At 40.1% G+C, this 256,908-nt stretch overlaps 10 protein-coding genes and 2 long non-coding RNA genes across 14 annotated transcripts in view; 8 read left to right on the plus strand and 4 right to left on the minus strand.

The window, feature by feature from the left end:
- Positions 1-2,677: 2,677 nt before the first annotated feature.
- tmem203 (transmembrane protein 203) lies at positions 2,678-5,712 on the minus strand. Its single transcript, XM_026174431.2, has 2 exons — positions 5,574-5,712; positions 2,678-3,859 (listed from the first exon to the last, which is right to left on the minus strand). Exon 2 carries the CDS (start codon positions 3,683-3,685, stop codon positions 3,272-3,274), a length of 414 nt encoding a protein of 137 aa, XP_026030216.1. The 5' UTR covers positions 3,686-3,859; positions 5,574-5,712; the 3' UTR covers positions 2,678-3,271.
- A 160-nt stretch (positions 5,713-5,872) lies between these two features.
- On the plus strand, positions 5,873-16,029 carry alad (aminolevulinate dehydratase). The gene is made up of 12 exons (XM_026174425.2): positions 5,873-6,014; positions 7,097-7,215; positions 7,310-7,360; positions 10,670-10,766; positions 11,031-11,166; positions 11,253-11,336; positions 11,539-11,627; positions 13,476-13,531; positions 13,629-13,716; positions 13,807-13,893; positions 14,022-14,151; positions 15,571-16,029. The coding sequence occupies exons 2-12, from the start codon at positions 7,097-7,099 to the stop codon at positions 15,627-15,629; spliced, it is 996 nt and encodes a 331-aa protein (XP_026030210.1). The 5' UTR covers positions 5,873-6,014; the 3' UTR covers positions 15,630-16,029.
- Positions 16,030-19,752: 3,723 nt separating this feature from the next.
- Positions 19,753-112,710, plus strand: npr2 (natriuretic peptide receptor 2). The gene is made up of 22 exons (XM_026174420.2): positions 19,753-20,755; positions 33,847-34,022; positions 42,803-42,916; positions 43,131-43,266; positions 44,624-44,718; positions 54,412-54,547; positions 56,737-56,821; positions 67,214-67,334; positions 70,165-70,239; positions 71,138-71,215; positions 74,694-74,798; positions 79,472-79,543; positions 80,280-80,439; positions 80,534-80,689; positions 87,243-87,411; positions 97,612-97,758; positions 98,444-98,567; positions 103,046-103,114; positions 103,357-103,531; positions 106,929-107,027; positions 110,063-110,154; positions 112,164-112,710. Exons 1-22 carry the CDS (start codon positions 20,059-20,061, stop codon positions 112,224-112,226), a joined length of 3,144 nt encoding a protein of 1,047 aa, XP_026030205.1. The 5' UTR covers positions 19,753-20,058; the 3' UTR covers positions 112,227-112,710.
- Positions 112,711-114,764: 2,054 nt separating this feature from the next.
- On the minus strand, positions 114,765-127,360 carry spag8 (sperm associated antigen 8). Of its 2 annotated transcripts, none has more exons than XM_026174428.2 (6): positions 127,155-127,360; positions 125,999-126,158; positions 125,732-125,777; positions 123,681-123,795; positions 123,364-123,426; positions 114,765-114,898 (listed from the first exon to the last, which is right to left on the minus strand). In XM_026174428.2, the coding sequence occupies exons 1-6, from the start codon at positions 127,221-127,223 to the stop codon at positions 114,890-114,892; spliced, it is 462 nt and encodes a 153-aa protein (XP_026030213.1). In that variant the 5' UTR covers positions 127,224-127,360; the 3' UTR covers positions 114,765-114,889. The 2 variants fall into 2 exon arrangements, with proteins under 2 accessions (XP_026030213.1, XP_026030212.1); XM_026174427.2 differs by lacking the exon at positions 114,765-114,898 and adding an exon at positions 121,104-121,482.
- Positions 127,361-129,159: 1,799 nt separating this feature from the next.
- Positions 129,160-129,899, minus strand: LOC145429865 (uncharacterized). Its single transcript, XR_013910197.1, has 3 exons — positions 129,750-129,899; positions 129,522-129,670; positions 129,160-129,444 (listed from the first exon to the last, which is right to left on the minus strand). It is a non-coding gene; the product is annotated as an uncharacterized LOC145429865 (long non-coding RNA).
- A 10,044-nt stretch (positions 129,900-139,943) lies between these two features.
- LOC113026038 (uncharacterized) lies at positions 139,944-140,648 on the plus strand. The gene is made up of 2 exons (XR_003272864.2): positions 139,944-140,440; positions 140,523-140,648. It is a non-coding gene; the product is annotated as an uncharacterized LOC113026038 (long non-coding RNA).
- A 4,230-nt stretch (positions 140,649-144,878) lies between these two features.
- On the plus strand, positions 144,879-145,592 carry pmchl (pro-melanin-concentrating hormone, like). Its single transcript, XM_026174429.2, has one exon. It carries the CDS (start codon positions 144,894-144,896, stop codon positions 145,449-145,451), a length of 558 nt encoding a protein of 185 aa, XP_026030214.1. The 5' UTR covers positions 144,879-144,893; the 3' UTR covers positions 145,452-145,592.
- Positions 145,593-183,957: 38,365 nt separating this feature from the next.
- ccnb1 (cyclin B1) lies at positions 183,958-188,048 on the minus strand. The gene is made up of 8 exons (XM_026174424.2): positions 187,891-188,048; positions 187,487-187,615; positions 186,243-186,539; positions 185,999-186,157; positions 185,658-185,894; positions 185,428-185,568; positions 184,667-184,777; positions 183,958-184,592 (listed from the first exon to the last, which is right to left on the minus strand). Exons 1-8 carry the CDS (start codon positions 187,909-187,911, stop codon positions 184,488-184,490), a joined length of 1,200 nt encoding a protein of 399 aa, XP_026030209.1. The 5' UTR covers positions 187,912-188,048; the 3' UTR covers positions 183,958-184,487.
- A 3,089-nt stretch (positions 188,049-191,137) lies between these two features.
- LOC113026031 (AN1-type zinc finger protein 5-like) lies at positions 191,138-202,892 on the plus strand. Its single transcript, XM_026174426.2, has 6 exons — positions 191,138-191,430; positions 196,870-197,056; positions 197,159-197,303; positions 198,517-198,620; positions 199,018-199,146; positions 201,745-202,892. Exons 2-6 carry the CDS (start codon positions 196,900-196,902, stop codon positions 201,891-201,893), a joined length of 684 nt encoding a protein of 227 aa, XP_026030211.1. The 5' UTR covers positions 191,138-191,430; positions 196,870-196,899; the 3' UTR covers positions 201,894-202,892.
- A 7,568-nt stretch (positions 202,893-210,460) lies between these two features.
- tmc2a (transmembrane channel-like 2a) lies at positions 210,461-230,451 on the plus strand. The gene is made up of 18 exons (XM_026174433.2): positions 210,461-210,919; positions 211,040-211,195; positions 211,318-211,408; positions 211,497-211,578; positions 211,674-211,780; positions 212,501-212,599; positions 218,190-218,332; positions 218,595-218,742; positions 219,277-219,465; positions 219,574-219,753; positions 225,524-225,682; positions 225,827-225,955; positions 227,250-227,317; positions 227,524-227,763; positions 227,859-227,984; positions 228,109-228,187; positions 228,533-228,650; positions 228,746-230,451. Exons 2-18 carry the CDS (start codon positions 211,083-211,085, stop codon positions 228,958-228,960), a joined length of 2,286 nt encoding a protein of 761 aa, XP_026030218.2. The 5' UTR covers positions 210,461-210,919; positions 211,040-211,082; the 3' UTR covers positions 228,961-230,451.
- A 7,960-nt stretch (positions 230,452-238,411) lies between these two features.
- On the plus strand, positions 238,412-245,494 carry LOC113026039 (annexin A1-like). Of its 2 annotated transcripts, none has more exons than XM_026174435.2 (12): positions 238,412-238,519; positions 238,974-239,073; positions 239,204-239,309; positions 239,520-239,614; positions 240,779-240,892; positions 241,329-241,419; positions 241,609-241,745; positions 242,515-242,608; positions 243,579-243,674; positions 243,978-244,036; positions 245,061-245,183; positions 245,301-245,494. In XM_026174435.2, the coding sequence occupies exons 2-12, from the start codon at positions 239,011-239,013 to the stop codon at positions 245,355-245,357; spliced, it is 1,035 nt and encodes a 344-aa protein (XP_026030220.1). In that variant the 5' UTR covers positions 238,412-238,519; positions 238,974-239,010; the 3' UTR covers positions 245,358-245,494. The 2 variants fall into 2 exon arrangements, with proteins under 2 accessions (XP_026030220.1, XP_080160602.1); XM_080304476.1 differs by having other exon boundaries at positions 238,456-238,587.
- A 1,185-nt stretch (positions 245,495-246,679) lies between these two features.
- The window catches only part of slc30a5 (solute carrier family 30 member 5), a 13,505-nt gene continuing 3,276 nt past the window's right edge, over positions 246,680-256,908 (plus strand). The window contains exons 1-12 of the mRNA XM_026174437.2: positions 246,680-247,175; positions 248,593-248,715; positions 249,027-249,093; positions 249,266-249,351; positions 250,353-250,440; positions 250,840-250,927; positions 251,045-251,121; positions 251,296-251,466; positions 251,551-251,839; positions 255,123-255,331; positions 256,355-256,512; positions 256,604-256,733. Coding sequence (XP_026030222.1) covers positions 247,105-247,175; positions 248,593-248,715; positions 249,027-249,093; positions 249,266-249,351; positions 250,353-250,440; positions 250,840-250,927; positions 251,045-251,121; positions 251,296-251,466; positions 251,551-251,839; positions 255,123-255,331; positions 256,355-256,512; positions 256,604-256,733 — 1,557 coding nt within the window. The 5' untranslated portion in view covers positions 246,680-247,104. The remainder of the gene's footprint in view (positions 247,176-248,592; positions 248,716-249,026; positions 249,094-249,265; positions 249,352-250,352; positions 250,441-250,839; positions 250,928-251,044; positions 251,122-251,295; positions 251,467-251,550; positions 251,840-255,122; positions 255,332-256,354; positions 256,513-256,603; positions 256,734-256,908) is intronic.

Raw genomic sequence — 256,908 nt, forward strand, 5'->3', positions numbered from 1 at the left:
ACTTAACCTCGGTTCATTCAGCATTTGCCGGTGATACCACCTGTCGATAATCCGCGTGCAGCGATCAGATGAGCTGGGAAAGAGTCTGCTGCACATGAATCAGCACTAAGAGGGCTATTCTTGGGTACTACAAGAGATTACTGTAGCTCATAAAACATTCATCGCGGGGCAATAATTAAGAAGAGCAGGGCTGAAGAGGGCGAAGAGTGTGCCTTATTTCCCCTTTGAAGCAGGACCGAAAGATGCAGAGAAAAAACTAAACAAAAGAAGGACATAAAACCTTCATAATATTTGGTATTTTATTTATCTTTATTTTAAAATGTAAAGTATATCAAGCGTATGCAGCCATAAATACGTTCCTTTAATTATTTTTAAATGTATATACATTTTAAACTTGGAAAATCTGCAAACCAGGAATTTTTCCACATTGTTCTGCAGATCAGCTTCAGAAAGAGATTTTCTATAATTTGCAGAGACCATTCTGGAAACAGTTCCAGCTTTAATCAGGAACACCACACCGAACTGGTATGCAGCCGGATATTATGCTTTTGTTCACCTGTAGAGAAGCTTCCCATATTGTTATCATCAAATCTAATAGAAATAATTTTAAACATTAGAATACACATTACACTACAGAGCACTAAAGATGTGATGTTTGCTTTAAGGATGGGTTCCAGGCTGGGTTCTCCCTGTGCTTGAGCAGGTTTTCTGTGCTCTAAGTCCAAAAGCATCTGATGGAGAATTAGCTTGATTAGTGACCCTGTACCCTGTCATAGCTGGGATAGGCACCCTGAGGCCCTGAATGAGAAGAAAATGGATGATGTACAAACATATCCTACGATGTAGGTCAGTGTTAACAGTGCCATGGTTAGGTAGATGAAGTCCCAATTATTAAAACTGCTTAAGAAAAAACAAAAGTCATACTTGTTTGATTTCTATATGCAGAAAAAAATGGCTGCATTTGACTTAATTATGCGGTGACATAAATGTTTAGTCTTTTACCCCACGAACTAGCGCCCCATTGTGGACAGAGAGAACAGACTCAAAACATTTAATGGACAACCATTAAATGTTATTTTATTTACATGTATATACAGATGACAATAAAAAGGTGGCACAGAAAAAAATGAACATAAATAACATTTTAATTTATTTTTTTTAAAAAGAAAAAAAAAATCAACATATACACAGAATTTCACATCAGGATTTACCCTAAAGTGAGGCCTTAAATAGATGCACTACACAGACAGCAAAGGACTCAAAATAGACTAAACACATTACATGTTGTCAAAGTAAACAGCAGTTTGTTTGTTTTTTTAGGGATGATGTGTAAAACAATCCCCTCTGAGTCCCGACAGTTTTCACATCCAGCTTTTTACCAAGTCCAAACCACTTCTCTGTGATGGAGTTTGATGAACACACACGACATAGTCAGATTAAAATCCTAAACACATTTTTGCTGGCAAGCAGTTTCTCAGTCCAAGTAGGGAAACAGCAATCAATAAAGCTGCAGCAACGTCATGAAAGTTGCTCAAAAAGGTTACCTGGGGCTTTGCTGCTTTAACATTGAGTGCACAGTGCATTAGAGCGATACCTCTGGAGTAAATTTTCTACCACTGACTGATCAGTGCAGATGTGCCACTATGGTCCAAATACAAGCTCTTTCAAATGTATCACAAAACCTTATTATGCATGTTAAAGCAATTAGAAATTAACTGCGTGTTTCCTGAAATGTGAAACGCTCTTTTTTTTTTTTTTTTGGGGGGGGGGGGAGGGAAGGTGCCAATGAACCAAAGAAAACAAAAATAAAAATGAAAAATGGTTATGCTTTAAAATCTCTAATGGCAGATGAAGGCTACACCCACACTAACATGTTTGTATTTTAAACCAGAAAATGTCCATGTCCAAACCAACATGTTTCACTTGTGCAGTCTGGACAACAACGGGAGATTAATGAGATGATACGATTTTTATTATTATTATTAGTATTTATTTTTAATGGAAATAGGGATTTTTCTTAATGGTGAAGACTAAGAACTAATGTGTGTGCTTGAGCCAGTGAAAAGATGAAACAAATCTTATGCAAAAGACTATGGGGGAAGAACAGCAGTGACAGAGCGCAAAGACAGGCTTGTTTACTTGGACTCACAACAAAGTGGAAGCATAAACTGTCTATAAAAGATAGATGTAGCCACTGTGACTTCACCTGTTGGTTAGTGAAGTTCTGTTATTATGCTTTGAGGTCTGTCACAATACTTGCGTTTTAAGAAGTTTGGATCTGACTGAGAAACAGGAATGCCACAAGCTCACTGGTTAACACATTTCTGACCCAATAATGACCAAAGATTAGAAAATTACCTTTATGTTTTATTTATTAAGACCTGTAACTACCAATTTAACAAATAAATGCATGCGTCACAGGGCAAGGGAGTCAAGTGATGTGTTCCCACAGGCTTTTATATAATTAGAAGTCATTTTGAAACCAAAAGGAATTGCCCCCTGGTGGCAGATTTAAGGCACTTTAGCACTAGCTTCACTTTTTTTGTTTTTTTAAGACCCAGAAGCTACATTCATCTTTTATATGTTTTTTTCCTGTGGGTAGAACTGATGTTGAAAGTAACTTGTGGGATTTGTGATAAAGTGAAACATATGAGGAAGCCTTGGCAACGGCTAAAAATTAAGTCATACTTTTCACAAACATAAAGAATGCAATCATAAATGGTTTCCAAGTCGAGCTACAGTGTTCTCACTTCCTTTTTGTGGCCCTATGAGAAATGTTAGCGTCTGCATCAGCACTTTCAGAAGTTTCGGTTTCTGCCCGTCCAGACTACAACACAAAATCTTGACATACAGGCAGCAGAGGACTTTGCCCCAACAATATCATCCTGAAGTCTTTATCCCGTGTACTCCGTATTTATTTTCTGGATTTCATTCCCCTCTCATTTCTATGCTAATTGTATTCGATGTTATTCGCTGGGCTTTTAGATTTTATTTCACTTTTTTATTAACTGTGCTGGTCTTGTGGATTTCTTCTTTTTTTGTCTCATTATAATGTATCTATTTTAATAGGCTATTCAACACATGTTAGTTGTATTTAATGTTTTGTACGCAGGAAGGGATAAAATATACGAGGGCAGTCTCGCATAGTTTAGGGGTCTTTAAATGCTGGAGTAGTGAGAACATTTTAAAATGCAAACCTATTAGTGTGGATGTACCCAAAGCTGCTTTCTGCTTCTACGTTGTCAGTTAGATGAAACACTTCAGCTCCTCCTCAGTTGACACGGCACGCTCGTATCATGAGCAGCTGCAGGAGGATGAAAAGCGGCGAGACGATGAGGCCGAACCACAGGTCTTTGGCTTGCTCCTGCTGGGCCAGCTTCTGGCACAGCAGAACTTCACACACCAGCTTCAGGCTGAGCACCGTTAGGACCCAGAGGAGCCGCAGCACTGCCAGGCGCTTCTCGTTATCCTGGTAAAGCCGGATGGACACGATGGCAGTGAAGTATGTGCTGAGGCCGTCTGCAGCAAACAGTGGGACGAACACCAGCCACCAGCTTAGCCCGGTGAACTCATCGACTTGCAGGGCGACCAACATGCTAAAGACCATCAGAGCCAGCAGGTGGAGGAAGAGTTCAAAGGTCGCGAAGCCCAGCCACTGGACCAGCTCTCTAAGAGAGAACAGCATGGCGAAGGACGTTGGGGACGGAGTGACTGTGGATGGCCAAGTCACACACAGGGCAGCCCTGGATGCAGGTCAAAGTACTCCAGGGTGAGGGTGGCAGAGGGCTGATTATCCCAGGGCAGGAGTGGTTAGGTGGTGGAGAGGTGGCACACTGTAGGCTACATCTTCAGATCCACCCTGGGAACGACAATAGAAGTGAAAAAGCTAATGATGATCATAGCTTTGTCATTAAATTAGTTTACCACCTTATTTTTAAACATTTGTTTACATTTTACAGACTAAACTACACAATTTCAACTCTTAGCCACAGTGTTGGCACAGTTTTTAATTTGTTACAGACATATAGTACTGTGCAAAAGTCTAGAGCCACCCCTCAATCCTTTATATTTTGTTTTAAGGATGTCATTTTCTTCTAGTGGTCAAGAGCAACACCACTCCAGGTCTTTCAAAGTTTTCATTTGGATATTGGTTGCTTTTTCCATTTTCAAATCTTGTACCTGGTCATTTTCAGAGGAATGCTTTTTGTTTTAATGATAAGCCACTCATACACTGACCTAACCTCACCTAATCCTAACTAAGGATGAACCGGTGAGCCTACACATAAGTTAAAATAAGAATTTTAACTTTCATCTTTCAAAAAAACAAACAAAAACAAAACAAGACCTGACAACAACACAAAATTTGACAAGTTCAAAATTGTATTTTGGGACCCACAAGTTGATTCCCAAATTATCCAAAAACCTGGCAAATCTTGGCTTCCTGTGCAGTGTGTCCTTTTAATAAAAAATAAAAAAAATTGAAAGAAATCTGGATAAGTGAAGCCGTCGCAGGCCTAAAAAGCGATCTACAGCAGATAAACAGTATCTGTAAGTAATTCCCTTAAGAGGAAATTTTTTAACCAAAGGCCTGACACATTTGGCCCTTCATTTGATGCATATATTACTTGCTGCCTAATATACACACCGTATTTCCATTTGTGTTTGCACATTTTTCAATTAAGTGGTGCATTTTAAAATGTAAAGAAATGAGGGGTAGCTCGAGATTTTTGCACAGTACTGTAGTTGCACTTAAAGAAACATGCTTAAGAGAGTTCAGAGTGTGTTGAAGAATAAAGGTGGTCACACCAAATACTGACTCTTCCAAAATACTTCTCTCTCTGTATACATGCTTTGTATTTCCATGTAGCTTCATTGCAATATATCCCTGAATGAATTTATCAGAAATAAACCCTTTTGTGTATTTCAAAACATACTGTGCTTCACTCATCAAAACTGATAACAGGATCACCCAGCACAGTTGAACAAGCAGATTTGTATTATTTTGGAACTTTTACTTATTTATCCTCCACGCACACACACACTCATATTTTTAAAAATGTGTAATTATGATTATTCAGCAATAGTAGCGTTAATAACATATGATTTTCTTTTTAAACTATTATTTGTGTATGCATTGTTTTATTGTCATTTATTGATTTTACAATGTGTTTTAAATATATTTTTTAAAAGTGTACATGATTTTTATTACACTTTATTGTTTACTCGTAGTCTTTTTTGAATGCTCAGGGCCCCCAAAAACACCCATATTTTGTAGATACAAGGCTGTTGATTAAACGTCACTGACGTCCACTCCCTCCTGATTTCCAGACCTTGACAGCTCCATAACTATTCTTATTAATCTCAGCCCTACCGCTCTGAGTGAGGTAAAAACGTCTGACGCGAGAGTAACTGCAAAAAATAGTGTTTAATACAGAGAATCCAGCGGCAATCACGAAGATAGCTTCAATTTAAGCTAATAGCCAGTTAGCTAGAAATTATACTGAGCTTCTAATTACTAACAGTGCGCTTGTTTACATACACAAGACGTGTTTCAGTATAACACTTTTATTTACCTTAGAAACAAATGCGAGTCTTCTTCTTCATCACACAAGATGTCTGAAATTTTAGAAATCACCGAGGCTAACAAGCTGTTAGCATTGTACCTTCTGCTATTTTCTTGCTGCTGAGAGATATCGCGAGAACACTACCCCCACCCCACAGGCTGATACGGTGGCCCTTAAAGGATAATTTGTTTTGGGTTTTTTTGCGTTTATTTATATATTGTTGAAAAATGCCCAAAGATATATCAAACTGTTACAGATACATGAATAGCAATTATTTGTATTATTTTTTTTCTAAAAAATTAAAAGTATAATTATATTAGACAACCTTATTACAAGCAGAACTGCAGTCGATAGGTGGCGATAGCATAAAACTAAAATCGACACCACCGAAGAAGGACACAATGTCAGTCGACTTCAGTACGGAGAAGTGAGAAGCTGTTGTCTTGAGAGGTGAGTTTATTGGTGTATTTTAACGTCTGCTCTTTTTTCATGTCTTTCAACTATAATATATTTATGACATTAGCTGCGGTTAGCGATGATTTCTGTAGTTCCCCAGTCAGTAAAAACTATATTTTCTAACTAAACGTGAAGAAGAGTACCTGCTCAATGAAAAGCTTGAATTAAAGTTCAGAGAAGAATGACGTCTCATTTAAAGTGTTTTTTGGCCTTTGCGGTTCTCACTTTGATCATAAACAAGGTTAGAAAATATTTAGTAACTGTGTTAAGATGCCACTATGCGCTTCCTACTGTGGAGTTATTCTTTCTGAAATCATTACATTTTTACATCCTAGATTTTCCTAAAATTTTGTGGTCCAAAGTTTGCACATAAATAATACTTGCTGTGAAATTTTAGCTTCATATATCAATATCAGTTTTCTTTCTTTCTTTCTTTCAAAAAGACCTGTACCTCCCAAAATGAAAACCTGTACTTACATTTTTGATTGAGCAAACATGATAATTTTATATTTTGTGGTACAATTTATCAGTAGATGATCTGAAGAAACAAAATTCTGGAGTTTCTTCATAGTACTCTTATTATAAGACGATAATTTTGGAAAATCAAATTTTTCATTTTAGACCCCATTTACAGACCTACTGCTTAGGAGGGGTCTTATAATTCAGGTTAAGTTAGAAATATACTAAGAAGAATTAAACATTCAAAAGGAACACATGTATTTTTTTGAATATATAACAATAAATGTAATAAAACGATTAAGAGTAATGAAAAAGGGATTATTGGCTCATTTCTTGTAGGTAGTCCTGTCAGGCCAAGTCTGCATGGCAGTTACAAGACCGTAACATAACCCTAAGATCTTGTGGTGAAAAGCTGGTTCAGTCTATTAAGATAACATTTCGGAGGCAGCTGTGGGTTGTTGACTCTGCAGTTGGATTGAGCCGAGCTGCTGTTTGAAGAAGCAACTCCATGCATGCTTGATCAGTGTTAACGGTCACCGAGCTGATGGGCAAATGTGTGACAGAGAGGGAATATTTTGGATCTTTGTCATTGATGGTTTCCCTGTTTCCGTGTAAAGATGCAGACGCCTGCAGAATCAATCCTCCACAGTGGCTACTTCCACCCAACCCTAAGATACTGGCAGACCTGCATTGCCGATTTAAGACCTGACAATCTTATCTACCCAATCTTTGTTACGTAAGTCTTAAAATGACTTGGGGTTGACCAGAAGAAGTTTAGGTCAGTACATTTAAATCTTCTCACTCTTGTTATGTGGCCTTCTTTGCTGCAGAGATGGTGCAGATGCAGTAGAGCCCATCGGCAGCCTGCCGGGACAAGCCAGGTAAGGTCCACAGCCATCAATAGCATCAAGTCTTCACAGCTGCAGCACCCACTTTCAGAACAGCTTAAAAACCTATTGAAAAAAGAATAATTACATTATAGAAGTGTTCATTTTAACAAAAATCACATGGGGTATGGTGTCACCCTGCAGTTGTGAAACCACTGAGGGTGTAGTCTCCAGATAAAAATAGTCAGGAAGGGCGGAGCCAGAGCCAAACACTGGACCTGGACCGAGATAAGACGAGAATCGTTAGACCTGTACCTCCCAAAATGAAAACCTCTACTTACATTTTTTGGAGCGTCTTGGTAACAAGACATAGAAATGGAAAATTTATTAAAATATCTGTTTACCATGTAAATATTAATGTTTGCACATATACAGAATGTAATGAAATTCATTCTGGTTTCTAGTGTGTAATTGGTGTGTCATTTGGGTTCCATGAAATCCAAATGACAGACCAGATCACAAACACCAATTACTTAAACTGCAGAAATGGCGTGTTGATGACATAAAGTCTTGGATGATCTCTAATTTCCTGTTTCTAAATTCAGATAAAACTGAGGTTTTTGTATTGGGCCCTTAAAAAAAAAAAAATTCAGAAACATCATGTCAAACCAGATATGTCAGATGGCGTGACCTTGGCCTCGAGTAACACTGCGTAGTCTTGGAGTCATTTTTGACCACAATATTTCCTTCAGTGTGCGTATTAAGCATCTCTGTAGGACTGCTTTCTTGCATTTGTGCAATATCTCTAAAATTAGAAACCTCCTGTCTCAGAAATGAGTTCACACGTTTATTACTTCTAGTCTGGACTATCGTAATTCATTACCGGGCTGTCCTAAAAACTCACTGAAGGCTTCAGTTGAACCAAATATACAATTCCTTTTGTGCATGAAACTAAGAACCAATTCAAGTCACACTGATGAATCACATGAAAACATTCCTGTACCCTGTGATAGGGCTGGGCGATACATCGAGGTTTTTTTTTTTTTTTTAAATATCGATATATTTTCATACGAGATATAAGATGTGACAATATCGTTTATATCGATATAGTCTATGTTACGTTGTGTGGAGCCGCAGGTTTGCCTCTCTTTCGTCCACTTTTGTCTCTACGCAACGTTACTCGGCCTCGACTCTCCTTCACTGAACACAACTCCCCCTCCCCCATAGCTTCACCTGCAGGCAATGACAAGATGAAAGCGGAAAATCTCCGTTAGCGAGTTACCGCGGATAGCCCCGTGCGTGGGGCTGGACGGCGTCAACGTGTTAGCGAGCTAACCGCGCTAACGACATGCAGCCCGGAGGGGCTGCACGGCCTAAAATCCTTTCATTTTCTCAAAACTCGACAGTGCGCCTTATTATGGGCTCAAAATGTGGTCATAAATATTTTGTATGTGTAAAAAGAATTTGTGTGCGTAAAAAGAATTTGTGTACGTAAAAAAGATTTGTGTGTGTGTAAAAAAAGATTTGTGTGTGTGTGTAAAAAAAGATTTGTGTGTGTGTGTAAAAAAAGATTTGTGTGTGCGTAAAAAAAGATTTGTGTGTGGACTTAGAAAAAAACCCCTGCAAGTTACAAGTACGGATTTTGACCCTATTTTTCTTCCTTTCATCTGATTGGTCAATGTCATGTCAATCACAAATGTAACAATCCAATCAGAGAACAGATGGGTTTGGCTGTCGGAGGGGCGCTTTTTTTGAACTGCAGGTCTTTGAAGGGAATAAATGCCCTTTTACATGCCAACCCAGCGTTTTCCTTCATCACCACGAAGGAAAACAGTCTGTGGTCGTCCGAGTTTGGTGATTTTTGTGTCACAGGACTACGTGTTTAATACAGGGACTTCCACAGCCTTTTCAACAGCGCTGCGGACCGCAGGGGGGGCAGTGTTTTGGAAATGACAGTCTTCATTACAAAGCTTTCTTCGTTATGAATTAGCATACATGTTTTTATTGAACATTTGAAGAACCAGCAAAAAAACCCCAAACTCTTGTAGAGGACATAAAGTCAGAGATAGAAAAGACAAGGAGCAGGTGCATCTAGTACAGGTAGAGCTGCTGCAAAAACCCACAGAGCCCAGCAGCCAGCAACAAATTCTGGATCCTTTGCTTTTAGTTAGCAGTTAGCATTAGCAGCACATCCTGCATCCGATGTGAAAGGACTTTTATGCTGCGCGCTGTGACTCACAGCAATGGTCCTGGGTCAGCCCTGACTTTGTGTTAAACTAATCCTAAAGTAATAATGGTATTTCTAACCACTGATATACCACAACTTTTTCCTTTCAATAGCTACTGAAAGTTAGGGGACCTAGCTGCTATCGGATATTTATATAGCGATCCTCCAGCTTCAAACTGTATCACCCTTCAAGGACCTGCAGTTCAAAAAAGCGCCCCTCGACAGCCAAACCCATCTGTTCTCTGATTGGATTGTTACATTTGTGATTGACATGACATTGACCAATCAGATGAAGGGAAGAAAAATAGTGTCAAAATTCGTACTTGTAACTTGCAGGGGTTTTTTTCCACACACAAATCTTTTTTACACACACACAAATCTTTTTTACACACACACAAATCTTTTTTACACACACACAAATCTTTTTTTACACACACACACAAATCTTTTTTTACGCACACACAAATCTCTTTTACGCGCACGCAAATCTTTTTTACGCACACACAAATCTTTTTTACACACACACAAATCTTTTTTACACACACACAAATCTTTTTTTACGCACACACAAATCTTTTACACACACACACAAATCTTTTTTTACGCACACACAAATCTTTTACACACACACACAAATCTTTTTTTACGCACACACAAATCTCTTTTACGCGCACGCAAATCTTTTTTACGCACACACAAATCTTTTTTACGCACACACAAATCTTTTTTACGCACACACAAATCTCTTTTACACACACACAAATCTTTTTTTACGCACACACAAATCTTTTACACACACACACAAATCTTTTTTTACGCACACACAAATCTCTTTTACGCGCACGCAAATCTTTTTTACGCACACACAAATCTTTTTTACACACACACAAATCTTTTTTACACACACACAAATCTTTTTTTACGCACACACAAATCTTTTTTACACATACAAAGTATTTATGACCACATTTTGAGCCCATACCCTTATGTATGAATTCTGGTTGTGCTTACTGACCGCGAACCGATTTTATGTGGTACACAGCGCTCAGCAATCTGTCAAAAAATGTTTTAATATGACTTTGCTAAACTACGGAGCTGCACCGCTTGATGGATTGTCATTATATTTGTACCTGCAGATATGGAGTGAACAAGCTGGAGGGAATGTTGCGTCCACTTGTGGATAATGGCTTGAAGTGTGTGCTGATTTTTGGTGTCCCGGCTAAAATAGCAAAGGTATGAAGATCTAAAAACCTCCAGGTAGACTTTTTAAGTCATTTGTTAAAAGTTCATCAGTGAAAAGTTTCTGTTGGAAATGATTAGACTGGATTCACTTCGCTGATATTTTGTGCCTGAATGGGAGCAAATTCCTGAAGCCAGAAGCTTTCTGGAAAGCCTGACATCTTGCTATAGCTGGTTGTTACTGCCCGAAGATTTGTACTGACACGACTCAGTTCCCTCACACTTGGACTCGCTGATCTCTCATGCTTCCTCCTTCAGGATGAGAGGGGTTCAGGCGCCGACACCGACGATACACCGGCGGTACTGGCAGTCAAGAAAATCCGATCTTTGTTCCCGGAGCTGCTGGTGGCGTGTGATGTCTGTCTGTGTCCCTACACGTCACACGGACACTGTGGTCAGTGGCTTGTCCTCGTAAAGCAGCCTAAAGTTCATATATTTGTGTTGTCATATTATTTATTTATTTGTTATTTTTCTTTGCAGGCATCCTGAATGATGATGGCGCACTGAACAATGATGCCAGCTGTCTGCGTTTGGCTGAAGTAGCGCTGGCGTACGCTCGTGCTGGTAATTCTTTACTTTGTTTTTTCATGATTGTGCTTGTTTTATTAGTGTGACAAACTGGAGGAAGCCTCCTCATCCTCTCCTTTCCTCTTTTTTTTTTTTTTTTTTTTTTTTTTAAATTTTATTAATGTAAGGCAAAGTTAAAGCCACACTACACTAGACTACATTTGGTGCACTAATCATCGCGTTGTATGTTGCTCTGCAGGTTGTCACATCATCGCTCCCTCTGATATGATGGATGGAAGAGTTAGAGCCATAAAACAAGCACTGATTTCCAATGGTTTGGGAAATAAGGTAAATGTATTAACTTTTATTAATATTTAGATGCAACTCAGAAACCTGCGACCTAGTCTCATAGTGTGGCTCATCAAAGTATAACCATTCGCCTGCGATCCTACCTTTTACTATTGGGAAAGAATGTGGAAAATGCTAAAAACTGAGAATGATGTTCCCTCCAGAGAATTTCAGAACAGATTTATTCTCCAGGAATAAATCAAGACTCATCAGGCCAGGCAACATTCTTCTTCTATTGTCCAATTTTGATGAACCCGTCCAAACTGTAGCCTCAGTATGGTCTTCTGCTGCTATTGTGCAGAGATGCTCTTCTGCATAACAAATAGTTATTTTTAGTCATTCTTATCAGCTGCAGGAGCTGGTGTTACACTCATGATACACAGACAGTGACTGGTAATTGGATTATGTCATTGTTATTTTTATATGGTGTTCATTTTGGCAGCAAATTGTGATTCAGATTTAGTCAGTGCCTTTTAGTCATTATTTAGGCATCTAAATTCTTTTAGTTTTAGTTGACTAAATATCATATGAGTTATAGTAGACTACATCCAAGAATTGAATGTTAAAGTTTGTCTGTGAAGGTTCTCAGTCATCCAGGTCATCGTAGTCAAAGGAGCTTGCAAAGAAAAGCGTCTGGACTTCTTTAAGTTGCTTGAAGACGTTTCACCTCTCATCAGAGAAGCTTCTTCAGTTCTAAGGTCAAATGGTGGGGAGTCCCAGATTTAATCCCAGTGGGAGTATCCCCCCAAAGAGGGACAGAAGGACCCCCTGATGGTCCTCTAATCACATGAGCCAAGGTGTGAAACTGGGTGTGGGTCCCAATCAGCCAAGGTTTCGGGTGAGTTCATTGTGAAACCTGGCCCCACCTTATCATGCGATTTCCTGAGGTCAGATGGCCCAGGGTGTGAGTGAGCGTTAAGGCGTCTGGGGAGGGATCTCAAAACTGGATTATAGATGGCAGACAGTTTGTGTCGTAAACCCCACTGTGAGCGACCATCTTTGGTCGCTCACAGTGGACATAGATGGCTTCTTTCATTCCTCTTTCAAACCATCTGTCCTCTCTGTCCAAAATGTGAACATTGGCATCTTCGAAAGAGTGTCCTTTATCCTTAAGATGCAGATGGACTGCTGAGTCTTGTCCTGTGGAGGTGGCTCTTCTGTGTTGTGCCATGCGCTTCTGAAGTGGCTGTTTGGTCTCTCTGATGTAGAGGCCTCTCCCTCCGTCCAACCTCACAATACAAGAAAAGAAGGAACTCTGGGACTCTCCGCCATTTGACCTTAGAACTGAAGAAGCTTCTCTGATGAGAGGTGAAACGTCTTCAAGCAACTTAAAGAAGTCCAGACGCTTTTCTTTGAAAGCTCCTTTGACTAATGTTAACGTTTGTTTACCAGAGAGAGTTGTGCCACATGGTTTACCAAGAGTCTTATTTTCCTTGACACCAAATCAAAATGTGTCCATACTTCTACTCTTCTCTTCCTCCCAAGCATTGACATTTTGTCATGTTTCCATGAGGAACGGGGAGCATGGGAACTCCCACCCTGTTTGTCAGGAGCTGATCACATTGTGCGCGTCTGACCTTTCTGCACAATGAGATTACTTCTGATTGGATCACTTCCAAACTCGTCCCGCCTTCCTACACATCTTAATTAGTTGTGATTGGCTCTCGTCTCTCCAGACCGTTTTCATCCTGTTGTTATTCATCTACGAAATTGTCAATACTCTTCATCAGTTTTTGTCCCCATGCAACAGTTTTTTATGTCATCAGGTGGGAAAAAAGGTTCTTGACAAAAACTGTAATAAAATAAAATCTTCTTGAATTTTTTTTGTTTTTTCTTCTTTGTTTTCAGGTTTCAGTGCTGAGCTACAGTGCAAAGTTTGCTTCTTGCTATTATGGTCCCTTCAGGTAAGTGAACTTCAAACTGCATTGTTAACAGATCAGTCAAGGGGCACTTTGAACTGAGAAGAGGCCTAACCCCACCCCTTGCTGTGTTCATATACAGGGATGCTGCACAGTCGAAGCCTGCATTCGGGGACAGACGCTGCTATCAGCTGCCTCCTGGCGCGCGAGGGCTCGCCATCAGAGCTGTGGTAAATGATTTGTGAACACATCTGTTTGGCAAAAAAGTTTTTACACTCAAACACTTGTTGGGTATCCTGAGCTGTTGGTCTGTGCTGCAGGAGCGAGATGTGAGAGAAGGTGCGGACATGCTGATGGTGAAGCCGGGTCTGCCATATCTGGACATCATGAGGGAAGTCAAAGACAAGGTAAGCAGCTATATTTCATGTACCAGTCCAGTGAGGGTGGGAGAATTCAAATAAAGCATACTTAAAATTCCTTCAGTTAATTAGCAACATTTTAAAATATTAAATGTTCTTTGGTTTCCTCGCCTCAGTTCCCCACTCACCCCTTGGCAGTGTACAATGTGTCTGGGGAGTTTGCTATGATATGGCATGGCGCGCAGGCTGGAGCGTTTGACTTGAAAGCGGCTGTGATGGAGGCCATGACAGCGTTCCGCAGGGCAGGTGAGACCCTCTGACAGTGTTTAATTACCTCAAAGAAAACCTCTTAATGTGCAGAACACTGCGCTTTTAAAGCCCCAGTCTGATGTTACAGGTGCTATTTTTAACCTCTGTTTATGTTTTATTTTTTCAGACAACAGTAGATACAGTTAGGCTAGTAAGTGTTTTGGCAGTGACACTAGTTTACCTGTTTATTTTTTCCTTTGTACTCCACCACAGTGTATTTTAAATCAGCCCATCCAGATGTGCCTGAAGTACAGACTTTCAGCTTTATTTCAAGGGATTTAACGATAGTTTAACTATCTTTTGATAACTTTTGGTCTCTTTACTTTTTACCCCTCAACTGTAAAAGGTATATGGGGTTTTGAGCAATGTGAACACCAAAGTTTGTGTAGTGTGTGACATAAGACTTTCAGATTGATGCCATAGGAGTATCTACTAATAGGCCACTGCCAATACTTTTTACTTTTAGAGTTATTAAATTTGTGAATACCCTTAAATGACGGCTGGTTTTTACCCCAGAGCAAAAATAAGAAGCAGGTGATCTCTGTACAGGAACGTTTAATATTCACCATCTTGTAAAATATGATCACAAGCTGCTCTGAATCATTTTTCTTTCATTTAGCTAGCTGCTTACTTTTCACGTTGATGCAGTCTGTGGTGAAAGGGACCAGGATGAGTCCACAGCAGTCAGCTAAATTAAAAGGAAGCTAAAGTAACAGCAGAATACAGATAACACATTTAGCTTGACGCAGTCTTTGAATTTCTTGTAAACTGGTAAAGACTGACAGCACCCATCCTGTCTCTCTAGCAGCAGTACCTGCAGCATGCAGGGGTGAGTCTAAAGGGAGGCACAGAAGTTACACTGCTACATGTATTTTAAAGCTTTATTTACTTTTCTTCATCCATTACCTGCTGCTTATTTGGGTCCTTTCATTGGTACGGCACTCTAAGAATAGATTCCCAGCCACTACCTCTATCTCTTCCACCCAACCCGGGGTGGATGCTTGAAGACACTCCACGTTGTAGCTTGGGCATGGCTGTGCTCAGCCTGAAAGTGTGAGGTTAGCCCACCACCCGCAGGAGGAGCTGCAGGGTCTGATGCAGTGTGGTCTAATCCCCAGTTACCAATATAAAGCGCCTTGAGGCGACTGTTGTGATCTGGCGCTATATAAATAAAATTGAATTGAATTAATATATATTTTTATATTAGAAAATATACATCTAATAATGTACTATTCTCATAGATCAGGCTAGCAGTAATTAAATCTGCTTTCTTGTGGGTCAGTAACAATCTGGTCTTCTGGTCTGGGCCCAAGTGAGGGGAAAAATTACATCCAGTTTCTATGTAGCTTTAATTAAGTGTTAGTTCTGCTCTGGATTTGGCTAATATTAATAGCTTCTCCTTGCTCTTTGATGTAGGCGCTGACATCATCATCACCTACTACACACCTCAGCTGCTCACCTGGCTGAAGGAGTGAAGAGAGATGATCTGGACCAGAACAGAGGTGGACCAACTGACAGGGCATGCTCGCTAAAAATCCCTTTAAGGGGGAAAAATGAATAAAATCCACAAATTGTGATCCGTTTTGGGCCTTTTTCTAATGTTTATGGTCAGTTTCATGATAGCAACTCAAATGGCAAAACTGCACATGTATCCACTGATACAGTATCATATATACCTGTCTGAGCTTATCAGGGGCTGATATGGAGCCGAACGCTGAGAGTGTAAATGCAGATTTTTCATTGTGACTTCTGGGTGTGTAGGATCAGTGTTAAATAAAGTCAGTTATCTCTACTAACCGTATATCTGTATGAATCATCCTAAAATGTCTGATATATGTGAAGTATTTCCAGAGAAAATAAAGTCATTCACTCGGATCTGTAACTGTGTGTATTATTTTTAGTCTTGTTTTTGTTTTTCCTGCTATGATTACACAAGTAATATGATTGCACCACTACTCTCATTACATAGGTACTTGATTACATAGGTAATCTGATTATATGAGTACTCTGATTACTGTATTACTCTGATTACCCAAGTACTCAGATTATCTAGTAATCTTATTACCTAAGTACTTTACTCTATTACAGTTTTACCCAGGTACACTGATTACCTGAGTAATTTGATTACAATAATTGATTCCAAGCATCGTACCTAGTTATGAGAGTAGTGGTGCAATCAGATTACCTGTGTAATCAGAGTAATCACATTACCCAAGTACTCTGATTACAGCTTTACTCTGACTACACATTACTGATTACTACCAACTTTTTAGTTACAGCAAGCCACAGACCAAGTCCAGCAATTTATCCAGAAACTTTGTTGTCTAGTAACAAAAATATACTCCTAACTCTAAAGTCGGTGGCTGGCTGGTTGATTTGTTTAACTTAATAAATTTGTTTAACTTAATAAATTTGCCTTGCCTTAATATCGCTACATAAAGTCAATTGACACCTACATTGAGCTTTATTGTTTTTTACTTTTATTTAATTTTCTGAGTTTCATCTTGTTTTCTGGGTGATATGGGAGCAGTAGGAATAATCAGAGCAGAGCGCCTGCAGTGTTTCTGGTCTATGGTGATGATTTTTGAAAGATTATGTCTTAAAGGAAGGAGACAAACATGCTGCTTTTTCTGTGAGTTTTTTTTTTAATTGAATTGTATTTCTAACATACTACTATTCAATAAACATTTCTGTTATAATGATTATGCCAAACACGCAAAATTAATTCTATGGTTGTTTTTGCAGCGTATAAACACCTTGACTGCTGTCTTTTGAGTCGCAGAAAAGCTGTTCAATGAATCATGAATGTCTAATTCAAGGTGCTGCAGTGTGGGTAGAGGTGATCACAGCTGGGCAGAAAAAACCCCTGTAAGAAGCAGCATTAAAACAGCAAACAGCTATTTTAATTGCTGCATATGACCTCTCCCTGCCTCTTCACAAGCCACATTTTAGATTATTTTCTGAGGAGTAAAGTTCCAGCTGAGCAGGAAAAGCCATTAAGATAGAGTCAAATATCAAAGAGGTGTCAACCTTACTACAACAATTGCAAAAAATAATTAAAAGAACTAAACTTAAACTAGAGGTGGCCAGAGCGATCCAAATATCGATAGTATCGATACCAACACTAGTATTGGTATCAAATTGATACTAGGAAGTTCAGTATGCAGCCTGCTGAACTGTGTTAATTATATCTTTGGACCAAATAAACCTCAAACATGCGCTATGAAAATTGTGTTGTTTAGAGACCGTAAGGTTTACATTCCAGGTCTCCAAAATCCCAGTTTCAAAACACATGAAAAGCTGAAAGGTGTGTTTTGTTGTGTTAACTAATTATTGTGGACAGTAACAATCACAGTGATATAGTGGTGATTAAATTGTGTTCAGAATTTGCAAATTGAGAATTCATCTCATAAGTCATAGCACACTATACTCGCCCAATTAGCTGCCTGAATAACCTTGGCAACACTGGCCCTGTATTTTCTTGGTATTGGATCGATACCAAAATTTGTAGTGTGGCACAGCACCACTGTGAATGAGGGAAAGTATGAATATTGAATGTTTTTGTTGAAATGTCCAGGCAAGTATATACATGTTAAATGACAAGATATACGTGTTCAAGGAGCGTCAATTAACACACAACTTCAGGTCTTTTGATTTCTATATGATAATTCTTCATAATTAAACAATAAGAAGAAGTAGTCTGATGTCCTGTAACCATTTTGAAATACAATAGCACATTAAGTATCGGTTTCGGGTCAGTATCGTCGATACCACCCTGATTTTTACTTGGTATCGGATTGGACAGGAAATCAGTGGTATCGCACATCGCTAACTTAAACATTAATGAATCATTCATTTATCATTTTCAAAAGCAGTGATGAAGAGCCTGAATTGTCTTGAAGAAAATACAGTATGTGTGTAGCTTTTCAAAAACAAAACAAAGTGTTGGACATTTTATTCATTTTAACATTAAATTTCATTCATAGCTTTTCTTGGACCCTGTCCACGATGCTTGATGAGTATATCTATAAAATATCTATAATAAGCATAAAGTAAACACTATATCTGCTTATCTACTACTTCAATGTGGGAGAAGAGGTTTTTTCCATATAGCCTCACATTTTCAGTTTTTGAACTCCCTTAACATGAAAATATTCATTATTTTACACATATAAGGAACCTTTTTACTCCATTTTCATCAACACAAGGCCCTCTTGCAGAAGGGCTGGCCCACCCTTTGCTATACACAGAGACGATTTTAAGGAATTTTGACCCCAAGATGGAGCTTCAAACCATATTTGAGCCTTACTTGGCTGAGTTTAGGGGAAAAATACTGCTTTTTTAGGTTCTTGGTTCCCTCGGACAACTTTAATCACGTTGACTTTAACTCAAGTGCTTAAGACATCCGTGGGTGCTATAGGAGCACCTATAGGAGGTGCTTGGAAACCCACTGTTTTTGTGTGCACCATTGAACTTTCTATTTTCTTCCATGACTTTTATTTTTTGGATTTTAATCCTTAGTTAGGTGGAACTGAAAACTATCCACTTCTACTGAAAATTAAAAAGATAAGGTGACAGGTGACAGATGTAGGCTGGATGGTTAATCAAAATGTAATGTTAAAAAAGTATAACTGTTCGTGTCCCATACTATACTAGCAGCATGTCTCCTGGGAATCTTTTTAATGCCTGGAAAGAATTCTGTGACGTTTTATACAAACACTCATTTTACCAAGTGAATCAAATTTTGCTGATTCCCTGTTGTGACCAGAATCCAACAAGCAAAACACGGACAAAGAGTATGTTTACTTTACTTAAAACAGGAACAATTTACCCTTCCAAGAGTGTCCCTGTAAATACACATTAGTAATGCACATGAGATACAAAGTGAAAAGCAAAAACAACCAAAAATTATAAACTTAAAAGCTAAGGAGAATTTAAAAAACCTGAAAAAGTTGTAGTTTGGGGCCACAAACAGGAGCAGCAACATTCAGGTGTAACATCTGCAGACTGAAGTGACTTTACCAGCTCACCTGAAAGACCTTAAATCAGTTTAGTAACACCAGCACCTTAAAACTGGCACAGTTTGAGCAGCCTCAAGAACAGTCCCAAACTTATTCCTTCTAAACATGCTTGCTCTGTAATATGTGACACGGCAGGCAGGGGGCGACCTAACTCCGCTTTTTAATGGGCTGTTTCTTCATACACTGCAAAAAATACCAAATATTTCAACAGGCGATTTGACGTGTTTGGATTTGTCATCTGTGAACACTTCACGTGTATAAGCGTGACTCAGGGCACCTTCTTCTTCTTCCTGATGCAGTTCGTTTTACTTCATCTTTCCAAGCACATAAGTGACAGTCAGAGTCTGCCGTGTTTCATTTAAGTGGGCACAATGAGGTTTTTTAGATTTCAAATGTATTATAAACTGTATCGGAATTATCTTAAATCAGTGAAACATTAAAAATGACCTGAATAAAGGAAATAAACAGGTCACGCTGATTTATTGACACTGTAGGGCGCACTTCTTGCAGTGTGTGACGTGTGGGGGCCGAGCAGAGGGCTGCTCTGATTTAACTTGGAGTCATCTGGATATGTGTTATCACTCTCCGAGAGACTGTCAGTGTAAGGATTGCGCAGCGCTGGAAAAGTCACTTTGGAAGTACCACGAGTTCACTAGCGGTGGATTTTTACGCATCGGAGACGCATGGCACAACCGGACTGCCATGACAAGATGACGCATTTACCGACTCTGTGGCACTTGTGATTGAGAGCGAGAGCGAGAGAGAGAGAGAGAAGGAGAGAGAGTGAGGCAGACGGTTTGGTGTCAGGTTGCCACATCCGGCCGTGTCTTCTCTCCAAACAGTGCGCTCTCCGTTGCCGTGCGCTTTCTCTTTGAGACGAGAAATGGGATGCAGAGGCGCGCTGGGATGCTGCGTGCTCGCTGCACTGTCTTGCTGCCTCCTCCCCGGCTGCAGAGGCAACATAACCGTGGCCGTGATGCTCCCGGACAACCACCAGAAGTACCCGTGGGCTCTTCCGCGCGTCTTCCCGGCACTCCTCATGGCGCACGAGGACCTGCACGTCAAACACAAGCTTCTGCTTGACCGCTCCATCAACATCCTGAACTACAGCACGGAGGACCCCGCCGCGGGGTCGTGCGCCGAGAGCCGGGCGCAAGTAGTGGCCGTGGACGCCAAGCTATACATCCGCCCGGACGCCTTCTTCGGACCCGGGTGCGTGTACCCGCTTGCCTCCGTGGGGCGATTCGCATCCCACTGGAAAATCCCGCTAATCACCGCTGGTGGACCCGCGTACGGCTTCGACAAGCGGGAGGAGTACCGGACCATTGTGCGCAGCGGACCGTCCACCACAAAGCTGGGGGACTTCGCCAACGTCCTGCACACGCACTTTAACTGGACGTCCCGGGCAGTGGTGATATTCTACGACCGGCGGCAGGACGACCGGCCGCACTACTTCCTCTCTGAGGGGATTTACCTGAACCTGAAGGAGCAGATGAACATTACAGTGGGGGCCCACCCGTACCAGGAGGACTACAAGTACCACAAGGATGTCATTACTTTTATCAAGGAGAGCGGGAGAAGTAAGTTCATGCTGAGGGAGGTGTGATTAAAAGTTTGAAATCTGGGAAGTTAAAAAATGGGTATCTTACAAACCAACAGAAACAGCAGCTCTAAAAGAGTATGATTAAAAAAAACCCAAAAGATTTATTTGTGTGTGTGTGTGTGTGTGTGTGTGTGTGTGTGTGTGTGTGTGTGTGTGTGTGTGTGTGTGTGTATCTTTTTTTCTGTGCATTTTTATCTTGAAGTAAAGCAGATCTCCAGCTGGATATTATAAAGATAATGTCAGTGGATGGAAAGCGAAATTTCCATCATACTGGATGATCTGCATGGGAAACAATTTGGTTAAGTTGCCTGCATGCAGATTTATTTCCCAATTGTTTGAGGGAGGGGGAAAAAAAATCTATATTCGAAATGATTTAAGTGCATCAGACTGTTGTGGAAATACCTAGATGTCCACAATAGGCATTTTGCTTTTTCTCCCAGAATGAGGTCACAGTGAAGTTTTTTCCTAAGAAGATACAAACAGAAGTGGACTGGAATAGGTGCAGGGAAAGCCTGTTTACTCGGGAGTTATTACACAGGAATGTTTAGGCTGTGGGCAGTCTGCTGCTTTGGGTTTATTGCCTGGTGGAGGACCACCACCTGTGTTTTTTAAAGACACAGAGAGAGAGGGAAGTTGTGAGTAAACGTGTGTCCTTGCAGCCAAACAGTGCTGCTTGCTTTGTAATGAGAATATAAAGGAGGCTTACAATCAATTCAGCCTGGTCAATATTTGCTGTGCAGCCAGGTAAGTTAGGTTTATATCAATTATTTAAAAATCATGTGGAGATAAAGTTTCCAAAGAGAAAAAAAAAAAAGCAAAGCTGTTTGAGGGTTTTGCACAGGGACCTGAAAACAGAGACTCCCAGTTCATGCAGTTCAAAATACTACGGTACATTACTGTGCAAAAGTCTAAAGCCACCCCCCCATTTGTTCACATTTAGCTGGGAAAATATGAAATTGGTGCACAAATTTATTGAAGCTTGTGCAAACTTACATATAAATACAGTATATAAATCAAAAAAGAGTTTGTATGAGTCTAACAAGCTTGAAAAATCAATATTTGGTGTGACCACATTTGTTCTTCAGCACAGCCTGAACTCTCTTAGGAAAGTTTTCTTCTAATTTCTTTAAGCAGTCTTGTTCTCCACGGCTTCACGAAGACAGTCAGAGCTCTTGGCTGCCTTTTGCTCCATTCTCCATCAAGATAATCTCACACTGCTTCAGTAATTTTGAGATCTGGGCTCTTGGTGAGGCCGATCCATGACTGATAGTGTTCCCTTGTGTGATTTTCTATCCAGTTATGCTTTTACTGCATTGAGAATCTGGCTGGCATCATTTCCATCCTGAAGAGAGCACGTTCCTGTGTTCATCCCGCCATCGAGCTTATCACAATCTCTAACATCCCTCAAACCACGATAGAGCCCCCACCGTGTTTTACAGATGGCTGTAGACACCCACTGTTGTACCTGTCTCCTGACCTCTTCCAAACATTTACCTGAACCAGAAATTTCACATTTGGGTACATCACTTCCTCATACCTGTTGCCACTTTTCACTTCAGTTCTTGTGTAATTTGATGTCCCTCAGTCTTTTCCCACCCTTATAAATGGCTTCTTGACAGCCAGCTGTCCTGAGATCCGTCCCTTAAGTTCTGTGTCCGGTCTTTGTTCTATTGCTATCTCATCTGTTTTAGATAGTGTTTCAGACGTGTCCTCAAAGCTTTTAAGGTCACACAGCATGCTGAGTATGCATATAGAAGTTCTTCAGGAATCAACTTGTTGGGCTCAAAATACTATGTTATGTCTCTTGAACTGTGTTATTATTCACATTTTTATTGCTTAAACTAAAGAAATGAGAACATTATGTGTTTTTTCAACAGGTTTCTGGTAATAAAGTACCCAACGAAGATTATACTTCTTTGCTAAGTTGTCTGTTGTGTGTAGACACAACACTGTTTCATCCCTTTAGTTAGGTACCTTTTTTAGTCCTGGAATGATTCGTAGGTCATGTTAAGTGGTTCACCAAATAATAACTTTTTTCTTTTTTCAAAATGGTCAGGTGAAGGACTGGATGGAAAATTAGTGAAAAAGCAGCCAAATGAAAACTTTGAAAACCTCTATCACACCTGGAGAACTGGTGCTCAAGATCGGGTTAAAAAAAACTGACAGAAAAGTCTGGCTATATGACTCGAGTCTTTTGCGCAGCACCTTATATAAAATATAAATGAACAACTGAAACTGTTTGCTAAAAGTCCAAACAAAACTGTAATCTAAATTTACTGGATTAATAGTTGAAATGAAGTAAACAGTAAAAACTGAAACTTCTAGCTAAGCTGATGATATGAAGAGCTGTTAAAACTACAAACCGTACATAAATGGTTGAAATAATAAGCTTACAAGTAGCAGCAGTATAGTAATAGTTGCTAGTAGTACTGGAATGGACCCCCCGCGACCCTGAAAAGGATAAGCGGAAGCGAATGGATGGATGGATGAATAGTACAGGAATGGTAAGGTTATCATTGGATCAGTTAACACTTTGTTCTTCACTTTAGATAAGATATTAGATCCTAATATCTTATCTAAATATTAAATCATATTAGAATTTCCAACTCTTATTTTTAAGACCCTCAACCCAGTTCTTCATCTGTACAGTCTCATTTGTATTGATACACGTCCGTGTACAAGAAATAAGTATTTTACACTTTTTAAGGGATGAAAGAATGCAAAGTTTGGAGGTTGGAGGGGTTTGGTGGTGGATGTAATCATTTCAATCATATAATAAAATTTTTGCTTGATGCATAAAGTTAAAAGATTAAAACTAATAAAACAAGTTTAGTTTTAAAAAGGGACTTTTCCATTTGATTACATTCTGTATGATGGATTATGTAGAAAAAGTAGAATTGGGCTGAAAGATCTATCGCTTTATCACCTATTCAGGTTGTAAATCGTGTTTTTAAAAAGTAACTAAGTAATTAATTACTTTTGAAAATAAGTAATCAGTAAAGTAAGGGGATTATGTTTTTGGGGAAGTAATCAGTAATTAGTTACTGATTACTTTTTTCAAGTAACTTGACCAACACTGGTCACGACGGCATTAAGACGGAGTCAGTGTGCTAATGACAATTATGTGTTTGTGACAATATGGAAATTAACTGTAATAAATTGGCAAAAAAAATCACAAATCTTTTGCAGAAATTCACATTAAACAGAATTTTACATAATTATTTGGAAAATGACATAGGTACTTGACAACATCTCTTTTATCTACCATATAAGAAACACAAATTTACTGCAGAGTGTTGGAAATCTGTCTGTTTATAACTTAGATGTCAGTTATTTCCAGATTTGTGCCAAAGTGTCTGAAAATGATTGTGGTCAGACTGAGTCTGTTTACAGACATGTTGTCCCCTCCATGAGGTAACCTGTGCATTTGCTTTGAAATTGGTAGCCCAGGATGATTGAGGGTGTTGCACTCTTAACCTCTGGGTGACCAGTTAGTTGCTGCAACTACTTGCAGTTGGTTGCTGAAAGCAAACATTTCCATTCCATCACAGAGCAACCAATGATTGCTCTGTTGTCAAGCTCTTACTGTGACGTGACTGAGCCACTCGGTTTAAGCATTTCAGACTCTTTGATTGGCTTCAGGAAATCAAAGCTGCTTTGTAAAAAGTACAATTTGGTGTAAGGCATTAAAGACTCCCTGGTTTGCCTTAAGTAGTGCTGTTTGGTATGACTATTACTATTATTTGTATTTTTAATGCATAATGGGGCCTTTACTGTACATAGGCTTACAACGGCTCATTCTTCTCTCAAGTACACATAAATATAAAGCACTTAGATGTCCAGAATAATAAGGAAAAAACATACACAGAGTCGAAACAATAAAAAAAACCCCCATAAAATAGAGCATATTGTCTGTTTCTGAATATATTTAAAAATCATAGCACACATGAAATTTAGACTGCAATACTGGTATGTCCAATATACCACCCGGTGCGAGGTGTAGACAAAGAAACCGACTTGGTTAGGTTTAGAATTTGTTTTGATGATTTGGTTAATGCTCATTTAAAAGCAGTTTTCTTGGCTGCCAGTCTCAAAATATGCCTCCTACATTGGTTAAAAAGTAATTTTCATTGTCAAGAAGAAAAACAAAATCATATCCAAGAATACAAACAAATATGTGACTTTTTCTTGACTGTTGCACAGTTTGTAATATGAAGGGTTTGACGTTGAGTGAAGTGCGTTCCATGCGGTCCTTATATTAGGTCTTCAGGAATGTATCCTCATAGTGCTAGTGTATATTTGCAAATTATTCATCTCTCTATAATCGCAGGAACATTTGGACAGAATCACTTTTGGATTAACTCAACAAGTCAGAGCAAAATCTGCTTCAAGCGGTAAATCCTTGATTATTATGGTTTCTGGCACGGGCAAACAAGCTTTAAACATCTTAATCTGTTGTTACAGTAACAGCGTCAACAAATAGTGGGATAAACACAGTGTAAAGGTAGTTCAAGCAGGGAAAGGAGGAGAAACGTGCTGGCAGCTGAAACCCCCACGCACACACCCCAAATAAATTGTGGAGCTGCCACAGTGAGCTGGAGGTCAGAGGAGCTAATGGTTTTGTCAGGGCTTGTTGTGGCTCAGCACTCATTTTTGTCCCGGCAGATATCCTCCGGGCTGTCAGCTTGGACTGCAGACTGGGTTCAAAAAGCAAAGGCTGAGACGAGAAAGAAAATGTAGGCTTTTAATGTGAAGCCTTATATCACTGGAGGTTTAATAGCTTACCAAGTTACTGCATGCTATTTGAAGCTACAAAAAAAAAAACCCTTTCACCTGTTCCACTATGACGTCCAATTTCCCCAAAATTCCTGATTTTAATATCCAAAAAATTTAGATGGGGGAAGTAATCCAAGAAGTGGTGGTATGTTTCTGTTAAGAAGGACATTTTATTCTTTGTTAGAGTATATTTTGCATCATTGAAATACAAGCACATAAAATACACTGCCTGGCCAAAAAAAACAAACAAGCCACCACCAAATCAAAGGTCACACACTCTAATATTTTGTTGGATCACCTTTAGCTTTGGTTATGGCACACATTATCTGTGGCATTGTTTTGATACGCTTCTGCAATGTCACAAGATTTATTTCCATCCAGTGTTGCATTAATTTTTCACCAAGAACTTACATTGATGATGGTAGAGTCTGACTGATGCGCAAGGCCTTCTCCAGCACATCCCAAAAATGATCAATGGGGTTGAGGTTTGGACTCTGTGGTGACCAATCCATGTGTGAAAAAGATGTCTCATGCTCCCAGAACCACTCTTTCACAATTTGAGCCCGATGAATTCTGGTATTGTCATCTTGGAATATGCCCATGCCATCAGGGAAGAAAAAAACCCATTGATGGAATAACCTGGTTATTCAGTATAGTCAGGTGGTCAGCTGACCTCATTCTTGGAGCACATACTGGCTTGTACAGTAGGCACTAGGCATGATGGGTGCATCACTTCATCTTGCCTCTCTTCTTACCTTGATGTGTGTATCTGGTGATGTGCAGCTCCTGAGAAGGTTTGTCTATTTGGAAAAACAGGCTGAAGGTGCCAGTTTGTTGTGGAAGAGCTTAAAGAAATGCATGGATGAGTGGTGTCACAGTGGCTATGTCCATCTTTTGTACTGGTATATGGTCAAAGACTAGTTCAAGAAGCCGGAAACCAGGTTTTTATGCATTTAAGTTGATTAGTTAAGTATATAAATCTAAGTTCATGTATTTAAGTTTATAAGACAATGATGTCATGAGTGCCAGTGTTCAATATAGGTCAGGCTCAACAAAATATGACTGACCAGACTCCTACACAGACAAGTCACAGCCATCCCATTTTCAATCCCATTTCAGTTTATAGGTGTGTAACGTCACCACCCAGTAGACTATAACTGACCACAAATCTTAGAGGAGGAAAATATTTTTAACTTTTGTAAAGGAAAATCTTTTGTTTGACTGTTGGCCATATTTTAAAAAACAAAACTGATTTAAGAGATTTCTTTTCCTTAAACCTGCAGATTAGTTGGAAATTAAATGAATTATGGAGGACCTCTTTTAGATGACTGATTAGCATAGAATAAAATACTTTGCTAGTTTGTTTTAGGATTAGGCTTTCTTTTTAGTGAAGGTTTGTTCTGTGGGGGAAACAGAGGAAACGGGAGAAGCCTTCACACTAAAATATGACATCAGCTTTGGATTTAAATTCAAGCAATCACTCAGTGAGTGCACATATGGATAAATGAGATTAGTATTTGGACTTATTTTAAGGTTACAGGAAACATATACAGTGCATAGTCAGCCCAGTCTAAATACTGCCATTTTGTTAAAGCTTCTGCTCCCCTTTGGTGTCTTCAAATTAAGCCCAAGGTAACTCTTGGTGTCTGTGGGAAATATAAGATGGGTCTTGAGAACGACACTGGTAAATAAGCTCTCAGCGTAACATTTAAACACACGGTGGAATGCCTGTTTTTGTTTTTCAATGTGCAGACTTGATGTTGTTGAGGAGCATATTTTAACCCAAACCACAATCTTTTCCATGGAGGTTTGAGTGCCAGTGGGTAAACACAATTATTTTTACAGAGAAGGAATCACAGTGAAAAGATGAGCCAGATATACAAGTTTCTCTTTACTAACCATCTACTCCACATACTTATAGGACCTTTTAAAATGTACCCAAAATGCACTTTTGAACATTTACTCCAGTAAATTAAAATTCTTCCTGTTAAAAGGGAGTTTTTCCTTCTCACTGTCGCCAAAGCGCTTGCTCATATGGGTTCACATGATTGTTGAGTTTTTCTCAGTATGTATTATTGTAGGGTCTACCCTATAATATAAAGTGCCTTGAGGTGACAGTTGTTGTGATTTTGTTGCTGTATAAATAAAACTGAATTGAATTGAATAGCTCTTTACATCAGGATAGCTGTCTTTTGGTTTGCGCAGATTGTCAGCATTATGACCTTTGAGAAGAACCATTAGCATAGTGGCTTGTTACTCTGTTTATCTGGGTATTGGTAAACTGAAAAACATTTAACTTCAGTGCACTGAGGCTTGTCAGGGAGTGTATTTAGTTAAAGGGTTTGTTCAACCAAGTCAGCAATAGAAGAAAGATTGAAAGAAAACACGAATCAATAAATTAAAAGCTATGGCAGTTTCACAAACTGCCGTGTTAAAAATAAAGTAGAAATAGTAAAAAAAGAAAAACCAAACAAACATACATTTTCTTGAGATAAATGCTGCGCTTTACTCCTAGCTTTACTAGCTTCTGCTATTCCTCTGTGATTTGGAAGGTTTTGGACCACTTTTTTAGATCTAGCACAGTGTCTAAACACTGAATATATTCCAGCTCCCATCACATTTCCCACTCGTCTTGATGCTTTTTACTCTGTTAATGGCACACAAGAGGGAAATTTTCAGCAATCACATCAGGCCCTGATGTGGGTTTTTTTTCTTTTTCAAGTACATATGCAAGTGATTTTCAGCTCTGATCGAGGGATGAAAAGCGTGTCTCTTCACAATGAAGCTCAGGTAGTGCCTCGGTTTAATTACAGAAATCCTGTTTCCCGTGAAAACATCTTCAACCGTTGCAGGTTTGGTGAGCTGCATGTTGCTTTACAGTTTTCTGTGTAAAGAAAGGCTAGAGGCTGTGCTACAAGTCATTTATTTGACAAGAGCCTTTCATAAAGATCAGAAGATGAACAAACAAAGAGCTGGAGAGGGTAATCCCACCTTAAAAAGATTCATCTGCAAGACAAACATGGCACATGTTAGAAAATCCTGCATAATCCAGGCAACAAAAACACTGAGTGCAATTCTTGGCTTTCTTTCTGTTCGTGCATTTGCATGTGATTACCTATGAAGCAACCAAAACAGTGAAATAGCCCTGAAACAGACTGAAACAAAACATAGTGTGATTTAGAATCTAAGTCAATAAAGTCATATGTTATAATTTCTCTTATTTTGTTGCAAGAGGTATAAAAATGCAAGAGGTTTCTATAACTGACATCTACATAGTGGTGGATCTTTCATATTTTAACTTTTTAAACTCCTTTTTAGAGACATATACACACTATAGAGCTACGATAAACCTGCAGTAAAATATAAGAATTTAAAATAAATAAAAATATAATAGTATGCACAGCAGTCTTGTGCTGTCTTTTATAAATCCCCGACATAAAATGGTTTGTTATGGATCCAGAAATAACAGCTGTATGACATTACACCTTTCAGTGAGCAAAGAAAACAACAGAACATCATCTCAAATTACGACTCACTGAAGTCTTAATCAGCAACCCGTTGCCTGTTTATGAAATACACCTAAACTAATGCAGTCAAATTACAACACACAATAATTGTCGGGGTTTCAGTTTGTGGTGCTGTTGAACAGTTTTCAGCCTTATCTGTTATTTTGTATTATTTAGATTGAAACATAAACCAAACATTACAGGTTTCATAATTTAGGTAGGAAAACCGGATACGGTAATTTAATGAGATAAAATGGATCGCAGGACAGCTGTAATAAGGGTAGAAAAAAATGGGGGATGTTTTTTGGTGAAGATGAAGTCAGCACTCAACTAACAAAACACTGGTTGATAACAAGCTGCACATGCTAAGCTGGAGTCCACTTCCCCATCGACTCCCAGACATCGGCTTCTGCGGTTGGGTCTGAAATTCATGCCTTACACCGTGGTTATGTCAGAATTATACCTAAAAACAGAAAATCACTTATTATTGATCTTCGAGCAATATAGTTTTAAAAATAACATAAAGACGTAGTTGTTAAATGTGATGTTACTCGTGCAGCAGGTGGAGCCGCTCTGCTGGACAAACTATGCATTTACACAATTTTGCTTATATTCGCCTTGCAGAAGTGATTTGGTCAAATGAAGATCACAAAATAAAATACTAAAGAAAAATTTAATGCATTTTATTCTGATTTAAGTTTCACATAGTTTATAGTTTTCACAACTTTATTAAGCAGATTGCATTCCCAAATTTGACCATAAAAAGACTTAAATTAAGGACATTTTCCCTGTATTTTAATTTTTTTCTAGTTAGTTTGTTCAGTTATTTTTCTTTGCTAAACCTTACTTTTTAAAAATTGTATTTCAGTTAACTAAAATGTTTCCCCAAATGTAGTTGTAGTTTCTATTTTAGTTAGTAACATTCACCTCCTGACTTATAAATTAACACAATCATTATTGTAGCATTTAAAGATATATATAGAATGGAGATGTTGGTTCCCTTTTTTAAAGCTCTTTTAAAGCACTTTTTTAAAGTGAAATTTAAAACAACGTATATTAACATTGGGTAGCAGACACAGCAGCTGCTCTCATTAAAGCACTAATATGTCTAGTCTTTAAGGATCCATCACATCATGTTTTAATAACGAAGAGTAGAAAAAGACTAAATGATGAAATATCCCATGTTTTTGTATAATATTACATTTGTCGTTTCCTGTGAAAACTTTGCTATGTGATGTGAATTTTATGAGTCACATGGACACTACAGCATAAGTATATTTAATAGCTAATTCTGAAAGTTACCAAAATTAATTATAGTCATACAAATCATTACATAATGTATCATTAACAAGTGTTAACTGTGCTCTCAATAATTGTGGCATTATGCTCAGTTTCTGCATATTATTCTTAAGACTGAAACACCATAAACATCACATTTTCTGTGTTTTCCTAAAGAGACGTTTTTTGCTTTAAGCCTATTTTTAAAATGAGCATCATTATCTTGAAACAGCGTTGTTTGGAGAGTAAAGCGAATAGGAAGGAGTTCGTACGAACACCCGCCACAAATACATGCGTTACTGTATGTGTTATTTCAGTAAGAGAAAATACTGACAATTGTTTGTGTTTAGATCTGGGTCAGTGTCAAAATATGTGCATGAACAAAACAGAACGCAGCAGGATAGGTGGCGCATGCCAATTTGTAAAAACACAGAAGATCCTGACACAATAGCAAATGTTCTATTTTGCAATGCCTAGTAATGCTTCAAAAAAAGAAAACACAGAGCACTGAAAACACAACCTTTCTGTTAGAGGTAAAACTGAAACGCGATTATATAAATCATGAAGCCATCTTTAAAAAAACAAAACAGAATTTAAATCAAGATTTTGGTTTAAAAACAATCTTTAGAGTCACTTTTAGGTACTTTTCTATAACCCTCTGTAAACACAGTGACTTCTGCAACACAAGAGGACATTTTCCCTCTGGCTGTGTAACGTGTTTATTTTGGGATCGGTTCAGCAGACAACAGAGCTACCTGGCATGGTGACCCAAGCTGGAAGAGCTGAGGGTTGAGGTTGAAGCAGCAGCAGCAGCAACAGCTCTAAAACATGAGGAAATGCCTGTTAGTTGGGAGCCTACTAATGGAAAAAAAATTTAACTTTTTGGGGTTAAAAAAATGACTCAACAGCAGGAGGGTGTAGGTGGCAGGGTGAAGGTAGTAGGTAGAGACACTGCCAGAACCTGGAAAAAAAGTTTTCAAGTCTCTGATCAACTGAATAGTTTAAAGGTAAGCTTAGAGTGAGTACTGTCAGAACTGGACACATTAATTTGTGTTTTAGACATTTAATTATGTTTGTGTTCCTGGTGCAGTGTCTTATGCGTTTTATGTAATTCTGTTTTTGGTTAATGGTTTAATTTACAAACATTAAAAGTGTAGGTTTCATAAACTGCTTTTTTTTTTTTTTTTTTTGCAATAATCAAATTTATGGCCAGAATATCTTTATCTAGATAAATAACTTCTTACTAATCTAAATCTTGTAAAATCCTTTTTTTCATCGATTCCCAGATGTTAAAGTTAATCGTCACACCTGGAGATTAGCTGCTCCAATCATTTTTATTAGAATTTAATGGATTTGGACCATTTTTAACTCAGTTGGTTCAGAGACCTGGAAATGTCTGAAAACATCAGGTTAAACCACAAAACCAAGGGAAATGTTCCCTTTGTTGAATCTTGATCTAAAACTTGGGACTGAATGGGTGAGTTGTAATTTTGTTTGCTTTTTCTTTTTTAAAACCATTTCTGATTCTAGTAAATATTTTGACAGTTTTATTTATGTAAAGCTCTCAGATTATAGTTTGTGTATTGCCAAATATACTTTTTTATTTTTTATTTTTTTTATCTCCAGTACCCTTGAAATATTTATAATATTTAGTCCAGTATTCTTCTTTCTTCACTTGTTTCCACTGTTCGAGGTCCTCTGAACTAATATCCACCCCAATCTTTGTACAGCTTTTCTCTCCATCTTGGCTTGCTCGTGTATTTTTTTTCTTGCCTGCTACAGACCATTTTGTTGTAGCCTGACATTTATTAGAATCAGGCATTGCAAAAGTTGAAATAAACGCCAGCTGTCGAAGTGTATTACCCACTACTTAGACTGTGCTGTTCATTTCAATATGTGAAACCACAAGAAACTGTGGAAAATGTGTCACACTGCTCTGGTTTTAATAGAGATTATTGGTGTTGTCACAATGATAGCAAACAGAGATCAATTAGATTTCAAGGAACCGTATACATGTTTAATCAAAGCCACAGGAAATGTGCTGATATGAATATCTAGCAGCATCTGAAAGCATGAACATTCAGTAAGTGTTAAAAAAAATGCAAGTAAAGTAAATGTCAGTGTGTTTCCCCTAATATTGCTGTGAGCTGATGTCCCACCCTAAAGTGGTGTTGAACAGTAGTTCTCCAGGCTTTCTGAAGGTCTTTCCAAGTCTGTCATTTGTCACTGGCTGTTTTTTTCACTCATTTTCCTATCCAGTCCTGACGAGTTTTAGAGGAACCTTTTTTTGTTTGTTTGTTAAGCCACTTAACACTGTTCATTCAAGCATAAAAAGCACCTAACTCAAGGGGTGGTCCAGCGTTGTGTCTACATACTGTATAACAACTTACAAAGAATCCATTGTAAATTGTATATTTAGGCACTAACAGCCTGTACAAAATTTTCTTTAGGTGAATCTACTAAAAAAAAAGCCAAAGATAGGTTTTACAGACATAAGAAAAAAGCTGTTAGCTGAATACTTAGGGTATCTCAGAATGCCATCTAACATGTCCTTAAGAGATTTGAAAAAACTGGACCAGTGGAGGACACAAGATAAACCGTATCTGGAAGTCATGTGCTTACAACCCCCCCCCCCAAAAAAAAAAAAAAACAAAAAACAAAAAACAAAAAACAAAACAGGAAAAAACCAGCAAAGACCTGATACATGACCTGAGATGACTGGCTCTTTAGCTGATCCTTCTACTGTTCACTGAAACTTCATCTGAATAATCTCAGTGTAAAAGTTGCTGTTTCTTAAGAATGGGAAACAGGGAAAAAAAGGTTTAGGTGTACCAAGTCTAAAGAACTGGACTAGCATCAGTGGCAGTCCAGTGCCTTTAAATTGCATTTCCATTTATGTTTGCAGATTTCTCAGAAAGTGGTGCAATTATTTCACCATTTAAAATGTAAAGAAATGAGGGGTGGCCTTTGCTTGGTACCGTAGTTAAAGACAAAATCCGCCTTCTGCAATGCCGACAAAAAAGTTTAGCATGTTAGAACATTTATTTCCATAGTGCATAGAGCACAAGGTAAGTGAGAGATATGCTAACAGACAGTCTAAGTCAGGGGTGTCCAACTCCAGGCCTCAAGGGCCAGTGTCCTGCAGGTTTTAGATATCACCCTGGGTGATCACCTGGGATATCACACCTGAATCCAATGATTAGTTCATTACCAGGCCTCTGGAGAACTACAAGACATGTTGATGAGGTAATTTTGCCATTTAAATCAGCTGTGTTGGCTCAAGGACGTGTCTAAAACCTGCAGGGCATCGGCCCTTGAGGTCTGGAGTTGGACACCCCTGATCTAAGTAATCTAAGTGGTGTTAAAAATGACATGATATGAGTGATCATTTATCTAACACCAGACCTGGATCTGCTAAAATATGATCTGAACCCAGCACAAGATGGACTTTTTTGGTATGTTTTTAAAAAAATTAAAAAGTGATTGGTTGATGCTTTTCTATTCACAGTCGTGTACATCTGTGGGCCCTTGGAGACGTTTATGACCATCATGGAACAGTTTCAGAATGATATCCAGGACCCAGAAAACTATGCTATCTTCTATCTGGATGTGTTTGCTGAGATCTTGGCAGATCGCAAACCGTGGCAGAAAGCTGACTGGGCTGATCCCATCAAGGTTTTTAAGGTAAAATGAACACATACCTTTTTATGCTTGGATTTATTAGATGCGGCAATCACTGTTTCATTTGCTTTGCTATTGGAAATCACACAAGACCGCCATTTGGCATGGGAAATGGTAATCTCGCTTAATTGAGTGGCATTACCATGTTTCAGTTACTGTGTCCATTGGGCTGAGTAAACTCAACATGGCTGTGGAAATTAAAAAGATGTGAAGCTTTTATGGTAATGACAGACATGTAGATGAAAGACTTGAATAAACTCTTACAAGCTGGTAAGATTGGTTCATCTTACAAAGTTGAACCAATTTGGTCTCTTCAGTCTCAGATGACACAAATTGTTACACTTTGACCACTTTAAAGAGGGAAATTCTTGACATTAATGAATCGGGGGATGTGTTTTTACAGGAGGCCTTTTAGCCCTATAAATGAGTGCACTGAGAAATAAGAAAGTAGTCACAAATGTGTCAGTTGACTAATTTATCCCCCTAAATGTCACACTGGCTCCCCCTAATTCTCTTAATGAAGCATTTTCAGTAGTTTTGAAGCAGAGTAGCCTTTGTAAAATAAATCTTGCATAATAAATGGTGGATTAAGACATAATGTACAGCATATATTTGCCTAAATTCCCAATAATAAGGTAAAACATTAACTTTGAATAGCTGGAAAATGTTTTTGTAGAAGATTTAGTAATGAAAGGAAGTGCTTGTTTTGCAATGTTGAAACCATGAACTGATAAACACTGTGTCTCTATCTGTTCATCTGAATCTGAACTTCTTCTAACCTTCTGAGCTGTAAAGCCACATTTTTGGATCTGATATTTTTCATCATGAAAGGTGTTAATTTGTCTGCATGCCGTAACAGGTCTCATTATCGCAATATGCTTCCTTCACAGCAATAATTGCTTGTGGAAGTTTGTGGTAGGTCTCCAGTAACTGTTGTAACATGAAAACCAAGCTGTAGAATTTCCAGATAAGAGCAAAAAAAAGAACTTGTTTTTTTGCGAAAAACTTGTTTTGGTGACTAGTGTATCAACAGAATGAAAGGTCAGTAAAGGTAAATATTTGCACTGAAACGTCTGGGTCAAAATTTGATTGCTAGACTAAAGGTCTCTCTCAGCACTTGTGCCTGCAGAGCAGTTTGTATTGAACCAATTTTCGAAGTCATTAAAGAAGTAACAACACACTCTATCAGGCTGTATTTGTAATTGCGCGACGAATTATAAGACCAATAGTGTTTTTATGTTTTTTCGAAACACATATTCTACACTGGAGAGGGTTTTGTCTAAGCAGCTGCTTTATTTTAAGACCTGCTTTTCACTGAATAAAGTGTGAATTAGTCACCAGAGTGAGGGATGAGTTGCTGACAAAGGTGTGAGGAGAGTAGTTCAGTTATGTTGGAGTCTAGGTTGAAAATGGGTGGATGGATGAAAAACAGGCCTTTTAAATTTTTGTTAGTTGCTTAATACAAATAAATAACTATGTATAATAAGCATACATGTATTTCATTATATTTGATGTTTAAGTTGGTACCTTGTTTTAAAACAGCGATAACCGTTTCTTGAATATTTTGCAAGTCTTTGTGTTTTGTTGGAGGTTGTTGAAGTAGCTCCCTTCTTGTTTAGTTGTTGGCTGTAACGTATTCTGAATACTTTTGATTACTTAATATATTATCATGCTGTTTACAACTACATGAATGTGATTTATTACTATTACTGAAGGTCCGCGGCTCCAAACCATAGTAAAGGGACCTCAGACTGATACGGTGGGTTTGTGTCGGGCTCGTAGCTGAAAACTAGCTTTACTTTGTTGTCTGGGTCAACTTTGCTAGCGAGAGACAGAGAGAGGATTTGAAAGGCTGCTCCAACGGAACTTATTGTTTCGGAGGAAAACACGAACACAGCATACAGTCGAGTCTTAATAGCTTACTTACAACTGGGCTTGTCAGGCATTCTTCTTGGCTGCAGTGGTTATTATTATATTTACATGCTTCCACCTTCCGTTTCTGCTCGATGACAGCTCGTACTTTTCCACTCTCCTTTTTCTCCCTCCTCCCGCTCACAGACACATAACGGGTATGGCAGTCCATTCTCCCTGCAGCACGGACTACACTGCCCATGATGCTACATTCTTTAGGGCTATGCCTGTAGCATTCTGCCTATTAGCTTAGCACAACAACAACAACAACAAAAAGGCGCTCTCTCACCCAGGAAACATACAGTCGCAGAGGGAGCGCGTGTCACCCTGTAACCATGGCAACCGTAAGGCTGCCGCCTGGAACAACAGAACATAACTGTCAAACAAAACCCAAACAGGCCTGACCCGCGACAATATGAAACAGGAAAATACCGCCGTGTAATCCATTTATTCCAACAAAGTAACTGTATTCTAAATACCACCTTTTTAAACGGTAACTGTAACGGAATACAGTTACTCATATTTTGTATTTTAAATACTGTAGCGGGTCAGGGCTATTCGGGGTTCTGTTTGTGATGTTTTGTTTATGTTACCATAGTGATGGGTGACGCCCTCTGGCTGTGACAGTGTGTCCTTCCGGGGTCAGAGGGCGCCCTGTGTGTTGTTGTTGCTGTGCTGTTGCCGCGTGCTAGTTAGCTAGCGGCAGTGTTCTTCTGCAGATGTCAATAAACTGCTGTGCTCCCTGGCTAGCTCACGGGAAGCAAGACCAAACGATACCTCCATCTCCTCCTTGTCTGAGCTCGCCACATTGGTGTCAGAAGTGGGATAGCTCACCCTCGCCGTAATGGAGAGAGACATTCAGAGGCTGGAGCAAGCTGTCGAGGAGAACATTCCCCGCTTGGGAAACTGGCGATTGAAGAGAGAGGATGTGAGCGGCCATGTAAGTCCCCCGACGGGTCCCGATGGCGCGAGCGCGGCGTGGCGCGAGCGCACCGCGGCGGCGACCCGTCGCGACAGATGCTAGGGCAGTGCTTCATGGGCTACCTCTGTTGACCCACACGCCGAGCCCCCAACTGCGAGCAGTCATGCCTACCACGCCAGTTAAGGTACCGAAATACAACGGGCTAACCCCGCTAGAGCCCTACCTCTAACAAGTGCGGCTGGCCGCCAGACATAGTGGCTGGAGCGAAGAGGAGACTGCTACGCACCTAGCGCTAGCATTAGAGGGAGATGCACTGCAGATACTCCTTGACCTAACCCCGGCAGAGCAGCATGAGCTCCAGGCCCTCACCGCGGCACTCGAGAGGCGATTCGGGCAGTGGCACTCCACTGATCAGAGCAGAGAGCAGCTGACCAACCGGAGCCGTCGACCGGGAGAGAGCCTGGGCACCTTTGCAGCAGACGTGTTGCTGTATGCTCGTCGTGGCTACCCGGAGTTTCCAGCAGCAGCCCGTGAGGAGCTTAGCCTGCATGCTTTTCTGCAAGGACTTTTCCCAGAGCGACTACGCCAACACGTCCGCCTGGCCATGCCTCAGACCCTCCGTGAGGCGCTCATTGAGGCTGAAAGGGCCGAGCCGGTGCTCACCTCGCGACCTAACCAGCAGGCGTCCCCCCCAAACTACCCCCAAATCAGAGGGGGTCGCCGAGATGTCCCAGCTGCAACCCTCGGTGCCCCGGAAGCGTCCTCGTTGACTGACCAACCGCTGCTACCGGTGCGATGAGCCTGGCCACGTGGCGCATGACTGCCCAGCACCATCTCCGAATACCAGAACTACGCAGCCTCAGGGAAACGAGGAGGGAGCGGTGTAGCGAGGGGACCACCGCTCCAGCTTCCTGCCCCCCTCCAAGGACAATGCACAGTGGTGGGCCGAGTTGGGCACCTCAAAGGACTCTACCTGAGCTGCTGTGTTGAGGACCAGCCATGCCAGGCCCTGGTGGACACGGGGTCTACCATTTTCCTGATACGACCTGGCGTGCTCCCTGAAACATCCGGGCCACTGGTGAAGGGTTGGTTGCCCACAGACACCCAGCTGATGACAGTGACGGGGGAGAAAACTGTTATGCGGGGGAAGAAACCGTTGCAGATCCGAGTGAAGGATCTAGAGCTGGTGCACGACTTCTGGCTCGCCGACATTCAAGACCAGTGCATCATTGGCCTGGATCTGCTGAGCCGCTGGGGGGCCTGCGTCGACACCGCGAAGCTGGCTATCACTCTTGGCGCAGAGACTTTTGCCCTCCAGCGCGGCCAAAAGCAGGGAGCGGGGACGGGCGTCGGGCAGCTGCCGCTCAGCAGATTTCGGATGCCGGTGGCTCCGGGTCATCTCCACTCGCCTCAGCCTCTCAACCCGACAAACCTCCTTCGACCGAGACCATCGAGGCTGTTGATGACCTTTGGCAGCAACAGCGTAGGCCTCAATGTCGACCAGCGCCAGCGGTTGAGGTGCCTCCTGGACGAGAATGTGGACATCTTTGCCGCCAGTCACAAAGACTGTAGGCAGACGAGTCTGGTCCAGCACACCATCGACACCGGCTCTGCTTAGCCCATCCGTCTGCGCCCACACCGGCTGCCCCTCTCCAAACGGCAGGTAGCGGAAGAGAAGAGCCGTGAGATGGCTGCGGCTGGGGTGATCGAGCCGTCCAATAGCCCATGGGCGGCACCTGTGGTTCTGGTGGGGAAGAAGGATTGGCAGCCCGAGGTTCCTCAATGCAGTCACCAAGAAGGACTCGTACCTGCTGCCGCGGATCGACGAGGCCCTAGATTACGTTACCGGCTCCAGTTGGTTCAGCTCCCTCGACCTACGCAGCAGTTACTGGCAGGTGGAGCTAGCCCCCGACGCAAGGCCTAAGACTGCATTCACCATTGGACAGGGGCTGTGGCAGTTGAGGGTCATGCCATTTGGGCTCTGCAATGCACCAGCGACGTTTGAGAGGCTGATGGAGAGGGTGCTCGTGGATATCCCTCGTAGCCGCTGCGTTGTGTACCTGGATGACCTGTTGGTGCACGGTGGCGACTTCGACCGACAGTGCACTGTCTCACCTGAGCGAGGTCTTCAGTGCCATCCAACGAGCTGGGCTGCGGCTCAACCCCGTGAAATGCCGGCTGTTGGCGAGCAAGACCACGTTCTTGGGCCATGTGATCAGCGCTCGAGGTGTCGCCACTGACCCCGCAAAAGTGGCTGCGGTCCGGGACTGGCCGACTCCCTCAAACGTCCAAGAACTGCGGAGCTTCCTGGGCCTAGCCTCCTACTACCGTTGGTTCATCAAGGGGTTCGCGACGATGGCCAGCCCCCTCCACCGCCTGACTGACAAGGGACAGCTGTTTGGCTGGGGGGGATGCCTGTGCTGCATCTTTTGCATAGCTGAAGGAGGCCCTCACCAGAGCCCCAGTCCTGGCCTACCCCGACGCCCGGCAACCTTTCATTGTGGACACTGATGCTAGCAATGTAGGAGTCGGGGCGGTCCTTTCCCAGCAGGACGAGGCTGGAGAACGGGTGGTGGCGTACTTCAGTCGTGCCTTGGGGCGAGCCGAGAGGAACTACTGCGTGACCCGGCGGGAGCTGCTGGCCGTAGTGCTAGCGGTGCGGCACTTCCAGCCATATCTGCACAGCTTCCTCCTGCGCACTGACCATGTATCTCTGACTTGGCTCCTGAACTTCAAACACCCAGAGGGGCAGGTGGCCCGCTGGCTGGAGGTCCTTCAGGGTTATGACTTCGAGATCCAGCATCGGGCAGGTCGACAGCATGGCAACGCTGATGCCCTCTCCAGACGGCCCTGCGTAGCCGTCGAGTGCCGCTACTGCCTGTGACAGGAGGAGCAGGCCCAGGAGGTGCTGGGGGTGGCTACTGCTCAGGCCACAGCCAGCGGAGGGGGGTGGCTCCCATTGACAACGCAGCAGCTGGTTCAGGTGGGGGCCTGGCTGGAGGCGGCGCAACGCCCCGCCTGGATGGGGGTGTCGGGACAGGAGCCCGAGGTGAAGGCCTACTACTCCCAGCACAACAATCTGGAGACCCACGACGGCCTCCTGTACCGGAGATGGCGGGTCCCTGGTCAGGGCAGAGATCTCCTGCAGCTGTTGGTGCCTCGGTCGCTGCGGTCGCAGGTGCTTTAGCTGGTCCACGGCTCGGTGGGGGCAGGACACTATGGGAATGCCAAAACTCTCTGCCGCCTCAGGGGACGGTTCTACTGGCCTGGCTGTCGACCGGATGTGGAACTTCATGTGCACTGCTGGGACACCTGCACGGCACAGAAGGGCCCAACTCAACGCTCCACTGCCCCCCTTCAGCAGTACCTGGTGGGGGCCCCAATGGAAAGAGTGGGAGTGGACGTCCTAGGGCCTTTCCCTGTCATGGAGTCAGGGAACTGGTATGTGTTGGTGGCTATGGACTATTTCACGAAGTGGCCAGAGACCTACGCGGTGCCGGACCAGAGCGCAACGACGACGGCCGAGAAGCTGGTGGAGGAGATGTTCACCCGTTTTGGGGTCCCGGCTGAGCTCCACAGTGACCAGGGGCGTAACTTCGAATCTAAGGTCTTCGGGAAGATCTGCCGGCGACAGGGGGTGGAGAAGACGAGAACCACACTGCTCCACCCACAAAGCGATGGCTTGGTTGAGTGCTTCAACCGCACGCTGGCCACCCAGCTTGCCATTCTCACCAGCCGCCACCAGCGGGATTGGGACCGACATCTGCCCCTGGTCCTTTGGTCGTATCGGACTGCGGTGCAGGAGTCCAGCCAGTGCACACCTGCCGCTCTGATGTTTGGACGGGAGCTCCGGACGCCTGTGGATCTGGTGTTCGGGTCCCCCCCCCGAGCCGGAGATTGATGGTGGGCCAGAGATGGACTACTACAGGAGGCTGAGGGAGCGGCTGCAGGTGGTTCATGACTACACCCGCCAGGCCCAGGCCAGCTCCGGAGTACGACAGAAAAGAGCCTACGACACCAAGTGCCGAGGGGGGTTTTCATGCCTGGCGACAAGGTTTGGGTGTACTGCCCGGTTCGCAAGAGAGGAGTGTCCCCCAAACTCTGCAGTCACTGGCAAGGGCCGGCGGAGGTCGTGGAGCGGCTAACAGAAGTGGTGTACCGTATCCGCATGCTGGGCCCGGGGCGCATGGTGGTGTTGCACCAGGACAGGCTCTCACCGTACCGACCGCTCGCTCCGGCGGACGCCGGGGCAGGGGATGATGGTGGCACCCCATGTTCTGACCCGAGTGACTTTTCCCCCGCCGGTCGAGACTGGCTGGTGCACCAAAAGAAGGCACCTGGACATTTGCAGGACTTTGTGTGGGGTAATGGGGTCGTCGGGGACGACTGACCCCTTAGGTGGGGGCTATGTAGCGGGTCAGGGCTGTTCGGGGCTCTGTTTGTGATGTTTTGTTTATGTTACCATAGTGACGGGTGACGCCCTCTGGCTGCGACGGTGTGTCCTTCCGGGGTCAGAGGGCGCCCTGTGTGTTGTTGTTGCTGTGCTGTTGCCGCGCTGAGCAGTTAGCTAGCGGCAGTGTTCTTCTGCAGATGTCAATAAACGGCTGTGCTCCCTGGCTAGCTCACGGGAAGCAAGACCAAACGATACCTCCGTCTCCTCCTTGTCTGAGCTCGCCACAATACGTAACGGCGGTACATGTATTCCGTTACTCCCCAACACTGGCGGTAACACTCAAACAGTTTATTTTGTTACTTGCGTCATTGAAACACAAGCTAAGTGTGTCTTTGTGACACTCATTTTGGGCTTCATTTATTACCATGAATATACTGTTTTCACAGGACTCTATGAATGCTAACTGTAACTAAGTACACACCACCAAACACTTATCTTGTTGACTTAATCTCTTGCTTAGATTGTGGGGGAGATATTCTAAGATCTTAAGATCCGATCAAAGCATTTCAGCCATGTTGAAGTCTGGGTCGTTGCAACACCTTCAGTCATTCAGCCATTCTGTTGTGAACCTACTGCTGACGTGCTTGAGATTATTGTCATGTTGCATATCTCAGTCTGTGCCAAGCTTTAGCTGTCAGACAGATGTCCTCATATTTGACTCTAGAATCCTTTGATATACAGAAGAATTCAAAGTCGACTCAATGACTGCGAGAGGATCAGGTCCTGTGGCCACAAACAAGCCCAAACAACCACCACTGTGTTAACTGTCACCAAATCTGATGCTGTGCATTATGGCCAAACATCTCCACTTTGGTCTCATCACTATTCAAGAACTCATGTTGTTTGTTAAGATGCAACCTAAGCTGGATTTGTTCAGTGTTTCACTAATATTTCTCTTAACAACTTTAACGGCGTTTCTTTTTGTATTATCACAGACTGCATGTTTAGGTGGTTACACATTAGGTAACTCGGGGTATTACACAGCCAAGCTGTTTTAATTTACATTTAGTATGTGTTTCTTTCTAATTTACTATGATAGAATTGCTACAGCCAGGGAATGAACAGCTGAATATTGAGCTAGATTGAGTCAACTAGGACTTTAAGTGTTCTAAAAGAGGGTCTTCGTGTCTCATTTCAGATATATACTATGGACCTACTTGGTTAGTGCATTCATTGTGGAAGGATGATGTTGTCTCCGATTAAGCACATCAAATTGTGCGCTTAGCAGAAGTGATGATTGACACATTTGATCGTGATTGTTATGGTCACTGTGCTTTTTTTTTTTTTTTTTTTTGCAAAAATGTATTAACTTCTTGTAACCCAGCACATATGTAATGCTACAGTTTTTCACAGTGAAGATGACTTCAAACAATGGCAAAACACATCTAAAACATTTTGATCATCCTAAGCACACCATCAATGCTCTTGATATTTTAATACATCTCTCATATCTATCTTCACTCTTTGTTAACATTTCCGTCTTTGTGCTTCCTCTAGTCTGTTTTCGTCATAACGTACCGGCCTCCTGATAATCCAGAATACAAAGACTTTCAGAAGAAACTCCATGCCAGAGCTCAGAGGGATTTTGGTGTGCACTTGGAGCCGTCGTTGGTAAGTTATCACCTTTAACATATTTGTGAGTTCTGATTAGAATCGTAACCTGCTTAATGTTTTTTTTTTTTCTTCAGATATTCTGTGCAGAAAAAAATTGATTTGCCCTGTGTCATTGTCAGCACTTAATGATAAATGATGTTTATTGTATTATTGAATGTTTAAAAGGGCCCAGTGTAATATCCACATGCTGCTGTTTGGTCTCTTCTTGCAGATGGACTACATCGCTGGCAGCTTCTATGATGGTTTTGTACTATATGCAATGGCCTTACAGGAGACACTGGCAGAGGGGGGAGCCCAGAATGACGGCATTAACATCACAATGAGGACACAAAACCGCCAGTTCTGGGGTGAGTAGATTTCTGTAAATTTGTAACAACAAGTCTTTCAGAGGTTTCAGAAACTAAAAGACAGCGACAGTGAGCCTTTCTGTCGCTGTTTGATCTTGCATCTATCGCTGAATGTTCATGCATGAGACCTAATGCAAAGTATGGATTTAGGTCTCCACCACCACTTTAAACACTGCCATTCATTTCACCCTAAAGCCGTTACTGCACTTCAGATAACAGGGAACAGTACTCGCTGCGAGGCCAAGTGACCAGCTGCACATTATCATAAAGCACCGTTGAACCCAGAATGCGATTAAAATGTGCCCTTTCAACAGCATAATTACAGCATAATTGAACCGTTATCACACAACACTCCTGCTTGATGTGCCCGCTCACACACTTCCTTGTTTACTTTATCAGCTGCCAGATCTGCACTCATATCAAATGGAAATAAGCAGAACAATAACAGCGTTTTTGGGGTCAAAACATTCGATGAAAGCTCTCATCTTTCTCCTCTTGTTGGTTTTTTTGTTTTAGTTTATGTGCAGGCACTCAAACGGTGCTTCAGTTGTGTTGCAATTCTCAGTTTTTTTATTAGGACTATTCATGTGTGGTAGATTTTCCAGCAAAATCTTAAAAAACTCAGTGTCCTTGTTTCCAGATATTTGAACCCTTATGAAAAAAATCATTATTATAATATCCATAATAATAACTTTATCCAAACAGTGAAGCACTTTATAAAAGTGCTATGCAAAAAAAGTCCCATATTAGGTTAAAGAACATTAAAGATTAAGGAAATGCTAACCTATAGAAATTTGTTTTCAACAGTCGTTTAAAAGAAACAAGATGATTAGCTGGCAAAGTCCACATTTTTCTGTTGTGGGGCTAGTTGATGTACCAGAGACCCAGCTTTGAATCCTCGATGTCACAGTTTCATTTCTGTTACTTTTATTTCATACATCATTGATTTAAAACATTTTGAATTTGGACCATTTCAAGCTATCAGTGGTGCCTCTGTGGTTCAACAAATGCACTTCTTTTGTTTAGAGGTTACACAAAAGGCTTTTGGTCAGGAGAATACTCAGCGTAAAAGCTGCAAATGGAGTTCCCGTCATGCAATTATTATATTAAACACAAGTCACGGTTACGGTTAGGATTTTCACACTTGTTGTGCACTTTTCAGCAAAGGATTTATTGCTGTTAGTCTGACTGTTGCTTATGCTATTTCCTAGTTATAAACAATTTAGAGAAAGTGCTGTCTATGAGCATTTGAAAGAAAAATATGAAAACTCCTGTGTGCATGGTTGGCTTGTTTTAAAACACCACAGATCGCGATCCACTGTCAAATCTTTAATGTGGCCGTTCTTCGTGTTTTCAGGTGTGACCGGACTTGTTTCCACAGATGAAAAAAATGCCAGAAATATTGACGTTGACCTGTGGGCGATGACCAACCAGGAGACAGGGGAGTACGGGGTAAGTCATGGTTTTATAGTTTCATTGAGGGTTTTGAAAGATATTTTAGCTGCTCATGAAGATGTTAATCTGTGACAACACCTTATTGGATTTTACTGTGATAAGCCCTCAAGGCTTGGTGAAGACTCGGACTAAATTTGTGCATTTTGCACAGTAGGGAGATTTAAAGATTTAAAGATATAGGAAGTGCTTTCCAACATATGGCACGTCTATGACAGAAACACCTAGAGGCACACAGAGTATCAGAGCTGCCACAGTTATCAGTGGGATTTGGCACAGTTTTATTAGGAATTAACTGGGCTGACGATGAGTGTTTAATACGTTTCACTACCAAACAATCATTTTCTCACAAACCCATTTCATCCATAAACTTTTATTTCTCAGTTAAACCAGTTTTTGGCACAGTGTAGTGAGCAAAGACTTATGATGCATACCAACTGGTGTGGAGAGACATTTGTTGCATGTTCTTCCCCAGCTCTCGCTACCCTCATTTCTTCATATCGCTATGCAGTTGGCTTGCTAGTGAAGGCAAAAAACACACTCCAAACTTGGAAACTCCAAACTATTAAAACTTGTGTCATCAGCTGGTGCCCTAGCCATGTTTACTTTCTAGCAAATGGAAAAAAGTAAAAGGTAGGGAAAATAGAGGATTTAATAGGGTGTGCACAGATTTGTCTTCTTCTGGTGCTGAAAAAGTCGAGATTAAACTTAAACTGTCCTAATTCTTTTAAGGCTTCTATATTTAATTTATTATCAAAGTGGTTTACTTTTTTTATTAGATAAAAGAAAAAAACACAGGTAGCAAAGCGTTATAGCTTCTTCAAAGTATTTTTAATCCTTTACATCATCATTTTAGTTGTATAATTTCATAAAAGATGATATTATTGTAACGAAAATACAGCTTTAGTACTGAATTATTATAAATAGTGTCATTTGGAGTCATCACATGACAAAAGTTCTTAATTGTACTTTTCATTTGAACTTTTTAATTCAAAAATGTTTTTGTTGATATACTAAGGTTACCATCTCTTTCTCTAGATAGATAGATTTGCTGAATATACATATTATGGCTGGGACTGAACTAATAATACCAAAGAGAGTGCTTTCAGATTCTTTTAAATAAACCTTGTCGTTCTTTCTACTGCAGTGTTTTTGCATGCAGCAAGCTTCACTGTGGTTAATATGGTGATTAATTTTTATTGGCTTATCCCTTAAATAAACTGCCTGGGAGAAGAGTCACAAGCAGTTTAGTGCAGAAATACTGTAGTGAATGCAAAACAAATTCATATTTTATTTAATATTCAAAGTTTATACGTTTGCCTCCTACAAAATAGTCCCATTACTGAACACTTTTGATTTACACTTTTGAGGTTTCAACAAAAAATGAGATGTTGACACCAAATTATAAACAAATTGCAGACAGCGAGAGACTAATTTACTGAATGTGTCGCTAATTACTGTACATTTTCCCCAAAATTCTTCTCAGCATTATGTGCAGTTTTAAACCACAGCCTTTCCTCATGTTTGGCTTTAGACGCAGTGAAATAAAATGTTTGACATCATGCACGGAAAGTGGTCTGTTTGTTAGATATTCTGGGGTCTTGACCTCTCTAATGATAAGATGCATAAAACCTCAGTTCCCCCAAACAGTCCGATGAAAATATTTTTGTATGTTGTGCTCTGCAAACACCGCTGTGAACGGTTCCAGTGTGTTTTTTTTCCTCCCTGAGGGCAGAATAAGTGGGTTAGCTACACATGACTTCAATTAGAATTTCACAGTGGTCCTGAGAGGCTGTCAGTGTGACTTCCTGGTCTCATTTATCCCTGGGTTGTAATTGGTGGATTCATATTGACCAGCAGGCTAATGAAAACATCACATGAGCAGTTTTAGGTTTCAACCTTAACAATATAAAAATCTATGTTCATCTTTGCACAAGGGGAAAAATCCCTTTAAGAAAATAAGAAACAGATTTTTGTAACTGAATTGAACATAGCTAGAAGTTTTTTGTTGATACATATATGAACAAAAGGTATTCTCCTCATCTTTGATTCAGTTGTTTTCAGTTGCATTGTCACAGGTGTATAAAATTAAGCACTTAGCCATGTCAAGCGTTAAAGAGAATATTGTGTAAATCCATCAACCCTCCGCTAGCTCAATAATTGCAACATCAGCACAAAAGCTGAGCGCTTGGAGCGTCTCGGCATGGGTTCCCAAGGGTTAGCAACTCCTGTAGGTGCATTGTGTAGGTGGTCCAATGATTTTGTCTATATATTGTATCAGTGGATTATGGGAAACGGAATATTAACTAATATTTATTTTCCACTGAACAGAAACTCTCGTATAAACAAAATTTGTTTGTGGAAGTGTTCTTGTAGACTTCCGGTAGGAGAAACCAAGATGGACGTGTAGTTGGGAGTCTGGCAGCAAACTTTTCTAATTAACCCCCCAAATTCAAGAAGATACACAATTATTCGTGATTCTTGACTGGGATGAGTGGGGGTAAGAAGACGAGAAGTCACAAAAAGCGAGCAGCATACCAAGAATATAAAGAAATGGATAACTCTGATCAACGGCGGGACTCCGAGAGTGTTAGCGAAATGTTAAAAGACATCAAGATGGAGCTGCAATCATTTCGCGCTGAAAGTAAACAAGATATGCTAAAAATTAGAGAAGAGTTGAAACAAGACATGAGAGTTGAGTTGGCATTATTGAAAACAGAAGTCTATCAAAGCATCTCTGCAAATACTGAAAAAGCCAACACACTTGAGCGTAAATTGACAGAAGCAGAGACACGAATAGCGGAAGCGGAGAAATTAAACGCAGCCATGAAAGATGCTTTAATCAAAGTTATGGAAAACTACAAATCTATACAAAGAAAGATGACGGATTTGGAAGGACGATCCAGGAGGAATAATATTCGACTTTACGGAGTCCCGGAAGGAGTAGAAGGTGAATCGATGCCACAGTTCGTGGAAGATTTATTGAAAAAAGCTCTTTCATTGCCACAGGATATGAGACTACGGATACAACGAGCCCATAGAGCGTTGACGGGAAAACCGGGTCAGAATGCGCCGCCCAGGTCAATAATAATAAATTTTCAGGAATATATATGTAAGGAGGACATCTTGAAAAGAGCCTGGGCTGGCAAAGTGGAGTATGAAGGTCAGCATATATTATTTGACCATGATTATGCCACAGAGGTGGCCCAGAAACGTCGGGAATATGGGAACATCAAAAGGGCATTGAAAGAAAAAGGCGTCAGATTCCAAACACCGCTGGACAAAATTCGTATCCATTGGGATACGGGTGTACGAACCTACGGCAGCGCAAGGGAGGCTGCGCTTGAGCTGAGAAAGAGAGGATACACTGTGCAGCTGCCAGGAGCAGATTCAACGGATTTGGGACCGGAGACGGAGCATCTTTTACGAGCAACAGTGTGGCAGTGAATCGGCGCAGTAAGAGGATAATACAAGCTGCTCTCAAGACATGAAGATCTCATCTATGTCACTCAAGGTATCGATTATTTTTCCCACGGGATTACTTAACTTTAGAACTGTGAGTCCTCAATTATTCTCTACCCGGGGTTTCCCCCTTTCCCCCTTTTTTTTTCTTTTTTTTTTTTCTTCTCCTTCCTCTTCCGAGAGTGACAATCTATTCCTAAGTGTGAGAACAACGATCAAAAAAGAGCACCTACTGAATAGCTTAATACAAAGTAGACTTCGCTGTGACTTTAAATATCGCTGCCAGAGATCGTTGGACTTTTGGATGTGTGAAACATTATGTATCACCGCCAAGGAGGGGCCCTCTGTGAAGAGACTTTCTCCTCAGCCTGCCAACGGGGATTCGGGGTGGGAAGCGTTCACCCCAACGTGGAAGTCGGGTGTTATAGGGTTTGTTTGTTTTTGTTTTTGTTTTTTTTATTTTATTTTGTTTTTATTTATTTATTTTTTTTGCACTGTTGTAATAGTACATGGTGGTTGGCCAAATGTCAAGGCCACAATTTTTTGTTGTCTGGAGAATTACGATCTACAATCGCGTGGATTACATGCCTTTTAATAATATAAAACTGGTGTCACTGAATGTGAATGGTCTGAATAACCCAATCAAAAGAAGTAAAGTGGTAACAAAACTCAAAAAAGAAAAGGCACAGGTAATATTCTTGCAGGAGACTCACCTGCCCCAACAGGAACATGAAAAATTGAAAAGATTTGGTTATAAAAACACCTATTACAATTCCTACAGACAAAGTCAGAAAAGAGGAGTAGCTATTTTAATAGCAAACTCTGTACAATTTGAATGCCACAAAGAAGTGTCTGATAAAGAGGGTAGATACTTACTAATTAAAGGGAAATTGGAAAATAAACTAGTTACCCTGGTTAATATCTACGCCCCACCAGGAAGTAAGAAAAGTGATTACAAAGATTTATTCAATTTAGTGACACAAGAATCTGAAGGTCTGGTGATATGTGCAGGGGATTACAATGTTGTGCTAAATCGGGATATTGACACTACCAGTGCTGCAACATGTAAACATCGTCTGTCTAATTTTATGAATACAATATTACAAGAGGTGGGACTGATTGATGTATGGAGAACACGTAATCCTCAAACCAGGGACTACACCCACTACTCTGCACCTCATGCCACATATTCGAGAATTGATTATTTTCTAATTAATATTGAAGAACTTCATAATGTTACAGATTGTAAAATAGGTGTGGCAGATGTCTCAGACCATAGTTTGATTAGTCTAGAAATCAGTCTCGATAATAGGAAAATACATACAGCATGGAGACTTAATTTGGGTATTTTAAATAGGGATGAACATGTTAAGAAAATTAAAGAAGATATAAAAATATATATAGAAGACAATGATACCGGAGATGTGAGCCCAACTATACTTTGGGATGCATTAAAGGCAGTCTTAAGGGGAAAACTCATAGCCCTAACAGCAGCACAAAAAAAAGCGCGACTGGCCCTATATAAAAATTTGATAGAAAAACTTAAACATCTGGAGAGGGAACATAAACTACTTAAAAATCCTGAAATTCTAGAAGAAATATCAGACATCAGAAACCAAATTGATGAATTACTAAAAGAAGAAGTAGAAAAAAAGGCTAGGTATATGCAACAAACCTATTACGAATCAGGGCCCAAAGCAACTAAAATACTTGCCAGTAGACTGCGTAAAAAGCAGAGATCAAGGATTATTGATAAAGTAAGAAATTTGGATAGTAACAAATTACACTATATGCCTAATGAGATAGAAAATGAATTTAAAAAATATTACACGAGACTGTATTCACAACCGGCAGCCGCAGACCTTGAGACAATAAAAAATTTTCTTGACCCGCTGGATCTGCCCTCCATAGGAGATACCCAAAACAAGTTACTGATTTCACAGATTACAGATAAGGAACTAGATACAGTTATTGCCGAACAAAAAACAAATAAAGCCCCAGGAAGCGATGGCTTTCAGGCTGAATTTTACAAAGTTTTCAAAGAAGAACTCAAGCCACTTCTTCTATCTTGCTTCAACTGGACTCTGAATCAGGGAATAGCTCCACCATCATGGGGAGAAGCTATTATAACAATCTTACCCAAAGAAGGAAAAAACAAAGACTACTGCAAGAATTATAGACCCATTTCCCTCCTAAATAACGACTATAAATTGTACACTTCGATCATTAGCAAAAGACTCCAAAAATTTGTACCAGATCTGATAGAAGTGGATCAAACTGGATTCATCAAGGGACGTCAGGCACAGGACAATATAAGGAGTCCTTCACATTATTGACAATGCAGAAAAAACGAATATCAGTACTGTGTTAATTAGCTTAGATCAAGAAAAGGCATTTGATAGCGTAAGCTGGCTCTTCCTATTTGGAGTATTGGAAAAATTCGGGTTTAAGGACAGCTCAATACAATGTATAAGGACAATCTATAATCAACCTACAGCTAGAATCAAGGTGAATGGTAGTCTGACAGATAGAATTCGGCTATATAGAGGTACAAAACAGGGCTGTGTCTTGTCACCAATTCTTTTTGCTTTATATGTTGAGCCACTAGCACAAGCAGTGCGACAACATTCAAAGTTGGAGGGGGTATCCCTTGCTGGACAAAAACACCTTATTGGATTGTTTGCTGATGACGTTATTATTTTTCTACGAAACCCTGACAAGTGCTTCCCAATTTTGATGCAACTATTCCATACCTTTGAATACTTATCAGGCTATAAAATTAATGTATCCAAAACACAAATTCTATCATTCAATTATATACCCTCCCAAAAGATCAGAGACGAATACAAATTAAATTGGCACTCGAACAACATGAAATATTTGGGCGTAACCTTGACAAAATCATTATCAGATATGGCGGACATAAACTATAATCAGGTGGAGGGCAACATTAGAAAAGATCTAGAACGGTGGTCGGCAACACCTACAAACTTCTACTCAAGAATCCAAATAATAAAGATGAATGTTCTCCCAAGACTGTTATACATGTTTCAGTCACTCCCACTTCCTATATCTCAAAAAAAATTCAAAATATGGGACAAGATGATATCAAGGTTTATTTGGGGTGGGAAGAAGCCCAGAATAAGACTAACAACACTGCAACTCCCGAAGCGCAAGGGAGGGATGGCCTTGCCGAACCTAAGGGAATACTTCTATGCAGCCCAACTCAGACCACTTGCTGGTTGGTGTAGACCAGAATATGAGGCAAGATGGAAGGAAATTGAGAAAGAAATCGAGGGAAACAACATTCAGATTTTTATCTCTGACAAACATTTAATGACAAAGAATAAAAGTGGAATGAATCAAATTGTGAAATTTACATTAGACATATGGCACACAGTAATAGAAAAATGTCAGTTAAAAGAACAATTATTTATACTCAGATGGTTTAGACATGATAAAAATTTCAAGGCAGGACAATTGGACCAAACATTCAAACAGTGGGAACTAAAAGGGATTACAGCAGTTTGTACCCTTATGAAAAACGGAGGACTAATGAGTTTCCAACAACTAAAAAACAAATACAAATTGGAAAATAGAGATTTCTTTAGATATTTGCAAGTTAGGGACTACTACGCAAAACAAATAAAATCTGACTGGCTTGGGAAACCACTGGGGGTTGTCGGAAAAGTAAAAGATTGCTATGAACATAAACAATTTAAAACTATTTCCACCTTCTATAGGTCATTAGAAGAAAATAGACAAGATTCAACACTCTATATTAAAAAGAAATGGGAAGTTGAACTGACCATAAAAATAACAGAGAAAGAATGGCTCAATATGTGTGAATTGCAACACAGTACAACTAATTCGCCGTTGTGGAGGGAATTTTGTTGGAAAAATTTGACACGTTTTTTCATTACACCCAAAATAAAAAGCAAACTGACCTCAAGTTTACAAAATTGTTGGAGATTGTGTGGAGAAATGGAAGCGGATCATTCTCATGTATTCTGGAAATGCATTAAAATTAAAAAGTATTGGGAAGACTTAAAAATGAATATGGATAATATTTTGAGTTATACATTCCCAAATACTTGCCAAGTGATGTATCTAGGAAACATAAAAGAATACATACAAAAAGAGGACGTGTATTTAGTCAAAATAATTCTGGCCGCAACAAAAAAAGCAATTACAAAGAAGTGGTTACATCCAGATCCTCCCACCCAGCGGGATTGGATCAGTATTGTAGAGGATATCTCAGAGATGGAAAAAATAACACTCAACATTAGACTGATGGGAGGTAAATACGACAGACTATGGAGGAAGTGGAAAACATTCAGAAGTGACACAAATGAAACAACATAATAGGTTTTCTTTTTTTTTTTTTCTGCAATGTGATAAATGGAGAAAGATATGTAAACTCCAGACTCTGTTTGTTTATATGTATGTCTGTTTGTTATTTTCTTTACTGTATGTCCACAATGTCAAAATAACCTAATAAAAATCAAAGTAAAAAAAAAAAAGGAAGTGTTCTTGTAACGTCCTCTGTTGCTTAATGTTTGAAGATATGTAATATTAACATAAAAACATAAGCTACACTGGATTTATGTGTTAGATTTATTTAAGAAAAAAGTAACATTAGCATGACTTTGGCGTAATCAAATGAAGTATTTCCATTTTATTAAGGTACTCCAAATGCATATGTATGGTAGACAGTATATCATGTAATAGATGGCATTGTTACCCACTGGTTTGTGGACTTCAGGTTTGAGCTATGAATTGAGACTTTTTCCCATCACCATGCTTATATGGCATGCAACTTGCCAATCACAAGGTAGCCAAAACATGTCCAAACTCATCATTTTTTATAATCTAAATAAGAGCACAGATTCCAAAATAAACATCTTCCTGTGTCGAGGATCACGTGGAACTAGCAATTGAAACTTACCAGAGAAGAGTTGGAGTACAACAGATGCTGCTCATGGAGCTGTCAAAATAAAGCTCTCTCCCTCGCGCACAAGCCTTTCAGGATGGTCGCTGCTTGTGTGGATGTTGATCCTACAGTTCTGTATTTTCTCTTGAACGTTTCATTAATTCCTTTAATCATTACATTGCATGGCATGCAATGATTACCTATGTTATACCAGGTTAGGGGGTTAGTGACGCAAAACATATGTTGATTATGTTGATAGGTTTGCTGATATTTTGATTCAGAGACAGGACAATCACATAATCTTAAATAAATACCTTTGTACAATTGTGATTGCAGGAAAGTAATTTAAATGAAGGTAATACGATAATTAAGTTAAAACTGAGGTAATAAAGACTCTTTGAAAACCTTATCTGTTATATGACTTGAGGGAAAACATGCAAGCAGCTCTTCTTGTAATATCAACTCAGTTGGCTCTTTTCATTTTTACCTTTTTTTTTGCTCATTTCTGGTATAAAATAAAATAACAGCATTGTCACCTTGACAAGTTTCAGAAGCACCACTGGAGAGGAACAAAGGTACCTGGTTCCCTGTCTTTATGCTTTTCAAGGCTAGTCGCCTACGAACTTTGTAGCTTCAGATCTCACTATATTTATCCTCTTTAAAAACTTATATTTAGCAAGTATGCTTGCCAGGTTAAACATTACCAACTCCTCAGGCATGGTGGTAACATGCAGCCTGTGGAGGGTTGATACTATTTTGCAGCCAATGGTTATTATGTTTTCAATCATATCTAACTATCAACATATCCATCCATGCACAAAGTATTGGTGTGATAACAATTGTGTTTTGTGCAAATTTTTTTTCCTGAACTAAATAAAAGTGAACACTAAGTATAAGACAAACATAAAAATAGTCCCAATCGTGAGCTGAACTCCAGTTTCCTGGTCGACAGTTGTGTTGCAATTGTGACTGCCAGAGGTCACTGATTGACCTCTAGGCCTATGTGATTCTAGCTTTAGTAATCAATTTTCCATCGACCTCCAGGAACCACTTGCCAGTTTGGGGAAGACACACTTTTCCCTCAGAACTGGTGATTACCAGATGGTTGTAGACCAGTCTGTGGCCTGTATTCACCTGACTCATCATTGTCACTATGATTATCACATTTTTTTTAATATTAGTCCAAAGTATTGGACTAATTAAAATTTAAATCCACCACTTTGAGGCTAAAGAGAAGAAACATTTGGTGCTGTATCTGAGCATATTTAAATTAAGACTTTTTCCCTCTGTATTTGCAGGTTGTTGCATATTACAATGGAACCACCAAAGACATCATTTGGTCCCAGACAGAGAAGATCCACTGGCCCAGTGGTGGCCCACCACTGGACAACCCCCCCTGCGTCTTTTCGACTGATGACCCCTCCTGTAATGATGGTATGACCCGTCATAATGTAATAAGACACTTACCCCTTTCTACCTACCTACAGGTGATTATACCTGTCACAAACGAGCAGCACAAGGCTTTCTAATGGACACTAATTTCATGACAAGAATTATAAAAAGTTCACACACAGTATAATAGCTTAATAGCATATTTTTTCATGACCTTGGTTAGAATGGAATTGATAATCAGGTGGATATTACAGGGCACTAATGCGCTGTTCCTATTTTAAATAAAGCTACCGTGATAAATGCCTTGTTTTTCTTCAGTTCCTTCCCAGCTCTTTGTGTCTATAAAGTAAATGGGTGAAGTGGAGCATTTACTTGAGTGACAGGCGGTGAAATATGAGCGCAGGAAGTTGTCTTTGTTGAGCAGTGACACTTTTTGGTTTTTTTTTTCTATCAGGGATGATAAACAGAGAAGGAAAACCACACTGCAATTAAAATGTATTGTGGTGTGAAGACAGGATAATGAATGGAGGCTCACTTTCAACACCAATGATGATGAATGCTGAGAAATTTGGAGAAGCATATCAACACTTAAGAGTTTCACAACTTCAGCTTGGAGTGAATTAGATAATTGAGATGATTATAAGCGTTTGAAGCCTGTCATTAATTGACCAGAGAAAACAGAGTACAATCACAAATTTGATAATTGCAGTATTCTGACACACATCAGAAAACGAAACAAATAAAAAGTAACCAGACTGCTCATGGGTTTTGTTTTTTCTCTGTTGAACTGTTGGGGTGGACTTTAATTAAGTTTAAAAAATGCAAAGCGAGAACAACAGTGACATTACAAGCTGTGCTTCATGGCGTGGTGTTGTTTTCATGGAGAAATCGTCAGATTTGGAACCCGTTCCCACTGCCCTTATAAGCAAGTCTTGCCTGGGATACTGAAGCATAAATTGTTTGGTTTTTTTGCATAAAGCTGAGAATTTACATGTGGTGGTTGGTTGGAGCAATGGGTGACCAGTGCGCATTTTACAAGAAGAAATAGCAAAGATCCTTAGAAGAGCAATGTCATCTCTACTACTCCTGTTAGGATCAGGGCTGCAGGTATAAATTATATTTGTAATCAAGTATTCAATTTTATTAATTAATTGTATTAATTAATTGAGTAATCGGATAATAGAAATACTTCAGTCTTATTAATGAGCAATAGTAGTTATTCAAAAGAGACAAAACAGAGGCCTTTTAAAACGAATGTATTATTTGTTTTTATTTTAGAAATTGCAATACATACGGGGTAATGTGTGAGGAATGAAAGGATGCCACATTGTTTGATGGAAATGAAAATGATCAACCTACAGAGAGCTGAATTAAAAAACACACCCAAGTAAAAGTGAAAAAAAAAATGGTATGTGGTCTGCATGCCTGACCATGAGCCCAGGAACCGTGAACCAATGTAGGGGCTGACAATGAGTCTGAGGATTTCCTCCTGATATGCTGAACCCTGGCTTTTGTCTGTGTGTCCCTCCATGGATAAGCCTCCCAGACCATCACTGACCCAGTGCCAAACCGGTCATGCAGCTCTTGTAGCTCGGCAGTGTTCATCTTGTTCCTGTTGCACAAATGAGCAGATATCAGTCCTGCTGATGGGTTAACTACCTTCTACAGGCCCATCCAGCTCTAATAAAGTAACTGCCCGTCTCTTGGAATCTCCTCCAGGCTCTTCAGACTGTGCTGGAAGACTTGCGAAACTTCTGGTAATGGCACGTATTAATGTGCGAACCTAGAGGAGTTGGACTGCCTGTGCAACTTCTGCAGAGTCCAGGTATCTCCTTGTGCTACCCATAGTGGAACTGACCCTAGCCAAATGCAAAACTAGTGAAAAAACAGTCAGACAAGATGAAGATTATTGTTTTGGGGGTTGTCTCCTTGTTGCCCCTCTAGTGCACCTGTTGTAAATTTCAGTAACAACAGAGAAGCTGAAACTGAATAAAACCCGCCGCTGCTACTTTACTGACCGACTTCCAGCAGGTGTTATTAATCGTTGTTAGGTTTTAATTGTGCGTTGGGAGTGTGGCTGTGTGTTTGTGGGGTGACAGATTTCTAAAGCACCACAGCTGTACTTCAGGAAGTCACATCTGTGCGTTTTTCCTTTATTTTCAAAGATATGATTGTGGACATCTGCTGAACATATGAGAGTGTGAATTCCTTGTTTTTCCTCCTGTTTTCAGGTCATCTGCCAGTTCTGGGTATTGTAGCTGTGGGTTCTGGCTTAGCTCTCATCATTTTTGGGATCTCCAGTTTCCTCATTTACAGGTGAGTTTGATCGCATCAAGCTGACGCTTCCTCTCTGTGGTGCTTTTAGCTCAAACAGCAGAAATGTGGACAAAAAGAAAAAAAAAAGATTGAGAGAAAGAGCAAGAGGCAGGCTCGTGTTTGAAGCAGGATTTATGGATTGTGCTGCTTTAGGTGGTAGTTTGGTATTTACGCACTGTTGCTACAGCAACTGCTCAGCAGGTGACGGCATTAAAGCGGTGGTGAAGTGTGTTTAAGCTGCCAAGTGAGCTCATATACTGGCTCGAAACAACGCTTACTGCCACTCTCACTTAATGATCATTAGTGTGTTTGTTAAGTTTATTTTCTTTGCGCTGAAGTCAGGAAAAATGCCGCTTATTTTAATAATTCACACACTGGTGATGTCAAGTGGAAAACATCACTTGAGCTGATCATTGTGCCTCTCTCAAAGGATTACAAGTGGATTATAAAAGCCCTGCAAAATAATATTCAAAAGAAGCAAAAATAAGCCAGAATTCTTTTATGTACAGCACCACGAAAGCCTAAATTAATATTTCATGTTGTTTACAATATAAATAAATAAAATTGGCAGGACTGACACTGAGAAATGTTTTATGTTTTTTCAATCCCCTCAGGGACCTCGATATTAAAAACTACTGCCTTTAAACAGTACTTCCAAGGTGTACAAGGACAGATTGGCACAATTATTAGAATTATTTAAAGAACTGAATTAACCTGAACAAGTTTGAGAATAAAAATCAACAGCTGACTGAAAGAAACAGACGAGCAGAACAGAAGCCAAAAGAAATACATAAATAAAGAAAACAGTGCTGAAAAACATACAAATAAGTAAATGGTTGAACGCTATGTAAAATTGTGACTAAATGTTGGAACTGTTAGTATAAAGTGATAATATTTTTAAAGTTATTAACTAATACTGGGCTATGGATAAATGAATTAAATTTTTATAGAACTTTATGGATTAATATGAAATACAGATAAATGGTTAACTTTGTAAAGAAATTATATGAAAACACTTGAATTTAACAGAAGTAAAAGCCCACAGTTGAGTAAAACTATAGCTACTTTTGTAGTGACTAACAATTACAGGAGGTAGCTAAAAACATGGCTAACAGATAGAATTATTAGCTAATAGTATGGCTAAACCAATGAAATAGCTTAATAAAATAGGTATAGTTTAAATTGAAATGTTAGCTTACTGTTCAAAATAAATTATTAGCAAACCTAATGAATTTAGGATTGAAATAGTAGCTAGCTAAAGTTATTTTTGCTAAAAGAAAGGTCAAACTGTTAACTAAAAATATAGATTAGCACTTGAAAGATCGATAAACGATATGTAAACGTTTATCTCTGACAGCACAAGTTATATTGTTAAATAAACATAAACTGTAATAGGAATTAATAGCTGCTAAATGGAGAAGTAGCTAAAAGCAGTCGATGAACTGTTAATGTAGTAATTTTACACAGTTAGTTGTTTGTCACATGAACATGAAAGCTGTCTGGGGGTAGAGAAAAGTGTTTTGAGTACATCTGTGGAGTAGATGAAAAAAAATGATAAGAAGCACTGGTATAGAAAGCATATTCACTAAATGTTTTTAGAAGCAAAAGACAAAAAGAAATCCTAGAGACTGTGCACCCTATATAGATGCTACTGCAGTTTGAAGTTAAAAATAAACAGAACATTATGCGATTAGCTGTTTAAATAAGCGTCAGTGTTTAATTGTTACTGCTGCCCCTGAGCACTTTCTTTTAGTTGTATATTTAAGGGAAAAAGTAATTGCCTGCTGCTTTTCTGATGGTTCTAACTTTGTGCTCGGCATTCAGCTGTGTAAACAATTCAAATGAAATTGTTGCTCTGTCCCAAGTGGCACAGTCTACATGGTTTATGTTGTAACATTAAGCCTCATTTAATTACTCAAGAAGTAAATCATGCATGCCCCGAGAAATAAAGTGACTGGAAAGATTTCCATAGGCTGGTTAATATCATGGGTGTTATCTGCATGTAATGAAAGAAAATTCTTCTGCTCTTCCCTCTTTGCTCACATCTTCAGAGGTGTCTTTACTTAGGCAGTTAAGGATATTCTCCCTGATAAATGCACTGATTTTATGGAGGATTAACAAATCAAACTAATAAATCACACCGGTAATCTGATCCGTTTTCTAATACTGACTATTAACACAAACAAGTGTTAATCACCAGCCAATCAGAATGGATTTTGATCAGACGAATGGTGGAAGAAAGACGGAGGAGCGGCTGTCTGCCTGAGGTAAATCCACTAAACCTGAATCTGAGTTGATCATGCCCATTAATTATTAATGTGCAGATAATTAGATGCAGAGCCTACACTCATTTCTGAATAAAATTAACTTGATCGTCTCTGTTTTTTCCAGCGCCCAAATCCACAAACACACTGTGATTTCCCAACTAGCTAACTAGTTTTCCTGGATTCTTGGATGGTAAGTTTCTTTTCTTGGATTTAGGGACAACAAATATCTATTTCTGTGATGGGAAACTTTGTGATGTATTTTTGTTCCTGACCTACAGTTTTGAACTTTGTGCTCTCAAACTATATTAAGACTCAATCTCTGTACATAAATGACAGTGTTATATCTGGAGCCCTGGTTAATAAGTTATCCTTTTTTAAAGCACACCATGACTTGGAGCTTATTCATCGTTGGCTCTGTCTCATATAAAGCTAACAGATGACTTCCTGTTTTTGCAGACACTACTGGGGCTTTGCTGATGGACAGAGAGGCGGACAGCAGAGTTGTTTGTGGCCATTTTAAAGACCAACCACCTGCAGAGGGGCCTCCATTTTGCTTTTAGTGCTTGACCTACAGAAACACCACTAAAATGTTAAAAACATTTTGGAGTTTATGCCACTATCAGTAGCTATTGAGAAGCGATTTACCCAGTGAGAAATTAGTATTTAATTTTTTATATTTTTAATAAGAAGATATATATATATAAAAAGAAAAAATATAATTTTAAAAGATGATATATATTTACTGCTGCTTACATCTTTATTTTTAATACATTTAACTATTTTTTTAATATCCTAATTTGGGGGTGGATCTAAATCTAGTTCACAGGGCAGAAAATGTTGAATAAAATTAATTTGTTTTAAGAAATCTTTTGGCAATAGATCTCTGTTCTGACATGTACACAGACGTAAACTGATGTCTATGCAGTTTAATAAAAAGAGACTTGTATATTGAATGATATGTTTCTTTGTATTGCTTTTTGATGAAATCCATGCAGCAAACCAAATTCAGCCTTCAATTTAATTTTGTCCCCGCACAAGACAGTAAAACATGATCTATAACATCTAAGGCTCAGAAATCAGACCAGCTTACTTGTTAATGGCTCAGATGTAGATATATAACTTTGCCACATTTTTCTCTCAAACTTCACCCTGGAGTGCCTTAGATTTAAACAGCTGTGCTGTCAGCTGCTCGCCGTTGATTTTGGAGGCTGCTGTGCAGCAGCAGCAGCAGCGGGCATGAGGGGATGTTGAGCAGAGCAGCAGTGACTCTGTTGTTTTTAATGAAGGGGCTGGTCCTGTGGAGGTATTCACAAATGGGACTTACCAAACAATAGGCCCAGTGTGGAGCCTCACATTTTGCCCCTCTGGCTGCCAGAGGTCTCTAAACAAGGTTCTTTTAATAGAAAAGTACTTTTTTAGTAGTGGATGAGGTACTTTAATGGCGTTTCCTGTCCTCCAAATACTAGCAAACATCAGAATTTACTTTTTGGACTCTCCAGCAACACAATTTGTTCTGGTGAAAAAGTCGCAAAGGAAAAAAAAATGATAATGAGCCACTTCAGGAGCCAACTGGGATATTCTGGGGGAAAAGACTAAAAGATGATGATATGCACACGCTACAATAATTTCCCTGAAGCCATCTGGAAACGTTTTACACCTTTTTAGATTGGGCTGGAATGTGTGGGGCTCTGCTCATTTTTCATTTCTAAGTGTTTCAGTCTGCCAATGAATCCACTGCCACCTTGCAAAGAAAAAAAAACGCACAAAAGTTCCTGCGTTTTTTAAATTTATTGTTGTCGTAAATCGTGAATTGTCAAGAAGCATCAGCTCCCCTGAGATTTCCCCCAGATGTGCTGAGTCGCTAGAGTGCCTCTTCCTCTCCATGGTGCCATGTTTATCAGAGTGGTGCTGAAAAAAAGCAACACTCAGAAACTTGTCACAAAGTTCACTGATTAGAAAATGGATGAATTCATTACTCTGGTTGGGCTTTGCAGACATTTAGTGGTTGTTTACCATTGTGGAGAAGTTGCTTCACATATCTGCTTTTATTCATCCACCTTTAATGGACGAAATAGGAGACAGAAGTAAATCATGGGAAGTGCAATCTGGGAAATTCCTCTCTGCGCCAATTTAAACACCACAATCATTAGCGAAAAATGTTTCATTTAACAACCTGCTGACATGTGTGTGAAATAAGGATAACAAAACCTAAACTAACGCAACTCTTATCCTAATCTAACATCATCTGGAAAGCTTTTAGGCACTCCCAGTCTATCAGGAGTCTGTTCAATGTATCTTAAAGGCTCCTTCATTAGAGCTAAACAAGCTCAGTGCTTTTACCAAGGTTTCCATCCCTCCATCCATCTTCTAAAAGCTAATCAGAGACGCTTTGACCTCCTTCTCACCTGCCAGCTGAGATCTCTCCAGTGTGTTCCAGGTCTGTCCTAGAATCTCCTTTGGGTTGAACAGCTCACCTGGGAGGCTTCCAGGACAAATCTTAGACAGATGCCCAAACTATCTGGCTGCTTTAAATACAATGCTTGATTTTTCGGCCATGACCCACAGCTTGTGGGCAGAATAGACTGGTTCATTGATAAATTTGTATGCCTTTGTAGTTTCTCTCTCGATCACTTGCGTGGCCGTGGCTGTTGGGGCAGATTGGACAATCGCTGATCTTAACGTCTGCGTTTCACCCCTCAAACTGTCGCTAGGTTCAAAAACCTCCTTGATTGCTTTGGTCGGCGATAGTTTGTTTTGAAGATGCCGACTTGTCTGCATCTTCGATCGTGGCTCAAGAGTTGGGTGTTCGTCTTGTAATCGGAAGGTTGCTGGTTCGAGCCCCGGCTCGGACAGTCTCGGTCGTTGTGTCCTTGGGCAAGACACTTCACCTACCGCTTACTGGTGTTGGCCAGAGGGGCCGATGGCGCGATATGTCTGCCTCGTCTCTGTCAGTCTGCCCCAGGGTGGCTGTGGCTATAACTGTGGCTGCCTCCACCAGTGTGTGAATGAGTAGTGGTATTGAGGACGAAAAGCGCTATATAAGCGCTATATAAATGCAATCCATTATTATGATTATTAAGTCACTGTCATCAAAACAAACTACTGGCAGCCATGGCTATCTGCTAGCCAAAGCAATCGCAAGGTGGTTTTTGGTACAGCAACCAATTACACCAGTAATTGACTGCCAGAAATCACCAACAACAAATTACAGCTGGTTGGTATTTAATCATTTTTCCCCAGTGACAGGTGGTTGCCAGGACAATTTGAATTTCTTAAGTGAATGAATTTTCATTATTTTTTAAGGAAAGCCAGCTTATTAAATTTTACGGTGTACAAAGATGACTAGTGTAGCACAAAGCCTTCATTTGGTTTGGTCATTAAACCTGTCCTTTGGATAGCAATCATGTTGCTTTGTTGTCCCTTTAGATAGTCTTTCCTAAAGTGCTCTACTCTCATAATTGAGGTTGTTATTCAAATAAAAGAAACTTGTCTTTAAAGCTGGCCTGACTGGCTTTATAAAATGGAACACAGTAAATGGACTTGTTTATGGCACCTTTCTACTCTGAGAGCAGAAAGCAACAATGTGGTTGGAAAGGTGTTTCTTAACCCAAAGCATGATCTTTCCTTGAGTATATATGAAAAGAAAGCTTTCTGGTTATGTGTAGCACAAACTTGAGTCATGTTAGGCACCACAGAAGAAGACTGGTTGGAGTCAAGAATTTAGGTTAACCAAGGGGGGAAGACAACAGGCTTCAACAACAGGCCATCTGTTGCTTATTAATCCAGGAGTAATTTAATAATTGGCTTGACTGTTTCAACTCCCTCCTATCTGACGTAAACCAAGAGTCTGTCTCACCTCCAGCTGGTTCAGAAAGCAGCAGATCAGCTTCTTACTGGTTCTAACATTTAAATGACATCATCTCAATCATTGCTTCTCTCCGGGGTCTCCGCTTCGTATTAGAACTGATTTTAGGATTTTATTGATCACTTTTAGAGCACGTATGGGTCTGGCCTCAAGCTGCAGAGCATAAATGATGACCCGCCTATGAACTATTTTGCAGCCCTTAGATCCTCAGTTGGCTTAAATCTAAAGGTGTCCGTGTTTTTGCTATCAGGCCCCCTCGGCTTTGGAACAGCCTGGCTGAGGAGATAAGGTTAGCAAATTCACTGGCTTCCTTTAAATCCCTTCTTAAAACTCATTTTTATAGACCTGCTTGTATGTGATGACTTTACATCTCGTTATATGGTTATCAGCTTGCAGCTGTTTTGTCTAATTTTAGTTTTTCACTGTTTTAAAATTAAATCATACTTTTTAATTGTATGTTTCTCATGTGACTTTCATGTTTGGCTCTCTGTTTAATCGACTCTTTTAGTAATCTGTTTGCCTGTCTGCCTTTGTATACTCGTAGTAGAAGTATATCAAAATATTGTATCAATATTGTTATTAATAGATCAATACATAATTTATAGTGCTTTGACAAATCAGAGACAGAACAACAGAGAAGTAATTTTAGGATTTATTTCTCTATTTAAGCTTTAATTTATAGTGCATTTCTGCACCAGGACAGAGTCTTTTTCTACATGCATAGAGATGTTTATAGCATTTCTGACAGAGGATTTCTTTTGAAAATTTCATGTAGTCAAACAGACTGGACACTCTTTTTTAAAAAAAAATAACCTGAAAACATAGATTTGAGACATTTTAAGATGACACAAACTCATTGCCTTTACTGTACACAGATTGATTGTGCTTCCAGGGGCGCTCGCCTATTCTCAGCCAGGAAAAACCCTGCAGGATTTCAGTATTTGGATCAAGTCATTTGCAAGAAATAGGCAGTGTCAGTTAAGTAGGCTGCAGCTCTTATTTGTGTCAAATACATCTTTAATCAGTGTTTAAATAAATAAAAGAATTGGCTCAAGCTCTGTTTTAGCCGATAGCCAAGACTACAGGACACGAGGGAAAGAAGAAATCACCACATATTTATTGCATACATAAAATACCTTTCTGGATGATGCTCAGTGATTGTATCTTCTTCACTGAACACTTGACCCTGTTTTTCAGTTGCTTTAGCTTTATCACAGCAATTCAGTATCCAAAACTGGCAATTCAAAGAGACGGGCTGATTTGCCACACTCCTATTATGAACCACAAAAGGCAGGACACTAAAGCTTGGTCGGTATGATTTAGTAGCTAATGCACTTTAAATGATTATTACTGGGAAGCCTGGACAGACCGTGCCATTATTTTAACTTTACCCAGGTGAGCAACAATTTAAGATGATTGGTAATCACCACAAATGCTGTTTCCACTTCATAATGTCTCACTGAGCTCTGTGGTATACATCGTGGCTTACTGTGTGAGGCTTTTACTGTTTTAAATGCCAGAAGTCATGATTTCAGTGTACTCTATGATAACCCCCTTCGGTGAACTGCAACATTACGATGCTCGGTTAAACATTACCATTACTTCAGTTGAATAAGGCATAAATTAATTAAAAGATTTTTCACGCTGAGCCAAAACAACTGTAAAATACTGTAAGTTGCATTTAGTCTAAAGCTCTTAACCCTAGTGTGTTTAACTGGTCTGAAGAGTAACATTAGGAGACCTTAACTTTTATAGTTCTTTTAAAAAAACTGAGTTGGAAACAGTAGTAGTACTAAAGTACAGTTATGGCTTGAAATTCAGGGAGTAAAAAAAATAAAAGAGTGAAGTGGATTCTACCAACCAATATAATGGTTGGTTTATGACATAGCTGCCCTAAATTAACAGTATTGGTAACTAAAAAAATTAATTCTTTTTTTCCTGTAATGGTTAATCCACCAGTATGTGCGAGCTGTTTAATCAGCATATTTTAAATTCTGAAAGATGTTTTTATCAATGATTTTAAACTTTACTGGTTCACAAAAAAAATCAGAAACAGATTAGTAAAACACATTAACTTTTGATTAAGATGCCAAATTACAATTATTTACTTGCATTCCTGAACAGAAAACATAGTTTTAGTGGTTTAATGTTATGCTTGTTTATTTTCTGACTTGTCAGAGAAGTCAAGTGTGCCGGATCAAATTTGGGTATAAAGATTCAGTTCAGCGAATTAAGTAATTTTTTGTTTTAAGCAGGCTTTTGACAGATTTCTAAAGGTGGTCCAAGAAATTTGCAAAGCACTGTACCATTACTTGAAGTAGAAGATATAGTCGACATTGATTGATGATTAACCTTCAAGTGACTGCTGTATATAAATATATGTACTATTGTGACACTCTCAACACTATCAGTCGAACAGGCCTAGATAATCTGCTAGCTATAAAACTAATTGCAAGGACTGCAACCGACTTTACCTTCAGCAACCACTTGGCAACTGGTTGGGGAATATAGATTTTTGCCTAATGACTGTTGGTTATCAGGAAGTACAGACAGGTTTCTAGACCTTAATTGAAAAATATTTCCCACCATGAATTTGTTATTTACCTACCAAACTTTTCATAGTTTGCCATCAGTGTGGCAAAGATAACTGCAAGTTATCTGGGATCTTTTCTGAACCTGGAAATATTTTTTATGTAGTTTTGCAGTGAACAATGGCTAACGCACCTAGAGAAGCAAAAGGTTGTGTGGCTGACGCCTCGAGGCAGATACTTAATGACCAAAGTAACTATGAAGATAGCTCAACAAACTCAGACATATTAGGTTAACTCCTTTTTACTTAAACATAATTTAAACTGTTTAAGGAATGACAGACACAAATAAATTATTTTATTTTTTATTAGCTATCAAGTGAAGCATTCCTGTTTTAAATGTAATGCGGTGATTTTAGCTGCTAAAATAGCCTGGTTAAGCATGAGGGTTGTGAGACAGAGAGGGAAAGGGGACTTTCCAAAATTTAAAGTAACATAAATGTTGCCAAGATTAATGTGAAAGGTGCAGTAGGAAGGTGGCTGTAACAAGGAAATATAATAAAAGTTCAACAAGGTTATTAGGAAACCCAAATGTGAGAAATACATAAGACAAAAAGTTGACAACTTGACCAAATGACAAAAAAAGAGGAACGGTGCGAACCCTGCATTCATGTACTCTTTTGTTCTATTGTACTCTTATTATCAAACATAAGCAAAACATTTCTATGCAATACATGAATTTTTAACATTAATCTAAAATTTCTTATGATTATGCAAATATGTACATTTATCTGTCATCAACTCAGCAACCCAAGATTTCCTCTTGCTCTTACTCTGGTTTGTGTGAATTTTTCCACTCGGAAATTTGTTTTCCCTAATGAGTGCACTGCAAGAACAAACACAGTTCAGGGAAATAAAATGCAAAAGTAAGCTTAATTAGACAAAAACAATGGTGGGAAAAGAACAGAGACAGGAAGTTAAGAAAAAAGTAAGCTAGACGAGGGAATAACGTTCAAAATAGAACAGGAAGTAACTGAAAGGCCCACGAGACAGAAGGCATCATAAAAAGTGACCCAAAGGAAAACTAAGGACAATGTGCAGTGTGACAATCCTTTTAAAGAAATCATTTTTTGAACTTATATTTACACTAACTTCATGCTCAGTTGATTTCACTAAATAGCAGTTTGGGTGCTTACTGTCAAATGTTCCATGTTTCTGTATTTTGCTTGGAAGAAAGAGCCCTTTGTTCAGGAGAGTCAAGATACTTCCCCTAAAATAGTGCCTCACTGCCAAGCATCAATAAGTAGAGCATATGAGCCAGTAAAGTTAAAATCTAATAAAAATAAACACAGGCCTAAATGCATCACCAAATGTACATAACTTCACGTAAATGCTGTATGTGAGGCATTCTGTAATCACATCTGAGACCGCTATCTCAGGAAATACCAACAGGAAAGACAGAGATCAAATGTAACAAATGGAGTTAATTTGCATTTTGTTTTAAGGTGACTTGCGAGATTAAATCCAGCTTGCTTAATAACTTATAATTCTCCTGCAGACCACCTTGGCTCCGAAGGACTTTTAATCATTGCTTTAGTTCCAGCTGGTGTAGCTTTGTGGTGAAAACATCACCTCATGGCCTTTGCATCAACCCCAAACCAGTCTAGTTCTCCTGTTGTTTGTGCTGCCGTGACCTTGTCGATTTCACCACCTGCTTTTTTACTTTCTGCAGGAAACTGAAGCTGGAGAAGGAACTGGCAGGAATGCTGTGGAGGATTCGGTGGGAGGACCTTCAGTTCGAGAGCCCAAATAAATACCACAAGCGTGCTGGCAGTCGGCTCACCCTCTCACAGGTAGATCACAAGATTTATGTGCAGAAAATGATGCAAAATGTTGAAATGACACCCACACGATCTCATATGAGAGCTAGCAGCCATTAAACTTTAAAATCTTCATAATTGTGAGCTTTTTATCACTTTATATCAGGCTGCAATCTGTGAGGCCTAGAAAATTGTTGTCTGTGCCCTGGTCCCTATTCTGTTCTCACGGTTTCTGTGTATTTTGGAGTTTTATTCTAATTAACTCTTGTTTTGTTTTTTTTATTAGTTTTTCATATATTTTCATAGTCTTTACAGTCTTGGGTTCCTGGTTCCAGTTTGTATTAGTTCATTTGTTCCCTCAGTGCTTTCTGTCTCATTCTCCTGTGTCTTTCCCACTAAGTTTATTTATTTGCCTAGTTAGTCTTGCTTACTCTGTGTTTTAGTTTGGCCATTAAATGTCTGCTGAGTTTTGTGCCTGGTTTTACTTCCTCCTGCTGTCTTATTGTTTTGATTGAAATCAGCAGTGTCTTGTTACCCATCTGTTTCTACTCTTCTTAATTACCCTCATGTATATAAGTAGTCCTCTCCTGCTTCTTAGTCTTGATCATAGCATGCATTTGCCCCGCTTTGTATCCTCTCTGCTACTTTGTCAAGAAGCTTTGTAGGAATATGTTCATTGAAGTCAATGTGAAAGAACCAAAAACTACAGTTCCTCAAATGTCCACTTGAGGGTAGCTCCAAAACAGAGCTAATCCTTATAGACGCTCATGTTAGAATATCCAACTTTACAGCAGAAATAATCATGTTTACAGCTTTGAGTTTGGTCTCTTCAGCCAATTTTCCCCTTTATGACTAGAGTAAAAGAATTTGACCTTTTTCTGTCTCAATCTTGTAAAGTTAAAACAAAATTTAAAGTTAGGGTTGTGGCAGCTTTGGTTACAGGTGGTGTCACCTGTAACCAAATTCAAGTAACTAAACTGGAAATGATGACCATGTTGGAAACTTTTGCAGCTTTTTATCAAGTTTTTCTAACAAACAGCATGGGTTACTGTGTTTTTAATTGTACTAACAGAAGTTTTGAGTGCAATTATGCCCTTTTATTTGATATGTTATCACTAAATAACATCCCTAGACTGTTGATGGGCCTTGGTAATGAAGATTGCTAATGTGGCTAATAACTTAGCACTCCACCATACCATCCAAATGTGGTCACTTCAGTCATCAAACCACCGATCACAGTAGATTCAGCAAGCTTTTTATATACAGTCTTTTATTTTATCCCATCACAGTTTCCTCTTAACATCCACCAGCACAGTGGCTTTCAACGTGGTTTTCAATGCTTCTTTTGACTGTAATGGTTGATGGGGGTACTTTTGCCCATTTGCAACATCTGCAACTAGCACCCCAATATAACCTTCCACCTACACCTTCTGTCTATCCCGCTATCAAACAGCTTCACACAGTTAAAAACAGTCTTAATGCCTGTGGTTTAGATCCAACACTCGAGTCAATTAAGTCAATAAGAATTTCTCAGTTAGTGTCTCCTGACTGATGAGCTGTCAGAGTGAGGCCTGCTGATCGCCAGTTCTTCTTTTGGTTACATTTTTAGGTGCTATGTTCTTTGCACTTGCATTAACGTGATGCCAGATATTTTGATGTGTCACACTTTCATAATTCAACATCGTCCCTAAAACAGTTTTAGGGAACCCTAAATTTTTTATGCAGTCATATGCTGCAATAATAATATATGCTTACCGTAAAAAACCCCAAAGCATGCCTGGACTTATCTTGTCACACCATTTGGCAACCTCTGCACTCGTCTATGATTTGAGTTTGGTTAATGTGAAGTAGTTCTGAAAATCTACCTATTTAGCACGTAGCTAAAACAAAACCCAGCCCTGCCCCTCGTTAATTGTAACCTGGTGGATGTTAATTGGTAAAAAAGTTGCTCATCTGGCAGGTTATTTTTGTATGCTTGGTTGGTATATTTCATTCATACAGGCCTGATTATCAGTCTGGACATGTCACTGTGGTAAAATTGGACCCTCCAGGATTCAAAATGCTTGAAGTTCAGAGCTTCCCTCCTGTTTACACACTGTGTGCTGCGTATTAAAAAGCAGTTTGTGGGTTTTGTTAGAAAAAGCAAAAGCTGCTGCCCCAAGAGAGTCCAAATCCTTTGTGAGTTTACACATTCCTGAAAGCTGGTGGTTTATTGATGGTAGCTGGGTTTGCAGTGGCATATTAAATGATTGTTAAAATAAGCCTTCGCCTGGCCCCCACTCCTATATACATAATACGTCATTACGTTCTTAGTATCGGGTTCTGTTGTCTGAGTGTTAATGCATCTCCTTCGGGTTGTGTTTCATCCCACACGTGCAAGTGTTCATGAAAAGCACATGTACACACCTTTTTCATTATTGCTTTTTTGTCCATTTCCTGGGGTGTGTGTGTGTGTGTGTGTGTGTGTGGAAAACACAGAAATTTTCCAAATTAGAGTATTTTCCAGGGTGCCGTGTGATGCCAATATTTGCATTCTATACAAATGTGCAGTTGACTGTGCTGGCTGTATGCATGCAGTGCGCCCACTTGATTTTTATTCATTCGGTGTGCTCTGCAGACATTTGCAAAATGACTCGAGCTGGAATCTGAAAGCACTTTATTTTCTCAAATATAAGTGAACGATGGTTTCATGTTACGCAGAGAAGTGGGGCATGTTTTTGGGTAGTTGAACCATTTTAGAAATCTACATTGCAGTGAAGTAGAAGCACAGTCTTAAAGTGAACATGATTTAATCCTCTTTGCTTTAATCTACGCACACTAACTGACATTTTTTTCTTCTCACTATCCCTTTCCACCTTCTCAGAGAGGCTCCAGCTACGGCTCCTTGATAACTGCCCATGGAAAATATCAGCTATTTGCAAAAACGGGCTATTTTAAGGTAAGGCTTAGCGAGTTCTGACATTTTCAACTCCTGCGCACTCCTTTCCCGCCCACACATGTGCACACTCGCAGAGAAAAACTGAAGAGAGGAGAGAGAAAGCGAGAGTGTGGGCGAATTTAGGTAGTTGGTTTTAATGTGAGCTGCAGAATGCGTCAATTTTCTTTCTCTCTCTCTCTCTCTCTGCCTTTTTGTGTGTGTGTGTGTGTGTCTTTGTTTTTACACTCCCGCCTGCAGTCTGGACAGGGCCATCAACTTGTTGCTGCTGTTAATTTGTCCGTTTCAGATTGAAGAGGTGTGAGAAAATGTGACAAAAAGAGGCTGCTGAATAACGAGATGGCGGGCTGTACTCTTTTTTTAGCTGAATGATGCAGGGTTTTTATATAAATGCTGATGTCAGGATACAGATCGAGCATCTTGTTTATAATTAGGGTTATTGATACGCCTCTTGAAAGTCAGTACAGATCAAGGGTGATAAAATCTGTCACCAGAAACAGCCAATAATTGCTGGACAAAGAGAACCTTTCTATTCAGAATTCTTCAGGTCTTAACTGTGCATTTCATTTGAATAAAAGTTAAAACTCCCACACAAACTGCCGGTCTTGCTTCGTAGTTGCTACAGCAGCATTTTTCTCCAGTCTGTCACATCTGTGGCTCTGAGGATCATCACATTGGAAACAACAGACGCAAGTCTTCCTCTGCAGCACAGCTGCAATCGACCACACATGTACCTGTAGGCTACACTGCTGTTCTCTCTCTCTGTGCTTAATACTGATTCCTTTTAATTTCATGTTTTTTGTGTTGTTTTGTTTGTGCATCCATATATATATATTTTTTCTCATATGATGAAAGCTGGTGTGTAAATCTGGCTTCACCGCTCATCTTGTGTTGCACACAGGGGAACCTGGTGGCCATCAAGCACGTCAACAAGAAGAGGATAGAGCTGACAAGACAAGTTTTAATGGAGCTCAAGCATGTAAGTGTCCCAAAACGTATTCCTTTGAAGGAGATGCTTTATTATTGCGTGTCAAAGGGAATTACAGAAAGTGCAGCATGTGACTCTCAATTGTTGATTTTATATTTAAAAAAAAAAGAGACAAAAATGGAGAAGCCATCTGTGTGTCTGTTCTCTAATTATTGAGCACAGACTGCAAAGGCAATAATTAATAAACTGCAAAGAGAAAGGGGGATGCTTTCATGGGTTTCTAATTCCTTAATGAATAAAGTTTAAAATGCTTTTAATCACTCAGTAAGCATGGCAGTAACTGGATTGGCTTGGGGCAACACTTCTGACCTACTAAGCCTGTGTTGTACAAGTGCGACAGGATTACTACTGTTCACAATCTGTATCGCTGCACCTCTGTTTTCTTTCTAAAAAGTGACTTCTAATTGACTCGCACAATTTTATATTTCCTGGACTGGTTCTTTTTTCCCCATCTCATTTTATTTGTTTTCCAGCAAATATAAAATATGGAGAAAAAAAATCTAAAAATATGTTATATTATTATTAGTACAACCCATCTGGCCCAGTTTTACTTGTAAGTAACATCAGAATCTAGAGGGATGTTTCATTTGCCTTCTTTTATGTGGAGGGATCAATATTCTGTGCACTCAATTTAGTGTATGCATTCTTCATAAAAGGCTTATAAATGAAGGAACTTTATCACTCCGAGGAAGAAACTGAGAATCATTGCTGTACTTTTAAGGTTTTTGCTTTCATAGCTTTCTGAAAATAAAATAAAATAAAATAATTTAATACATTCAAAGATTCAAATGTTCTAACTTGATATTTATAAGTAAAACAGTAAATGATAAGATGGGCGTGTTGCTGCCAGACAGTGGACCCAGATGCAGGATTCGGCAGATGGAATTAAACAAAAATAAAAACAATAACAAAGCAGGACGTGGACAAACTGACTGCAGACAACAGACTGATGGAAGCTCACACACCATGAGGAATATGCAGACAATGTACACATAGGAGGAGATGAGGGCAGACTGGACACACCTGGGAACACAGCTGAACAGGGTCTAACTATTGAGATATTGGAGGCAAAACTGAACATAATGCACATGAGACGAGGGACTAAAGTAAATACAAAAAACAGGAAGTAACAATCACTGAAAACAGGACTAAGACACACAAATTCGACGTAGACAAGAAAATAAACAAACATGGAGACGTGATTGAATAAAATGGAAATTGAATTGAACTAATTTAACTATTGAACTAATTGAGTTCGGTGTAACAAGCCACGTTCTGAGTAAGGTTAGTTTTTCTCTGACGTTATGATGTATAAAATTCAGGTACAATATAAAAGCAATGAAATTTACTTCCTTTTGATTTCTTCACCGCTGTCTTTTAGCTTTCTTGGTTCAAGCTGAACTAAACAGCAAGGGAGTGAGCGAGCTTAGAGTTGCTAAGTAAAGGAAAGGAATGCACTGGATTGGGTATTGATGGGGTAGGCCTGACCTAAAGCACATCCCGCTTTATCCTTCTGTTTCACTCTAGCATCGACTGTAAATTATAAAAATGAACTTCATTATATTCATATATATTCATATTGACCCCAAAAGCTCATAAGGAAGGTGTTTACAAAGGTCATAGATCAAATGAAAAGTACGGTCTTTTCCTATTGACTTCTGTACAACTGGACTTCTTTTGAAAACAGAGACGTCGCTCCCTGCTGGCTGACCACTAGACGAAATGCATTGCCTTCACTTTTCAGACTCTACCTCGATCCTTTATACACAGTCTGCGAGTGAAACAGATTCTCGACACTCTTGAGTTTGTCTTCTTTCTTTAAAAGGGGAAAGCAAAGTTGTATTTTGAGGTAAAATGCATCTCTGAGTGCTTCCAGTTGCATCTGTTTGAAAAGAGCTTTACACTGAGTGAGACCTTGGAGGACAGAAAAAATACCCTTCATCTCAACTAGTTGTATTCAACAGGTAATTTATTTGCTCACCAAAATGAAGCAACTGTTTAGATGAAAGACCTTCATAATCTCCACCTGCTTTATGAAAGGAGTTTTTTTTTAAAGTGGAACAATTTCAGCATGTTAGTTTTGGGTATTTTTCTCTGGCTCTGTAGCTTATCTTGTGAAAGATAGGTTTGTGTTAGTGTTTACAAAGACCCACTGCAGGATGTTACGGCAAAGGGTTCAGATCCTTTAAACATGTATTTGAGTGCAGCTGCTGATGGAAAAGGTCTCCTCGGCTGGGTGATGTTTACGAGTGAGTGATAAGGAAGCTGGCTGAAGGGGGGAAAACAGAAAATCTTGCAATTTATGTGGTTTGGTGATGGAAACACTGTGTGGCAAAGGGAAACCCGTAACTCGGAAATTGCACCAGTGGTAATGAAAAGTTGTGGAGAAAACTTGTGGCCATTTTTTCTCTTTTCTCCAGCTCGGATTCTTTTGGTGCTTTTGGGCCTTTTTTCTGTTGCTGTCCTTCAGAGGAGAGGAGAGTTCAGGCTTCCTTGACGCCTCTGTGGCCTCTCGGTCAGTCGGCAGGCACATGGGGGAGTGAGGCTTCTGTCTGAGCTGGCAGCTTCTCAGACGCCCCGGGGGCCTGATCGACTGTCAAACCTCAGCTCGTATAAAAGCCGACCAGATGGGGGGAAGAGACAGGCCTGCCAGTGGAAACTTAACCACTTGTCTTCCAGTGCTCTCTCCTCCCCCCTCGCTTGTGTGCAGCGGGGGAAATTATATAGGCCAAAGGGTAGCCTAACATCCCCCGAGCCGTGAAACATGAGCAACTAACACCCTGGTTTTGGTGTGAGAGCTTCTGTCACTCACTGAGGATGAATTTTCAAAGTTTTGCACCAGCTGCAGAAAGATACGCTGTCTTTGTTAGCACTAGTAGCCGTTTGTTTTTCTAGAAAAGAAAATTACTGTTTTCTTCTTCCTTTTTATTTCCACTTCGCACATTCTCATAAAAAGAAACGTTCCCGCTTAATCGCCACCAAAGGTTTCTGTTTTCATTCCTTTTTCGAACATACAGAGTGATTCATGCTTTGGAAGACGCTTTGTGTCGTTAAAACCAGTGAGTGATTATTTTCCATGTAAAGCAGTTTTACACATTCAGCCTGTTCCAGTGTGATATTCCTGCTCGTACGTCCTCTCAACACCTCAACCTTATGTTATTTTTTTCATCGCCCTGAGCACACTGGCTCATTCATAACCTCCAAGGGCAATTTATGCACACGCACATGTTTCACCTGGGTGCCCCGAGCAGGAATGCGTCTCAACACGTAGGAAAAGACACGGTGCCAGCTAGCCCACTGCAAATAGATTATTTTGATGAACTGCTGGCAGCGTTATTCTCAAAACTTTGTACATAAACGAGCCGTCAGTCCTCCCTCCTCCGTCCTCTGTTTCCATGGGGTTCGGGAATGTGATGTTGGAAAGAGTTGCACTCACAGTTGCTGTGTGTTTGTGTGTGGTTATTTTCAGATGAGAGACGTTCAGTTCAACCATCTGACTCGCTTCATCGGGGCCTGCATCGACCCTCCTAACGTCTGCATCGTAACGGAGTACTGTCCCCGAGGGAGCCTGCAGGTAACCATTTTCAACCCCTCTAAAGCTGAAGAGGGTCACAACAGGCTATTTTAACCTTCAAATTACATAATAATTACAACCTCAGATGAACAACACATGGCATATTACACTGTTATTATTTATTTCACAAAAACTAAGCCAAAATGAAGATAAGTATACAAAAAAAATCATCAGTAGACTTTACGATTCATTAGCTTGTGGAACCACCTCTACCACCAGTAACTTGAAGTAATCTGTTCACATGTTGGACAAAGTAGACAGATGGTTCAAAAGAGGAGTAAAAGAGGCCATTTATGTCCACTGTGAGCGACCATCTTTGAACAGGTGGCTTATGACACCAACTGTCAGCCATCTATAATCCAGTTTTGAGATCCCTTCCCAGACGCCTTAACGCCTGCTCACATCCTGGGCCATCTGACCTCAGGATATCACTGGGGCTAGGTTTCACCCGAAACCTTGGCTGATTGTGACCTACACCCGTTTTCACACCTTGGCTCATGTGATTAGGTAGAGGATCATCGGGGGTCCTTTTGTCCCTCTCAGTGGGATACTCCCACAGGGTTTAAATCTGGGAATCTCCACCATTTGACCCTAGAACTGAAGAAACTTCTCAGATGAGAGGTGAAATGTCTTCAAGCAACTTAAAGAAGTCCAGACGCTTTTCTTTCCAAGCTCCTTAGACTTTACTATTCAGAGCTCATGGCTGCAAGACAAGCCCAAATCATCACCGCTTATCTGTCCAACATTCATTGTTCAAGAAGTCTTGTAGTTTGTTCAGATGCACCTTTGCAAGCCTAAACTGTGCCATGTTCTCTTTAGAGCAAAGGGGCTTTCTCCTGGAAACCCTTCCAAACAAGTCATGCTTATTTAGTCTTTTTTTAACTGTACTGTCATGAACGTTAACATTTAACATACTGAGGCCTCTAGATTTCACTCTTTGCAGTTTCTCTGGACACTGCACGGTCTGTCCTTGGGTTGAATTTGCTGGGATGTCCATTCCCGGGAAGACTGGCAGCTGTCTTGAATATTTTCCACTTGTGAATAATCTTTCCTACTGTAGTATGATGGACTTCAAATTGTTTGGAAATCGCCTTATAACCCTTCGTAGAATGATGGGCAGCAGCAACTGCTTCTCTAAAGCTGCTGCTGTCTTTCCTCTCTTGGTGTGTTAGCACACACCTGAATGCTCCAGACCAGGCCCTCATGTGTTACACAGAGCTTTCCACCACTATCACGAAGACCAGTCTGCTTTTTTACAGATGCTGATGATCAGTTAATCACATACATTTGATTAAAAGCATCTGGCTGCATCTTATCCTCTTAATTCCTATGAAAGCAGTTTAGTTCTGTGTTGTTGTTCATTTAAGGTTGTCTTGCGTCCTAGTACGCAAATCCCTAGAATCAAAAGACAGTGTAATTTATTTGTGTACTCGATTTGCCTAATTAACATAATTTTCATAATGTATATTTCAGTAATCTAAATGCAGCATTTTGAATTTTTCTGCACTAAACATTTGGCACATCTGTATAAGGCTAAACTAAAAATAGTCTTTTGAAAATTGTGAAATTTTGTGAACTTTGAAAGCTAATTTAAATAAAATATAAACACAAAGTATCATCATTTTTGTATTTGTTTGTTTGGTAAATTTTTAATTGATGAGGCATTGTTATTGTGAATTTGGATGTCCACAACACTGTGAGTCAACTGCTTTCAAAAAGCTCTTTATTGTAATACCTGTACTGATTTTTCGTAAATCTTGCCTCTAACATATCCCGCCCATACTAGAATAATTCAAAAACACTAAACCTAATACTAAAACTAATAAAAACTAAACTGAAACATGAAACTCACTCATGAAATTAATTGGAACTAAACTGAATTAAAAACAAAAAGTCAAAATGAGATAAAAAAAAATACAAAACTAATTACCAGCTAATTACAAAACTGTAATAACTCTGCTTTTTTGTGATAATAATAGCCCTAACTCACAGCCTACACTTGAAAAACATGTGTCATTTGTGTTTTTACAGCTTTAGTAAAATGGTCAGAAGGTGAAATGGACAAACAACAGCTGAGACAGCAAATATCTGGTGTGTGTGTGCAGAGGTCCGCTCCACACACCCTTTGAATCAGGTTGTGTTGCCAGATTGCACTGACAGATAGACAGAAGCTGTATTTAGCGTGTGGCTCGTGTGTCTAGACTGCAGTTTATAGACAATCTGCGTTTGCAGACGCAAACCCAGCGGGCCCTCATGTGTTACACAGAGCTTTCCACCACTATCACGAAGACACCAAAGAAGGAAATGTCTTCTGGAATAGTGATGTTCATCCCTGCAGTAGGGTTCAAGAGACCTGGATAATCATGTGCCAAGGAGCACTGAAAGCTGTCAGCTGATATTTTACAGACTAAACAATTCATCCCATACAATTTAACAAGCAATGATAAAAATAACTGAACAGACGACCAGGACCTAAAAGTGTTTTCTAAAAGTTGATCGCCACAAAGATGAAAACCTTCTGAGATTTTTTATTTTTGTTTTTTTCACATGACAACAGACAGACAGACAATAAGGACTCAAACAACAAATCTAACAAAAGCCAGCTGGTGGATTTTTGTGTTGAAGTACTGTTAGATTACAATACTTATCAAGCTAACCATTAAAAGTCCACACATTCTTTTGTCCTTCAATATTTGCGATTTGTCTTTTTTTGTTCCAGTAAGGAATACATGACGCTTTAAACAAACTTGATCTTGGCCCGAGATGCTGGCACGCCAGAAGCTTCCTTAAAACAGACGAGCTGGGAAATGACTTTTATCAGTCACACTTTAAAGAAAGTCGTCTGCGTAAAAGGCAGATATCTGTGACTGATGTGATACTGCTGGATGCTGAAACAGAGGCCAGGGAAGACAAACTGTCAGCTCTGGAATTGTTTCTGCATTTAGTCTTTAAATAAACTTTAAGAGCATCTTGGCTGCTGATTATGGACAACCAGATTTCAGTAAATATCAGTAAAAAACAAGAAAAAAGAAATTAGTGTTCCATGAAGTCATAGCAATAATAACTAAATGCGATAAATAATGAAATGCTACTTTCGGCTGCTACTTTGTCACAAGGCGCTGACACAGAGTAGCTCCACATGTTTTGAATTTTGGCAGAGTTTCACACCGGATGCCCTTCCTGATCCAACCCCAGAGGGATTGGACTCTTTGTCTGGAATTGAACCAGTTCAGTTGAATTCAGTTTTATTAATATAACGCCAAATCCCAGTTAACTCAAGGCACTTTATGTTGCAAGGTAAAGACCCTGCAGTGATACAGAGAAAGCAGAGAAAACCCCAACAATCAGACATTTTCCTATGATTAAGTTTTTTGGTGATAGTGGGAAGGAAAAACTCCCTTTTAAGAGGAAGAAACAGAACCAGGCTTGGGGAGGGGTTGCCATCTGGTGCAACTGGTTTGGGGGGGGGTGAGACAAAGAAACCAAGACCTTTGGCTTACCATGTGATTGTGTGAACCACTGTGCTATGGAACCATTACATATAATAAATACATAAAAAATATAGCAATAAATAAATGTGACAAATAAGTAGACAATATGTAGAAAATTAGGGTAATTAATACAGATAAATACAAAACAGTAAAAAAATAATGAATAAAATAAGATGATTAAAGTAAATAATTAAAAATAAAAAATAATTAACAGATAGATGGGTTTGGGTAAAATGCAAATGAAAAGTAGATAAATAAATTAATCTCTCATAAATGAGAATAGGGATGAATACTTTTTTTTTTTAATTCACAGTTTACACTCTTAAAGTAAAGCTAAAGGGTGACACGTAAATGTTGATGTGTCTTTTTATTCAAAAAAGAAAAAAAAAAACATGAAATAAACATGCCCTGTACAGTTAAAAATAAACATGAGAAATTCAAAATGAAAATAAAATGGATTAATCAAAAAGCAAACACTGCAATGAATGAATAAAAATATCAATTTTTTATTTTATAAATATATAATTATTTTTGAATTTTACTTTTGGTGCATTCAGGGTCTGTTTTATTGGAACTTTTATTGGCTTTATGCTTTAAAGATGAAGCGTACACAGATTAAGGATTAATCAGGACATATATACACTGGGGCGTGATTAGGGATAAGACACAGATGCATGTAATCACAGGTGAAAACAATCAGACAACTAACCAACCAGAACACACCTACTAAGGCAGGAAAACTCGCACTTAACATGATACAGAGACACAGGAATACTATACGGTGAATTAAAACAGGAGCTAAAAACTCAGCAATATCATAATAGTCACTAAAACAATAATAAAATCAAAACCAGATTTAAAAAGCTCAAAAAATCCTAAAAGTCTAGAACCATAACTCAAACTTGGACTAGCTTTGGTTTACCTGTAATCTAATTTAGGCACAGATTAATTAATAACAACAATGACAAACACATGAGTGTTTCCAGACATACTTTAGCAACAATGATAGAAAAAGAAATGTCTTCGTGGAGCATTTTGTACTTTTGTCTGAAAATTATAGATTTGCATGCTTGATTGGTAGGTTCTCACCTCAAGACAGACAGAAGATTATATATAAGGCATTTCTTATGTCTGCAAAGGTTTTTGAGTTGTTCTTCCTTTTTATTCTTTCTTTATTTTAAGGACATTTTAGAGAATGAGAGCATCAACCTGGACTGGATGTTCCGCTACTCTCTGATCAATGACATCGTGAAGGTACGTCGCTGTCAGACTGGGTCAACAGGCATTGATTTAAAAAGTCACACATGTTTTTGAAAGATTGTCCCTTTTTCTTAGTGTTGAAAAAAGAGGCTTTGTGCACTTTGGAGATGCACACAGAAAATGTCTGGGTTACCATGGTTTCTCATGGGCAGTTTCTCAGAGTCTAGACGGAGAGAGGGAGAGAGAAATGTGCAGAAAAATGTATTTTTGGCACAGTGCACGAAACTGGAGTAAATATTTCCATCCTATAATGTAAAGCAGGAGAGAAACTCTGCAGAAGTTTTCCTTCCAGCTTAATCAAAACTAATCATGGACATGATTTAGAGGACTCCTTTTTAATCTGTCCCAACAAAGAGGCTTTTTGTCAGAGCGATACCGAACGACTTGCATGACGAAGCCCTTCGGCTAAATTGCTCCACGCAGATAGCATCGTTTTGCAGGAGAAGAGGCGCTGGTGAAGCTCTGAGGCATGATTGACTCACCGTTTCCACAAAGTATTGAACATGAGTACTTCAGTATCCACTGTGTCTTTCTGTTTAACAGTAATTTCACAGAAATAACCCCCACGAAAGCGCCTGTCCTTGAGAAATGTTCTCCTCAGCATATGATTGTCTGTCAGATCATATTATTTCCACATGTCTGAACATAAGATTTACTGTAAACATGGGGAAAGTAGCAGAAACAGACAGAAAACACCCTGTAATGCTTTACTTGCACTTCTCTGCACCAGGGTATGAACTATCTGCACAACAGCTACTTTGGCTGCCATGGAAATCTGAAGTCATCTAATTGCGTAGTGGACAGTCGATTCGTTTTGAAAATAACAGATTTCGGCTTGGTCAGCTTCCGCACGTCCAGTGAAAATGACGACTCGCACTCACTCTATGCAAGTAAGTTAATGCAGCAATGATTATCCAGTCACATTGTTAAGAAGAAGAACATCAACTTTCTGCTAAAAGTTTGGGTTGTTCTGTTGTTATCTAGAGAAGCTCTGGACGGCTCCTGAGCTGCTCATATACGACCGCCATCCTCCTCAGGGGACTCAGAAGGGTGATGTGTACAGTTTTGGCATAATACTGCAGGAAATAGCTCTGAGGAATGGACCTTTCTATGTGGAGGGCATGGACCTCAGCCCCAAAGGTAAACACAACAGTTTTTTTTAATGGGCCTTAAACATGTCAGCTGACCCCTGCAGAAACAAATGTCCAGTAAACTAAAACATTTGTTCTTGTAGTTTAATTCAGCTCAATGTCTTTGAAAGGTCAGAGCACCCTTTCGTGCAGCCATGTACACAAAGAACATGTGCTGACCAGATGTCAAGGCAGAAAAAACCCCACAATGTGATGTTAAATCAGTCCAAGATATGAAAAAAATTGTCGACTGTAAATGAAGATGTGATCCAGAGATCGTGCAGAAGTGGAAACTGAAGGCAACGGTCATGTGTGTTATGTCTCGAAGCAGCTTTAGCTGTGATACATCTTCCTTAAGTCAACAGTATGCAACGGCTTGATTTTCAGAGTTTACTTTATTATTGTGTCATTATTAAAATAATATGCCCAACCCTTACAGGGTAGCACCACTAACAGATAACCAGAGCCACAAGTATAAACAAATAAAGCATAATAAACAGTAAAATGTATGAAGAAACACAGTGCTACATCCAAAAGCCCATCTGTTCAATATTAATTATCGCAGCGCAGATATTGTGCTCTAATATCGTTAATTATCATTGTCGGTGTTTTTTCAGCCAAAAGGTGTTTTAGCGTCACGGTTCTAACAGATCTTTGTGCCAGACTTGGCTGGTTTAGAAGCACCTGCTTCTGAAAGCTGCCATCATCAACACCGAGACCAGAGAGAGAGAATTTGGTTAACTGGGTCGCAAACAGTGTCCAAAGATCCCTAAAACATCCCTGTTTGTCAGTGGTCTGAATGTCTGCTGTATTCAGAATGTCTCTGAATCACTTTTTAGATTTCTTAGCCACGATGTAAAACATCACAGCTTAGTGATAAGGATAGAAGTGGAAAATAACAAAACAGTCAAAGCCTATGATGCTTAAAATATAATTCCATGCAACTTTTCACTATCACCGATGGACCAGTGGGTTACTTCAATCATTTCGAACTGCATGGTAAATGGTAAATGGCCTGTATTTATATAGCGCTTTACTAGTCCCTAAGGACCCTAAAGCGCTTTACATATCCAGTCATCCACCCATTCACACACACACATTCACACACTGGTGATGGCAAGCTACATTGTAGCCACAGCCACCCTGGGGCGTACTGACAGAGGCGAGGCTGCCGGACACTGGCGCCACCGGGCCCTCTGACCACCATCAGTAGGCAACGGGTGAAGTGTCTTGCCCAAGGACACAACGACCGAGACTGTCCAAGCCGGGGCTCGAACTGGCAACCTTCCGATTACAAGGCGAACTCCCAACTCTTGAGCCACGATCGCCCCCCATGTGTAAAATCACCACTTAAATCAGTTTAAAAAATCTGGTGACTTTGTCTCAACATAAGGGTGGAAACACTTCTTCCTTTTACTTCTATCACAGCTTCATTAATGTGCACTTGAAAACAAGACAACATTAATTTTACAGAAAACAAGGCTTTGTGAAATGGTACAGTTGTCTTCCATCACACCCATTAAATGGTTGTGATTTGCTTATGTGTTCCTTGTTTCGACTGCTGATTGGCTCTTTAGGAGCAGCTGTCATTATAATTGTTCAGTCACACCAAAGCAAAAGAAATAGGATGGTGATCTCTTTGGTCATCCACCAATTGGAAGGTTGGTGGAAAACAATTTCCCAAGTATCCTTGGACAAGGCACTGAGCCACCAGACAGTCTGAGCGTGCAAGGGAGACCACTCGTGATTGGAAATTGATTGGACAGGTTACCTGATTTGAGGCGAGGCTAAACAATTGCATTTTGGTTGGACTGACTGCATTGCTCTCAACATGTTGCAATCAATCTGAATGAGTGCAACTCGTCTGCGAGGTGACTCTTTGCAGCAAGGGACTCAACTCAACTGGTTGTGTTCTGTTTACTTAAATGCAAGGTTGCCAAAACTCTATGTAATTTTGCAGTTCAGTTGTAAGCCTGCAGCAACTTTGTAATGATAACAATAATAATAATAATAATAAATTTTATTTAAAAGCGCTTTTCAAGACACCCAAGGACACTTAACAATAGAATAAAACATATTATAGAAAAATGACAAAATGAAGAACAATAAAAACAAAAAATCAGAAAATAAATAAACAAACAATAGGTTCACAATGAATATGCAGCATTGGGTTTTGAGTTGGGATTTAAACTGGGGGAGAGAACCAATGTTTCTTATGTCCGGGGGTAGAGAGTTCCACAGCTGCTTTGCTTTTTGGTCATGCTGTGGTCACCAACCACTGTTTTCCCAAACATTAAGCTGCGTAAACACTGGAAGTGAATTGCAGAGACACGAGGCCAAAGAAGGTGAAATAATATTTGATGATTTTGAGCGACTACAAGGAAAATAATTGCTGTCAATGTGAAGTGGGTGAGACTGAATGACCGGTGAGTCATGAATGCCCATGATTGACATTCGGCCTGGTAGTAAATACATTAGAGGGTTACCTAGGCAACCAGAACCTGGATTGTCCTCAAGCGAAAGGCCATCAGCTTCAAAGCGATGCGTGACGAGTGACTCGCTTCCAGTGTGGACACAACCTTCATGTCACATAATTCTAAGATAGATTTGATGAGTGATGAAGATGTCTCCTCTTTAAGTATGTCTCTGTAAACTTTGCGGGTAACTTGTTTCCGCCATAGGTCTCAATAAAATCCTAAACTTGTGTCACATGACTTAATGCTACTCCAATCAGGATGGAGGAAAACACATATTTTTTTAGAAAAAAGGTGACCCTACTTTTTAGCAGCAGCAAAGTAAAAGAAAAAAAGGAAAAAAACTCAGACTACTGACCGTGTGAAAACTTTCATACACTTGTGTGAAAATTATATATTTGTGTGCTTGATTGGAAGGCTGAGCTCCAAGACAGGCAGAAAATTATATATTTAGATGACACCATTTCAGACTGATCTTAAATCTTCATTATTATGGTTTGAAGTGAACTACTCACACGTGACCCTTTGGCTTTTCCTGCACACATACTGCATATTGTGGTTTGACCAGTTTCCCTGGTTTCCCTCTTTTGCCTGCACCTCCGCTGCTTCTGCATTAGTGACATCAGGAACAACTTCTAGAGCTACTCCAGATCAACTTTTGCGCATCCAAAGTGGATGCGTGAAACCCTCCTGGAGTGCTTCATCTGTGCGATGGCTTTCATTAACCTTTTATTCACAGTCACGCTCTACACTGATCGTACAAGTGGCTCACGCTCATCTGTAACAGGCTGTGAGCAGTGAAAGCCAGCACCTGCTCTCTAGTGTTCAGATGTGTTGGAGCCAGTTGTGAAATTGTGATTTTGTGGTTTTAAAATAACAGTGGAGTCTTCAAATTACTCTTATGGCTCTTTCGTGATGATAATACTAACAGAAAAGAGCGGATGTGGAAGAATCGTTTGGGGAAGGATGTCTCTTACAGACTTTTATAATGACATGATTTATGAATAAAAGAGGGAAAAAATATCAGCAACTATAAAGAGTCAACCAGCACTGCTGAATAAATTAATGCTATACAACAGAAATAGCACATTAGCATAAGGATAACACAATAAAAGAAGCGGTGTACTAAAAATATTAATAGAAATGTACTCTGTTTTAGCTCACTGAGTATAGCATCCTGTCTTCATGGGAATATTTTCCATTTGCCACAATAGTGAAAGCTCATATTGAACATGAACAAAGTTTTTAAAGCCTTACCTTTACTCCTGTTTTCAGAACTTTTTCATATCCCTGTGAGCCAAAAGACTTTAACCTCCAAGCATTCGCTTTCTAACACTCTTTTCCCTACTTATGGCTCTGTATCATGTCATAGGGAGAGGATATTGTGAGTAGTGAAGCCATCCTCAGCAAAGGTGTTCAAACCTGATGTTTGTGAGGGGCAGCCAATCAGAGACAAAGGATGGCTTAAAGGGAAAGCAGCTAAGGGCGTGCACTCTGACCCAGCGTAAACATAAATAAAGTTTGAATGATGTGAAGCTACTCTAGCAGGGTCCAAGAATGAAAATTCTAGAACTGGAAAGGAGGAAAATGAGTCCTTCTCATTTTCTCCTCCGGATAAATCTGAAACATTATGAGAGTCAAGTTCAGTTAAAACTGTAGAAAACTGTTATCAATATACAGTGCATTGAGCTTTAAGTAGAGTTCACATGTGGCGGAAAAAATATTACCAACACTATGAAATATACACCTTTGAACACAAAGTCATCAGTCAGGGTGTTTTTGTGGTGTGAAGCTAGCGAGGCAGTTTAGTTTAGCTTTTACAAAGTAATAAATTATTTTTTGGACAGTGCGCTGTTTTGATAAATGATGTTTCTTTGCACTGCGACCAAAGCTGAGCGTTGTTTCCAAAGATCTAGCTGCTTTATTTATTAATGAAATTAATAAATAAAGAGCACAGTGTTGGGGTCCACACAGTCCCCAGTTACCAGACTGGCAGTGTGACCAATTATTTTATTAAAAGAACATGAGAGGACCCTCCTGGGTGAGCAGCAGTGAAATGAAGTAATGTCTTTTTTGTCATGAATTCCTTCTCAATCATTTAATCATTTGAGTATATCCTATCATTGCTAACTGATGTCCTCAAAGTGACATCACATCACTTGTTGTTGTAAGCATTAATAACACATTTCTGAGATGACCTATAGACTTTCACAAGATTAGGAAGTAAGATAAATTTGAGAAATACTTCAGAGAAACTGGAAAGAGGAAGAAATATCCTGGGTCTGCCCAAAGATAACAATATCCAACACACCAGTTATGTCTCAGAGAACAGATGATGACAACCCACGTTTCTCAGAAGAGTCTACTTCTCATTATTGATGATGACTTAGATCTTACAACTTATAAAAACATTTAATACCGATTACCAAATTTGGACTCAGGGATTTTTCTGCTGATATTGTAATAAGACCTTGAGGAAAGCTTATTAAATTTCACTTGCTGCCAAAAAATGCTGCACTTTATGCTCCTTGTTGAGATGGTGTACAGTGCTATGAAAAAGTGTTTGCCTCGTTCCTGATTTCTTAGTTTCTTGGGTAATGTTGCCACCCCACTGGGTGGGCGACATGAAGGCATACGTTTATGTATGCGATAAGTCAAGAATGAGGTGACATAGGAGCTTCAAACTGACACCATAGGTGTAGCTACTTCGATGAGTTTGAATCTCAGTGACTTTGACCTCAAGTAAGTACATTTTCTGAAAATCTTGTGAATGTGATAACTTGACAACAAGGCAATGTAAGATTTTGAAATTGAGACTATTGGTGTGTCTACCAGGAGGCTGAGGGGTAGCACTGGGAGCCACCAGTAATATTTGTATGTTTCTTACATTTAAATGTTTAAGATAAAACAAACAAAATTAGACAAAGATAACCTGAGTAAATACAAAATGCAGTTTTTAAAAGATGATTTTCTTTAACAAGGGAAACATTTTTCCACTTAACTGACAACTGGTTGGTCCACCACTTGCAGCAAGAACTCCAGTCAACCGTTTGTGATAACTGACAGTCAGTCTTTCAAATTCCTGTGGAGGAATTTCGTCCCTCTCTTCTTTGCAGAATTGTTTTTATTCGGCCACACTTGGAGGTTATCTACCTTGTTTAAAGGCATGCCAAAGCATCTCAATCTGATTTAAGTCCAGACTTTGATTAGGCCACTCCGAAACCTTTATTTCTTTTTGAGCCATTCAGCAGTGGATTTGCAGCTGCGTTTCAGATCATTGTCCTGCTGCATATCCGAAGTGCTTCTGTCTCTGGCCATCAGTGCAGGGCATGAACTAATGGCTGGACATTCATCTTCAGGATTCTGTGGTAGAGAGCAGATTTCATGGTTCCATCAATTACAGCAAGTCATCCTGAAGCAACAAAGCAGCCCCAGACCGTCACACCACCACAGTCATGTCTGACACTTGGTATGATGTTCTTTGTATGAAATGCTGTGTTAGTTTCTGCATCTCCCATGGATGTGACTTTTGCCCAGTTACTTTTTTATCGTTGAATAATGAACTCAGACCTTAACTGAGGCAAGTGAGGTCTGCAGTTCTTTCGCTGTTGTTCTGGGTTCTTTAGTGACCTACTGGATGAGTCATCAGTGGCCTCTTGTAGTAATCCTGTAGTAATTTTAGTAGGCTTCTCTTGGGAAAGTTCACCACTGTTCCCAAAGAAACTGCTTTGTAACCCTGTCCAGACTGATGGATGTCATTTTGTTTCTCATCTCATCTGTTTTCTTGGATTGTGGGATGATGTGTTGCTTTTTGAGATCTTTTACTCTACTTCACTTTGTCAGTCAGGTTCTATTCAACTGATTTCTTGATTCAGCGGGTGTGGCTGAAATTGAACTCAGCTCTCTAAAAAATGTGGTTAATCACAGTTAATTGATGATCATGTGAATGTGACTAATATGCAAAAAACTATAAAATCAGGAGGCAAATATTTGTCACTGTATCTGTCTCTGTTGGTTTTCAGCTGTTCAATTGTGTCCTGACTATTATAATAACCTGCTGAGTTTCACACTTTGTCTTCTCGTCTCCAGAAATTGTTCAGAAGGTGAGGAACGGTCAGAAGCCATACTTTCGGCCAACCACAGACAATAGATACCATTCAGAGGAGCTGACCATCCTGATGGAGGGCTGCTGGGCCGAGGACCCTGCAGAGAGGCCGGACTTCAGCCACATCAAGATCTACATGGCAAAACTCAACAAGTGAGTCCCACCCTATGGCAGTCTGTTCACACCTATTTCACAGCCAGCTCAATTGCAGATACATGCCTTTGCATATTTGAAGCAGCTAAGTATGATCTAGATGTCTACTAACCTTTTTCTTTTAAGCCAAATGTAATGTGGCAGGAGTTAGGACACAAAGGCACAGGGTAGAAAAACTAAACAAGGATCCAAAACCAGGGGGATAAGAAGTATGAGGAACTGAAGAGTGAAGCACAGAGTGCACACAGGAGTGCACACAGGAGTGACTGAGGACGAGACACAGGTAGAAGAAAAAAAACAAAAACAGGTAAAGCCAACAGGACAGAACGGAATAAAAAATAAGGCAAAACAAGACAAACAAAAAATTAAAATAAAACATGAGAAAAATCGTCTAATTAACAAGTAAAAATCACTAATGTACAAGCAATAAAATACCAAATTTATGAGAAAAGAATGGAGAAAAAAAATACATTTCCAAGAAAAAAGTTAAAAAGAAAAAAAAGGCAAATTTACAGCAAATAAAATGGTTAATTTATGAGGGAAAAATAGCAGAATTACAGCGAGAAGGGCGAATTAACAAGAAAAAACCCCTCGAAATTATGAAGAAAAAATAGTCAAATGTATGCTTCTGTAAGTTTCTGAAAACAAAAACTGTCAAATTTTTGCAAAAAAAAATTTCATAAAGTTTTTGGTCATTGTTTTTCTTGTACATTTTTTTTTATTTTAGTCTAGAAAATTCAAAACTTTTTCTCTGAATTTTAATTAATTTTCTTTTTTCAACAACTCCAGAACTATGACATGCAGAATAACAAAAACACAATAATAATAATTAAAAAACCTATTTCAATCAGACTGTAAAACTGTGGATAAATGTGAATTTAAGTCTTTTTAGCTGTTTTCATTTTCAAGGATATTAATGTCTGACCAGATACAGCATAGAAAACAATGCTTGCAGGGTCAGTTCATCCCCAGTGCAGAAAAACTCAAAAGTCAGATATTTGAGTGAACAAAGCCAAAGCTGTCTGCATTGCTTCATACTACAAGGGGAAAATGAGAAAATATTTTTCAGTAATTGGGAAAACTGACCTTTCACAGCATAATAAAATTACACCGAAACAGTAGGAGCTGGAAGCCCTCTTCACAAATTCAACCTTTTCTACACGTCAGTCCTGTTTATCGGAGTCAGTATAATTGGACAAATTGAATGTGACGCTGGTCGTGTCTTCCCTGGCTATCAGCGTCTTCCCTGCCAAGCCCAACAAGTGAGCTTCGTGCTGAGAGTCCCTGCCAGGAGAACTGATAGGTTTAAGAGATTCAAAAAGGCAAACAGGACAAAGAGTCATGTTCTGGAAACAGCTGAGACAATTTCAGATAAAAAGCTGTTTGTAATTCATGACACACTGCACTCGACAGGAAGTGCTTATGTATCAGTGAGAGTGTGTGTTTGTGTAAGAAAGGGGGAGGGAGTGAATCCATGTTTCTAGTATTGTTTTCGATATTCCAATGAATCATTCTCGTGCTTATTTGGGGTCTGAGTTTCATATCGAAGCAGGAAGCGTATGTTTTCTCCTGAGCAGGGCAGCTCTGTGAGATTATATCAAGTGAAGTGACACTAAAGCACATCCGATGTCATCAATCCATCACGGCCAGCTTGCACTGAGGTGGTTTCAGCCAAGTGCAATACGTCTAGGATGAAAATCTGCATATTTGACCAAAGAAGCTGCAAAAAAGCAACAATATAAGTGACAAATGAACCTCGTCTGGATTGTGTGGGAGTGATTTGATCAGATTTGTCTGGCAGTGACTGAACGACCCACTAACTGTTCGTAATCGCTCCCTAATTGCACTGAATTCATCATGAGTTATTTTTTTTAGTATTTGAGTGACTGAGTGTGTCCATTTCTTCTCGATATATGAATGAATGAAAAGGAGCCAACACCTGTTGTTGCTTAAAATGAGCACAGAGATAAAAAGGAGAAACATGAGAAAGAAGTAGATTTATTTTAACTTTGGGAAAGCGGAAGCAAATATTGGGCCCATTCACCTAAATTTAAAAGCCAGCAGATTTAAACATATTTTCTAACAGTTTTGCACCTTATTTGGTGTTTTTTGGAAACCTTTGGGAATTTTAAATGGTGTGAAATGACCCTCTTTGGCATTCAGAACTACCTTAATTCTCTATGGCACAGGTGACTCCAACTCCTCGAGGGCCGGTGTCCTGCAGGTTTTAGATGTGTCCTTGATCCAACACAGCTGATTTAAATGGATAAATTACCTCCTCAACATGTTTGGAAGTTCTTCAGAGGCCTGGTAATGAACTAATCCTTTGATTCAGGTGTGTTGACCCAGGGTGAGATCTAAAACCTGCAGGACACCGGCCCTTGAGGTCTGGAGTTTGACACCCTGCTCTATGGCAATAGATTCAACATCTCCTGTTTCACCACATCCCAAAGGTGCACTGTTGGATTAAGATCTTGTGACTGTGCAAGCCATTAAAGCACAGGAATGAGAAAAGAAAAAAGCACCATTTCTCAGGGCGAAACTGCCTTGTTGAGGTCAGAGGTCAATTGCCATCTGCAACAGTATCTCAAATAACCGCTTGTTGCTACCAAAGTTTGCAGAAGAGCATCTATGAACACAGAATGTAGCAGCAGAAGACCACACTGAGTGTCACTCCTGTCAGCTAAGAACTGGAAAGGGGGCTGGTTGTGGTGTAATTGTTTAAAGATTTTTTTCCTGGCACACTTTGGGTCCTTGCTGTGAGGTGACACCACCAAACACACGGTACTCTAATGAAAATGTGGCTTGTTTAATTACATGAAACCATAAAACACTGTAGATAGAAAACCAATATTTGGGATTTGGGAGTTTTTAAACACACCGTTTACCTTCAAGAATTCACTGAATCAAATGTAAGCTTGTTCACACTGATGAATGATGTAGCCTGCCTTAATTAGTGGACATGAGTGCAGCTAATCAGGGAAAACTAGTCATTCATAATTTCCCCCCGATTTGTTATTCAATTTTTTTTAACTTGGTTATAGTGTTTTCCAACTCTTTCTGTGTGTGGCAAATGGTTAACAGAAACAAGCTTAACACGATATTTCAGTTGAATTATAGAATTAAAAATAAAAAGAAATAGGAATGGCTGGTATAAAAAAATAAAGTTACAGATGTTAGTGTCAACTTAGGCCTAACAGGCTGCTGGGCATATTAATATTTCACTAAGTCAAAAAATGTGAACAAAGCAACACTGTGAGGATAATATTTCATACAGTAAGAAAGTGTGCTGTGTTAAAGGAGTAAAAAAATCAGGATTCAGCAGATTAAACACAGCTCCTGCATGACTGCAGAGCTGTCAGGGGGTTGTAATGTTTTGCCTGCCAACTGCACTCGATCTTCCCGTCCTGTAACTTGTGGCATAAAGATCAAAGCACAGGTCATGGTTCATTGCTCTGAGAGGCAGCTCGTTGCTTTCTGCAGCTCATGGTGTGTGGTAGCTAGCGTCGCTCTGTGCAGCAGGAAAGAAACTGATTTACAGGCGAGTGCTGATTTTCACCTGTGGCTACCCCTTTGACAGATGTGTACTTAACATAGACTTTACGGTTATCGTTTTTACTTTCTTTAATTCACTTTGTGATATTGAGTGAAGGTGGGAAGGTTTACTGCTCGATAGGGGGACTGCTGCCCTGTAATCAATAGCCAAAGTAATCATTTTCACGGCCTTTCATTCGCTTTAACAGAGGGCGTCAGTCGCAGCATGCAGTGGGCGTGCAGTTGAATTCTCTTTATGGAAAAGAAAAATCCTTAAGCTCTCCTTTCCTTTGTCTGGGTTTTTCTTCAACATCAGTAACTGCTGGCAGAGGAAAACTTGGAGAAAACACAAAGGTATGGCAGTTAATTTTCCAAAACGGACAAAATTGGGACCTAATTGTCTTACAAGCTCAACAGTTTCACCTCTCTATTTCTTCAGTGGAAATATGTGGAACAGTTCTCGATTAGGTATCACTGCAGTCTTGCTCACTTTGCCGAATTTTAAGATAATTTCAAACAGGTTTTTCTATTTCTGGCCTTGTGTGATGTCAGAAAGACGTGGTATCCTTCAAAGGTCCTCCCAGGTACTCTGCAATCACAGAAGCTCCACCTACATGCTGTTAATGAGGGGCATCCAATTAGAAGAAAGTTGATTTAAAGATGACATTAGCTGCACTACTGCCCAGCATAAGATAAATAAGGAGTCGAAGAATAAAAATATAGAGCCATAAATAAGCGTGGATTATGGAATGAGTATGGAATCTGTATGCTCTAAAAACAGCTGTTTAGGGTCTGATTCCACAAACTTCTGTATGGCTGTTGTGTGTTTTTCCTCTCAGTTTGACCTTTCCTCCGTTAGCAGTGTAATTCAGCACAGGATGGGCCCGGTGATGTATAGCTTTCCATTTGAAGTGGCCTGGAGTAGACGGGTCTGTATGACTGATAGCCATAGAAGCACTCAGTGATGCGCTTGACAGCTGAAAGCTAATTCCCTCCTCACGTGTATGACGCCCTTCACCTCTGAGGCTCGTACGCTAATGCACTGTTTGCTGGTTATTTTCATTAGGTAAATGTATGTTGTTGACATGATGTGATGGATGAGCTGGTATATTTAGTCTGTGTGTGTGTGTTAGGGGGAGAGCCGAAGGGTGTAGTAAAAACAGGGGCGTTCAGCAGTAAATTGTTCGTTTTATCCCACTTTTCACTCTGCTGTTCATTGATTCCCGATACCGTGCACGTCGAGTCTCTCGCTGTTTCCCACCAGGTCTGTGTCTTTTGTTGACACTGCCCACACACACACAAACCCTAATGTAGCCACACATTTTCAGCCAAAATGTTACTTCCTGAAGAATGTTTAGCCTCTTTGCAAACAAAAAAGCACTCAGAGACAATGTGCTAGAGCCAAGATTGTGCAACTATTGACATTTGTTTTAAGAAAAGAAATGCTTGTTGTATTTAATCTCCATGTGCATTTAAAAAACATGGTGATACCAAACATAAGATCCAGGAAGTTCATGAGACAAAAGGAATCCACAAGGAGCATAAGGACCGAAAAGTAAACATACAGAGCACAAACAGACAAACCAGACCTCAGGAATACGGCGGTTCTGACACTGATGCTGGAGCCGATTGCGCCAGATGCTGAATGGCAAGTTTCAAGCCTTGTTTATGGTTATCACATGCACTGAATCTGTCACCATCACAGCTCTCTCACTATTTATACCAGTGCTTAAGGAGGAGTCACTGCAATCTCCTCCTGAATGACAGGAATAGAAGAAGTAAAACAGGAAGCAAAGTGACGTGACATTTACTTCCGCTTTGAACTTTTATGGTTACGACTCGGCTCAAAAGCTGCAACATAAAGTGGAGACGGATACGAGACTTTTAGAAACATTGCTTCCACTTTAAACCACTCGAGAATCTCAGCTTAAAATGACAGCCCAGAGAGCCCAGAGAGAATAAAGGCGAGAAGTGGCATCTCCACCAAGCCAACCTCAGGCACCCCTTTATCCAATCAGGTGTAGGCAATGGTCAGTTAAGGCTCTGTAACACCCAGAAACTGTATTTGCTGAAAGGCTGGCGCTACACTGGAACAGTTCTGCTGCGATTTGTTTTTGCTGTATATTTGAAAAGGTCACAAAGAAAGGGAAACGTTTATATATCAAACATGCCAGACCTCTAAATTATTAAAATTTTAGTTTTTACAACAAGAACAGGATATTTAATCAAAAAATCATATAGAAATAGTTGGGGAGGTCATGTGTAGAAAATCTCAAAGGAGGGAACTCAGAGAGGAGAAGACACAGGCAGTGGATATGGATATTTTGCGGTGGTCTCGAGGGACATTTTGGCCTGGTGTTAGTTTCAGCAGCAGGATCGAGCTGACAAATCTCCAGATCCATGCATCAGGTGTGACTCTTTGACTAGACTGTCTGCTCTTACCACAGCGTCCTTACACTCTCCAGAGACGCACACAGATGGAGCCTGCCTCTCTCTATCTCAGTAAGGCACGTAGTATGTAACTGCTTATCTGCATGGAATGGAAGACAATTCCCCAGCGTCACTGGACAGTCAAAGGAAAGGTGGAGGTCTGAAAAAGGAATTTCAAAAAATGACAAGCAGGAAGCAGACACATCTCTCATCCTTTGTATAAAAGATGCAGGCTAAATGTTTTATCATTACCAGCAAGTTTGTGAGGGAGCACCTGTAGCTGCTGCGCAGAGCTCATCAAGGCTAGACTACCAGATGGCAGATACCTTAATAACTGAGGGCTTTGTTTAAAAAAAAGAAGCTAAGTTACAGCCTTAAATGCATCCATAAAGCTTTGCACAAATGTGAAATTTCAGTTCCAAGAATGTCGATATAACTCTGATATTTAAAAATAAGATCTATTGTTAATAACACAAAATCAGAATCAGAGAAACATTTTAACATTTCAATGCATTTGCATGTGGATGGAGACTCTGTACATCTGTCTTAACTCTTATTGTCAGTTTCATTCATTTACAAAATAGAGCGGTTCGATCCTGAGATGACACAAGTCCCTTTGGGGTTGAATCAGAAAGGGCATCTGGCATAAAAACTCAAATGTGTAGCTACCCGTGCTAACTACTCTGTGTGAATAACGGAGCAGCTGAAAGTCGTGTTCTCCGTAAATTAGAGACAAACACAGTTTACTGATAGTGCTTTTAAAATTTTCAATAGGAGACAAGACATTATTAGATGTCTTGTATTAAACGTTGGACCTATAATATCATTAAAGTGAATTATTGTAATCATGTAGAGAAAATCTGAGATAGTGACAGCCTCAAATTACAGGCTTATTTATACATATACACAAATATAGAATATTTATACACAAGTGGAAACAGCCGGGCCAAAATAAGACACAGGTGTAGACAGTTAAAACAATGAAGTGGGGGAGGAAATAAAGTATAAAGTAGAGGAGATGGTTCTTGTTTTATTTTGGTAGTCAGCTAATGCGGTGACAAAAAACCCTTATCAGCTTTCAAAGAAAACAAGGACAGCATTCAAACACAAATCAAAGGCAAAGGAAGAATAAAACTCATCAGTACCAAAGACAAGCCCATAATAATCCAGCCTCAAAATAAAGAAATCAGGACCCAAACACAGGGAAACTAAGACCAACCCATTACAAACCTATAAAACAAACAAACCCAGTGGTTCTCGGTCAGGAAAAAATAGAGAAAATGAGTTTTCTAATGCTGTAATGATATTCCACCAACTCTGTTTCCGCTAATGATATAAAATAAAAAATAAATGAAAAAAGATTAAAGACAAACATGTGGTGTATGGGGCACAGGCACTTTATGGAGCTTCAGAATTAGTGCATGCCAGAAAAAGTTAAGTGGCCTGTGATGGAGTCCAGGAATGATTGTGAAGACAAAGGCAGGAAGTTAAGGTGCAGGTGATACAAAAAGAAAAGCTTCTACCAAACTAAGAAGGGAGCACTAAAATCAAAACAGGAACTAAAACTTGATAATGTCACAAGAACTCAGGATCTTGGGGTTTCCATGTGATCGAGCGCTACTTGCCAGAAAAGACTACACCATCAAATGTAAATGACTGCAGATGGAAACAGACGTCTTCATACTAAGGTGAAATTTAATTTTGCTCCCTGCTCGTGCCAAACATTTGATATATTCATTTTTTAAAAAAAATTAAAAACCTTGTACCAAACTGAATTGTCCCTTCTCTTCTCAGCTTCCAGCATTACTGTTAGTTTTGGATGAATGGTGGGAAAAATATGGATGTTTGTGATGCGCGCTGCAGTAAACAGTGGTTGGCCTGTGTGATTGCATTCAGTGCATTGATACTCATCAGTCTTTCATGTCTCCCTCTGATGTTTTGTACTTTAAACTTAAACATGTGGGTGTGTGTAGGATCCTTGACCCAGCAGACACGTGGCAGGATGCCAGACATTGATGCTTTTAGCCGCCATGGTGGTGTGGCTGACTCACCTTCTTGCTCCGTCGGAGTAAATGCGTGTACCAGCATGCTTGTGTGTATGTGTGTGTGCGTAAGCATATGAATGTAAAAATCTCAAGAGAAAAAAAGAAAAAAAAAACACACATTATACAATACATGATTTTTATAATTATAAAATAAATGTGAAGGGCCATGATTGCAGCGGTAACAAGGAAATGGAGACCTGCCGTTAAACCTTTAGAAGGGAACAACAGCTGTATGTGTGCTGTATGCTGAAAATAACATAAAATAATGACTGCTGCAGTGCTTTTATTGTGTCTTACCTGTTTAACAGTGGTGGTCATGTTTGAGGAGGGAGAGCTACTCAAATACTCCAAATAAGACCTCTGAATTATAGTTTTTGTGTTGTTTACATTTAGTGCCATTTAATCTGTGAAGTCTCAGCATAAACAGTGTGAAACTGCTAAACATAGTTCAGTAATTCCTTCACTAAAACAAGACCCCAGTAATATGTTTATATGCTAGTGCTAAAAATGTTTCTGCCCTCTATTTCTATTAATTTTTACATTATAGGCTTTGATTTTCTTGTATTTTCCACTTGTATTCACTGCACTGTGGTGTAAGCTTAACCTCTGATTGAAAAGTCCAAAAGAAAAAAAACAAAGTCTAGAAAATAGAGCACTAGGGACATGTTCAGGTGGCCAGCCCCTCAGGTCCGACTCCAGGGTGAAGCACTGGTATCTCATCAGATCCAGGCGAGGTTTCTGAATTCCATGCTGCAGTCATTGTAGAGGTCTGGCTCCTCACTTAGGACCAGATTACCTTGGAAACCCTACCAGAAGGAGCTGGCCTGCCATGGAAACCCATGCCATGAAGCTCCTGGCTCACACTTTTTGTGCTGATGTTAATGCCAGAACAGATTTGGATCTCTGCAGTCACTGTTTTAGCAGAGAATTGTTTACTTGTATTTACTCTGCCACCCCAACGGTTATTCCCTTGAGACCTTACCCTAGATTTTACCCCCCTGAGACTTTGTGGTTGAGTTGTTATGGCTGCTAAACACAGTTGATTGTGGGATATCGTCGAAGGAAGAAATTCCAAGAGCTGACTTTTTGCAGAGTTGGCGTGCTATTATAGTACTACACTCAGTGAGCTGTATGAAACAACTAGTTCATTCATACTTGTTTGTAAAGACAGACTTCGATGCTAGGAGCTTGATTTGATACAGCTGCAGCAACTAGAGTAAAAACTCATAAATACAAAGATTAAGGAGTGTCCCCCAACACTGTTTTCCATATAGTGTAACTCCTGAGATCAGAGCATGCAAACCCCTCCACCGCATTAAATGTGGATTAATTCTTCAGCAGAAGATCTAGGTTGTAGCTATATTAAACCACACACCCAACAAGGTAATTGCACACGCAATACGCATAATGCACCAGCACAATCATAAACGCCACCAACGACGTCAGCCACTTGCGTAGGTTATGTCACAGGCTCTTCAAAGAGACACCGCAGGTCTAAATCAGGCTGAAGGTTGTGACTCATTGGCAGGGTTGCAAGCGGACAACAACAGCTGAAACTGTCTTCCTCTTCAGTTGCTTCTTCCCTTCTCTGAAGGGCATCAACACAAGAAGGGACCAGCAGCGAAGTGGCAGCCACAGGGCGTAGATTGCCAGTGACAAAAAGCAATGATGGGTGAAAAAAATGCTTGTGATGCAAAGTCCATGTTGACTGAAGTGATTGAAGCAATTACCAGTGAGAGTGATTGGTACTCTTAATTGACAAATGAGGAGGTGGTAAATACATTAGAGGTTTCCCTAGACAACCTCTGGCTGAAATATCCACTACTAACCAGTCATTAGCTACAAAACAAGATGCATGATGAAGGAATCGCTTTGTAAGTAGACTGGGCTTAGGAGACATAGTCATTGAAAGATATCAGATGAGGTGGTTTGGACATCTGACGCCTCATAGGTGAGGTGTTTTGCACATGTCCAGCTGGAAGGAGATGTTGCGGCTCACCCAGGACATCCTCAAGAGATTTTGTCTCTGGGTTATCCTGGGAATACCTCCATGTTCCACTAGAAGAGCTGGAAATGGGGACAGGGGCAAGGGACTGCTTACCCAGAACCAAACGAGCATTGGGAAATAAATGGATGGCCCTATATTAAATGTTATGTTCATGTTATGTGTGTTTGTTTGTGTGCTCAACAGAGAGGGCAGCACCAGTATTCTGAACAACCTGCTGTCCAGGATGGAGCAGTACGCCAACAACCTGGAGAACCTGGTGGAGGAGCGAACACAGGCTTACCTTGAGGAGAAACGGAAAGCTGAAAACCTCCTCTATCAAATTTTACCACAGTAAGAAAGAAGAAAAAAATAACAGCGTTCACTTTTTAGCCTCACAGCCAAAAGCTTAAAACTCCCAGTGAACTCGAACACAGCAAATTGGGTGTCTCAATGACACTTTGTCATTTGTGTTAAATCCCTGTATTAATTAAAGACTCCGAATTCCTCCCAGTGCTGCATTTTATTAACGGATACACATTTCCCCGCGGTGCCATCTCACTGTAGATGAAAGGGAACACAGAGAACTGACAGGCGAACCGCTCATTAAAGTGAGCCGGCAGATCAGACGTGATAGCGAGTTTAGGCATTTGGATAACACCACAGGAACAAATCCCATCTTTCTCACCCACTTATCTGCTTTTTCTTGGCCCCCTCCATCAAAGCCAGACTGTCAGAGAAAGGCCTGAGAGGAAGGACACATTTCATTTCTCACCACACGTAGGAATTGAGTAAACTTCTTTTTTTGGCTTTGGTATCATTCGATTAACAGGAAATTAGCGTTAGCAGAATTAGCAAAAATAAACTGACATCTGGTTATAATTGAGCCTCCGGGGCGTTGATGTAATTGTGATTCAAAGAAACATATCTTTGATTATATTTTAATTCAAAAACTTAACATAATTAAAATATATACATCTTGTTTCCTTCCTCCTTTCTGATTCTTGCTTTCTCTTTCTCTCTGTCATTGTTTATGCAGCTCTGTAGCAGAACAGCTGAAAAGAGGGGAGACCGTGCAGGCAGAGGCATTCGACAGCGTCACGATTTACTTCAGCGACATCGTGGGCTTCACATCCATGTCTGCAGAGAGCACGCCGCTACAGGTACACGCCGATCAATGCCTCATCGCAAACCTCAGTTTTGTCTGCTTCTGACAGCATTTAAGTGTTAACTTTTCTGACTTTCAAGCTAATCTTAAAGCTTTTAAGAAATCAGTGGTCGTGATCGCAGTTGCAGTGAATTCTCCCTTCTCTACTCATGCATGAAAAGTGCTCACCGGGTCTCCATCTACAGTGTGTCTCATAGTGCGTGTTCCCACACATAGGCCGCGACTGAAAATAGTACAGTTGTTAGATGGTAGAGTACGTTGACTCAGAGTTGAGTCACGTTATGCCACCACATATCTCCCTCTCACTTTAATACCAAAGTGGTTTCTAGACTTCATCTGGAAGATATGTCTGCTAATGGATAATATCACACTGTCAGGTGAACTGGAATCACCCTGAGAAAAAACCAAAATGTGTTTCTCTTCCAGTGTGCTGAAGAAAAGGTTATGTTATTTGACAAAGCTAAAAAAGAAAGAATAAAAAAGGCCTTGTAGACCTTTTTTCCAAAGCAGACATCTTGACTTTTCACATGGAAAGCAGAGAAAGCACAGATGTTTTAATTGTGGCCGCATCCCCTTTACAGGATCTCATAGATGATGGATTTACCCCTGCTGTGTTAGCGCATCATCCTAGAGACTGGTTGGCAACCTACTGGCAACCACCAGTCACTAGGGAAAAATGATTATTCCTCAACTAGTTGGAAAGTGGTATACCATTTGGGGAAGATGTATACAGTCCTGAATGGAAAAACATTCTGTGATTGCTTTGGTCAATAGTAGATTGCTAAGCAATAGTAAAGTTGGGCATTTCAACATGAGACTCTATGGGAATTCAATTTTTGGGGGGAGCCAGCCCCAAGTGGCCACTAGAGGAACTCCAGATACACATTCCTTTCCCCTTTGCTTGATACCCAAAGGAAAAACTGTTCCCTGTTACACAATAAATACTTATAACTGCTTACAAACACCTAATTTCTATATAAAGAAAAAATGCATTGCTTAGAAGACAACAAGGGTTAAAGAAGAAGTAGTTTCAGATATTACATCTATATTACTGCTAATGAAAAAATGTACTTCGGAGGTAAAGGAACTTTTTTCTTTCCCCAGCCCTGGTTAAGCTCTGGAGCCAATCCTGTCAGGTCACACACACACAATGCCAAAATCCCCCTGTCAATCAAACTCTTCACCTCATCTTGACCTGTAATTATAGCGGCTCTGTGTGCACCCAAACAGCCATTTTCAGAATGCTGTAGATTATTCCTGAGGCTCATCATTCACCCAAAGTGCTTTTTTTGGACATGTGATGGATGTCACCTGCACCCAGAGTCAGCCAGTGCGGATTCTGCAGTAAAATGAAGGAGTCAGCTGTCTTGCCTACCACAAGATTTTCTCTATAATGAAGCTATATATGGTATAAATATACTGTATGCAGCTGAAAGGTGTGTGGATTACAGGTATATGTGTCGGGCCACAGAAATCATTAATCTGGTGTTTAAGTGGCAGCTGTTTGTTTTCCTACAGTGTAAATGCCACAGAGAAGCAGTAATTTAAATCATGTAATCAATCAATACTTTATTTATATAGTACATTTAAAGACCAGAGGTACACCAAAGTGCTTCTCAATAGTAAAATATGAAATAGAATCAATTACATATGGATACGATAGTAGAGTACAAACACATTTCCAGACAAAACAAAGCACTAATTAACCCGGGAGTACTATGTTAAAAGAAATATTTCACTCCTAGTGTTGAAAGTTGTAATTATCAGAGCTTTGATCAGCAGCACAGCAAAGAGCAACACTGTGATGAGTGGGTCATTGTTTTGTTTCTGATGCTCCACTAGCACACTCAGTGACATATGTACACATAAATCAAAGGGTGTTTTCAGGTTTTTCCACAATATTTCACACATTGCGCTTGTACTTCCACGACGACAGCAAAGTCGGTATGCAGTCAGATATTAGTATCATGGTTTCTGTAACACTCAGCTTCACTTTACTACAAGGAAGGTCTTTTTAGATGTTGTAACTTCTGTCTTCTCCACAGCTGGCTAAAGGTCCAACAGCATGAGCAAGAGTAGCCCAGAGACAACTTGTTTGTGACACTGCTCCCTGGTGACAGCAGACAGTGTTGGGATTAAATAATTTGCAGTGCCTGATCAACAGATACGACACATATATGACACATACATAGAATGAGGATCTTGGTTATTTGGGAGGAGCTCAGTGTGGAGCCACTACTCCTTCACATAGAGGACAGTTGAAATGGCGTGAGCATCTGACGAGGGCCCTGAGCCCCTCCTAGGTGAGGGATTTTAGTAAGGCTATACTTGGGTAAAGCTAGGACACAAGCCAGCTGAGAGATTATGCTTTGGGAATGTCTTGGGAACACCTGAAGGATATGGTTGGACAGAAGGAGATTCAGACATCTCTGTTTACTGGCAGTTCGTTGTTATCACTTTTGTGAATGGAGGTTTGTATTAAAAATGAGTCACAACTGCTGGCAAGCGCCATGCTCTGGTGTTGTTGTGCACCGGGTTACAGTTTGTGAGAGGGTCAGTGCAGGAGCTCAGATTCCCAAATGGCAGAGAAAGTGACGTTCTGTAGAAATGTCCTTATTTCCTGGATGCTGGTTTGGCTTACAGGTCCAGGAGGCAGCCATATGCTGCAAAGCTAAATGTGACGCTGACCTGAAGCCGGTCACTGCGTGACTTCCCCCAATCTCTCTCTGTCCCCATTTCATCTCCTCTTCGCTGCACTAATCTCATCTAATAAAGGCAGCAACCCCATCTCCCCCCAAAAAAAAAAAGAATAAAAAATTATTTGTTACTTGTGTTAATATTAGTTCTGCAGTGTTTCTAATCACAGGCTACAGACAGCTTTGCAGACTGTCGTCCACATGTTGTAGCTGTTTGCCTTCACCAGGGGGCAGTATCACAAAAAACCTCTCCTGGCGATTCTTGTTTGTGCTGCTGTTGTTGTTGTTGTTGTTTTCACTGCAGATCATCATCATCATTGTATGGAGGGCCACAAGTGCCAAAGTGAATTAAACTAATACATAATTAAATAATAAATTAAATGTCATGAATTAATTACAATTGGGAATAATAATTACATGTATAAATCACTATAAACTCATTTGTTTTAAAACATTTAATAAATTTCCAATTTTAATCATTTATTTACACATTTTATTCACTATTTATTGATGTATTTCGTTGATTTATTTTGACACCCCTGGCCCTCCATACATTTGTGCTTCTCAAGGTGCTTTTTTAAAAATCTTTGCGATTTTTTTCTCTTCGTGGTAACTTCCACTGTCGCTCCCTTCTCAGTTCTCTTTAGCTTATCAACCAATTAGCATCTGACCTACACTCATCCAGTGTCGAGCTATGTGCTGCTGATTTTTGGAAACTGCACACAAGCACGTTTTCAAATCTCCCTGTGTAGACCTACACAGTGGACACAAGCGCTGTGACATAAATTCACCATTAGACTGCGGCTACCATGGCCCGGAGCTTTATAAGATGTAATTTTAAAAAAATATTTAAATATAAAATCTGTATAAAATATGTTTGGTTTTTTTTTATAGAGAGCACATCTTCATATTATCAGGTTTTACCATTAGATAGAAAATATAGCTGTAATTTACATGATGTCGGTTATACTAGTCATTTCATTTCATGTGTCTTTGAATGAAGCAACTGCATGAGCTTTCCTTTCATAAAGGGTTTGTTTAATGCATCCTCTGCTAAAGGAGGTAATAAACAAAGCACTGAAGCACCTTTTCTTAATATTTAGAGAATTCAATGAGCTCTTAATCCAGCTGCCACGCAGATGCTTCCTGGCCACTTCCCAAGCAAAACCTAATACTTAGAAAACTCAAGAACTTGACAACAAATAGGTCGGAAATTATATCCTGGTTCATCACAGTGCACTCAGGACCAAATGTCCCTGCTTCAAATGTTTTTTTTTTTTTAGGTTCAGAAAACAGCTGTAAAAAAAAAAAAAAAGGAATAAAAAACCGAACATCTAATATGAAGCCCAAATAATAATAATGGCCTCTGAATAAACAGCCAGCCGGTGACATTACTGCTACATTTCGACTATTACGAGCCAATTCAATTTCCTAAATTTAAGACAGATTGTGCGTTTGTAATATTCCATCTGTGGATTTGATTTATCGTCTCGTATTTGTGTTTTTCAGTAAGCCTCAAAGCCTGGAAATCGTCCAGGGACAGAAATAATGCGAGCAGCTCTGAGGTTTTTACAGACGCGCTCGTCTCCCAGTCTGTCAGCCTTTCAACAAAAGAAAACAGGGCGCCCAGTGCTGGATTTACAGCGTGCACTTCTACATTTTTCATTAACTCATAATGCTTTGGGTTGAGAAACAGGATATGAGCTAAAAACTTCCACCTCTTATCTTTTCTTGCTGCACTGAAAACACAGAATCATGAAAACTTCTCTCTCTACAGGTTGTCACGCTGCTCAACGATCTGTACACGTGTTTTGATGCAATCATCGACAACTTTGATGTATACAAGGTACGTCGGGATAATCAGTGAGGAGTCTATTATAGTAGCTTTGCATAAGAAGGATGTGTGTAGCCCCTCCCTTCATCCTCTATCTGAAATAAGCAGTTTTATCTCCCTTTCAGCCAACTTTTATAGGCAAAAATCAAAGCAGATAATGTTAAAAGTAAAAACATCACAGCAGCTCATAGAAATAATTAGTTGACTTATTTACTCGAAGGTTAAAACTGATCTTCTTGTGATTGGTCCCTCAGGTTGAGACCATCGGTGACGCCTACATGGTAGTGTCTGGGCTGCCGGTGCGGAACGGCAAACTCCACGCCAGAGAGATCGCCGGGATGTCGCTGGCCCTGTTAGAGCAGGTCAAAACGTTCAAGATCCGACACAGACCCAACGACCAGCTGAGACTCAGGATAGGCATACACACAGGTGAGTCTTAACTCACAAGTGGAAAATGTAAAACCCGCAGGGTTCCAGTTTTCTTGTTTACTTCACCACAAAAACATGTTTTGGTCCAGTTTTAGTATCAGAAGCTTCAAGGTTTGCATTTGCAGAACGATTTAGTAACATGCAGGTAAACATAAACATATGAAGAGCAAATGAGTGACTACATCTGTAATGAAATGCCATCAACAGTCATCGCAATAGTTTTGCTTTAATTAGATGTGCTTTTCTAAACAGGGACTGTTAGCTAGATGGAACAGGAAGCCTTATCCTCGATATTAAAGTTGGGAGAGCTTCTGTATAGTCAGTATCCAGTCAATATGTGTATATGTGTCTTTCTGGCTGCTGTTACAACCAAATTTCCCCTTGTGGGACAATTAAAGGATTATTCTATTCTATTCTAATATCCAATACTATCAGCAGCAGGGAGGTCACAGAGGTATCAATTATTATTATTTGTTATTTGTGCCAGCATTACTGTTTCTTATATGTTTTTCCTGCAATTTAAGAGTGGGAAGTCAAATTCATTTTACATCAGGGCCATCCGTGAAAATCCAGTAGCTGCACATTTAATCCCTGCGATATCTCAATATAAAGAAGTGCAATATCAACAGCACGTCTCAGTTTTACTATATGATCAGGAAACGCTGCTCTGCTTAATGGAAGAAATGTTACAGCACAACTCTTTGGGCTTAAACTGAAAGAAATAAATGTGTTAAATTAAAGGTTCTCATTGCCCATACTGTCCTTTAATTATAAAGCAGAAAGTTTTTTTAATTAACAAAAAATTTTATTTTATGTATTCATTCAAAATATTTTTATTGAGTATTTGTGGATATAGTTTACAGAGAAAAAAAGAAGAGGGGAAAACACAGAGTGTTTACAATGAATACAAAACAGAACTTCTCATGTTGGAACATTGTTTTCCTCTCTTATTATTTGTATTTATTTAGTTTAAATGAAAACTGTTTATTTGTTTGTCTATTACTTTGGTAATTACTTTGATATTACTTTGGTGTAGTATGGACACCTATGGTTGAGGCCTTCATCAATAGGACAAGCTGTAAAATTTATGAAAATATAGTTAAAAGTCCAAAATGCATGTTCTCCTTCACATTTTCCAAAGATCTCCAGTGGGCCAGATTGGAGTTTTTGCCGGCCTGATTCTGGCCCCGGGCCTTATGTTTGACACATGTGATTTAAGGGTATACCCCAAAGCCCTCCCAGGGAAAATTCTGTAATTTACCTAACCCTGAAACATTATTAGGTGTGCCAAACAAAAGGCCTGGGGGTCAGTACTGGCCCTGCAAGCACTCCATTCTGGATGACAGTGGAAAAATTTGAAAGAAGGCAATAACTTTGGACTTTTAACTGTATTTTCATAAATTCTTCCTACTGATAAAGAGTTGGTTAGACATTGCTATTTATACTACAGGAAGGTAATTATGTAATAAATAACAAAATTGATGACAGAAAAGTTCCTGTTTTTCCACTATCTAATATAGAAACTTTTGTTTTTTTTATAATAGGTAGCTAATACGTAGTTAAACTTCCTTAGGCTGACAGAAAGGGGAGTCTCTTTAGTCCAGCCCACTTAAGATCAAAGTGGGTTGTATGTGACCTATGATATAAAATGACTTCGGTGATATAGGCCATGCAAGTGACCACCACCAGTGCCAGCATTTTGTACTTGTGCTGGTGTGTCTGCACTGCTCGTCACCATTACAAAACACCAGCTGGTGGTCGAGATGATCCATTCTCTCCCAGTCAATTCGACTGGTAGCAGAAGAAAGACGTAGGAGGAAAAAATGGTACTGAACGGGCAATCACAGTCAGTAGACACCAACATGAAACTACAGACTGGCAGATTAAATTTAATGCTACGCTAATAATAAATAATAGTACGATTATAATAAGATTAAATCCATGGATAGGAAGACCAGCAAATAGTTAACGATCACTTTGGAGGTCATCGATGATCAGAGTGATTATCGGAAACCCTAAAAAAATTGCCTTGAAGGGTTAAATAAGTCAACAATACCTGATCAGATCACATATGGGACAACAGAATAACAAAAAGCGGTAGGTACAGTTGCATTGGTCTCTTCCATGCTCACCCGCTTTTTTGAGACTTTTTTCTGTTGCTGTTATTCCATTGATGTGGCTACTTTCCCCACCGTGGCAGAAGATCACAATCTCATTATTAAATGCTCTTTGAGTCTATCGAAAGTTAATTGGCCCCAGATGGGAAGCTCCCTGGTAAAAAGAACGACCGTGACCTTTTTGAACAAATCAAAGATTCAAAAAGCTGAATCAGGCTACCTGAATCCTGCAATTGTGACAGCTTGTTCAGACATTATTGGGAACTAAGCAAGGCACATTTCTCTGTCTCCACACACTCACTCCTCTAAAACTAGATGAGCGAGGCGCTTGTAGAAAGGCTGAATTATTCTAACTGCTTTTCATGCAATAAAATTAGTCAGCCTCATGTGTCTCTTTAAGTCTCCGGGTTCTGATTTCTGAACGCCCCCACTTAAATGCTTTTTAATAACTGTTGAGTGATTCTTCATGTGTATCCTGGCAAAAACATAAAAAATAAATTAATAGTTTTTGGACTATAAAAGAAACATGTGTTATCCAGGGCATGAGATTAGCTAACAGTATCCAGAGCCTTTGTAAATTCCATTCTTCGAATACCCAAACAGATGGAGTTTAAAGGGGGGGATGTTATTCTTTTACTCATTTTCTGTCATATATGCATTGCCAGAGTGGTGGAGGCTCATCTTAAACATGACAATGAAATATGTACAAATAGATTCTGTGAGCTGAACAGCTCTAAATGCTTTGTTTAGAGTATTTTTTCTACTCTTAGCTCCATATGATGTCAATGAAAAAGGACACTGCTAATATGGTCATCTCAGGAACTCTGTGCTCCGAAGTGGCTGATGAAGAAAGTTGGCTTAAAAGGAGAGGAGCTAAAATGTCTTACTTCAGACAGAAGATGAATGTCTAAAATGTCTAAAAAAAACCCTCCAGTCCAAGAGTAGAAATTAGGAGCTGGAAATGAGCACAAGAGCCCCCCTTGTTTTTGTTTTTTTAATTTGACGTAACTTATAAGAAGCTTCTTGCACAGTATTTAGACTGTGTCAGCTCATAGAGGCACTGTTTATGTTCTAGTTCAGCAGCTGAAACGATCCAACATGCATAGGCTGGCACTCAGTGTCGTCACTGTAATTTAGAGCAGTTTCCTTTCACTCACACCTCTGTCTTCATATTTAACATTTCCCCTGAGGTGTGGTAATGACAGAGCTTCCCAGCTCCTCAGGTATGATGATTGTTTTTCCTTGGTAAAATCTGACTATATTTAGTGTTTGTTTTACAGGCCCAGTGTGTGCCGGCGTGGTGGGGCTGAAAATGCCCAGATACTGTTTGTTTGGAGATACTGTCAACACGGCATCCCGGATGGAGTCGAATGGAGAGGGTGAGTGTCACTGGGTTTTTCCTCTCTGCTGTCTGTTGGATGTAAAGCTGGCGTTACTACGTAAATCTGTGTTTTCAACAGAAGGAGTAACACGCTTCGTACAAATCTTTGCAGTGTTGAAGTTAAAAAGGACTCGTAGCTTATTCTTATTCTTGTATTGCAGCTGCTCTGTATTTAATTAACTTTTCACTTCTTTTAAACACTTTTTGCACTGCTGGTGATAAGGTCCATAAAGAAAAACTCAAACAGAAACAAAGCCGATAACACAAAGTCCAACGGTAAGCAACAAAAGGAGAAAACAAAAACTGGGAAACATGAAAGCATAGAAGACAGAAACTAGAAACAGGAGGCTAACAGGGAGAAAAGGCGACTCTCTGACAAAAAGAAAACCGGAGACAGGACTAAAGGCTTCTTTCCCATTTCTCTAATCTGTGCCTCCTTATCTCCTCCGTCCTTCTCCCTGTGACTGTGTAAGTTAATCTCAGTACTCCAGGATGAAGGATGTCTTAAATGGATCACGAGGACAGAGAAGAGAGGAGGAAGACACAGATGCATTTCCTTTTAACTTTAATGTAGAGGTTTGGCAGACAGCTGGAATAAATTAACCATAATGACAACTCATCGTAGATGAGCAAACTTTCTTTACCTGTTTGTTGGTCTGTGAATAAAGCATCAAGCCATATTATTAAAAGTACCCTTGAATTTAAAAAAGATGCCATAAACACATAAAACACAAGATTAGCCACAGGTAAAAACAATGAAGGTGGGGCGGACATTCACAGAGGAGGGAAACAGCAACAGGAAATAAAAGAAAGCTTTTCTTCCAATTAAAATAGGAAATAACAAAAAGACAAAAGTTTTGTCTGTTACTATTACCAAACATGGCCACAGAGACAGGAGAAAGACAAAAGATGAGCAAAAAGAAGACTAGAAGTAACTGAAAACCAAGACGACCAGTGCAAACATGCTACATTATGATAGCAGGAAAAAAATAAGCTACTATTAGATAGAAGAAAAAGAACAGAATAAGAAACACAAAATAAATGCACGAACAGACTGGCCAACATCTAGCTTGATGTGCTTCTTGGCATTTGGAAATCACACCAGTCTTAACAAGGCAGATAAAGTTGTGTCGGGCGAATCCGCACTGTAGCATGAGGCAAATTTAAAATTGAAATATTTACACAAACACAGGTTTGCTTCTGTTGACATCAGACAGGGGAAAATAGCATAAATTCTTTAAATGAACTGAGCTGCATGAAAACTTTGCTTTGTGTTTGGTCTGAATGCGACATTAGTCTCTTAAGGATGAATTATTGTGATCCAGTTGTTTTTGTCTTTGAATCTTACTGTTGGCTTTCCCTTTAATTTGCCACCCATCTGTACATATAGAAAATCCCAAACTTGGTACTGCATTTGGTTTAGTTGAATATTTGAAAAGCTTTTTTAATGGGAAACTGAAATGAGAACTTTTTTAACCTCCTAGGACCTGGCGTCCACATATGTGGACATCACATTTTGGGACGTCTAGACCAAAATACTTAAGTTTTCTCTACAAGGGCCTGATATGCACTTACGAGGATTATACTGCCACTGTTCTATCAAAATTTTAAATAAATGTCCTCATATGTGGATCTCATTTTTCTCACAAACAAAAATTAGGTAAAAAAAAAAAAAATCTGGTAATTCTTTGTTTTTACATTCTTTAGGTCCCAATCAGCCCAAATAGCAAAGAAAAATAAAAAATGCATGCCATGAAAGAGTTCGGGTCTTATGAGGTTAAGCATACAACTTCAGAATAGGCTGATTTTTTAAAAGTAAAATAGCTTTAATGTTTTCCAAGTTACAGACCTTCCTTGTAGTGGGTTGAAATTTGGCGTCTTTATATTCACTTTATTTTTTTCCACATCTAGCTTATGTTTTTTAATGCTTAAACTGATATAACCGTATATTTCTAAACAAATCTCAATTTGTCAAATTGCAAAATCCACAGGGATCCCACAAGGATCTATCCTGGGCCCGTTGATGTTTAAATTATAAGTAATGAAAAAGTAGTCAGCGCTTCCCACCTCACCCCTTTAGAATAAGCTGATTTTTTTTTTCCTGAGATACAGGACTAACCCCAAACTTGAAAACATGCCTTTTGGGTAAACTGTAAAGGGTCATATCACTACCTTATGTGAGACACAGTTATAATCAAACATTTACTTATAACCATCATGCGCATGAATTTCATAATGATTTTGGGCTTGTAATGATTTCTTTGAACTGTTCTTTTTCCAGGGTAGAATGATTGTACAACATCTTTAATTACTTTAGAGAAAATCCAAAATTAGATTGTGCACTGATTTTTTTTATTAATTAAAGATGTATGCTTTAGCTGTAGCTGTAGGCTGGCAAATCAGGAAACAACACTGAGGTTGACATTTTGGACGTGTCCCATTGAACAAACAAGAACCAGACTTCCAGAATTAACAGCAGTAAATAATAGACCCTTTATCACCGCACGCAGGACCTGTTCATCTCTGTCTCTGACTCATTTCTTAATGAGTTTTGATGGAAGCACTCCTGAGGAAAAATCTGATTTGTGAGCTAATTATAAGCCGCGGTGACCTGCTGCATCTGATGCTGTTTGTGCTGACATTTCTTTTCTTAACTGGCAGTGACAGCAGTACCGTGTTATGAATCTATAACTGGATATTTTGCGAGTGAATCTTCAGATGTATCGATTAACTGCTGAGGTCCTTCCTGTTTTGTGCCTCCTCTGCTAAATAATTGATGGCACTTACAGCTAAGGGCCCTTAGCCAGCGATTAACAGTGCAGCATGCAGCTTCATGGGCAAGAATTGCGTCTCACGTCCCTGCACTGTGTGCATTATTAGAACAAAACAATACAGATTTTCATCACCGTTAGCATTTTGATGCATTGGCTCATCTCCACAGTTTTCCTGTGAGCTGTTATCTTGAGGTTGGAGATGAAAGCAGATATGTGAGCTGTTATTTGTCATTCACGCTGTGTTTGATGTCTCTTCTAGCCTTAAAGATCCACGTGTCCTCGGCCACCAAAGAAGTGCTCGATGAGTTTGGTTACTTTGATCTCCAATTACGAGGAGACGTAGAAATGAAGGTAGGAACCGTCATCTGAATGAAACCAAATGAAACCTTTGCCTTAAAAGTGAGTTCATATGTATTGTGAATGTTAATAAAAAAAAAAAAAGAGCAATGCATGATACGTCACTGGTTTATCAGTGACGTATCATGCATTGCTCTTTATTTACAACAAATGATTTTCATTATACATCAGCCTGAGGATTATTGGTTTAATTAACTGATTAATATGTCAGCCTGTAAACTCAAGGCTGTAACTATTAATGAGGATGCTGGGATTGATTTTAACATCCCAAGGAGGAGAGATCAATATCTTTAAATGAGACAAGTTCTTAGGTAACTAAATGAAACACAGCACCACACCAGATGCCACTCCTATATGCTAAGGAAACTGAGGCTGGCATTCACAGAAAATGTAGATTCGAAAATATTGCCTGGTCTGATGAGTCTCGATTTTGCTGCCACATTTAGATGGTTGGGTCAGAATTTGGCAGACATGACATAAAAGCATGGCTCCATCCTGTCTTTTATCAACAGTTCCGGCTGCTGATGGTAGTGTAATGGTGTTTGGGATACTTTCTTGGCACACTTGGGCCCCTTAGTACCAACTGAGCCTTTTTTAAACACCGCAGCCTGCCTGAGTAATGTTGCTGACCATGTCCTTATATTTATGAACAGAGAGTACCCATCTTATGATGGCTGCTTCTGTCAGGGTAACGTGCCATGCCAAAGCTCATCATTGTGATGTTCAAACTGTTTTTTTGAACATCACAATGAGCTCACTGTACTCAAATGGCCTCCACAGTCAACAGATCTCTTCTGCCTTTGGGATAAGTTAGAACAGGTTTTGCATCCTGGATGCAACACTGGCAAAAACTGCAACAACTGCTTGATGGTTGCAGCAGTTGATGGAGAATGGATCAAAATCTCTGAGGAATGTTTCCAGGTCGTTGTTGAATCTATGACATGAAGAATTAAAGCAGCTCTGAGGGCAAAAGTTGTTCCAACCCATTACTAGCTACATGTACCTAATAAAATGTTGTCATGAATCGCTGTGCGGCAGGCAGGAGTTGGACCCAAAATGCAGGCACTCAGGCACGAGGTTTAGACACAACGAACTCAGCTTTATTGCTGGCAGGGGAAAGTCATACTAAACTAAACTGGAAAATGACAAACTAAACTCACAGGGAGATCCACACAGCATGAGGGACGACACGACACTGACTCAGAGAAACACAGGGTTTAAATACACTGGGAAGTAACAAGGGGAATGAGACACAGAAGGAGGGCACAGCTGGGAGAAATCAGGACTGACGAGACAAGGAAGCAAAGCAGGACACATTCACATAAGACCCAGACCTTCAAAGTAAAACAGGAAGTATAACACAGACACGCGAACTTGACACGGTGGAGACAGCAACTAAGAAACACAGACATAAACCATAAAGCTGAGGACTCTAAGAACCAAAATACGCAGACGGAAATACTAAGCTTGGAACACAAGAAACTAGACTCGAGGGAGTAACAAAAGACCAACCATGAGAACATAATTCACAATACAGAGTGACAGAAAACAAGAAACTCAAACATGCAAAGACACAGACGTACACAGAACAGAGGGGACACAGAGAAATATGAAGAGTAAGGGATCAAAACTAGAAACCATAGAATAAATTACAAGAGTACAAGATACAAGAATCACAAAGAACTAAAAACGCTGGGTCAGGAGACCCAGGATCCTGACAAATGTAGATGAACTGGTTACCTCGTATTAAGTCCAACTTGAACACTTGAAGGTAAAAGCAGCAATCAAAAGTGGTTTAATAATTTTGAGAGGTAAATCATTTAGGAGTAAATATCCTTTCACATTTATCTATAGTCAGAATATATTATATAAAGTGTCATATGTGAGCAAAGGGAGACTTAAAAGCTTTATAGTGTCACCTTTAAGCAAAGGTCAGCAGAGGATACCAACCCCTCCACTCTTCATCTCCATTGATGAACTTATTGATTTCTGTGTTTTTCCAGGGCAAAGGCAAAATGAGAACGTACTGGCTTCTTGGGGAGAAGACTGATGTGTATGTTATCTGAGAGGCCTGCTGATAATGTGAGAGCAGCAGTGGTGGAGACGCCAGCAGAAGCTCCAGTGGCCGAGCCACTTCTTTTATTTGTTCTAGAATAAGTCTTTAATGGTGATTTCCCTGCAGAGGAAAGGTGAACGACACCCTACAACAACAACAAAGAGGGAATTCCAGGTATATTTATTACCTGCATACTGAAACTGCAAAAAAAGAGAGATTAAAACTGTAAAGTTGTTTTTGTATGAAGAATTTCTGTCCTGAGAGTGGGTACTTTTCACTGATAAATTCTTATTTTTTGTGCTTTCTATATTAAAATTTGTATAATGTGTTTGAAAGTCAATGATGTATTCCTATTTCCATTGAAGTGTGCAGGCACGGTGCTGCAATCGATGTCACTGCAGGAGGTTCAGCCGTGTTACACTGCAAGATAATATGTATATATGTATATCCAAGATACTGTAAAATATTTTGTTCAATAAACTCAGTAAAACACACTTCTTTTTCATTTATGGACCAGGGACTATTTTTACATTATTGGATTTCTTTTGTGGTGTTATTGATATTTGCTTTCACAAAGGGTGTAATGTGAGAAAAGAGCCCTTTATTTCCAGCATTACAAATCTTCCTGACAAACACCCACTTTCAACTCAGAAGCAATTCATAAATGACCTTCCACGGTCCCCTCAAATATCGAGTGTCCCTCTAAACCATTGCATCTTTTAAAAAAAATTAAGTGCAGCAACCAATTTACTGGAGAGGCACTCTAACCTTTGCTGTTAACCTTGGAAGATTAATTGGTTAACGAGGTAGGTTGAACCAAAGCAGGTTATTCTGTTATCTGCTTTTATTTTCATATTTATTTCTCTTAACTTCTACTTCCTGTCTACCCAAGACCAACCAAACTAGTGAGTTTTCTTTTTTCGTTTCCAAATTTTTCATTTGGAAACAAAATAGAAATCGGTCACATGACTTTATTGATTTGGTTTAGTAACAAACAAACAGCTGACTTCCTGTTTCAGTTTCAGAGGAACTAACGGAGTAATTGACCGTGCGCAGATGTCTCAGGCCAGCATTTCAGTTTTGTTTCTGAGACCAAGAACATTTTTTCATATTTCATTTATTCATATCAGAATCAGAAACTTTATTGTCATTGTCATGAGAACAACGAAATTAAGAATGGTCCCCGATCATTGCATCATCCCTAGCAATATCAAAATATAAATAAAACAATAAAATTCAATAAATAAAATAGATAGAATACTTAAAATACTAATAAGATATAACAGTAAAACATTCACATACATTCCCACACACATGCTTCAGACCGTGCATAGATTAACACAAGAGTGGCGTGATGGACATTTTTTTGTAGTATTCAGATGTGTTATTGCAGTTGGATAACAGCTGTGTTTGAGTCTATTAGTCCTTGCTCTGATTGCCCTGTACCGTCTGCCTGAGGGCAACAGTTCGAACAGGGAGTGGCCAGGATGTGAGGTGTCTTTTATGATGTTTTGGGCCTTTTTAAAACAGTGGGCGTTGTGTAGAACTTCCAGTGTGGGGAGAGGGCAGCCAGTGATCTTTTGGGCGGTGTTAATGATCCCTTGGAGTGCTTTCCTCTGAGCCCCTGTGCAGCTAGTGTACCAGATGCATATGCAGTAAGTTAGAACACTCTCAATGGTGGCTCTGTAGAAGGACACCAGCAGTCTCTGTGTGATGTTATTCCTCCTGAGAATTCTCAGGAAGTACAGTCTCTGTTGGGCCTTTTTCAGCAGCTCGGAGGTGTTCACACTCCAGGAAAGGTTCTCCTCTATATTGACTCCCAGGAAGCGGAAGCTTGCCACCCTTTCTACACAGTCCCCATTTATGAATAGTGGTTGGATCTCTGCCTTTTTCCTTCTGAAGTCTATTATGAGTTCTTTGGTTTTTGAAGTGTTGAGGAGGAGGTTATTGGCCTTACACCATGACGTCAGCTGCTCCACCTCGTCTCTGTACGTAGACTCGTCTCCCTTGGAAATGAGCCCCACCACTGTGGTGTCATCTGCAAATTTCACAAAGATGTTGCTGTGGTGGCGAGGAGTGCAGTCGTGTGTGTAGAGAGAGTAGAGCAGTGGACTGAGCACACAGCCCTGGGGTGAGCCAGTGCTGAGACTCAGGGCTGAGGATGTGTGATGGCCAACTCTGACTCTCTGTCTACGGCCCTTCAGTGATACCCAGACCCTTTTGCAAAGAAAATGTTTATACATCCACCCTGCCGAGGTGAGCAGTACTTCATGTTTTTCCTTGAGGGGTCAGCACAGCAGATCGTCTGCCTCCACCTCACCCTGTCTCTACTGTAGCATGCTACTTGGTCACACCACGCAGGTCCTTCACTACATCCACGAATCTTCTCTGTGGTTCTCTTTTCCTCCTCTATTCTACGTCCCACCTTGACCTATGGTCATGAGCTCTCGTTTAGAGGTAGGGTGAGGAGTCCAGTCCTTTTGTAACGGACTCAGAAGAGCCACTACTCCTCCAGATTCAAATAAACCAGCTGAGGTGGTTCAAGCATCTGATTAGGATTCTTCCTGGGTGAGATGTTCTGGGCATGTGCCACCAGGAGGAGGTGACCCTGGGATACCCCAGGACAGGTGGGGTTACATCTCTTGGCTAGCCTGGGAATGCTTTGTTGTTCCCCTAGATGGCCTGGAAGAAATGGTGATGACAGAAGACACATCTGATATTAATTTTGTGAACTGTGGTCCCAATTAGTGCATGCTTTAGGACGGGACTACCTTATGATTGACAGGTTGTTACCCTATGAATGAGCAGTATTGCTGAGTTTCACTAAGTAATGGGTGTAATGGGTGCATCCATTTTTTACATCCAGTCTATCACTTTACATTTCCCTAAAATACTGAGTGTGCTTCAGTAAAGCAGAGCATTGTGTATCTGCAGCCTGTGGACAGACAGCGAGGAGGAAACACGAGTCGGCAGCAGACAGCTGTGTTTTGGTTGTAATGACATCACCGCTCATTAGAGGCCCATCAGTTTTTGAGCAGGTGCACGGGTGTGTGTGTGCGCACGAGCGCTCGTGCATTGTCATCTCTGCAGGATAGCATATTCCCCTCATGCACGGCTGTAATTACCGCCCACTTTCTTGCGGCGACATGCCGCATCCTGACACCAGTTAGAGCCACACAGAGGGAATTGAGGGTCTCCAATGAACCCCACGCCGAGCTTCCCTCAGCTGACCTGGCTGTCATCCAATCATCTTTTACGTTCTGCTTTTGCCACATATAGATCAGACCTTTTGTTACACGAACTGCTCCGAGTTTACACAGAGTAACTTTGTGTCTCTGGAAAACAGCTTTGGTGAATTCCAGATGCAAGATATATGCATATTAAAAAACGATATAACTATAAATAGGAGCAATATCAGCATTTTAGCTTCGTAGGGACTCTTGCTATTTCTGGCCGCAATCTCTGTGTCATGGTCCCCGTGCCTGCTCGGCTGGCCCTGTGTGGCTACATGTTATGTTTTGTCTTTTCTCTCTCTCCTCTCTCTCTGCTCGCTGCCTGGGCGGAGCTCAATGTGAGCTCCCGGCCTCCACCACCTGTAGGCAATCACCTGTGGCTCCTCACCTTGTTTGCTCCCGCTACTTAAGGCAGTGACTGAGAGCACCTCGCCGCTGGACTATTGAATAATGCTCATCAGTGCTACTTTAGCCTCAGCCAGTTTTGAGCGCTGTCCATGAAAGCTCCGTGCTAACCCTTGTTCTCTGTATGCAGATTTCTCGTGTTTGGTTTGGAGACTCTGGACGCTTTTCCCGACCCCGCTCTGCACCCCTGGGAACCCTGGCCCCCTTCTCCTTCACCTGTATATAGTGCACCTGGAGTGTGTAAATAAACCTGTTTTTCTGAGATTTCAGTCTGCGCCGAGTCCTCCCTGCTCCTCCGTGACATTCTGTAAGAATGACAACGTGTTTTTTTGTGTTGAACACAGAATTTCTTTGATCTCAGTGGTTTAAAGCTTTTGAGGATTTTGCAGATAGTTTCAGAGAAACAGTAAAAGCCAAAAAGCCAAAATTCTGCAGATTAAAATAAAGAGCAAAAAAATAAATTCTAGCGACTACCAAGGGAAAAACTCGAGGCTGAAAAGCAAAAAACTGCAGTTCCTCTGATGGCCACTTGGGACTTTATCCAAAAGTGAGTCAAATCCCCACCCATACAATAAAGCTCCTTTTGCTGCTCTGTTATTGCCAATCAGAAAATCATTTTCCATGTAACCTTTATGGGTTCAAGTGTTTGTGCAACCACAACTATTGCCATCTGATGGCCTTTCACGTTGATCTCAGTTTCTGACCTCGAAGCTACATCCATGTTTTATACTGTCTATGACCCAAACTGAAGCCCAGACTTATTGGCTGATCCACCCCTCAGAGATATCACAGCACCAACAACACAAACACAGCTGAGGCACCCAGTTCAGTGACTAGAAAATTCTGGAGATGAAGCCAAGTGGACGCCAGAGTGGACGCCAGCATGAACTATTTATATAATTTTCTGTTTGTTCCAGGCTGTAAACATGTTGGTCATTTATAAAGTTACTAAAAGTTTTCACCACTAGATTTCAGTAGTTTGCCAGCTGCAGTCAACCGAGTTCTGTTTTCTTATTTGTCACAATTCAAGTGTATAATCCTAGCTATGGCATCTGCTATAAGACAAACAACCTTCCTTTCATATCAAACAGATCATCTGCAGAGGAATGGCTTATTTGAAGAGCTTCAGTCAGGTTTCAGAGCTCATCACAGCACAGAAACAGCTTTAGTGAAGGTTACAAATGATCTTCTTATGGCCTCTGACAGTGGACTCATCTCTGTGCTTGTCTTGCTAGACCTTAGTGCAGCGTTCGATACCATTGACCATAATATCCTATTAGAGCGATTAGAACATGCTGTAGGTATTACAGGTACTGCACTGCAGTGGTTTGTATCATATCTATCTAATAGACTCCAATTTGTGCATGTAAATGGAGAGTCCTCTTCACACACTAAGGTCAGTTATGGAGTTTCACAGGGTTCAGTGCTAGGACCAGTTCTGTTTACATTATACATGCTTCCCCTAGGCAGCATCATTAGAAGACATAGCATACATTTTTCACTGCTATGCAGATGACACCCAGCTTTATCTATCCATGAAGCCAGGTAACACACACCAATTAGTTAAACTGCAGGAATGTCTTAAAGACATAAAGACCTGGATGGCCGCTAACTTTCTGCTTCTTAATTCAGATAAAACTGAGGTTATTGTACTCGGCCCTGAAAATCTTAGAAATATGGTATCTAACCAGATTCTTACTCTGGATGGCATTACTTCAGCCTCCAGTAATGCTGTGAGGAACCTTGGAGTCATTTTTGACCAGGATATGTCCTTCAACGCACATATTAAACAAATATGTAAGACTGCGTTCTTCCATTTGCGCAACATCTCTAAAATTAGAAATATCCTGTCTCAGAGTGACGCTGAAAAACTAGTTCATGCATTTATTACTTCCAGGCCAGATTACTGTAATTCATTGTTATCAGGATGTCCAAAAAACTCGCTAAAAAGCCTTCAGCTAATCCAAAATGCTGCAGTACTCTTGTACTGACAGGGACTAGAAAGAGAGAGCATATTTCTCCTGTTTTGGCTTCCCTTCATTGGCTTCCTGTTAAATCCAGAATTGAATTCAAAATCCTGCTCCTCACATACAAGGTCTTAAATAATCAGGCCCCATCTTATCTTAATGACCTTGTAGTACCATATCACCCTATTAGAGCACTTCGCTCTCGCTCTGCAGGCCTACTTGTTGTTCCTAGAGTATTTAAAAGTAGAATGGGAGGGAGAGCCTTCAGTTTTCAGGCCCCTCTTCTGTGGAACCAGCTTCCAGTTTGGATTCGGGAGACAGACACTATTAAGATTAGACTTAAAACTTTCTTTTTTGCTAAAGCATATAGTTAGGGCTGGACCAGGTGACCCTGAATCCTCCCTTAGTTATGCTGCAATAGACGTAGGCTGCCGGGGGATTCCCATGATGCATTGAGTTTTTCCTTTCCAGTCACCTTTCTCACTCAGTATGTGTTAATAGACCTCTCTGCATTGAATCATATCTGTTATTAACCTCTGTCTCTCTTCCACAGCATGTCTTTATCCTGTCTTCTTTCTCTCACCCCAACCGGTCGCAGCAGATGGCCCCGCCCCTCCCTGAGCCTGGTTCTGCTGGAGGTTTCTTCCTGTTAAAAGGGAGTTTTTCCTTCCCACTGTCGCCAAAGTGCTTGCTCATAGGGGGTCATATGATTGTTGGGTTTTTTTCTCTGTATCTACTGTACAATATAAAGTGCCTTGAGGTGACTTTTGTTGTGATTTGGCGATATATAAATAAATTTGAATTGAATTGAATGTTTTAGTCAGCCAAGAGAGATCAAAAACATTAAATTTAGACTGTATTGGCTATGGCCGGTGTGTTTGTCTGGACTGGATCGGCCCTTGAGTTTTTTCCCCATCTGTGGAATGCTGCCAGTCTACTGTTTACCTCAGCTGTCAACATGGGTGAAAAGCATGCACTTTTACTTACTCCGGAAGAGGCTATAAAACTTTGTGAGGACTGTGATACGGGTCAGTAATTCAGAGACGCTAATCTGACCGATGAAAGCTGAACTGTCCGTAGTGCTGCTGATTTTGCTACTGTTAACTGCTGTTAACCCCTGTTAGCTGTTGTTAGCTGCTGTTCCCTAGCATTAGTGATACTTTCTTTGAAGTGGATGTAACATCGTTATTTTAGTTTAGTTTTAGCTAATGATAATAAACCTGTTAATTATACACTATTTTTATTTGTGAGTACTGTACGTTTACCATGGGAGCCTATGGAGACTGTGCCTCCAGCAGCCAGTAGAAAAACTCTTTTTGGTCCCTTTATATAATTTACTTCTTTAAAACAATTGTTCCAGGTTAGATTTTTGTTTGGGAACTCAGCCTTCAATTTTTATTGAGGCTTCATGGCTTTGGCGCTTTGACTAATTAAAGCTACAGCCTATTGTGTCTCCTAGGACTGACCCGTGCTAACTGGTTTGAGTTTAAGCCTTCTATAAAAATAAATTAGCTGATTAATATCATGAGACATCACTGCACTAATTAGGAGACATGTGTCTGTGAGTTGCACCCTTATAGTTTATGGATTCTAACCAAGCTTGCTGCCATTCGGTTGATAACTAAGCGCTTTGCCTTCTTGTCGAAATATGGCCACTGACTCAAAATGATAAGATAAGATAACCTTTATTAGTCCCACACGTGGGAAATTTGTTAGTATACTTGTTAGTATATTTGTCATAGTATACATAGTCTATGGTTAGGACCTGGTCAGCATTAGGATACAGTCACTTCAGTTATGCTAAAATAGCAGTTACACCCTTGTGGGAACAGAACATTACCTTCTGACCTAAAAATGACTTCACTGTCTGTAGATTTCTATTGTGCAGCGTAGCTCAGCATGTATAAATAGCACAGCTGAAACAAAATGACAGTTGCTGTATCACATTTCATTTCAAATGTTGAGTACAAATCTGCTGCAAGCCCTTGTCTTTCAGAGGCAAATTGGTTTTCCTGTATGATGTGGTGAGATATTGAAATGTCTGGAGAGAAAAGCTGCAGCGATATACACTAAAAATTACTTGTCGCCATAGCTACCACCCACTAATCCCTGCTGAAAGCCCAGAAAGGATCAGCAGAGCCCAACATTGTCCTTTGATTGACAGAAGACGTACATGAATCTGTAGCATACATTGTGTGACTCCCAGCGATGTATTGTTTTAAATTAGCATGCTGTAGCAGCACATGTGTGTGAAGAAGCTGTTGTTCCTCTTTAAGGGTGACATATTTACCCCGTGTCAGAGAAAGGTGTGTCTTTTTGCCACTCAGCACTAACTGAATGCAATAATTACAGGTTGCAAAAAGGAGGAACAGACATATTACAGAAAAAGATGAACAGAGGATGTAAACAAACTCCCGGCTAGGTGCACACAGCAACACAACAGTCAGGTGCAGAAAGTACTAAAGTTGCTGTCACACCCATCAATCAGTGAAACCTGCTTCATCCTCCGCATGGAGGAACCACAGCTAACAGTGTGAGAGAGACAGGGTGAAAGGTTTACTTATTACAGATATTCTTAGACTTTGCTTGAGAAGGTTCTGGTTTCTCACCAGCTCTCAATCCATCAGAGCACCTTTGAGATGTGGGAGCCAACAAATCACATCAACGTGGACCAAAATCTTCATGAAGAAGAATTACTCTAAGGCAGTTCTGGAGTCAAAAAGGGTCCAACGCAGCGCTAGGTGTACACAACAAATTTTCCTTTGGATATATGTGCACACTTTGAAAACACTGGCTTCTCAGACAGTTATGAACCGTTTCATATGCTAAGTGACGCAATACGATTGGCTGATTAGAAGTAATTCACTCCTTGCAGCCAGGGGCCATCTTTAGCATCTCAAAAACCCTCCAGTCAATGTGTTGTTGTTACCTGGGGAAAAAGTGGGCAGGGACAATCTGAAATGATTAAATCTGATTGGCAGATTAATGCATATTACTGAGAATGAGTTAATCTGTCATGCCCGGCAGCTTGGAGTTTCTTCCACTGATGGCACGGAGATACTTGCTCAGTAATAAGAAAATAATGACATCCCACGGGTCCACTTCCACACTCAAAACATCCTTCTTTCCTCCCATTCCTGTGACGTGCTCATGGTGCAGATGTAAATACAGCTGCGGTCATGGTACTCAGCATCTAGGTAGCATCTTTTCAAACACTGACTGCTGATTCATCTCATCCAAGTCAGTTTTGTTGTCAATACACTGACAGTCGGGTACACAGAATATATGCTGGTCTCCCAGCTGTTGCATAGGATTTATGATGTCCAGTACACACAGTGAGTCTTGTGCAGCTCTAACTGCTGTTTTGGCGATGGCAGTTCACTTAACCAACATGAGTGCCAATAATAACAAAAAAAAGAATAGCCTTAAAGAATAGATAAATCCTTTGCGGTGCCACTATCGCTAAGAACTAAACTTAACCTTTAAAATGGATTACCATTTTAATAAAAAAATCATTAAAAAAAGTGGCAGAACAGCAAACTGGTGTAGTGCCTCAATTGTCAGGTGGGAGATCAATTTCATCCAGCCGCTCGGTGATGGGCGTGCTGAACAGAGCCGACTTCCTGAAGGGTCCCTTCGAGCTCCGGGCGGCAGTCACACCCTGTGACACAAAAATACACTATGACTTGGTGATATGGCCTAAAATCCATATCGCGGTATAATTTGAAGCACGTGCGGTAACGATATATATCGTGATATATTCTTTTCTTCTGTATAACGTATTTTCCACACTATAAGGCACACTTAAAATCCTTTAATTTTCTCAAAAATCGAGAGTGTGCCTTATGTATGAATTCTGGTTGTGCTTACTGACCTCGAACTGATTTTGGCGTGCAGAAATCTGTTAAAAAATGTTTTAGTACAACTTTGTTAAGCCACACTGCTTGATGGATTGTCAGAGCATTACGGCTGCCGTAGTGAGGAGCTTCGCGGAGTAATCTGGGTCCAAAACTCCGTCCTGTTCAGGTTCCAAACGAACACTGAGAGTTAAAAACGGTCTAAATTCTTTCATCTTTAATTAAATCATCAGTGATGCTGCTTTACCAGGTGTAACAATTAAGTTTAACATCCAGGCATCCATGAAAACAGAATTTATTAAATTTAACGGAGTTAGAAGTTAACAGGAAGTTAGCTCGCAAGTTTCCACCTAAACATGACATACCATGTTCTGACTGAGAGATTTTTGAAACTAATTAAAACGTACAGCTCTGCTATCACTTCCAACATAAATGAAGACAGAAAACTAAACAGGAGTGGCGTTTGCAGGGTTACTGAAGTTGGACTACCTGGTATATAATGTTGTGCTACCTGATTGCTAGCGACACAGCTATGTTAGCATAACATTAGCACAGTGAAGCTGGAGGATGAACGCCAACTTTTTTCCACTCGATAAAATTTAACGTGAGGGATTCTGGTGGTCAGGGACAAATGCAATCGCATAGCAGGATGCTATACACGGGCCAAACTTCAGTCAGGAGAACAACTGAGATTATTCATCCACAATACGAGGTTAGTTATTAATATACTGCAACAACATGGGGATAGAGCAGCTGCGAGAGAATTCAACATTAATGAATCACTGTTACGGAAGTGGAGGAAGTGCAGTTTTTGCCTTTACCCATATTTCAACAGTGCTTCATCTCTTTGCTATGACTGCCGGCATAATTTGCAGATGATAATGGTTGTAGCTGCTGCAATGCTTTCCACCAAAACAGGCGCAGCTTGATGACGTCATCAACATGCACTATCGCGATAGAGCGGTATAGTCAAAATCTCTATCGTTGGCCAAATTTATATCGTTTCTATCGTATATCGTTTATATCACCCACCCCTACTATGACTAATCACAGCAGAGAGAGGTGATTAATATCCTCCTCTTGACCTTGGTGGATAAGTGTGACTCTCCTGCTGCTGTTGTGTGTTCCCTGACATATTTCATGGTGCTATTAGTGGCTGTAGCTCAGGTGGCAGAGCAGGTCAGCCACTAATCAGAAGGTCGGTGGTTCGATCCCAGGCTGCCTCCTGGCTGCATGCCAAATATCCTTGGGCAAGATACTAACCCCATGTTTGCCTACTGGTGGTGGTCAGAGGGCCCGGTGGCGCCAGTGTCCAGCAGCCTCGCCTCTGTCAGTGCGCCCCAGGGCAGCTGTGGCTACAATGTAGCTTGCCATTGCCAGTGTGTGAATGGGTGAATGACTGAATGTAGTGTAAAGCGCTTTGGGGTCCTTAGGGACTAGTAAAGCGCTATACAAATGCAGGCCATTTACCATTTAAACAGTATTCTTTAAGAAAGGAAAACATCTGCTCAGACACTAAGGACAGACCGCAAACACAAGTGTTCATCATCAGACAGGGAAAATTGCTGTGCTGTTGATCACATATAACTTTCAACCGATAAATAAATCACTTAAATAGAACTTAAATATGGATATTTTAAAGGAGAGAAAAAGAAACCACTATGAGATAAAGCAGTCTGACTTACCTGTATCCGCTGGCAGTTTTCACTCCAGAATGTGATGGCCTGGTCAGTTTTGTAGTCATGAACCTGTAAAAAATTAAACCAGTAAAATGTCAGAAAGATTTTCAGGCTTTTATAGGAGAGGCTGATGATGTACTTATTATTTTAGGTATTCTGCTTCTCACAGCAACTGTGTATTTCACATAACCAAAATACAAACAACTCAAAGAGGAGGAAATAAAAGTATGGAAATTTATTTTGTAGTTTTGAAATCAGATTGTTGCTGTTTGGGGAGATTAAGCACAGACACAAACACACACAAAGTTTGTAACTCTACATACACGTGTTGTTTCAGGTTTATGAGGCACAAATCCCTCCACACAGAAATCCTTCTGGGTTGTGGAGCAGTACTCCGTTTTGGGAGTCAGTGGGTTCAGATCAGCATGAATCTTCTCACTGTGAAAACAAGAAGACAGAATCTAAGCACCAAGCAGCAGCACTTGCCTGTGATCCAGCACATACAGTTTTTGTTGTTGTTTTGTTTTTTTAAGTGTAGCATGATGTAATTAAATGACTTTGTAAACAACCTATTTACTATAAAATATACTGAAAGTTGCTGCACATTGAAAGGAGCCAGCTGAAGTGGTTTGGGCATTTATGCCTCCCGTGCGCCTCCTCAGAGAGGTTTGTGAAGCCCCTGGGCAGAACCAGGACATGCTGAGGAGAGACTATGTCTCTTGGCTGGCTTGGAAATGCCTTGGCTTCCCCAGATTAGCTAAAGGTGGAGGTGCTAGAGGGAGGTCTGGACATCTCTGCTGCCCACACAACTGAGACCCAGATAAACAGCAGAAAATGGATGGTTGGATGAATTCTAGGTCTTTCCTGAAATCAAAAATCAATCAGTGCTTCCCATCTGAACTCCTCAGACACAGATGATTTTTTCCTATAGTGACGTGAATATATTGAAAGAAGCCACACAAAAATTTTGAGGTGGGTTGAAGATTTATGCTCTCTCTTGTTTCCCAGAAGTTCTGAAAATCATTGCATTTCAAGTACAGAGATATCCAGCAGACCTGCAATATATTTTTATGTTTTATACACAAAGCTTGCAGTCTGAACAAAGAGAGAAGTCTGAGTAACATGTCCAAGTTATCATTTAGAACATGCAAAGAACACTATTTCACAGCCATAAGCTGCACGTTAGAAAGGTATTTTGGAAACGAAATGTATGTAAGAAGCAGAACTTGTTTTGATCATCCAATTACCCAGTTTACACCTTTTCAAGTTTTCTCCATTTTCTTAAATTTGTTTTTCCATTCCTGAAATTTTCACATGGCTGCTTCATGTACTTAAGAAGAAAATTTGCCTTTAACTCCTGTGTGTAGGGCCTGCAACTCAGAAAATATTCAGAATTCATTCATAATGCTAAAGTTAGTATCATAAAAAGAAAATAAAATCAACTGCTTCTGAAAGGAGTGATTTAAAAAAATAATATTATATGCAATTATCCATCTGCCTCATTTGCTATTAAGATTAGCCATCCTGGAATGATGTCTGACCATACAAGGATGGTTTTTGCTTTCTTTCAAATCTTTTGACGGAACGTAGCACGCAAGCTGAAGCGTTGCATTCACTGGAAATAGTAAAGTCGTCTAGCCCTAGCAGGTGCAAGAAGCACTATTAGCCAGGCGCAGTCTGCTCATGCCCACACAGTCCAGCGAAGAGCTCTAATAAATGCAAACATGTGTGGGTGAGCTGATGGTGTGCAGGGCGTTTAAGGCTCCTGGTGTAAGCATCATTTATTTGCATCGTTTCACGACACTCAGTGTCTCTGTGGTATTACATATAGTATATAAAATATGTCATACTGGACTGAAATGAAACCCAAAGCTTGATACTCCGCCAATCTCCCATCTGGCTAGGATTATTTATACACAGTGTTGTGCTTTACATAACAGCCAATCAGCCAAATCATACAAAGCTATTGGACACACCATTGGTGTTTGCTTATAAAACTCAGGAAATTTAGTGTATGGTTTAAAATCAAATGATGACACACTGTCTACTACTAGTCAAAAAGTTTTCATTGAAGACATTACGCTTTACAGGCTTTTATGAGTTGTTAACTTGTGTGGGATGTTAACAACCACCTCTGCAGGGATGGACTTTATAAACCCCATAAGGGTGACTGGCCCCTGTGTAAAATAACACCATAAAGTCTGATTTAAAAGCTATCACAGCTGTGACTGAACAGTAAAACAAACCCCGACGTGTAAATATTACATCACCTTCCCCTCAAGACATGGTCAGGCAGTGCTCCTCGTCTCCATAAACAAACCACTTCCAGAAATAATTTGTTTAACATCAAAAGACTTGTTCATAGTTCATTTACCTTATCATCTGGGCAGTGTGTTTTTTAAGCAGCTCGCCTCTGATGCCTGAACCGAGGAAAATACAAAAGACAGGATGAACAGGGCATGCATAGAAAGCCATCCCCCAGAATAAAAAACTTTTTTAAATTAAAATAAGAAGAGGTCACATCAAATAATAAAACCTTTCAGCTCTTTGTAAATGCTTCTCTGTTCTTTACATGGCTCTTAATGGTATGGGTTTCAACATTTTTTTTCCATTCTGGCTGGTGAAAGATAAAGACACATACCCTGTAACCTCCCCACTGGAGTCTTTGGAGCAACATAAGCTGCTTTCAGTGTAGTCACAGACTCCATCTTGGACTCCAGGTCTATTGTGAGAATCCCCTTGTGGCCATGTATGTGCTTGTGTGTCTTTGGGTCCTCTGTATGGAGATCTGCAATGGCTCTCTGAGTAAAAAAAAACAAAAAAAACAAAAATCACAGGATTTTTTAGTCGGGTGGAAAACCATAAAAATCTACAATTTTGGATAAGTAAAAAAATGTTTTTGTACTTTTTCCAACTGTACACCATCACAGCTGATTATAAATCAGACAATCAAGACATGACTGCAGTGCAGACTTTCAGCTTTATTTCAAATGGTTTTACAAATGTATTGAATTATCTGGTGAGGAATTACAACTATATTGATACACAATTACTGGCCAGTCCATTAGGTACACCTGTTCTTTTTAAACGGCTTTTTAATGCAACTATTGAATTAGCCAATTACATTGTAGTAACTCACTGCATTTAGACATGCAGATATGGTCAAGATGATCTGCTCAAGTTCAAATCAAGCCTCAGAATGGGGGAGAAAGGTAATTTAAGAACATGGCGTGGATGATCTGGGTATTTCAGGAACTGCCCATCTACACGAATTTTCCCACAGAACCGTCTCTAGGGTTTACAGAGAATGGTCCAAAAAATAAAAAAATATCCAGTGAGCAGCAGTTCTCACGGGTAAAATGACTTGTTGATGCCAGAGGTCAGAGAATGGCCCGACTGGTTTGAGCTGAAGGCAACAGAAACTCAAACAACCACTTGTCATAAGCAAGGTATGCAGAAGGACATCTCTAAATACTACACAAAATAGCAAACCTTGAAGCAGATGGGCTACAGCAGGAGCAGACCATACGAAGAATTAAGGCAATTCTGAAGGTAGAATCGGATCCAACTTAGTGCTAGCAGTGCTAGCAAGGTGTACCTAATTCTGTGGCCCTGAGTGACATCCGTGTTATAACATATACTTGCTGTGTCAGGGACTCTGTCTTTCAAATATGGTTACCTAGACACCAGGTGTTAGCTCCAGATTAATTATTAGATTAAATTAGCAAACGTTGTTAAGAAGTCTCGCGTGAACTTTTAACATTAGCTAAACCTCGGAAATGGTTCACAGCACTCACCTCTTCGACCCAGTTATGCAACATCGGTTTTCCAACTTTATGTCCCACAGCGGCTGTCTGCTCGGTCATAACGGGAACAAAACTATGGAACTGGACTGAACGCAAGTGAATGGAGCTGCGGGTAGCTTCGGGATCGTCTTTCTAAGTTAAAGTTTACGAGCATCGCTTAGCAACAGCGTTTGTTCGACGGAAGCGTCGCCATGACAACAACAACAATGCACAACGTAGCACGTTGTAAGAAAAGGTAAACTTCCGGGTGGAATGCATTTTAAAACCTTATTTGGGGCCAACATTAGCAAACCCATGTTTTTAATCAGACTTGGCTGGTGATTCTATTTTATGAGCCAGTAGCAACTGAAATTAAATAAAATTTAGACAATGCTTTAAAACAGCTAAGATTTAAGATGGCTGTCAAATTGTGGGACTGTACGTTCCAGGTCCTAACCTGAGGTCCTCAGCCAAGGTTATCCCACAATTTCAGCTGAGAACCAAGGCTGATCCAGCTTTTTCAGTCAGTGGACCCACTCTCTGAATCAAGCTTCCTAAGAAGGCTCACTGTCATCTTTTAAATCCATCTTAAAGACATATACGCAGCTTTTTTCTGTGCCTGCACTTTGATTTACATTTATGTTCTCCATAATAATTGTTTTATCACCTTCCCCTAATTATCCTTTTTAATTCATTTTTTAATATTTGCTTTTAATTTACCTGTTTTTCCATTTCTAATTTTCTTTATTCCTTGCTCTTATCTCCATTTGTTGCCAGTATTCTTTATGTTATTTCATTCCATTTCCCATCTTGTACTGTGAAGCACTTTGTAACTTTGTTTTGAAAGGTGCCATGTATAAATAAAGTTATTATTATTCAAGTTATATATAGTCTGTCAAATATCATCCACATTTACAGAGGAGCTAAAAAGCTTTCCTCAGAATGAAAGTGGAATAAGACATTCTTCTTCACATTCTTTCGGGTGAGCACAGAGGCAGAGCTTCTAGTCTCCAGGAGACAGCTGAGCGAGAAAGTGCTGTCCCGTGGGGTGCAATTAAAGTGAACAAAGATGACACCCCTGTCATCTGATCACCTGGTAAAACGGCTTTACAGCCATTCGCTGATTGATACATCTACGGGTACAGCCATCCTGCTGAGCAAGGGTTGTGCTGCCATTGGAGGAACATTTCAGGTCAGAATTTTTTTCTCCCCCTCTATTGAACTCTCTTATTCTTCCATTACATAAGGCAGAGCTTGATTCAGCTGTGAACAGTGAAACAGCAACTATAAATCATCAAGTGAACATGAGAAAGTATAGTTGTATTAATATGATCCATACAGGCAGATTTTTATAAAGAAACTATATCTTTTTTAGACCGACAGACTCCAAGTGCAGCCCTTAATACTTCAATGTGTCTCAGTTCAGATACACTGTCATGTAGTACACTAGAAAGCACATACTTTCATTGTCAGTAAGGTGCTGTTGTCTCAAACTGTACATGGCATGTTGTGCATTTTTGGACAATATAATGATTTCTGCATTTGTACGACTGATTTTTCGGAACATTTACAACCTGTTCATCCACACATCCAGAGCAATATACTTCTAGATTTAATAAACAAAGCCCAGCAGACACATGGAAAGACCAGACAAAAATCTGCTTCTTGTGGAAACTGGTAGTCCCTCCCTGCTTGCTTCAAGATAGTAACGCTTGATCGTGAGGCCTTTTAAGTCTTCCACAATTGACAGTTTCACAATACATATTCTATGTGTCACAAACTGGCCTACACAAACATGACAGAAAGAGAGATGCACAGCAAATGACAATTAAAAACCTCTTCATTTAAAACTAAATAAACCACGGGTGGCCAACCAGTCAGAGACCAAGAGCCACTTTTTTATTGTGTTACCGCAAATAGCCACATCATACACATGAGCACATATGAACATCACCCATCCCTTCCTCTCTCTCTCTCCCTCTCTCTCACACACACGCACAAAAAATACACACACCTCTGCTCAGCCAGATTTATTGTAAATGTCACACACCAACATGATAATGACAGAAATGGACTCCTACAGTACTAAAACCACAGGCCAGTCATTTTCTGTCATGAACCGAAGTTCAGTACGCAAGCTGGACCCAGAAGCAGAGACAACACGCACAGGAGTACGAAAAATAAACTTTATTTTAACTAAAGGTGTCCCGGAAGGGTCAAAGGAAAACACGCGAGAAACTAGAAAAACCAAGGGACCAGGGGATGAGTTACGCAGGAACGCAGTAATCGGGACTGTGGGAGGCTGCAACAGAAAGAGGGAGAGAGTTACTGGGGAGCGGGGAAATAGCAGCATACGTGGGGGGAGAGTATGAGTCTTACAGTCAAAGCGGGGCCGTGGGAGCCGGAGGGAGGGGTGAGGGTCCGCGGGGGAGCTCCAGGAAATTAGAGGTGATTGGTACTGGAGGCGATCCAAACTCCAGACGGGCAGGTGGACAGGCAGGTGGCTCAAAAACACGTCGAGCTGTTACCTGAGCGCAAAAGAAAAGATTAGCGTTTGTTCAGGTAAATGAGGGTTTTCACAACCGCCTTCCCGTGGGTGTACGTTACCGCTGTGAGACAACTAACGGACTGGCGTGGAGCAGCTGGCTGGGCTGGATCAAATAGTCCACCTGATAATCGCCTGAGATGGGATGCAGGTGTGGAGTTAACAGCCACACCCGTGGGCGTGGGCATCCCATCAGCTCCTCGGACACCGGGCTGCGGACCATGACATTTTCAACAATGAACATTGTGTGCACTGTCTCACACACACAAACTCTCAGTTCAACCAAGTCCACAAACAAAAATATAATAATCTACAATAGCATTTTTCTTTTACTATGCATGTTCTTTAGTGGGACTTCTGGCATTCCTTGCCTTGAACACTCCTCTTCAAATTTGGCTTGTATTCCGTTGTTGTCACTCAAAGCAATTCTTTCACATGAGTGTCAGTCAGAACAGATCGATGCTTTGATTTCACATATTTTAGGGTAGAAAACACAGACTCGTGACAGTATCTTAAGAGCAGCCCATTTAACATTGGGGTATTTTTCCATTGGCACACTTTTCCAGAACTCAATGGTCCATTCCCTTAAAACAGGTTTCAATTGGTCCTCCTCATAAAGATCAATCATCTCCAACTCAGCCGCAGCTTCATCTGTGACTAGCGGGACTTTCAAACAGTCCGTCTGTGCATTAAATGGGTCGACGAGGAACATAATCTGTGGCCTTTTCTATTGTAGATCACGGAACCAGGTCACAAAGCTTTCGTGCAAGTTTTCAACCAGCATTGCATATCTGGCTCTTTGCTTACTCAGGGCGGCGCTGGCAACTTGCCCGCTGGCTTTAAGCAGAGTGGGAAAATGCGTTAAATCTCCTTTTTGAATATGCGCCTTGGACAGCTGTAGTTTGTTGACAAACGCAAACACACTTTGCACCAGGTCAGGCAGCATTTTTAACTTACCCTGCAGGGTCAGTTTCAGTCTTTCCAAGTGACACAGATCCATAATCCATTTGAGGTCCGAGAGCTCGGGATAGTCCTTGTCCTTCTCTTCCATAAACAGTTTCACGGCATCCAAAAGCTCAAAGACGCGAGAGAGTACCTGGCCTTTTGACAGCCACCTCACAGTGCAGTGCAGCGGCAGGTCACCTGGAAGCCCTTGGTCCAGCTCAGCGATGAGATTCTTGAATTGTGTGTGGATATAGTTGACGACTTCCATCACAGGATTTAAGACGTTATGTAAATTCATTGATTTAGACACGAGTTGCTCCATGTGGATGATGCAGTGGAAATTCCAAAACTCAGGAAATGTTTGGTCAGCTTTGCACAGCCCCACAAGCACGTTCACAGATCCCATCATGGCTGGTGCTCCATCCGTGGCTATTGCAGTTAGTTTCGTTATGGTCAGATTTGCTTTTTCAAATGCAGCCATCATGGTTTCTTTTACGTCTATGCCACGGGTTCTGTCTTTTAATGGCACAATATCCAGGAGTTCTTTGATCACGCAATTGCTTGACACAGACGATTGCCAATTGAGGCTTGTCTTGTATATCACAACTCTCATCCAATGCGACACTAAAATACTCGTGCTTGAAGGTCAGAGTGCAACTGTGTTTCAATAACCGTGTTAATGTCCGATATTCTGTGTCCAACAGTGTGCCGGACAGTTGGACGTCTGATACCATGTGTTTTAGTTTGTCGTTTTCAGGAGACAAGATTTCAACAACATCACTGAGGCATTTTTTAACAAACTCCGCTTCATTGTATGGGTTTTTAGCCCTTGCAATGTTCCAAGCCAGCTGATAGGAACGTTATGGTCTCTAAGCGCTTCGTAAACTTTGGGAAAAACTGTATCTGCTTTTCTGCCTGACTTTTCAAAATGGCCAACTCGTGCTTGCAAAGTTCAGTCCCTTTTGGTAATCCCTGGTTAATGTTAGCATGGAGTGAGCTTTGAAGCTTTGAAATGCGCTAATTACATCTGACATATGAGACATGGCTTGCCATTGCGTTTAACAAAAATATATAAACTCTCCCACTCTGTTTAAAACGTCCTGTATTCATCTTCATGGTTTCGTTTTGCTGTGCATTTTTTCCCTGCCATTTTAAGGGTGAACTTGCCCCTACTGGGAAACTTTGCGGTATTTTCATCTCACCCACATGCGCATTTGATGAAAATACCATATTGAATTCAAGCAAAGTGAACACGCACATTTTAAAACAACATCAACAACAAAAAACCCTCCAAAACGCAAACACAAACTTTGATATGTACGTAAGAGCCGCATGAAAGTAGGCAAAGAGCCGCATGCGGCTCAGGAGCCGCGGGTTGGCCACCTCTATGCTAGGCTGTCACAGAGGTAGTCATACATGAGAGAGCAACATTTCTTTAATAAATATGTTAACAATCAGACAGTTTAACACTGCTGGCTTTAACATTTCTGAGTATTTATCCCTCTGGGGAGAAAAGTGAGAGAAAGGAAACAGAGAAAGAAGAAAATGACAATGACATTATTTAAACAGAAGCATCAGATGAGCCTTCAGCTGTTCGGTGAGGTTAGGTTATGTCATATGGAAACCACAGGTATTATCAGATGTGTGGCATTCGACTTATTCTACGCCAGGTTGAGTTATATCCCATTCATTATGTCATTAGCATTACCAGACAGAATTTCTGTATAGTATTCTCCTTTAAGAGCTTTACTTTATGCACCCCTTCATGTTACACCTCGGTTAGCTGCTTGTTTTATCTGCTTTGTGTGTTGTTTTTCTTATTATTTCCTGTTTGCTACAAGTTGTTAAATATATTCATCTCATTCTATCAGCTGTTTTCCTGGAGTATTTCTCAAATATTTGGGAACAATTTTTCTGTCCCAAAGTGCCTCTCCAGCTGATCAGATTACAGATGAATGGGGACAAGCATGTGAGCATATTTTTATTATTGACAGATACATTAGCATTTCATATGGCATGACATTGGTAGTATTTTTTTTAAATCTTTCCTTTCAAGTTAAGAACTGTTGCTATAATGAATAGTTTGTAATTTTGTTATTTAATGGGTAATAGTATTTAGGTTTGCACATTTCAAAATAATTAAAATAGTTAACTTGTTGTTTTAAGTCGTGCTCTGCTGGTATATTTTATCAGTTTCCAGCACTGTAAAATACATGGTAAGGTTGTCTAAGACATACTGTCCACCATTACCTCTTTATTAAGTAATAAAGAGGTAATGGTGGAGATGCTGAGTTGGGTGATTGGTGATGTATATAGGTAGAGGTTGGGGCCATAATGTGAATTCTGCTCAGGGCCCCATAACACCTTGGGCCAGCCCTGGTGCAGTGCAGCGCACGTACCTACAGTTGCTCTGGCAGCTCATGAAATGGCCACTTGAGGCTCCACAGACTCCCAAAAAGCATTTAATTACTTTTCTCGCATTCTTTAGCAAATTCCCATCACTGCTTTGTAAGTGCATGGCCTCTGTTTCCCCACCACCTACAGCAGAACATTGTTTCCCATTTTCACATGATGCTGCAGCCCTTTTGATCTGAAGGTGAATGCAATTTGCTTCTACATCAAGAAACTCCATCACTGGAACAAAAAAGCCCCTCTCAAACCTCAATTTGATTTTTTGTTATTTGGTCAGCAATCAAATCATGGACCATTTATTCATGCAAACTCTGCCAAATTTAACGCTCAGTGCTTGTTACCGTGGATATGAACCACAGAAACAAACCACAGAGAGTGTTGCTGGGAAACAGCGAGAGGAGTTTTCACTGTTAGACAGCCAGAGTGTCTGCAGCAGTCTACCCCCTCGGCATGAAGCACAGTCAGAAAGCAAATCAATGTTTTATGGATGCTCGACTGTCAAACTGTGCCTCGTCATGGCATGCAAACTAATAGATGTCCTCCACCCGTTAGTTTATATCTATTCAACTATACGATGGCTGCATATTTCACATGTGCTCCACTGGAAGAAAAGCAGCAATGGAGAGATGAAGTCATCAAAGGGTGTACTTTTATAGAAAGACATACTTTAAAGAATTTATTGCTTTTCAGTTTTTTGCATTTCTTCTTGGTGCTCTCCATCTCTAATCTTCATCAGCTGCTGAATCTTCCTCACATCTGTCTTCTCTACCTGGATGTGCTGTTTTCCTCTTCTGTACCAGTATGGTAGATGCACCACCGCTTCCATCTGTCTCTCCCTCACATATTCTCAGGTGTTGTGGAATAACTCATTAATTTTAATGTCATATCCACAGACAATCTTGTGAAGTGCTCCAAGTACCTCACAATAAAATCCTTATATACAAATGAATGTTTTCTGTCTGCTGAAATTCTGGAGGGGCTTTAATTTGAAGCAGTTCCAGAAAATGTTGAGCTCTAAGAATGCAACTGCAGTAATTTTAACAGAGCAGGAAAGGATACAAAAATAAAAATAAAATAGGAGTAATTGGGCTTATCAAGAAGCAATAACCTCTCAAGCTGTAGAGGATAGTTGGTATAAGATCAAATACGGAGATTGAAGGTATTTAATGATAATGTTGTGCCTTTTCAAAACTGAATCAACACACAGTCTTTACCACTCTGTGACTATTTTAATTTGCTTTTTGTTTATGCTCTTGCATAAAATATACTTTCGTGATTGTTAAAATGTCACCGTGTTAACCAAAATAATTAATGCAGGACATAGTGGTGGTGATGCAATGAATGACCACAGATAAGGAAAAGTCGAATATGTACTTTAAACAGAATTTAAAGAAAGAGAGTGGATTAATATCACTATATAAAAGTAAAGAGCCGATTAATAACAGTAGACTGGAGGTGAACGAGGCATAGCTTAAAGTAGCCAAAGCCTCCGTCATGTGAACTCTGACGTTTTGACCTGGTCACCCATGTCAGGCACAGACTGTCCTGCAATATTTTGGTTGCTCAATATTTTTTTTTCTTTTAATGGAAATTTCTACAGTAGACACTGAAAAACAGGAAATTTTCTGTCATTTACTTACTTAACTACTTAGATGTAGTATGGATGGCTCTGGATGGATGGAGGACTTTATCAGCAGTACAAGCTGTAAAACTTAAAAATACCGTCGAAAGTCCCAAAATGTATGCCCTCCATCATATTTACCAAAGCCATCAGGTGGGCTGGAGTGGTGTCTTTATCGGTCTTATTCTGGCCACAGGCCTTATGTTTGACACCCCTGCTGTAAGCCTTTTCCTGTGGATTTTCCGCTCTCTCTTTGCCATACGCCTAGCTTCCCACTAGCCCTTTCTGCTTTCTTTATCTACCAATGAATCCCATTTTTCTTTGATACTATGGACAAGTAACTATCAAAATAAAACAGGAAGTGAGTGCTCTAATTAAATGGGCAAACACGCATTTGGAGGGATGACACAGAGGATGGGAAAGCAAACACTGAGGCAACAAATTCACCTCTAAAGCTAAATTATAACAATAACTGAAGTCTCCAGAAATACTCAAGAAACCATAAAGATCAATAAACAAAACTACGAACATGAAACACAGAATCTGAACTCAAAAATTCAGACAGACCCAGGATCATGACAATTACACTGCAGCAAAATCACTGATGCCTTTGCACGTACCCACAGCCACAGAAGTATTGTTTGTGAGTGCATGAATGTTGTAATCCTTGTGGTGGTTTGGTGGTCATGTAACATAATATGTCCTGAAGTTTTTGTCTAGTTTCAAATATCATCATTAAGAAGCACACAAAATACAGATTCTAAACTTTAGGTGGAAATTAATGCTTTGGTCTTTAACCAGACAGTTGGAGAACGATGCTGGAAATAACCACGCAAAGACCAAAACCTATCAAGTTTACATAGCAGTTTGCTCTTTTCCTCCATTTAACCAAGTAATGGACAAAGTCCTCCAGTCTGACACTGAGGATATATCGAAACCCCTCTAGATGGAGACTATCAGTCAACGTTGTAACATCCTTTTTCTCCCACAAGAGAAGAGAAGGACAGGAGGTGATGCTATGTACTCTACATATGAAGTGAGTTTTCTGATCCGCCAAGGATCATCCGAAGGGGATCTGGCCTTATTTGGATTTTTAAAATCTCTGAAAACAAAGAAAATAATTCAGACTCAGAAGTTTTTTGTTCGCTCTCTGTGGCATAATTATGTCACATTTTATAAATGTCTATAGTCTGTATAGACAGGTTATAAATCCCACATACAGTACACATACAAAATGACAAAACTACTGCTGCTGTGAAGTGTTTGTAGTAGAAATCCTTGTTTCTGTGCTTCTACAGGAACATCATTCCTCCAAAAGCAAACTAAATGTATTTATTCCCACGGCAGAGGCATTCAGACCTTTTCAAGTAAAGCATGTGAGAAGATAAAAACTCTTGGAGCCTGGAGCAGGACTCTCCCTCCTCCCGTCATTAATGTTGTGGCTTACAGCATGTGTGGTCACGCCGGCGGGAGTGCGAGCTGGACTCGGATCAGATTCCCCAAATCCAATTCATGTAGTTGGTGATTCAAAAACACATGTTGCAGAAGGAAGTTTTTCCAAGGCTTTCTCTCTCTCTCTCTGTGTCTCTAACTAGCAAGCAGAGCGCTTGCTATTTTTGTACCACATTGTGATTACATGTTGACTGACCATCTCCATGGCTACCAGCATCTCTGCAGATACATTGATGAGGCGTGAGAGTGATGGCCTGTTTTTCTCTTTAGCCAAATCACTCTAAGACCTGGCACCACATCAGCTTTCATCTCGTTACTTTCATCTTCCCCTGCAGTCACATCCTGACCCCCAGACCGACCCACACCCTCCCAATATGAGCCTCAAATAACTAACAGCGATCGTTGGCTTTCATCTTCAGGCTCCTCAAGGATGGAGTCATGTTGCGTGACATCGTTATCATCCTTAGTATACCTTCACGCCATGCCAAAGGTGTTCTTTTTTAAAACATTTAAAAAAAAAAGAAGAATGAACCATTTACTAAACAATCTGAAAAATGCAACAACAGTTTTACAGTTTCAAAGGTCTTGCACATAACCACATACAATCCAGTCTGAGATGGACAATTATTTCACGACCCTAAAGAGGATCAATCAGCAGTGGTGTGGTGACTCACAGGGACATCGTCTTCCTCCCATTCAATAAAATATCTCCTTCAGAGATCCATCGGAGAGCAGAACTTCAAGTTAAAGGAGCCTATGGCCAGATATAATCAGACACCCGATGTAATAATTAAAACATTAATGCTGTTTTATGGAAGCTGATGAAAAAAAAGGCTAGTTTTTTTATTGAAACAACAGCACAAACTGTGACGTCTGTGACTGACAGCCTGGTCTCAGAAACAGCCACAATGCAACAGACAAGCAAAAAGCTACATGTGCGTGTTTACAGACAGGAATCGTCACGTTTTCGTGACTGTCAGACTTTGTAACCAATGGCTTCCATGTCGATAAGCATGTATAATGTCGAAAATCTCCAGTGGGAATGCATCACCATAGCAACCAAGAAATCAGAGCTTTAAATGAAGCGGAAACCCTTCTCTTTTAACCCCAACCATGATCTGTTTGTCAACTAACCAAGCTGATTTTAGTGATAGTGAATAAAATTAAATGTGAAAAATCTGTGAGGTGAATTACCTAAACTTGAGGATGCACCGCCAACCCCTCTATCCTCCAGATGTGGATTATTTTTCCAGCTTTTAAAAGTGGAAAATATTAAGTTTGCGTACATCCACATGTACGGTATATACGAGACCGGGCAGTCAGTTGATGAGATGTTGTGTTGTGTTTCACCACCTGCTGTGAGGCTGTGTTGTAAAGCCTCGGTTGAGCATTTCGCCACCATAATCTTGCTGTTTTGTAACCGAATGTGACAAATAAGTGTTGGATGTGACTAATGGTGCATTTATAACAAACATGAAGCAAGTTCTGGAGCGCGACCTTTAGCTTTTTCAGAACTTACCATAAAGTCATATGATTTTACTCTGTCCTTTTCTCTCGTCTCTATCTAAAAGTGAAGTTACAGCACATAGATCGAGCTACCCACAAACAGCCTGTCTCTCATTACTAAATATCGGTGGCATAGACAGAGTCCGAGCTGATGATGCAGTTTGGATTTGTAGCTGAAGCTGAGACAAATTCACGGACTGCACAGACTTTTATGTAATCGCAAGTGATGTGCAGATCAATACTGAAATATCAATTCCTCTGATACCAGTCATTTATGTTCTAGAATCGATTCTCATATTAAAATATCGATATTTTAGTAATTTAGGGTAAATTTGTAGTTTATCATTAACAGGAACACAGTGGAAAGAAACTATATCGTTCGGATTGTCTACATTGGACGGAACTACTTTCTCTTCTGCCCTTGGCTGTATAAATGTGACGCAGCCGCTTGGCATGTGCACTCACAACAATGGCTGAGCGTAAATAGAGTCATGCGTGGACGTATTTTACTTCCACAAACAGCCAAAACGCGGTTTAAGTCAACCTCATCCTGTATTAAAAAATACCTGAAACTTGCAGCTACGGCCATTAACCCATCAGGAAAAGTGTGAGCAAGAGGGTAATTATCTCATAGACTTCTCTGGAATCTGAGTCACCCTGCGCTCATTTTAAGGCCATTTAAACTTTTTACATGTGTAGAATAGGACCTTTTTAAAATGTATTTGTATTTTTTTAAATAAGCTTGTAACTGAAATAGACCATTTTATGACCTCAGCTCATTAGGGGGAAGATGAGCAGTGTTAATTAACTGGGTCCACGTGGTTTGGTCAATGCACACATGAAAACACTGTAAAAGAAAGAGTGCAGGGAGGTGGGGTGGGAAAAAGGTTAAAGAAAAAGCAACTTTTAAGAGAAGCATGACACAGGACTCCTCTAGATAAAAACAAAAAAGGAAAACTAAATAAATAATGGATTGCATTTTAAGGCATATGACCGGACCTGTGCTCCAATCAGGGGCTAGCATACCAATTAGCATATAAATCAGTTAAAATACACTATAGAAAGAGGTGCAGTGACCCAAGACTACAACACATCTGCTATTGCTGGTCTACCAAAAAAATCTGAATGGTTTTAGGTGGATTATCTCAACAATTTCCCCAACCCCTCTGCAAGGGTTATTTTTCCCCACAGTGCTGATATAAAAAGGTAAATTGGGAACAAGTAAAAAGTAAAGGAAAGATGAAACAACAGGGCAAGGGAAAGGAATGTATCCAGACTAATATTTATGTAAAATCCGCTGGTAAATATGTAGAAGGACCCATCATCCAGTAAAGTAATTAAATATTTGTTATATAAGCAGCTTTTGCCTCGATGTGAGAGCCAACCTCACCAGTTTCTGTAAATTACATGGGCACCGTTAAGGAAGTGCTCTGAGCATGTTGCGGTGCAGAAGTCCTTAACCTGTCTGCGAGCAAACGAAAAGTGAGATTTCAATCGGTCAGACCTCAGAAATGGCTGTCAGAGCGAAGCGCCCTGGAATTTCAACAACATAATTCAATTTGCCCTGTTAATACATTCAACACTGTCAGATCTGTGTCTTGTGTTTATCTAGCTGGAATAACACTTACAGGCTGCGCCATGTGGCCCATAATAAAGAGCCGCGCCACTGTGTGCCTAAGGGAGATGGCGTTATGTCTACTGCCCTTTTTTTGTGCCCCCTTTTTTACTTCTGAGCCAAGGTCTTATGTTTTAGCTGGTCATCACATCTTTTAGAAATCCCCCTTCTCGTTTTCTTCTTCTTCTTTTTCTATTCATTGAGGTGTAGCACTGTCTGTGAACAAAAACACCTTGAGCAGACATCTGCTCCATCCCACATGAAGGCAAACACAGAAAATGTTCCCTAACTCAGCTTTTACAGGAATTTAAATAAAAATGATTGGCTTATTTTATTAACACAAGGAACAAAGTATTAAATGACATGGAGGAGTGCACTTTTAGACATTTCAGAAGGTCTCCTTAACTTTATTTAATTCATAATAAAAATAATCTGTCGCGTATCTGGTGTAAAAAATCTGTGACAAATCTAATATGTGGAAAGAAGGAAACAATGGGACAATAATTAATGAAGCAAATATCAGCCATCTTTAGTGAGTTTTCATTTGGACGAACTCCTGCTCGTCCATCTTGAACTGCAGTTTGCAACAGTACTGCTGGATCTAGTCCACAGCCTCATCATGGATGTTAAACTACATAAGTAGCTGACATTATTTCCAGGATTCATGTGCGTGTGTGGTATTTTGTGTGTTAATTACCTTGTGTGTCATGATCCGTGGGAGCAGCTGAGGGGTTTTCATTTGTCAGGATGGGTCCCTGGCTACTGGCCCGGGCGGAGTCTCTGCATCACACCTGAGCTCCATCTGCTGTCAATTACAGGAGGACTACTTAAGCCAGCACTGCCTGCTACTCGTCCCCAGTTCATTCTGCCACCCACAGTGGTAGCTGGGCCACATCTGCACGCCACTCTTAGCGCTCCCGCTTTTCGTGCTTAACTCTGTTTCCTTGTGTACATATCTCCACACTATCCCGTCTTAGACGCATCGCCTGTGATAACTCTCTCTCTCCAGCGCTGGCTCCTTTGTTATACCTCTGTGATCTGCTCCTACTAGGAAAACCATCATCCTGTTGCTTCACCTGCTTGTCCTCCTGCCTGCTCCGACGCTCTTGGCAAGCCATTCTTCCCCTCTTGCACTGCAGATTTCCTCTCTCTGGATTCTTCCACAGAAACCCTCCCCAAAGCTCTTCAGTCTGGACCTGCACGTAAGCCAACAGCACCTCCATAATATTCACTCTGGTCATCTGCTCCCTTACCTGCCAGTAATCGCTTTTCCCTCTGTTGCAGCACACCTGCGGTTCGAATCGTGACCTCAGCGGACAGCCTTCCCCGTGGCCGTCCCCATTTCCACCGGCTCTTGTTTGCCTTCGTTTTGATCTCCTTCATTCTGTAAATAAAGTTTTGTCAATAGTTCTCAGTAAGTTAATTGAGTCTTCTTTTGGGTCCAGCCTCGTGAAAACCTCGGTTCATGACACTGTGGCCCTGTCCTGGTGTTTTGTATGCTGTGCAACCTGGGTGCCCTGGCTTTGTTTTTTGTTTTCTTCCAACATTCCCAGTTGGGATTTTGGACGACTGCATGGGAACATGTTTGTGGTGGGCAAAAATCCTTCTCCATCCAAATGGAAATGTGCACACGGACGGACACATCTGCTGGAACATAAATCCCGCTAGTCTGTCAAACTCATGGATGAGTCCAACAACAGCAACCCGATGAGCCTCCTGATGGGGAAAGATGAGGCAGGGAGGCTCTGTGCTAACTGGTTAGCTTTCAGAATAAAAGTGTTGGAACTGGGCTGATCGTAAACTGATCCCAGAAAAAAAAAAAATCACAATATACTTAATGAGCATATTTAGCCTAAATAAATATTAGGCTAAAGTGATTCAGGGGTGTCCAGCTCAGGTACGCAGAGCAGAGCAGAGACTGATTTAATTTATGTTCATGACTTCCGGTCATGTTCACTGCTGCAGTCATGAATTATATAAATGTGTTAACCATTTAGGTTGATTGCACAGCAGACTGACAGATGCAAAGTTCCCGACTTACTTAAAAGTGATCCATGTTCTATTTCAACTTTGTGTGTTTCTATTTGGTTTTTCAGTGTGTAGCGCTTTGCTCTCTGTATAATAGTCAATCTCGCCTTCTGAGGAAAAATGCCTCCCACCGCTGAACTGGAGCCACTCAGCTGATGATAATTAACCACACAAATGCCAAATGCAGTCCGTGCAGGTTTTCATGAAATCGGAGTTGCCTGAAAAAGCCACAAAACTGGCATTTATTGAAGTACTTTCGTGTTAAGCAAAACCGTTCTATTTTTAAGTAATTTCAGTTGGAACATATTAGCTAAAAGAAGAAAAGTAGGTGCTCGTTTGATGACATGTTGCTAGCGATCAGCAAGTATTATTACTGTTATCCAGGCAGATGTGTGGTTTGGGTGGTTAGTGTGACATGATGCAACATTCACATGATCCAGTGTAATCTACAGTTGTTTACTGGAGAGAGGAGGTACAGTGTTATCCTGGGAATGTCTGACCTAAAGCAAAATTCATGACTCAAAACACACACACACACACACACACACACACACACACACACACACACACACACACGCAGAGCTTTTGTTATTTATTCCAGGCCCTGCTTTTATATTTCCAAATTTATGATGCGTCAGTTCACATGGCCCAGAGCAAACCTGTGTCCTTTCTCGTTCACTTTACATGTATGCATGCAGTCACTCTGACTAAATGTGCATTATAGTCAGTGCAGACAAACCATCTGAGCAAATGATGGTGAGAGTATTTGGTTGTGTAATGTGAACACAAGGGAGCAGGATTAACGTTATATCTCCATCCAGCAGCTAGTGTTTCCTTTCTCCAACTTAGCAGTTGCAGAGATTTAATTGCTTATAAAACCTCAAATTTGATCATCTTAAATTATTTTTTTATGATTTTTTTGGTTCTTTTTGGCTACCCACTGTACGGTAATTAAATGGATAACTGCCTAAACAGTAACACGAGCAACATTTGTTTGCCTTGGCCACAATCTTTCCTTGAACTTAACCAAGTAGTGCTACTTGTCTTGGCTTGAAAGAATGTACCACTGGGGCATCTTAGTGGCATTGAGAGGACACAAATGCTGGATGCCAGAAGAAAAAAGAGTGTTTTTACTGTGGCTGATACAAAATAGCAAACATTAAAGGCCAGAAGGTGAAAAAAAAACAGAGGTCCAGGAACATAAGAGCCAGGGAATAAATTAAAACAACAATAAAAAATGAACAAACAGGATTGCACAACAGGGAACATTACCAGTCGCACCAATAAAGCGCTAACAGAAGAAAGGAATCCATACACTTTATCAGATACACCTGTTCAACAGTTTTTAATGGAAATTTGAGCCAGTCACCAAATCTCTATGCAATAAATCTTTGGGACGTGCTGGAGTGGGAGATTCACATCATGGAGCAGCTGGAAACAAATCTGTGGCAACTGTGTGATGGTATCATGTCAATATGGACCAAAATCTTTGAGGAATATGTCCAGCACCTTGCTGAATTATGTCATGAAGAATTAAGACAGTTCTTAAGGCAAAAGGGGTCCAACTTGTTACTAAGGTTTATCTAATGAGGTGGGAATTGATTTGGAAATGAGACTCAAAAAATAACAAAAAATAAAAGATAAATAACACAAAAGGCATGACTTTAAACGTAATAACAGAGAGAGAATGAGCATGCAGGGACGACACAGACAGGGAGACACTGGGGGGAACTGTAATGATAAAACCAAAACAAAAGAATGATCATATAAAACAGGAATAAAAGGCTCAAAAATAATAAACACAAATCCAAAACTCAACATGAGAACCCCAGGATCAGGGCACTATATTCCTCAAACACCAAAAATCTTTGTTATACATACATACAATACACTGTTTTTCCAGAAGATGAATTAGATAAGTGTTTTCTAACACTTCTGTAGCCACTACATGATAAATCCACAATGTGTCTGCAGTTAAGGTGAGCATGCATAAATTGGAAACTATTCTGAGTATGTTAAAGGTGAGATTATACGACTTTTATTATTAAATACTCCTCTTACTGACAGGTTGACCTTGTGGATTTGAAGTGTTAGCAGAAAAGTATTATCTTTAGGGATAACACAGCTATTATGTTCTGTATTCCTAAAACACCTCTGTCTTACAGATCCATGTGGTTTTCATTTAAAAATAGTGATAGGCCCATTTGTACCGTTAAAGCCAACGGCATAGGAAGAGCTCCACCCATCCCATCAGTTAAATATATGAATATCAGTCATCTAGGAATGTAAGATAAGGTAAACTGTCTGTCTCCAGTAAACCTCTAAGGCCGTTCACATGGCAATAAAAACAGGGTGTAGATAATTCTCAGATGTCAGACTTTTTCAAAACCACAGGCATGGTTTTCAGTAAGAAATGGCTCACAGCACTTCCCATCTGAATCGCCCCGCTGCCCATTACCAATACTAAAATAAGCGTACTTTTAAAAAAAAGACATGAAAGTATGTGTCTAGCCAACTGATGTCAGTAAAATATCAAATGTGTTCTGGTAAAGGCTAGAGTTGAACAGTTCGCTAACCAGTCCTGTGTCTGGAAGACATCTTTTGATTATTTAAAAGCAGACATCCTTTTTCTACCTGTAATTAGATGTCAGTCAGAATCGTACCTATAGTACAGTGCCAGGAAACTGGTAGCTTAAAAATCTATCTCCCATCTCCATCTGAATACAAGATTATTTGATCCGCACCAAATGCTCTTTGGATTTTAAAGCCAAGGAGTCATTTAAACTTTTAGTTTTATTCAGTTTTTTCCATTTTTTTTCTTTATTGTTCTTCAGTTATTTTCTAATCGCAATCATATATCGTTAACATGACTTTCGATGCTGTCCCGACATAACAAATCCTCGAATTTCACCAATTTTTGATAGAAAAACCAAATATATACATAAACAGCATTTGCTCTGAGGACCTTAGCTTAATTGTACAACTGTAGATGACACAACAAATTAAAACTTTGTTAATTTCTCACCAGGTTTGATCTCACTCAAATGCCACCAGCATAAATTACATTAATTAATTTCACATCTTATGCAGGTTCAGGTGCACAGCCTTCCTGCAGCACCCATCTGGAAACCATAATTAGGCTGGGTTATAATCACATGGCAATTGAGCTTCCACCTCTGGGCCTTTGGAGCAGATGTCTTGTATATTCTCCAAAAAAACTAACTTTTTTTCTTCTTTCGCCAACAAAGAGCTGCTGCCACGAAGACACAAACACTTCAGAATCATTCGGTTGTCTTATCTGCACTAATCCAAGGTTAAATCTCTTATTGAACAGCACTGTGACAATGCCATGAGAGAACATCAAGTATCTGAGAGCACAGGAGCTTAACGGGTGGGTAATCCATCCTTGTTGTTTTAAAGGGCAGTAATTTTGGATTAGTTTTTCTTATGTGTCACCTGTTCAAAGAATTCCTGCTGTTTCATTGTTACGTGTCTAATATACACCACTACATTGGAGATTTTAATTAATTTTTTAATGAAAAAACATACTCCAACACTGCAAGAGTTCCACACAACTGTCTTTTAATGCTTGTGACTGATTTCCGGAATCCAACAGGAGAAGTTGTGATGGCAAACTATGCAACGTGGCCAATTCAGTGTGTCCAAAATGGTATAAAAGCCCAGTGGTATGATTTGCAAGCCAGACGGCAAGGCTTCAGGAAAGACACTCATCCACCCGAGCCAACACCGTACACCTTTTGGAAGATCTTCACCATGAGGCAGTCGCGCCTGTCCATCATCTTTGCTGTAGCGCTCTTTTTCAAGTGCTACGCTCTGACAGTGGCATTACCCACGGCCAAGGCTGAAGACGGCTCCTTGGAGCAGGATGCTTTTACCTCCCTGCTGAACGATGAGGCCACGGAAAACAGCCTAGGCGATGCAGAGCTGTCCTCCATGACCAAATCCAGAGCTCCGAAGGTAATCGTCATCGCCGCTGATGCAAACCTGTGGAGGGACCTGCGGGTGCTGCACAACGGGCTACCCCTCTACAAGCGGAGAGTCGACGAAAACAACCAGGTCGTCGAGCACAAAGATGTTGGACAGGACCTGACCATCCCCATCCACAGGAGGGACACCATGAGGTGCATGGTGGGACGAGTGTATCGGCCATGCTGGGAGGTGTAGGACAGTTTGCTCTTCTCCTCAAGGAGGCCAAACAGAGGATAGCTGTCAAGTGACCTCACACTCAGTTGCAAACTAATCCAAAAATGTGTGTATCTATAGAAAAATCACTGGAGAGCTGAAAATAAAAATGATTTAATTCTACTTTATGTCTTTTATATGTTTTTTAACTGTTTAAACTGAGATGGTGAAGGTTAAAGTTTTTTGTTCAGATTTATTCATATCTGTCAGACTTTTCAATTTTCAATAACCACTGACTGACTGTCTTTTCTCTATGTCTAGTCTTGTTTGAAAAAATGTTGTATAATGTGAGAGGTGTAACCTCACAATCAGATTCCAGCAAGAAGAAATTTGTCTTTAAAAAAATAGTTTTCTTTTATCCAGGAGAACAAACTTAAAGCAGTCTCAAACTTTGGATGCAAGACTGGATTGTGTCACAAGGTTATAATGCGTCAAGGATAGAGAGGCGATAACTGCAACAGTCCACAGCTGTTAAGCTCATCGTGCAACAAATGAGACTGAATATACAGGCAGATAAACATAAATTCTGTGTATGTAGATGGATATTCAGCTAGGTAAATGTCATCACCAGTTCACAAAAGAGTCATCTCAATTGTAGGATCTTTACCTTCATATTATAAGGTAAAGGCCTTACAATACCAGAAGAAGAAGCCCAGTGATTTAGCCCAATGAGTAAGCAGTTGGTCACAGTGAGGAGGAAGAACTCCCTTTAAGTGGGAGCAGAGCCAGACTCAGAGAGGGGCAGCCATCTGCTATGACCGGTTGATGGTTGCAGTTAAGTTTATCGTTGGGACTTTCCAGTGTTTGTAATAAGCTAAATTCATTGCCTGCAAGTTTGCCAAAATGTTACATCTTCAAAGCACCGTGTCAGAAACATTCTCACCTCTGGAAATCCTCTCTTTGGCTTTGGCAAAGGCTTCATTGTGAGAAGGGATACACGCCATCTTCTGACTTGATATAAATCTTGGACATTCTCACATGGGCTCCGTTTGGCATCAGGAGGACTTAGAAAGCAGCTTCAAGTATTATTTAATCAGGCTGACCACATAAAAAACAACAAACTGAATGTGGGTGCTGAGATTTAGTCTGAAATATGTGATATATGTAACTTAAAAGTTAAATACACTCAAACTCAGCATCCAAGGTTTTAACCGGAGCAGCACTATTTAGCTAAAGTATTATAGACAAATACAGAGCCACTATTTGGCTTCTTTCCTGTTAATAGGTGGCTCTTCCACTCCACTGTCACCAAGTGAAAATGAAGTTCAGTCAAACATGAAGTAAAACACCGGGTCCCACTGAGTGTGAAAATTGGTAACACACCAAGTGAAAAGGTGTAACCTTCTTTTCTTCAAAGGTCTTTCCTGGAATTCAAGTAACTAAGGAGTTGCAGTAAAACATCTGCAATGGGAGGAAATCCTTTGTTAATTCCAGTGACTTGCTTGGTCAAGTCACAAATCCCTAGGCAATTCCCCTTCCTTATAAAATTACATGCAGATTTTCAGAGAAGAGCTTGTTGCCTCACGTCCTGGATACTAGTAAATGACTGCAGCCTTACGTGGGTTATTGGCTGGCTGGCTGCAGAATCAATGTATGCTCTTGGGTATAGGAGCTCATCTTCCACAAGAGGTAAGGTGTGCACCATAATAATGCCAGAGCATTGCAGGTACATGCTGCACATCTGCCCTCAACTAACAAATTGCAAAATGTTGGAGTCAGGATTCCCAATTTTTCAATGCAGATGGTTTGGGTGATTATACAGCAGTTGCGGTCCATGTTTGAGAAAATACTAAAGAGGAAGATTCGATCACAGGAAAAACAGCATGAGACAATAAACAGATTAAACCTTATGGGTCAGCAGCAAGTCCTGTTGTTGTGAAACAGTTCTGCAACAGCAAACATGGGTTATTTGACCTACAATTTTCAAGAATGTGCTGTCATCAGTACGTAATTATTTAAATGACTGGAGTGTCTAGACTAGAAATCCCAAGTGTATATATTTTTGAGTCAATCAGCAGCAATAAAGTCCGTTCAAACTGAATCATGCTGAAAATCTGTGGAAGGAATAATTTGTTAATTGGGAACAAAAATAAAACAATAAAAAATCCAGAAGAAATGGTTTAACATACAAAGGAGATAGTAAAATATTACCTAATTATTATTAAATATTGACTTTGGGGGTTGATAATGTTACAGTGGAGAAAACTTAAATTGACTTTTGGAATGTATTCAACAATCATTAAAAAAGCCCCTCTAATATGCAACTTTAAATCTTTGCCAGAACTTCAGTTTATTTAGTTTAATGACATTAACTTGTCTGACTTGGCTGACACTTGTCTAAGACCAGGCTGTGTCAATCTGGGAAACACTGGTTCCCTAAATGGGAAAAGGAGTATCCCTTGACCAGTTCAGAGTAGTTATTGGAAGTTAATTGCTGTTGCTGGGAAAATGATACATACACTACACTAACAAAGGCATCTTTTCTTTTAGTGCTTAAGTTTGAACACAAAGTGACAACACATAGCAAGTTTCAAAACCAGGTGGAAATGGAGGCTAGAATTTTACAAGCCACCTGCTCATAACTGTCTTTTTTACCTGTTAAAGATCAGGCTCTGGCTGCTGGGAAACAACATGAATTAAAACTATTTCATGTTGGCAATCACTTGGAGGTTTTTCAATATAGCACCTACTTTGTAAACAATTTCAGCCAAGGAGAACCAGAAACCTTGAGAAACCACTGACAAACATGTGGGGATATACATATTTTCACCTAATCGTAGTCGTTGTCAGGGAGTCACCAACTGATCTCTATGCTTGTTTGACCTCAAGGTGATTTTCGGTGGTGCGTATCGTCAGCCCATTATCACTCCCGAGGCGTAATATAGTGACAATTTTGTCAAGTCCCGAGGCGTCCCGAGGAACGTGAAAGGTGACCTCCCGTGTTGCTACGCGCCGGGTTGTGGATGAAATCCAGTAGAATGACGCCACCACGGTGATGCACATCCCAGCCATGTATTCCAGCCCTGACCCTAACCGTATCCATAACCCTGTCCATAACTTTATCCCTAACCTTGACCAGGACTTTAATGACATTAGATAGTGTTTTCCAAAGCGATTTAAGTAAAACGAACATACATGTGTAGATTCAATCCAAACGGTTCTCATGTTTCCTCATTTTTCCGATCTCCTAATCTAGGACCATGTTGGGTGCACTGAAGCGTAATATACTGACGATTTGTCACCTAGTGTAAAATGTTATGCTTTGGAAGTGAGAGCGTGTTGGTATTGTCCATATTTGCCAATCTACAGTTTTGCACAGCTGTTTAATGTCACCAGGGTCAGTGCCACAAATAACTCATCTGTGTGCCACTCTTGTTTGTGCTGTTGTTTGTGCTGTTGGATTTTTCTGGAGGACTGTAGAATGCAACCAATAGGTTAGAGAGCAGAATTCATAGTTCCATCAATTACAGTAAGTTGTCCAAGTCCTAAACTGGCAAAACAGCCAGACCATAACAGTACCACCGCCATGTTTGACTATTACTATGATATACTTTTTATGAAATACCCTGTTAGTGTTATGTCAGATGTAACAGGGCTCGAACCTTGTTAAAAGTTCAGCTTTTGTCTCGTCAGTCCACAGAATGTTTTCCCAAAAGTTCATCAAGATGTTTACTGGCAAATGAGAGACCTCCTTTTGTGTTCTTTTTGGTTGTTTCCAAAAATAAAAAGTGGTTAATCACAGTTATTTCATGAATTAATGGGTCATACGGGGTTACATAGGTAGATCACAGAGGGGTTGGATGGCTTTTCCCCCTTATTAAATGAGATAATCTATTACAACCTGCATTTTGTATTTAGTCAGGTTATCTTTGACTAATATTAAATCATTAAATGATCTGAAAAGTTAAGTGTGAACAATATGCAGAAAAATTAGAAATCAGAAAGGGGTCTGTAGGAACTGTAAGCATCCATCCATCCATCTTCATCCGCTTTATCCGAGGCCGGGTCGCGGGGGCAGCAGCCTAAGCAAAGAGGCCCAGACCTCCCTCTCCCCAGCCACCTCCTCCAGCTTATCCGGGGGAATACCAAGGCGTTCCCAGGCCAGCCGAGAGATATAATCTCTCCAGCGTGTCCTGGGTCTGCCCCGGGGCCTCCTCCCGGTGGGACATGCCTGGAACACCTCACCCAGGAGGCGCCCAGGAGGCATCCTTGTCAGATGCCCGAACCACCTCAGCTGGCTCCTTTCGATGTGGAGCAGCAGCTGCTCTACTCTGAGCCCCTCCCGGATGGCTGAACTTCTCACCCTATCTCTAAGGGAGAGGCCAGCCACCCTTCGGAGGAAGCTCATTTCTGCCGCTTGTATCCGCGATCTCGTTCTTTCGGTCACTACCCACAGCTCGTGGCCATAGGTGAGGGAGGGACGTAGATCGACCGGTAAATTGAGAGCTTCGCTTTTACACTCAGCTCCCTCTTCACCACGACGGACCGGTGCAGCGTCCGCATTATTGCAGCTACAGCCCCAATCCGTCTGTCGATCTCCGGCTCCCTTCTCCCATCACTCGCGAACAAGACCCCGAGATACTTGAACTCCTCCACTTGGACTGTAAGCAATGTAACCAAATCCATCATTAGACCACACAGGGTTAACCATAACTTGCTTAAAACATTGTCAGTGGAGAACATTAACATGTTTGTGTGGGAGATCATGCATGTTCACAGTGTGAATTATTTCAAAATGCAAGTGTCATTTAAGTGGAAACTTGTGAGTCAGACTTGCAGCACTCTGAAAAGAAATTTTTGCTGGTTGATTGTTGTGGGTCACAAACGCAGAACATTCCTCACAAAATAGAGAGTGAGTCAGCAGAAAGAAGGATGTGTTTCTGGGAATATCTGCACCTTAACGGTATTTGGGAATAAGCTTCTGGTTGGAAAAACAATTAAGCTGAAGGCATAAGCAGAAATGTAGCATGTGAGAAATGCAATGCTAGCTCTGACGAAGTGACTGGCTACAAATTAGAAAACTGTGGTACATTAGAAACTATAATAAGCTATTCAGGGCACAGTTTGAAATATTAAAGGGGTAAAACCTTCCATATCTGGTCACTGACTACACTTTTGTAATGATTTTTAGATTATTTGAGGAGTTCTCGACATAAAGATTGCCACAGTAGGAGAAGTTTAGCAGGCTGTACTAAATAAACTATTTCCTGTAGCTTTAAATACCGACCACAGTGTGCATCCATAAAATATATGACATAATACTTCAAGTCCTTGGCTTTAAATGTACAAAAGTCATGCCCTTTGAAATTATGAGAAATTACAAGGGTTGACTTTTGGCATTTTCATACCCCTTAAGAGTACGTAATGCAGATAAATGTTTTATGGGAAGGTGTTTTGTTTTACACATGACTGTGGGGAGAAACATCTGGAAACTGTTATACAAAAGCCTGAGCAGTTTTTTAAAACAGTAGTTGGTCATAAATTTTTTAATTCCACCTAGTGTGTGTGTGTGTGTGTGTGTGTGTGTGTGTGTGTGTGTGTGTGTGGTGGTAGTGGGGGGGGATCAAACAGAATAATCCACTAAGATCTACTCAGGTGCTCTCAAGCCATCTGAAAGACTCAGTCTCTCCAGCGTCTCCTGGGTCTGCTCTCGGGCCTCTTCATTCATTCATTGCTGGTGCCAGACAGATGAGGGGTACCCTGTGGCCGTAAAAGGATACAAAGATACAAATGGCGAACAACAATACTCAGGTAGGCTGTGGTGTGTAAATGTACTCAGGACTAAGTTTCACTCTGATGAATATTATAAGACAGGAACCAAGCAGGGGAACGCTGGAGGACTGCTGGAGGGAGAGAGGAGGTTAGTGCTGTTTCCAGTTGAGTATCAATTTGAGATTATTCTTTCATATTTTGAATTCTTCTACTACACAAGGACTTTCTTGGTTTGCAGATTCTGTTCCAGATCTAGCCAGAGAACACACTGGAAAGAGTACTAGGAGAGAAGACGAGAAGGAGAAGTCAAATCACAGAAAATACTAAAGTCAATAGCTCACAGCGATTACCGCAACAAAGGTGACAACAATCTGGCAGAGAGTGGAAGTTTCATCTGGCCTTTTTAGTCCTGGGAAATGAGTAGATGGGAGACAGGTGTGCTAACTGGAACTGGAACTTGCTGGAGCCATGCCACGAGCAACCTGAACCACTGATACAAGGCAGAATGAATCCATGCTTTCATGTTGTTTACGTCAAATTCTGACCCTGCCATTAGGAATACATCGGTGAGAAGTAGCCATTTGTTGTTATTAGATAAAGATACAAAAAACTGCATTTATCCTGTACTTGAGAATTCTTCTGCCACAGCTGATAGAAAATTAAGATACACATGAGAAACATAACAAATGGTTTAAATAAGTAGAATGGCATATATCTCAAATATCTAACATGTATCTAACAAATATCCTAATAAGGTAAAAACCTGAAATCTGAAATTGACACAAGTACAATAAAGTTAAATAAGTATAAATTAAAGTAAAATTTTACAAAATCAATGTGCTAAAGCATTAAAACAAAAAGTTACCCAATAGCAGGTTTAAAGGAGTTTTTTGAAAAGAGAATAAGGAAAACAAACAAGTTAGACAACATTAAAGTGCAGTAGTATAACAGTGTGAAAGGTAGTAAATAGTGCCGTGCAATAATGTGTTTCGGTTGGTGTTAAATGTTGTGTGAGTGCAGAGTTCAAATATACTGATAACAGATCATTCTCTGCTGGACAGATGTGTTGCACCGTAGAGCTGAAGTCATCATGAAGCATTAAAGTGAGTGTTACATTTTCTCAAAGATGTCTGTTCTTCTCTTTGCAAACCTGCTAGCCATTAGAAAGAAGGCAGATTTTTTTTTATTAGCAATATTAGGTTGTTAAACTGCACATCTTTACTTGTTTTGAAGCTGCACTTTTTTTTAGATAGCCAGCAGGGGGCGACTATTCTGATTGCAAAAAGCTTTTGGGGTTTTTTTTGTTGTTTTTTTTAACAGCCTTACTGCTAGGGGTGGGTTTTGATTATCGATTTATCGATTAAAAAATCCTGAATCGATTTTTAAATATAAATTTATTTTGCACGAAACGCCAGAATCTCAGGTTAAACCTCACAAAATTTCAACAACCACCAAACAGCTAAAACAGTAAATGAGAGCAGGTACACGGATTCTGCACAAAGACATAAACACAAAGCGCGGACCCGCCGATGCATCAGAATCAGTGAGATGTGACTTTCTCACCCGACGGCACGGACACGGTCGAGGCTGAAAGCCGACAGCTCGCTGATTCTGAAGCTGCAGGTTTTATTTATCTCCAAACAATATTGACCGAACCAGCAGCAAAAGAAGATCCAAACTATGCTTCACATAAACATCATCATGAATTCCCTCTGACTTTTGCTGTTTTGCTTCCACCATGCCTCTCTCTCTCTCTCTCTCTCTCTCTCTCTCTCATCTAAAAATCTGTTTTCTTCATTATTCGCTTGCTTGTTACGCACAAGTCTACCGTTGTTTACAGCGCTGTCGGACGCTGTTTTTTTCCTTTTACTTACTTCCGAAAAGAAAACCTCATTTCTGCTGTTCAATACTGAACAAATGTAAACTTTAAATTATGCAAAACTGTGTCTCTAATCAAACCTCTGTAACTTTGCTCTGCTTCATGTCAGCAGCATCAGGTGTTGAATTGAATTGAATTGAATTGAATCATGGATCGAATCGATTCGGGACCTTGTGAATCGGAATTGAATCGATTCTAGAAATGAGGGACGATACCCAGCCCTACTTACTGCCTAGCTGTTCGATGACCTGATGAATTTATGGACACAGTTACTACTGAGAAGGCATACAGCTTACAGTATTGCCAGTGGAGTACAGCAGAGCGCTTACCATATCTTAAAATAATCACTATGACCAGGAAAAAGAGAAAATATACACGTTACTGTGTTGTGGTTAAAAAGCGGAAAATGTAAAAGGCATATGTTTTCTTCAGAGTCATAGTTTATGTATCAGAAAATTATTTTTTAAAGAAGTGATGCGAGAAAATGTTCTCTTTGTTTCTGGTCTGGGTACAGTACAGTGACAATAGCAATAATGAGAAAACAAAATTGACATTAAAAGTCTAATTACTGTGTAACACAACACAACAGGAGTGATTATCAAGGCTGTTAATTATTGACAGCTTCCTGCACTTCATAATAAAGTCTGGGCTCTACGGTTGACTTAGAGATTAAAAGGCACTTTGTATCCTCTGCAGGCAGGCATTGTAAAGCTTGTCTGTCTTGCTTGTCATTTCTTCCGGAAGAATGTCCCTATTAATTACCAAAGAACAGCAGGAGAAAGGTTAGCTATCCATTTTATACTGTCTTGGACTTACCAAAGTGTGGCACACACAGCTTGGCTGTCTGCTAGATGCTCTGTCTCATTTTCCCCACATTTCTTTTAGGAAAACAAGACTCGTAGGTCGTTTCTGGACATATAAAGGGGATTAGAGGGGTGATGCTTCTTGAGTGGGCTTTTAAAGAAAGATCCACTGAATGAACTCACAATGTAGAGTCAACTTTTATGCATGGTGGAGATTAAAAGAAGGTGCATGGCAGAATAAATTCAAATTCACAGACATCTACTTATGTCTGTGAAGTTGCATAAACTTATAAAACTGTTATTCATACAGTACCTTTAAAAACAGACTTTACAGACTGCTTTGACAGAAGTGTGATCGTTTAAACAGAAAGCTAAAGTGTGAGTGAGTCCCCATTTATTGGGGGTTCAGCTACAGGAAAGTAATAAAGTGTATATCAAGTACTATACAGGATCAAATTGAACTGGCACCACAAACACTTAAAACCAAAGTGGTGACTTGATGAAAGCCAGAACATTTCCTGGGTTTACTGTAGCGGGACTGTGAATGGAGAATAGATGCTGTGAACTGCCCCCTCACTGGTTTACACCGATTAATCACCCAAAAAAACATTGTCCAGATAATTAAACACACAGCATCTGGGAACATCTACGTGAGCCATGTGGAAACAATAAACACAGTGTCCATGCAAAGGGAAGATGTTATTTGCCAATAGCTTTAGGATGGACCTGGTGATAAAAACCAGCAGGACAATGAACAACATCGCAGTTCAAGGCCAGAAATCGGATACTGGGATCCACCATAAATGCGAAAGGGTTGGTACAGTTATATGGAAAGATGCGATTATTGAGTGCACTGATGGCACTGGTAAACTCCTCTTATAGTTGTGGTTAGACGTTTGCATACAGTCATCAAACCCATGAAAATCATGGTCATTTTGGGCTTATAATTATTTATTTAACGACTGTATAGCAAACGTCTTTAATGACTGTAAAAAACAAGAATTGGATGCACGTTTGAATTTATTTTGGATTGTCCACACATGGTCAAAAGTATACATTCAGAAAAAGTGTTGCTGAAAATTCTACAGTATCTTTTAACTTTGCGAGGCTAGTTTACATATAGTTCATGGTTATAACTGACTACAACTGGTAGTTTCTCTGAAAAAGATTTGTTTAACAGCACTCGCTGGATTGATTGATAGAATGATGGGAAAGTCAAAGAACTCAGTGAAGGAGAACTGCAGATTTGCAGGATGTTCTCTTGGAGCCATTTTTAAACAACTGCACATTCAGATATTAGGTTATCTAAATCCTGCGGTGCCTTCTGAGCATGGTTGTGGACAGCATTGTCCTGATTTCAAGTTTCATCCTAAAAAGAATTTGTGTGTGAATTCAACTGAAGATTTTCTTGCTCTTCTAGATGTCATAATGCCTAAAAATGTCAGAGCTCTACATTAAATTATTCTTTAAGAGCACTGATTCCCCTTCCACAGTTCTGAATAAAATCGTTTCTGCTTCATCCTCCTCTCTGCTTCCTGAAGTATGGACACTAATTGAAAATGTGAGGTAGTAAGTCCTGTTGTCGACTACAAAGGACACTGAATAGAAGTTTGGTTGTGGAAGGGGTAAAATTACTGTGCATTTCCCGAAATCCTCAATCAAAGTTAATGGAAGCTGCAATTTCCGTCATTTTGAAAAGAACGTCCATGTGCACCATTAGCCCAGCCCAGAATTGTGGCATCAGTACAGCAGGAGTGATATAGATTGCATAAATGGTGTTTGACATAGCTGTTTCAGACTCATATTCCTGGCGGAGGACAAAAATGTATCTAGGTCTTAAACTTCTGAACACAGCTGTATATGCTTGTGAGTCGTCGGCCCTCACAGCAGAACTTCAAAACAGAGTCATGGCAGAAGAAGACGGAAAAAATGATCAGCATCTAGGAGTGGACAGGAAATCCCTCACCGACTGCTACGAAGCCTGGAAGCCTGCTAGTGTCCATCTTGTTTCACAGGATGAGAACACAACAAATAATATTTGTTATGTTTAAAAGAGAGAAACTATTTTGTTTCAGAGAAAATGGGAGTTTGAATTTTAAATGCTATCTAAGTGACCACTTTTCAAAAATGAGAGATTGGGTTAGAAGTTCATTTAAATAAATTCTTGATTATGCTTACAGAGGGAATCACACCCTCTGTAAGCTTTTATAAAGAGTGCAACATATGCAATAATATTTTTTTTGCATGACTAGTTTTTGTGAGAAAGTCTTCTTGGCAGGTTAATTCAGGCATGCAGGATGAATGCTTAAGACTCCTGAGAAAAAATGTGCAGATTAGACCACACACAAACACAATTTTTACATTCCTTTAAAATTGTTTCCACCAGGTTGAATAAAAAAAAAAAGGCATATTTTTAGTCATTATAAAATGAAGCGCTATACAAAGCACTTAAAATGATGCTGATAACCACTGCAACCGCTGGAATATAAAATAAATCAGTTTGCAAGCCTGCAGCACCTTCTGGCTCCAGTCCTGCTGTGGCTCTCTGATGTACAAAGCAGAATAAGTGGCGTTTTAAGCTTACAGAGGAAAGCAGGGATGGTTTTAACGTGCTAATGTTCTGGACAGAGAAACCATTCAAGCTGCGTCAGGCCTGCAACTGACAGGGATGGCTGGAACAGCTGAGGCAGTGAAAGGAGGCGAGCTCATGAAGACTAATTATAGCAGGAAATAAGTCATCTGTGTTTGGTTTCTGCACATTTTTGTTTGTTCAACGGTGCTCGTTTTGCACAGTTTACAACAAATGGCGTTCACCCTCAATGGGGTACCATGGAAAAATACAATGAACATCTGGAACTCATTTTTGGCAAAGTGATTATTCTGTCTGGGCTGTCAGGTTAAAAAATCTCTGCATTGTTTTACCAAATTGCCACTACAGTGTTTTTTATTTGTTTATGTTTGCCCACAAGATACTTTGTCCAGCATTCTTATAAAGCTGGACTAAACTGTAACCCACAGCTTAAACATGCAAGATATGCAAGAAACAGTCCTTGAACTTGGAGTTAATTAGTTTATCTTGGCTCCTTGTACAAAGATGAAGCATGAGGGGAATAGTGCAGAAATTAAAGGCAAATTAAATGGTAAAATAACCTCCTTGGAAATGGGTACTGGGATGCAGTGTTAAACTGAAAGCATTACTTGGTTATTTGGGTTTTGTGTAATGGTGCAGAATGGTCTTTAAAACTATTTCAGAATATTTTTCTAAAATTTGTCAAATAAATTCCCGTTTCTGCACTTCGTAAACCAACTTGTCAACTTCTGACGCTTGGTTAGGGCTATTTGTTGCCACAATTTTTACAGACTTATTCTGTAATTCTTTACGTAAATTTGGCTCACAGAAAAAAAACAGCTGTTAATGCCAGTTTTTTCTTTTTTTGATTAAGACTAACCATTTCTTTCTACCAGTGACCTAGAGAAGGTCATTGATGCTTTTGTTACATCCAGATTTCTTTATTGCTGCAATTCATGAGATATATCACAATTGAGGTTCATTCAAAATGCTGTTACTAGACTCCTGACTGGTACACAGTTCTTAAAACCATTGTACTGGCTTCCTGTGAAGTACAGGATCCATTTGGAAATATTTTGCTGACATATAAGTGCTTGCAACGGTGGTGTGCTCCAGGTTTTTTGTCATATCTTCTTCAATCTTACGCCCCATGCTGCTCTTTTAAGTCTGGTGATCAGCAGGTTTTAGTAGTACTAGCTTTCTGATTGGCTTGCACTGCCAAATGGGTGTTCTCAATTTCTATTCCAAACACTAGAATTGACTCCCTCCTCATCTACCACACCAACAGTATATAAAGTCCAGCTGAAATCTTACCTTTCCTGAATAGCTTTTTCAGGTTCTAACTAATTTTAATTCAATTCACTGTATTTACATTTGTATTTGTTTGACTTTGACTCTGAGTTCTGAGCAAGATTTCCCTTGTCCCCAGACTCAGTGTATGCGTACAAATGTCATATAACAGATTTTATCTTTATCTACCTGTGTCACCTGACCTGATCCAGCCCTAACTATATGCTTTGTCAAAAAGGAAACTTTTAAGCATAATCTTAAAAAATGTTAAATCTTAGAATGTGCTATCTAAATAAACAGACTAGACATGTTTACACTTTAATCCATAGCACATCTCCAAAATACCATTTTGTAACATGATAGGTTACAAGGACCTATAAGGAGGCGTTAGGTAACCGCAGGACTGGTCTGAGGAGTCCAGATTTACCCTGCTGAACATCAGCGTAAGAAGAAGCTTAGATACCCGCCATGCATCATTTAACAAGAGTACTGACATGGTCTAGAAAGAGAGAGCATAGTTCTCCTGTATTGGCTTCCCTTCATTGACTCCCTGTTAAACACAGATTTGAATTCAAAATCCTGCTCCTCACATACAAGATGCTAAATAATCAGGCCCCATCTTATCTTAATGACCTTGTAGTACCATATCACCCTATTAGAGCACTTCGCTCTCGCTCTGCAGGCCTACTTGTTTTTCCTAGAGTATTTAAAAGTAGAATGGGAGGCAGAGCCTTCAGTTTTCAGGCCCCTCTTCTGTGGAACCAGCTTCCAGTTTGGATTCGGGAGACAGACACTATCTCTACTTTTAAGGTTAGACTTAAAACTTTCCTTTTTGCTAAAGCATATAGTTAGGGCTGGACCAGGTGACCCTGAATCCTCCCTTAGTTATGCTGCGATAGGTGTTGGCTGCCGGGGGATTCCCATGATGCATTGAGTTTTTCCTTTCCAGTCACCTTTCTCACTCACTATGTGTTAATAGACCTCTCTGCTGAATCACACTTGTCATTAATCTCTGTCTCTCTTCCACAGCATGTCTTTATCCTGTTTTCCTTCTCTCACCCCAATCGGTAGTGGCAGATGGCCCCTGCTGGAGGGTTTTTCCTCCCCACTGTCACCAAAGTGCTTGCTCATAGGGGCTCATTTGATTGTTGGGTTTTTCACTGTATGTATTATTGTAGGGTCTACCTTACGATAAAAACCACCTTGAGGTTACTGTTGTTGTGACTTGGTGCTATATAAATTGAATTGAATTGAATTGAATTGTCAGCTGACTCCTGAATACATTGAATAACCAGGTTTTTCCCATCAGTGGATTTTCCCTGAAGGCACAGGCATAATTCCAAGATGACAATGCCAGGAAAGAATCTTAATTCCCCCACATAGAATTAAGGAATAATTATCAGATTATTGCAAAGTAATTAAATGTATGTGTCCTTGATTTTAAATCCAACAGTTTTTGATTAACAAATTTGTGCACTTGGTGGTTGTGAACAGACAGTAAGATAACATCTTCTCTAAATACATAGACTAGTATAAGGATTCCTTTTTAAGCCATAACATTGAAAATATGTTCAATATGGTGAAATATAATTACTGCTTTTCTCTGCAGGGTTTTTAGGTATGATAAGTCAAGTCAAGTCAAGTCAACTTTATTTGTCAATTCTGCCACATGTACAGGACATACACAGAATAGAAATTGCGTTACTCTCAAACCCTAGTGATTAGAAAAATGCAAATAAAATAATTAAAAAGTAAAAATTTAAATAAATTTAAATAAATACAATACAATTTTACGTATAACAAAAAAAAAAAGCTATGCAATATACAATATACAATATTCAAGTAAGAAGGCATAGTGGTGCAAAATAGGCAAATAGTGCAAATGGGGATTTAGTAGTGTACGGTAAGAGATAGTGTAACAACAAAGGCTTATGAGGTCCAATGCTTAAGCAGTCCAATGCTCCACAAAGTGACTGGAGCAGGCCAGTGAGTGCGTCAGAGAGTGAGTGTGTGTGTGTGTGTGTGTGACAAAGTTCAGTGAGACCGTGGTGGAGAAGAGGGGAGAGGGGGGCAGAATCGGGAGGGAGTTTAGCTTCCTGACAGCCTGATGGATGAAGCTGTCCTTCAGTCTGCTGGTCCTGGCCTGGAGACTCCGCAGTCTCCTTCCCTGACGGCAGCAGCTTGAAGAAGCTTTGCATTGGGTGCGTGGGATCAGCCGCTATGCAAAGGGCTTTTTTAGTGAGACGGGTGCTGTAAATGTCCTGGAGGGAGGGGAGAGAGACATAACTACCTGAAATTAAAATTAAGTTAATAAGTTCATTTAATTCTCTCTCAGTCCTGACTGACATCAAAGAATGAATTAAAGACAACTTCCTTAATGATTTTGTGTGGTGAGGTGCTTAGGTAATGGCGGATGAAAGTAGAAGAGCTTTCTTCTGCTACCCTTTTTTAACCCCCGAGGAGGAAGTCTGCCCCCCACCCCCCATGTGCAGGGTGAGAGCAGAAAGGATCAAGGCTGGTGAGACCACGGAGACTCCAGAGTGAGGCAAGGTCACCCATTAGTCTGAAGATTACCCACCAAAGCAGCAAAATCAATTGAGGCCAGAAGGAAGTGACTCAGGCCACACACTGCAGACCTCCAACCCTATAAACTCAAATATTATATTATATAAGAAAATTGGGACACAAAAAGGAGCTCACATAATGATTTATTATTTGGAAAATGACATATTTTTGATTTTAAAGTGCACATCTGCTCTACCATCTGTCTCATGTCATAAACATGCGTCACTGCTAGTCACTGGTTCTTGATGAATGAAACCTGATATTGAAATCTAATTTGCTCCTGCTCAGTTCTTTGTTCCCTGATTGGATAGATGTAATAGTTTGGTCACTGGTTACATGACATATGGGGCCAAAGGGCTCCCTGATGTCAGTTTCAGCTGAAAACCGGTCATTTATTTACATTTAAATAATGAGCATCACATCTGATTAGCTTTTATCCACCTTGTTAATTGTTGTTCAGGTGGCTACTGCACCATCCATCCACCCATAAACCAAGGTGTTCCCAAGCCAGCTGAGAGATATAATCTCTCCAACGTGCACTGGGTCTGCCCTTGAGCATTGTAGTGGTGGGACATGGCTGTATGTTATTCTCTAGCAGGCTCATAAGAGGCATCCTGGTCAACTGGCTCCTTTTGATATGGAAGAGTAGTGACTCTACTCTGAGACCCTCCCAAAGGACACACTTTGTTTAAAGCTGAGCCCGGACACCCTTTAGAGGAAGCTCATTTCTAACACTTGTATCTGCATTGTCATCCTTTTAGTCTACCTGAAGCTCGTGGACACAGGTGAGGGTAGGAACATAGATCAACTGGTAAATCGACAACTTCGCTTTCACGCTTATTTCTCTCTTCACCACAACAGATCTGTAGAGCATGTTTACAGGAACAATTTTGGTTTGTGTTGGCTCCTTTCTCCTCCCATTACACAGAAATTGTTCCAGTGATTGAGGTTTTTCAAGCTCCTTAAGACATGAGCGCAATAAGAGGAGGGTTTTGGAAAATCTTAGAGTGGGGAAACACAGTTGTATTCTAACTAAGACAGTAGGAAGAGATGCCAGAACATGAAGAACTACATGAAAAAACTACATACTGTGTGCTCTTAGGTGCTGGATGTTAAACGGTAGGTAAAAGAATTACACTTTTATATAGATGCCCTATAGATGCTCATAGGTTTCTCTGCAATACCTGAGACTTCCTAAGTGGAATTCACAGTACTGTATTTGTGTTGGTGTTTGGTGACATAGAGTGAAGGACCAGTAACAGCACAAACATGAACAAGAGTAGCCCACAGATCAGCTGTTTGTGACATGTCCCCCAGTGACAGTTATCAGTTAGGACAAACTCACAAACATGCCGGTGCATTGATACAAAGTTCTGTTAGCTATTGCACATGTTATACTGCCTTTTCACTGTGTACATATACTTACATATACTAGTGGTAAATTTCACTTGGATTCACTTTTATTTGATGATGTGTCTCGGTTCTGTTAATGCACTTCTATGACAAATACACACCTGAAATCAAAAATAGCAAGTTGCTCACAAACAGCAAAGAAGATCACAGCATCTTATTATGATTGTTTACTGATAGCTAGCTAACTAGCCAGTAAGGATTAGCATGGTGCAGATGATCTTTTCCCAATATGGGGACCACTGAAGAGAGAAGGGCAGTCTTTTGTTTTGTTCTTGCGGTTAAGCCTCTTTTCCGTTGGTACCTACTCAGATTGACTCGCCACGGCTCAACACAACTTAACTTGGATCAACTTGTTTTCCATTATATTCAAGTACCACCTAATGTGCGTAGGTAATGTTTTTTGGATCGCCTGGAATCCCGGCTGAGCAGGTACTAAAACTAAAAGTGAGACAGCGTCTTCTTTACTTTTTTTAAAAACCATTTTACCCTTGGCTCCAAAGCAGCAGAGGTTGTTGCATTTGGTGGTTTCAGTATTTCGTGGACCTGCAGGAGGTCATTGAGCCAGAAAGTTGATTCTGCTCATTTGAATGTTGAAACTCCAGGTTTCCTCAACCACATAAACAGTAGAGTTGCATAATGACCAACACTAGCACTGCTGCGTAACAATTAGCCATTTCTTCCACTGAGATCACAATGTCCAAATGAACTGAACCAACTTTCTAGGATTTTCCTAACCTGGATTTTTGAGCATAAATCAAGATGTGGTCATTGAAGATTGAGCGATAACCTCTATTGCACTGGGCCTGTTTGCAGCCAAAGGTGATATGATGGGGATGATAATTACCCTCTAAATCCAAGTCCATGGTTCTCATCTTGAAAAGAGAGAGTTTCCACTTGAGTTTGAGACCAGTTGCTTCTTTAAGAAGAGGGGTTCAATTAAATATGGCTTGCTCACAAGTGAGGAAAGAAGGGCACGGCAGGCTGGCATTGGTGCAACACTGAACTAGTCTGTTGTGGCATAGAGAAGGCTGAACGTTAAGGTAAAGCTGTTGATTTCAGTCCTACCATCAGCTATAGCTACCAGCTGTGAGCAGTGAAAGATTAAGTGTGGGCAGAAGGATTGGAATAGTGCATACAACCGACACAAATGGGCTTCCTCTGAAGGATGTCTGGGCATCTGTGTGGTGCAGTTACTTGTAAGTCTAGACAATGAGCTGAACTGGTTTGTGCTCGTTTCAGAAGTTTCCATTCCAGTCTAAAACAGGTTTAGCTTGGTTTCCTAAAGCCTCTGTAGTTAAGCAGCAGAAGTTATGCATTTTACCATTTGGCCTAAGGAAAAAGATGAACATAAAAGTGAAATTATTCCAAATTTCTAATAAAATTAAATTCAGGCTCTTGGACCATTTCCACTTTTAATAGCTCAGATATTTAAGAGTTAGGTCTTTAAGTATGGCAGCCACAGACTCCATTATTTATTAAGTATTACTCAAAATTCATGGAGACATTTTAAATTTAAGGGGCCTCAAAATTAGGGGTGAACCGGCACTCTATCCTTGCTGCACTTCTGCTTCAGTATTCCACAGACGTCCAAGCAGTGACATACCAGATGTTAGCTGGTGCCAGCTGTTTGAAGACCTTTCCAGGCCTTATGAAGGGTGAAAGACGAAAAGAGTGACAAGGAGACAGAGAAGGGGAGAGAAAGAAAGATGACTTTTGGCATCTCCTTTTGCCTCCCTTGACTCTGTTGCTGGCTGTGTTGCTTTTCCACTGTGTTTTAGTGTTTTTCCTGCGTGCACTACAAGCTGAACTTCCCAGAAATGAGACAGAGGCAGACCAGCAGGAGAGCTTAAATACCTCACACTAGAGTGAAAGCACACATGGCTTATTTCGTGTGCTTTAAAATTTTGATTAGCAGCAGGGTATTGCATGTATTTTGATCTTATTGCTTAAGTGAAATTCTTCTTTTCAAGGGTTTCTTGAGTTCAGAATATAGCAAGTAGGAAATTAGTGGGAATGCATTTTAAGTCAAGCTGATAGCTCATCAATGCAACTTGTGGAAAATACTCTGAAAAATACTGAAATTATTTAGACCATCTTCCACTTCAGCCTCTTTCACAGCTCATACAGTGGTGCTGACATTCAGAAGGCTCTGAATTCACCTGGACCTTACTGACAGCCTGTCAGTACTGGGCTGAAATAAACTAACTAGTGTGAGTGAGATGGTGTATAAGCTTTACAGTCTTTCCATCAAACCATGTTTGTGCTCCAGTCTTCCAGGGAAGTGATGTTCACATTATACCCATATTGCAGTCTTACAAGCCAAGTGTGGAAGCAAAATTCTGAAATTAACTAATACAAAAAGAAAAATTACAACCAAAAAGGCAAAAGTGATATGAAGCACAGGAATACAAACAAACAGACTCTTGAAACACAAGATTGTTTGCCAACAGGGGAGCTCCCACAGTGGCTGATATTGTTGATTGCATCTTAGAAAACAGCAATTTTATGGTGCTTTACAGCTTTTTGGCACCAGCACCACTCTTTCTTGGTAGAAAGGCATTGAACCAGTTCTAGATTAGGCATCGGCACAATGCTTGAGTTGGAAAAGAGCTATTATAACCTGCATGCAGGACTTAATGTTTCTAGGGTAAGTCTGTAAGAAGTGGGAAGCAACTAGCTCTACCTAAAGTTAAACATTTTATTTGTTCAGTCCTTACACATAGAATGGTTTAGAAAGTTTCTACAGGACCTTTAGGTGATTACTGTGGTTGTTCTAGAGATTCTGAGAGCCTTCCACAGCACCCACACTGGAAAGGTTCTTGCTGTTCTATGTGTTCCTCTGGGTACCTGGAAAGATCTAGAGTTCTCCTTGAGGGCCTTAAAAATAGCCAAAATGCCTTAAGATTTAAGGTTAAGGTTTTAGTGGTCACTGAAAATTTTGAAAAGTCTATCAGAATTGGTGCCCTTTAAGGTTCTTGTTGGCCTTAAGAGGTGTTTAAGGGTAATTTAATTGGCTTACTGGCAACAGTAATGCAACAGTGTAAACCAGGTAGTGATTAATTATGGACATTGATGTCTTCTTTTGTGTCCTATGTCATTATCAGAAAAAAGTGTTAAAGAGTTCATTTAGTGAAAAACAGGAGGTTGCAATGGGCTTAGAGAAGCTTCTAGAAGCACTTTATGTGGTTGCTGTGGTTAGTTTGAAGGTACTGGGACTTCTCCACTTGGCTCTTGTGCCTACAAACAAAAACGTTTGTGTTCCGTGTGAACAACGTCAATGAGGATGTCCTAGGATCTATGTTGCTGTCATACATCAATGTCTTATTTTCAATATCTATATGAGTTGTTAGTTGAAAATTGTCAGACATCTGCGTTGGTTGTGCACTTGGATGGTCCCATCATATTTAGCACTGCTTTGCATTTATCAGTTATATTTTTCTAGTTCAGTCATCTCTTTGATGACTAGAACCTTAGCCTGCTCTGGTGTTCCATTTAACTTAATGAATATTTTACAGTCTGACGTCCAAGTTGACTGTATTTTCTTCTGTTTTCTTAATATTCTTGCTTGTCTTGCAATGTCTGCATTTTTCTTGATTAGGTGTTCATTTAAATAAACATTTGTACCTTTTAGCTTTCTTCCTTGCTTGAGCAGTTCTTTTTTCTGTTTTCTATTAACAAAACGAATGATAATGGCAGGTATTTGATTTTTTCTCGGAAGAGGATGGCATCCCTCAATATTTTTACTGTCCATTTCTATACCTTTGCTTTTAAAGAAGGCCATTACCTGCTCTTCCAAAGAGCGTAGCTCTTGCTCGGGTGGCTCCCCTCTCTCTGATGCTGCTACCCGTGCGTATGTCTGATGCTTGGTTTCCAGTCCTGTCACTATCACATCATTTACTCTTGAATATTGTTCCAGATCTGACACCCGTCCTTCCAGCATAGCAATCTTCTTGTCCTTTTCCTCGCTCTGCCTTCTTAGTTCTTTAATATCATCCATTAAATTGAGTATCAGTTTTTGTTGTTTGGAAATTGTTGTTATTTCTTCAGACATAAAGTTTAGGGATTTCTTTATGTCCTCCAGTTCCTCCTCATTAACGTTGCTCCTCTTAGGCGGCATCTTAACAGCGTTAAGGCCCACTGGTTGCGAAGCACCCTTGAGGATTGCCGAAACCCGGCCTGTCCTGGCAATTAACCTCACTGGTTAATTGCCTTCAACTCCTGGGTTTGCTTTTTTAGGTGGCATTTTGAAAATGATGAGATTGGTATTTCCTTGTGATGGCCCGTTGAAGTCACTGTTGATTTACTTGCTGGTGCCTTGCTAGAGGATCCTGGGCCTAGTGGCTGCTGGAGGATCCTGGGCCTGGTGGCTGCTGGAGGATCCTGGGCCTGGTGGCTGCTGGAAGAGCCTGGGCCTGGTGGCTGCTGGAGGATCCTGGGCCTGGTGGCTGCTGGAAGAGCCTGGGCCTGGTGGCTGCTGGAAGAGCCTGGGCCTGGTGGCTGCTGCAGGATCCTGGGCCTGGTGGCTGCTGGAAGAGCCTGGGCCTGGTGGCTGCTGGAAGAGCCTGGGCCTGGTGGCTGCTGGAAGAGCCTGGGCCTGGTGGCTGCTGCAGGATCCTGGGCCTGGTGGCTGCTGGAGGATCCTGGGCCTGGTGGCTGCTGGAGGATCCTGGGCCTGGTGGCTGCTGGAAGAGCCTGGGCCTGGTGGCTGCTGCAGGATCCTGGGCCTGGTGGCTGCTGGAGGATCCTGGGCCTGGTGGCTGCTGGAGGATCCTGGGCCTGGTGGCTGCTGGAAGAGCCTGGGCCTGGTGGCTGCTGCAGGATCCTGGGCCTGGTGGCTGCTGGAGGATCCTGGGCCTGGTGGCTGCTGGAAGAGCCTGGGCCTGGTGGCTGCTGCAGGATCCTGGGCCTGGTGGCTGCTGCAGGATCCTGGGCCTGGTGGCTGCTGAAGTTCAGTTCCTCTGCCACTATGACCGGCGGCCGCCTCGGGTCTCTACTCCTCTTGCCTCCCCTTTCCACATCTTGAGTGGTCTTTTGGGAAGAAGTACTTTTTAAGGAGATCCAACAGATCTTATAGGAGGTTGTTGGCAGTGTTGGGAAGGTTACTTTTAAAATGTATTCCATTACAGAATACAGAATACATGCCCCAAAATGTATTCTGTAACGTATTCCATTACGTTACTCAATGACAGTAACGTATTCTGAATACTTTGGATTACTTAATATATTATCATGCTGTTTACAAAACTACATGAATGTCCTATTGTGAACGGATAATTGGAGGTGAGCTTCCCTCCCTCCAAGACATCTACAGGAAGCGCTGCCTGAGGAAAGCGGGGAGGATCATCAAGGACTCCAGTCACCCCAGCCATAAACTGTTCAGACTGCTTCCATCAGGAAGGAGGTTCTGCAGCATCCGGTCCCGTACCAGCAGACTGAGAGACAGCTTTTTCCATCAGGCCATCAGACTGCTGAACACGTCATAGACACCTCAGCTTCACTACTGGAACTTCAACATTATGCACTCCATACTGTATATAAATGCCACTTGTTTTGCACATATTCAACTCTGTATATTTTATATATTTTATTATTATTATTATTATTATTATTATTTTTTTTTTTTTTTTTACTATTTAATTTGTAAAAATGTGTATACACACACACACACACACACACACACACACACACACACACGTAGGAAAATATTTAGTATACACATCCAGAAATGCATACACTATTATATATTGTACATATATTTATTAGTTTCAGGTTGGCCATTCTTGTATTTTGCTCGTTTGTGTTGTTGTGTTTGCACATCTCTGTTGCTTGTGGGGCTCGCACACAAGAATTTCACTCGCATGTGCTGTGCCAGTGTGCCTGCACATGTGATGTGACAATAAAAGTGATTTGATTTGATTTGATTTGATTTATTGCTGTGATTTATTACTGTTACTGAAGGTCTGCGGCTCCGAACCGTAGTAAAGGGACCTCTGGCTAATACGTCGGGTTCCGTGTCGGCTCGTAGCCGAAAAAAAGCTTTACTTTGTTGTCTGGATCAACTTTGCTTGCGAGACACAGAGAGAGGCGTTGAAAGACTGCTCCAACGGAACTTATTGTTTCGGAGGAAAACACGAACACAGTGTACAGTCAAGTCTTAATAGCTTACTTACAACTGGGCTCGTCAGGCACTCTGTTTGGCTGCAGTGGTTATTATTATATTTACATGCTTCCAGCTCCCGTTTTTGCTCGATGACAACTCGTACCTTTCCACTCCCCTTTTTCTCCCTCCTCGCGCTCACAGACACATAACAGGTATGGCAGTCCATTCTCCCTGCAGCACGGACTACACTGCCCATGAGGCTACATTCTTTAGAGCATGTAGCATTCTGCCTATTAGCTTAGCACAACAACAACAAAAAGGTGCTCTCTCACCCAGGAAACACGCAGAGAGAGAGCGTCACCCTGTAACCATGGCAACCGTAACGCTGCTGCCTGGAACAACAGAACGTAGCTGTCAAACAAAACCCAAACAGTCTTGACCCGCCACAATATGAAACAGGGAAGTACCGCCGTGTAATCCATTTATTTCAACAAAGTAACTGTATTCTAAATACCACCTTTTTAAACTGCAACTGTAACGGAATACAGTTACTCATATTTTGTATTTTAAATACGTAACGGCGGTACATGTATTCCGTTACTCCCCAACACTGGTTGTTGTTGGGCCTGAAGAGAGTTTAGGGCACATTTGGTTAGTTTACTGTAATTTTTGAACATATTTCTCATGGCATTCTTAACTGTCGTCATCAGAGTGAAGGTATATGGTTTTAAAGACTGATGCAGTTGATTTGGAGACACTTTTAGAATATGTGACAAAAGAAATGAAGCAGTCCGTGACAGAACAGCACTCACTCTTGATAAACATGGTGGTTTTTCCTTTCTTAGATTTAGTATATGTATTATGTTAACCTGAGGCCTGTCTTTCTTGTCAGATATGGCTCTCTATTTTTCTCTCTGCTATTTTCCCTCAGCAGTCATCTGTCACTGTGAACTGTGGTTACATAAGCTTGTATTCACCAAGATACACACACACTCACAGTTTTCACAGCGTTCCCTCTTGACCACCAGGATCTGCTGGTGAAGCGACCTGCGGAGGCAGAGAACTCACTCCTTCAGATAGATTCTTCCGGCAGAGCTCTGGCCCTTCCACAGCTGACTCCATCATTCAGTCCCAGGTGCCCTTGTCTGGCTCCATGGGGCTGGGTGACATCATCGTCACCCTCCCCTCTTCCCCTTCTGTCTCTAATGGAGGCGTGGAGTTGGTGAAGGGGCCTTGTGAATAATTTAGGAGCTCTGGTGCACTTTATAACCTGGCCTGCAAGGCTAGTCGGGACGTTTGCCCTAAGTGCATTAGTATAATAGTCCAGCAGGAAACTAGCCGTTATTGACTAATATAATCAATAACTGTGCCTCCGCGTCTTTTCGAGTCTCTGGGGATTCCTGTCAGTGCAGGCTGATGGGCCAAACTACCAGAAAACACAACAGAAGGGCAAAAAGAGTAACATCACATAATCATGTTTTGCGGAAATTTCAATAATTTGTTTAAATAATGAGCAGATGTTGTCTGGAAACAAACAGCTGACGAATAAACTCATTTATCTGTATTCATTCAGTGTCGTTTCTGGACACTGCTGATTGAAGAGCCATCCATAACAGCCAGAAAGCCAATTACCCCACAGCGGGCCAGAAGAAAAAAGCCTCAGATGCTGTATACTGTGTTTCTGCGGCAAGCAGTTTCAATAAGCAAAGAGCCTCACAATCAGGTAAATTCTGTTATTTTAGAGAGGCACGTGGCAAATAGCATGATTATTGAAGACACAGTGAGGGGACTTGAAATCAGGGGGTGAACACTGAGGAAACAAAATGGCTCCATTTTAATTTACCAAAGTGATGAGTGACCATGGTGTTGCTAACACTACACACATAAATAACCCACAAAATGAACACGTTTACACTCAGCCACAAAGAACTAACTTCTTTTTATTCTGTGTTAACATGATATTATTATTCATGCATTTTTAGTTTGTTTTCTAACAACAAATATATTAACACTTTAATTTTGACAAAGATTTACCTTCTGTGATCTGTGAGAAACCTCAGCTACTGCTTTTTAAAGGTATATATTTCCAGAATATGCTGCATTCTCCAAGGTTAAAAAATGAAGCATGAAGTGTCAATGGCTGCAGTTCCTCTAATGGCCACTTGAGGCTGACACCAAAAGAGAGTCAATATTGAGTCCCATGATAAAATTCACAGCTTTGCAGCAGAAATAAACATGTTTACAGGCTGCTACAAAAAAATATTTTGGTCTCTTAAGCTATTTTTGTGGTAATTGTAGAGGAGGTTCACTCATTTAAATAGTTTTAACCCTTCAAATGATGTACTATTTGGATAGTGGCTGCTTTGAGTGACAGGTGCTGATGCTATGTGGCCACGGCTGCCCGCTGAACTGTCATCCTGGGGTGAATAGGACTATATTGTTTCTCAAGCACTACTTCCGGTGGGAATCATGGAAAAGGGTTATAAAATACTATGTGGCAGTGTGTCCCATCTGTGCTCACAGTAAGAGTAACACTCAACGCCCTGCGGGGCTACTGCAACCTCTTACCTACCTACACCTCATCGCCCTTGGTCCCACATTGCACTAGACCATGATTACGGGTCTACCCACCTCCAGTGGCAAGACAGTCATAATCATCATAGTAGATTTTAGGTTTTCCAAGGCTGCTCACTTCATCACTCTCAAGAAATTTCCCTATTAACCATTGCCTCCAGTTCATCTCCCAGGTATGAAGGACTTTTTGTGCTGCACTGAGAGCCAAGGTATGTCTCAGCTCAGGTTTTCATCGTCAAACCAGTGATCAATCAGACAGAGTAAATCAGGAGCTCTCCGCTGTGTAACCTCCCCAAACCCCTCCTCCTGGCCCTCAAAACTGGCAAAGGTGGAATAGGCACATAACTCTCACCGACTCTGCTACTGGTTTTTCACCCTTCAAAGCTTCTCCAGGGTACCAGACTCCACTTTTCCCCTGCATAGAAGCCGACATCGCCGTGCCATCAGTACTGCAGCACCTATAGTGGAGCAGGCAGCTGTACACCCAGACCAGGGAGGCACTCCTCAAGATGGTTGAGAGAAACCAGCATCATGCTGATCACCATCGGTCTTATGCCTCCCTGCTACGAGCCCGGACACAAGGTATGGCTCTCAGCTAAAGACATTCCCTTGAGGTCCTTTGACATGCAAGCCTGCACCACGCCTTATTGCTCCTAGTGAAATTGATTCCATCATTAACCCTTTTCCAGTTAAACTCAAGTTGCCTCTATCTCTATGCATCCAGCCCACGTTTCATGTCTCCCAAATCAAGGCCAGTCTGTTGTACCGGGGTGTACCCTGCTTCTCGCCCTGTGGTAGCTGGGATAGACCCCCCATCCTGAATTGGATCAGCGGAAGAGGATGGATGACTGGATGGATGGATGGATGGCTGGATGGATGGCTGGCTGGCTGGCTGGCTGGCTGGCTGGATGGATGGATGTCCAGCTAGCATTAGTATTAGCCTATAGGTCTGGGTCTCTCATCTAGATGTAGTCACATTCTGCTAAAAACTAGCCTCATGATCCACAAACCAGCAGGTCAGGATTTGTGTTATGCACAACCTTTGGAGTGCAGGTCTACTGTGGCCCCAGTCTACTGACATAATTTTACATCTAAGAGTAAACTTAGATCTTACATTTTAGTAATATTAGAGTTAAACATCCACACTGGCATTTGTAGCTTAATTCAAGTGACTGATGGAGATATACTCTGGTGATTTTTCAGCAGATTGGCCTATCGAAGTCAGACTTTGGGAAATAAAACTTGTGTCTTTTTGGAAGTAAAAGGTAGTCATTCATCAGCTTGTGCAACTAGTTTCAAAGCATGATCTCAGCTGAAAATTGTAAAATAAATGGAAAAATATTGATGGGATTCTGCACTCACAGTCACCCTGTCCCAGAGTAAAAGTCACTCGTGCTTTGTACATTATGCTATTTAAAAGAGGAATTCTTTGCACTTTTGTGAGATTTCCCCACATAACAATCTCTATGGTTTACAGAGAATGATCCGGAAAAAAAAAATCTAGTATGTGGCAGGTTATGTGGGTTTAAATGCCTTGTAGATGCTAGAGGTCACGGGTATGTTTTGCACACTTTGGGCCTCCTAGAGCTTAAACACCACAGCTTACCTGAGTGTTGTTTTGGCCATCTTTTTATGACCACAGTGTTCTCAATCTTCCAATAAACATAGACCAACGTTTTTGAGGAATGTTTCCAGCACCCTGTTGAATCTGTGCCACAAAGGATTAAGGCAGTTCTGAAAGCAACAAGGGGGTCCAATCTGACACTACCAAGTGCCCAGTGACTCTATGTCTGGCTACTGAGCAGAGTATTTTTCTTTTATACAGGTGGTCTTGAGTTTGAGTAATTGCAAGTGTTTAAAGCTACTTGTGACTCCAGTTATGGTGATGTTGGCCCCCCACTGCAGCCCATAAGTCAACAACTAGCAGATTTATTACTAAATAGATTGGCATTAAAAGTTGCACAGTTATGTGATAAATCTCAGTGACTTGGCGATCCTCTGACATTTCCTCTGGCACCATATGCTGACATTTATGTTCCAGAGTGAAATGTAGCCAACTAAAAGTAATATTGTGCAGAAATGTTCACATTTAGAGATCATCTGGGAATTAGCATCAGTTATCAGGTTTGTTTAGAATAAAATTATAAATTTTGGGAAGTGAGATGGGAATTAATTAATCATTATGTCTGTGAAGGTTTTCAGTCATCCAGGTCATCGTAGTCAAAGGAGCTTGCAAAGAAAAGCGTCTGGACTTCTTTAAGTTACTTGAAGACGTTTCACCTCTCATCGGAGAAGCTTCTTCAGTTCTAAGGTCAAATGGTGGAGAGTCCCAGATATAAACCTAGTGGGAGTATCCCCCCACAGAGGGACAAAAGGACCCCTGATGATCCTCTAATCGCCTGAGCCAAGGTGTGAAACTGGGTGTGGGTCCCACTGGCTGATTGGGACCCACACCCATTTGACCTTAGAACTGAAGAAGCTTCTCGGATGAGAGGTGAAACGTCTTCAAGTAACTTAAAGAAGTCCAGACGCTTTTCTTTGCAAGCTCCTTTGACAATTGATCATTATGCACATTTGGATGAGATATGTAAGGGTCTGCTGAAAAAAGAACCGCAGATCCATCAGTTTAGCTCTGCTAACAGGGTTGGTATCAGACAGGTGGCATTTTTCTGCATGATCTGGGGCTGACTGATATCATGACAGATTTCATGGCTTTGGGATGTTGTTAGTTCACATTAGAAACAGTGGAGGTGCTAAGGTCCAGTAGCAAACAGTATCTGTCAGTCTCCCTGTCACATGTGGACAACAAAGGAGATAGCCAAGTGACCCCAGAGGTTGATTTACAACGTGTCAGCAGGAGCAGCTTTGTTTGCCCTTCCCTCCTCCTCCTCCCTCGTACACTGTGAGGATTTATCACACATCAGAGCTGACATTAGCCAGGCAGTGTGACTCACCAAAACAGGTCGGATTACAACACACAGTAGATAGCTAATAGACATCTTTAAAGAGATTCAGTCACACTGAGTGTTTACTTCACTTTAAATTACAACAATAAACAGCACACTGGCACATTTATATGGAAAAAAACCCACATCTCACAACATCTATAAATAAGTCTTTTCAGAGTTTTATGGCACACTATTAAAAATTAAACATGGAAAACCTTAAAACTGCATTACATGGCTCACAAATCAGCCTATGAGTCTTGTCATCATTGAAAGAAACTAAGTAACAAAAACAATAAAAAAATAAAAAAAACAACCCAATCACACGATCAACACAAGCTTCATGGGCCATGTTCTCATTATTACCAATCTCATTAATCAAAACACAAACACTGGCACAGGTCCCTGAAAGTGAAGCAGGGTGATTTAACCTCCGATAATCACTGTGTATGGCAACATTAACTTAATGGCCCTTTAGGGGTTATTCTCTTGCACAATTATGTTGGGTTAAGTACAGGGGCAAACTTCGGGGCCCCAGTCAGGATGATGAAATCATGATGAAACTCAGTCAAGAGCCAATGTACATGCCAGTGGCGAGATGGTTTGTCTGCTTCTTTTGCTTCTGATAAGCAGAACTCATTAACTGTATCTACAGATTGGGTCTAAATAATTAGTCTCCCATTAAATGCTTATATATATACATATACATACACACACACACACACACACACACACACACACATATATATATATATATATATATATATATATATATATATATATATATATATATATATATATATATATACTAGGGGTGCAACGATACACAAAATTCACGGTTCGGTTCGGTTCGATCCTTTGGTGTCACGGTTCGATATTTTTTCGATACAAAAATAATGTTCATGCCTTTTTAATTTGTCATTTATTAAAATTATAAATATATATTTTAACTCAAAAGTACAGTTTTTAAATTTAACCCTAACCCTTGTGCGTGTTTTTTATTTTGACAGCGAATGCGCACCTGCAGACCACTTATGTGCAGCCCTGGTTATTTAGCTCGTCATATTGCAGCCACAGAAATTATTTTGTCCATGAAACCATAAAGCTGCACTTTCTCTTTGCCTTATAGTCTGATTTGTCATAACTTCTCCGTTTTGTGGTAAGCTTTTCTTTGGCTGTCACTTCTTCACCCTGACCGGTCTTATTTGGCTCAGCAGAACTAAAATATATATATCCTGCTGCTTTTACACACGCACTCACATAAGCTCAGCGATTCTCTGCACGATCAACCTCTCACATGTTTAAGCTGCGGGAGATTTCACTTGTCATGTTTGCATAGTAAGCTAACGATTAATAAGACGATGTCAGAGGAATTGGTGCACAAATTATCATCACTCACAGATCAGTGCTGTCGCTCTCTATACACAGTTCGCACGATTGCAAAGTGAAAGCAAAAAAACAAGCGCAAATTCAAACGCGATTTCAATATGTCACATATTGACAGTGGCTCACCGATGCCAATGACATAATTACCCAGCTACATTTCTGAAAGAATGCAAAAGCATTGACATATATTTTTCCTTCCTACAATAGCCCAACGGGCAGGGCAGAGATAGATTTTGGTAGCCCGACTGAAAAAATCGCTAGCTCCGGACGTCGGGCTAGCGATATTGCAAGCCCTGTATCTGATTGAGGAATCATGCATCTTTGGAAAAGAGAGTTTATTACAGAGAAATGTCTCTTTCCAAAATAAAAGCTATACTATCCGCTTCTTCTGGGCTATATTCTCAGCAGCATAAGGAGAATCACGTGCTAACAGCTGTCTAAATGACTCGGCTAAAGTTAGTAGCATGCTTGTTGTTTTTGTCTTTGCACTAGGATGATGTCGGCGTAAATGTGCAGTCATATTCGTTGTGTTCCCACTAGTGCTTTCAGGTTAATCTCGTTGAAATGACCTTAACACCACAACACGGCAAATCTCCGTTAACGAGCTACCGCCGATCGCCCCGTGCATGGGGCTAGACGGCCAACACGTTAACGAGCTAACTGCGCTAACACACTAGCTCCCACCCATGTAATTGAGCATTGCATGGCACATCCAACATACTGTTTTACTTTAGTCCATGACTCGCTTACCTTCAGGGTCATACGTCACATGAAAACCAAAATAATTCCAAACGCCAGATCTGAATGAGGGTGCGGGAGGTGCCCTGCGCTCTTCCTTCTGACTATGCTGTCTGTGTTGAGCGCTCAGTGGATCTGCGCTCGACAGTGCAGCCTAGGCGGAGTAGTCGAACGCAGATTCACTGAGCGCTCAACACAGACAGCATCGTCAGAAGGAAAGTTGATAAAATAAATTACAAATGTTGTATTGTTCGATACATATGCGTACCGAACCGAAAGCACTGTATCGAACGGTTCAATATCGATACGAATATCGTTGCACCCCTAATATATATATATATATATATATATATATATATATATATATATATATATATATATATATATATATATATATATGTAGAGAGAGAGAGAGAGAGAGAGAGAGAGAGTTTATACCAATATATATATATATTGGTATAAACTCAACTCGTCGTGTTTGGAGGAAGAAGAATACTGAGTTGCATCCCAAGAACACCATACCTACTGTGAAGCATGGGGGTGGAAACATCATGCTATGGGGCTGTTTTTCTGCCAAGGGGACAGGACGACTGATCCGTGTTAAGGACAGAATGAATGGGGCCATGTATCGTGAGATTTTGAGCCAAAACCTCCTTCCATCAGTGAGAACTTTGAAGATGAAATGAGGCTGGGTCTTCCAACATGACAATGATCCAAAACACACCGCCCGGGCAACAAAGGAGTGGCTCCGTAAGAAGCATTTGAAAGTCCTGGAGTGGCCTAGCCAGTCTCCAGACCTCAACCCCATAGAAAATCTGTGGCGGGAGTTGAAAGTCCGTGTTTCTCGGCGACAGCCCCAAAACATCACTGCTCTCGAGAAGATCTGCATGGAGGAATGGGCCAAAATACCAGCTACTGTGTGTGCAAACCTGGTAAAGACCTATAGTAAACGTTTGACCTCTGTTATTGCCAACAAAGGTTATGTTACAAAGTATTGAGTTGTATTTTTGTTATTGACCAAATACTTTTTTTCCACCCTGATTTACGAATAAATTCTTTACAAATCCTACCATGTGGATTCATGGATTTTTTTTTCACATTCTGTCTCTCACAGTTGAAGTGTACCTCTGGTGCAAATTACTGACCTCTGTCATCATTTTAGGTGGGGGAACTTGCACAATCGGTGGCTGACTAAATACTTTTTTGCCCCACTGTGTGTATGTATGTGTGTATGTGTATATATATGTATATGTATATGTATATGTATATGTATATGTATGTATGTATGTATGTATGTATGTATGTGTATATATATATATGTGTATATGTATATATGTATATGTGTGTGTATATGTGTGTATATGTATGTGTGTATGTGTGTATATATATATATTTCTGTTAAACAAAGCAACGAATTTTTAACACAGTCTTGTTTTATTTTGGATGCATACCGTATTTTACTTTGCACATGGAAACAAAGTTTTTTCACAAAACCCAAAAAGGCTCAAAATATTTAGCCAGAGGTCCTACCTAAAGACTTGAAGACGTCTAACCGTTGTTTACGAGTGACTCTAAATCTATTAATGCTTATCACTGTCAGATAATAGCTAGTGGTTTGTAGATGGAACAGGCTAATGCAATCTTCTCCTTTCTACATGGATGTCATGTTTTGACTCTAAATTGAGACTGAGCATGCAGGAGCAAATTTAAAAGATTTATTTACAATTTACTGCAGGAACTGAACCAGGAACTCTACGAGAGTGGAGACGGAATGCTAGCTTGGACCAAGGAGAGTAAGGAAGAATCTCTAAACTACTCTAAGCAGATCTTGTTATCACACTTGACGTATTCCAGAACAAAACTTGGCTGGCAAGCACAACTCGCTGCAGAGGAGACCGTAAAGGGGCAATCAGATTTCTTTGGTTGGTGAGAGGCTGAGAACTAAAAGGCAGACAAAAACTCTGAGTTAGCAAGATAGGAAAACATTCACAGAGGAAGAAAAAAACGTGATCACCACGATGGTAAAAGAACTAGCACCGTCCAGCCAGTGTTTCCACGAGTACACTGATAACTTGGCGAGAGAACAAAAGAGAAAAAAACACAGTGCAAAAACCCCAAACCTGCCCAGACCGTGCCAGTTTACCTGTATGCAGCCAAAGCCCGCTCAAACACGATTCGTCAAAAGAACTCAGACTATAAGTGCACTGCAAAAACGGAAATAAGAAACTTCCTACACCCAAAATCTAATTCCTTGGATTCACATTCTGTATATTTGTGTGTAGAAGACATATAGAGATTCCCTGGCTTCTGGTTTCTTCCTGTGAGAAAATACAAGTTTACTCTTGTTTTAAAATCACTGGACAAACCCATTAATCCCTAAACCTATTGAGTGAAGACCAGAAAAAAAAATAACTGGGGAAGGCAAATAATCGAGTCCTCGCCTTGCTGCTACTACACTGTTCTGCGTTGGCTCAGGGGTTGCTCCTCAGTGGCCAAAAACAATCTCTGAGAGCTGAAACAAGATAACTTGTTTTGTCTCCACAAAACAAAATTACTTGCCAAAATATGCATGTAATAAAGTTCTGCCTTTCTGCAGTAGCTTTAACACTTCATTCCTTGATTTTAATCAGATTTTTTAAAGTGGGGTTTAATTTTCTCCAGAATAAAATGTACTATTGTTTATGAAATGACCAGAAATACCAGGAAAATGCAGGCTTCTGTTATGTAAGACTCAACAGATGAATTCCCTTAACCATGAGCAGAACAGTCGTGGTTATGGCTCTTTTTTTAAAGCAAAAATACCCAGACGAAGGGTATTTTTTGGTTTATTACAACTTGATTTCTTTGCTCATGCATGTTCTGGATGTTTTAGTTATACTCCATGGAATTAAAGCTTTATCTGGTTTATTTCTTCGCTCTCTTTTAAATAAATATAAGCTATGAAATGTCATTCTGCTCTCCATCCAAATGCCTATCACAGTACATTGACCATGGAAGGAAAAGGCGTCTGCAGTTCAACAAACATTCAGCTCTTTGACTGTGATGATAAGGTGACTTCCTGCTCGGCATTCAGACCGTACAAGCAGAGCTTAAAGTGATCTGGAGAAAATCCTTTTCACACCTGGCTCCTACACACCGCTGTTCAGGCCACAATGGGAGCCTTTGTTTCCTCGGTTTGACTTTAAAACGCCAAAGGTCGATAAAGTTCAGGAAGCACGTGATTTTTATTTGAAAATCTATAAATTGTGAAAATGAATGCCCCCTGTGTTTATTTGTGCTTCACTCCACTTTCAGTTCCAGAGACCTCATTCAGTACACCAGCTGCCAACCTATTAGCACCCCACAGAAACCCTAACAGTGCTGCCACAGGCCGGTTGTTTGTTTGACTTTGCCATTACTGAACTGAGGCGCACAGACTTGGAGGATGAGAGGAGAGAATAAGCACTGACTCACTTTGAAGGGTGCACTTGTTAAAACTCTGCCCATCTCGGGCGATGTTTAGACTGGAAGTTTGGGGGCAATCTCCAAACTTTTTACTCTCTTCTTGGATGAGCTGCTTGTGGGTGAAATCTGTATTGCTGAAATTCTGAACGGTCTGATGCCGCCAAGCTTCACATTCTTTCTGGACCTCAATGCTGACTTGCAGATTCGTTTAATGGGGTGAGCTTGAATAAACATGGGAAAGGACAGACACATTTGGGCTTTAAGGATACAGAAATCTGCACAAATGCATAAACATCTTTAAAAAGGTGTGTTAAATATCACTGGAGATCTAATTCCATCAATTTGGTGCGCTTTCACAGTGCAGTAATATGAATGCTGGTTTTCCTCAACAATAAATGTATTATATTTTGGGTTTACACAATTTTCCATGATCCATTATCCAAATCCATTAAAAATCAAGCTCATCAATCAGCCTTGTTTTCAATAGTTGTCACTGGAACAAAAGAAACACCAAAACACATCACCAAATCTACTTAGTGTGAGTAAAAGTCATTAGAGTTAGTGGGTAGTGTCCAAAACTGCCAGAGCACATCTTTTAAGAGGAGGCAATCATCCTTCTCATATCTGATCACCAGTTTACTGAAGTTCCCATCTAAAATCAGTATCAGAAGGTTTTGTAAAGTAATATAACCAAAATCAATCAAATGTCAGTCCTGCTGACAGGAGTCAAGATGTTTCACTAATTAAGTCAGCTTTGATCTGCAGGTCATTTGGATTCGCACTACAGAGACCTACATCAGGTCTGATGGTTTTAGTCATCTGTTGGGCCAAATGTTCTTCCAGGTGTTACAATATAGTTTAACACCTGGAAGAACATGTTGTTGTCCATACTGTGATTGTATCATGACAATGCTCTTAAAAAAAGCATTGTCTCAATGCTGTGACTGTCAAATCTGAGATTAATCAGTAAAGTATATCTTTAAGAGATACTAGAGCTACTAGAATCCAAGGGATCTAGGGGATAATCAGTTTTCCTACCTTTGCTCTACCTCTATATTTTGCAGCGAAGGGTAGGGTGTCCCCTATTTTCACGGCTCGAGGGCTAGCAGTCATCTAGACTTAGATGGATATTTTGTGACCATCTAATGTGTCAAACAAGCGGCAGTCGTATTTTTGTGTTGTATCAGTTTGAACCATAGGATGGTACATCATAAGTAGTTCTTATTGATACTGGTGGCCTGGAAAAAGCAGGCTTTCTTCAGGAAATCAAGGTAAGTTAAAAAACAGCCAAACACATCGAAAAACTGGTAAACTGCTACCCCCTGGTGGTGGAAGATTTTGTTAAATTGTGCAGTAGGTAATTACAAAAAGTGCCTTTAAACCAAAAACATTTTGATAGCCAGAGAAGAGAAGATCAGAGTGATGACACGTTTATATAGTTTTTGGTAAAAAAATAAAATAAAATAAAATAAAACATTTTTAGGGTTATTTGCAAGCATGGTGTTCCAGTGTGCCAGTGGCTGAATTGCCTTGAATACAAGAGCTATCATATCCAACTTTCCATTGTAATAATGTCACACAGCAAAATATCGCTGAAAAATGCCAAATACTGTCCCAGGCAGCTGCAAGTGTAGGGCTTAAAGCCCTGCAGAGGGGGAATCTGTCCCGTAAACTGATATGGCTGTCCAGTTGTGACCTCAGCCTTAAAATTTGAATGCTCAGTTTGATCTGCGGGTTTAAAAGGCAGCTTTTTTCAGGATAACTGAGACTAATTATCATGTGTCTCTGTGGAAAACAGAGGCTACAGGGCTAGATGGATGGAGGGGGTGTGCTCTTAAGGTGTCAGGATTACAGCCTGTATGTCATTATGTCAGGAAACAGATGTACATCTTGGGTTCTCAGATCAGTTGAGGTTTTTTTTTTCTTGTACCTTAAAGGACCTTAATCTTCATATTTCACTTTTTGAACTCTGCACATGAACTACAATAAAACCAATTTCCCAAAATGTGTAATATGTTTTTTCCCCTTTGAGCAGATGATTTCCGGTCTTGCTGCCTGTATTGCGACAGATGTAGTCAAGCTGTTATCCAGCAAGCCTGTAGCAGTGATGGCCTTATGATCCTGATGATGTACAGAGTGCCTTACGTCATACAGATGGCAGATGATCTTTGGACATCTCCCTGAGGATAAGAGGATGAATGGACTGATGAAGCAGGGGGTGTTCCCCAGGGTTTCAGCTGTGAATGGGTTTCTGTGATAATAGCTTCCACTCTGTCCTGTCCATTAGCTTTAACTACACGTGTCCTGATGTTATGCAATTACTGTGAGGAGTCTTCAAATTTACACCTTACATGAGATCTTCCGGCTTCTTAGGAAGGAAGTCTGTAATAATGATTCACAGCAATTTCCTGGACAGGGAAGAGTTCTGTAATTTACCGTTATTTAAAGTACAATAGTGTCATTAAGGTCCACATCTCTTTTTCAAAAGAGACTTGCGCAATAAACACTGTCTCTCATTTCAATCCAGACTGAATTTACAGACAGCATAAAGATAGATAAACATAACATTTTATAATGTTTTAATGAAATCAGAGGAAGTATATTTGTCATTCATTCCATTTGTAGACAGCGGAGGATTTAAACTCACTTTTCTCCAATCTCACTGTGAATGACAGGCACAGCTAATGTTATTAATATCCTGTGACCTGATATTGTAACTACTATATTTAAATGTAAAAGGGGAGCAGAGATAATTGGGCCATTTTCAAAGAAGAACCTTATAAATAAACATCATGCAGAGATGCTCTCTTCTGTTTCTTAAGGAGGACCATCCACATTAAATCACATTCAACAAAATACAATACAATGAAACAAATTTTCAAGGAAGACAAAATAAAGCTCAATTAATGGTAAAATAAAGTACAATAATTAAAACATAGTTATAAAGTAAGCCAAAAAAGATACAATAAAAGTAAAAACTTGCATGCAAACAACCAAGAAAACTTACTTTGCATAAAATGGAAGAGCTGAGTAAAATATAACAAAATTAGCTCACATAGCTCAATTTAAATTAGAGCAAAAACAAAAAACAGAAACAATAAGTTACGTAATTAAAAAGATACAGCTGTGAGTTAGGAATGAACTCAAACCTGAATAAAAAACAATATATTATGATGCCACACAATTAAGAGGCTTTGAGGTGGAGGGAAAACCCTAACAACAGGCAGCCAACATCCAAACATGGCTTTAAATGTCCCTCGAGAAACCTGGAAAACTTTTCCTGAAGACTACTTGAAGAATTTAATTTAAAAACGTAAATAACATAGAACTCCATTTTTGCCTTGTATACTATTTTTACATGTGTGCTTGCAGATGTTTTGTTAAATCACTATAAATATTATCCATTTACATCTTAAATAATTCACATAAACTACCTTATACTGGCCCTTCATGCAACATCTATCTGAAAGAAGGCCATATCTTCCTACTGATGGGCTACTCCTTGCAAACAGAAATTTTGGACAGCACACAAGTAGAGCTTGTGTCAAGGAGTAGAAAAAAATGAAAAGAATTGAAAACCGTCTGTAGTCTGAGCTTTTGGCTCACAATGATCACATGTACACACAGAACATATCATAGGAAACTATGTCACCTTTTTGCTGTCTTTACCTTTGTGTTTTGAATTCAGGTGTGATCACTGAGGGGTGGATCTGAACTGTGCAACTGCACTCAAATTAGCTAGTGACTTGTGAATAATTTCCAAATTGGACTCAGTAAGACTGCAGATTAATGACTGAGCCCATGGAGTCATCGGTTAAGTGTTTGCTGAGGTCAAAAAGCTAGGGAGCCTTGGGATCACTGGAAGGCTGTGTGCCACCTTCTGGCCGTTAAAAAGAATGCACTTTAAAGTTTAAACTCAGTGTTTGCATAAGTAGTAAAAGGGCCCTAGTTCAGTTTCAGCTAAAGACTGGCATCTTCATCGGCCATTAGCTTTGACATCCAAAATAAACTGACTTGGTTCTTTATCCAGATGTTCAAAACGCTAGTTTACAGTGAAAAAGCTGTGAAAGGCACCATTCACGAGTAGAGAACCATCACTCAATTAAAGCTGGTTCTCTCTCTAGGACTTAGAAGTTACCCCTTTGGCTCCATTATTCTAACTCTGTATAGGCTTGTGCAGTTCTGCTCTTGATTGAGGGTTTGAGATGCAGAGTTGCTAGCTGTGAACCCAGATTTATTAGAATTTTGCCAAAAGCACAACTACCGCACTCTGGACTAGTCTCATTCAGCCATCCGTTTATCCTTTTCAGGGTCGGGGGTTACTGGAGCCTCTCTCGGCTGTCTTAGGACGAGGCAGGGTACACCCTGGACAGGTCGCCAGTCTGTTGCAGGGCTAACACATTCCACCCTGAGCACGCTTGATGTCAGATCTCAGAAGCAAAGCAGTGTTGGGCTTGGTGCATCGTCCCATTTAGAACATGTTGAAAAGAGCCTTGCATGTAGTCAAGTCTGAAGGCCCTTTTGTCTTGTTTCCCCTCGTTAGAGACAAACGTAGGGCTTTCGAGACTGCACCTTCAACTGGAGAACACTTCAGATCACCCCTAGTTGGAAAGGCACATGATTGTGCCAACTTAGACCCCCAATGCTCATGCACTACCTCCAAAATTATATGCATAACCTGTAAAGACTCCTCTGGGTGATAAAAGATGTCTGTTACCAGTCAAAGTGCCCGTTTTAGCCTCCAATCTAAGGACAGCCCTTGGCCCTAAAGCAAAATAAGACTCTCAGGAAGTGACCTAACGTGAACTGAAAGTCCCAGAGTTCTGCTTTAAGCTTCCCTGAAGTCACAAAAGCCATCATGAAGGGACACTTTACATCAAGAGCCGTTTTGATGCAAGCTGTACTGTCACCAAATATTAACATAGCTCTAAACTGAAGTACAGCAGGGCAAAGTCAACATTTCTCATTGTGGGCACTTCGACAACCTCACTTGTACTTTAGCTTTAAGATGCTTGAACAGTCTCACAGCAGCCTCTAGTGGAGATCGAAAGGAACAACAAGGCAGGCAGCTTTCTGGTCAAAGCCATTTAATAAATCCTTTAAGAACAAGATAGTAAGAATGCAAAAACCAAACTGATTTAAAAAGCATTGCTGTACATTTCACAACACATCCACTGAAAAAAATTTTAAAAAGTCACATTGCTGACCATACAATTCACACCACAAGTTTTAGATTAAACACCAGCAGCAGTTTAGAGGGGGTGCAGGGTCAGAGGTCTTCAGGCCTAATAAGATTAGTGCTTGAGTACTTTTGAATAAGTGAAACAAAAATGGTTGCCTTGCACTAGTCTGATCATGTAGCCCAGCTGTCACTCTTAGAAGAATTAACTGCCATTTTGTAGCTCAGGTCAAACTTAAAACTTGTGGTGTGCTTTGGGCAGGCTGTAAAAATACACCCCCCCCCCAAAAAAACAAAAAACAAAAAACCAAACACACAAAAGTACTAAACTAGTGACATCCTTGGTGTGCAGATCCATGGTCAGGTTAAAAAGTTAATTTACATCTGTACAAATCAGCACATGGTGCCAAGGACACTGATCTCACTGTGTGACCTGCTTTGCCAGGTCCTTAACCACTGATGATTTGAGCTGCGAAATGTTGGCAATCCTCATCTGCTTTGAGGTGGCGTATTTGCCTTTGATGGCCTGCAGAAGACACCAGTGTAGTTAGGTCTTGTCAAGTTTAACATTAGTTAAAATTTGAAGTACAAGAAGCTTACCATGTGCTTGGTCAGCCCATTATTCACTTTGACAACGTTCTTGGCGATGTGTGCCATAACAGGAATCAAACTCTCTGCTGTGTAGTCCATGTAGTGCTGCAGCGTCACATCCTGGAAAGACAATTTGAAGGCATCTGTGCAGGATTTGCTGAGCAAAATGTGCATGAGTCACACTATTATATGTATACTTTGATCCTTGTGGTGAAATTCCTCTCTGCATTCAACTCATTCACTCAGTGAAGCAGGTATAGGGGTCAGTTTGAATTTACTGATCTAGATGTACAAACATATTTGACAATTCCTTCACATAAAGCAAAGCCTTTTGATATTGAAACTCATCCAAGGAGTCCTTTTATAAATATGAACAATTCCCATGACAGTTCATAAAACTTATGGTTGCAATATTGCAACCATTACCTGCACAGGTGTAGATTATGACAATCATGTCAGCCACTTATGTTCTGCATAGATTCAGCTCTAAAGTCTGGGGTAAGCAAAGGTCAGACAAGCTTCTGTTGCACCAGTATTATTAAACTTGCCAGGAAGTGCTACAAGTTAACAATTGCACTGCAGCTTTATGGCAGCCATTTGTTGCACTCAATTATGGATCACTCTTGACATTGCTTCATAGGTCCTTTCTTATGAAAAGAAAATACTAATACTTCAGACCTAGTTTTTACCACTAGGAACTTTTAGCAAGGACACAACTTTAATTTCTTACAGACACACCAAAACTCTTGAGACCCTTCAGATGCACTTACCCATTCTCCAGCAGCCAATATTTTGAGGGTGAGTGCCAAAGCAGCACTTGCCACCATTGAAGGTGGCAAATGGACCATCTCGTAGTCAACCATTGTGAGCTCCAGGAGATACTTTGCCAGAGTGTGCTGCTCAGCAGTTACCTGTGAAGACATGCACGAGGAATAAGTTGCTGCACGAACACTTACTGTCACCCATCAGCAATTCCTGTGACACAAGATATGCTGCAAACCTCATAAATTTTGGAGGCCCTTCTAAGGAACTGCAGGGGGAGAGGACGGCCCAGTTGGAACTTCAGCACCCGCAGAATGGTCATCTCCATGTCTCTGATTTGGGCTGTGGTGTAGGCCTTGTCTGTGACGTAGGCAAAGTCTGAGATCTCTGGGGGATACATCTCCTCATACTTTGACGCAAGGAACATGGCAGTCACTCCAACAAGCTGCAGCTGCTTCTTGGGGACTGGATTGTCCTGTTGGGAGGTATAGTTGCCGTTAGTGAGATGAAAACCATGAAAGGTGGACTGGTGTATTGCAGGACTAACAGCTTTTGTTAGGAGAACCAGGATTCACTCACCTGAAGAAAGCGGTCAATGATGCCCACGGTCATGTACATAGTCTCCTGCAGCAGACGAAACTTCAGATTTACTTGCACGAGCCAGTCAATGAGAATGGCTCTCATGTTGCCTGTCACCTCCTGACCCTGCAGATAGTTCTGTCTGACGTTCTGTTCAACCTGAGCAGACAAGAAATGGTTAGTGGTCTGTGGGGAAAGTAGCTCAATAGTCCCACTTTAAATTCCTTTATTTTAAGTTGCTTGCCTCAAGCTGGCGGAGATATTTGTAGATGTCCTTCACATATTCACTGCAGAGCATGGGGTTGTCATAGTCATCTGCGTCGACATCTCTGATAGCAGTGTGCAGAATGACATCTGAAAATGCTTGGCATAGGTCAGCAGGCTCGCAGCCAGAGGTCTCCATTGGTGTGGGAGAGGCTGGCTCAGGTGGGGCTTGAACCTCTGGCTCAGGTTTAACAGGGATGACATCTTTTTGCTTTGTCTGTTCAGCCTTTTCAGCTCTGGTTGTAACTTTGGTCTTGAGGGCTTCAGTCTTTACAGTCTAAGGGGAAAAAAAAGCATGTTAAAGCCAGAAAACTCAATAGTCTAGGTAGACACGTTACCAAAAAAAAAAAAAAAACTGAACATAGGACCAATTTAGTGTTAACTTTCAAATAGAGATCACTTCCCAGAGTGATTTTAAGCCTCATTTAGACAATCTCAGCCCCAGCTCCTCTTCTGTCTAGAGCTTTCAGTCTTGCCAGACAAATTACAACCCATTAAGTGCATTTCCCCCCTGTGCATTCTTAATTGGAAACTCACAGCAGGAAGCATGCTAACTCACTCCTGCAGGTATGCTATGCTGCCATTTTAATGTTGCCCAAAGGAGGGCGACACTCAAGTGTGAGTTCTCTTGTTATCAATGCCCCTCCATTTAAGCAGCAGTCCTGTAGCCACCTCATGTGCTCTCTAGGGTCAAAATAAAAACTTGACCTAGACACTGAATTTTAGTCTAAACAGCACTTAAACCTACATCACCAAGTTAAGTCAGTTTTAGTCAATCTGAGCACATTGTACTCTCAGGGGTTTTCCTGTTCTGTTTGAGATAAGGTTGTTTTTTTTAATTAGAGAATCTAAAGCAGGAAAATGTGTAGGCTTCTTTTAGAGCAAGAGGCTAAATGCTGACTAATAACTGGTTCCATGTGTAGTCAAGGCACAATGTGCCAGGGAGGTGGAAAAAAAACCCCAACAAGCTTAAAAGAATACCTTCATACCCTAACAGGACGTTATAATTTTTAAACAAACTTGTAAACCAGTTTTACCTTGTCCAACGCTTTGACTCAATTCAGCATTTTGTGCCAGTTGTTGCAAGTGTGGCCCCACTCGGGCCATTTTAACCGTTTTGAGATCAGAGCTGGAAGCCACTATGCCCATATGATTTCACTGCATAATTCTATTGTTTTCCATAGATTTAACAGAAAAGCATTTAATACGGGATGAAATGTTTACCTTTTTCTGTGCGTCTTTGTTAACTGCGATGTTTCCAATTTCCCCCAGGGCTGCTCGGGGCTTCTGTGTGGGCCCAGACACAGAGCAGGCCTTGCCACCGAGGTCGACCTTGGTGGAAGCCAAACGATTCTACAGGAAAGAAAAATAATAATAATAATAATAATAATAATAATGTTAAATCACAATGATTATAACAGTTTGTACGCTTTTATCTTTTAGTTAAAGAGGCTTAAGCGGAAACCCTTACTCTCGACCTGCTCCATGATAAGAAATCCCAAAGCAAGAAACGACGGCTATAGCTACGTTTTGAGGGGGTTTTAAGCGAAAAAGACAAAGAAAAAGCTAAGTGCTTCCCCAGATTCAATGATTAAAAAAAGTAACAAATAGAGATGATAAAGTCTTACCCGGGTCACTCTGAGAGCCATTTCGAAACAAGCGATGCTTCAGCAAACAGGGGAATAGTCGTAATGGAGAACGGTACGCAGCTTCCAGCGAGCGAGGTTTAAATCCTCGCTCGCTGGAAGCTGATTCGCTGACCTAAGACTGTTCTGGGCGTCTGATTGGTCGAACGCACCTGTTTGAAATGCGTTCCCCGGACAACTTATGGTCACGTGATTTGTTTTCTTGACGTTCATTTCCTTTTCCTTTTACGTCCTGCTTGTTTTTATACGCTTTTTCTCTAACGCTGCATTTCAAGTAAGTAAATAAATTAATAAGAAGTCACTTTAAGAGGGAGAGGAATCAAATCTTAAAGTGTATTTTATCGTTATACTTTAACTTCTATTGCCTCAAATTCGTTCAGAACACAATTCTTTTCATTTTGAGTATGATAGACTTTCTTTAACATTATATTTTTTAAGCTCTGTTATTTCATTTAATGTAATAAAAGTCCATTTCTGCTATACAGAGCTGCCTTAGTACATGAGACACCTAAGAGTAAAAATGCCTTCTTGAACGATAAAGGCTGTTTTTGCTTTTATTTTTCTTTTATAGATTCTAAAAGTCTACATTTCAAAAGGAATTTCTCACATAACTCACGATATAACACTTTACTTTTGTCATCCATTAAATAAGCTACAGTAGTTAGCTCTTTAGATCTCCATGTATCTTTAAATGCCTTTGTTCACCAAGTAAAACATATCCACTTAGCAAAAAGTAGATACACTCTACTTTTTTTGCTTGGATACATAAATGTAAAGTTGACTCTGTTTCCTTGGCAATAAGAAAATGCATTCTACAACCCAAATTACAAAATATCAAAATAAATAAATGTGCAAAATGTAAATAAAAACAGAATGCAATAAGATGCGCATCATAGATATCCATATTATATTTACACCAGAACACAGGAAACATAAACATACAATTTTACCAAAAAATAAAGTTCTTTTGAATTTGATGGGAGGAACACGTCTCAAAAAAAAATGGGACACCAAAAGGCTGGAAAAACAGCTATGGAAAGATTTTATGTTAATAAAGTTAGTTGTCAACAGGTTAGTAACATGACGGGGTATGAAAAGAGCATTTTAGAGAAGTAGAATTTCAAAGAAGTAAAGATGGGCACAGGTTCACTAATGTGCAGCAAACTGCATTTACAAATTGTGGAGCATTTTCAGACTTAAGTTACAGTGCATACTATAATATGATGAAAAAGCTCAGAGACTCTACAGACTCATGTCTGTGGCACTGGACAAGGCTGTGAATCAATATTGAATAGATGTGATCTTTGGGCCCTCAAGCAGCACCACATAAAAATAGGCATGATTCTGCCATGGGAATCATTGCAGGAACTCATGAACACTTCCAGAAATCAGTGTCTGTAAACACAGTTCATCCACAAATTCAGGTTAAAGCCCTATCATGAAAGAAGGGTACAAGTCATCCATATCATGGTAGTCTCAAGTGCTTGAAAAGAAGGCAACTGGGCTTCTTATTGGTCATCCAAGAGGCTTCTTCAGTTCTAAAACAAGTGACATAGAATCCCAGTGGTTTGATCCAGGATGGTTTTTGTTCTCTTGGAGGTCGTCCTTCGGGTTGTTGAGGCGATATCAGTCATGTGAGTTTCCCTAGTGTGAAAAAAGGGATGGACTATTACCATCACTGGTGCCAAGGTGTGAAACTCTGTAAAACAATGTCCCACTATGCTGTCCTGTGAGCTGCTGAGGTCATTTGAGGCAAGGTGCCAGTTGAAAACATTAGACCCATTATAAAAAAATACAATAAAGACCCAGGGCTCTTGAGCAGCCGGAATCACAATGGGACCTCACCAAAAGTCCAGTAACCTTATATGTACTTTGCACTCTACTCAAGAAAGAGTGGTAGTGATGGGAAGGCTGCTCTAGTGACGTACTGTGTAGTTTTTGTCACACGCTGGAGAGCCCTCCTGTCCTGAACAATGCAGCCTCCACGCCACACTGTAACTGAGGCAGCGATGACGCTCTTAGCTCTACAACTGTGTAAACGTTTCTGGGTGACATGCCAAAGTTCCATCAGCCTTCTAAGAATTTTTCAGAAGCTGCCGAGTGTTGTGAGATCAAGTAAGAGAAAAATTTAAAGGTTTTTACTCCCTATCTCTGCCTCAGTGGTGTAATCATTTCTTTGGTCTTATCTACATTTAGAGAATGATTGTTTCTTGACACTACACCGCCAGGCCTGACACTTCTATGTCACCGCCTCTCCATTAGCAAACAACCCAATGACTGTAGTGTCATATGCAAACTTTATAAGGAGACCACACCGTCATATGTGAAGACGGTGTAAAGGAGAGGCCTCAGCATGCACCCCTGATTGGTTATCATGCTCGTGTGGTTTTCCTGAGTGTTTGACTGGAATTTCAGCACTCACAGAAAAAGAAAGTGACTTCCCAGAGATTACTGCAATTAGTGTTGAATTCTGAGCTGTTGCCAATGAACAACATTCTTACATGCAGCTGTGGTCAGAAGTCCACATGCGCTCATTATGGTCATGAATGTTATGGTAGGTTGCGTCTGTGTTCATGGGAGGGACAGTGGTTACCGCCTCTGGTTGAACGAACGTGCAGCAAGCAGCAAGCAGCAACCTGTTCCAAAGGATTTCATCAGCAGGCCAGTACTTAAGGTGGTGGCTAAGGTTCATTGCTGGGTTGTTGATCTCTGCTGTTAGTAAGGCCCTCCCTTGCTAGTGTAGTGTGGTGATCTTGCGTGAATTTAAATATAAAATAAATTCAAACTTGTGGACCCAGTTATTAATTTTTAAACAAAAAGAGTTACATTGTAAAATTAAAAAAGTTCAAATAAGTCATTAAAAGCATAAAATTACCTTGACATTCATGTTCATAATTTGTGTATTTAAACTTCTGACAAAAACTGCTACATGTTCCTCGGTGTGTGAGGGTGTCATCAGTGTACCGGATCTGTCTGTATGTATGTTAGTAAGAGTCCAAAGTGGTCTTTTTAATGTTGGTCAAGACCAGTCTTCTCCCTTGGAAACACTACAGCATCACCTGTGGAACTCAATGTAGATGTGCCAAGTTTTGTACTGTTTTGTTTTTGTCTGATCTCATTACTTTTAGTGCCGTGTTGATGTTTTGAAATCTGTTTTTCTACATAGATGTTTGTTTATGTGGGGTAAAGGTATGTTTGTAGAAACCAGGACTGCTGTCCTGAAATCTTTAGTGGCTCTTCGCCAACAACCATGCCCTCCAATCAGAGGATCACAATTTTCATGACGTGTACCGGAAGGCAGAGAGGACGCAAACGTAACACGTAAAACTAAACAGATGCCACTACCTCTCCTACACTGAGGACGTCAGCGGGAGCAGCTAACATCACTCCCAGACGGAGAGAGGACCGAAAAGAAACGGGCACACGCGACGATTAAACCTAGACGGCCCTAGTTAGTCAGCTCCAAGAGAAATCCAGGTGTTTCTGTTAGCCGACAAAACAGCGTTTCTCTGGCACGAAAAGGTAAGATAACACCGAGTAGTTAAACCGCAGTCTGCTGGTTAGTTAGTTACTTAGTAGTTGTTTCGGGAAGTGTCTCAGTCTAGGACTAATTGTAGCTACAACCAGTTTAAAAAGCACATTTTCCGAAACGAGTAACGTCGACGTTGGTGTAAAATTGGCTTACTTAATTAGTGAGGATTAAAGAGTGACTGTCTGACTGCTTAACACGTGTCCTTAAAAAGTTTTCCAAGGGTAAGACTACACGTTAAATAGGTTTAAGAGGCTATATAGCTGCTAAACCTGGCATTAACCTTACAGCTATTTAAAAACCGGTCTTTCTCCTTTCTAAAAATCTCCTTTTTTCAACTTAAATCTATCCGCAGCTCGCAGTAGCATCTGAATTTCCCTAGGTTGTGTCTAATTAGCAGTGATGTTTTAACACTTATTTTTAGTGTGTATTTTGTCCCCTTGTTTCTCTTATTTAAGAATCGTAGAGACTTCTGTTTATAAAATTTGTGGTGACTCTAAACAAACAACAAAAGAGCGAACAAAGCAAACTAGTCACGCTAAGCTTGCTAGCTGCAGGTTGCCTTTAGCATGCTAACGGGGAGATCAGAAGAGTCATACTTAGCAAGGAGCATGCTGTCTAGTATTTCTATGTAACCCTTTAAATCACAGCTTTACCTTGAAAAAATACCCACAGTGTTACCAAACACCATGAGGAATAATTATTTGTTAAATGTTTGGTTTTAAAAGGGGGGTTAAAACGCAAACAGCGTGCATTAGCTTGCTAGCATGACTCAGTGGATTTGTAGAAGTAAAACGGTTGTGTGGCCCTGTTTGTGTGCTGTGAAGTAGTTGAAGATGAAGGATATTTCCTCACTTGACTGAGCCCTTTGGGGATATATAAATGCGTGTTTAGCTCTGGGATTAAGGCAGAAGTATGGCTGAGGAGTGACTCGCCTTTTGTCTGGGTGATAAACGTGCTCCAGCTGCTCTTTGTGTTATCCACAGGTGTTGTTATGAATTTTTATGGTCACCCCTTTGTTTAAATTCCTCCACCTGCATGTTCCAGCAAAGTGTGTGTGGGCTGTTCTTATGTTTAAGGAGAAACCTTGTCTCTGACGTGGATACAAATTTTAGCCAGGGTTCCAGCTCTGGTTGCAGCACTCCTGAGGTTGTCTATAAATAGATGTGTTCACAGCCTTGGTGTATTGAGGTAACGTGTGTGTGTGTGTGTGTGTCACATTGCACTCCTGTGACAGTGGAAAGCCCTCATGCACATGTCCATGTGAGCCTGGCTGGAAGCGGAGCTCCGCAGTCTGTAGTCACACTGCAATGAACACACGTGAAGCTGCACATTGCAGTGGTCTGTAACTATCCACAGTTTTGGGGAAGAGGAGAAAGACTAGTGTAACTCACCAGGATATGAACTTAGTGATGGGAATTCTTCCCCTTTTGCTTCCACTGTGTATAAACTGTAACTGTAGACAGTTGATTTTCCCTGAAGCAAGATCTTCACAACTTCCTATAAAAATCATTGTCATCACAAGGCTGCTGCAGCTGTTTACTAGACTAAACTTGCCTGGCAGGAAGCTGTTCTCAGCTTTGAGGAAGAGAGTTTGCATTGTTATTATACAGTCTGCATTTTTTTTATTTTTTTTTAATGAGCATTTTAGTATTTTGTGAATTTAGATTTTTTTACTTGAATTCTCTGTAGTTTAGCATTTCATTCTTTTATTTGGCTATTTCCTTAAAAAGTATTATTTAATAATGTGGTATCTAGAGTTTAAGATGTAGCTTTATATTTGACTTTAGTTTAGTAAACCCATAGTTACTTTCATTTAAACTTATGTGAGCTTTATTATTCAAAAGTATTTTTCAGCATCTTATAAAGCATTTTTATTTGATTTAGCATTTCATTGTGTTTTACTTGGCACTTTCTTTTGCCTGCCCTTTCATCAATTTTTAACTGAGATCTCTTCTGATTACCGTATTTCCCGGACTACAAAGCGCACCTGAATATTAGCCGCACAAGCTAAAATCAGTGGAAAATCCTGTTTTGTACATACATTAGTCGCACCTGACCAAAAGCCGCAGGTGTTTCAATGTTGACTTATCATATGTAAGAGAATATGCACAAAGAGAATTGTCAGGAAAGAGATGGCTGTTTGGAGACATCACTTTTATTAATATTTTGAAAAACAAGTTATGGGTACATATTTGCATAACTTTTTAGGTATATGCACAAGTAGCGGTAATTACAAGTACGAAACATGTACTGTGCTTCATAAATGAGTAACAAATGTAGTACATAGCAATAACCTACAGCACACCAGAAAAACAGATTCAGACTACCTTTTAGGCTCAGGTGCAGTGACATGGCTTTAACAAGAAGAAAAGTCAAGTCATTCACCACCATCTTTCTCTTCTTCCTGCGCACTAAAACCACCAAAGTCCTCTCCTCCAGTGTCGGATACGAACAGGCTCAGGGTGGCTTCATCATCCACTCTCCGCTTCTTTCATTCGTTGTCACTTTCAAAACCAAAGAAATCCTCGTTGTCAGTGTCAGAGTCGAACACCCTCTGAAGGGCCGTGGCGGTGTCCTCCTCTCCATCATGCAGCAGTCCAGCCCTTTGAAATCCGTTGGTGATCATGGATGTTTTCACACTTTTCCACGCTGTCAGGTTCCACCGGTGGAGTTGAGCATAACTTGCTTTTCGCAAGTTTATCGCCGCTCGTCATCCACGACTCCCGCTGAACACATAGCGCTACTTTGAAGTTTGTTTTTCGCGCTACTTGTACAGCACTATGTTGCCTGGCGGATGGACACGTGACCAACATACCACTCTTGAACCCCGATACTGTGTGTCGGATCACATGCCCTTCCGCCAGACAACGTAGTGCCGTACAACAGCGGAACAAACAAAACAAATCGTCTTACGATATGACAAAAATCATGGACAATCCATAGAAAACCCGCACCTGACTAAAAGCCGCAGGGTTCAAAGCTTGTGCAAAAAGTATCGGCTTATAGCCCGACAATTACGGTAATTTTGAAGCAAGCTGCTTTCAGTTTTGGGTAAGAAGAAGTTATCTAATCATTTTTATTGCGTGTTCTCTTTTTTTGTTTTATTTAGTGTTTTTTTTTTTTTTTTTAAATTCACTTGGGTTTCATTTGGCTTTATTCATGTCATTGAATTGTTTAAGGTTTCTGATTTAGTTATGCTTATATTTTTATTTTAAATTGATTCATTTTACTGAATAATTTGGAAATGCTTTGTCACGAGCCAGTTGGTCAAGAAAACTTTGATAATGACCATCAATCATAGCTGCACATTTAACCTGTAAGGATGCAATGCTGCTGATGCCAGCAATGCTGATGTTGGCAACTTTTGGCAAATTCTTACAGTACCTGCATGGGCAGTTTAACCTTGCCCATTAGATTGGGCTCAGTTTGTACTGTTGAAGGATTTTCATACTTTCAGGGTGATTACTGTAATTGGACCTCAACCATCTGTAGAAGACATTGGTGTCCTGCATAAATTTTTTCAACTACAGGCTTGTGTGGGCACACACAAATACCATTTATTGCCACAGACATGATTCATTTGTCAGGAAGACGTGATTTTCTGACAGAGCGACCATTGAAACAGAAATCATTGTGTAGTCTGAGCACTGATTAAAGATGTTTTTTTTTTTTGTTTTTTTTGTTGTTTTTTTGTCCTTCTGCACTCTTTTCAAGCAAAGGTCAAGAATGCTGTTTGGTTTACACACTAAATAAATAACATTTCTAACCAAGGCTGTTGACAGTGTGCCTCAACACTGTTATCTGGTTCATGGCACTTGAGGCTCAGGTCATGTGATTACACCTCAGCAATTTTATTATTAGAAAATAGTGAGGTGTCCCCTGAAGCTCCAGTGAAAGGGAAGTAAGTCAAGTTTTAATGGGCATTATTTTATTAGATTAAAATCTGAGTGAAGATTTCATGAGTAAATTTCACTAGTATGTCAAGGGGTTTTAGTACAAAAAATATTCATAGTTGGGGTTTATATCACTATTTGTCATTATACATTGTCTTTGGGGTTTGATGTAATCTAAAGTTAATAATCACCGTCCATATTAGTTAATGGTTATACTGTGATTTAAGCTACAATGGTCAGTCAGAGGAAAACTAAAAGCAACAGAAGGTCTCAGTAGTCCTTCTCACTGCCACTCTGAAGCCTTGCTTCTCGCTCACACTTAAACATAGCAAAGACAGAGAAAGCTGTCCTTGTGAAGCAGTAGGATATCTCCCATGGGTTTTTATTCATTTTTATTTTTGGGTATGAAAAGTGGCTGAAGTGCCAGAGGTAATGATGCGTAGGTGCTTAGGGAAAAATCTACATGTTGTAGTTGTGTACTGTCACTGGGGAAGCGTCAAAAAATGTGGGCTTGTCTTTTTCTTTTTTTATGTTTGTGGTGGTCTTTAGTCATTTGTCTAAGCCCTTTTTAAGTGGAGTAAAGTCACAATAGAGAAAGACCTCTTCTTTTGCAGTGACGTGAAAATAGGGGATTAAAAACAATAAAAATTCCACTGCAGTCACAGTTTGTACTTTTATTTTATTTTTTTGATTGATGTTCGTTTGAGCTTCCTTCCTTGTGAACTCTGCTGCTGCTCCCTTTCCTGTTTGAACCCACTTTGGAACAAACTAATATTTAGTTTCACACATTTTGTTTTGTAGTTTTTATTTTTCAGATTCTATATATAGGTAAGTTGAAATTCCTGTTGCAGCACACATGACCTATAACAGAATAGCTAAAAAGTAAAATGACTCAAAATTTATTTCAAAATGTCAAATACACAAATTAGTTACTAACTTGGATGAGTAGAAAAAATAAGATGAAGGAACCTAATAAATAAAAATCCAAAATAAATGACAATAGAACACCATGTAATAAGTGTCTTAATAAAGTAAAACATCAGCTGGACAAGCTAAGAATTTATTTCACATTAAAATAATGCAAATATCAGAGGGTCCAGTGAGCAAACATCCAGATATTATGCAGCCTTATAAATCACACGACTAGCTAACTTTTCAGGGAGAATACTAAACTGAAGTGAAACTCGCACAAAGTAAAGCAACAACCTCAATTATTGGCTGGAGAGAGGTTTTCAGTGATTAGCTGCTCTTTAAAATTTATGTCCCCAAAAGAATAACGAATAATTGCGTTTATTACACATAATGAGATGTAAACATGTGAGGCTGATGGTGATAATGGGTTTCGTGACAGCTGATTTGGAACAGCTTCCAACTGAGTCAGTGATTTAATAAAAAGGCTACACATCAGGTACAGATGTGAATATAACTGCTTTAGGTTCAGGACATGGTCATTTCTTTCCTCTTCAGTAGTGTCTTTGTGCTATGTGACTCTGCTGCGGTAACAATGCCTTTTATTTTTTGTATGTCTGTCTCCAGGTCAGCTCATCAGGTGGCAGAAATACCGCTATGGCCCAGGAGACCAATCAAAGCCCAGTTCCTATGCTCTGTGCCACTGGCTGTGGTTTTTATGGCAACCCCAGGACTAACGGCATGTGCTCCGTGTGCCACAAGGAGCACCTGTCACGACAGAATAATGGAGGAGTTGGTTCTTTGAGTGGAGTGGGTAAGACCTCAGGTTTTATTTTCTTCTCCTCGTCTGTGTGCAGCTGCTCTGCCTTCATCCCCTGTGTCTCACTGTGGCATGCTGTGATTTATTTCTCCTCAGGCAGCAGCTCCACAGCTGAGGCTTCTGCAATCCAGAGGTTAGAGGCCACCCTGAATAATGCTGCGGCTGCTGCAGTTGCTGCTGCAGAGGTGGCAGCTGAGGCCGCCGCTGCCTCTGATGCTGCTGCTGCCACAGAGGCACTCAGGTGAGTGGACCCAGCAGGGTGCCTGTCAAACAGTGACAGGAAGTGGCATCTATGGCAGGAATGTAAAACATCAGCAACCATCAAGATTTGGTTTATGTAGAGGTAAAAACTGGGATTTCCTTCAGGCGAATCAGTAGTCTCTTACAGCTGTACAATAATTTTGTGGCCATTCAGGACTGTGTGTAGTTTCATCCATTCATGGTCTTCTGCTTATCTAACCTTGGAATGGCAGTAAGCTAAGCAGGGTATTCTCCGTTGGGGCGATCGTGGCTCAAGAGTTCGCCTTGTAATCGGAAGGTTGCCAGTTCAAGCCCCGGACACAACGACAGTCTCGGTCATTGTGTCCTTGAGCAAGACATCACCAGTGTGTGAATGTGTGCGTGAATGGGTGGATGACAGGTTGTGTAAAGCGCTTTGGGATCCTTAAGGACTAGAAAAGCACTATACAAATACAGGCCATTTACCATTTAGTTGTCGTTCTCCTTAGCCCCATTTCTCCTGGGGGATTCTGAGATGAGAAGTATAATCATCTCAGAGGGTTGAGGGTCTGCCTCGTGTCTTCTGCTTGGGCATGCCCTGAAAACCTCCAAAGGAAATCGTGTAGAAGCAGCAGCTCTGCTCCAATTTGCTTCGATTTTCTGTTTCTTAGACTGAACCCAGCAACTTGTTTCAGCTGCTTGTATTTGCAGCTTAAATTCCACTTACAATGCTTTTAAAATGGTCTTTGGAAATTTAAGTTGTGGAAACCTGCAGAAACTTTGTCCCTAAAACAATGGATCCTTTTGTAGCATCTCAAACGTGTTGTGTGTTTGAGATGCTACGTTTGATATATGGAACATGGGAATATTAAAGCGGACCTGTTCTGCTTATTTCCATATATGTATTTTTTGATTACTGTAGAGCAGCTTAGCATGATTCACAATTCGAATTCACAAATACACCCACTGTCTGAAACGAGCAGTTTTAGATCCTCTCCTTTTAAGTAGACTTCTCTGTGATTGGCTATTTCTCTGCCTGAAAAAAATCATATCTGGGGATATCCATTTAAAGTGACGTCATAGAGATTCAAGAGAAGAAAAAAACTTCTGCATTTAGTACAGGGATTACTCGTACATAGCATGAGCACCAGTATAAACATGACAGAAAGTAAGAGCACAATAGGTCCACTTTAAATCTGTTTATTTATTTATTTTCCTTTTTTTATCCTTTGCAGTGGGATTTCACCTGCCATTTCTGTAACACAACAGATGACTGAGATGAGTCTCTCCTCTGAAGAGAAAGGAGTGTCAGGCAGTAAAGTGGAGCTCATAGAGCCAGGTGGGCACTAAAAATGGATCTGTTTTCTCCGTCCATCCATTCTCTTGAATCGGGGCTGGCTGGAGCCTGGAGCCTAGAGTCTATCCCAGCTGTCATAAGGCGAGAGGCAGAGGGACCCTGAAGAGGTCGCCACCCTGTCAAAGGGCTAACACATAGACAGACAACCACTTTACTGAGTGTTCAGTCCTGAGGGTGGAAAAGTGTGACTAACAGATTTATGTTCTGCTTTTGCCCTTATTTTTACCATGAAATGAGAAACGTGTCATTAGTATGAGGTTATTTAAGGTAGAAATGAAAGAAATGGTGAATATTTGTGTTTTCACCACCCAGTTTACAAACCTTTATACGAAGGCCTAGCTCTAGTTTAAGTCTAGTCTTTTTTTCCTTCTTTTTCCAGTTGTGAGTCAGCCAGCCGTCTCAGCCTCGCATCCCTCCACTGCTGGCAGTGAAGACTCCAAATCCCCCGAGCCCCCCAAACCCAAGAAGAATCGGTGCTTCATGTGTCGTAAAAAGGTTGGCCTTACAGGTAAGATGTCTCACAAAGAGATGGATGGATTTTTAAAGTCACTAGCAATTTTCCCTCTAATTTCTCATATGTCTGAGCAAACACAAACTCCCTGCGCGGACCCTTGGACCATTGTGAGCAACGGCAGACATGTGCACTGTGGTCACACCAGCATAGACTATGTGCACCTTAGCATATTCTACTTCCGGTGGAGAAACTCCTGTATAGCACTTTGTTTCCGGTGTGATATTTGCTCCTTGTTTACTGTCGGTTTTCCAAAACAAGTCAACCAAATGGATTAATCAAGTGGCGATTTGCATTTCTCAAGATGTCTTGGGCATTTACCGAACATATCTGTAGATGATGTTCATCGTCTTGTCGATATATTTTCCTCTGCGCCTCAGAGCAAAAGAGAGGTTTCAAATTGTATATTTCTCAGTATTTGTATACAGTGGTCACTCGTTTACAGTGTTGGGTAAGTTACTTTGAAAAAGTAATTAATTATAGTTACTAGTTACTGAGTTAGTAACTGAGTTACAAGATTCTAAAAGTAATTCATTACTTCAAAAGTAACTATTAGTTACTGTTTTTAATATTTTTATTTTTTTTAACCCTCTGGGGTCCAGGGTATAATTGGCTATTTTTCACTACTTTAGATTTTTCCTCTACATTTCACCTTTAAAAACTATTTACTTTACCGTGTTTAGTATCATTCTTTTCATGTTTTCATTTTGACATACTGTATTAACACAATTGATCTAAAAACATAAAATCAGAGTAGAAAAAGTTATGTTTTCTACTGTAACAACCACAAACATGTTTACTGAATCATACTTCATAACTTTAAATGCAAATATAAATTGTCAATTTTAAAATCATATGGACAAGTTTTGCAAACAAAGTTGTTTGCAGCCATTTAACTTTTACCTTTTTTAATAACCATTTCAAACTATTTGTATAACAATCAGCTGTTCTGCATTCAATAAGATGCCAGAAATTATTTGTGCCACTCCAAAAAAATAATTTCTGTTCACTATAAAGGAGAACATCACAGCCTGATACCTGCAGGTCTGACAGCAGCAGGTGTATCACTCCTGTTTGTTACCTGGAGACAGCAGTCGCCTCATTGTTCTGACACACAACACAAAACTATCCACAACACTACACACACAAAACGTCACAAATCCTTCACATCTCAAAAGTTGCTCGCGTGCTCTCTCGCTCTCTCTCTCGTTCTCTCTCTCTGGCGGGTGCGCAGTCTTCCCCCCTCGTCTTAAACAACCAAACGTCATGTTGCCATATCATTTTTTTTGAATGGTCAATATGGTGCATTTTTCCACCAACACGAAAGGGCAGGGTTTTTTGGGGGTTTTTTTTGTATTTTCTTCGTCATAAGCAGAGAGTGCTTGCTAGCGCTGTCCTGACGGTAAACGTTACAAAACTATTGAGGAAAAAACCCGCGTATATATTTATCTTGACTCTGGTTTTACGTGGCCTATCAACACAATTTTAAAACTATATCACCTTGTTGCTTTGTCATCTTGAAGTGGTCATGTGATTGGTTTACCACGACTACTTTATTCTTCCTCAGTCAAACAGCAGCACTCATGCGATTGTTTTGCCCACTTAGCTCCAGGTGTTGTGTTAGAAAGTGATCGCTTACACACTGTGTAATAAATACTCACAAAGAAAACTGCGGCCTTTACAACTTATGTCTAAAATCGTTTCATGCATCGGTTAAAACACTGGACTCCAGGCATACCACGCCCAGCTGAAAACACTTCACGCAAGTCGAGCTGCCCGAGATTCACAGAATTTACAGAAAATGTTAAATTTTTGTGATTTATATCATTATCGGGATGATAGATGTCTTATATCGGGATATGAGATTTTGGTCATATCGCACAGCCCTAGTTTGAAGTCCACACTTTTTCCGTCAATTTTTCCGTCTGTCCTGCTCACATCTCCAGTGGTTGCACACGTTGTCATTAGCGTGTATTCACTCCACATTGGCCACACCGCTTTCCTAGCTAAAACACTGGTGGCGGCACATAAGGACGCTGTCATAACCTGTCAACGACTTTATTTAGCTGCGTATATACGAATGTGAATCACATTATTGGCTGGAGCAGCCAGTCACCTGTCACTGACTCACACTGCAAAACGGCACAGAATGAATTGTTACACATTTATTTTAATTTCAATTCAGGTTGGATTTTATTCTTATTTTTTTTGTGCGCACACGCGCAGCTTAGAGGGAACTTGGTCACCAGATGTACCAAGACACCAGTTGATGAAGACAATGAAGAAATAGGAGGCTGCAACAAAGAAAATCCAAATCAAGCATCTCAGGCTTAACTAATCAGGATTATTTTTGAACCGCAAGCCACGTAAAACAACTTAAGTTGAGTCCAAGAATAAAAACATGGAGATGGAACTGAGCAGAACAGGTTGACTTTAAGATTTGTGTTTTGTTTGGAAAAGTCCGGGTTTAGGGAAGAAAAAAAAAAAAGTGTAAAATCAAAAAACTGTGAAAGACAGTGGTGTGTTCTGGTATCATTTTTTACCCCCCCTGCCTCATCCTCTAAGACCTTTTCCTTTCCTTTTCTGCTGTTTCAGGTTTTGACTGTCGCTGTGGAAATCTGTTTTGCGGAATTCACCGTTACTCCGATAAGCACAACTGTCCATACGACTATAAAGCTGAAGCTGCCGCAAAGATCCGTAAGGAGAACCCCGTTGTAGTTGCTGAAAAGATCCAGAGAATATGAAAACTGGGAGTTTGACTTTGAAGCCTGGAAGTGATCGCCTTTCAGACAATGGACTCTAGCCCAACTTTTCCTCCCAAAGGACTTGTTTGTTTGGTTTTTTTTTTTCTTTTTTCTCTTTTGTTACACATCAGGGTGTTTTGGGGCCCCCTGTGCATGGATGTTCATGTTTTCAGCTTCTTATTTGTGTGTGAGTTAAACACTTTAACAGGATTTTATTGAACTAAAGAAATGTTGGGATTGAAGTGAGGTGGTTTTGTGTCACAGTAACCGGCTGATGTTGGAGAAAAATGTGATTACCCTTTAGAGTGAAGGGGGGAGGAAAAAAAAAACCTACCTTGCCGGTTTTTGTGATCCTCCTGAAATCGCTTGAACTTCGCGTGGAATGGGGCTGTGATGGCCTTGGACTCTGGGACTTCTCAGCTGTGCTTGCTCTCTGCTGGCTTGAGTAGCAAAATGGATATCTTGCTTTTCCGTTTGCAGCCGTCGCTCTGTGAAGTCAGTGTTTAACCCTCCCGTCTTGCCAGAGTTTGGTAAGTTTTTATCTTCTTGGACTTTGTTTCTCTCTGGCTCATATTCTTTCCCAGAAACCTAAGGTAGTTGGACCGTTTTCTCTCACATTGATTTCTGTTTTGTTTTTTTTATATATATTTTTTTCTTTGGATGTCTGGTTAGTGTGTCATACACTAAAACATTTGGGAGGGTTTAGCTCCTTCAATAATCATCTTACTTCACTATTGAATGTTTTGTTCATGTTTTTAATGTGAGTTGAATTGACAGTGTTGGGAGTGTTGAATGAGGTAGTGATTTAGTGAAGTTAGTTATCAATAATTTACCATTTCAGTTGATTTTTGGTCAGGCTGCTTCATCATCTTGGTTTTGACCCCTTTTCAGTCATGCAAGTTTGTACAAACCTCTTTATTTATACACTGTCGTGTGCTTAATCTTCTAATAATACAGAATAAATTGTACGATTGTAAATAAATTATGTTCACCACTAAACGGTAAGGAGGTCACGGCTCGTCATTTTGTTCTTGTCTTTCATACTTTAGCTTAAAGTCTGGATTGGGGTTAATAAGCCCCCAAACAAGACTTGCCTGTTAACGTTAAGCCAGCATAATAAGAAAAATTCGGACTGTCCATACACAAGGATCACTAGGTAACTAACGTGAAATGTACAAAAAATTAGTCTGATCAAATTTGTCAAAGTGACCTGCATCAAGAAGCTTTGGAGTAATATTAGAGACTGAGAGGTTGACACAACTGTGTCTGCATACTGTAAGGTAGGCATGCTAGACTCCTGGCTCAGACTCAGATTGATCTTGTGGGCTGGAGCATTGAAGGTTGTCTTTCTCTAAGGGAAGCTAAGTTTAAGTACAAATTTAATCCCTGAGATATCTTAATATAAATGCAGTTTTAGAAGTAAATCTTAATTTTTCCACATGAGGAAATGTTGCTGTAGTAAATGGAAAATCTTTCAGCATGTCTGTGCAGGAGCTTAAATTGTAAGAAATGTGTCAAATTACAGGAAAAAATCCTGGTAGCACATCTAGCTTCTCCAGATGGTCCATAAAGTAAGTACATTTTATGTTCTTTCACATTTTCTAAAGACATCCCATGGGTTGGATAGGAGTCTTTCCTGTGCTAATTCTGGACCTGGGCCTGATACTTGATACCACCCATCATCATCACATAAATTACAAAAAAAGATACTTAGTTTTCAATTCCGGTTTTATTATCTTGAGAGCTTGAGAAGAAGGTGACTCGACTTCTTTAAGACTACAGTGACTGGCATGAGAAAACTACAGACATGACTTGAAAACAAACTTTAATAAATACTATTAAAGCTACACTGCTCATAGTCCTGCTTTTGTGGCTGTTTGTGAAGGTATTTACCTACTTTACCTACTATAAGGCACAGACACTCACTTATCCTTAATCACTAGGGAAAATGATGTTTGGAGACTGGGTGGAAAAATGGTCTGCATCAACTTGCTGTCAGTTGCCGTCTTCAAGGCAACTTTGGTACCATTAAACGGCAATAAGATACTGCAACCTGTTTAAATGAATGGGGTGAAGGTGGCTTGAGATTTGTTTTGGATAAAATGATAAAAAGCTGCCGAAAAACCCAACCCATCTGATAAATTGCCAAAATATTATAAAAGGGAAAGGTTTTGTGCATCCTGAGAAAGAAAGTACTGGAGAAATGTTCCCAGAATAAGTTCCGTGGTGATGAGAAACTCCTTCACAACAACAAGCCAAGTTAACAATATCCATACCTGAAGAGGTCAGGGTATCGATTTCCAAATCTACCATAAAGACAAGACTGCATGAAAGTAAATACAGAGGGTTCACTGCAAGGTGCAAGCTATTCATAAGTCTCAAGAATAGAAAGGGTTGATTGGACTTTGCTAAAAGAAGAAGAAAATTTTTTTCTAAGACAGCCATCATAGTTCTGCAAAAGCATTCTTTGGACAGATCGTGTACCAGAACAACATTGTTAAATGGCCACCTCAGTCACCTGATCTTAACCCAGTTGAGCATGCATTTCACAATGAAACCTTAGAAAATTAGGATTCAACTTTGTCATTACACATGTATGAATAAATGTTTTTGCGTAATAAATACACAAACACGTAGGACTTTTTAACAGTATTTTCATGAGTTTCAGTCCCCTACCCCCATTAAAGAACTCACCTTTGATCATTACAACAAAGTCACTGAGTGATGGATAATTAAACAACAGAAAAGTTCCCGATTTGTGTTTTTCAGTTTTGTCTTGTTTTAACAAAAAAAGTAAAATAAAAATGTAGAACTCTGAAGTAACAAAAACCTTCCATTTTATAATTCCAGGACAGTCTGGACAATGAGCTGCCAATTTTACACCTTCATTTCTTACATTTTAAGCTCAAAGATTTGTTCTTTACAGTGAGACTTTTGGGATACTTGCTCTACTGTGACTGAGCCATTGATAGTCCACAGACTGGTTGTTTGTGACACTGACCCCCTGGTGACAGTAATGAGCTACAGCATGCTGTTCACAGGACCAATGTTTGAAACTGTCAATAAAGAAAATTAATATTTCTTTCATTTTTATGTGTGGATTTTTTTATTTATTTATTTTTGGATTGGTGTATTTATCAACTGTAAGTGAGTGGAAGTTGCATTTAACTGTCTCTAGAGATGTTATATTGTTCAATGAATAAATTATTGAACATTTTTTCACATATTTTCAGCATTCTTTAGTAAAAATTGAGATACTACTGTAACATTTCCCCCTAAAGGGCATGCACACAACATCCAGTTGACATTTCCAGGCTGCAGGCTGTCGTTTCCATGTGACTCAACAGGGCCTGCTTCAGTGAGCGCTGGCCTCGGGTCACATTATGACACCTGCTCCCTGTTTTGATCCACAAGTGCAGAGTGTACTCACTTATCAGGCACAAGAAAGCAACATGTACACTTTTGTTCCCCACCACCCCCACAGGCTCTCATCTCTATCCAGAATAATAGAGTGAGTTGAGGTTTTTTTTTTTTTTTTTTTTTTTTTATATGTCTCCTTGTTATCTTCCTCTGGGCACTTCATGTGTTAACTGCAGTAAAGTAATCTTCAAACAGTCAGTGCAAATTCACTGGGAAGAAAAACAATTTTAATTTACTAGGCAAGGTATTTTTGAAAAAGTTTTTTTTAATTTTGTGTAATTACAAAATGTACTTTCCTCCTCTGTGTTTGCCTACAACTGGGTGCTGACCCAGTTGAAGCTCTCGGGTTTACGTAACACTTGTGTTTACCATACAGGAACAGAAGGGCTGTCTTTAGTGTACACAGACCACTGTCCTCTGGCCTTCCTGCAGTCTGAGTATGTCCATAAAAGAGGGCGATGACATGGTTGTTTCTCCAGGAGATTATTTATAGCATAAATGTTATTACTATTGCGTATTGTTTTTTGGATTCAGCCGCTGTTCTGCTGTGGCCGTCTTATTTGGCTCTCAGGTTCCACAGAAATAACTGAAGTTGGTTAAAGAAAGTATAAATGTCCAAGACAAAGGAGATAAAAGGAGAAAAGAGTGAAAAAGTGATTTAGAAATCTAATAAACCCAAATTTTCCTCATAATAAAATACAGAAAATGTTCATTTACTTACAGGCTGTTTTATATTCACCTCAGCTCAAGATGAGATGACGTGAAGACAGACCTTTGCTATAATCAACCAGCCTTTCTCAGCCAATATAGCAAAAACCTAAGAGCAACAGGTTAACAGAAACTAAGAAAAAGTGAGTAATTCCTCACATTGTATGAAGTTTGATTAACCATTTAAATACTTAACATGATCTCAAAATCAAATCTTAGTTCATATTAATTTACATATACTTCCATATTTAAGGATTTGAGTTGCTTGTATTATCATGACCCACCACCAGGTGGCCCAGTAGACATAATTTAAGGAGTAAAACGTGAACAAAGACCTGGAGCTCCAGTGTGGGCTTCTTATTGTAACATAAACATACAGCCAGTATAAACTATAGAAGAAGTTAAGGGTTTAAATTAAAGTTATATACATTGTATGGTCACCAGTACTTTAGAAAATATATAGTTTTGAAAACAAAAAGTCATAGAAAAGAAAAGGCAGTGGGGCAAAATACTGACAAAATAACACAGTGACGTAACAACAAGTGAACAAGTGTGCGTGATGGGGTGCTGTCCGGCTGTTTGATCTTTTGTTTGGTCCAATGGCACGGACCAGTTTTACCACGGATGACAGGAGATGGAACAGCCATAGTGGGAAGGAACTGGAAAAACATCTGTGTGCATTGAAAAACAGGGTTGCGTCCTCATTCAGAGCCTCTGAAGCAGTATACCATGACTGGTTTGCTCTGAGCCAAGCCCAGACCCAGCAGGAGGGTGCCTGAGTAGTGGGTCCCCAGCATGTTTTAGATCAGAGGGGGATAGGGAGAAACAAGGCACTTTTTTTAATATGCTAATTAATAGTGCCACTGCAGATGTACAGTCAATATTACAACACTCACCACACCTGAGCCTTTAATTTCTAACTGCTTATGCATATTTTATGATGGCCTTGCATGAAATATTGATTCAGAAACACTGGATTTTTTTTTCTGCCAGGCATACATTATTGTAAAATAAATAAGAAATAAGCAGTTTTTTTAAATAATTTAAAGTTGCACACCCTGTGATTACAAAGTTGATATATTTATTTTTGTAAATTTTAAGGATTAAATTTAAATGTGTCAGTGTTCGTCAGTATCTACCGGGTGGCTAAGCAACAATTGCTAATACAAGCTTTCAGGAGTATTTCACATACACACTGAACTGGAGTTATATCATAGACTGTACCTAAAAGCTGGACGCAGTGTGTACACTAAAGCCAGATGATATCAAACCTCTTCTGGCATTAGTATCAGCACAAAAACTGTGTATCTGGAGGCTTCATGGCAATGCCTTCCATGGCACTATTCACATGGTATGTGCCAATATTCTGTGAATAGGCAACAGATCTTAAAAGATGTAATCCACCTCTTACCTGTTGGAGCTGACAACCGTGTAATGGAATCATTTTGGATGTGAAAAATGAGCCCTGTTCTATTATTTAATGAGTCCTCGATGCGTTACGCTGCTGTTACCGTTTCTGTCTCAACACACTTGATCAGCCTCTGCTTCAGGTGAGCTGATTCCAACACCTGCCTTGTTTTTATTAACTAAAACAAAAACGTATGAGGGCTGCAAGGTCACCTCAAGGTGTTTGCTGCCTGCTTACTGTGATGGACAGATAGAAACCAAAACCTTCATTAAATCTTTAGGATGTCTGGCCTGGTGGTGGTGTGTGTATGTGTTTGTATGTATGTGTGGTCAAGTAACAACACAAGTAAGAGGTGCATTAGATAATCTGGATCTTTGGTCTGTTGGGAAGAGCCGTGAAGACACACACACTCACACAATCAGCCATAGCATCTGTATGTTAATAAAACGTAAGTGTCGCAGCTTCTGAGGATAACAGCCTGTCCAAGAGGGATCACCTTTGGTTTCCAGAATTTGCTTGACTTAACCACGAACTCACCTGTTGAGCAGCTCACAGTCGCCATAGTGACAGGACTGGATACCTGAGTTGGGTGCTTGGCGTGCATCCAAGGCAAAGGAGAGTCAGCCAGCTGAGGAGGTCGGGATCTGTAAGTGCTGCAGAGGACGGAGAGAGTCAGACACGTCCTATTTTTCATCATGCCGAGAAAAAGTGATGCAGCTAAAATGGAAGAAGGTAAGTTAATGGCTGGAGGACTGGAGGATTCATTTAGTTTCATTGGTAATTGAAGAAAGTGCAGACAGGTTTACCTATTCAAGGACGATTCAAGCCTTTTTACTTTTGGTCTAGGGCCTAACATCATGTTGGCTTCCTTCTTTAATGTTCAAATTAATCCACTAACTTGTGGCCTCATCCTGATCCTGATGTAATTTGGCTGCTTTCTCTTTTTGGATCAATGCAACACTCACAGTGTAAGAGTTAATTGTGTAATTGTAGCTAAAAACCTGCACGACTTTAAACGCTCTCAAAGCTGGCGAAGGATGCTTTATAGCTCAGGATGTTCTCTCTTGTTGCTCTTGTCCTGATGCACGCAGGGCAAAAAGAAATATGGCAGTATCTTTTTGTGGGACAACATGAAACTAGTATGTTACTAATTATGAAATTATATTTCTATCTTTAAAACCCACCCCACTAATTTTACAGGTTAGGGTTGTGTTCCTTCCTTAAGTTCAACTTCACATTTACTTTCACCACTTCTGCAACCCAGGGAAGGAATTAGTCTTGGTCTGCTCACCCAAGACACATCCAACAATGCACAACATGATACAAAATACAAGTGCATGTAACAGATCAGTGCAGTGTAACAATACCTGTCTCTAAAGTGCTCTATAGTGCAGTGAGGTGCTGTCCAGACTAATGAATGGGGCAAGAGGCTCAGTTAATATTGCAAATACATGATGTGTGTGTGTGTGTGTGTGTGTGTGTGTGTGTGTGTGTGTGTGTGTGTGTGTGTGTGTGTGTGTGTGTGTGTGTGTGTGTGTGTGTGTGTGTGTGTGTGTGTGTGTGTGTGTGTGTGTGTGTGTGTAAGTTTTCCCTGCATAATATATTCAGAATCTTTCTTGTCTACATGCTCTCAGCTATCTCATGTTTTGCAGTAGTCTCTTCATCTAAAGAGTTCCCAGTGTTTCTATAGTCAGTTTATTTCTTGCCCTTTTCACGTTGTGTACTTGCACGAGAGTTAGTTTCCAGAGCCAGTGTTGCACAACACTTCTTGTATTTTCAAGTTTTTTGCATCTTGCATTTGTTTTTTTGTGTTTTTTTTTGTTTTGTTTTGAGAAAAAGATGCTGCGGTTTACTGAAAAATCTGCAAACACATATGGAAATGCAGTAAATAAAGAAAGAGAACAACATCAAATTATCTTCTGCTTGAAGTATCAGTTTTAGTTACTGTCCTGAAATTTATATACAGTGTAGTCATCAGTAACTTTAGTGTGTTGGCGTATCTTTCTGCTCGCTCTAAAATAATAGTAATTTATTTTTTTACATCAATCTGTTTTCTTGGCATTTAACATTATCCTAAAAGCAGACTGCATGCTCCAGGAGAATAAACCTCATCAGTTCTCTCTGAGCTTCGTTCCACAGCTCAAAGACTTGTTTGTGAAGTATGTCTGTAATTATAGAGGTGTACACGTGGGAGTGTGTGGTTGGCAGTCTCTCTGTGTTGGCCAGTATTAGTGATCTGTTGAGGGTGTACTCTGCCTCTTAACCAAAGTCAGCTGGTATAAGTTCCAGTGACCTTGCACTGGTTATTTAAAAAAAAAATCACCCAAAAACATTCAACAGATTCATGAAATAAAAGCCAGAAAATTCAATTTTAAAAAAGTATTGATTGAATTAACTGAACCTCTGACAAATAAAAAAACATTTAAATATTAATTTGTTTTTGTGTTTAATTGGGTAATCTATTGGGTAATTTATTTAGGTTTTTGGGAAAACAATTACACTCATAATGTGAACGTCTCAAAAACTCACAAAAACCTGTGTAGTAAATATGATACAGTTGGCATCACACGGGTTGAAAACCTTCTGCAACTTGAAATCTTGAGCAGTAATGACCCCCAGGTTAAGTTAATAAAGTTTTATGTACTTTTGTTTTTAATCACATGTGGCCTGGAGTCCTTTTTGTCTTGAGAACCACATAGGCAGTCTGAATGCATTTTAAACACATCATCTTATATCAAGAAGCCAGTCGATACTAAAATATCCTGCAGGCAAAGAGTCTGTAAATGATATCTGCTGTTCTGGGGCAGGCAGCTGATATGGTTTAAGCCGAGGTGATTACTTGATTGTGTTGTTTTCTTTTTGATTGTGTGTCTTTGTGTTCTTCCTCAGTTGGCATCGAGATAGACGGAGATTTAAGTGAAAGTGACGGTGAGTGAATAAAACTGCAGTTCACCGAACTTCTTTATAACAACGATGAAAAGTTGAGAGTCTAATTAAATGCTCAGAATATCAATCGTGCGGTTTACACAGATGGTGCCACTCAGAGGAGAGGGAACAGGAGGCAGGCGGGAGGAAGAGGAGGCGTAAAGGGACGAGGACGAGGCAAAAAACCGGCCAGTGATGATGATGATGATGAGGACGATGAGGAGGAAGACGAAGCTCCCAGGGGGCGTAGAGGAGCAAACAGGAAGAAGCTGGCCAAGAAACGTGGTGGCAATGATGATGAGGATGAAAGCGAGGATGAGCCTCCCAAGAGGAAGAGAGGAGGAGCAGCCAATAAGAAGAAAGGAGGCAAAGCCCAGGACAGTGATGAGGAGGACAGTGATGTGGGGAAAGGAAAGAAGGGAAAGAAGGGAGGAGGGAAGAAAGGAAAGAAGGAGGAAGAAGAAGAGGAGACCAAGGGTAAGAAGGGTGATGGCAAAGGGAAAGGGAAGGGCAAGGGCAAAGATGATGACAAGGACAAGAAGAAGAAAAAGAAAAAGGGTGACAGGTAGGTCAGAGGAAGTCATCGTACCCTTGTGATGAATCTTTAAGATTCTCTGAAGACTCCTCTGAATTCCCTAACAGTCGTTTATGCAGGATTTGACTCCGTCTGTCCTTTCCTCCCCAGTTCATCAGATTCCAACTCCAACTCGAGTGAGGAAGAGGAGTCCATGTCAGAGGGAGAGATGGCTCGGCTGATGGAGGAGGTGGAGGAGAAGAAGAAACTCATCGCCAACATCAGGAATAAGCCTTGGAGGATGCAGCGGAGGCTCAAACTCCTAAAGTAATCTCCTTCTTTCTCATGTTACTCATATTTTAACATGAAACTTATCTTGGACTAAAATATTTGTATTTTAAAAATGGTTTATTGCATTCTAATGAAAATGTTTTCCCATTTCTTCACAGGGAAGCTCAAGAATTTGTGGATAAGTTTGAAGGCGCTTTGGGGAAAGGGAAAGGCCGAAAGTGGTATGCCTACAAAGTGATGATGACAAAGGTTAGGCACAATATTTAGATTTTATCCTTGTGTTTGCTTGTGCTCTGCTTCTCTAATTTGCTGTCTTGTTTTGTTTTTTAAATCTAAGAAATGGATCAAGTTTCAGAGGGATTTTGAAAATTTCAGAACAGCGTGCATCCCATGGGAGAGGAAGATCAAGGAGGTGGAAAGTAAGTTTATTGTTTACAGCTCATCTGTGTTTAGCAGCAATGGAAAACTCCTTCTGGGCAGATGCAAAAACTAAAAATGTTCTCACTGTCCCCAGGTCACTTTGGGTCATCCGTTGCATCTTACTTTATTTTCCTGCGATGGATGTACGGCATGAACCTTGTGCTTTTTGGATTCACCTTTGGACTTGTGGTCATCCCTGAGGTGACATCATGTTGTCCTCTTACCCAGAAAAATACGTAAATGTAAACACTGTACCGTTGATGGTCAGATGTTGATGGTCCAGTTACAAGGCAACAAATATGGCTTTGTTTAATCCAATGGGATTGATTGACAGTTAATTTTGTAATTAAATGGTTGTGTAAAGACACCAACCTAATGTAGTCTCCACCTACACAGACAGGAATTACCAAACACCCATTTTTCACTATATAAACAACACTTTGAAGCCATTTACCTTTACCTCCATATAAATTCTCGTTTACTTCAGTTGACAAACTTATGCATTATAAATCCAAGCTGCCGCTGTGGTTCGGTCAGCTCCTGGGTCAGTTAGTTCATTAAGATAAGAACTGGACTTCAGAGGTAGCAGTTGGGAGATGGAGTTGATCTCACAGGCCCCTCCCCCCCCCTTTTTTTTTCCCTCTCGAGTCTTTTTTTTAATCGATAAAAGGACAATATAAAAGCTTTCTTGCACATAAATTTACCATTGTTAGGAATGTCACACTGATCATCCACACATTTTGAAAGCATGTCCAGTTTTCAGGACAGTGAAGACAAAACCTTTCTTTTATTAAACTCTCATTTAAGAACATTTAAGAACTATTAATTGTTAAAACTGGGATTTGTCGCCATGTTGCCAGGAAGAACTTGCTGGGTGATATTTGAAATTTGCACAAATTCATTGTTTTATGTTGTCTCCAGGTCCTGATGGGTCTTCCCTATGGGTCTATTCCCAGGAAGACTGTACCCAGAGCAGAGCAGGATACTGCTCAAGACTACTCTGTCCTCATGGACTTCAATGTGAGTTTAGCACAAAATGAATTATTTTCTTTTTCTTTTTTTTTGCCTGTCCCATTTGGTTCTTTAGCCGTCAGAATTGTTGTCTGAAGACCAACAAGGATACCCAATGGATTTACTTCGCCAGATGGATCATCACGGCCTTGCTGTATTTGTCCATTTGATCAACCTTTGTTGTTATTGTTTATTTTATTTTATTTTCAGTTGTTACAGACGGGACAGACATGATGAGGGATAGGAAAGGGAGAAAGAAAGATGAAGGAAAAGAAAAACAGAAGGGAAGACGGACAGTGAGAAAGGGCACTTAAAAGAGAAAAAAAATCTCCTGAGCCACCTGTTGAGAGAAAAAGAAGAGAAAACAAGCAAAAAAAACAGAGCAACATACTAAACACAACACCATCACGTTATCTAGCTAAGTGTAAACAGCAGTAAATACTAAATATTGAATGTTGTTGTGTAGCAAGCAGGACACGCAGCGCACAATGTGTTTGGAAATAGCAGCCAATAAAGGTGTAGTTTATGTCTATGAACAGTGAACACCCGTGTGCACACCTGTGTGGATCAGCGTGCTTGTATTCAAAAGGTTTCCCCATGTAATGGTCTGCTAGAGGATGTAGAGAGCCATAGCCCTGTCCCCCAGGGCATGAAGCAGGCATGGAGGAGATCCAGGCCCCAGACATCCAGAGGCCCCAGAGTGCGAGAGCCCAAGGAGGACCACCGGAGGGGCATCCGTGCCACCCTCCTGGGAAGAGCCCCAGATGAGGGGTCACCCAGTAGCCACGGAGCAGAAGCCAGAGGGGGCTGCAGTAGCGTGCCCGCCGGCTCTGCCAGCAGCCAGCTGTGCCAGAGTGAACTGAGCCGCAGGCCCAGAGGCCCGAGGGCCCCCTTTGCCCCGGAAGAGGCCTGACCGAGCAACAGGCACCAGGCCCCGCCAAGTAGTCACTGGGAGTGAGCTGGTACATGCCTGAGCGCCCAGCCCCGGACACCAAGAACCACCAACGCACCGACCCCTGAGGGCATCAGTTACCAGTTGCCTCCCCTGCACCCTGGTGACACACCCGCACCCCAAGGCCCTACTTGTGTGGGTGAGTGTGTTGGAGCGGGAAGAGGGAGGCAGCCGGGGATGGGGAGGAAAAGAAGGGAGGAGCAAGATGCCCCTCCCTGGGGCCAGCTCCCCCACGCAGCCACAAGGAGAACACCCTCTAAGAGCAACCAGTGCCACTAACCCCAACCCCTGTGTTAAGCCCTCCAGGGATAATGTTCCTAGGGAGTCTCCAGACGCCCTAAGCCCGTCCCAACCTCCACATCAACCACACTGGCGACCCACCCCCGCTAGGTGATGGAGCCGATCAAAGGAGCCCAGAGGGATTGATCTAATGTGGTGGCAGAGGCTGTATCGAGGCTAATGTGATCTATATTATGGTTTCTATATTGGCTAGTATTAAGATTATTTTTATTTTTCCAGTTCATGAGGACCGTTTTCTTGTCAATGCATAGGGCAGTAAAAACCATGTGGACTGTATTAGTTTCTGTAGTGACATCATCCAATTTGCCCAACAAGCACACTAAAGGGGAAGTTGGAATGTTACATTTCAGACACTTTGATAAGTCTTTACATATTTCGCGCCAAAACTTCTGCACTGGTGGACAGAACCAAAGAGCGTGGATGTAATTGTCTGGTGTATTGCCTTGACAGTGTGAGCAGTCGTTGGAAGATGTAAAGCCCATCTGGAACATCCGATGACCTGTATAGTGCACTCTATGTAGTATTTTGTATTGTATTAATTGCAGACTGGGATTTCTAATCAATTTAAAGGTTTTTAAGCAAATCTGAGACCAGAAGTTTTGGTCTAAGCCGACTGACAAATCTGCTTCCCACTTTGCAATAGGAAGTGATATTGATTCATCTATTTTAGAAAGTGTTCTGTATATTTTAGATAATAATTTAGGGGATTTAAGAGTAAAAAAATGTACCGCACTTGGTGGTGTTTGCAATTCAACTTGACTGAGGTTAAATTTCTTTTTTACTATGGATTTAATTTGTTGATATTCTAAAAATCTTTTCTTGTTGATCCCATATTGTGCAACTAGTCTGTCAAATGGAATAAACTCTGTTCCCTCTAATATATGTTCTAAGTATTTAATTCCTTTACAACTCAATTCTGGAAAATTAATCATATTATTGTTTTGTAATATGTCAGGGTTATTCCAGATAGGTGTACGTCTGCATGGGACTAATGAAGACTCTGTCATTTTTAGAAACTCCCACCATGCTGTCAAAGAAGAGATTATGTTGATGCTTTTAAAACATTCATGTTTTGATGTTTGAGCTGATAAATGGTAGGTCTGAAATCTCTAGATCATTGCATAGTGCCTGTTCAACATCTAGCCAGGGCTAATCTAAGAAGGTATGTTTTAACCATTCTGAGATGAACTGAAGCCTGTTGGCTAAGAAATATTGTTGAAAATTAGGCAGATCTAATCCTCCTTTGTCCTTGGTTCTTTGTAGCGTTTTTAAGATGATACGCGGGGGTTTATCTTTCCAAAGGAATTTAGAAACATACGAGTCTAGGGATCTGAACCAATCTTGTGATGGTTTGTTCGGGATCATTAAAAATAAGTAATTTATTTTTGGCAAGATCATCATTTTTATAGTGGCCACCCTTCCCATGAGTGATATGAGTAGAGATCTCCATCTAGTCAGATGACCTTCTACTTTCTTTAGAAGTGGGATGTGGTTTAATTTAGTTAAGTCTGAAAGCTTCGGAGGGAAATTAATACCTAAATATTTAATATTTCCAGATTGTAGTGGGGCAGAAGAAGAATTATGGAGGGAGCAGTTAACTGGAAGAACTGTAGATTTTGGCCAGTTAATTGAATAATCTGAAACTCTTGAAAACCAGTTTATTAGAGTAATTACCTCAGAGAGGTTGGTTTGTGTGTTTTGCAGAAAAAGCAACACATCATCCGCATAGAGACTGATTTTATGTTCTACGTTCTTACATTTTATGGTGTATCTTGTCTAAATGCTGCTGCTAGTGGTTCGATAAAAATTGCAAAAAGTGAAGGGGAGAGTGGGCATCCCTGCCTGGTGCTCCTCAGGAGACAGAAGCTGGAGGATGTCTGGTCATTTGTTCTGACACAAGCTGTTGGGGAATTATATAATATTTTTAGCCAGTTTATGAAAGAGTTTCCAAAACCAAATAAAAATTTCCAGTTAACTCTGTCAAACGCTTTTTCTGCATCTAGAGATAATGTTGTGGTTTCAATGTTTTTACTGCATGAGTGGTCTATTAAATTAAGTAATCTACGTGCGTTTGTTGATGAGTGCCAGAGCTGTGAGTGCCGACCTTTTATGAAACCAGTTTGGTCAGGATGAATTAAGAGGGGGGTTATCTTCTCTAATCTTTTTGAGAGAGCTTTGCAGATTATTTTGAGGTCTGCATTTATAAGGGATATTGGACGATAGCTTGAGGGAAATAAAGGGTCTTTGCCTGGTTTTAGCAGAAGATTAATGTTGGCAGAATTCATATTTGGTGGTAGTCTGCCATTTTCCTTGATTTCCTGCAACATGCTGTGGAATACTGGTGCCAGAATTGTCCAGAATTCTTTGTAGAATTCTGCAGGGTAGTCGTCTGGACCTGGAGCCTTATTATTAGGCATACTAATCAGGGCTTCCTGGAGTTCACCTGGCGTCAGTGGCGAATCCAGTTCCATTGCTTGACTCTAGTAATTTTGGAAGAGTTACGTTGTCAAGAAACAGATCAATTTCATTTTTAGATGGGTTTATTTGTGGTGAGTATAAAGTTTCATAGAAATCCCTAAAAATGTTGTTTATTCTTCCAGGGTCATATGTTGTGTTTCCAGATAAATCTTTAACAGCACATATAGTTGTTTTTTCTTTCTTTATTTTCAACTGGTTAGCTAGAAATCGACCTGATTTTTTACTGTGTTCAAAATTCTGCAAGCGAAGTCTTTGTACTAGGAATTCTGTTTTTTTTTTAATTAATAATTTCATTTAATTCTAGTTTTGTTTTGCATATTTTGTTCATTATTTCTTGATCTTGGTCCCACGCGTAGGCTTCTTCTAAGGATTTGATGTTTTTTCTGAATATTTTTGTTTTCTTCTTTGTGTGATGAGAAAGAAATTATTTTACCTCTCATCACAGCTTTCCCTGCTTCCCATAGAACAGAAGCTGATGTTCTGGGAGTGTCATTATAGTCTACTCTTTTTTAAAATATTTAATAAAGTCTTCATCTTTGAGCAGCGATGTATTGAATCTCCAGTTTTTACTTGGTGTAGCGTTCTTCTTATGTATTAGTGTTAAAGATACAGGAGCGTGATCGCTGACAGCTATAAGGTGAATCTCAGTATCTGAAATGTCACTCAGCAGTGAGCTGCTGACCAAAAAATAATCCAGACGAGAGTAGGAGTGATGGACATGTGAGAAGAAAGTATATTCCTTACTGCTGGGGTGAAGGGAGCGCCATGCATTGCAAAGACCATAGTCGCTCATAAACTGTTTGATTATATTTGTGGACTGCCAATTGCGCTGAGTTCCTGTTGTGTTGAGCCTATCCATTTCTTCATTTAGTCCAAGGTTGAGGTCGCCTCCAAGAATAAGTGTGCAATCAAGGTGTTCAGAGAGTGCACTAAAAAATCTGTGAAAGAGTGAGGGTCAACATCAACATTTGGACCATATATACTTACAATACATAGCTTTTTGTTAAATACTGATAATTTAATAATAAGGAATCTGCCCTCTGGATCTATAACTGTATCGAGTACTGTAAAATTAACATTTTTATGTATTAAAATTGCTACTCCCCTTTGTCTAGAATTATAACAGGCTGCAAACATATTAGGAAACTCAGGTGTTTTAAGTTCGTTTAAACCTGTGACAGGCCTGTGAGTCTCTTGTAATAAAACAACATCTGCCTGTAGTTTTTTAAGCTGGTTAAATATCTTTAACCTTTTTTCTCTGGTGCCAGCTCCATTTACATTCCATGTGACAAACCTTAGTGTGCCCATAATTGTGTGTGTATGTCTAATGATGTAGGCTGGGTATTTCGTTTAGACAGGTGAAGAGAATGTGGAAACATCACTTGTTTGTAAATAGAAAGAGAGGCTCCATAAGTCTGACTATGTGTGTGTATATTCACTAATATGAACAAGCATGGCTTGCGTGTGTGTCCTATAAGTCTGTGTGTGCTGTGAGGCTGTTGTAAATGTGCTGCCGTTGAACGCATGTGTTTGCGTGATTTTCTTTTTCTATATGCAGGAACCTTTGGTGATCCATCAAAGATGTTTTAGCTAAAGCAAAGTCACTTGAGTTGGAATGAATATTCACTTTTCCTGTGTTTGAGCACTCATAATGATCTGAAGAGTTAGAAAAGTTTTTTTTAAATATATATATTATAATATATATTGAAAACCACCTGGCACAGACAGGCACACGATAACTGACAGATCTCTGGCAGAGCAACTCGTCATTTAAATTTCTGCTATTTTCAGTATTACCCCTTTGGATCTATAGGCAAGAAGATAAGTGAGAAAACATGGCATCCAAAATGACATTTCTTCCATTCTCAGGGGTACTGCAAATATTCAGTGCTGTTCTACGGATATTACAACGACCAGAGGACCGTCGGCGTGCTGAAGTTCAGGCTACCTTTGTCCTACCTCATGGTCGGCATTGGCACTTTCGGCTACAGCCTGATGCTTGTGATCCGCACGTGAGTGTACAGTACATGCGTGGATGCGTGCCAGTTCAGTCACATACATCACAAACCAGGTGGTCGCAGATTCATTGCAGAGTTAAGAAATCGGATGTATGCAGGGATATATTTTGATACATTTATTTGCTTTTTATCCAAAAGCGCCGAGCAGTTTGCGAAAAAATATGTCTTTAACTATAAATTACATCATCATCATTAAATAATGTAGAAACTGAAGATGAGTTAGTAGGTATGGTATTTTTATTTTCTTTGCTTGTAGAATGGCCAAAAATGCTGATGTTGGTGGTGGAGATGGGGAGGATTCAGACTTCACCTTCGCCTGGAAGATGTTCACCAGCTGGGATTACCTCATTGGCAATGCGGAGACCGCTGACAACAAGTACGCCTCCATCACCACCAGTTTCAAGGTAACCAGAACAATCCTAAAGCCTTCGGGATGCTCAATATGGAATATATACAACATCCAATCTACTTCATTTACAATATTTTTGCAGTTTTTACAGGAATTGACCCATAGGTCTAACAAGGAAACTTGTGCAAAATATATGTATGTGTTATTTTATATCATATTATTACATATTATTATATTATAATTTACAGCTTCCGATGTTTATAATGTTTTGTAGCGATCCTTGGCTAACAGACCCAGATTAGCAAGATTTACTGCTGGTGAAGCCTTTAGGCATTAATGTAATTTAAAATAATAATTAATGACATGAGAACATTTTAGCTCTATCACAGATAAAGTAAACAGTGAGGATAAACATAAATAAGGCCAATAAAAATTGTATTCCTGTATGAAATATAATAGCATCATAAATGACCTTATCTGTGATTTTAGTCTCTATAATAGCTTAGTTATTTGAGGGTTTAGAACTGCTCATTATAATAAAAAAGCGCTTTACTGACAGTCAGTTCCCCTCATGTTTTGATAAGAACAGGAGTCCATTGTGGACGAGCAGGAGAACCAGAAGGACGAGAACATCCACCTGCGCAGGTTCCTCAGAGTCCTGGCTAACTTCCTGATCACCTGTAGCCTCGGCGGCAGTGGGTACCTCATCTACTTTGTGGTGAAGAGATCTCAGGAGTTTGCCACAAGGGACGACCTCAGCTGGTATGAGAAGAATGAGGTAATAATGGTCAGACTCACAATGCTGTTGAATACTTCACCTCAGTTCATGTAAAGATGATGAAGATTTTTTTTAAAAAAGCTTATGAATAATTTTGACTTTTTTCAGATGGAGATTGTCATGTCTCTTCTGGGCCTGGTGTGTCCACCTCTGTTTGAGACCATTGCTGAGCTGGAGGACTACCATCCTCGGATCGCCCTCAAATGGCAGCTCGGACGCATCTTTGCCCTTTTCCTCGGAAACCTCTACACGTTTCTGTTCGCCCTGTTTGATGAGGTCAACACCAAGGTATTGCAGCTGTTGTCTCCATTTAATTTGTCCACTTAGACAGTAGCACGTTTATCTCTGTTATGGTAAAGTTGAACCAAAGTTGAACCTTGTAGAGAAACACACTGACATAGTAATAGTTACATATGTTACTGAAATTGACTGGTCATGTTGAGAATTTACCTCTCATGTAAAGATTTACATTTTATTTTTCTGGCTGTTGCAGTTTGTACAAATAAATAAATAAATATTGCACATTATAAACATTAGGGTACATCATCTACATTGCAAACTGTTTAATTGAATGAGAATCTTTTCCAATTAAGGGTCTCTAGCAAAACTTTATAGACTCTTCTTGTTTATTTATTTTGTCTGGATTTCTAAAGGTTGAATGTGTACACCCTTAGTCATTAGAATCCATTAGCGCTTCTCTAAATCTTACATTTAACAATGCATGTACAACTCCAATTCCTGGGAAACTGGGATGTTGTTTAAAATGCAAATAAAATTAGAATGTAATGATCTCAAACCCATATTTCATTCACAATAAAACATAAAAAAAAAAATCAAATGTTGAAACTGACAAAATTAAAAAGAAAAAAGTGGCGTAAGGCCATATTTATCACTGGGTAGCATCCTGTCCAGTCTGTAAACATCTGGAAACTGAGGACACCAGCTGCTCACAGAATCATACCTGTTTGTAATGCAGCAAGGCCTAAACATCACAGGCATCCAGTATTGATTTCGACCTTGTTCCTTGCACACAGGAATTTCTTTACATTCTCTGAATCTTTTGATGAATTTATGTACTGTAGATTATCACAAAGCTGAATTATTAACAATGTCTGCCAGGCAACATGATGGCACGGTGGTTAGCACCGTTGCCTCACAGCAAGAAGGCCCTGAGTTCAGTTCCGCCATCAGGCCGGGTCTTTCTCTGTGGAGTTTTCATGTTCTTCCTGCATTCACATGGGTTCTCCCCAGGTACTCTGGCTTCCTCCCACAGTCCAAAGACATACAGCTGAGCTGAGGTAACGCAGAAATTTCCCCGCCGTGGGATCAATAAAGTCTTATCTAGGGTGGGAAAAGGTTAATAGGAAACACTAAATTGGTGTGAAAGCGAGGGCGATTGGTTGTCTCCCATCTATGTGTTAGCCCTGCGCTGGTGACCTGTCCAGGCTGTACCCTGCCTCTCACCCCGCAACCCTGAGAAGCGGAAGCGGATGGATGGACAATGTCTGCCTATCTTTACCCCTATCATGTTACTGACCTGTTGCCAGTTAACTTAATTAGCTGTTCTGTATAGCACCACTTAATTTTCCAGCCTTTTGTCCCCTGTCCCAATATTCTTGAGACATGTTGCTGTCAAATTCAAAATGAGCTAATATTTGAATAAACACCTACAAAGTCTGAGTTTAACCCTTTCATGCATGAATTATGACAACCTCAATCAGGATTGTTTTCTTAAGTATTTTTATTCATCTTTAGGCATGAAACGGTGCATAAAAATACTTAAGAAAAAATCCTGATTGGGGTTGTCATAATTCATGCATGACTAGGGATGGGTATCGTTTAGGTTTTATCCGATACCGGTGCCAAATCGGTACTTTTGAAACGGTGCCGGTGCTTAAACGGTGCTCAAACCGGTGCTTAAAGAATGGAGAACACAAAATGGGTCCAAAAACCTCTCATGTTCAGCTGTTTTTTGTAAAAATATAACAATGTTAGCCTTTTCTGCAGCTATGGGGCATATATGGCATCACTCTTGGCTGGAAGCAGTGCTTAAACAATGGAAAAAACACAAACTTTGTCCTAAACCTCTCATGTTTAACTGTTTTCCACTTTTTCTTTGGTCATTTTAGCCTTTTTAGCCAGGGTGAAGGGAGCATCTGCCATCAAACAAGAGGACAGCCGCATGTAGCTATGATGATGTTTGCTAGTTCACCTTACATGCATTAATGTAATAACGTGGTTAGCCTACTCAACGTAAATTAGCTACTCACGCAGAGAAGAACGGCTGCTGCCACCATCATCCGTCATCATGTCTGCTACACTGGCAGGGCTAGGGGCCAGGACTCTCCTCTTCGTGTTTTTGGGGGATGTTGCATAACAGGCAACCCACCCGCAGTAGATGTTAGTGATGGGACTTCCGGCTCTTTTTAGAGATCCGGCTCTTTCGGTTCGGCTCACTAAAAAGAGCCGGCTCTTTCGGCTCCGAACCGGCTCTTCAGGTTGTTTTGTTGCTTTAATTAATTTATTATTAACAATAATATAAAATTATGCACAAAAGGAATTACTAACGTAAAAACAAGTGGTTTTATTTATATATGTTTATATATAAATATATGCGGTGGCCCCTAGAGACAAAACACGTACAAACTCCAAAACACATTTCTAGCATGAACTGAACTTCCAAAGCAGAGCTACTAGATCACTTAAATTACACAATTGAAAGCATGTGTGTATTGTTTGTGTATTTATACACAGGCACTCATATATATATTCAAATAATTTTAAAAAAAGTTCATTTACCTGTTATTACCACACACCAAATCCGGTCATTGGTACTTGCTGGCTTGTGTAGCCACAAGATAACAAAGGCTCAACACTGCGCCCAGCATCCTGGAGCACTTCTGTTGTTCTTTTGTACGTGTTTTGAGTTTTTATGTGCTTCGGAGTTTGTACGTGTTTTTACGTGTTTTGGAGTTTTTACGTGTTTTGGAGTTTGTACATGCTTCAGAGTTTGTACGTGATTTGAAGTTTGTATGTGCTTTGTCTCTAGGGGCCACCGTAAATATACTTTTACTTATTCACTCCACATAAAATGTAATAAATAAATCATCTAATACAAAAATCAACTATTCACATTTCAAGTTTTAACTATTTACATTTTCAGCTTTTTCCTTTCACAAATTTAAAGTGAAAAGAACACAAAACACTGCAAACCACAACACAATTAAATATAAATTATAATATGAAAACTAAAAGAACATGCATATTCTCTGTCATATGGACCTGCATGAATAAACTTTCTCAATCCTTTATCATCTGCAACCGAAAATAGTTGTGGATGATTACTATACCTTTCTAATGTTGTTGTCCCTGCCTCTCTTTCTCTCTCTCTGGCTCTGTTCCTGTGCTACTGAGTGTAACTACCGCCCCTCCCCCCTCTGCCCAGCGTAAAGCACAAGGCTCGCGTGCAGAGTGAAGCGGAAAAAAAGTGCGAGAGAGAGGCTGAGAGAAAGAAAAAAAAAAACACGTGACGGCTCGCGATAAGGAGCCGGCTCGCGTCGTTCACGTCAAAGAGCCGGCTCTAAGAGCCATTTCGTTCGCGAACGACCCATCACTAGTAGATGTGCTCGGTGTGAGGTCTCGCAGCAAGCTATCAAATACGGCGCATTTCTGGGCTTTTAAAAAAAATGCTATGCGTCGCCAGGTGTTTCATCGGATTTGAGGTGTTACCTCCTTTGACAGTATCACAGTATCAGCTTAAAGCACTTGTTGCAGGCTGCTGAGTTTGCATATTTTGCTATGAAGTACAGCCAGACTTTTGACCGCTTCGCCTTGGACATTTTTAATCTGTAGCTCTGCTCTAACAGAACGTACGTACCTGGACCCGCCTACTATCCTCGGAAACATTGGCTAGAATCTAAAGTGTATCACAGCTCAGGAAAAAAAAAGCACCGAAATAAAGCACCGAAATGTGCGCTGCTTTTCGGTCTGGTTACTACCGTTTATATCACACCGGTACCCATCCCTATGCATGACAGGGTTAAATAGCAATAATTACAATGAAACACGTCATACATCTATAGTAACACTAAACGATCAGTGAGTGGCAGGGTATGGAGCAGAGGTGGGACCAAGTCATTGTTTTGCAAGTCTCAAGTAAGTCTCAAGTCTTTATCCTCAAGTCTCAAGTCAAGTCTCAAGTAATGTCAGGCAAGTCAGAGTCGAGTCTCAAGTCACTGGTGTAAAAGTCCGAGTCAAGTCACAAGTCTGAAACTTTGAATTTCAAGTCCTTTCGAGTCTTTAAAAAAAACAACGAAAAAATAATGTTGCAGTTATGCTAAATGTAAATATTAGACCATGTAATTTTAAAATCTGTGTTTTTCTCAACACATACAAAATAGTGAACTTAGAAAATATACACAAATTGTGAAATTGCACCTCTTTAAAATGCAGCTCAATTAAACCTAGCTCCAAGAATAATTTTCACCGACAGTTCTGAGATAAGCTGCATGTCATTCTTGGATGCGGTTGTAGGACCGGCTTTAAAATCGCATGACAAAAATATCATACACATTAAAAAAACTGTATCACCAACGTAGCCTGGACAACATTTGCTAGTTAGATGAAGTCAGCTATCTCATCGTAGCATATTTATATGCATATTTATAATCATACGGTTCTTGGAGTGAGTGCACACACTCATGAAGTTTAGTAACTTCCGGTCACTGCAACAAGCCCAGGTACAGTTTACCGACGGATGGGTGCAGGACCTTGAAATGCACCGTGTAGAAAGTAAAGACCATCGTACGTATCATAAGTTTACCAGTCTCACAAATCGTCGTCATAAATACACATTCCTTAACCGTTTATTAATAGGACCTTTGAGCTCAACGGTAATTAATTAGTAGTGGAAATAATTTCTGGTAGCATCACAGAAATGTAGCAGTGACAATAATACTGTATGCTGTAATCATACTGGGCAATTAGTGATACAAAAAACCTGTTTTATCCTGTGAATAAAAGTATATGTTTTTGTCAATGTACCATAATAACAGAAGCGAAACGCAATATTGTGTCAGGACAATTCACTATTTATGCACAATAAATAAAGGAGCATAGCGCGACAATTTCTGTTCAGCGCCAGACTTGCTTGTAACCTATATCACCAATTATGTTATGAAAGTGACGTATTAACTACTAAAAAACACTGACCTTTGTGTAAATGCTTGGAGCAGACTAACCTGTGAGCTGGAGGGTTCTGGGACGTTATATTTGACCTTTGAATGGCTGCAATCCAGGCCACCCGTCGCCTCTTTGTTACTTCGGAAACATGGCTCGAACAATTTCTCTTCAGCGAGGTAATCCGATAACAACCGATCTCTTTACCCGTCGGCTTCCCATGGCTGTCATGCGACCGGCTATTGCAGTTAATAAAACAACGGCTTCTTGTTTCTTTTTATCGCTGTATAACTGATTTTAATTGAAAGCCTGCGTGCGCTAGTACCGCTTGCCACGAGTTCCCAGAATCCTTTGCGGTTCTACCCGTGAATGACGTCACATTTTCAATCTCTATATAATATGCATGTTAAATTTTATATTTGGGGTAAAATATCAAGTCTTTTCAAGTAAACCGGTTCAAGTCCAATTCAAGTCCCAAGTCATTGGTGTAAAAGTCCAAGTCAAGTCACAAGTCTTAGAACATTTTTTCAAGTCAAGTCTAAAGTCATAAAATTAATGACTCGAGTCTGACTCGAGTCCAAGTCATGTGACTCGAGTCCACACCTCTGGTATGGAGTGACACATCAGTGTCCAATGTAGTGGTTTATGTGCAAGTATATCATCAACACTGACACAAATACAAGAAAACAGCTTTTGAATAGCTGTCCACTGTAGTGACCACTATGCATGAAAAGGTTAAACATTTTATGTTCCATTGTGTATAAAACAGGGCTTGCTGCCAATATTTTATAGTGGCCTTGAGTTATATACCCATGTAATTGTAACAATATGTCCGCTGTGTGAAAATTTACTGACTGATTATCCTCTTTGTTCCCTTCAGCTGGAGGAAGAGCAGTCCATAAAGAACGCCTCCATCTGGGCCATGAAGGAGTACTACGCCAACTACTCACGTCTGATGAATGACTCAGAAGCCACCCCGCCTCCAATGGATCCAGCTGATGTCATTAGAGGACCATGCTGGGAGACTGCAGTGGGCATTGTACAAATGACAACTTATTTTCATTTATAATAAACATCTCAATCACAAGTAAAACCACAACCACAGAAAACTAACAGGCTTGGTGAATTTTTTAACGGCACGAATTAGAAGTGTTAAAATTTATGTATAACTGTGCTGTTCCAGGAGTTTGTGAAGCTGACCGTGTCAGACATCCAGGTGTCCTACCTAACCATCCTGATTGGTGACTTTGCCCGAGCTGTGATTGTACGTTTCCTTAACTACTGCTGGTGCTGGGACCTGGAGGCTGGATTTGTAAGTCTCTTAATTAAATTAATATAAACACTCCACAGCCCCTTCTTATCTGTGGACATTGTAGTAACTTTTGAGGTGGAAGAGGCATTTTACCCAGGGGACATGTCACATTTACAAAGTGAGCTATAGCATGTTGAGCCAGCGTGCACAAGAGGAGCCTCAAATTAGGACCAAATGGAATCAAGCAATCATTCAGTCAAACCTGTTGCTTTCATGAGATGTAAATATGTCTTCTGTAAAAACAACATGTAATAATATGGATTTCATTTAGGAATACCAGACACTGGATATTTGAATTAAGCATCTGATGAAACCTTTGATGAAACATTGCTCAACAAAAATTTATAAGACACTTGATTATCATAGTAAAACACAAAGTCTGTTAAATTTCAAAAATATTAATCTCTCTGGTTAGGAATTATAAAGCATTGTTTATAAAACCATCATAAACCAATGAATGTGAAAAAAAATACAAGTGTAGAGGTGAAAACAAAAAGACAACTTCCCCATAAAAGTAATGTTCTTGCAGGTGGTGGCCATAAACACTGGCTCTCACCTTATCCATCCAAATGGATTTTTCTCTAGTTGTGTTTTTTGCTAGTGTCCTTGGTACTATTGGTAGTTTCATGAATGTTGAGGGATTTGCCTGAAAAAAACTGTCACCATAAGAGAGGTTTCAGTTAAATTCAACAGCCCCCTCGAGGTGCTTTATAAGGTAAGGTAAAGACCCTACAATGATACAGAGAAAATCCCAAAAAAGCAGATGACCCCCTCTGAGCAAATACTTGACAACAGTGGGAAGGAAAAACTCCCTTTTAACAGGAAGAAACGTCTGGAAGTGCCAGGCTCAAAATGAAACCAAACTTGATGTAAAATTGTATTCTTGCATTCATTCTAGTAAATAGTTTGTAGAATGATTCACTATTAGCCATTCTACCAATGATTATAACAAAGTCTGATTGGATTAGGTAAGTGGTCAATAACTGCACTTCCTATAAATGACCAATTGAGACAGAATCCAGAAGCGAGTCAATCCCTGTAGACGCCCATGTATGATACCCAACTACACATGGTTACAGCTACGCCCAAAAATGATTTTAACATTCTTTGGATAATTTCATCCTTCAAAAAGATTCATGATTTCTTTTATAACTCATCCATCTGGATACTGGAGTTAGGGACATGGCCACTTGACAAGAGTTGGTGCCTTTATATTAATTTATTTAGCTGAAAAATATTATGGCCCACTAGTCTGTTTTGCTGTGAAACTAATACTTGTCTCTGATCACTTCAGCCATCATACGGCGAGTTTGACATCAGTGGAAATGTTCTTGGATTGGTCTTCAATCAAGGCATGATTTGGTACAAACTTTACTTTACCTATGAGCGTCATGTACACTGACCTGCAACCCTTGTATTTATCGAGCCACTCTAAAGCTGAGAAACCATTTTTGTGATCATTATAATATATTTCTTCCTACTCAGTGTTTTTAAATTTGACCTATTTCTGGTGGTAAATCAATCTTGTTTTGGTATTTACCTGCTCACTTGATCCTTTTTGATATAAGGATGGGTGCATTTTATGCCCCCGGGCTGGTGGGCATCAATGTGCTCCGCCTCCTCAGCTCCATGTACTATCAGTGTTGGGCTGTGATGGCCACTAACGTCCCCCACGAGAGAGTTTTCAAGGCCTCTAAGTCCAACAACTTCTACATGGGTCTCCTGCTCCTCGTGCTCTTCCTTAGCCTGTTACCTGTTGTCTACACCATCATGACGCTGCCACCTTCGTTTGACTGTGGACCTTTCAGGTGATAAAAAGCACAGATATTAATCCGAAAAAAAGATACATGAAGTGCTATTATATTGCTATTATGAAATGCAGCGAGTAAGTTATTGTTTGCAGTGGAAAGGACAAGATGTTTGACATAATCATGGAGACGATTGACCTGGACCTGCCGGCCTTCATGGGAACACTCTTTAGCTATGCAGCTAACCCCGGTCTCATTATACCAGCTGTACTTCTCATGGTGTGAGTGTAAACACCCATAAAACCACACTCTGGCCTACATGCAGGTGTAGAATTACTCAAAATCCCACTTTTTCATTTGAAGCCACTAAAAAAGAAAATTAATCCTGTCCTATCTCTTTCACAGACTCGCCATCTATTATTTGAACTCAGTATCCGAGGCATACCAAAACTCCAACATGGAGCTGAAGAAAAAGATGAAGATGGTGTGTAGAAAAAGTCCAAAGTTCATTCTGCACACGTGCTGAATTGGGCTCTTGCTCTAGAGCTGAGAACTGCATAAACTATAGGATTAATACCTTTTTAGCAGAAATGTCAGACACAGGTTAAAATATCATATCATAGCAAGTGATAGTGGTCATGATGTTTGGTAGAGACATTCATTTTCACCTCAGGGCACATAAAGTTCTGCTCAATGAACAAGCCAGCTGGAATTCCCAAACTTTTCTTGTTTATATCATATCATACTCAAAGACCAGGCTTAGCAATATATCGTGTGCATCTAATAGATCCTCCAAAACTATTATGCCTAACTCTATTTTTTAATCCAGGCTCGCGATGAAGAGAAGAATCGAAGGAACAATGCAGACACCACCAACCAGGTCATGAAAGACCTGGAGGACCTTCTACCGAACCGATCCCTCATTCCCCCTGCTCCACCAGAGCCTGGTCAGAACTACATCCTGATGATCGCGTTGACTTTCAAAGCATAACTCTGATTAGACTACAACGTGGACAATAACCATTTCTCTCTCTCTGAACAGAAAAACCACCAGAGCAAGAACCAAAACCAAAACCAACAAAGACAAAACCCGGGACAGCTGGTAAAGGTGTTAACCTGCAGAAAGATGTGGCTCTAGCGTCGTCCAACCCTAATGCTCGAGGGCCAGTAAGCAGGCCACCTGGACCCAGAGGACCTGGACCAGGTCCAGGTGCTGGACCGGGTCGAGGCCGTGGGAGAGGGCCCCCTCCGAGATAACAGTGGGAGAAACTGATGTTCCTGCAGGCGGTTTTCATTCCTCAGTCTTTCTTAATTTCACTAAATACTTTTAATAGCTCCTTGAAGTCAGCTGGAAAGATATTTTGGATATTTTGAACCTATAATCTGTAACATACAGTACAGTTCATCTATGTTTGCTTAGTGGGTACATTGCAACCATATTTAGCCCTTTCAGGCAAATGTATGACCCAAATGGGATGTCCCTTGGTTCTGTCTAAACTTGGTATATCTGACATTGCATTTTTGGTGTCATGTCTAGATCATAATAATACAAAGAAAGGGAGAGGAAAAATGGGGAAAGTCATATATAGTCATATATATAGTCATATATATAGTCATATATAAGTCGTAAAGTCATACAAAGAAAGCAAAAGTTCATAGTAAGACGATGGAGGAAAGGGGTTAGCCCATCTACTGTCAGCTAGTTTACGGTCTTGTACGTGTTTAGATTTCATTTTGAGGCAAATTCTTCTCATTTGTGATCATTTTACTGATGTTGCAACATTCAGTGTGACGATGGCACTGAAGCGACATTAATTATGATTCTGTGTCCACTGCTATTTAAAAAAAGTCATAGGCTGTGTACAAAAGAAGGATGTTAACACTAATTTTAACAGTTTGGCCGTCCTCATCTTGAATTTTTTTTATAACAGTCGTGGTTAACGATAAATACGCAGCCACATTGTTTCTGATTGGCTGGAAAATAATAATATTCAACACTCAGTTAAGCTAAGTTGCACCTAACTGTAAGGGTGCACAAACTGTTAAACTATATAGAAGTAGCCATATTAGCCACTGATTTAATATCAGTTTGTTAATAATGTTAAAATAATGTAATGATTTTGAAGATAATCTACCTACAACACAGACATACATTCATTTACTTGAGGCAGAAACAGTGTGTGTTCATTTTCCGATGTCTTTCACAGATTTTCACTTATTTTTTTCTTATATTTACACTGACTTTATATTAATTGTATGAGACTGGCTTTCCAATAAAATTATTTTACATTTATAAAATAACATTTGTAAAATATTAGCTTACAGTCTTTGTTTGCTTCTATTTTTTCATGCATACTGATTGCCATGTAGTAAAACTGTAAGAACATAAAAAATAAATACACTGGGAAAAATAAATAGTCCTATTTACAATTTTCATACAAGTATATATTGTATAGTACAATATGTTACTGTAATGAAACTATGCTCTCGATTACAGTAAATTGCTATAATCTTCCTGACTATTAGCAGCATGATTGCCAGTATTAAAGTTAACTTTACAGTTTTCCTACTGTTATATATATTACACTACACTAGTGTGATAAAACCATGTCCTTAATCATAATGCATAATTGTATTGTCTACATTTTACAGTATGCTGCTGTTAAATTTACAGTTCTTTTACTGTTATGTATTTTGCACTCTGGTATGGTAATATTTTCATGGCCTAAATTAAAGTATATTTCTGTATTTACTGGCCTTTATAGTTGACTACAGGCAACATTTTGCTGTGTGTAGCTTTTAATTTAATATTTTTTCTACTGTTGTATTGTTTTTCATTGTGTTATCCTAATGATACCATGGCCTACTCTCAGCTCTTGTAGTGTAATCTACTTTACAGGATAATACCACAGATCAGATTATTGTGTGGTTCATTTATTCTACAGTAGACTACTGGAAGCAATTTTCCTACATTACTCTACAGTATGTGGCAACCAGTGTTGGTCAAGTTACTTGAAAAAAGTAATTAGTAACTAATTACTGATTACTTCTAAAAATAATCCTGTTAATTTACTGATTACTTTTTTCAAAAGTAATTAGTTACTTAGTTACTTTTTAAAAACATGATACACAACTTGAATAGGTAACAAAGCAATAGATCTTACAGCCCAATTCTACTTTTTCTGCATAATTCATCATATAAAATGTAATCAAATGAAACATTTATTATTAATTATTTAAGTTATTACAGGCAGGACAGACATGACTGGGGTATAGGAAAGGGAGGGAAAGAAAAACAGAGGGGAAGAGGGACAGTGAGAGAAGACACTAAAAAAACAAACCAGCTGGATCACCTGTTGGAAGAAAAAAAGAAAACAAGCAAAAGGAGAGCAACACAATCAACATAACACCACAGCAATAACCTCGATAAGTATGAGTAACAGTAAATGTGAAATATTGAACGTTATTGTGCAGCATGCAAAACTGACAGCGCACAATGTGCTTTGTGGTAGGAGCCAAGAAAGATATAGTTTGCGCCTATGAGCACCCATATCTGCACCTGTGTGTGTGAGCGCGCCTGTATTCAAAATGTTTCTCGATGTAACGATCTGCTAGACGGTGGGCAGCCATAGCCCTGCCCCCCAGGGCATGAAGCAGGCATGGGCCCCCAGAGCGCGAGAGCCCAAGGAGGACCATCAGAGGGGCAACCATTCCACATTCCACAGCCCCTCCCGAGAACCCTCAATGTCAACATGCATTTAAAATTGAGAGGTGGGCAGAGGCGCCAGAGGTGAGTTTGAACACGCAGACGGTCCTCTGGATGTTGTATAGCATACCCACCCCAAGGTCCTATATGTATGTGTTATGAGAGATTGAGTAATGTGGATGTCTATGTTGTGGAATAAAATTGAGGCACAGGTGGCCAGAAGGGGACAGAGGAAGAATGTCTCCCCTGCACCTTGGTGACACACCTTTACCCGAAGGCTCTGCATGTGTGGTGGGGTGTGGTGAAGCGGGAAGAGGAAGGCAGCATGTCCTTCTCACTTCGTCTCAGGTCAGGTTTCAGGATTTTTTGTAGTTACTGTTCATGTCTAGATGATTTCACGCTAAAGTTTGCATGTACCTGTTCAATTTCATGTTCTCATTTTCACATTGCAACGGTTCCTATCTGTGGCATTTGGCCAAACATAATGTGTGTGAACATAATGTAACATTCATAGAGGGTATAAAAGATGGACCTAGTCATTGATTCAAACGAACATGTTGGTGGACATTAGCACACTTGGTTAGCAAGCTACACCCATAAACTGTGCTTTATCTGCTAAGCAACGAACTAGTAAAACGCTGAAATTTCACCCACTAAAGCTGAAACAAAATCTTCTTGGCTATATAGATCAAAGCAGTTTTTTTGTATCAGACTGTTCAGTGTTGTAATTCTAGGAACTTTAAAGTTTGCATGTACCTGTTCAATTTCATGTTCTCATTTTCACTTTCTAGTTTTCATGTTTAGTTTAGTTTTCCCCAATTTAGTTTAGTTTGGTTATGCCCCTGTTCGCCCTGCCTTGTTTTGTGTTCATGTGTTAAGATATTCGTTGTGTGTACTCATGTTGTACATTGTTTAACTGCATTATGGTTACTGTGGTTTAACAGAGACAGTGTTTTAGTGCTCACCACAAGGAGGCACTGTTTCATTGTACGTTCCTAAAACGGAAGAAGAAGAGAAATAGATACGGCACCTATGAAGAAAAGTTTTGCCGCGTGTTAATGAGGAATAAAGTTCCCAAAATATTAAGGACATTTTTGCCTCCGTCATCATTTCCCTTCGAGTTGATCGCTGTCGATGCTGCAATACTCAACAGGTTATGGGCCCAGGGCCGACTCGAAGAAGAGTTTTTTCTCATGAAGATCCGGAGCCACAACGGATAGCGGGCTAACGGTTAAATAGCAACATGGATCAACGAGGAGCAAGCAGGCTGCCTCGACTCATGTTTGACGGAGATGAGACCAGGTATGAACTTTGGGAAACTAAGGTGCTAGGATATTTGCACTTGTTGGGATTAAAAGACACCGTTCTGAAGGAACCGAACGGCGCGGCTGAAGTAGCAGCAGACGGTAAGAAGAACGCCGACGCTTACGCCGAGTTAATCCAATTCTTGGACGATAAAAGCCTCTCACTGATTATGAGAGATGCCCCTGATAATGGGAGAAGAGCATTAGAAATATTGAGGGACTACTACGCTGGAAAGGGGAAGCCCCGAATCATCAACCTGTACACCACGCTATCATCGCTTCAGAAAAAGAGGGAAGAGACTGTCACAGACTATGTCATCAGAGCAGAGGCCGCCATTACAGCACTGCGCAATGCGGGTGAGACTTTAGGTGATGGATTATTGATTGCTATGGTTTTAAAAGGTCTACCTGAAAGTTTTAAGCCATTTGCAATACACGTTACTCACGATAAAGACGATATGACATTTGCTGAGTTCAAAACAAAGCTACGGAGTTTCGAAGACACTGAAAAGTCAAGCGCGTCCGAGTGTAGCGACAACGTAATGAAAACAGGAGGAAGAACCGGCCGTGAGCACACGAGATCCAGCGCACAATGCAGATACAAGAGCGATGTGGACATTGTGTGTTTCAAGTGTGGACTAAAAGGCCACCGAGCAAAAGTGTGCAGACGGAGGACGTGGTGCAGTCATTGCAAAAGCAGCACACACAGTGATACCACGTGTAGACATAAAGACAAACAAGATGGCGCGCGGAAGGTCGCAGATGAGAGCGGCAACGGATCCAAAGCAGAAACGCCAGATTATGCCTTCAGGATTAAGGGCGTAGACATCAAAGTCCAGCAGTCAGCGTACAGCATTGAGGAGAAAGGCCTGTTGGTGGACACTGGGGCTACCTCACACATCATTAACAGCATCGCCAAGTTCAAGAGCTTCGACGACGCGTTCAGACCGGAGTCACACAGCGTAGAACTGGCAGACGGTACCCAGTGCAGAGGCGTCGCCCAACAGAGGGGGGACGCAGAGGTGTTCCTGATTGACAATACAGGCCAGCGACGCAAAGCAACGCTGAAAGATGCGCTGTTTATTCCATCATACCCCCAGAACATATTCTCTGTAAAGTCAGCCACTGCATTAGGAGCAACAGTCACCTTTAAACAAGGGCAGGACACGTTGACCCACAAAGACGGTACTAACTTTAACATTCATGTGTATGGCAAGTTGTACTATTTGCAGACTGAAGTTGAGGGTAATGATAAGTGTAACACCTGTCATGACATACAGGCATGGCACGAGATATTAGGCCATTGCAACTATGAAGATGTAGTAAGATTGCAAGGTGTGGTTAACGGTATGCAGATTAAGGGGAGAACCGATAGACCTGAAAAGGAATGTGAAGTGTGTATCCAGGGAAAGTTTGCACAAACCCGAAACAGAGATCCGGATACAAGAGCAAAGGCTCCTTTACAAATGGTACACACAGATTTAGCAGGTCCGATAGCCACTGAATCTATTGATGGGTACAAATATGTGCAGTCATTCACTGATGATTATTCAAACTCAGTGTTTGTATATTTCCTGAAGACGAAAACTGATACAGTGCAGGCAACAGAGAAATTTCTAGCGGATGTTGCACCATATGGCAACGTAAAATGCATTAGATCAGACAATGGGACAGAGTTCACATGCAGAGATTTCCAAACCCTGTTAAGGAAAAATGGCATTAAGCATGAGACATCAGCCCCGTACTCACCCCATCAGAACGGTACCGCCGAGAGGGGGTGGCGTACTCTTTTCGAGATGGGCAAGTGCATGCTAATTGAGAGTCAGCTACCGAAATGCCTATGGAACTATGCCATTCAAACTGCTGCTGTAACACGGAACAGATGCTTTAGTAAGCGAACAGGGAAAACACCCTACCAAATGCTGACAGGTAAAAAGCCAGACTTGTCAAAAATGCAGAAATTTGGGTCTGTGTGCTATGCATACAAACAGGACAAGGGGAAACTTGATTCAAAATGTGACCAAGGTTTCTTTGTAGGTTATGATAAGAACAGTCCCGCCTACTTAGTTTACCACCCTGAAACTAAGAAAGTTCAGAAACATAGACTTGTTAAGTTTGTGAGCAAAGTAAATGTAGAAAGACAAACACAGACAGATAAGGGAGAACTAAATGATGACGGTAGCAGAGTAAGACAGCCTATGGCTAACAGACCTTCAGAGAAAGGTGACAAGGACAATGAGGTTCCAGAACCTATTGTGACAGACACAAGTCCACAAAGTGGTATACCTGATGAGCGTGAACGAAAAGAGACAAGTGTGACAAGTGATGGATTTGTCAACAAAAGGTATCCTCTTAGGGAGAGAAGAAAACCGGGACATTTAAATGACTTTGTAGCTGCCAACAGTGGCAGCGATGAGATCCACACTACCATAGACTACTGCTACAGGGCAGTGTGTGGTGTCCCAAACACATTTAAGGAAGCCATAGAATCAGCTAACTCAAAGAACTGGATCAAAGCCATGGATGAAGAAATCCACTCGTTACGGGAAAATGACACTTTCACCTTAACCACTTTGCCAAAAGGGAAGAAAACAGTGGGGGGAAAGTGGGTTTATTCCATTAAGAGTGACATTGAGGGAAACGACAGATACAAGGCAAGGTTCGTAGCCAAGGGTTACAGCCAACAGTCGGGGATAGATTATGGAGAGACATTCTCACCAACAGCCAACTTAACTAGCATAAGAGTTTTGCTACAGAAAGCAGCGCAGGAGAGCCTGTTACTCCATCAAATGGATGTGAAGACAGCATATTTACACGCTCCCATTGATTATGAAATCTACATTGATCAGCCAGAAGGTTATGAAGAGGGAGAAGGGCTAGTCTGTAGATTACAAAAATCCTTGTATGGGTTAAAACAATCTGGTCGTAACTGGAATAGGATTTTGCATGAATACCTAACAGCGAACAGTTTCAGGCAAAACCCAGCAGACCACTGTGTTTATACCAAAGAGACAAAAGATGGTAAGGTGATTATGATCATCTGGGTGGACGACCTGATAATTGCTGCTGGCAATGAAAAGGTAATGAAGGATGCGAAAGAAATGCTTTCAGTCAAATTTAAGATGAAAGACTTGGGCAGACTTAAGCATTTTCTGGGTATTGATTTCACTCAGTCTGATGGATGTGTAACAATGTCACAAGAAACCTATGTCAACAAGATACTGATGAGGTTTAACATGCAGAACTGTAAACCCAGAGGAACTCCCTGTGATCAGAAGTTGTGTTACACAGAAGGTGCTACTAAGATAAGAGATGTGAGGATGTATAGAGAGGCTGTAGGCAGTCTTATATACCTTGCATCAGGTACCCGTCCTGACCTGAGTTTTGTGGTAAGCAAGTTATCGCAACATTTCCATGAGCCTACAGAAGAACAGTGGGGAACTGTGAAACATGTGTTGAGATATCTCAAAGGGTCCAAAGATAAGAAGTTGTGTTTTAGAAGAAACACAGATGAAAATTTGGGTCTAGTGGCCTACAGTGATGCTGACTGGGCAGGTGACACTGCCGACAGACGCAGCACTACTGGTTACTGTGTACGTCTATGTAACAACAGTTCTTTAGTTTCATGGAAGACCAAGAAACAGCCCACTGTGGCGCTCTCTACCTGTGAAGCAGAGTATATGGCTCTGGCTTCCACAATGCAAGAGTGTATATATTTAGAACAGCTTTTGAAAGGTATAGATGACTACAGCTACACTCAAACAATAGTGTACGAGGACAACCAGGGAACAATTGCCCTGGCTAAAAACCCTGTGAGCCGACAGAGGTGCAAACACGTGGACATTAAATATCATTTTGTAAGGTCCATTGTAAATGAAGGAAAAATGTGTCTATTATATTGCGCCACTGAAGAAATGGTGGCAGATGTTATGACCAAACCTGTTTCCAAGCTAAAACTTGCTAAGTTTGCTGACATTATGTTTGGTGCTTAAAAAGGAGAAAAAAAAAAAAGGGAAAAGGAAGTGTGGTAGAGATTGTACGACTGTTTATCGTTCATTGTAAAACTTTTCTTTAGATTCCAGCAACCTGAGTACAAGAGGGGGTGTTAAGATATTCGTTGTGTGTACTCATGTTGTACATTGTTTAACTGCATTATGGTTACTGTGGTTTAACAGAGACAGTGTTTTAGTGCTCACCACAAGGAGGCACTGTTTCATTGTACGTTCCTAAAACGGAAGAAGAAGAGAAATAGATACGGCACCTATGAAGAAAAGTTTTGCCGCGTGTTAATGAGGAATAAAGTTCCCAAAATATTAAGGACATTTTTGCCTCCGTCATCATTTCCCTTCGAGTTGATCGCTGTCGATGCTGCAATACTCAACATCATGTATCCAGCCTAATAAACAGGTTGCTTTTTGTTATACTTAGTTTCCTCTCTTCTGTGTCTGCTTTTTGGGCCAGTTTCGCAAACACACCGGCTGCCTGGCCGTAACACTGTAATAATCTGTAATCTGTTATAGTAGTCTGTAATACTGAAAACATGACATATTAATTACAATATATTACCATATCTATTTTTATCTGTATCTCTATCTGTTACATTTTTTTAATGTCAAAACATGGCCTAAATTACAGCTGATTCCTGTATTTCTTACACTTTTACATCAGGCTACTGGCAGCAATGTTGTATTTTACAATATGTTAACCTAGAAATACCATGACCTGATGATACATTGCATTACTGTAATTCTCTAGTTTTAATACTGTAATATGTTTTCTATGTATGGATGTACTATAGTAATACCATGTCCTGAGTTACAGTACACTGCGTTAATTTAGTTTAATAAGGTTTACAGGGAAACACAGGAGGACACGGAAAAACACCAGCCGCTCACTAACACCTTAACAACAGTTCACCTGCTTTTATATATGTTTCTATATAGTATGTTATTATTCTCATTCCTTACAGCACATTCCCATACTTGCCATTCAATTTTCCCCTACTACTGGCAGCAGAGTTTGTTTGGCTTTTTACTTTGTTACTTTTCTCTAATTGTTACTTTTCTCTAATTGTTACTTTTCTCTAATTTTATAATATCATGTAGGAAAAACAGATTTATTGATATAGAAACTATATCTATAGCAGCAGGGTAACCTTCTGATACCACAGAGAAAAACCCCCCCCACTGAGCTCCACCAAGTGAAAGAAAATTAACCAACAAGAAACAATTAAGAGCAAAGTATATCGTTGTGGTTAGGCCTCCTCTAACAACCATTCCATTAAAATGAATGCAGCAGAACCAAATGCAGTGTTTTTAATATACATGCTTCTCTTTCGAAATCTGTTCCCTACATTACCTGCACTGCAACTCAAGGCGCCAAACTCAAGCAAGAATTAAGGGAGTGCCACAAAGGTATGGTTAAGTAACATTTTCATGTAGACTACACCTGACAGTATTCCTTGATTGGTATCAACAATGTTGAGATTCATTCTGATTTTTTTGGACAATTATACCTTTAACTTGGCTGTGTTAAAGGTATAATTGTCCAAAAAAATCTGTGTGACTGTTTACAACTAAGTGGTTTGATTAAAGTGTAACACGTACAGAATAGTCTGAATTGAAAAGTTGTCCAACCAGTCCCAGAGGCATATGAATCTTTTGCCTCAAAAGAATTTGAGAGGTATGACATGATTGGCTAAACCTCTGCAGGTGAAAATGCACAGTGATGGGTGGAGACGCCGCAGAGTGAGCTCCACAGTGCAGTAGCTACAAGCTAGAGTGCAGGACGGTCTTCAGCAGCACAGGTGAGGGTTTCTTGCTGGATATGTAAACACTTGAACTCCCATTTTCTTATTGTTACGAGGAATTCAAGGTGAGTCAGGATAAATAAAGGGAAAAAGATAACTTAATGACAAACGTTATAATGAGAAGGACAGTTTAGCCACAGAGTGAGGACGGAAATGACAGCAACAGAGTTCAGGAGTTAGATGGCAATTACAGAAATACTGTAAAAGAAGAACAGATATTTGCCAAGTGGCTAAAAACACACAGTGACTAAAACAGAGTATGTATGTCTGTGGTAGAGCTTTGTGGAGAGTGTGATCTCTGTGATGAGTTGCAGTTTTTGTGGCTCCTCCCTGTGACACACCTGCTGCTAACAATCACAGAAGACTAAACAGAATGAGATTAAAAGGAAGTGTCAGGGTGGTTGCAGAGCTAAATTTCATACCTTTACCCTCTACTCTTTTCTCTTTACAGTTTTGTTTCAGTTTTTGAGTCTCTCATCCAAGCAAAAATGCCATTCTTCGATCGTTTGAAGGACATTTTCTCCCGAAACTCCGATGATGACACTGTCAAAGTGAGTCATATTGTGAGGATATTGCACCCAAGTCTGCTTACTTGAGTATTTGAATTTCATATGAATTTTACTGGCTGGCGAATAAACTTTTTAAAGTCCTTTAAAGTCTGTATTTTGGCTGATCTTTTAGGTGAATGATAAGGATAAACCTATTTATTATGGAACGGTCACTCCATATCCAAACTTCAATGCGAGCGATGACACTGCAATTCTTCGGCGTGCCATTGAAAGTAAAGGTGCGTGTGCACTCTCTCGTTTTAATGTATTATACACGTTATGTTTGTTTTAATTTAGACGATATGAAGTTTAAAGCTGAAACACAGGTCGTAAAAAACGAATGTTTATTGCAATTTTGAATTGGGTGTGAGGTAGTTTGCTTCTTTTGGCTTGGATGATTTTATCATTTTGTGGTGCTTACAGTAAAATGTAACTTGTCATCCCAACAGGAGTGAATGAGGATGCGATCATTGCAGTCCTGGTAAAACGAAGCAACGAGCAGAGGCAAAGGATCAAAGAAGTCTATGAAACGGAAAATGGGAAGGTGAGTAATTAATTTCTGCCATATTCAAATCTGTACAGCATGAGGCTGAGAACAATGGTAGTGTCTGGGAAAATATTACATATAGAAATGCTCAGTGCATCATGGGAATATGTTGACTTCTGGCTCCAAAAATCAAACATGGCGGTCACACCTTACATCTCAGACGCTGTCAGACCAGACATGAAACAACCTTTACCCTGCCAGCTCCCTAATGGTACAGTCACACTAGAGAAAATGGTTGCTGGAGACTTTGGCATGACCAAAATAACTTGACCATGTTCAATAAACTTGCAGTGTTGTTGCCTTTGAAATTGTTGGCAGTAAAAAGGAGTGAGTCTGCAATTAGGTGGATGAATGCAGTCAAGTTGGTAGCTGGTGAAAAACCAAACCTGTTGCTTTCTACACACATTATCTACACACATTCACAGTCCAGCCAGAACCTCATAGATCAGAGACAGAAATTTCTCTACAAATGTTGACGTCATTGCTGCAGGATAAAAGTTTAACTTCAAAATGAGAAAGACACTCAACAACCTTGCTTTTATATAGAAATATATCTGAATCGACTGAGCTGAGGCGACTGTGATTGCAGGAGACAGACTGCCCACCACCAGGCCACTTTCACTTCAAAGTGGTTGTCTAGAGGCTAAAGGGTGTTGAACCCTTGTTATCTGTAACTGAATGCATAACAAGTCAGCAATTACTGAGCAACCATATAACTGAGTCATACAAACGCAGTGTTCACATCACAAAAGATAACCTTCATATATTTAATTTAAACTCAAAAGATGCCTCCAAAAGTTGATTCTGTTGTTTGGGGAAACTGCAGGTTCCCCAAATCTTATAAACAGTACATTTGCATAATGACTGAAACCAGCCCACTGAAGGAACAATGGGCTGGGAGGTCAGTTCCTTAATCTTAATTAAGCAAATTCTCATGACCTTAATTGTGTTTATAAGATTTGGGGAAACCTGCAGTCAGCTGAGACTGAAGAAGTCACTTGGATGAGTGACGAAACGTTTCTCCCACAAAACGCTACGTCCAGATGAACAGAATTAACTTTTGGAGATTTACCTTCCTGGATGATGGAGAATGCATCAAAACTCAAAAGATGATTACAGTGGACAGTAGTCCTTCAGAAAGATCATCCTTGTGTGTTGCAGAAGCTGACTGACAATTTGAAAGCAGCCTTGACAGGAAATTTGGAGGACATCTGTCTGGCACTACTCATGACACCAGCTCAGAATGATGCCTACCAACTCATGAAAGCCACAAAGGTAGGATCTGTGGTTTATGTACTAAACCTTTGATTGGGGGAATATTACTTCTTTTGTTTTCATTCATAGAGCAGTTTTATAGTTGTTGTTTTTTGTTGATGTTTTTTTCAGTTACTTGAGACGTTACATGTTTAGATTAAGTTTATCATTTAGGTTGTGTCATTAGTAACTGAATTAAATTGTCATCACAAAATTGCCAGTTGGTTCAGTATTGGCCAAGAACCCTCCCACTAGCACATTTTTGGTTTGTAGGTCTGGGGTTTGAACTTAAGGTAATTTTTGTGCCACAGTTAAAGAAAACTTAAACATAGATTAGAATAAACAAATTTAAAAAACAACAAACTACTTACTTGTAATTCTGTTTGAGGGGCCCTTAAATGTTTCTTCTTACTGTTTATAGATTTTATTATTTCTGTTATTTGATTTATTCCCACAGGGTTTGGGCACAGATGAGGAAGTTCTGACTGAGATTTTGGCAACAAGAACAAACCAAGAGATTCAGGAGATCAAGAAGGCCTTCAAACAAGGTGTTGTCACAGTCATGTGAAATCACATGGTTGTTGTTTGGGCTTAATGCTGAACTAAGATAGAATTTTATACAACATCTTAGATATCTAGTGTCTGTAGCTGCTAGAAAGCTAGACTTATTGTAGTCACATTTGGCCATCATATTGTTGTAAACTGATGTTTATTCTGAAATTCTCCCGATTCCTCAGAGTACAAAAAAGAGCTGGAAGAAGTTATTAAAAGTGAGACCAGTGGCAACTACACCAAGATCCTCCTGGAATTACTAAGTGGAGGTAGAGATGAGAGCACTCGTGTAGACAATGATCTTGTTTCAAAAGACGCAAAGGTAAAATCACATAAACAAAATCTTAAACTATTCTACTTTATGTTGTCAACAAATTATGTGAGAATATATTTTGAGAACTCTAGTTTAACGGTTCCTATCTGTGGCATTTGGCCAAACATAATGTGTGTGAACATAATGTAACATTCATAGAGGGTATAAAAGATGGACCTAGTCATTGATTCAAACGAACATGTTGGTGGACATTAGCACACTTGGTTAGCAAGCTACACCCATAAACTGTGCTTTATCTGCTAAGCAACGAACTAGTAAAACGCTGAAATTTCACCCACTAAAGCTGAAACAAAATCTTCTTGGCTATATAGATCAAAGCAGTTTTTTTGTATCAGACTGTTCAGTGTTGTAATTCTAGGGACTTTAACGTGGGAGTCAATGGCTGCCTTTTAGAGTCAGCCTCATGTGGCCACTAGAGGAACTGCAGTTATTTCCATTTAGGTGCTGGCTTCATTTTTCACAGCTGGAATACTCATTAGTCATAATTATGTGGGTAAAAAAAAAAAAAAACTTCAGCCATTTCCTGATACAGTTAGGCACATGACTTTTGGTTGGGTAGGAAATGCTGCATTTATAGGGGTCTGCATATGCACATCAAGTGAAAATATATAAAGTTTGTTGCATGGTGCAACAATGGCATAGTTGCGAAGAATAAGTCTGACTTTTGGTAAAATACTTGGAATATAAATTATTGAATTATTATAAGGAGTATAAGTCTTTATGATTATCATCCAATTTTTTGTGTGTGTGTCTGTAGACGCTGCTGAAGTTATGTGAGCAGGGCAGCGGATTCAATGTGTCCACCTTCATTGACTTGATGACCAAGCGCAGCTATCCTCACCTCCGGAAAGGTGAGTTCTTGAAAAGTGTGAACACTTCTTCTTGGTTGGGTTTGACTCATTAGACACAATGCACTTCTGGAAAAACAGGTGGAACCAAACTCTTGCAGGTAGGAGGCGAAACACACCCAGCAGTCTGAGAACAATACAGTTACAGTCAGTCTGGATTTTACAAGAGTTGTGAAATCTTTTTTAGTTTTTATCTGCATATAGGCTCAAAATACATACAAGCTCAAACATATACATACACTCTCACTATCATTTGGTCAAATGTCTCTGAGCAAGTTGTACTTCAACCAGCTATTTTTGGTAGCCATCAACAAGCTCCTGACATGATTCTGGCTGGATTTTTGACCGTTCTTCTTAACAGAACTGGCAGCATTTATTTAAACTGGTTTCCTGACATGAACCCGGTTTTAGCAAAGTATCATCAGGATTACAGTCAGGGTTTTGGGAAGTCCATTCCAGGAGCTAATCTTGGCCTACTTTATCCATTGCAAAAGCAGTTTTTGAAATGTGATATTTAAAGTGAAGTTGAAGAATTTGGAACTAGTCCTCCTTCTTTCCCCTTCCACTTGCAATGTACATACCATTGGCAGCAAAACAGCCCCAGAGCCTGATGCTACCACCACTATGCTGGACACTTAGTACAGTGTTCTTAGGTTTGAAGGCTCTACTATACTCTTCCATTTGCATAGAGTTGTTTGAACTGATGATCCTGAAATCTGTTGTACAATTGCATAAATTTTCTAATCGAAACTGCTGTTGTGTGAAGTAATGGTGTATTTGTTTTCTCCTTTTTTTAAAAACTTCAGCCTAATGTTTCACTGGTCACTAAAATCTGAATGTTTATGTTTATAAATATTTTAAAACTGCTTTTTCATTTCCTCAGTTGCTAATGAAATATGCTGCATAGCCTTAACAACATATTTGATTTTGGTCTAATAACTCAGAATTACCAGTTTGTCTGTTTACCTGTTAGTATTGGAGGCATTTGGCAAACAGACGGATGTCAAATTACCCACAGTGCTGAAAAAGGAGCTGAAAGGAGACACTGAAAATTGTCTCATCGACCTTGGTAAGTTGATGTTTGTCCTCATCAGTTTATGTAGTTTTAATTGTGTTTTCTGTTCAAGGTGGGGGTGGGGTGAGATCAAAGGTCATGTGAGCGATGAAATCAATCCTCTCGCGAGCAGGAAATGTGCATCACATAGCACGTCTTGTGTACATTAAGATCAGGAGAGATTTAAGATTGATTGAGCAGTATAACGTGAAAACAGATTTACACAGTATGGGCTCTAACACAGCTGTGAGGCAGCGCAGCATCTGGACTCGACTTGAGATCATTTTGTAACTGTTTGTCTCTCTTTGATGTCCATAGCAAAGTATGCCTGGAACACACCAGCTGTCTTTGCCCAGAAGCTTGTTAAGGCTTTGGAGGTGTGTGTATAATTTTTTTTCATGTGTATGTGTTCCTGTCTAGCTATCTTTGTGAGGACCGAAATCTGCATTCTACTATACTTGTGAGAACCAACAGGCACTTATGAGGACACACTCGCCGTTCCTCACAAGTTTGAAGGCCTTTTTGAGGCTCAAAATGTGGTTTTAGTGTCAGGGTTACAATTAGGTTATGGTTAGGTTTAGGGTTAGGGTTAGGCATTCATTTTTAATGGTTAGGGTCTACGGTAAGGGGCTAGGGAAACCATTATGTCAATGAAGGTCCTCACTAAGATACCTGAATGTGTGTGTGTGTGTGTGTGTGTGTGTGTGTGTGTGTGTGTGTGTGTGTGTGTGTGTGTGTGTGTGTGTGTGTGTGTGTGTGATTTATGATTTTACATTGATTTATGTATTTTAAAAGGAAGGTTCAAGTCTGTAAGTAATTTCATGTTTTTGGACTAATGTAGTCTGGAAGCTGGATGTTTTAAACTGTTCAAGCAGTTTGAGATTGAGTACTTCTGCAGTATCTACATTGCAAAATGGATTCACTTACTTGTTCACTTACTTCACTTATTTACTTACTTTACTTACTTGTTCCCTCAAAAATTAAGTCCTCTTAAAGACTTAAGCTGGGCCACTTATACTAACTTTATATTAAGTATACAATACTTAACAGCATATCAAATAACAGAGCTCTAGTTTGTTTTAAATTTACTTTATATAACCTTAGTTTAACAAGTTACATTTAGAAAATACCACAATGAACGGCTTAGGCTTTTGCCTCAGAAAGTTGAGGGTGCTTGTACATACTATTTAGTTGTGTTAGAAGAAAGTGAACCTGTGTCCCATATACTACATAGTTACAGGAACACTGCAAGTTGCTGAAGGAGTCCGTACTCTTGGCCACTGAAAAAAGGTTTCTGATCAGCAGCTAACTCTTAAGTAACTGTTTGGATCTTAACCCCAACATAAAGTCTATATAGCATAAAATCAATAACTGAAGCTTTGCTCTGCTCTGCTCTCACAGAAACCAGACACGTGTGAGAAAACCCTCAACAGGATACTGGTGAGTCGCTCTGAGGTCGACCTCAAGAAGATCAAGGAGGTATATTGGAACTGTCAACAAAGATCCCTGAATGATGACATAGAGGTAAAAAACAAAACACAAAAAAACCTTGTTGTTATCATGTTGTCTTTAATGATTAAACACTAAAATGACAGTGTACAGTATCTGGAAATTTCAGCTAATAATATCTTTGTTCCACAGAAAGACACCAAGGAGCACTATCGGAAAGTCCTGCTTAGCTTGTGTGGAGCTTTTTGAAATTCATCTGTTACCATTTTACTCTGGAAACCGAGACCAGCTTATTCCACTAAATACTCACAGCTTTAAATCTGAAGTGCATGACTACTCTGTTCTATTGAGATTAAATTTGAATAAAGAAGTTATTCCAGCACCAAGCATTTCATACCGTATTTCTTCTCTTTCTTTTAATGTCCTTTGAAATATAATGTATGAGGAAGTTGTATAAATATGCATTAAAATGATATTTGGTTATTAGAAATGCAGAAAATAACATGGGAAATCAAATATTTTCTATTTAATCTTCAAAGTCAGCAGTAAGGCTTTTTATATTACATAAACTTGTAGCCTCCAGGTAACTGACAAAACCATCTAGGGTTAAAATAATGTGTTTGAATTGGTTAATGTCATGCGCTTGTATTTGTTTTAGTGCTTTGAAAACACAAATTGCTTACTATCAAAAATTGTATTCCCAACCCAAATAATGTAGTAAGGAAGTCATTGATACATTTTTAGCAAAATTGGAGCTGCCCCAAGTTACAAATGACCCGACTATGAGACTCATATCAAATATAACTAAAGAAGAAGTTGAACAGGCCATTAAAAGATTAAAGAATGGTGAAATTATTCTAATAATACATAATTAGACCAGCAAAGTAGCAAACAACGATCTTTGGAGTAGTCGGGCATTGCCAAAAAAAAACTGTACTTAAGTGCAACTGTCTAAATCTAGGGTACATTTGGGTATTCCCAGATCCGGTCCTTTTTGGACCCCTGATATAGTCATATATGTCATGCATATCTTGTTCTTTTTCCTTCCTTTTTGGTACTCTTCCCATGTATGTGTTTTTGTTGTAGTTGTTGTTTTGCACTGTTGTTTTCGAAAACTTAAAAGTAAAAATTTCAAAACAAGACAAAAACCGAATCTCCAATGCCAATATGTTTGAGGCTTTTGTTTGAAAGGACTTACTTAAAGGAAATTTGGTCTGTTTTGCATGTGGCTAAAAAAAATCGCTCATAACACTGCAGATGCAGGATCCGGGAGGCAAAGCATGAACTCAAAAACTCATTGCTGGAAACCCACGGGAGAAACAAAAACATCCAGAGCAGAAGAAAAACAAAGTGCAGAGGAGCACGCGCCATAGGGGGAGGACACGACAAAGGGCGACTTTTTAAAATATATTTTATATGTTTTTCCAGAAAGAAAGAAACAACGAAAATGTTCATAAAACAACTTTCTAAATAAAGTGAAAAACAAACAAACAAATAAAAATGTCTTCTATCCTCATTATCTGCGCAGGCGCAACGCTGACGAGTAATTGCACGTAACGTTTACCGTGTCCGGAAGTGCCGTGGCAACACGGGCAGCTCGGGTGTTTGATTTTCTTTATCCTGTCCATGCGGATTTTCTCGGTTATTACAACCACTTCAGACTCATAACTTTTCAGTATCTTTTTCTGACCACGCGTCCACAAGCTTCGGGGGCCAAGTAAACCGTACACCGAGGACGTGACGCCACTGGAAACTTTGGGGGGGAAAGTGGCTAGCTAGCCGGCTAATACGCTAACAAAGCTACCAGCTGATTGTAGTTTACACGTCAGACACTGACGGGAGGATGAATAGACGCAGAAGAAGCCAGTTTATATTCTCCGGCGGTGAACAGACCGTAGTTTAAGCTGGCTCTCCCGCCAGCAGCGATGTAAAGGATGCACAAGTAACAGAAGTAACTCTCGGTGGAGTGGAGCTGGTGGGTTTGGGGACCTTGAAAATGGAAGAAAAATACAGCAGTAACGTGCTCTCAGGGGGTCAGCTGGGGATGGTCGAAGTGCCCGATTCCAGGTATGTTCTCCTTCCTTCATCAAAAACTCTCAGTTTAAACTGATGTAACTGTTTTCATGTCAAGAATCATTCAAGTCTCATCCATGCATCGGTAGTCCATACGTTAGCGTTTGTGAAGAATTGATTACTCTGTAAATTGTCCACAGCAGTGGAAAAACCACCATTATTATTTCCCATTGTTTGTTGTGTCCGATATTTGCAACCAGACACCATATGTAAGAACACTATAACAAAAAGCCGTCGATTTGCTTATAAACTAATAGTCATTACATTATTAAGCATTATACCTTTATATTTTACTTTATTTTATATATATATATATTTATGCACACACACAAGTATATAGGTATTTGGTATACATATTCAGTAATAGATACAGTGTTATATTTGTACATATATTTATTCTTATAAATCTCAGATTTCGATTGTTATATTTTGCTTTGTTCGTATGTTATTGTATTTTCGCACACCTCTGTTGCTTGTGAAGCTTCCACACAAGAATTTCACTCGCATGTGCTGTACCTGCATATGTGATGTGACAATAAAAGCGATTTGATTTATTAATAAATTAGTATTAATTATGCCCTTAGTCTGAGCTGTATGTTGGTATAAAAACCTTCAGGATTGAATCCAGTCTGCTACGTGTTAGTGGGCATCTAAAAATTATCAGGGGTTGTCTAAGAATCGGTTTATCCAGTCTGTTGTGTCAAGGGCTGTGATGCTGAATCCCCAGCAGACCACACCACAGCACAGTACACTCCATTCATCACAACTAACAGAAAATCTTCAAACTCTTCCTTAGGAAATGGAGCCCTATTGTTTCCTTCTTCTATACAGCCTCTGTGTTTGACTTCCAGTTCATGTTGTTGTAGATGTGGACACATGGTTACTTGTTACTCCTCCACCACAGCAACATCCTGTCCCAGGATAGGCACAACATCAGTTGTTCACCATCTGTCTGGTCTTATTCCCATTCAGAAGCCGATCATTCCTCCTCCTAGATCACTCCACAAAAGCATTCGGCTAGCGCTTAGTACTCCTTCTCCTGCCCATGACTAATGAATCCAATCACTGCATAATCTTCAGTTTCTGTAGGTGGCGTGACCTGTTGTTATGCTGAAAGTCTGAGGTGCAAAAAAGGAACACACACAGACTCTCTTTAAACCCTCAGTTAAATATTTCTGTCCTGGGAGAAGAGGGAAACCTGATGGAAAATGGTAGAAAACAATAGACTAAACTGGAAATATAACACAGAGGTTTTCTATAAGAACGAACAGTTCGGATTTTGTTTCTTGGGGAAGATTATGCCTGTTACTGTATGAAGTTTGCCCATAGCTAGAATCAGTGTAGATGACAGTTGTTTTTGCTCTTATCACACAGCCTGTACTAATGTGTAGCGTGTTCTTTCCTTGTGCAGGTTAACCAGGTACATTGTTCTACTGGTCATCTCGAAGGTCCTCAAAGCTCTTGGGATCTTTGAGTCATACGATATCCTAAAAGTGGTTCACATAGTTCAGTTCATCTTCATACTGAAATTAGGGTAAGTACTCTTTGTGTTTTTATGTATTATTGTTAGTTGGGGCTGCTCTGTAGTGACAAAAATCTTAATTACAGTTATTCTGGCCAATTTTTGTTGACTTTGCAAACTTCACACACTTGCTCGATAAGAGCGATGAATAGATATTTAATGTCCATCATCTCAGCTGAACGTGTTACCAGCTGCAGTGTGTGTTTGAGGTTTTTCAGGTGGAGTTAAAGACAAAATGCGATTATTCACCAAGACCTTTTGCTCATTTTGCATTTATAGATGGTGAAAACATGCTGATTCTTTTTTTATTGTTTTGATTTTAGGAGTGCAGTGTTTCTGCTTTTTTTCCAAAAACCTTTTTCATCTGGAAAAGTCATCTCAAAAAGACAGGTTTGTCTGCTTTAAAACCTCTAATCGTCCTGTTCTTTTTACTGTTGTTCATTAGCTTGAACAACTTATATATGTCGTGTTTAAGATGATTCAAGTCTAGCTTTGCAAAAAGAAAAAAAAAATACCTTATGCATTGTATTAATTTCTGTTGATGAATCTATTTTCTTTGCAGTGGATAAAGTTGTTAAAGCATGCTGTTTTCAGCTGTGTCATATCCCTCCTGGGCTTCTTCGGCCTAACTCTTTGTGGACCTCTTAGGTAAGAAGTAGTTAAGCAGTAGTTAAATAAAACCAAATGCAGCATTAGAGTTGGAGGAAAACAGTTTAAATCCCTCCCTGAGAGTCCCATTGTGTTTCTTTGGACTAAAAATTGTTGTTTGGGGGTCTCTTAAAAGAAAGAAGAAAGTCAGGTTAGCTACAGGTGCACAAGGACACAACCTTCAGGGAATAGTTGATCAATCTAAATCAGTTAGGGTTGTGGATTTTTAACTGGGAACTATCCAACGATACTTCAAAGATCATCTCACAGTCTCCAACCTAAACTGCTGCATATAGTTATGGCAGACATGATTGCTTTGCCTGGCAGAATTTTCACTAGAATAATTTGACACCTGTCTTTATTTCTTTATATTTGCATGTTTCTTCAGTTAACACAGTAGCATCTCATTTCACACACACACTGTATTTGTTCAACATCTGGCAGTATGTTCCTCTGGTTTTGCCGTTTAATAGTAATTGAGAGCTTCTGGGGCTTTACAGCATTACAGCCCGCCAGGTGCGAGTAAAACCCACAAATACATATTTTAAGACCAGAGAAAGTCACATGCACTGTTCCTGCAGTGAGCTACTTTAAAGTGGTATTTTAATGTAGTAGGCAAGTATTTCACTTTACAAACTTATGTTGTTGTATTATATTCAGCTTGTTACATGGCATTTTATTGGCTTTGTACGCTATCCCTATCTCCTACAAGTGTTTATGAGAATATCTGCAGACTAACAATGCAGGAACTCCAGCAACACTTAAAGGTAAATGTGGCTTTCATCAGGGTCATGACCCTGAATGAAGGCCACATGCCGAAACCCGTTGGTCAGTTAATACAGTTGTTCCTCTTTACCTTTGAGTGTTGCTGGAGTTCCTGCGTTGTTTCTTATCCTCTTCTTGCACCTTGGAAGTAGGTGAAGTTGTGCCAGAAATTTTTGTCAATATCTGCAGACTCACAGCTGTATTCAGGTATATTATTAAAATTGTGTCTTTCACAGAACGCTGTTGCTGTTTGAGCACAGTGATGTTGTGATCATTGCTCTTCTTGGGGTTCTCTTCACAAACTCAGGAGGAGGGCCATCAAAGGTAGGAGGCCATAAATTCACATGGCAGAAACTGCTTTTAGTGTCGGTGTGATCGTGGTTATATGACATGAGCGCGTTATCTCTGTAACATGTTTTTGTGTTTCATTTCCTGATGTTTGAAAAGTACAGGTGATGTTTGTATTCATTTGTGCGAAGGAAACAAATCTTCATTATAAATAAAAACTGAAATTATAAACTGAAACATAACTGACCGATTACAAGCCGCTTCTCTCCTCCATATGCAGTTTAAGAACTGGTATTATAGAGCAGGCAAAGAGGCACAAAATTGGAGAATAATAATAGCTAAAACACTCATTATTTTGAAAAAGGTAAATGATTGAACTCTCTGTGTTAAAGGTTTATAATGTGCATTTCTGTTTACTTTGCTGTGACTTTGCAGACTAGAGGTGCTGCTTTCTTCATCATCGCTGTGATCTGCCTGCTCCTCTTTGACAACGATGATCTCATGGCAAAGATGGCCGAGCACCGTATCCTTTGAGCCGACACTTTAGTCTATTGTCAGTGTTTGTTAGTTTATGTGTTTGTGTTGCGTTGTTACACCTCTGTCCTTTACTGCATTTGCCTTGATTCCCCCTCATAACCAGCTGAGGGACACCATGACAGTGCTCTCACTCACTTCCTGTATACTGTGATTTCATTTTTAGGGGTAGCAGATCACAAAGTGAGTAAAGCTTATTCCCTACCTTCTTGTTTTTTCTTTCTAAATATTGGCTTTCCAATAATTCAGTTTATATACAGCAGAAGAAAGGGAGTCTGTGCTCTTTCTGTCTGATTCAGTTCCTTATTGATATATATATTTATGTTTATGGTAATGTGTACTTGTACTTCCTGTCAGGGTGGTGTTGTGCTGCTGGTGGCATCCCTGTGTCTGAAGGTTGGATTCCACACGGCCTCCAGGAAGTTGTCAGTGGAGATCGGCGGTGCCAAACGTCTCTATGCCCTCGACAACCTGGTTTCTGCCATGGTGCTGCTGCCCTGGGTTATAGTACTTTCTGCGACCACAGAAGTACGTGCACCAGATCACATGATAAAACGTGTTTGTTGTTTAGCTAGCCGTGTTGTAAACGGATGAATCTCATCTTAACCCCAGAGCAAAGTGGAGTCGTGGTCCTCTCTCGTCCTGCCTTTCGGGATGATCATCTTCTCCGTCACGATCCTGGAGTTTTACGTCGAGGCCATCTGCAGCACCAAGATGGAGACGCCGAGGTGCGCCCGTTATGGCGCCTTGGCCCTCTTCTTCAGCGCATTGCTGCTGGCAAACTTCTGGACTCACCCGCTGACTGACCAGCTGCGCTCCATGAGCAAACCAGCGCACCACGGCAGCACAGAGCACGTGCTCTCTGGTGGAGTGCTGGTTAGCGCCATCTTCTTCATTATGTGTGAGTAACAGCTCTGCGATACCTAGTTAACTCATTCACTGCCAGCCATTTTCAAATCAGGTAACTCCCCACTGCCAGGGTTTTTGAGCATTTTTACTCATTTTTGAAGAGCCACAGAAAACTGTGTGTTATGATCATATAAACGCTGAACCTACCAAAATGAAGAACAGACTCTCTTCTTTCATCCAAAAAAAAAGCTTGTTTCTACCATTTTCCATTCTTTAGTAATCAGCTGTAGAAGAGAGGTGGGTTCCACCAAAAATGCCTGTTTTGACCAAAAAAAGGGAGAAAACGAGCTTTTTGTGAAAAATACATTTCAAGCAGAAAAGTGCCTTTGACACTAATATTTCTTGCTTTGTGACACCTAACATATAAAATAGTTTTTCACTTCTATAAAACAGAAATAACACTGAGAAAGGTTATGTTTTATCAAAACAATTTATTTACAAATATATGAAAAAATAAAATGTACATAGTGAAACATTTATTCACAATGAATAATTCACTTTTGTGTGGTAATCATTATAACACTTTCCGGGATGCAAGGGCACACAACAAGACTTGCACCACATTTTTGTCTCACTGCGCAATCCCTTACGTGCGCAAACCCTGCACCTCCTTGCAGGTCTACTTTTACTGCTGGTGGGCTTCAGTTTTTCAAGTTGGTGCCTGCCTAGGTCACCGTCTAGCCTGCTATCAGGGTCGGTGTTGTAAGGTGCCTTTGGGGTTTTTCTGCCTTTCCAGTCACCTTCCCCTTCAAATCCCACACCTGCCCCCTCCCCTAGAAGGTTGTATTCTAGCCCCTCCCATTGAAAAACGTAATTGACGTCAATGGCAGTGAATGAGTTAATTTGTTTTACCTGCCTTTTTAATCATATTTTGCATTTAACAGTTAAAGTTAAATGGGGAGAAAGACTTCAAACACCAAAACAAGAATTAATTAACAATTAAGTGACACTGCCTACAGAAAACAGGCATTTTAGGAAATGCATGATGGGATTTGAAAAAATGGAGTGAACACCTCAGGAAGTGCTACACAAAAATGAAGGCCTATTGTAGAAATTTGTTGCATGGCAACATTTAGTAAAATGTAGCAACATCTGAGAAAACGCAGTCACAAAACCAGAAATGCCACCTCGACATTTAATACAACGCAGCTCCGACTTTTCAGAATCCACTCTTCTTTACATCCTTTAAAACTCAGGCAAGGACTAACCTGAAATTGATATGGAAACAAAACATTACATCTGTCTTACTCGAGGAATTTTTGTTCTGTCTGTTCAAATACAAAAAAACATTGCCCCTGCCTTTCACTTAAAGTGAAAGGGTTTCTGAAACAGCGGGTTTTAATTATTTATTTTTGGTCAAAACCTGGTCTTTAAACTGGGTTTACACCAAAGTTGTTATAGTTAACTAAACCTAAACAAAAGAAGCAAATGTGAAAACATATTTTAATTAACTAAAATAAATGAATAAAATTAACTGACACAATTTTGTGGACTTGGGAGAACTAACTAAAATTTAAAACATAGCCTTAGTGTATTTTTTTTCTTTTGATAAAGATTTTGTTATCAAAACTTCCCGGATGAGGTCTCAATAAAGTCAATAAACAAAATTGTGAGTCAACTGTTTTCAAAAAGTTTTTTTTATTTTTATTGTAATTAGTGCACTGATACATGCCCTTAATACAATAATACTTAAAATAAAGACTAAAACTAACACTGAAATTAATTAAAAACTAGCCAGAAGTAAGCAAACCCATCCTGGACACTAACTAGAACTGAACTGAAAACCGAAAAAATTAATAAAAACTAATTAGAAATGGATAATAATTAGAGATGGACCGATCCGATATTACGTATTGGTATCGGTCCGATACTGACCTAAATTACTGGATCGGATATCAGAGAGAAATAAAAAATGTAATCAGATCCATTAAATATCACAAAAGCAGCTTACAAAACTTGCGACATGGCGTAACTCGGCTCATAACCGTAGCACGTCGGAGCAGTGTGGTCACGTGATAGAGCGGCTGTGGCATGCAAGACCTGTCAGCGGTCTGGTTGAGCATTTGGAGCCTCGCTACTAATCCGGCATTTTATCTCCGAGAAAGTTATCCCAGAGAGAAGTAAAGCAAGTGTGTAAGTTCACCTCTGAATGTTTGTAAAGCATTCCCGCGTTAAGCTTAACAACCGATACCTGGAGCGACTGCCTCTTCTCTCTCCCTCCCTCTGCTGCTGCTACTTCAGTCATGAAACTGATTAATGATCAGCTGATCGGCTTTTCTGTCGCAAGTCCGTCTCTCTTGTTTGTTTATTACCCACTTCGTGCCAGAAAGAGGAAACCAGCAGCTGAACAACAGCAGCACGTTTAAGCTTGATAAGCTGTTGTTAGAATTTATTTAATATTACTTTCTACACCAGGATCTTTTTCTACGTAGCTGACGGCTGCTAACTGTGCAGGGGCGGATCTAGCAAAGTTTAGCCAGGGGGGCCGATGGGGCATGAACAGGGAAAAGGGGGCACAAAGACATACTTTTCTTTCTTATTCTCATTTAAAATGTCGAGCTTTTAATAAATAATTATCTGACACCCAAAGTTTTAATTTGATGTAAAATGTATAGAAGTCCATTACTGTATATAGTAACTATTAAGTTTAATATACCCTAGTAAGCTATAGTACTTTTTCCTTTGGGAAAGTACCATCTGTGCAGTCTGCAGTTCTGTTGAAGAAAGATGTTGAATCTATTTAATTATTCTTGAAAAATAATTGATTTCTGTGCATTTTTTTCACACTGCATCAAATTAAAGTTGATTACGTCGATTAAGCATCATGGGGTGGTGGGTGGTGGGTGGTTTCCTTTTTTTTTTTTTTTTTTTTTTTTTTTTTTTTGCTGGGAGTTTTAGAACCCTATTAGTTGGGTTGCTTACTCTTTAAAATACCAGAATAGGGAGGATTGAGTAGGTTTAACTTTATTAGATTGATCAGTATTGCTGAACCATGAAATATTTTGGGTGCAGTGTATTTTTTGCATACAGGTATAACAGAATAGCTTTTGTTTGTTTTTAAACTTGAGTATGAACTTATACAAAATGCAGCAAGATATTAAAAAAAGCAGTTTTATTGATTAAAAAACACTATATCGGATTCATATCGGTATCGGCAGATATCCAAATTTATGACATCAGTATCGGACATAAAAAAGTGGTATCGTGCCATCTCTAATAATAATAACAAAAACCCTTGTTTACACCTCTCTCCCTGCCCTCCTCTCTCCCTGCAGCGTCCAATATTCTCTCGTCTCCTTCAAAGAAAGGCCAGAAGGGCACCTTGGTGGGTTACTCCCCTGAAGGGACACCTCTCTACAATTTCATGGGTGACGCCCTGCAGCACACATCCCAGTCCCTTCCACGATTCATCAAAGACTCCCTGAAACAGATCCTGGAGGAGTATGACTCCAGACAGATCTTCTACTTCCTGTGTCTCAACCTGGTGTGTAGGAAGTTGCTTCTTTTTGTTCTGATCTTTCACATTTTAGACCGTCTAATTTCAAAGTAAGAGCTCCGTACCCGAACCCCAATAGCAACAGAAAGCAGAACGCCGATTCAAAAACGGATCAGCGTATACAGGAGAAATGAAGGGGAAAAACACACGTCTGAGCTTACAGTCTTTTAACCCTCTCAAGGCAGGCGTTGCAGATTTGCAACAAGTAAAAGCTAACAACCTGATTACCCCACATACATATTTTATGAGGTTTTTTTTACTCAGAAGTACCACTGCAGGTATTCTTTTGTGCATTAGCAACAGAAACTTAATTTGAGCCTGAGAGGGTTAATATCAGCTGTTTAATAGGATCAGATCTACATCTCACTGACATTTGTGCCTGGTAATGAGGTTTCCTGCTAAAATGAATCTTAGTAATAAAGATCATAGCTGCCATTGAGGATAGAAAATATGTCATAAAGGGTTCAATGACCTGACGAGCAGTCTAACATTATACAGTTGCAGGCTTCTAAAAGCTCATATTTTACATATTTTACATATTTTACAAACCTATTCAAAGAAACACTTATGCCAGCATTAATGAAATTCCACATTTCTTAACCTTTAATGATCCTGATTCTTATACTGTGCTTATATTTTGAATGGATAGTCTTTTAATGAGGGATGGGTGTGTATGCATATTTGATTTGTGCCTGTTTCTTAAAAAAAATAAAACTAAGTATAACAGGTGGAATAAATGAAATGCACAAGTTAATAAGCAAACAATAAAATCTACACCCCAGTGAGAACAACGAATTGCCTCTGACTGAACAGAATGTAAAAAAAAAAAAAAAAGTAATTTCCAGTTGTCAATTAAATAAAAGAATTAGATAATCACATCTGGAGATCATCTTAAATAATTTAATCTAATACATTAAAGCATTTCAAGCTGTTAAAAGACTCGTCTGCTGTGTTTAGGCTCACACACTCTGCAGGTATTTCGTAAGATTTTGTTGCTCTGCATTGTTTCAGGCTTTCACCTTTGTGGAACTGTTTTATGGCGTTTGGACCAACAGCCTGGGACTCATCTCTGATGGTTTCCACATGCTGTTCGACTGCTCTGCTTTAGTTCTGGGCCTGTTTGCCGCCCTCATGACCCGCTGGAAAGCCACCAGGATCTTCTCCTACGGGTAAAATCCATCAAGAACTCGTGATCGTAAAATTGAAGAACATCACCTCCAGCTGGATTCTTAATAAACTGAGTGTTTTGTGGTTTTACAGGTACGGTCGTGTTGAAATTCTTTCCGGATTCATCAACGGCCTGTTCCTGATGGTCATCGCTTTCTTTGTCTTTGTGGAGTCGGTCACCCGTTTGTTGGATCCTCCCAACATAAACACAGACATGCTGACTGTGAGTAAAAGGATTCCACCACACCATTTGAATATCTTTTTTACCTTTGGTCACTAAAATCACACCTTTTAATATTTCCTGATTGCATCTTGTCAGTTTTGGAGTGATCTTATACAGCTGGATATCACAGCTGGATATCATAGAGACAATATGAAAGCTTTCGTCTGGTTTGAAC

Source organism: Astatotilapia calliptera, chromosome 7 (assembly GCF_964374335.1).
Source record: "Astatotilapia calliptera chromosome 7, fAstCal68.1, whole genome shotgun sequence".
Lineage (NCBI taxonomy): Eukaryota > Metazoa > Chordata > Actinopteri > Cichliformes > Cichlidae > Astatotilapia > Astatotilapia calliptera.

Bases quoted from the DNA above. Each gene is read 5' to 3' on its own strand.
- LOC113026039 (XM_026174435.2), top strand. From the start codon at position 239,011: ATGCCATTCTTCGATCGTTTGAAGGACATTTTCTCCCGAAACTCCGAT. The intron at 239,615-240,778 runs GTGAGTAATTAA...TGTGTGTTGCAG, and splicing joins ATGAAACGGAAAATGGGAAG to AAGCTGACTGACAATTTGAA. The intron at 241,746-242,514 runs GTAAAATCACAT...GTGTGTCTGTAG, and splicing joins TTGTTTCAAAAGACGCAAAG to ACGCTGCTGAAGTTATGTGA.
- npr2 (XM_026174420.2), top strand. From the start codon at position 20,059: ATGGGATGCAGAGGCGCGCTGGGATGCTGCGTGCTCGCTGCACTGTCT. The intron at 80,440-80,533 runs GTAAGTTAATGC...GTTGTTATCTAG, and splicing joins CTCGCACTCACTCTATGCAA to AGAAGCTCTGGACGGCTCCT. The intron at 110,155-112,163 runs GTAGGAACCGTC...GTGTTTTTCCAG, and splicing joins GAGGAGACGTAGAAATGAAG to GGCAAAGGCAAAATGAGAAC.
- ccnb1 (XM_026174424.2), bottom strand. From the start codon at position 187,911: ATGGCTCTCAGAGTGACCCGG. The intron at 187,616-187,890 runs GTAAGACTTTAT...TCTTTCCTGTAG, and splicing joins TGGCTCTCAGAGTGACCCGG to AATCGTTTGGCTTCCACCAA. The intron at 186,158-186,242 runs GCAAGCAACTTA...TTGTCTGCTCAG, and splicing joins AATATCTCCGCCAGCTTGAG to GTTGAACAGAACGTCAGACA.
- tmc2a (XM_026174433.2), top strand. From the start codon at position 211,083: ATGTCAGAGGGAGAGATGGCTCGGCTGATGGAGGAGGTGGAGGAGAAG. The intron at 218,743-219,276 runs GTAACCAGAACA...TGATAAGAACAG, and splicing joins CCATCACCACCAGTTTCAAG to GAGTCCATTGTGGACGAGCA. The intron at 228,651-228,745 runs GTCAGAACTACA...CTCTCTGAACAG, and splicing joins CCCTGCTCCACCAGAGCCTG to AAAAACCACCAGAGCAAGAA.
- spag8 (XM_026174427.2), bottom strand. From the start codon at position 127,223: ATGACCGAGCAGACAGCCGCTGTGGGACATAAAGTTGGAAAACCGATG. The intron at 126,159-127,154 runs GTGAGTGCTGTG...TTTTTTACTCAG, and splicing joins TGCATAACTGGGTCGAAGAG to AGAGCCATTGCAGATCTCCA. The intron at 121,483-123,363 runs GTAAGTCAGACT...TTTGTGTCACAG, and splicing joins AAAACTGCCAGCGGATACAG to GGTGTGACTGCCGCCCGGAG.
- tmem203 (XM_026174431.2), bottom strand. From the start codon at position 3,685: ATGCTGTTCTCTCTTAGAGAGCTGGTCCAGTGGCTGGGCTTCGCGACC.
- LOC113026031 (XM_026174426.2), top strand. From the start codon at position 196,900: ATGGCCCAGGAGACCAATCAAAGCCCAGTTCCTATGCTCTGTGCCACT. The intron at 197,057-197,158 runs GTAAGACCTCAG...ATTTCTCCTCAG, and splicing joins TGGTTCTTTGAGTGGAGTGG to GCAGCAGCTCCACAGCTGAG. The intron at 198,621-199,017 runs GTGGGCACTAAA...TTCTTTTTCCAG, and splicing joins AGTGGAGCTCATAGAGCCAG to TTGTGAGTCAGCCAGCCGTC.
- alad (XM_026174425.2), top strand. From the start codon at position 7,097: ATGCAGACGCCTGCAGAATCAATCCTCCACAGTGGCTACTTCCACCCA. The intron at 11,337-11,538 runs GTAATTCTTTAC...GTTGCTCTGCAG, and splicing joins GCTGGCGTACGCTCGTGCTG to GTTGTCACATCATCGCTCCC. The intron at 11,628-13,475 runs GTAAATGTATTA...CTTTGTTTTCAG, and splicing joins CCAATGGTTTGGGAAATAAG to GTTTCAGTGCTGAGCTACAG.
- pmchl (XM_026174429.2), top strand. From the start codon at position 144,894: ATGGCAAACTATGCAACGTGGCCAATTCAGTGTGTCCAAAATGGTATA.